Raw genomic sequence first — 280,000 nt, forward strand, 5'->3', positions numbered from 1 at the left:
AGTGCTAATTGTACGTCATAGTGTTTAGTGTTCAGTTAAGTTTTGAGAAATCCTAACATGATTTGCAGACTCATGGTTGAACAGTCAGAGTTTCAGTTTTGAATTGTGGACTACCAAATGTCACTTCCATTTGGATCAACCAAGCATGTGTTCTTGGTATACATTCTAATGCTCGAAGCGCACTTTCTATTGCCAGACGCAATGAACATATCAGACTTACTGGTATTAGTGTTTTGACTTAAGACATTAACCTAAGGTATAAATGGGTTAAGCCCTAGCCATATTTTCCGAAAACGTGCCTAAAAGTACATACCCAAGTAGATGGAAGATTGCTCCACTTCTACAAGGTCTATTTGCATGTTCTTGGTATCTATAGGCAAGTCTATGGAATGTATTCCCAGTGTCAGAAATATTGTGTCTGTTACTATGCTTCCAGTGTTTGAGTAAATTGTAATGAACCCATGGGCGGAAATCCACGACCCTCCCATCCTGAGAAAAATATGATATATCACTGTAAACATAACTATGTAATTTCAATAATGTTAATAATACGCAATGAAAGCGCTTGATGATTGCTGATTACAGACACTTAATAGCAAGTTTTTAAGTTTAAAAAGATTGCGATCCCCCGCCCTTTGCCTCACAATGGTTTGATCAACTTTCCATATGAACGGGGCTATCCCCTCTCTATCGTGGAAAAATCCAAGTGCGCATGCTCAGGGTGTAGTATCATTCACAGTAGACCACATACAATTTTGATGGCAAGTGGGGCTCGGAGCCCCTAGCCCAATGTAATTTCGTATTTCAAAGTTGATTGGCTGGCGTCGGATTACAGAGCATTTTTTACCGGATTGCAACGCAATCTAGACATTCACAGAAAGGTAAAGAAACAATATATGTTGTATTTTATGGCAATAACGTTGAGGTTTGTTCAACCCGTAAGATATAAACACGAATATCACGTCAGAAAAATTACATGAAGGGGCGGCTGATTGGCGCAGTGGGCAAGGCGCTCGCCACTAACGCAGGAGACGCTGGGTTCGAGCCCAGCTCTCGGCGTTGCTACCGGCTGGCCAGTCGTTCATACTAACACAATTGGCAAGTGTTAGAGGGTGGGAAAGCCGGTGGGTGGGGATTGGACGTTGTGGACAGCGACTCTGTTACGAACTGGCTCAAGCTCGCAACAAGAATAGGGAGACAGGCACAATTTAAGAAATAACAAAGAATTTATTATAAGTAATTTAAAAGAGCAGCCAATATATATATGAGTATCAGTGTGTCAGCAGTGTGTGGATGAGTGTATGTGCAGCATGAATGTGTAGGTGTAAAAGCAAAGAAAAGCAACCAAAACAAATGAACCAAAATTAACAGCCAAATGACCAAAGAACCAAATAATCAACAAACAGCAAGCAGACAAACAAAGAACCAAAAACAAATGGGGAGTTCGCTAGAGATCAGAGGCAGCCTCTCTCTGATATCCTGCCTGGGACACACCGGCCCAGGTGTGCACCAATTAGCTGACAAGCCTTCCCCAGCTCTGCTCTGCCAGCCAGAGCAGAGGAAGACAACACAGTGTGGGGGAGGGTCGTCACACCTCCTACAGGTCGGTGTGGTGACGCCGGTGCGGCGGAAGCAGGAAGTAGCGGGGGCAGCGTGAGCCTCCCACGCGTTACTCCTCGCCACTGAGAGTTCGAGCTGCTGCGATGAAAAGATGCGACAGGCTGCCTCCTCGTGTACCGGAGGGGACATGTGATGCAAGGCTTCTGTCCTCACTACAGCCGACCAGTGGGAGGCATAGTCTAGCAACGTTCAAGACAGGGGAGGGAAGAATTGGATAATACGAAATTGGGATGGGAGAAAATGGGGAGAAAAAGTGGATACAAATTTTATTAAATTATATGAAAAATGGCTGGACTTGGGCGGCTGGGTGGCGCAGCGGATTAAGCGCTCGTAACCAACACGAGAGACACTGGTATCGAATCCGGCTGTCAGCGTTGCCTCCGGCTTGGCCGGCCGTCATACTGGCTCAATTGGCAGAGTCAGCGGGAGGGAAGCCGGTGGGTGGTAATCTGGTCGTTGTAAACAGCGACTCCTACAGGTCGGTCAGGGCGCCTGCACAGCGAGGAAGGGAGATGGTGAGGGTAGTGTGAGCCTCCCACACGTTACACCTCACCAATGAGAGTCTGCGCTGGCAGGTGAAAAGAAGTGGCTGGCTGACTCTGCATGTATCGGAGGGGACATGTGATAGTATCTATCAACCCTCCCTAGACCGACCAGTGGGGGGCACATGCGAGCAACGACCAGGAAGGGGATGGGGGAATTGGCATGACTAAAATTGGGATGGGAGAAAAACACAGAAAAACAGGAGGAGAAAAAGTGGATTAAAGAAATTAAGAAAAATGGCTGGACTTCCGTTGTCGGCGGCTGGTGTGAGCTGGGTAGTGTAGTTTTATGAAATTTCAACATCCATTGAAAGCCCTGCGTCTCCTCTTTCCTAGGACTACAACAATTTCATGAGTGCTTCTTCTGCTTCTTCCATGTCTAAATCATCCGTTTTCCGGTGCAATGTGCAGAGATTTTTATAAGCTCATATTTCGCTAATAACACTTAAATCATTGGTAAACAAATGTAGTGCTGACAATATACACTTTGACTGCTGTTTTGACAGGGTTAGAGTCTTTACTCTTGGCTACATTTGAAAAAGAAATCTCCAGATTTGCACACCAAGGTAAGAAGATTGTGGCTTGTTATTCAGTTAAACTGACATTACAGTATGGAATGGAAATCAACGGAAATGGTTGCTTCTTGCTGTGTCCTCCACTATCATACCTTCTACTTCAGCCATCCTTGCATCTGCTGGTGTTGCCTCAGGTGATGTTACAGTCTGTGCAGCCCCTCCCCCTGCCATCTGGTTGATTGGAAACACCATGTGTGTGTAAAAGGCACATCAATCTCAATGAAAAACACAAACTGCATGAAAGCATAAACCGTATGTGTACATATGCCACACCTCCTTCATTCATTGGGGGGGATATATGTTTTGTAGACATTTGTGGTCTACAGAGCACCCATTCTATTTTTTTTTATTTGATCCGCACCATTAAAACTAACCAATCACATGACTAGAGAGAAATCAAACAAACAAAAATAATAAAGAATATTCTCTTTAGCAGAGTACACAGAGTTTGAATTCACACTGAAACACAGTGAAGAATGTACACTTGAGCACATTTAAAACACACAAGTACTGTACTTAATACACTCTCTCCGTATGTGCGCACCACTAAGTCGAGACAACAAACAAAGACAGACGAGCGTATAGCTAACAGCCTTAAAATACATCCACCTCGTTTTACCAGCTTCTGATCCCCGGACATCTGTTTCCCCCCTGGGGGGAATGGACCCTGAAATGGACCCTGAAATGGATCCCACTAAGACAGAAAATGACTCACAGAAAGCGGGGAGTGAACGGGTCAAACCTCTGACTCATAACCCCTTTATAACCCCTCTATGACCTTTCATAGGCTTTAATGACCCCCTTGTGACCCCTCACAGGCCCCCTAATGATAATAACAATAATAATAGGCCCCTTCACCCAAGATGGAGTCAGTGGAGAGGGATTGGTAGCAAAGGGAATTTGATATGCCATGTTCATTTTCCCTTGTGATTTATTCCCATTACAAATCCTAAAGCACCCACGGAAGCATGTGTCGCGGGTGGGGGTATGTGTGTGTCTGTGTGTATTCATGGAGTGGTGGGATCTACCCATGGGCGTTCCCTCTCTTGCGTTACAGGCTGTGCCATTGGAGGAAGCTGATTGGCTGGCTGGCGCATAGGGGCGGTGCCCTGGAACCCCGCGAACTCGCTCAAAAGGAAGGCGAGTATTGTCAGTTGGGGGCGAGACACAGAAGGACGAGACCCGGAGCAGAGGAGGAAAGAGAAACCCGAGGACGCCGACTGGTGATATTGCTGGTACACACAGCGCTATTGCTGCTTCCTAGAACGAAAACGGGAGTCGAGAGGACGCTAGCAGAGGACGCAGGGCTGCGAGGATACACGGCTCTTTTTGTGTTTTACCTTTCCTCCAGTGGAACCAGTGTATAGCGGCGACTGCGGTGTTTCCTCCAGAGTGGAAACGAGTGGAGCTTCAGACCGGAGGGACATTATCGCCACACCGGGCGCCGTGAGTAAAGAACACAAGACAGTGGAATACGTGCCTAAACAAACAAACTATTTTCCCGAGTGGTAAATGAAGACATAGACGAACGGTGACTGCATTTGAAGTAGGAATATTATTAGTGGCGTAAAGCTGAAGATTATCGGAACGGCATACAGTAAAGCCAGTAATACTGTCGGAGACTGGAACCTAGTATTGTGGATTCTCCATCCTCTGTGAACTACCTTTTTCTCTCTCTTTTCTAAATCATATGGAGGATATCTAATCAATTGTGCATTGTGACGAACCCGTGAGCGGGGGGGGGGGACCTTGCTCTTACTGACTGTGCCTTTCATTACAGGCGGAAGGACATTATTGCACGCCTGGTGCTTGGAGGGCCTAAAACACCCCAGTACAGACCGAACAGTTTTTAGCCCGAAGCCGAGAGGGGCTACGGGAGCGGAAGGAGGTGACGTCCTCAGCTTCGGGCCCCGGTTATTAATAACCTTTCTTTTTGTATTGTTTGTAACTCAGCGCTTCCACTGCCCCAGACCTAGGTTAGGATATGGGAGGAATATTCTAGGCCTGGTCATAGCCCCTAGTGGTGAACAACACCCACTATCCTATCCAAACCCCCTTCATTTACCGTGTGAACACTTAGTGTGTATTTATCTACCTATATTCTCCCTAAATCATTTGCCGTGGCTCCCCGAGGGATAGTGTGATATCGATGCTTATTTCAGGATGTTTGCAGTGAACCGTGTGGTATAGTGTGATTCTAAGTTGACGTGTGATAAGTCATAGACCCGTGTGCAGGGTAGACTCTTTTTCCTTCACGTGTGTAGTGTCTCAGGGGCGGGGATAGGTGACGTGGGTGGGAGTAACAGTCTGGGGGTGGGTTTACGGGGCATGGAGCACTTCCTCCTTTTAAACTACCCTAGGCTTAAGAGGCGTGGGTATTTTAATCTAGTCTAATAGTGTTTAGGTAGGTTTATGAATTTGTATCTTATGTATTAAAGTATTGCCTGTTTTTCTTAAATACCATTATGTAATAAAGTATTGCTTGTTTTTGCTAAACATTCTCTCCTTGTCTGTCTGTGGTCCTGGGGAATCTGTTGTGGTAGTTCAGCTGAGCTCTTTGGAAAGTACACCTGTGCGCTTGCACTTCCTAGCTGTAGACTGGGGTACTTTTCATTGGGGTCTGGTGACATTATTTTGGCGTAGTCGGTAGGATTCCCCATAGTCCACAGCAAACATGGCGGATGAGAATCCTGTAGAGATTAGTTTGGTGACAGCAAATACAAGTAATACCCTGGTACTTGGGGTCGCATTGGGTTCTTAAGTCTAGCGGAGGAAAAAGTGACTGCTAAATACAGTCAGTGGCTAGTCCAGGTTGAGTTATTTTTTTTGTGTTGTTGTGACCACGAGCGTTACCACCCCACCAGGGAAGAGACTTTCTGTTTAGCTCCCTTGAGAGCCCCGCACCTAGGAGGAGAGACTCCAGACGACGGTCCTGGAGAAAGAGCTCTCCACCACCCTGGAAGACAGCAAGATACCCCCTGGGTCGTGAGTAAATGTTGGGCAGTGTCCTGTGATGTTTTACTTGAAGACGGAAAACATATCATGTGTAAAGACTGTTGAGGAATACGTTGTCACACCTGAGTGTTGGAGAACCTGGATACTGTTTTTTTCCCCTTCTGTCTAAAGACTATGGAAGGAGGCCTGAAGGACCAGAGCCTGGCTTAAACCCCCCACTAACCATCACTGTGTATGTCTGAAGACTGTGGAAGGAGGCCTGAATGACCAGAGCCTGGCTAGACCCCGCACATAGAGAGGCCATGCTCCTCCCAGCGGCGACTAAGGCTTTCCCCCGGGAAGTGATAAAGGCAGTGCCCCTGGAACATGGGGAAAAGCGGTCTTCGGGGATTCTTCAAGGACGGGGAGACGGACGTTGAGACGAGGATGGGAAGCCGGACGCTGAGATGAAGGAAGAGAAAAAGGGAAGACTGACTCTACGAGCAGGACGGGTCTGAGCCTCATGTGGAGGCAGCGCAGAAGAGGCCCGGGGAAGGAGCTCTGAAGGTGCCGAAAAGTCCCCCTGCTTCTCTGAAGAACTGAAAGGGGGTGAAGCTGAGAAGGAATCTAAACCAGAGACTGGCGAGGAGGACGACGCCCAGGACGACGACGATGATGATGATGATGAAGATGCAGAGGAAATGCAGGATCGGAAACTGAGCATACTGCAATCTCCCCGGAAGTGTGACGATCCAGACGCAGCAACCTGGGCAAACTGCCCATCCGTTTGGACCAGCTGTGATGGCCGGGACGGCCATCGATATAGGGGGGGGGAAATGTCGCGGGTGGGGGTATGTGTGTGTCTGTGTGTATTCATGGAGTGGTGGGATCTACCCATGGGCGTTCCCTCTCTTGCGTTACAGGCTGTGCCGTTGGAGGAAGCTGATTGGCTGGCTGGCGCATAGGGGCGGTGCCCTGGAACCCCGCGAACTCGCTCAAAAGGAAGGCGAGTATTGTCAGTTGGGGGCGAGACACAGAAGGACGAGACCCGGAGCAGAGGAGGAAAGAAAAACCAGAGGACGCCGACTGGTGATATTGCTGGTACACACAGCGCTATTGCTGCTTCCTAGAACGAAAACGGGAGTCGAGAGGACGCTAGCAGAGGACGCAGGGCTGCGAGGATACACAGCTCTTTTTGTGTTTTACCTTTCCTCCAGTGGAACCAGTTCATAGCGGCGACTGCGGTGTTTCCTCCAGAGTGGAAACGAGTGGAGCTTCAGACCGGAGGGACATTATCGCCACACCGGGCGCCGTGAGTAAAGAACACAAGACAGTGGAATACGTGCCTAAACAAACTAACTATTTTCCCGAGTGGTAAATGAAGACATAGACGAACGGTGACTGCATTTGAAGTAGGAATATTATTAGTGGCGTAAAGCTGAAGATTATCGGAACGGCATACAGTAAAGCCAGTAATACTGTCGGAGACTGGAACCTAGTATTGTGGATTCTCCATCCTCTGTGAACTACCTTTTTCTCTCTCTTTTCTAAATCATATGGAGGATATCTAATCAATTGTGCATTGTGACAAACCCGTGAACGGGGGGGGGACCTTGCTCTTACTGACTGTGCCTTTCATTACAGGCGGAAGGACATTATTGCACGCCTGGTGCTTGGAGGGCCTAAAACACCCCAGTACAGACCGAACAGTTTTTAGCCCGAAGCCGAGAGGGGCTACGGGAGCGGAAGGAGGTGACGTCCTTCCGGCCCTCAGCTTCGGGCCCCGGTTATTAATAACCTTTTTTTTTGTATTGTTTGTAACTCAGCGCTTCCACTGCCCCAGACCTAGGTTAGGATATGGGAGGAATATTCTAGGCCTGGTCATAGCCCCTAGTGGTGAACAACACCCACTATCCTATCCAAACCCCCTTAATTTACCGTGTGAACACTTAGTGTGTATTTATCTACCTATATTCTCCCTAAATCATTTGCCGTGGCTCCCCGAGGGATAGTGTGATATCGATGCTTATTTCAGGATGTTTGCAGTGAACCGTGTGGTATAGTGTGATTCTAAGTTGACGTGTGATAAGTCATAGACCCGTGTGCAGGGTAGACTCTTTTTCCTTCACGTGTGTAGTGTCTCAGGGGCGGGGATAGGTGACGTGGGTGGGAGTAACAGTCTGGGGGTGGGTTTACGGGGCATGGAGCACTTCCTCCTTTTAAACTACCCTAGGCTTAAGAGGCGTGGGTATTTTAATCTAGTCTAATAGTGTTTAGGTAGGTTTATGAATTTGTATCTTATGTATTAAAGTATTGCCTGTTTTTCTTAAATACCATTATGTAATAAAGTATTGCTTGTTTTTGCTAAACATTCTCTCCTTGTCTGTCTGTGGTCCTGGGGAATCTGTTGTGGTAGTTCAGCTGAGCTCTTTGGAAAGTACACCTGTGCGCTTGCACTTCCTAGCTGTAGACTGGGGTACTTTTCATTGGCGTCTGGTGACACATGTTCATGTACACACATGCCCACGTGCACACATGTACGATGACTCACATGCACGCGCGCACACACACACACACACACACACACACACACACACACACACACACACACACACACACACACACACACACACACACACACACACACACACACACACACACACACACACTGAGACAAATACATGCATTCACTGACTGATTCCCCCCCCCTCCAGACAGTCACCTGTTGGAGAGGAATGTGTGCCCCCTGCCTCACACAGGACTGAGCCACCAAGTGATCAGAAATCGTATTCAGGTGAAAGATACTGGAAAACACCTGAAGATGCCACACATAGGACTTGTCTATACTATGTCTCTACTACGGGGGATCAAATAGTATATGTCTACACTACTATGCACTCAAGTCTGTAGCACTCAAGTTCAACACTGTTTGACAAACAATCTTTTTTTTTTTAAACTTTGACCAGTCAGCTGGTTCTTTTCGCGTTTATCGCTTTTTCTGGTCAAGTATGACCGACAGAAACAGGTTGAATGGGGGTATAGATGGGGGGAAAGACACTCTGAGAAAATACGGCTAGTCCGGGAGTCGAACTCGCTACCCCAGATCCGTGACGCGCACGGTTGTCCCCGACGCCGAAATAGCGTTCGAGGTACGCGGTGAGCTACTGGAGCTCCCCTTGACAAACAATCTTACTTTCCCTCAGTTGCCGGAGTTGTACCCTTCCAAGTTCTTGTCGTACAGTACTTGTAAGTCGCTTTGGAAATGACTAAATGTAAATGTAAATGTAGGACTTTCTAATTAATATATTGTTGTGAAGTGAGTCGTTATGATTATCTATGTTGATGCTTGCAAAAAAATGCAGTTGAGCCATAAAGAGGCACTTGTCTCGTCAACTGGCCGTCAACTAGTCAGTGGGACAAGTGGCTCCCAATGCCAAGTGGTTTAACGAGGCATTGGCCACACCTGAGGTTTGTTTCAGTTCAGCACTGTCTGGTCAGAAGTACTTTTTGTTCATTCTAATGACTTGTTTTATTAGGAAATATATGGATATGCGCTGCCCTATAGTAGTAAGTCATACTGTAGAACTTAGTGTGACATCTTATTTAGTAGTGTCAATACGGAACAGGTCACCTCCTGCTCCGTCTGCAGTCATGAACCAGGGGGGCAGCACTATCCGTGATATCCTAATAAAATAAGTCATTCGAATAATAGCCTACTGTAATGATTCATTATGCACATATACAGTTTGTGTGTGTGTGTGTGTGCGTGCGTGCGTGCGTGTGTGTGTGTGTGTGTGTGTGTGTGTGTTTGTGTGTGTGTGTGTGTTTGTGTGTGTGCAATGAGCGCATCTGCCTTATGCATCATCACCAAGCCGTTTCTCCACTGGATTTCGATTCTCTTTCCTTGTTTCTCTTAGATGTGCGCAAGCAATGTAATAAATAAATAAAACCAACAATAAATAATATCATAGCAAACAAGAGGGTATATGGAATATGAATACAGTCTATTCCACTATAGCTATATCCACGGGATTGGGTTTAGTTCTTTTTTATTTATTTATTTTCTGACATGGTTTGTTGAGTCATGACTATAAATGTAAAACGTAATTGTTAATGATACAAATATTGTCGTATTATTATTGTTATAATTATTTAATTCCGAGGATGTCTGTAGAATCGAAGTGACCACAATCACCATGATTTATCCTAAATGAAGCCTGCATTGTATGTTACTATTGCACTTTACTGTTACATTTGCACTCTGGTTGGATGCCAAACTAATTGTCGTTGTATTGTACTTGTGCTGTATGATGACAATACATTTGAATCTAATCTAATCAGTCGCAAATTGCTTTTGTGCTACGGAGCGTGTGCATGTTTGTGTGTGTGTGTGTGTGTGTGTGTGTGTGTGTGTGTGTGTGTGTGTGTGTGTGTGTGTGTGTGTGTGCGTACGTGCGTGCGTGCGTGCGTGCGTGCGTGCATGCGTGTGTGTGTGTGTGTACAGTATCCTCACAATATCCTGCATCAGCTGCTGCATCGTTAATAAACTATAGATATATACGGAATTCGTTAATCTATTGGTTAGTCTATTCCACTATATCTGTGCGATTGGGGTTAGTTCTTATTTATTGAGTAATTTGCAGTGTGTGTGTAATGCTCACGATGCCTCGTTGAGTCATGACTATAAATGTAAAACGTAATTGTTAATGATAAAAATATTGTCGTATTTATCTTTATTATAATTATTTAATTCTGAGGATGTCTGTAGAATTGACGTGAACGCAGTCACCAACTATTTCTCCTAAATGAAGCCTTTTACCAGTTTCATCACCTGTGCATTGTATGCTACTATTGCACTTTACTGTTACATTTGCACTCTGGTTGGATGTTGTATTGTATGTGTGCTTTATAATGACAATACATTTGAATCTAATCTAATACAATTTTGATCAGTCGCAAATAGCTTTCGCCTACCTGAATATTTCCCGCATAAGGGTCAGCACGGAGCAGACGCAATGGATAGCCTCTCCTGGCAGGGCGTTTCTGTATGCAAATGAAGGTGTACGAGAATGCGCTTCCAGTTTAAGAAAGAGTGATGTTTTTCATTCATGGGAACCCAGCTGCGATGATATTGGCCACCTACGAAGACCGTTTGGCTGTTCAGGAATCCGGAGGAGGATTTTCATAAATTTGTTAGTACAAACTTTTTACAAAGATAGTTACAAAGATACTTACGAACATGTTCGAGAATGAGGTCCATTATCCCCAATGGTGTGCTTTACGCTTTTTCTTGGTTAAATTTAGGAAGTTCTCGTGCTCCATTGACTGTAAAAAATCCCCTTCGGAAAGACGGAGACCGCTTCGTTACACTTTGGAAGCAGGGTGGGTTAAAAAATGAACCCTGGTGGTGAGTGAAATTGTCTCAGAGGGCCTGTAGAATCTAGGAACCACTGGTTGTTATCATCATTAGTTTGACAAAGAACCTCCCATGTGGGGCTGCTTTTAAATTAAACAACATGTTGAGACATACACTGTTAGTCTCTACCAATGGACTGTGTCGTGGATATCTATCACGGAACTGTTACTTTGACATTTCTGTCCTCCCCCCGCCAAAGCACAGTTGTATCACTAAACTGCATGCTGTTTTAAGAATTCTCACGCTATTCCTATTCTGCCTCGGTCAAGACTCTGATCTATGATGTCACATCAGGGTAATATAGTTGCTTCACTGACAACAATGAAATGGGAGACAAGCAAAATGGCTGCCAGAGCGCTGAGACTCAAATGAGATGTAGGGATGTGAGGTATGTACTAGAAAGTGTACTCGTATTCCTTGGAAAATCACCCCAGGTGCCGTCTCAGTTCATCTTTTTCCAGATTTCTCATCATTTAATTCTTTATGGAACTATACATGGGTATTGCATCACAGATGAGAGCTTAGAACGATCTCTTTTCTCTTGTTTCTGGCAATCCAGTTTCCGAAGTTATTTATCACCTGTTGAGTAATGTTGATCGTCTGCACATTTAGGATGCAGGGGTTCAAGTAAAAGAAGGATAGAGGTCCCTTTTCTAAAGAGAGTATCTCTTCTTTTTTTCCTATTGATATTCTGTCCCATTTTAAAGGGCCAGTTCACCCAAATTAAAAACAAACAAACATATGTTCCCCCTTATCCAGAGTGCTATCTATCCATCCAGATCGTTTTGGTGTGGTTTGCTTAGTTTTCGAGATATCTGCCATAGAGATATCTGCTGTCACTACAATAAAATGGAGCTGAATGGCACTCAAAGCCACAGACAATCTTTCCTACATGAAACTGCCCACGACAAGGTCTGTGGATTATCTTGACAACCTGGGTCATGATCTCCGGAAAGAGACATTGCTTCAGATATCTCAAACTAGGCAAAATCACACAAAATAATCTGGATGGATAGATAGCACTCTGAGTTAGGGGGGAAATGTGTGAAAATGCCTGTTCACCAATAGAGATAGAACTGTCCAATGTGTGAAAATGCCCGTTCACCAATAGAGACACGCAACACTGAACATTGTTACTCAGCTGATAGAGTTGTGCCCTTCCTGATGACTTGTCGTACAGAACTTGTAAGTCGCTTTGGATAAAAGCGTCAGCTAAATGACTAAATGTAAATGTAAATGTAGAGACAGAACTGTCCAATGTGTGAAAAGGCCTGTTCACCAATAGAGCCAGAACTGTCCAAAGTGTGAAAATGCCTGTTCACCAATAGAGACAGAACTGTCCAACGTGTGAAAATGTCTGTACACCAATAGAGACAGAACTGTCCAATGTGTGAAAAGGCCTGTTCACCAATAGAGATAGAACTGTCCAATGTGTGAAAAGGCCTGTTCACCAATAGAGACAGAACTGTCCAATGTGTGAAAAGGTCTGTTCACCAATAGAGACAGAACTGTCCCAATGTGTAATAATGCCTGTTCGCCAATAGAGACAGAACTGTCCAACGTGTGGAAATTCTTAACCTGAATCCTATATCATTTAAAAAAAAAAAATCGAACCCTGACTAACCTTACTGTCATGCACTTGTCCTAATAAACTAACCTACACTGTAACACGCAACACTTTGATGAACATTGTTACTCAGCTGATAGAGTTGTACCCTTCTTGCTGTCTTGTCGTACAGAACTTGTAAGTCGCTTTGGATAAAAGCGTCAGCTAAATGACTAAATGTAAATGTAAATGTAGTCTATTTGCCAACACAATGAACCCGGAAATTTTGGAACCACCAAACTTTTATGATACATATGGATAGTATGGGTCACCAGCACTTAGAAACTGCCGGATGCTAAGTTGTATTTGCATAATTAGCTACATTTGCATAATAATAATAATAATAAATAATAATGGATTGGATTTATATAGCGCTCTTCTCTGACTCAGAGCGCTTCACAGAGTCCATTATTCGTTCATACACAGTCATACCGGTGGTGGTAAGCTACAATTGCAGCCAGAGCTGCCCTGAGGCAGACTCACGGAAGCGTGGTGAATAATCATCGCCTACGGCCCCTCCGACCACCACCAACATTCATTCACATGCATACACATTCATACGAGGCAAGTATAGTTAAGTGTCTTGCCCAAGGACACAACGGCAATAATCACCTAAATGGACAAATCTCGGAAACTACAGTACTTGATCAATTTCAACAATGTTGGAGTGGTTTTGGGGGTTATTCGGGATGCTGAATCCATTTATGATACTCAAGCGTTTCGGAATTGCAATATTTACTGGAATTTACCAAATTTCAATTTCAAGAGAAATTCTGCTGAATAATATTATGGGGAAACTTACAGTACTCCTTGCTTACAAGTCTTGGTTATCATAGACTCAGGTCTACTGTAAGCTTTAAGTCCCACAAGGTGACAAAAACATAATTCTTCCACCTTAGAAACAAATCTAAAGTACAACCATTTATAAATCAAAAGGATGCTGAAAAACGGATCCATGCCTTTATTCCAAGCCGACTGAAGAAAATACTTCATCTTATTCAACTCTCCGCTAGGCTATTACACTGGCTTCCGGTAACATTTAGAATTGATTTGAAGGTCCTCCTCCTTATGTATAAAGCCCTAAATGGAACCAGACCAAGCTATATTGGCAATTTTCTTGTCAACTACATGCCCCCAAGAACACTACGATCATCTACTGCAATACATTGCATTTATTCTGTCTATTTTCTGCTAATTTGATGTATTCTAGTGTATTTTCTGCTGTGAAGCACTTTGGGCTGCAATTCTTGTATGGAATTTGTACAAATAACGTTTATTATTATTATTGCCATCCTTATTTGGTACCTCTATCTAGCAGGGCTAAAATTATTTGAAATGGTTTTGTTAACCCTCCTGTTATCCTCAAATTGACTTTACACTCTTTATCCTTGGGGACATTTTGACCCCAGCAGTTTAAACCTCCAGAAAATTATCATAATCAAAAGTGTTACCCAAATGTATGTTTCAGGTGCTTCATGTTACTTTGTTGATTACCTAAATAACCATTTAAATAAAACATTGCCCCTACTCCCCCCACCCACCCAATTATACATACATAATATGTTGTTCAAGTGGGGAGTGGGCCCATGATAACTTTCTGTTTTTGGAAAGTAACGTGTCTGCTTGTGGTTGAGAGACAACAGGAGCATCTGCACTAAGGGTCTCATTCTCATCAGAGGAGGACGCCTCATAATCAGGGTCTCAGACACATTCTCTCATATGTCACTTTCACAGTCAAATATCTGTGACAAAACTTCACTGGCAGAAAACTTTTTCTTCAAGGTAATTTTCAAATTAGAGTTTAGAAGGCTGCTATGCAAGTTATGTTTGCTTCTCCCCTATGTTGCGTAAAGTTTAGGTAGTCAAAAATCACAAATAACAATAAAAATACAGTCCGGAATATACATTCTAAAATATACAGCCTAAAATATACAGTAAAATTTACAGTAATAAATGTAGATTTTTTTTAAATAAAAATGTTTAAGTGTATATGTAAAAATAAGAAGTCAAAAGTCCAGGAAGATTACCAGAGTTTGTACTGTCACTCTGTGGTGAGGCAGTGAGGCACAGTGATGCGTTGTATACTCTGATGGTTGTTGGAATTAAGGACTTCCTGTGCCGTTCAGTGTTGCATCTAGTCTAACACTGAACATGCTCCTTCTATCAGCCAAGTCTGTGTATAGCGTGTGGGAGGGGTTGTCCATGATGGCGTGAAGCTTAGCAAGGCTCTTCCTCTCTGACAGAGGAAGAGTCTAGCTCCACTCCCACCATGTTACTGGCCTTCCTGACCAGCTTATTTGTCACATATAAGGTACATATACATTACAGTGAAATGCTTGGTTCTGTATGAGCCCCCTGAGATTGTGCTTCAGACAGTAAAAAAGTAAAAAAATAAAGACCAAACACTATACAAAATATACAAACTAGTACAAGTACACAATGCAAACAAATGCAAAGATGAGTTAGAGAGGTAGTGCAAATCTTTTACTAATAAATAGATACAATATAGTGTAGTGTTAAAAAGTGTTTAAAGTGAATGTTAAAGGTGAGTGTTATTCCATACACATGGAATATGTATCTCGATACGATAGAGGGCACACATTGTGAAAACAAAGAACAATTTACCGCCTAATAGAGGCCTTGCACAGAGTGTTTAGAATGCCCATTTCTCCTTGTTAGGGACCAAGCAGTGAGACAATGAGGAAACAGGAGTTGTAGATGAAAACTGGGTTTTTATTTACCCACAAGGTGCAAAACCATTGCAAAAACCAAGAATTTGATAACTAGGCCTATAGATGGGTTTCTCATCCACGTCAGCAAGGAGGCCAAAAGGAATGTAATAATCCTGGTCAGAACAATGGGGCAGACTGTATAGAGGATACTTTGTAGGACATGACCTCGAGAACATTTGAAACTGTTTGGAGAGAGATTTCACACAGACACAACCAGGAATGAGGAAGATATGGATAGTGGTTTACAATTGTATCTCTTTGTTCCTGGATTGTAGCCAGCTCTTCATAACAACTCATCAACAATAGTCTTCCGGGATTCTTGAAATCGGGGAGGAGATAGCGGGGGGAGCAAATGAATGAATGTGGATGAGAGCCGTGATGTAAGTGATTGCAGCTACGGCTGTGGGGGTGCTGGAGACATGATCGAATAGACTTGTATGCGCCTGAATCTCCTGAACACGGCGCGACCCATTCCTAATCGATCAGAACTAAATCGGCAGAGAAAAAGCCCATTTTTAAGCACCTATAGGCTATTCCCCATGCACATGCGCAGATTGCCTACGGATTGTGACGCCACGCACACCCGCCCTGGACTGTTCCATCAGAGGGGGGAGCTTCGGTGGTAGTGTGAGTGGCTACAGACCACTGCACTTAAATATAAACATTAGTCTACCTGGAGACTCAATGAGGTAATTGTAGATGTCGCCATAAGACGCGTCTGGCCATTTAGTGGGTTCATTGTTTCATTATCCTGTTCGGCTGAAAGGACACTGGCCACCGAAGCTCGCCCCTCTGATGGAACAGTCCAGGGCGGGTGTGCGTGGCATCACAATCCGTGGGCAATCTGCGCATGTGCATGGGGAATAGGTGCTTAAAAATGGGCTTTTTCTCGGCCGATTTAGTTCTGCTCGATTAGGAATGCAACCACTTACATCACGGCTCTCATCCACATTCATTCATTTGCTCCCCCCGCAATCTCCTCCCCAATTTCAATGTAACGCGGAAATGTAGTGGTCTATTAGGCGCTCTACAAATTAAAGTTATTATTATTATTATCATTCTGTTTACAATTGAACATTCCATGAAAATTATCTATAAATTCTGCATCTTCTGAAACATTTATAAACAGAAAATTCATAAAAAATGGCACCAACATTTGGTAAATTCCAGTAAATATAGCAATTTTGAAACTTTTTTCTTCTCTTAAGTATCATAACTGGATTCAGTATCCCGAATAACCCCCAAAACAACTCCAACATTGTTGAAATTGATCAAGTAGTTTCTGAGATTTGGCCATTTAGGCGATTATGCAAATGTATGCTAATTATGCAAATAAAAAAAGTTGCCCAACATTTACAATTTAGCATCCGGCAGTTTCTGAGTGCTGGGGATCCGTACTACCCATATCCATCATAAAACTTTGGTGGTTCCAAAATTTCCGGGTTCACAATGGGGCTCTATGGGATGGCAAATAGACTAATTCTGTTGTTAGGACATGTGATAATAGGACATAAAACAAACTGTCTCGAGTTCCTCTGCATCAAGCCCCCCCGAGAAACTGAGAGCAGACACTATTTCCTCAACTGACATATTTATTCCCAACTCCTCGTCCAATCAACAGTCATCTCCCGCCTCGACTACTGCAACGCACTGCTTGCTGGCCTCCCGGCCACTGCCACCAAGCCTCTTCAACTCATTCAGAACGCAGCGGCCCGCCTGATCTCAAACCTACCGAAGTCGGCCCATGTCACCCCACTCCTTAGGGACCTGCACTGGCTCCCCATTGCTGCACAAATCCGCTTCAAGGCCCTCGACCTGGCATACCGTGCGGCAAAGGGAACCGCTCCCGCCTACCTCCGGTCAATGGCAATGTACCGTTTCTTCCCCTTCGAATTTTTTATGATCTTTTTCTCTTACAGTACTGTATATTTTTGTATGTCTTGTATGTCATAAATGTCTTGATGAAACAGTACTGTATATCTGTATGTCATGTATGTCATAATAAATGTCTTGATGAATTGAAAATGCGGGACCCTGATGTAAACAAGATGAAAGTCTTTTTCTGGTCTGCATCCCCTTAACAATTGTTTGTATTGAGCCGTACTGTATTGTACCCATTCTGCAATCTGTTAATAAAGTTTTCAATCAATCAATCAATCAACAGACACTCATCACTGTGTCCTTTATGAGAAGGTTGGTTGGTCCCCGCTGATGGAGAAGCACAACAAACACTGATATTTGTTCATTTTCAAGGCCCTTATTGGTAAGGTACCTCCTTATACATCATTATTGGAATAGAACTTTGGTACCTACGGTCCCTCGAGTTAGCTGGAAACAGGGTAAATCTACATTTTGCTATGATGCCCCTAGCTCATGGAATGAACTCCAACAGTCCTTAAAGCGTGAGATTCTCCCCTCTGTTGCAGCGTTTAAAACCTTGATCTCCAACCTTTGTCAATCAAGTTGTACATGTACACTTGCTTAACTCTGTATGTAGCTACACTCAACGTGACTGTAAATGAGGGAAACCTCAGTTGCCTTTCGAGTTTAAATAAAGGTTAGAAATTAAATGAAAGATTAGATTGAGTGGTATTTCCCTTTAAGTATGATTCTGCAGAGGACATTTGGAAGGGATCTGAGATGGAACAAGTCTGCAGCATGCAGGGCAGTCACTCATCGTGTCTTTTATTCCACAGAGGGGCCGGACAGGTTGAGAGACCCTGATTAGTCATTCACACGGAGGCCCACAACACAGGAAGCTGTCATCGGGTAGCACAGCCACACAGGAAGCTGTCATCATCTCAACTAGGAAACACAGGAAACTGTCATCATCATCAGTCAAAACAAGGAGGAAACATTGACCTCCGACCCACGTACATGTGCAGAGGCCATCCGCCACACGCAGCAGGCCGTCTTATGTACTGCCGTCACACTCCTGCGCAGAGCTGTCTCCACACCTGTACGTCTCCGCCTGGTGAACACCTCTGCCCAAAAGAGGAAAACATTTGTACCAAATCGCTACATCCGCGACCAAATTAGTTTGAAAGAACATGCGGCTATACGTTTGAATTGGGTGTATACAGAGCATCACAAATAACCAAAAATGAAGCTGAACATTTATGAGTTATGCAGTGATGTAGTTATCAGGAAAGTAAACAGACTATTTCATGTATTTTCCGCGTAAGTCATACGTGCATGACTGCATTCATCATCGGTTCCATGGATACAGTGAATAAACAAGGCTGAAATTAAATTATTTCAGTTTTTTTCCAACTCTTATTTATAAAAGAGAAATATAGGGGGAACAATAATATAATATTATTTATTCAATATATTAAAGGGGCACTTCACCAAAGAATAATGCATTATAATTATTTATGTTGCACATAACAAGACAAGATTCCTTTATTGCCACACAACCAGGTTGGTGGTATTCTTGATCAGTACAGAGTGTAATAAGCTCTACAATACATACAACTGGAACATAGATACATTTACCCTTAACTATAGCTTAACTACAATTCTCAGTAGCGTGATGGTAGCGTCGCTACTTTTGAACCAAGTAGTGTTCTCTGTAGTGCAGCTATTTTTAGAACGAAGTAGTGACGTAGCGTGAGGAAACGCTACACGCTACTATCCGGAGAAACAGACATAAAGATTTGTGAGAAAAAAAAACTCCCTGCAGAAAACCCACTATGATTGGTTGGTTGGTTTAGATATGAGTATGACGACTCACAATTGGGTAAGGTTAGGCCAAAACATTACGGGTAGGCCAATCAGAGGCAGGATAGGGCGGGACTCCAGCTCCGCAAATCAGGACGTGCAAATCAAAACAGACCACTGAATGAATGAATGCAATTTAACAGATTACATGAACTAGTCCGCGTGAAATGGCAGAGGGATTCGATGTTTCCAGGGCTGATGGCATTGATGAAGATGATGATGTCAATAACAACAATGCCTCTCCATGGCCCTATCTGGAAAAAATTATGAGTTTGACTGAAAAAAACGCCTAAAACATAATGTTTAGGTGTTTATTGTGTCAGCCAAAAACGAAGCTGCTCTCTCTCAATTTCCCACACGACCAGCACTAACTTGAGAAGACATATTCAGGTGAGCTGATGAAAACCTTTACATAAACATTGTCAACTGTTCCCAAACAGCACACAAGTCAGTGCACTTTTTGTCAACAGCAGCTGCTATCATGTTTCACTGTAGGCAGAAAATGAACAATATTATGGGGGTGGAGGAAAAGAAAAAACAAACTAACATTAAATATACACTAAGAGGGAAAAGATCACCTAGAGCAGTGGTTCTCAACCTGTGGGTCAGGATTTTGGGGCCATGGAATGTTTTGTGAGTTACATATTTAAATACATTTGGTCATTTAGCTGACGCTTTCATTCAAAGCAACTTACAAATTGTGTACAACAAGTCAGCAGGAGTGGTACATATCTAGCAGGCTAGCAGCCAAGGATAAGTAGTATTGTTTGTCTAGCAGTGTCAAGCTTGAGTGTTATACTCTGAGTACATAGTAGTATAGACATATTAGCATAGTTGGAGGGCTTGTTTCAGTTTTATAATAAACAATCAAACTGAACCTTTTTTTTGCCTGCCTATTTGTTTGGTGGAAACCTGATCATGAAGTAAAAAAAATAAAAATAAAAAAAAAAGTAGTGCCGATGTAGTTAGCTATTATTGCCATGTTATTGTACTGTAGCTAGCTACATTTCTCTGGGGATAGCTTCCATTGTAGTTGAGCTATATTTACTCGAGAGTAACTTGTAGTGTAGCTTACTACATTTTCCAAGTAGCTTGCCCATCACTGGTAGTTTCCCAGTGAACGAAAACATAAACGTTGTTATTTTGCTACCTTTACGATTAATTGCGAATATTTTCATGTTGAGCTATAGATTGTGGATTAATACGCACAGAAAGGTACACCATGCCAATGTCCATGCTTTATTTGTTTTAAACGAGCCGATTTAGAAATGGGCAATGGGGAAATACATTAAGTGGAACAGAGGGTGGAACAGGAAAAAACGAAAATAACATAACCACTACACCTCCCTATGGTGGTTGGGAAGAAGCTGTCCTTGAAGCGAGTGGTTTTTGATAGGATGGACTTGAAGCGGCTACCTGATTTCACAAACATCCCAAAACTCTAAACCGTTTTGCATACATTAATTTAGTTTGACAGTTATTGAGAGTAAATGAGTTTGAATGTGGCCACCAGTGAGTTTTTGGATGTATGTGAGATTATGTGAAAAATAAATCAGCATTGTTTTTGTGAACTGTCCCTTTAAGGAAAAATAATACAAGTAAAGGTAGCACCGGTTATTTTACTTCCTGTTTGAGCAGAGATGTTTGACAGTTGAACACAGTGGAATGTCGTCCAACTCTCTGCATAGGAGAATGCACGGAAATATGACGACAAGAGATTGGCACACAGAATTGTGCCAACTGTTTGTCTGAGGGAAGCAACAGTTGTGATTGGAGGATAAAGAAAAGAAGGCAGGATTTGGCCTATTCAATTGTATATAAACTGGGTATTCCCCATTCAATTCAACATTCTTGAGTTGTCATTTGGCTGAATAAGATGGCAGCCACAGAACTAAATGTTACACAATTTACCAATTTCAAGCCCCACCCTCTTTTCTTGATCCTTATAGATAGATAGATAGATAGATAGATAGATAGATAGATAGATAGATAGATAGATAGATAGATAGATAGATAGATAGATAGATAGATAGATAGATAGATAGATAGATAGATAGATAGATAGATAGATAGATAGATAGATAGATAGATAGATAGATAGATAGATGGATAGATGGATAGATGGATAGATGGATAGATGGATAGATGGATAGATGGATAGATGGATAGATGGATAGATAGATAGACAGACAGACAGACAGACAGACAGACAGACAGACAGACAGACAGACAGACAGACAGAGAGACAGACAGACAGACAGACAGACAGACAGACAGACAGACAGACAGACAGACAGACAGACAGACAGACAGACAGACAGACAGACACAGACATCATACAGATAGACAGACAGATAGATAGATATAGGTGTTGCATTTACATTTAGTCATTTAGCTGACGCTTTTATCCAAAGCGACTTACAAGTTCTGTAAGTCATCAGAATGTTGCCATGGCAAAGGCATCATGTACCACACGGGTAGTCTTTACATACACAGGAACACAGATCAATGTGTGCACAATGTGTGCACAATGTTTTTATTATATCTGCTCATGTCAGGTGACATACATCAGAACCCTGGTCCCGTAATGACACGGAACCAGAGACTACAGTTAGATCTGCTGACCCAAGAAGCGGCAGCCAGCTTCGCCAGCACAACCGATCAACTGCTACCCACACAGACGGCGGCTAACGACATGATCAACGGCAACATTCCTCCTCTACCACCTCTGCAAAAGAACCCACGAGAGGCCACAGCGAGAGGGAAGGAACCGGGGTTCACAACCGAGGCGCCCAGCACGTCGCAGGGACAAAACAGCGAGGCATCGCTCCTCACACCGGCGCCGGAGATCAACAGCATCCACGCAATTGACGCTTCAGCCAGCAGTTGCACCAGCCGACCAGCAAGCGGCGACATACCCTCACCGAAGCCCCAGCAGACTTGGAGAGCGGCGCGGGACATCAAGATCACCAAGGACCCGACGGTTAGCTCGGCTGGCCCCGCCATGCCAGCTAGTCTACCCGGGCCGGGGCCAGGACAAAAGGCACCCCCCCTCCCCCAGAATGGAGTACTAACAGACACATCTGTAAACAACCAGCCCCCCCCCCACATCGCGGGCTTTCACATAGAGGAATACAGACTCCAGCAAAGGACAAAGGATCACCCCCTCCCCCCCTCCCCACTCACGGTACAAACAGCAACAACGCCCCCCCTCCCCCCACCACAGGACAGGACACAAATGAACAGAGTTATCTCAAGTGTGACGACATCAATCTGATTACCAGCAAAAATGGACTTCACATATTCCATCTTAATACAAACAGCCTGAGACCTAAACTGGCTGAAATCAAACAGTTGTTTTTAAACGGTAAGGCTAACATATTGTGTTTCACAGAAACAAAATTAGACTCATCTGTACAGGATCCAGAGATTGAAATTGAAAACTACTCAATAGTCAGGAGGGATAGAAACCAGTATGGAGGTGGCGTCTGTGTGTATATACACAAGGATACCAAATACATCAACCGTACTGACCTTAACCATGATGAAATTGAAACTGTTTGGATTGAAATCTTATTAGACAGGGCGAAACCAGTACTAGTAGGCACAATCTATAGACCGCCAGAACAGAGTGGCTTTTATGACACACTTGATGGGTGTTTAGCTGGGGTGGAGGGGGTAGAAAAAATTCGTATTGGGGACTGGAACACGGATATGCTGCGTAAAGCAGCACCCGTCTTCAAGGCCTTCAGTAGATTTTCTGATCTGCACGGTTTCAGCCAGCTAATCACCCAACCCACAAGGGTATGTGATTCGACACAAACCACCATTGACCTCATTTTGACCTCTGACAAGTCCATGATCTCCAATAAAGGGGTGATAGCATGCGGGTTAAGTGATCATTATATGATTTTCTGTACCCGCAAAAAGCTAAAACAGAAGGCCGGCTGTCACAAAACATCTAGAGACCTCAAAACTTACTCTAGAGAGGCCTTTAACCTAGAACTGGGGAGCTTGGACTGGTCAGATGAACTCAGTGGTACAGAGGTTGAAGAAACATGGCTTGGATTCAAAACCAAATTCACAGCAATACTCAACAACATGGCACCCATAAGAACCACCAGGGTTAAAAATCGCGCTGAGCCATGGATGCACACTGAAATACTGGCCGCTATGAAAACCAGAGACAAAAAATGCTCTGAACTTCATAAAAGTCAGACAAAGCTTTCCAAAAGCTCAAACAGTGAACTCCAAGCCCACGTGGTTGAACTAAAAACTCAAAGAAACAGACTAAGAAATGACGTAAACACCATGATCAGAACCGCAAAAAGAAATTTCATCAACGACAAAACTGAGGAAAACAAAAACAAACCCGCGAACTTTGGAAATTACTCAATAATCAACTAGGCTGCAGTAAAAAACTTAAAACCAGATTCTCAAACATAAAGACGGACAACACGCTCATCACAGACAAGCTGGATGTAGCCAATTACTTAAACATCTTCTTCACAAACATAGCCACAACACTGGTAAACAAACTACCCTCCCACTCAGGGCATTATGGGGTAGAACACATAGTAGCATACTACAAAAACCTAGGGGTCCACAAAGACGACTTCAAACTTGAAATGGTAACAACCGATGAGGTACTCAAAAAATTGAGCGCCCTCCAACCTAACAAGGCCACTGGCCATGACAACATCCCCTCCAAATTCCTCAGAGACGCAGCAGCCGCCATCACCCCAGTCATCACACACATAATAAACCTCTCTATAAAACAGCGGCACGTCCCCAAGGACTTCAAAATTGCGAGAGTGACCCCTCTGCACAAAAAGGGCAGCAAATTAGACCCAGGCAACTACCGCCCTGTTTCTATTCTTACCTCCATCTCGAAAGTCATGGAGAAAATAGTCTACGAACAGGTCGAAAAGTACCTGGCGGAAAAAAATCTAATCTACGAATTCCAATCTGGCTTCAGAACGTCTCACTCCACTGACTCTATTTGAACGACCACATCAAACAAGAGGTGGACGCGGGCAAATACTGCGGCATGGTCATGCTGGACCTACAAAAGGCCTTCGACACTGTCAATCACTCCATTCTAATGGACAAGCTAAAAGCAATTGGTTTTGATAGCTTATCAGTGAGCTGGATGCAATCCTACCTGGAGGGGAGAGAACAGATGGTAGAGGTAAACGGTACTCTATCCCCCCCCCTCACAGTGAGCTGTGGTGTTCCACAAGGAAGCATACTAGGACCGCTACTCTTCCTAATTTATGCAAATGACATGTCGTCGGTTCAAATAACAAACTCAGCAAGACCGACGGCTTCTCAGTTACAGTGGGTGACAATATTGTCACAAGGAAAGACGAAATTACCTACCTGGGTTCCATCCTAGAGGCAAATCTTTCCTGTGACAAAATGGCATCCAATGTAATAAAAAAAGTCAACCAACGAACTAGATTCTTGTACCGGATCTCCTCTCTGGTAAACAAGAATAGCCTGAAGACTCTGGCAGGAGCACTCATTCAAGGGTACTATGACTATGCATGCACCTCATGGTACCAAAGCACCTCAAAGGCGCTTAAAACAAAATTACAAACATCACAAAACAAACTGGTCAGACTACTACTTGACCTGAACCCCAGAACCCACCTCACCCCTGCCCACTTTGACAACCTAGGATGGCTTAGAGTAGACGACAAAGTACAGCAACTTGCAATGGGCCTGGTCTACAAGATACACTATACGACCGGGGTGCCCATGTACATGTCAAAATACTTCCCAAAGGTCAGTGAATACCACAACCACTACACCAGAGGAAGCTCAACAAATCATGTTAAACCCAGATTCGGCTCAAACAAGGGACTAAACACGTTTCGCAATTATGCCACAACAATGTGGAATGCCCTACCCAAAGCTGTAAAGGAATGTGAATCCCTGCCCACATTCAAAACCGATCTTAAAGAGCACCTACGGGAGGCTGCAATTCGAAACTGGCCACCGTAAATGCCCAAAACCCCCACCACCTCCTAATAGACAGTCTCCTCCCCACCGCATGTATATATTCCCTCCCCGCCGTATGTATATTTCTCTCCCACCCACCCACCCCCTCCTAATGTACAGTCCCCTCCCCATCATATGTATATACTCTGTCAGGATCTAGGGGTAACAGTACTGTATATTTGAATACCGTTTATGTCACAAATGTATCAGTAAATACCTATATGTCCCTATGCCATAAATGTCATGTATGTTGTGTATGTCATAAATGTCTATATGAATTGAAAATGGGGGACCCTGATGGAAACAAGACAAACGTCTTTCTCAGGTCTGCATCCCCTTAACAATTGTATGTATTGAGCCGTACTGTATTGTACCCATTCTGCAATCTGTTAAATAAAGTTTTCATTCATTCATTCATTCACACAGTAAGCACCCGGTGTGTCATATGAAGTCATCATTACAGAGCTAAACAGTGCCCCCTTCAGGTTCCATTATGTTTGTTTTACGCTGTTACACAGGGATACAGGGCTGTGGTCAAGAGGACCTCAATTGAATCCGGGGAAAATCCAAACCAAGTTAAAACCAAGTCAGTAGACCATGGAAAGTAGGAGATGCTAGAAGCGGTGGTCAAATCTTTCAGGAAGTTGTTACAGAATGTAACATATTACACAGAAAGAACAATGAGGATCTGACCGAGTTAGAACTTTCATAGACTTTCATAATGTGGTCTCAAAAAGGAGCCTTGCAGTTGATGCAGACACTATGTCTATATGTACGTACGTCTGACCACCTGACTGAGTGAAACCTCTCCTTTAGGAAGTCAACAAACCTTATATTTGTTACAAAAAATATATATATATTAATATCATTATGCAATCTGTAGTTTATGTTCTTTTTAAATCGGTATGGTTGAACCCATGTCAAAAACATGTCCATGTAATGAGATAGATAGACAATAGTCTACTGTTAAACTAATTACGCTATAATCGTGTTAGAATACAACATTCGGTTATGCAGTGAAAGTACAGTACCACCCTAGTTATATTACCAACCCACATATTAAGGATGTATGTGTCCTCTCCCTCAGGAGACGTATTAGTGTTTTGGAATAGAGATGAAAATGCCATCAGCCTGTCATAATGTAGTAATCCAGCTGCCTTGAAAGGTAAATAATGTAGGACTAAAGAAGACAGATTTCAGCCACACAACACTGTTTTGATAAGCAGTCAGAGAACATGGGAGAGAAAGTACACTGTAAAAAAAGAATGCTAAGTTGTCTGATCTACAGGCTTTTTTTTGGGAGTTGAACAAACTAAATAGGAGTAATAATGTATTATACTTATAATATGTTATATGTGTTCTGAAGGTCCAGATCATCTGCATATTTAGACCACTATCACTGGGGCACGTGCCCCAGTATTGATCAGCTGTGCCCCAGTGATCAAAATAATAATAATAATTTAATTTAAAAAAAATTACTTCGCTTTGAAATATTATAGTGAAATATTTTGCACTGTTGTCGCATTTATCTTGTTGAAATCCTCCAACAGGCTTTTTTTTGTAAGTTGACTGGTTTGTACACCCCTATAACAGCTAATACATGGTACATCCCATGGTGCTCAGTTGTCAGCAGTCAGCTGGCCTCGCGCAGTTCACAGGTAAAATCACACAGTGCTGCGGTTGCATTCTGTCATGATGCACAGCTAAGAAAGTTAAAGCAAAGGAAATTCGGGCATTCCAGCCCTCGTGGACAGACTACTACCGGTTTGTGTGTCAGAAGGACCGTGCTGTGTGTACTTATGTTGAAGGCTTGCCAAACAAAGAGACAATCAAATCAAGGATAGAAGATATCCCCATGTCAGCTCGAAGTGTCGAGCGACGCATCAACGAAATGTCCGAAAATATCAGAGAACAGCAAACAGCTGGATTAAAAGATGCTCCGGTGTGCAGCTTAAAGGGACCAACCAACACAGCCCCCAGATAACGGAGCTCAGTAAAGCAAAACAGTGCCAGGGATCTGAGGCCATGGTTAGACTAGGTGTTTTTGTTTTAATTTAGTTGCTGAATGAATACGTTTGCTGTCCCTGTTAAATAGAAATGCCGTTTTGTCAGGAAAACGTGTTGCCCTACTGACAACGCTGAAATTGTGTTTCCGTTTTGGAAAAACGCCAAAACTCGCCAACAACGTGTCGTGTAATCTGCGCGGAGCCATTGTTGCTCACCGCCCATGCGCAGTAGATACCGACATCTGCGTGCCCTCACCAACGTCCGGTGACAACAGAGCTGTCCCAAATAGCTGCAGCTACCATGTGTTGTCAAGTTATTGTTATAAGGACCCCAGTCCAAGCTACAACAGTCTGCATTCCCTTAACAATTGTTTGTATTGAGCCGTATTGTATTGTACCCATTCTGCAATATGTTAAATAAAGTTTACATCCATTCATTCTGCTAGCATTAACGATTGCATGAGCAGCTGGCTAACGTGAGCTAACATTAGCTATCAGACCCTGTTAGTTCAGAGCTCCTCTTTCAATCTTAACAAGCATTAAACAAAATGGCCCAATCATCTATTCACCTTTGTTTAATACATGAGGCGTTGTCTCTAATGTAATCTAGCTACTGATAGCTCCCGATATCATCAGTTTGGTGCTGGCTGGCTAACTAACATGAGCTAACGTTAGCTGCTAGCCACAATGCTATACTGTTATACTGGCATATTCCATTCACGTTAGCATGTAAGCTAACAAAATCGGCGCTGATGAGACTAAACTCCGCTTTTGGTGTTCAATTGTGTTGATGTTAGTTTTGTTTCATCAACAAATGAGGCAGAACACACAGTGAATGTATCCGTTTTGTTTATTGCACATTCTTTGCTGAAAAATAAGTGCTACAGTGGCTAAATAGCTCACGGAGAAATTTAAAGATGGCGGCTTGTTGATATTTTTTGCAGGAAGTGTATTGGTACATTCAAGTTCTGATTGGTTGAAAATTGCCTTCATGTTCGCCACCTACTGCCACCTACTGCTTTGGCATTGTACTACATCACTGTGCTCAGGAGGCAAAACGAAAGTGCTCAGGTTGCAAAACGAATGTCTAACTCGGCTGCCACTACGTTGCGACCTGGAAAAGCGAAATTCATCCTGAAAACGAAAACACCCTAGGTGTAACCTCTCCCTCAGGTAGGCAGCTGTTTATTTTCCTACACATGGCGCTGCAGCATGTTAACTTGAACGTCTCTCTCTCCTCTCTCTCTCTCTCTCTCTCTCTCTCTCTCTCTCTCTCTCTCTCTCTCTCTCTCTCTCTCTCCCCCTCCCCCCCTCCCTCCCTCCCTCCCTCCCTCCCTTCCCTCCCCTCCTCTCCTCTCCTCTCCTCTCCTCTCCTCTCCTCTCCTCTCCTCTCCTCTCCTATCTCTCTCTCCTCTCTCTCTCTCCTCTCCTCTCTCTCTCTCTGGCCTTGCTCCGGTGGAGGGATTGGAGGAGGGTGTGCCATCATGTTAACGTTAGCCTCAGTTAAACCTTGCGACGACTGAGCTGTGTTCTGGTCATGTGACACTACACATATTTAATTGAGACCCTTTATTATTTCAATTTAGCTGGAAATACATTGATACATCATTCAGTAACATTTTCAGAGCCTTATAACAAAAACATTATTATGGTCACCATTGTGACCAGTGGGATTCTTTTTACTCAAAATGTGAGTATTACCAAGTCACCTTGTGTTCTTAAAACAATGACAATAAACTTAGTTTTATTAGGTTGAAATAATGTGGTTGTATACTTATTTTTTCTGTTAACTTATTATGGATTGAAAACTGAAAACCAAACAAAATGTATATATATAGCCTACCGTCTGCGTCGAATATGAAATAAAGGCATCTAAATGATAAAACATTTCTTAAAAAAAAACAAGCTCAATCAAAAGATTCTACATGATTCCAAAATAGTGAAGAAAATGACTTTAGGAAGAACAAAGGCAGAGGCTCTGGTCCTTTGATTGATTGATTGATTGAATACTTTATTTTGACACAAATCGTAGGACAAAAACATTTTAAAAGACAAGACAATAACAGTGTCAACAACGCTGGTCAAAAATGGATAAAACACAATAAAGCCAAGGCTTGTTTCCATTGTGGTCCATACATGGAACATAAAAAGGCACAAAGGCAGTGGGTGATGTTCTCAAGGCCTTAACATCAGACAAACCCCTCCCATTATCCATACAGATGGATGCATCTAACCTAACCCTAACCTTAAAACCGAAATAAAGTAAAAAATTAAATAGTTACAAAATCTGCCCATTTTCGCCCAAAAACCAGACAAAATCGACAAGCGGGCGCTTTGGGCGCCCGCTTCATATGGGTGCCCCCCTGTGCCCCAGTACAGTGCTTGGTCTAGATACTCCCCTGGTCCAGATTAACACATAAAGTCCACGTTTATTGTTTTCTATACCTTATATATTGTTTACTTGTATAAGATATATATTCACACTATTTATTTACCTAAGAGTATTTTTATCATTCGCCCAGGCAGTGTGTTGGCGCAGCAGTAAACCAGCCACAACGTATTACAAGAGAGCTGGTCTGCGCTCTTGGGATGCTTGGGAGTGGAAATATTCCCCACCATAAGACAAACGGTGAAGCACAATTACACAATAATCCAAAACAAAATCAAAGACGACCTTGATAGGTGGGCAAAACTTAAAAACTCAGTACAGGCACGGATATCAATAGTTAAGATGGACGTACTACCTAGAATCAACTTTTTCAGTTCAATACTACCGTTACCCCCTCCAGAGGGTTACTGGAAAAGATTACACTCCTCCACATACAAATTTATTTGGAATAACAAACCACCACGTATAAAAAGATCCACCACACAGAGAAATAAAGCAGACGGTGGCATGGCATTTCCAGATTTTTTCCACTATTTTAAGGCGTACACATTAAGACCATTGACAACATGGTTTGATCCCCAAGCATTAGTATCCTGGAGAAAATTAGAAGAAAACATAGTAGCCCCACATAGACTGAAGGACATAGCATACACTAAACTACCAATCAAGCATTGTGAACGGAAATTTGGCCCCATAATTACCCATGCGATCCGGATATGGCGTGAAACACAAAAAAAATATCCTAACCCACATAAATGGCACAATCATACTCCCTTATTCAATAACAATGCACTCTTGATTGAAAAACGACCTATAAGATTCCCTATATGGGAAGAGCAAGGCATACACTCATTAGGGGATGTTTTTGTAGTTATGGAGAAATATGCAAAAAAATTAATCTCACCAAGTCCACATGGCTTTTTTACATACAGTTACGGCTATGTTTGAAGTCTCACGGTGTTCCATTAGACATACCAATTGAACACCACAGATACCACAAATTCTTCTATGAAAGAGAGACATCGAGAGGTTTTGTTTCAGATTTGTATCATCAATTACTAACGTCCTCGTATGAAACCCTCCAACTAGACTCTGTCTGGAGGAGGGATATACCAGACCTAGAAAGTGACTTTGATTGGCAAGAAGCCTGGGCAAATGTCCGACTTACATCAAGGAACCCGGACCATCAACAAATCAATCTTAACTATATTCACAGGACATACTTGACTCCTATAAGACTGAACAGAATGGGTCTTAAACAAGACTCCAAATGCTCCCAATGTACAAATGGGGATGAAGGGACATTTATGCACATGTACTGGGACTGCCCACCAGTTAAGATATTCTGGAAAGATGTGACCCAACAATTATCAAAACTCTTATCTTGGAATATACCTGTACACCCCTCTGTATTACTATTGAATGATGTTTTTGAGTTTGCAGTACATCCACAGCTAAAGAGATTGGTTTTATCGGGTATCACAGTAGCTAAAAAGCTGATCGCATCACGCTGGTTTCAACCGGAAAAAATGTGCCGGAAAGTTTGGTTTCTTACATATCTCGATGTGATTTATCAAGAAATATCTACAGCAAGAATTCTGGGTCTCAATGAATCCAAAATGACAATGTGGTTAGAAGTGGTGGAGAGTATAAAAGCTAGCTTATAATGGTAGTGTCTGGTTAGGAGCGAGGGATAATGGAGGTACTATCAAAAAAGAGGGGTCCGGGAGGGGGGGGGTTCGAGCTGGAGCATATGTGTGTAGGTTTTTAGATAACAGGTATTAGGGGTATATCCTGTATAAGACATTGGTATAAATGGTAATTTCGTTGGATATACACTGTGTATTAATGCTTGTGTATCTTATCGTGTGTTGTCATGTTTGTTTATATGTGTGTTTAAAAAATAATAAAAAAATAAAATACAAAAAAAGAGAGCTGGTCTGCTAGTGAGATGTAATTACAACGTTGGTGAGCTACTAGGTGGAAACGGCACCGTGATATAGTTTGGAGAAGTGAAGTAATATACTTCGATATAGATTTTCCGACGGGCAGATAACAAAGGACTTGATTGATTGATTGATTGATTGAAAAGTTTATTAACAGATTGCAGAATGGATACAGTACAGTACAGCTCAATACATACAATTGTTAAGGGGATGCAGACCAGAGAAAGACTTTCGTCTTGTTTACATCAGGGTCCCCCATTTTCAATTCATCATATGACACACACGACATACAGATAGACAGTACTGCTACATCTATACATTTATGACATACCAGATTTGCAAATACAGTACTGTTTGTGATACTAAAAAAATCCAGAAAAAGAGTGTATATACATTTGACATAGAAACTGTACATTGGAGGTGGGGGGGGGGGGGGGGGGACACTGTACACTGTACATTGGAATACTGACATACATTTGACATAGAAACTGTACATTGGAGGAGGTTGGGTAGATGGGGTGGGGTTGGGTGTGGCTGTACATATTGGAGGTGGGGGGGGGGGGTTGGGTAGGGGGGGGGGGGGCACTGTACATTGGAATACTGACAAGGCCATACTTGGTCTTTACTGTACAACTGGGTTAGGACATTTGTAGGGGCCAGTTTCGAATTGCAGTCTCCCGTAGGTGTTCTTTGAGACTTTGGGCTGAGTTCAGCTGCGTTCTGAATTCAACTAGCTACTGCGGACTGCATGCTGGTTAGCCTTAGCATAAAGGGGTAACTAGCTATTGAACCTGAAGTTTGGGCGTTTGGAATATAGGAACCCGGTCCGTACGAGACCCCCTATCCAGCGACGACAGGACTATATCACACAGGTCTGCATCAGCCTCTGGAGTAGGAACTCCAGAGAACATCGTCTCCGTCCTCGCCTCTCTCCCCCTTGCTATTCACCACGCCCCCCTCCATTCAGAGCTCCAACGATCTGGTACCATTAGTTTAGGACCTGTAATTCATTCGGACATTGTTGCATGTAAATTGTATTAGTATAAGGAAATCAATGTTACATATTACATGTGTTTTATGTTAAACATTAAATGTGATTATTGAACTTGGTACCCCTGTCCCCTCCCAGTTCATAGAGTGTCCGCCATCTTGTGTTTATTTAATATCTGGTTAATTAATAATTTAGTATTCGTCAAGCTCATCATTTAAATACAGTCAGGGTTGTGTAGCCCCTTAGCTACAATACGTATTATAATATTTTAGATGTAGACCACTCTACTACTATTATTTTGATTCAGGATTCTTTTTAAATGAATACATGTAAATAAAAACATATGCAGTCAGGTTACTTGAAAATATAAGTTCATACCACATGCTCAGGAAAGCTGAGTAACTCACTGAAGTCTATCTTGCTCTCTTTATCTTCCTCCTTTCCTCCATCTGCAGAACAGATTACTCTTGCGGTGGGTGGATGAGATCAACCTTTAATAAGCATCTATATTAATGTAGCACTTGTGTCACTAACAGTAACAGCTGTTCACCACGGGCACAGTTCTAGATTCGAATGAGGAGAGGAGTAATATACATAATTAAGGGAATAGCAGACTAGAGACAAAGTTATAACAGTGACTGGTATTTTATTCTCAAGCGCGCTAGCTAGACAGTTACAATACATACAATGAGGTAGAGTGAAGTATCCTTTTTTAGGTTCTTTCATTAACCACTCCTTCTTTCGGGAGGGTTAGTTCGATATCAAGTCCTAGGTTGATTGGATCAACACATTAGGTTTGGTTCAGACGTCTCTGAGGTTATCTCTAGCTAAAAGCTAGGTTCAAGGTTGGATATTGGATATATCCTTTTATCATCAGTAAACTCTATATCAGTTTATCATTAGTAAACACTATATCAGTTTATCATTTCAATAGGTAAATGTTTAAACATATTAATTTAAACCTTTAAGTGTGCAGGGAATGCAAATACCTTATTAGGTGAAATGCTCCTTTAAACTCTTCCTTTGAAGATGTAACACAAACAAAGTACCAATAGAAATATTCCAGGTTATAGGAATGCAAATACCTTATTGGGTGAAATTACCCTTTAAACCATCTTTCTTTACAGGAGAACCATCAGCGCTTCAAATATAATCAATATGTCATCAATGAGATTCAAGTATCTTATTGGGTACATTGACCCTTTAACTCGTCCTCTTTACAGGAGAACATCAGTAGTTCAGGTATCTTACTGGGCGCATTTACCCTTTAATTATCCCTTCTTATAGGAGAAATATCAATGGTTCAAGTATCTTACTGGGCGCATTTACCCTTTAATTCTCCCTTCTTATAGGAGAAATATCAATGGTTCAAGTATCTTACTGGGTGTATTTACCCTTTAATTCTCCCTTCTTATAGGAGAATATCTGTTGAAGTCAGAGGTTCTGTGTAGGATTGTTAGTAACTGTCTAACTGCATATATAACTGTTTCCACTAGAGGGCGCTCTAGGCGGAGACACTCAGGAACACCACCAGGTGACTGACGAGTATAAATAGAGATGTCTCCTCCCATTCTTTCTCTTTCCCCTAGCCTCTCAGTGAGAGGAGAACTGTAGAACTGCTGCTCTGCCATGTGAATAAATAAACCACGCCAGTTAAGGCTCAAGATAGAAACCATGCCTCTTGACCACATTATTGTCGCCCTATATCCGGATTCTGTCAACAATATCAGTACCCATATATCAAATTAAATCAAATCAAATACAAAATACAATATCAAAATAACAAAAGGTGAAAGGGGTCGAAGCCCTTGGAATTCCTTGTATTCTCGTTCAATCAGTTCATGTATCAGAAAAGGATATAGGTCAGTTCAATCCTTGGAAGTTCTTATGATTCAAGTTCAATCAGTTCAATCCTACCGGACTGTTGGTGTAACAGGAGTTGAGCAACAGGGGTATTAGAATCAGGCTGGCATTAGCCTTGAGCTATATCAGAGGTTCAGTGGGTTGGCTCGCCATCTTGTATCGGTCCGACACACCGCCTCGCCGCCCTCGTCCCGCGTGGGCACACGTGGTGATGGGTGGTCTGGAACTGCTCCCAGGGTGGAACGGGGTGCTGGAAAAACCTGGCCAAAACCGCAGGCTACTTTAACTGCAACGCTTCTTCGGTTTTGCAACTGGGGGAATCTTTTATAACTGTTTGATAACTGTTTTTATCATGCTATTTCGTCTCGTTATCCAGCAACATTTAGCTGCGTCATCTCCGTGGATGTGTGTGTCTCGTCTGCGTAGTGCTAGACTCACCTGCTGTAAAGCAAGGCGTGGCTGTCGTGACGTCATGAAGTAATTTAAAGGGCAGTGCTGTAATTCAAAGGATTTGGTACCCAATAATATTAACTACTTATGTTCTTACATAATAGCATTAACTATTTATGTTCTTATTCAATGGCATTAACTATTTATGTCCCTATGACTAAATAGTTATGAATCTGAAACCTGGGTTACATTAACACCTCTCTGCTCTGTTGTTCCTGCCTGTTGCAACTATGATGGATGGGCTGCTGAAAGCCATATGGATGACATACCTGGCAAACCAATGATACGTCTTCCACAAAAGCAGAGGGAGAGAGGTTTTATCTTTTGGGGTTTGGGCTTCTGTCATCTCACCTTATCCAAATTCACCCTTTAGTCATGATATAACAATTCATATAATAATCTTATAATAATCATTCTATATTTCCCTCTTTAGTCTACTATTTTCTTCTCCTTATGTTAGTAGTGCTTTTGTTTACAAAATTACAAATTCTTTCAAATTCTGCTGTAGACTAATTTCCCCATGGGATTAATACAATTATTAATCTATCTCTCTCTCTCTGGTGTACTGGTATGCTGGGACACACACATACCTATGTGTATTTCAGGCCTAAATACCCAGAAAGATATGTGGGTATACTGTGTACCTGTTCTTACCCCCAAGTACACACTCTTTTATCTCAGTCCTTGTCTTTGTATCTGTGTGGTTCATGTCCTCTTGAATCAGCTTATCTTTCCCTCACTCTCTTATCAGTATTTCTCTCTGTTTGGCGCACACACGCACACACACACACACACACACACACACACACACACACACACACACACACACACACACACACACACACACACACACACACACACACACACACACACACACACACACACACACACACACACACACACACACACACACACACACACACACACACACACACACACACACACACACACACACACACACACACACACACACACACACACACACACACACACACACACACACACACACACACACACACACACACACACATTTGAGAGACTCCCCAGGAGAGTTGAGCTGCTGACCGTGCCTGGGTTATATTGACTTCCTCAGTGTGAGGGCAGGAACACAGTGTATTAAGAATTCATGGCCCATGTCTTGGGCTCCAGTGACCCATGAGAGAATAGACCCACAAAGGCATAGGGCCACATCAATAAGCCATCCAATGAGAGGCACGCACACACACACACAGGCAAACATGAATCCACACTGGCAGCCAGAAGATAGGCACTCACACACACACATGCACCCCTCCCCTCCCCACACACACACAGTCTTGGAGCACCATGTCATAAGGTTTGTATGGATGGTGCTTGTGGTTAGTGAACAGAATAACAAACAGAAGAAACAGAATCCTAGAGAATGTCTCTACAGCTATTAACACATGCCATGGGCCCCTCTCCCTCTCCTCTCTCTGCTCCTTTATTTCATTCTGTGCTGCTGGACTCCCCGGGACCCCCCTCTCTTTCTATCTCAGAGGACCAGAGTTGCCTCCACTCAGGATGGAAGTTATCCATCACCCTTTTTCATTCTCTCTCTCTCTCTCTCCCTCTGCGGAGCCTCTCAGTATCACCTCATCTCTCAGAACATCTGACAAAACATTTCTCTCACAGCTCCAACGCTCTGAAGGACTTTTTTTGTTTGTTCAAAATGTCTAAAAGTCTCCCATGCCGATGTTTTAAGTCATTACTGTACTCACACAGGAGATATGATCATGCCTGGATTTAAAAATGCACCAATGAGAATCTCTCTGGGGCATTTAGGGGACTGCTGCTCTTTGGCCAAATCTCAGTCCTCACTTCCTGTGTGCTTCAAAGGTTACTCAGCTAATAGGGGGCAACATAACAGGAACTGGACAGGATGCAATTCCATAGACTATGAATCAAGACGGCAGCATCAAGGCTGTGGAGTTAAATCAGAAAACAGACATCTTTATTTAAAAAAGCACCCTGAGGGACTCCAAGTCTCTTGAGTTTCATAAGATGAAGAACTGTGTTTTTCAAAATCTGGTTTGGGGAATCCAATGATGAACCAGGGATGGGATAGGCGACTTCAGATAGTGGGGCCGGTCACATAGCAACATAGAGCTACATTCCTTAAAAGACAACAAGCATAGGCGGCGGGTGAGCTGGACATTAGGGAAGGCTATCGAGGGGATGGGACTTGCGTGGAGCGCGCAAAGTTTTTCCTTTACTGCCTGCAGTCTGCAAAATGTTTCCTTTACTGCCTGCAGTCTGGAAAGTTAAACGGCCACCACACCTACTGCCATTGACACCTTGGTTGGCCGACCCTTGCATATTGTCACCACCGGGCTGCAGCAGCCCACACACACACAATATCGTAGCCTAGGCTGCCTATAATAATGCGCAGACTGGGGCTGCTGGTTTGGGTCGGCATAGCCTCGCCTGGCCTTACATACCCACCGCCTATGACAACAAGTCATAGAAAAGGGAGTTGTAGATTGCTAATTAGGTTCAGTTGTTTTCTTGCTACTGGAGCAAGGAGGGCTCGCCTGACATATGTAACTCGAGAACCGGGGCACGTATTTGGTCGAGTGAGGTGGCGTTGGAACGGCAACAAATAGATCTTTTGAACGGTCATTTATATGCGAAAAATGCAGCCCCGAGCCGCTAGACCAGTGGTGCCCAACCAGTCGACCTCGATCGACCGGTAGATCGCGCGCTGGTTTCAAGTAGACCGTGAGATTATTTAGGGAGGTGCATTGGCAAAAAAAATAAAAAAATACGAAATTTAGGGAGGCGCGCGCACTGGCAATATTTCTTTAGAAAGTACAAGTTTTGCGAGCCCAACTCAGATCGAGTTTTCCACCTGGCCGCTGTGTGTATTTGCCATGTCTCGCCCCTGCATCAATGGAGGCACAGTATTCCAATACACATCATACATCCTGCGCAGGTATAATCACTGAGGCCACGTCTGGTCTTTTGTGAGCAGAGGAGCGCAAAATGCTGCGACGTGCATGCGCGAGTGTGCGTGACAGCCCTGTGCAGGTATATCGTCTGGTCTTTTGTGAGTCAATGTGTACTCAGATATTTGTGATCGACACTGTCTGGTAACTAAAGCACTTCCAGGGGGGGGGGGGGGCTTTCCAGGCCAAGCATATAAAGCTGATGATAAAGTTGATTCATTTAACCTGGACACTCGCTGCCCGTGGAAGTTCTGGACAACGCCAAGGCCAAGAATCGGGCCAGCAGGATAGTGGCAGACCCAGCCCATACGGATCTCTTCTGCCTCATTAAATAAAAGTCCCATCCGGCCGCAGGTTCTGCTCCATCATAAGTGTTTTTCTAAGGCCATCTCTCTCCTCAACAACCCATCTTTTATTGCACTGTAGCACCATGTCAAATTCCTGTGTACATTTGGCGAATAAAGCGATTCCGAACCATATGGAGGCTCACTATTCACAAATAGGTTATTCGATTAGATCGAGCCAATTTCATTGCATCTCACCCTGTGACATTTTCACTTCACCAGTTCTACTTTACCGCAATGTAGTGACTCAAGAGCAACGCTAGAGGGCAGCATTAACCCACACATTTACCACACAGGCTGAACGGCTGTGTATAGCAACAACGTGGTCAACTCAAAGACTTAACACATTCTGGGCCATTGGGATTAGACTATGAGGCCAGCTTGAGGCCAGCTTTTCATTACAAGTTTTCACTGTGCGTGAGGTTGTTTGTAGAGCTAAATCTATATTTTATATTATTGCTATGTGTCCATTGTCAATTGACAGTATAAACCTTCCCTTCAATATGCCATAAAGAATTTTTTTTTTCATCAATACGTTCCCGTTTTATAGCGTCGTGAATATGAACTATATACCGGAATGGTCTGGTATAATTCCTGCAAAACTAGTTATAGGGCGCTAAGCTAATAACGTTAAATCGATGGCGTTTCGGCCCTACACAAGCTAGAGTTAAAAATCAAAATGCATATAATCTGTATTATGTTCCACCATGAATTCATAAAGGAGGGGGGGGGGCGGGGGAAGTCGTTTCCGATTATTGATTACCAATAACGGCATTCGTTATTGCAACACCATACGCTGACCGGGTGGATGGCTGAGAACAAGGCCCGATCAGACTGAAATTGACGTCAAATCGCTCTTACCTGTGGCCAGTTGGATCCCAAAAAGAATTTCCCAGTTATTTGATCGACATCTGGTAGATCGATATGTCCATTGGCTGATGCTATATTCCTTTACTGCATACTGAATTCTGCGTCGCAAAAAGTATTCCAGGCGATCTGGTGAAGCGATAGCTTTAGGTTAACAGAAAAGCTAACCCGGAGCGAAAAAAAAGTGACACCCGGTCTACAACAGGGGAAACTGCATTCTCGAGACAGTGCCAATACCAGGATCTGGCCGGTACTGCACTTTCGGAGTCCCAATATGCCTTTTCCAGCCAAAATAGAACTGTGACAACATCCGGGATATTAAAATGGAATAAAAACTAAAACAAGCTCATCACCGGGAGTGTATTTATGTCATAAACCTTTTACCACCTTTTACAACGACCACATCAAACAAGAGGTGGACGCGGGCAAATACTGCGGCATGGTCATGCTGGACCTACAAAAGGCCTTCGACACTGTCACACCATTCTGATTGACAAGCTAAAAGCAATTGGTTTTGATAGTCCATCAGTGAGCTGGATGCAATCCTACCTGGAGGGGAGAGAACAGATGGTGGAGGTAAACGGTACCCTATCCCCCCCCCTCACAGTGAGCTGTGGTGTTCCACAAGGAAGCATACTAGGACCGCTACTGTTCCTAATTTATGCAAATGACATGTCGTCAGCTTGTGACTGCAACTTGTTCCTGTTTGCGGACGACTCAGCCCTGCTGGTCTCTGACAAGAACAAGTTACAGGTTGTTATGTACTAGAGGCCTGGTCACTCCTGTGTCACCAGGGCAGGCAGGTGAGGGCTGCCAATTAGCCAATTAGTGCTGATTGGTTACCTGCTGGGGAGCTTCAAAGGCAGACCCAGAAACACACATGCACGGTCTGTGCCTAGTGAAAGAGCTGTCAGGTTCTTACAGTCCTTGTCCGTTGGGTTACCAGTACATTAGTTTATAGTTATATTAGTAGTTCCTTGGTTTAGTAGCATTTTTGAGTTAGAGCACAGGGTTTTGGTGTTGATTACACATAGGTTGCGTACCCATGAGCCAGGGTCGTAACAATTGGGCGCTCGTCCGGGATCTTTTACCCCTAGAACTTTGTTTGGTGATTTTTTTTTGTGTTGCACGGGGTGTCATCATATTATGGTTTGGGTGGTGTTCGTTACACATGGTGTAACGTGGGGGCTGAGCCATTTTCATCAAACAGGTGAGTATGCCGTATTTGTTTGTAATTTGATGTGACTACTTATGCTGTTAAAATATATAGTTTAGTAGGCACCACATGTAGATAGGGACATTATTTTCTGGTTGTGGGTTAGCGTCCGGTGCACCACGTACTCCTGGGGCGGTCAATGAAATGATTGTATATGATCTTTGACTGGTAGCAGGTGTGGTTGAAGAAAGTTAGGTCTACAGGGCATTAGTTTAAGGGTAGGTAGGTTAGGGCGGCCAGGAAACACAGGTAGTGTGGTAGGGCTTGATTTAGTGTTTCTTAGGGTAGACATGTGGTAGGCCGGGGTTTTCTGCAGTTTAGACGTAGAAGCATATGTGGTCACATCAGGTTAGAAGGCGCACCTGTTTGGAAAATTTTGTTGGATTTATTTTGTTTGTTTAAGTGTTTGGTGAGCATACCTGGTAGCACCTAACACCCTGCGTGTATGACACGTCTATTTAGGGTGGGTGTGTTTTTTTTTATTTTTTGGTTGTTTGTGCAACCTGGAAAGGTGCGCTCCGTAGAGCTCACATTTCCACCGCGTTCCCTTCTGGTTGTTATTGTTGGCAATTAGCATTATTCATGGTTCTTCAGTGGTTCTTCGTTGTTCTTCAGTGGTTTGTTAGTGGTTCTTCGTGTCTGTGAGGTTGGGTGTGTAGCTTGGGGTGTCTAGTTAAGTGACAATGGCTTCCATCAGGGACTTTGTTGATCGCCCGTCTCATGACTTATTAGACACATTTTCCAAAGAACAACTGCTCGAGCTTGCTGTGCACTACAAGGTCGAGCTTACTCCCAGTGAGAAACGTTTGAAACCATCTGCCTTGGGTGCTTTGCGGGTTTTGCTCATTAGGGAACAGGTGCTTGAGGAGAGGGTGGAGGAGCCTCCATCGTCTGGCGCGTCTCCGCTATTACCTGGTGTAGAGGGTGAGTGGAGGATTAGGGAGTTGGAGTTTAAGGAAAGGCAGCTAGAGCGAGAGCGTGAGGAGAGGAGAGAGGAGCGTGAGCTTAAGGAGAGAGAGAGTAAAGAGGAGCGTGAGCTTAAGGAGAGAGAGAGGAAAGAGGAGCGTGAGCATGAGCGTGAGTTTAAGGAGAAACAGCTGTTGCTGGAGCACGAGCGTGCACAGAAGGAGCTTGAATATAAGTATGCTGCCTTGCAGGCGGGTGCTCTGCATCCAGAGTCACGTTCCGGGTTTGATGTAGGCAGGAATATTAGGATGGTGCCACCATTTTTTGAGAAAGACGTGGAAAGATATTTTCCCCTTTTCGAACGGGTGGCAACCACATTGAAGTGGCCTGATACCGCCTGGACACTGCTGCTACAATGTGTTTTGGTTGGTAGGGCACAAGAAGCCTACACTGCTCTGTCCCTTGAACAAAGCGCTGATTATGAACTTGTTAAAGCTTCCATATTGAGGGCTTATGAGTTGGTCCCCGAGGCCTATCGTCAGCGTTTTAGAGGTTATTGTAGGCAGGAGGGGCAGTCTTATGTTGAATTTGGAAAAGAGAAGGAGAACCTGTTTGACCGGTGGTGCACCTCGCAAAAAGCAGAGTCAAGGGAGCAGCTCAGACAATTGGTTCTCCTAGAGGAATTTAAGAGGTGTGTTCCTGATAACGTTTCCACACATCTAAATGAGCATAAGGTATCGAAGATAGCCGACGCTGCTGTCTTGGCTGATGAGTTTGTGTTAACACACAAATCTGTCTTTGTAGAGGAGGGCCGTGTGGAGTCCAGGGGTAGTAGGCGTCCTTCTCAGGGGAGCCGGTTCCCGGCACCCGTGTCTGCTGGTCGGTTTACTTCGACTCCTAGGCAAGGTGGCTCTGCTAGTGCATTCCCAGAGGGGGTTATCTGTTTTTACTGTAAGGAGCCTGGTCATATCGTTGCTGGATGCCCTGTGCTTAAGCAGAAAAATGTAAAAACGGTGGCTCTGGTAGAAATCATAGACAGGACACCTATGCCGACATTAGAGGGTGGGGTGCGAAGTATCAAAGGTGCAGACAGGGAGCTAGAGGGCTCCTCAACATTTAGGATGGATGGATTTGTTTCACTGGTTGGTGAATTAGGATCAAGGCAGGCTATTACAATATGGAGAGATACAGGAGCTTTCCAGTCTCTCATTCTGGATGGGATTTTGCCATTTTCGGAAGATTCTTCATTGCATTCCGGTGCCATTGTTCAGGGCTTTGGAGGAGGCTTTGTGAATACTCCTTTGCATGAGGTCTCGCTAAACTCTCCCTTAGTATCAGGCAATGTTGTCGTAGGAGTGTGTTCTCACATTCCCATAAAGGGGGTGTCCTTCATTCTAGGGAACGATTTGGCCGGTGGCAAAGTGCTGGCTACTCCAGTTGTAATTCCCGTCCCTGTAGTTTCTGAGGTTCCTGATGAGCTCGCACAGAAGCATCCAGGAGTGTTTCCTGTGTGTGCGGTAACACGCGCAATGTCAAAGGTCAAATGTGACACCCATGAGGTTGTTAACTTAGATGGTGATATGACACTTAGTGACACGTTCTTTGTTGAGTTGAAAAGTGGCCCTGATGAGGGTTTTGGTAAGGTGATACCGTCTCATGAGCAGTTGGTACTAGAGCAAAACAAGGATGTCTCCTTGTCGTCCCTCTTTGAAGAGGCGGTTTTAGAGGATGAAATGGTAGATACGTCTCAAGGATACTTTGTTAGCAATGACGTGCTCATGAGAAAGTGGACACCACCTAACCTGTCCAGTCTGGATGACTGGGGCAGTGTGTTTCAGATTGTTGTTCCAGCCGTGTATCGTCCTGATATACTGCATCTAGCACATGATCATGATCTTGCTGGTCACATGGGGGTCAGGAAGACTTATGACCGTGTGCTGAGACATTTTTGTTGGCCTGGTTTGAAGTCAGATGTGGCACAATATTGTCGCTCGTGCCATGTGTGTCAGGTGGTTGGTAAACCAAACCAGAAGATCCCTCAGGCTCCTCTGCAGCCTATCCCTGCCGTTGGGGAACCTTTTGAGCGGATCCTCATTGACTGTGTTGGTCCCCTCCCTCGAACTAAGACAGGGAACCAGTACCTTTTGACTATTATGTGTGCAGCGACCCGTTTTCCTGAAGCCATTCCTTTACGCAAGATCACAGCCCCAGCTATATCCAAAGCTCTGGTTAGGTTTTTTTCGACTTTTGGTCTACCAAAGGTCATTCAATCAGATCAAGGGTCTAACTTCATGTCCCGTCTCTTTGCTCAGGTCCTCCAGCAGTTGTCTATCCAACATTGCCCTTCCTCTGCCTATCATCCAGAGTCCCAGGGGGCGCTGGAGAGATTTCACCAGACTATCAAAACAATGCTGCGGGCATATTGTACGGAGTTCGACAAAGACTGGGATGATGGAATTCCTTTGCTTCTGTTTGCTGCTAGGGAGGTAACCCAGGAGTCTCTTGGATTCAGCCCGGCTGAGCTGGTGTTCGGCCACACAGTGAGGGGTCCTTTGAAACTGCTGAAGGAAAAGTGGTTGGCTGACCAGACTCCTTCCTCTACTAATTTGTTGGACTATGTGTGTGACTTCAGGCTTAAGCTTAGTAGAGCATGTGAACTAGCGAAAGAGAACCTAAAGGTAGCCCAAGGAAAAATGAAGGTGTGGTATGATAGGCGGGCCCGACATAGGGTGTTCTCACCGGGAGACAAGGTGTTGGTTCTCTCGCCTATTCTTGGGTCTGCATTACAGGCTAAATACAGTGGGCCATACTCCATTGAGCGCAAAGTTGGTGAGGTCGACTACTTGATTAAAACTCCCGACCGCAGGCGCAAGAGTAGATTATGTCACGTCAATATGTTGAAGGCGTACAATGATAGGGCTCAGATTGACCAGTCAGGGGTCAAGCCTGTGGCTGTTCTAACAGTTTCTGCATCTCCTATTGTAGCCGACTGTTCTGTGTCGAAGGAGATTTCTCAGGGCCGGTTGCCAAACACCCAGATACTAGGTGACTTGGACTCACACCTGTCGTACTTACCACTTCCTGAGCGTACGGATGTGGTGCGCCTACTTAGACAGCATACACGTTTGTTTTCTGATGTCCCTAGTCGTACTAATGTACTCGAGCATGACATTGATGTTGGTAGTGCAGGGCCAATTAAGCAACATGCCTATAGGGTGAATCCGGAAAAACGAAGGATCTTGAGTAAGGAAGTAGACTATATGCTGAGACATGGCATTGCGGAGCCCAGTTCTAGTGCGTGGAGCTCCCCCTGCCTGCTTGTTGATAAGCCAGACTGCACTCATCGGTTCTGTACTGATTTCCGTAAAGTTAATGCAGTAACCAAGCCGGACTCGTACCCTCTGCCTCGGATGGACGACTGTATCTATCGGGTGGGTTCAGCAGCCTTTGTAAGTAAATTGGATTTGCTAAAGGGATACTGGCAGATTCCGCTTACTCCGCGAGCACGTGAGATATCCGCTTTTGTCACACCAGAGAGTTTCTGCCAGTATACAGTGATGGCCTTTGGCATGCGAAATGCCCCAGCGACGTTTCAGCGGCTAGTGAACAAGGTCCTGGGCGGGGTAGCGTTCTGTGAGGCATATCTGGATGACCTGGTTATCCACAGTTCCTCTTGGTCACAACATGTGGAGCATCTGGCCGAAGTGTTCAAGCGGTTGGGTGATGCTAACTTGACAGTTAACCTTGCGAAATGTGAATTTGGACAGGCCACGGTTACCTACCTGGGTAAGGTGGTTGGACGTGGGCATGTGTGCCCCATTACAGCTAAGGTGGAGGCTATAGTGGGCTTCCCTGCTCCCATCACCAGGCGGGAGTTAAAGCGCTTCCTAGGTATGGCAGGGTACTATAGGAGTTTCTGTAGGAACTTTGCTTCTGTTGTTGCCCCTTTGACCAATCTGCTCAGTCCTAAGGTACCTTTCGTGTGGACTGAGACTTGTCAACAGTCTTTTGAGAGCATCAAGGGTATTCTGATTAGCGCTCCCGTTCTGTCAGCTCCCGATTTTCAACTGCCATTCAAGTTGGCAGTGGATGCTAGTGACCTCGGTGCTGGAGCCGTCCTCCTGCAAGAGGATGCATTAGAGGTAGAGCACCCAGTGTGCTACTTTTCTAAAAGGTTTGACAGGCATCAACTGCACTACTCTACTATAGAGAAGGAGGCGCTCGCTTTGGTTCTTGCCTTGAACCATTTTGATGTTTACGTGGGATCCTCCAGTTTACCCCTTGTTGTGTATACAGACCATAACCCTTTGGTTTTTCTTCGCAGCATGGTGAATTCGAATCATCGTTTGATGCGATGGAGTTTGTTCCTCCAGGCGTATAACTTGGATATTCGCCACATTCGTGGGAGGGACAACGTGCTAGCAGACGCCCTCTCACGATCGTAGTACCGGTGTTTGTGGTACCCGTTATCGCTGTTGTGGTAGAGGCCCTGACAACTAAGGGGTCACAGTTGTTTTTTGTTTTGTTTATGGGTTGTTGTGTAGTGGTTGCCTCTTGGGCAACCAGTTTGGTGGGGGAGGTGTTATGTACTAGAGGCCTGGTCACTCCTGTGTCACCAGGGCAGGCAGGTGAGGGCTGCCAATTAGCCAATTAGTGCTGATTGGTTACCTGCTGGGGAGCTTCAAAGGCAGACCCAGAAACACACATGCACGGTCTGTGCCTAGTGAAAGAGCTGTCAGGTTCTTACAGTCCTTGTCCGTTGGGTTACCAGTACATTAGTTTATAGTTATATTAGTAGTTCCTTGGTTTAGTAGCATTTTTGAGTTAGAGCACAGGGTTTTGGTGTTGATTACACATAGGTTGCGTACCCATGAGCCAGGGTCGTAACAATGGTTGAAAAAACCCTCAGCTTAAACTAGGCAAAATCTGCATATGGCTCGCTGATAACAAACTATCATTACACATGGGCAAAACAGTCCATTCTCTTCGGTTCAAATAACAAACTCAGCAAGACCGACGGCTTCTCAGTTACAGTGGGTGACAATATTGTCACAAGGAAAGAAGAAATTACCTACCTGGGTTCCATCCTAGAGGCAAATCTTTCCTGTGACAAAATGGCATCCAATGTAATAAAAAAGGTCAACCAACGAACTCGATTCTTGTACCGGATCTCCTCACTGGTAAACAAGAATACCCTGAAGACTCTGGCAGGAGCACTCATTCAAGGGTACTACGACTATGCTTGCACCTCATGGTACCAAAGCACCTCAAAGGCGCTAAAAACAAAATTACAAACATCTCAAAACAAACTGGTCTGCTTGACCTTACTCCTAGAACCCACCTCACCCCTGCCCACTTTGACAACCTAGGATGGCTTAGAGTAGACGACAGAGTACAGCAACTTGCAATGGGCCTGGTCTACAAGATACACTACACGACCAAGGTACCCATGTACATGTCAAAATACTTCCCAAAGGTCAGTGAATACCACGATCACAACACCAGAGGGAGCTCCACAAATCATGTTAAACCCAGATTCGGCTCAAACAAGGGACTAAACACGTTTAGCAATTATGCCACATCAATGTGGAACGCCCTACCCAAAGCTGTAAAGGAATGTGGATCACTACCCACTTTCAAAACCACTCTCAAAGAACACCTACGGGAGACTGCAATTCGACCCCCTCCAATGTACAGTAAATGACCACATATGGTTGTCAATATTCCAATGTACAGTTTTGCTTGTACAGTTGTACAGTGTCCCCCACCCACCCCTCCTACCCAACCACCTCCAATGTACAGTCCCCCCCCCCCCCACCTTCCCAACTTCATCCAATGTACAGTTTCTACGTCAAATGTATACTCTCTTTTCTGGACTATTTTTGTATCACAAACAGTACTGTATTTTCAAATCTGGTATGTCATAAATGTATAGATGTAGTACTGTCTATCTGTATGTCGTGTATGTCATATGTTATGATGAATTGAAAATGGGGGACCCTGATGTAAACCAGACGAAAGTCTGGTCTGCATCCCCTTAACAATTGTATGTATTGAGCTGTACTGTACTGTACCCATTCTTTTCAATCAATCAATCAATCAAAACCACATCAAGCAGCCATAATTGCAAAGTGTTTTAGAGTCCGACATAGTTACCATGACAAACGCATCACATTTTATTAATTGTCTCTGAATACTGTATCATTTATCTCGTTGTGGCTGCCACCCTTATTGTTATGGATCAGTAATCAGTCTGCTCATTATAGACCCTTCTCTTGGATGCTGGAAATTATCTGCATATTGAATGCAGTCCAGGGCTGCAGTTCAACTGCATTTCCATTATATAGGGACATTTCAACCAAAACATGCTACAAGGCCTAGTATTGCTGTATTGATTATGAACAAATTGGTATGACATTTCCAAAACCTTTTGGATGAGTATCATTATGATTTAGCATACATTTTCCAGGCTTTGAAAACACATTCAAATTCAATGACTTTTTCAGGTTTTCCTGTACTTATAAATACTATTTAATTTAATTGTTGTCGATTCCTCCCCATCACATTCATTTAGGCTACCGATTACATTGTTAAAGTATAAAAACGGTCGTCAAGATTATGCTAAATAGAATGTTTACCCAAATAACAGAAATCAAATCAAAGTAGGAATGAATCATTAATCACATTAATCAAAAGTTTCTCTTTTAAGAATTCAAGAGCCAACTCCAAAAATGTCTTTCCATCACTATTTGGCAAAGGTCAACTAAAGAAATCGCAAACTGCCCAGAACAGAGCTGCAAGGTTAGTCTTACATTGTTCCATGAGAACAAACACCATCACTATGCACAGTCAACTCTCATGGTTAACGGTAGAGAATAGGCTGGTTTTCAACACGGTTACATTATTCAGAAACACTGTCTTTTCGTCTCAACCCGTTTTCTTATACAAACAAATTGTCAGATGCAGTCAGGTTCATTCTTATTTTACTAGGTCAGCCGATGATGGACAGATTATGTTACCACGTCCAAAATCAAATAGTTTAAAGAGGACGGTTGTTCATCGTGCCATCAATCACTGGAATAACTGCCCACTGAACATAAGTAAATTGAATAGCCAAGTGTCTTTCAAATACCACCTGAGAATGCACTATTTAAATATGTGAGCAAAATATTCTGATGTTTATAATGATGTCTACAATGTTTTACTGTTTTTAGATTATCATTGTTAATTAAGTGAATTGTGATTGTCATAATGTATCTCATGTATTGTTATGTTTTGTGTTGTCTTTCTGTGTGGACCCCAGGAAGACTAGCTCACCACTTAGGTGGCAGCTAATGGGGATCCTTTTTAAACAATAAACAATTTGGCAGATGTGGATGGCACTACCCACGTTTGTACAATCTTCTTCTCACAGGTAGTTTATAGAATAGAATATCCTCATAAAATCATCTGTTTAGGTTTGCATTTGTATGTTTTATCAAATCAAATTCAAGACATTTAAAGAACAAAAAAACAACGACGCAATTTTACACTGAAAAAAGTAATTTATTTACTCCAGTGGAAGGAAAGAAAAAAACCATTTCACATTCTGTCATTTTGGCAGCAAAACCAGAGGAGTGGGGAACAGGATAGGCAGCCTGCTTTGGGCTTATACCCTGAACAGGACTAGATGCAGTGGCACCGTTATGCCTGGGGGAGGCAGCAATGGGGAGCCAAAATATCCCACCAACATTAATACAAGCTCTCACTTAGTGCAGCGTTTTAAAAAGCTTTTTTTCATTCATCTTCTGCTGTGCAACACACCCCATAATTCTGGAGTGTTTGTCTTCAAATGTATGTGTGTATGTATGTATATGTGTGTTGAAATGCAGTGGGGACATGCATAGTGTGTTTGAGATGGAGATTATGGGAGAAATTGTAGAAACTACAGGAGGTGAAACCTGGATAACTGCTTTATTTTAAGTAATTTGTTCAGTTATTGGTTGTTGCTTTTTTGCAGATGATGTCTTTTTTTCCCAGATGGAATCTTCATAGATCCGACTCCGTACCTTTCTTCCCCTTCCGGTTTCCCTGGCAATCAGAAAATAACAGGATTTATGCTCGTTTTCTGAGTCAGATGTACACATTTTTGTTGTTGTTGAAGAATTGGAAATGGAAATTCCTTTCCTGAACTGTATGTGAAGTTTGTGAACTGACACCAATCCCGTCTTCTATGCCAATAACACTGTACCAACCATTAACCATCCTGGAACCAACCAACCCAAACTATAAACAGTACCAACCCTCAACCATCCTGGAACCAACCCAAACTATAAACACAGTACCAACCTCAACCATCCAGGAACCAACCCAAACTATAAACACATGACCAACTCTTCCAGAACTGATGGAAGAACTGTCCTAAATCCCAAAAATGTGATCTACCATCCCAGGACCATCCCGTTCCGGACACAGCTTTCATCATTTCAAGCCTGTGCTATGTTTCAGTGTGCTGCTGTTCTGTACCTTTCTGTCATACTGATACAAGCTGCCTTTCCCATTTTGACCTTTCTGCAAATACAAACCAGTCAACACGCACATGCAGCTTTAGTACAGTTGCTTGTGTACCAAAAGTGGGCTTCTATGCAAAATATCTATTTTAAAGATATATTGGGACATTTAGGACATCAGCAAATAAACATTTAGAGGGTTCAAGTCTTTTGTGGTCAATGTCTCCTGTGAAGGTCATGAAATGGACAATAAAATCACTTGACCTTTACACCCAACCTTGACCTCAAATAGAAAAAAGTAATGGCAACAAGCAATATGGTAACAAGCTACATGGCGTAATCCAGTGCTTCCCCAATCCAGCCCCACAACTGTGGTGGTAAAATCCACAATCCCCAGTTTATGTAGGGTGTCTGGGTAGAATCTGAGGTTAGCAGAGTCCTGCACATAATAGTTTAGGTTTGTTTGGTGAGGAAAGATCACCTGGATGCTTGTTACTCAGATCACTGTCTGAATGAAATACTTAGTTAATATTTAGCAGTTAGGAGAAACACTGCACCATACATAATTGCGCATACAAACATGTGACACAAAGGAAAACTGTCCCTCTCAAATCTGACCAAACTGACTTATAGGAACCCGACACATACAGGGGGCTTTATTAGACACTTTTATTAGACGGTAGTCATAAGATAACTAATAAGACAAAGAATGAAAGAGGTCATACCTGATGTTTTGGCTGCTCTGATTGAAGGCCTTTGACTTTTGATTTCTCTTGTTCCAGGGCAGCATGCAGTAATGTTACCTAAAGACAAAAGAGTTGATAACATCAGGGGCTCACAGATAATAATAATAATAATAATAATAATACTGGTACTTATTTATGTCCTTTTGATATGACAGTTCAATACACATGATTGTGGATAAATGCCTGCGCATTGCACATGCACACACACCTGTGACGACAGCTCTTCTTTGATATTTAGAAGCTCTTCCACCTGTAGAAGGATCTCTGCTTTATCTTTCACTGCAGAGGGAGAAAGAGAGTGAGTGTAAGTAAGTAATGTTTATTTATATAGCACCTTTCACAGACCAGGGTCACAAAGTGCTTCACATAGTAAAAACATCAGTAAAGTGCAAAGATAGCAGCATGGTAAAAGAAAATAATTCAAACATGAAAGAACAGGAAAAACAAAACAGATAAAAAGACAAAGGATTTACACAGACATAGTTAGCCAAAAGCCTGTTTGAACAGCACAGACTTTAGTTGCTTTTTAAAGGTGTTTACCGAGACCACAGATCTAAGTTCCAAGGGCAGAGCATTCCATAGCCTGGGGGCCACGGTTTCGAAGGCTCGGCCCCCTTTCGTCTTTAATCTAGACCGGGGGACAGCCAGCAAGCCCTGGTCAGACGACCTGAGCGATCTGCTTGTGGTGTATGGACGCAGTAGGTCGCAGATGTAGGCAGGTGCCTGACCATGGAGTGCTCTATATGTGATGACCAGAATCTTAAAGGGGAACTATTTTACTATTTCTTTCACTATTTGGGCACTTTTACACAATTCCTGTGAGTCTATGGAACACCTCTGTAATATATATATTTTTTTTTATTCATTGTTTTGTATTTCTAATCAAGTCCTCAAAAACAGCATTTTTCTACCTCAAGATCTCGAGTTGTTTTGAGCCTGGGCTCCAGGTCCAGGTCCAGCCACTGTGTGCAGCTCATCCTGCACCTCTCCATTATCATGCAGCGGTGTCTTTCTGACATCACAAATCATCACATTTTCAAATGACTCAGTTCAGTGAGGGTGAATATTGTGAGAGGAGAATTGGAAGAATGCACCAATATGAGAATTTTGAGACATAGATCATATTAATATAAGTTCACATAGCTAGGAAACAATGCTAAACACTCAAAAAGGCCATTTATAAGATAGTTCCCCTTTAAAGTGAAATTCTAAATTTGATGGGGAGCCAGTGAAGGGAAACTAAGTAACTAAATTTTCTGGACCTAGTCAGCAGCCTTGCTAGGGATGGGTACCGAATTCAGTACTTTTAAAAAAGGTACCTACCGAAACATGTCGGTACTACAGAGTATCGATTCACGTGAGATCCATCAGTGCCAATTTTCGGTTATTTATTTATTTATTTTGTTTACCGCAAAACGAAACCACACGTTAAGCGGTTCAGCTTGTGCAAACCAAGCGTTGGCACTTTGTGTGTATGTCTGTGTGTGTGTGTGTGTGTGTATGCGCGAGAGTGAGAGAGAGCGAGAGCGCGTTTGTGCGAGCGAGCATGAGAGTAAGTTACTTACTAAGTGTAGTAAGATGACGGAGGCCCGCTAACATACGCTACACCATAGATATATATAATAAACATAATTATGTGTTACACTGCCCCAGAGCATTCTAAAAAGATTCATTATAACTTGGCTCTGCACTGCCCCAGGTGAGAGACAACCAAACAGTCGTGAAGACCCGCCCTACTCTGCCTCTGATTCGCAGACTGTGGGTGGGGGAATGTGATTGGACCGAAGCAGAGTTCAGTTGACAGACACACACAGACAGTCGACATGCAGGCAGAGACGCTGCTCCTGCTTGCAGTTGATAGCGGAGAATTTCAACTCGTTGCATGTTGGCGCTGTCTCGCAGATAATACATATGAAAAGAATAATTTGATGTGTGACTGACTGTGTATATATATATATGTTGTTCTAAATAAATAATTACTTTATTTGTATAGAACCTTTCATACAGGGGATTGCAGTTCAAAGTGCTTTACATCAGTAAGATGAAAATAATAATTAAGTAATAATAATACATTATTTATTTATTAAATATTAAGTTTGGATTTTTTATTTTTATTTTTAATAACTTAGGTAGGTACCGGTACCCATCCCTAAGCCTTGGGGCTGCATTTTGGACCATTTGTAGCCGGCCCAAAGTGGACGCATCGAGGGAAGTGAAAAGGGAGTTACAATAGTCCAGGCGGGATGAAACAAAAGCACGAACAATCATTTCCAGCTCCGCCTGGGACACAACAGATCGAAGTTTAGCAATATTTCGCAGATGGAAAAAACAGGTATGTGTCAGAGACCTAATGTGGTGATCAAAGTGCATTTGCTGGTCAAAGATCACACCAAGGTTTCTGAGCTTGGACCTCAAAGTTGTTGAGAGGGTCCCCATGCATGTGACAACTTTTGAGGTGACTTTTTCTGAACCTATAATAAGAACCTCATTTTTGTCTGCGTTGAGCCGCCCAGTTTTGGTCCACGATTCCCGACATTCTGTCTGTGTAGGAAGGCGGGATAGAATCATTGAACATGTGCAAAGGCTGACTGATCTGATTGCGGAACTGAAGGAGTACACGACTTTATTCTTTTAAATAAAATAATAAAGTCACTGGGTATCCCGTGCCACCCAGTTTTGGTCCGCGTGCGATACCGATCTGGGTGGCCTGCGGACCCATCTAGGCCTCTCTCGCGGGCCATCTGGGCCTCTCTCGCAGACCAAAACTGGGCGGCGCATGCGGACCAACTGGATAGGTGGTGTCTTGTATTCGACAGGCTTTTGTCCCAATCGACGCACCAACTGGGTGGCACGCGCGGACCAACTGGGTCGCGCAGGATAACTGGATAGGTGGTGTCTTGTATTCAACAGGCTTTTGTCCCAATCAGCGCCTCATAGGCGGTAGGGGGTGGTTGGAGGGGGGTGAGGGAGGGGATGATGTTGGCCCTAACATATTCAACCTTGCTCACAAATAAGGAGAGGAAATCACTGCAATCCTTGTTTGAGAATATGGGTAGAGCCGGGGGAGCGGGGGTGACAATATTGGAGATGGTGTCAAATAAAAGTTTTGGATTCCGCTTACTGGTTCTAATAAGATTGGCAACTCTCGCGTCTTTAACCATATTGTTAAAATCGGTAAACAGTTCCTTGTAGTAGTTTTGTGGATTTCCATAAACACTCCACCTTGAGTGAGGTTTAGAATCAGTTTATTTCAGTCTGATTAAATAAGTAAGTAAGTAAGTATTTATAAAGCACCTTTCATACATGTCATGTAGCTCAAAGTGCTGTACACAATTATAGGCATATATAACGATAAAAGCAATAAAGTCATAGTGATCAGTTAAGATCAAAATAAAAAAGAATAATAATAATAATAGTAACGTAAAAATGAAAATAACGTAAAAACAGTCATTTGCTTACCAGTTTGGGAGAACAGGTCCGCACAAACATTTCCGCTCAGTGGCAACCGGAAGTGCACTAAACCAATGCACTTGTATGGTAGCAATGTTTAGCTCTTATAACGCTAGTGTAGTTACGTTTTTATCAGTGGTCATAGTTGGGTCCATAGTGCTTTACCAAGTCCCATGGATCCATCAGTGGCCGTGTATTGTGGTAGAAAGAAAGAAAAAGAAAAACGTATAAAGAAAACAGTCTAAAGTTTGAAAGTTTGGGAGGTCCGCAAAAACACGCCTTCAGCTCAGAAGCTGAGGCGTGTCAAACTTTTGAAAAAACTGGAGGCGTGTCTCCTATTGTACCCATTCCTTCATCTAAAAAGTTTGAAAGTTTGGGAGGTCCGCAAAAACACGCCTTCAGCTCAGAAGCTGAGGCGTGTCAAAAACTTTTGAAAAACTGGAGGCGTGTCTCCTATTGTACCCATTCCTTCATCTAAAAAGTTTGAAAGTTTGGGAGGTCCGCAAAAAAATATATGAATAAAATAAAATAACATGTTCATTACACATAGGAAACCAATACAATACTTATTAGTGGATGAACAACAGGTGCATGTTCTACCTGAAGCAACAGATCAAAGAAATCCATGCAAAGATGGGAATGATGGCAGTCATGGCACTCCACACAATATTAAAAAGAAATATATATATATATAATAATTTAAAGAAAAGTATCATCGAAGTAAGTAAAAGATTTCAATGTTGAAAATTGGTGTCATTCCCCATTAACCTTAATTTTAGCATGTGGGCAAATATGTAATAAAAACTGGTTTATGTTCCATTTTTCCAGGTGTTTGAGCGCAGTCATCCCTGTGTTTACATGGATTATTTGTGAGGATATTATGTAGCCGTGTTGATGTTGCACTCACTCTCTCCCTGCTGAAGCATCTTTAAGAGCTGAGCGTTTCTGGCCTTCACTTCTTTGTATTTCATCTGCAGGGTTGAGCAGGAAGGAGAAAAACAAATTTAGGAATGGAGGCATTCAGACACACAGGCACCAACAATCGAAGAGCCTGTAAGGAAATTGTTAGCATTAGCCGTAACGCAATTGACATGGTGAAGGGGGAAAAAAGAATCACATTGATTGTCAAAGGTTATCGCGCACTGAATCATGGAAAATGACTTTGGAAGAAGTGTTGAGTCCAACTATGAATGGGATCCAATTGGGCAGTTGTTCGAGGGGGCTGCTTCCACATAATCAATAACAGGAATTCAAAATCCATTTTGTTTAGTTTTTTTCTTGTTCCTAAATAACATATCTTCTTAACAATATGTGATAGTTTTAAGTTTGCGTTTGAGTGAGTGAACTTGCTGTAGTTTAGGAGCCGATGCAAATAAGACAACCGTTATCTTTCATTCATGTTTATTTCACGCTCTCCACAGCGTAGTGGCCACAGCCTTCCTCCAGTCCCAAACAAGACACGCCCAACAACAGTTTTTACAGATTACCGTAAAGGCTGCAGTAGAAGTGAACTTAACAATCTCACTCTCTTTTCTTTTTAAACAAATAATACACTGCAAGGATATTTCAAGAAAACAAAAACCCAAATCTCACTCTTTAAAAAAATAAAATAAACTGCAAGGATATTTCAAGAAAACAAAAAAAAATAAACTCAGTCATCATAACCAGTTATTCAGTCATCTAGCTTCCACTGTCCATCCTTCAGTGCTTTAAGCAGGACAAGGGAAGATGCTCCCTTTTTGGTCAGACAGTTTGCCAGCTGGTCCTTCGTAGTAGACCACAGAATCCGTTGGATCCTTTTGTTCTGGATAAGTTATTTGATTCCACTTATTCTATTATATGTTATTTGCACATTGTTGCGGGCAAGACCACCCGCATTTCATTGTATACTTGTATGCCGTGACAAATAAATCTCTTGACTTGACTTTCCAGTCTCAGTCGTTTCTCAGTCACTGACTTGGTGGATTTGATAGCCTCCACAAGGGAGAAGTTGTCTGTAACACACATCACAGGTAGGGTGCGCTGTTTGACCATACCTGTGGTAAGTTCAGAGTAGAGGGAGGACAAAAATATGGCATTATCAATACCATCAGCCAGGGCTAGTGTCTCTCCTGCCAGCGTGCTCCGAACCACTCTTCTGATCCTTTTTTATTTCCAGTTGATTGGAGAGAATGGAGAGAACCGTCCTTTCTCACCCATCAGAACGATGAGATGCCCTCCTTGTGTTCCCCCATCTGGGAGGTTTCCCATGGATGCGTCGCTGAAAACAACAAGCTTCAAAGAGTCCTCCTTTCCTAAGTTGTGAAACTTCAGGGTGACATGTTCTGATTTCAGTGTTCGTACTACCTTATTTGCTTCATGCATAGTTTGCACAGTAGCATGTTTTAGATTGGTTGCAAGGACACATGTATCGAACATGATATCTGGCCTACTCTGTCTAGCCACCCACAAGAGTTGTCCTATTTTTGACCTTAGGTTGTCAGTCTCACACTCTGTGAGAAGAGCATCATGGTGCAACGCTCTTGATGGGTCTATGAGAATGGGCTGAAGGTTCTTTATGTAGATCTCCTGTTGCACAAGCACTTCTCGACAGTTCCATCCCCACATAGCGAAAGTTGTCTTGTTCCTCACGTCCCACCTGGAAAACTGTTTTGAGGTGGGGGATGGTCGTCGTGGCAAATGCGTGTGAGCCACCCCAGATGAAATCATCCACATGACAGGCAAGAACACCAATACAGTTTATCAAGCCAGTAGAATAAAGCAGGATCAACTTGTGACATAGTGGCCCCTGTTTTGATCATCGTTGCTATTACTCTGTTGTACCAGTAGAGAGAGGCATCAGCGAGTCCATAGACACACTTCTTCAGCTTCCAGTGTCCCGTCACTTTTAGCCTCAGGAGGAGGGCGGATGTGTATATCCCGAGACAGCTCCATACCTTGAAGAAAAGCTGACTTTATTTTTCCTCCAGTTACTGATTTCATCTCGTTTAGCCTTATCAAATGATACACCCTCTGTTACTAATACATCATTTTCCTGCATATCAGAGCATAGTTCTACACCATCTAGTGGCTTAACCTGAAAATTGTCTACTTTAGTAAGATCAACTGACCCCATAGTACCGGCGATGTCAAAAGGTTCTAAGTACTGTAGGTTGTACCAGTTGCTGTGTTTTCCTGTAGCCTTTCCTGCTCGTCCCATCACTTTAGCTGTGTGAGGAACACCTGTTACATTATCCACAAAGCTGATTGTCTGACCGGTTTTTACCTTTATGCCGGTCTGGTGATAATCTTCTTGATTGATCCCATGAGGGTTATCTATAATCTATATCCTGGTTTGCTACACCCGCTGCCTCTACGTCATTATTCATGTCAACATTTATATCACCATCAGTAACGGGCATGTCCCCACTGTTACTATTCATATCATTGTCAGTAACAGGCACATTACTATCACTAACAGATACATCGATATTGCCCACAGTATTACTTTCCCCAGGGTGCACTTTTCGCAGCCTAGATTGATGAACCCTGACATAATGTCCCACCATGATGTACAAAAATCACCACCCCATCTTGCCCTATCACAACCCCAGGGCCTTTCCATTCAACACAGTCTGTCCTTTTGTAGAACACTTTGTCTCCCGTTTCATACTTCTCTTCTGTTGGACGAAGCTGCTTTCGAAGAGCTCGTCTGATTCTCTCTGAGCATTCTGCCTCCATGAAAGCTTTCCTTGCTGCATGTAATGCTGTTATGTGCTTTCCCACCCATGCGCTCATTGTAGTTCCCTCCAAAGCAGGTAGCTGGTCAACAAACACAGAGGGAAGGTTCGGGTTCTGTCCAAACACCAGCTGATGTGGACTGTAGCCATGCACGTTCTGCATTGTGTTCTTTGCCATGAGTGCCCAATCAAGAGCCGTTTTCCAGTCAAGTCCTTTGTCAAGTTTTACCTTCAGTAGCATCTCTGTAAGGGATTGGTTGTGGCGTTCCAGCAAACCATTGCTCCATGGACTATAGCCAGCTGTCGTCTTGATCTCGATGTTGAAGTTCTCCGCCATGTCTCTTATTTCCTCATTATTGAACTCTCCACCGTTGTCACTGAAGAGCCGCTCAGGTGGACCATGGACACTGATCCAGGAATGTACAAAGTTGTTCACTATCACACTTGGCTTCTTTGAGGTCACGATGCTACCCGCACTAAAGCGAGTGAAGTGATCGATAATGTGTAGGTACCACACATTTGGTTCTAGCTCATGTAGATCAACTGCCACAGTCTCGTTGTACCTGGAGGCCATGGGCAGACCAACAGCAGGCTTGGGCTTAGCCTTGCTGTACTTGAGACATATCTCACATTTTCCTACTATTTCCCCTAGAATAGCAGTGCATTAATCATCCGTGTTTTAGATCATCGACAGGTATTTCCAACGCAGTATCCCTCACCCTACCCGTCAACGATAGAGCAACAGCCAACGCTCGTTTCTTCTTGACTAAATCCGTCACCCGACTCCACATTTCCACTTCATTCTTCCACTTCTCAAAAGACGTCTTTTCGTCCAGTCCAGGCGGCTGCCTGTAGTTAGTAACGTTAGAGGCCGACATCCTCTGCTACCATGTTAAGTTGCAAATAAGACAACCGTTATCTTTCATTCATGTTTATTTCACGCTCTCCACAGCGTAGTGGCCACAGCTTTCCTCCAGTCCCAAACAAGACACGCCCAACAACAGCGCCCATTCCCTTTTTACAGATTACCGTAAAGGCTGCCGTAGAAGTGAACTTAACATGGGGAACACTGTACAACTGTACAAGCAAAACTGTACATTGGAATATGGACAAAACCATACTTGGTCATTTACTGTACATTGGAGGGGGTTGAGTTAGGACATTTACAGGGGCAAGTTTCTAATTGCAGTCCCCCGTAGGTGTTCTTTGAGAGTGGTTTTGAAAGTGGGTAGTGATTCACATTCCTTTACAGCTTTGGGTAGGGCGTTCCACATTGACGTGGCATAATTGCGAAACGTGTTTAGTCCCTTGTTTGAGCCGAATCTGGGTTTAACATGATTTGTGGAGCTCCCTCTGGTGTTGTGATCGTGGTATTCACTGACCTTTGGGAAGTATTTTGACATGTACATGGGTACCTTAGTCGTATAGTGTATCTTGTAGACCAGGCCCATTGCAAGTTGCTGTACTCTGTCGTCTACTCTAAGCCATAGTAGGTTGTCAAAGTGGGCAGGGGTGAGGTGGGTTCTAGGAGTAAGGTCAAGCAGTAGTCTGACCATAGTGGGTGCTGTCCAAAGGTACCGTGCAAAATCATTCATTTCACTTTAGATTTGTGTAAAAACAGCTAAATACTTTTTACCACAGCTTATAAAAACAGTGAATGCTAATTACCAGGTTTTCAAGGACACATGAGAACCAACCAAGAGATAACTGCTAGAACTGACCTCCCCTTGTGAGATGGTCTTCTTCAGTTTGTCAATCTCCTGGTCCTTCTTCTCCAGGTCATATTTCAGTTGCTCTGCCCGGGGATCCTACAAGGAGGAACGGATGTACAGAGATGGGCATTGATTGATGCCCTATTCATAAGGCAAGGACCACATTCAAAGTCTTTAATATAGTGCTTTGATGAGCTACAGTCTGATGTATTGTGCCCGTCAAGCCCTGCACCCTTTTCTTTATCCTCCAATCACATCTGTTGCTACTTGAGATAAATAAATTGTAAGCTATCGTTATGTCTAGTGTGCATATGTTGCAGGCTAACGTTATGTCTAGTGTGCATATGTTGTAGGCTAATGTTATATCTAGTGTGCATATGTTGCAGGCTAACGTTAGGCTTGGGCGGTATGACGGTAGGGCTGCACGATTAATCGTTTTTTAATCGAAATCGCGATTTGGAATGATGCAATTATCAAATCGCCAAGCCTACAATAAAAAAAAAAAAAAAAAAACGTTTTTTTTTTTTTTTTTTTTAACCAGGAAGTCCCATTGAGATACAAGATCTCCTTTGCAAGGTAGACCTGGCCAAGATGACAGCAATAACATTTGCAATACATCACACAGCAATAAAATGTGCGATACATCACACAAGAACATAATAAATGTGCATGTATACAATACATCACATGTAAACACAAAGCAGAATAGTCTACATGATAGTAAAAGTGTATAATACAGGGTAATACAGTAATTTTGCAGTTGGGACCCGACTACAGAAAGCAGCAACATTCTTCTTGTAAATTTGTTTTTAAATATGTTATAATCGCATCGCAAATCGCAATATCTGTCAGAATAATCGCAATTAGATTATTTCCCAAAATCGTGCAGCCCTATATGACGGTATACCACGGTATTTAGAAATACCAATACCGTCAAAATCAGTTGGGTTTCAGTTTCTATTACACTGAAACGGAGTTTCGACAGGGACGGCATTGGTTGTAGTGCACACACACAGCACGCGCGAGCAGAGGGCAGGGGAGGCAGTCCGTCTTTCCCGCACAGAGCTGAGCTGAGCAAGATGGCGGCAGCATGTCAAACAAGAGCTAAACTTTTCTGCACACACTGTCGCATTTGGACAATTAACTCTTTCAGTGCCACTCACGAGATTTCTCAGGTTTTTTTATAGGTGGTTGCGTGCCACTCACGAGATTTCTCGGAATTATTATAATTTTTTTTTTTTTGCTATCTGAAAAATTATTGCATCACCCGAGCATACCCGAGTATAGCCGAGCTGCGCCGGTGATCACTGTGGAAAAAAGCGCCCCCTGTCGTCTCCCAGATGACATAAGTGATTTTGGAATGGACTCAATGAAAATGAAAAAAATCCGGTACTCCACATTTTCCAGTTCACTGATCCAGCCGGGGTTACCAGTTCATTCTGGAGCCTCAGATCCCTGCGGATCATAGAGATCTACTGTGTCGCGTTGGATCCATACACGTATCGATTTTTTCGAATGGTGATCAGGAATTGGAATATACCAGTTGGATACCATCTGATGTCAGGTAAGGACTCTATGTTATCAGTGGTAGGATAATCGGAGTAAGTTTGATGAAGTTATAAGCTGTTTTGTGAAATGTCTTCTTTCGGTTTCACTGTAAAACTCCGTGAGGAAATCAACGGAGCGATTATCAGTGCGCGGCCGTAATGTGCTTGCGTGCACGTATAATATTGATCATCTAGCGTTTATTTGAAAACGATTCATAAAAAGGCCGACGAATATCAACGTTGTGGAATATTCCACTAAAAGACAATTTTCATAGAATGCTCCAGAATGAGCTGTTTTTTATATCAAAACGGGGGCTTTTCTAACTGCTCTGAAATGGAAACAACGCGATAAAAAAACAATCTGTCTTCACAGCACTGACTGGAAAATAGTCTTTGATAATGCGATGGGCAGATTAGACACATAGCCATAATTTAAAACATAGATTAGGCGATATTAACGTTAACATTGGCACCGATGGTGGCATTCATGCGGTAAAACGGAAAACCAGGCGTGGCACTGAAAGAGTTAAAGGACACTGTTCGGATTTAAGCAAAACCCTCGCCACGAGTCGACTCGCCAGTGACTTCATCCAGCACAACGAGAGACAGAGGCACTTCTTTGGGAATAATAAATATAATATAAAACGGGGTGAGTGAGTGTTGAAATTTTTTTATCCTAATGCAACGGGTTCTTACACCTTTTCCAAAGCAAGATTCAAGCTCTTTTCAAGCTTTTTCAAGGTGCATTTTCAAGCTTTTCCAGCATTTTATGCGGCTGTGGTAAATTAAATATTTAAATTATTATTTAAATGATCATTTTACTTCTTCCATCACATTAAATCAGATGTTATTGTGCTATAAACAACCACAATTATGTAGACTTGGCGTCCTGTATAACCTGGCTGAGCCAATATGAAACAATCACTAAAATAATCACCAGATAAAACTTCAATTTCAATCAAATATTTACTGAAAATGTGCAAAATAAGAGAACAGTCTTTGAGGTAGGCAGTCAATCAGCTCATTGAGCCTTAAAATGTATACAAAATCAAATCAACCTAGGATTTTTATATAACCCCCCACAGTGGTGTGTTCAGTTGGTACGTCCCAGCAGGGACCAGGATGTAAGCTATATGATGCCCATGTTATTGGTTGCGATACAGACACCCGAACAACTGCCTCTTTGAACTGCTGCGGTCAGGCAAGCGATACAGGAGTCTCAAGGCGAGCACAGAAAGACTCAGAAGAAGCTTCTATCCCCAGGCCATCAGGCTGCTAAACGAACAATGAATGAACACTACACAACAACAACCACCAAACGCACATAGCACACACATCCACACACTCACTTTAAACAAACACACTGTAGCACCCACTCCACACACTTATAGCACACACCCACTTTAAACAAACACACTGTAGCACCCACTCCCCACACTTTATATTTATGGATGAAGGATTGCACTACAACTCGTACACCTTACTGTAAATTGTACCTAAAATTGTACCTCATCCCATTTCTGCTTTGCACTAGATAGTACTGTACATTAGTACACTGCATAGTATTGTGTATTGTATATTATATGGTAACTCAGAACATTGTACATATGTCTATACCGAACACTGTGACCTCATTTTCTTCTTCTAAATTCATGCTATATTATGTTATTATGTTATTTGATACTATCTTGTCTAGCACAGTCTCTGGAGCGTAACAGTAAGAAGCATTTTGTATGAAAGTATTCTGTACTTCTGTATGACAACTATTAAAGAACTTGAACTTGAACTTGACGCACAGTTAGTTGACGCACGTTCTACACAGTCAATTTCGCAAAGTAAATTTTACTCAAACTGAACTACATTTTACTCAAACAGAGTACAATTTTACTCAGTTTGAGTTAAATGTACTCAGTTTGAGTAAAATTTACTCTGCGAAATGTACTGTGTAGTCTCCTCTTATTTCACACAAACAGCTACCCCTGTATAAGAAGCTGCTGGCTTCTTATGTTGCCGACATATCCTACAGAACATTCCTTAAAATAGAAAGAATTGATTTGCTTGTTAGCCATGTTGATCACAGCGAAACCACAGCTCCGATGCATAATGGCGTTAGCTAAACGGAACTAGTTTGAAGGTAATTTGGCTTTCAGTGTGTCAGAGCGAGCGCACTCAAATTGGGCAGACTGGACGCTCTGACCGAAGAGTCAGTTTATCAGAGCGGAATAGTGAATTTATTAACTCACCATAATATACGGTGTCGCTTGTCGTTGTCAACATGAACAATAAACATAGCCGTCTATGGCAACGCTAGCTCACTAGCTTAAAAAAATTCTTAAAAAAATGTATAAGACGCTTGCTAACGTTACTGGAATTAAAGCAAGCTTTCAGGAGGGGCGGGGGGTGCTGTTGGCGGGGCAGGCATGCGAGTGGCGAGGCTTGAAAGGCAATCTCCGAAATGTTATTTCTTTATCTAAAAACCTAACTATTCAGTCAGATAGCGATTTATTATGAAAGTATATACAGTGAAATTACAATTTCAATAACTTTCCAGCACTTTATACACGATTCAAGCACTTTTCAAACCTTGAAAACACCACATTGAAATACAAGCATTTTCAAGGATTTCCAGCACCCGTACGAACCCTGGCTCACGTTGATACCTGGATGGTGCCGGCTAACTAGCTACCGTTAGCTCACGTTGATACCTGAGTGGTGCCGGCTAACTAGCTACCGTTAGCTCACGTTGATACCTGGATGGTACCGGCTAACAGTAACTAGCTACCGTTAGCTCACATTGATACCTGGATGGTGCCGGCAGTGGCTACCGTTCTGTGATTCGTTTACTTCGAGGTTGAAGAAAGTGCACTTTCAGGTTGAAAGAACGGACCTAATCTCAACGTGTTTCAATATAAGCGAGGGTTATGTATGGTGATAACAAGTAAGTCATACCGTCATATACCGTATACCGGGGTATTATGTCAGCAAGGTATGACGGTATGAAAAGAATTATACCGCCCAAGCCTAATCTAGTGTGCATATGTTGCAGGCTAATGTTATATCTAGTGTGCATATGTTGCAGGCTAACGTTATGTCTAGCGTGCATATGTTGTAGGTAGGGATGCCCCGATCACGTTTTTTACCACCGATACCGATCACGATCGTCTATGAGTCATATCGGCCGATACACTGCCGATACCGATCGTTTTTGGTTTTCTTATAGCAGCTGGCAGTATTATACTGTAGGTCTAACACAGGCATTCTCAAAGTCCGGTCTAACTTATCTAATCTAATCTTAGAAATAGTACTGGGTGTTAAGCATAACAGTCAGTATCTAAGTTAATTTACTTCTGACCATTATAGTCAAAGTATTTTCCTATGAACTGAAACTTATAAGATGTTCTCAGTGTTCAGTTACAGCTATGGAGCACAATAGCTAATTAACCAACAGCTGCAAAAACGAATGATGTCAGATGTTATAAGACATTGATATCAGGAGCTATCTGTAGCTACTGCTAGCCGGCTAGATAACATTAGACAACGCCTCATGTATTAAACTAAAGTGAATAGTTGACTGGGTAATTTTGTTTAATGCTCGTTATGTTGAAAGAGGAGCTCTGAGCTACTCATGCACTCGACTCTTGCCGTAAAGGTTTGTTGACATGACGGGTCTGTGAGGGGGAGGAGGAGGGGCAAGACGTGCAGCAGCAGCAGCTGTGTGGCTGTGAGAGAAGAGCGAGTGAGAACTCTGCTGAGAATTGGATCATGTTTTTCGCGCGTGTCATCGATCGGTTTTCACGATCGGCGAAAATAAAGCATTATCGGAATTCACCGATCTCATATTTATACTGAATATTGGCCGATACCGATCGCTAGTTCGATCGGGGCATCCCTAGTTGTAGGCTAACGTTATGTCTAGTGTGCATATGTTGTAGGCTAACGTTATGTCTAGCGTGCATATGTTGTAGGCTAACGTTATGTCTAGCGTGTATATGTTGTAGGCTAACGTTATGTCTAGCGTGCATATGTTGTAGGCTAACGTTATGTCTAGCGTGCATATGTTGTAGGCTAACGTTATGTCTAGCGTGCATATGTTGTAGGCTAACGTTATGTCTAGCGTGTATATGTTGCAGGCTAACGTTATGTCTAGCGTGCATATGTTGTAGGCTAACGTTATGTCTAGTGTGCATATGTTGTAGGCTAATGTTATGTCTAGTGTGCATATGTTGTGAGCATGCTGTGTCATGAGGAGTGGTCTATCACATTGTATGGCTCTATTCTTCTTGAAATCTTAAGGAACATTAATCACACTAAGAAAGATGAATAGAAGTGTTGTGTGTGGCCATCTTCCCCAACCTTTTGAATTTGCCTATTATATAGGGCCTGTAGTGTTCTATATAATGTGTTTTCTTCCATGTTCTGACTAAGGTTTTGAAAGATTACCTGAATAGATGAGATAATGTGGTTGTGTTTGGTCTCTGTGTAATCAGATATCAATATTTGAGTGTGCTGATCTTTGAACAAACATAACTCAAAATATGACTATGTATAATAATTAAATCAAGTTGAGTGGACAAGTTCGAGACAAATGCACGCAAGCTCTCTGCATGTTGAAATCGAATCCACCAAGAACTTCTCAACGTGGTCTCAAGACTACCGTAAATGCATATTATTTCCTAAAGAACTAAAGCTCTATTATTTCCAGCCAACCATTGAACTGTGTCGACGAATGTGCCTTGAGAGACAGCTTGGAGTGACTGCTACCCATTTTGTCCTTTCTGTACACTAAGAGGCTGTGCCCTGAGAGACACGTGAAGCTTGGAGTGACGCTACCCTTTTTGTCCTTTCTGTACACTAAGAGGATGTACCTTGAGAGACAGTGACAGAAACTGTCCTCAACCGGTTGAACTCGAGTGCAAAACTGTCTTTCCCTGAGATGCGTTGTTAGGCAACCACGTGTTTGCCCTCTGTTTGCTACCCAGACAGAGGATTCGATGGAATACAGGACGAAAGCTTCCCTTTTCAGAACCGTTTTAACCAAAGGAAGCCTCTCAACCACTGCCAGAGTCGGTTGAGAATAACTATTGGATGTTTTTCAGACAGTCTAGAGAATGACCCAAAAGCCAAAGACTCTGACCTCGATCACCCTATGGGGCAAGGCAACAGAGTTCTATGAAAACACTTCACAACAATACAGCAATCAGCTGAGAAGCAGCTCGCAATAACAAAAACAACAAGAAGAAGCCATGAGTCTACTTTGCTTTCTGGAACGAAGCAGAAAACGATGGAATTGGTGACAACCACAGCAGTGAGTGACTTTCGTATTTTGTTTGGTAGGTAGGCTCCACTTCAATGCAAGGTTACTTACAATAGTGCCAGTCAGGAGAAGCAACATAGCTCAGTACAAGTATATGAGTACAAGTAGTACCGTGCAATAGCTCTCTACGACGAGCTAGTAAAGATGAGAAGCACGTTCAGCCACAGACTCATACCCCCCCCGACACTCAACTAACCGCCTCGGACAGTCCTTCATACCAGCGGCCATCAGGCTCCACAACAGTGGGCAGCGACTGCTGCCAGACATTGACCTAGAACAGCGGTTCCCAAACTTTTTTGGCCGTGCACCCCCTGTCACCTCCCGACCCCAATGGGTTTCTGTTAGGAAAAATTGTTGCTATTTTTTATTTTATCTCTTCCTACGGCAACTATGGATAGGGAATTTCTTTATTTAATTAAAATGTTCACGACAACATGGATGCATGTACTCTGCCAGCATGTTTAATATCCATAATACTAAACTTGACTAAGATTTGACTAAGATTTTTATGAAATTTTATTGTAAAAAAAAAAAAGCCTTTTCATGTCACACACCACCTAGAGGGCGCTCGCGCACCACAAGGGGTGTGCGCACCACAGTTTGGGAACCACTGACCTAGAACTAATAGGAACCCAAGGAGGACAATAACACTACCTTAGGCATACTGCACCCTATGTGGATACTGTGATACTGTAAATAATGTATATTTCAGTTAGTTAGATAGTAAATTATAACACTACCTTTTAGTACCTTATGCATACTGCACCTTATGTGACACTATGAATACTGTGAATATATATTTCAGTTAGTTAGATAGTAAATTATATTGACCTATTTGTTTACACTGCTTGTGTTGTTTTTACTACCTGTACCCCCCCCCCCCTTCCCCCATGCTGCTATGATGCCTGGATTTCCCCAAGGGGATCAATAAAGGAATATCTTAATGGTAGCAAGCTAACTAATGAGCTAAACTTGCTAGCAGCCAGCCACTCAACAACGGTGAAAATAAGTATCTTAACATTAGTCTTTTTAAGGTTTCCAATTTAGTTTTTGACCACTGAAATTGGTGCTATAGCGCACAGTTGGATAAGGGCCATCCGAGAATTGTGCATCACGCACACAAGGACACCAACGAGGAAGACAAAGAGTGAAGACAAAGAGTGCACTGGAGGTATGTAAACATGCCCGTGTGCTTCAAATCAAAAGGTCTTTACAATCTTTTTGCAATTGGCACAGTATTGAGTATTCAGCCGGCAATGTAATCACATGGGGCAAACCTGCACGTCAATGTACGTCCGCTAAAAGGCTCAGACTTATTTTAGTGTACATATATTGACGTGCATGTTTGCCCTGTGTGATCACATTGCAGCCCGTTTTATGCTGCCGGCTGAAGCGATCTCCCTCAATACTGGACTAATTACAAGAATTGTTGTCCATGTTATTGATTTACCCCACATGATGGGAAAATAGGGTCCAGGTTTTAAAATGCCAGAATTCTCCTTTAACACGGATGGGATATAAACATTGCGAGAAAATGGCAAAAATGGACTTTGCAAAAGGTTATGAGGTTGGAAATATCTGAGCACAGTAGACTATAGAATAGAATTTTTTTTATTTGGGTGGTAATGTGAATGTAAACAAAAGCGAGCTATTTACAAGAAGACCCCTGTTAGACAACTTTAAATTAGCTACAAAAATAACTGAAACTAAGAAAATGTGGAATAACTTCAAGCCAATTTCATCATATAGCAACCGAAGTGTGCCTGTCCCGCTCAAAATCAGGTCCAGAGTCCGGTATTTTGCAGGTCCACATTCGCCGCGGGCCTGGTTCAGATCTGGGTAGGATATTACTCCTTTTCGGTCCTGGCACAACTGAAGACGTGTGTGTGTGTCTCTCTTATCGGCTAGCTAACCCATCAATCAGCCTCACCGGTTCATGTTCCGTGGAAGTGTTGACCTCTTGACCCTGGCTGTTGGTGTAGTGCTCGAGTCTTTTCTCCCGCTGGACAATCCGAGTGACATCATCCTCAAGCTTGTTGAAGAACCGCTCTTCCTGACCCACCCCCAATGCCTGGTTGGCTGATCTGGCCTCCTGTGAAAAAACAGTGTCGAGAAAAAATGTATCCACACACTGCATCTGAAAATGATATCCTGGCTACACACACACACACAACACAATTCCCTGACCCCTTTACCAGGAGGCCTAAGTAGCAACGCTGTGCTCAGAGATGCAGAAAGAAGAGGCATCAGGAGAAGTCATTCTGCCTCACTGAAGAGAGATGAGGTCATGGAAGGAACCCTTTGACATTCTGTCAAACCTTACTATTGTTGCAAAATGTATGAGTTCAATATATCTTTGAGCTACTGCAGGCATTCTGTCTTTTGCCATTTTGCGTAATTTAAGGTGATGGTGGGCACAAGGCATTGGGTTACTTTGTCCAAGAGACCGGAGAAAAATGCACTTTTGCTGAGTGCCGCCTAACATCCCACTGTTTACCCATAGCCTTCTTCTTCCATCTCCTTTTTGCTGCGGTCAGGGTGACGGTGGTTTGGGGTGACTTTAGAGGACTGAAAAAGTAAATCAATCAATAAAACAAGAGACCCCTGTCTCTCTGGAAAGTGTTAACACTTTCAGTGCCGGCCATTAACATGGTAAAGCATGGTTAAATGCCAGCACCCACTTCAATGATAGCGTTGTGAACACATAATCTCGGTCTTAAATGATGGCTATGCGTCTAATCTGCCTGTCGTTTATCAATGACTTTTTTGCAGTCAACATCGCTTCATTTCAGTTTTATAGCATTTTGAAAAGCCCTCGTTTTCAAGGAAAATATAAAGATTCCGTGATAAAAGGCATTTACTGGAATATTCTGGCATACACAAAAACTTTGTCATTTTTCGGCCTATTTATGAATAGTTTTCAAATAAACGCTAGATTATCGATAGTATATGTGTACTTATGCACGCCATAGAAGCGGGCTGAAAAATCGATTCTCATTTCCTCATCAGCGAGCACAGCCACACACACACATATGGGACACGCTGAGATATAGGTGAAAATAGCTCTGATTATCCCAAGACTGGTAAAATAAATTCCTTATCTTAGATCAGATGTTATCCAAAAAGATTATTCCAATTCCTGATCGCCATTCCAAATATCGATCACGCTTATTGATTACAGTGTTGGGTACTGTAAACAGCGTTTCCGTTAGCCGGTAATTACCGGTATTTGACCGGCAAAATCTGTTGAAGTCCGACATATTTAATCTCTCCGGTCATAATGTCCGGTAAAAATAATTCCCTCTAAGCACAATTTGATTACCGTAATTCCTCTAATAGTAACCGGGTCTCAAATACAAGCCGGGTCTCTATTAATGGCCGGGTGCGCTCTTGAGCTAAGCAATTATAAGCCGGCCTCCTAATACAAGCCGGGTTACTAATATACTGAGCTGCATACTGAGCTAGTTACTTGATTTCACTTTGAAAACGTTGAAATGACCAGTGACCACCTGTAATTGCACTGTTTACTATTTCATACAGTACTTGGTTTCAATAAATGAACCCAGTACATTTTACTGGGTTCAAACTGACACAAAATGTTGATTTATTCATTATGATCCGTTTGAAAATTTGAAATATAGGCCTCCCTCTTATACAGGCCTCCTCCTAATACAAGCCTGGTACCCGCTACAGTTGAAACAAATACAAGCCGGGGTTACTATTAGAGGAATTACGGTATTTGAATTGTATTAAAATAGGCTAAAATTAAATAGCCTATGCGATGAACAAAACAATCATTACATTTGTTTCATCGTTGCTTCACCAAGCAGGTATAATAATGACAACGATGTTGTCAGCGGGAGCTTAGTGCTCGATTTGCGAGAGCATGCAGCTGCAGAGCCACAGAACCCACAGATCAGTGCCCGCACAGTGCAATACTCCAATTCAGCCATTGGCAATTCAGCTGTTGGGTGGGGGGCGCTGCTGAGCGGTCCCCCGACCGGACCTGAAAACACTGCTGCTCTGTGGCTCTGCAGCTGCATGCTCTCGCAAATCCAGCAGTGCACCAAGCTCCCGCTGACACAACGTTGTCTAGGAGTTCATCACGCAAACCCACGATAATGTTGCCGTCTCTCTCTGCCAAATGTATCAGTTCTTCGCTTGATATAAATAATACAAATGTCCAATATAACGGAATTCGTTAGCTCATAAAAATGTGATTATAACAGACTGCTGTTTTTTTCTTTTTTTTAGCTTTTTTCCCGGTCCTTTTTTGAGGGCACTCCATCCACCCCCCCCCCCCCCCCCCCCCTCTTCGGGGGACAACTTTATTATACGTTTTAATTATTTACAGTACAAAATTAAATAAAAAGTGTAGTAAAATAAGAAAAATATTAAAAAATATATATTTCATTGCCCTCTCGGAGGGGGGGAACTCAGACTAGATATTGACAAACAAATTACAACTAAGGACAATGAAGGACAACAACGAATACACATGACAAGGGAAAGGGGGGGGCAGAGAGGGGAGTAAGTAAAGTAGAGGGGGATTGAGAGAAGGGTGGGTTATGGAGTGGATGGCTCACAGGTCAATCTCCTATGATTAGGAGCCTAGATTATCCACAAGCAATTTCCAGATGTTATTAAATTGTGAGACTTCGATGTGATCCACGGTTGAGATTGTTTCCTGTGATATGTAATTTGAGAGAAGGCCTAACCATTGGCCAGTATTCACCTTTTTTCTTGTCTTCCAGTTTAAGAGGATAGTTTTCTTGGCAACAGCTAGAGAAATGAGTAGGGGTGTTCTGGACTAATAAATTGATAGCAGTAGTATCCCCAAGTAGGCAGAGGGAGGGGGAGAGAGGAATGCTGCAGCTCATGACCCGGGATCGTGTATTGATGACGGAATTCCAGAAGTCTAGAACAGGTGGGCAGAGCCAGGTGGCATGGAAATAGTTGTCTGGGGTGTTGAGGGTGCAATGGGAGCATACATCTGTGCTTGCAAATCCCATTTGAAACATCCTGTGCTGTGTTTTATGTACTCTGTGTAACACCTTATATTGGATTAATTGAAGGTTAGTGTTGTTAGTCATTGTGAATGTGTTGGTGCAAATTTGTTCCCAGGATACGGCATTGGGAGAGAAAGCCAAGTCCTGTTCCCATTTTGTGAAGGGGAGATGGAATGTAGTGTCTGCGCTTGCCAGTATTTTGTATATTTTTGAAAATATTTTCCTCTGTGATGTTATTTTATTCATTGCTAATATAATTGGAGGTGGTTCAAGATCATTCTGTGTAGTGTTAATTTTTTATTTCAAAATTGATTTCAGCTGTAGAAATTGGAAGTGTTGGTCTGTCCCAATGCCGTATCCTTCAGTCAAATCTTGATAAGTGATTAGGCTGTTGTCTGTGAAGATGTGGTGAAGATGAGTAATGCCTTTTTGTTTCCAAGCTGGGAAGTATATGGGTGATTTGCAGAGTTGAAAGTCAGGGTTGTGCCAGATTGGTGTGTATTTACAGGGGGTTAGTGTGTTACCAGTGATTTTGTTGGCTTTCCACCAGGCTGTCAGAGTTGTGGAAATGACTGTATTCCTAAAACAAGAGTGATGTTTTATGCTTGTGCTAAAGAATGGCAGATTTCCATGCACATGTCCTTCTCAATGTCATCCCAGGGGTTGTATTGTTGGGTAGGGTGAATCCATTTGTAGATGTATATTAATTGGTTGGCCAGATAATAGTTGAGAAAGTTAGGTGCTTCAAGTCCTCCTTGTTTTTTTGAAGGGTGGTTAACTTAATTCTTGCTTTTTATTCTTCCAGTAAAACTTAGTAATGGTGGAGTCCAGGGAGTTGAACCAATTGGTGGTAGGCTGGGTTGGGATCATAGTGAATAGATAATTTATTTTTGGGACTGCAGACTGCTGTTTATTAATGTCGGGCAGACTGCCCACCGACACCTCAAGTCAGCAGCAGCACGGAGTCTCGAGGGACTTATTTTATTTGGAATATATTAATGACTGTATATACGCAAAAGAAGCCTAGTTTTAAGTTAAAATATTATAAATGCCTTGAGGATGTCATTCTTTATATAGGCCTATCAATTGTTTTTAAGCTCAATAAACTCTGACAGGAATTGATCCCATTTGTCACACTCAGACCGGCAAAAAAAAAATTCTAACGGAAACCCTGGTTGGCGGGCACTCAAAGGTCGGCATGAACTAACGACAAAAAGCGTGGCTGGCATCCAAAGTGTTAAGAGACTCGTCTCTCCTTCAGTTGTCAGGATGGAGTCTTTGGATGAGCTCTGCAGAGTTCTTATCTAAACATTTAAGTGTATCCCTTTCTAGAGGACCAGACTAGTCACTGCTGACAAGTTCATTGCTCCAGCTTAAAGGATCAATAGGCGGCCGCAGATATTTGGAAACATTTTAGATTTCTTATTATATCTCAACAGTAATAGATAGTACTCAAAGTAGGGCTGACCTTCGAAGCTTTTTTTGGCAATCGAAGCTTCGAGGCCGAGCTTCGATTTTAATTCGAAGCTTCGAGAAAAATATATATATATATATTTATAATATATATTTATTTTTATTTTAAAAAATTTTATCTTATGGTGTGGGACTTGTACAGCACTTTAGTAAACGTTGTTTTTAAATGTGCTCTATAAATAAAGTGGATTGGATTAATTAATTAAGTATCCCCTTTCGTGACTGTGACGCAGCCAACAAGGTTTCACTCGGCTGCGCTGCCTGGGTGCAGTGGGGCTGCTCTCACAGCCAACGACATGACATTACATAATTATGTTGCAACCTTCGTCTATCAAGCAAACAATTATATTATATTTAATTTATAATTATATCAGACAATGCACCTACAAAAGCAGATGATTACAATTAAATTAGCAAACTTGGTAACACATTAGTCATATGTTTTGTGTGGCGTCGCCGTCGTGTACAACGATACTTACGTTTTTTAGGTGATTTGACAAAGTTGTTGTAGAGTTGTGATATGCCATTTTCTTCTGGCATATCTGGCACTCGGCTTTTTGGGCATTGTCTTTGCATATTTTAAAGTGTAACCACACGTCTGATGATTTCTTCGTCGACATGTCTGCTGCACATGTCCTTGTTGTTTTCAACACAGATAATCTCCACGTGCTTGTTGTAGAGAGGGGGAGTCGAGGCGCCGCTTACTTTCGTTTCATTGGAATGGAGGCGCAAGATTTGAGGCAAACATTTTTTTTTCTCTTTTTTTTTTAAACTTCGATTATTATTTTTTTATGTTCGAAGCTTGTGCCATCGAACGAAGCTTCGAAGTATTTAAGACAGCCCTAACTCAAAGGAATAAATACGTTTGACACCGACATTTTAAAGAAAATCTGTCATTCCAGTAAGGGGCAGGAGCTAAAACAACGACTCTCTAGTTTGCTAGCTTGGAGTGAAACTGTCAGTATTGGAATAAATCTATGCAGCCCATTTTGTTTACATACAGCAGATTTGGATGTCGTTATTCAGCAGTGCATAGATCACCCACATGCAGCATCAAGGATAAAATCACTGGTAAACAATAAAAGGAAAATACTATTCATTTCTAGGGCTGACCTTCAAAGCTTTGTTTGGCCGTCGAAGCTTCTGGGCCCAAGATTCAAGCTTTTTTTTTAAATTTTTATCTTATGTTGTGGGACTTGTACAGCACTTTGGTCAACTTTGTTGTTTTTAAATGTGCTCTATAAATAAAGTGGATTGGATTAATTAATTAAATTAATAATGACTAAACTAAAAATACTATAGAGAATTGTCAGTGCTGTAAAGTTTAAACCTTTTTAAATCTTAGACAAACTAAACACTTTGCTTTTATGAAATATTGTAAGCCGTCATTTGAGGCTTGTATTCAACACAGAAAGGAGTTAATGAGGAATCTCCATGTGCTTGTTGTAGTTAACAAAGAGAGGCAAAGTTAATGAGGCGTATGACGTCCGTTGCATTGGAGGCGCAAGATTTTGCAGGTAAAAGATTTAATGTTTTTAATATTCAAATTTTATTTTCCCGTTCGAATCCCATGCCCATCGAATGAAGCTTCGAAGTATTTAAGACAGCCCTATTAATTTCTGCCATTATGATGTGAATGTGTGAGAGGTCTATTGTCTAAGTACTCAAAGGCTTAACAGTCATTTGGATTGTAGTGATGATGAGTGTTCAGACATTAAAATGATAAATCATTTTTCTCACCTCTTTTTCCTGTTTCTTGCCAGGTTGCTCTGCAAAGAGAAAAGCCTCTATAAATATTTGACAAACAGTGCATTTCATTTTTCTAGCTTGTAACTGTCGAGTTGGAAAGTAAGAGGTTACAGCTAAACTCACGTGGGGACATTTAAACCAGGATTTAGGGCCTGTCATCTAAGGAACAGCCCTACAAAAGGCAAACGGCAGTAACTGTGAGAGTAGTGAAACCGCAATTATTTCTGCTGTTGTGCCAAAGGTATTGTTGGTAGAAAAGTAGATAACATACTAAAGATTGAACCATCAATTTTTTTGGACCAAGAACACCTTTGCCGAGATGGGAGATCAACTTTGAAGTCCTTTTCCCCCTCTGTTTCACCATTTGTGCCATTACTGTAGTTTGCCTTTGTAGGGAAGTGATATACCCGACAGGTGACATATTTTCCTTCACCTTCGGCCTGGAAGTCCTGTAGAGAAACAGTCTTCTTGTCCTTCTGGCTCTTCTTCTTCTTCTCCTTCCCCCCTCCCTCTTTTGCTACTCTGGATTTGGGCGAAGCCGTGTCTGTTCCATTCTGTTAGAAAGAAAAGAAACATGGAGCTTAGAGCGAAATATAATTCCAGTCACATATATATATACACAAGCTGTGCCATAAATGAGTGCAGTAAATTGGGAAGTTAGGAAGAGAAAATTTCACACACAACTGAAATGATGTCGCAGTAGAGGACGACGGCTCATATGAGTCAATATGTGGGTGGGACATGCAATACCGCATGCTAACAGTTGGGGGCAGCATAGGTTGTTGCACCACATTTACACCCAGGGAGGCATCCAGGATCGGTACATGATTTTTGATCAAACAGACAACAGGATCAAATAGTCGAGAATTCCTTCTTCCCTTTTACAGTTTCCTTTGGGGTCAGGGAAAAGTTGCAAGGTTTTCAAAACGTAGCATTTTGAAGACAATTGGAACTCATTCCAATAACCTCTCCCTAGACGAACCCTGGATGGTGCAGGGTCTACTCTTGATTCACAGAAACATCCGATTCAAGGAGCACCACATATTTCATTAGATACATTCCCAAACCACTCGATTCAGCACATGGATCTGAGCTACACTGTTTCACATGCAGTCGTGTCTGAGGCTGAAGCGCTGGCCACTGTGTGTGTGTGTGTGTTCAGTGTACTGTTCACTACTACGCACTCAAGACTGTAGCACCCAAGTTTCAACCCCGTTTGATGAACCTTGTTACTCAGCTGAAAGAGTTGTACCCTTCCTGCTGACCTGTTGTACAGAACGTGTAAGTCGCTTTGGATAAAAGAGTCAGCTAAATGACTAAATGTAAATATGTGTATGCGTGTGAGTGTGAGTGTGTGTGTGTTATACCCGTTTGTGTTGTTCAAACTCCAGCTTGCTAAGCATCACAGCCTTCTCCAAGTCTGCCTCATACAGCTCACTGGTTATCTACAGTGCAGAGAGATACAGAGACGAGGGTAACATGGCAGGAAGATGGCATACAAGGACATTGAAAAGAAGGGCATACAATAGACCTCTCATGGGTGACATGTTTTCTGGCTTCTCCTGAGTCTCCAGTCTTTTCTGCAGCTATAGGAACATTAATGGACTATTAATTGATCGCTCCTCTAGCTTCGTCTGTGGTTCATGCAGCTGTGAGCCTGTGAACAAAGCCTTCTAGTATACATTTCTCTCTCTGATAAGGCAGGGGATTTAGAATTTTAAGCAGCAGTTAAAAAAAGGGGGGGGGGGGGCAAAACTAGCTCAGCATTGCAGATCAGGTCACCCGACGTCACCAGCGTCAGTGCGTTCTCTGCAACATTGGGTCATTTGTTGTTAGCGATTCTGCTTTTAGAAATTGGAACGTTAACAAAACATAAGATCCTTGTGAAACACAATTTTCCCAACACTCCATACTGGGTAGTATTAGAGATGGGCATTTTCAAATGGTTTTCAGACAAGAAGAGTAAATGAATTTCAGAATCAAATTGAGTACTCTTATGCAATCTATTTTTAGAACACCCAGTGCAGTCTATACGGATGTGTGTGTGGATACCAATAGATAAATACAGTACGTATTAGGGCTGCACGATTAATCGTAAAAAAAAGAAATCGCGATCTCGATTCATACATCTATGCAATCTCATTTCTAAATGACGACGATTCTGATGTACGGTATATTTTCTTACTTTTGTGTTGACTTGTCGCCAGATTCCCGTTTTTGGGTTCCAGATGAGAGGTAGGAGCTGGAAACCACAATGGTTCCATAGCCTGAAGTCTTATAGTTATACAGTCCAAAGTTTATAAAAGTCCCACGGAAAATTAGTTTTGTAGAAATCTCTAGACTTCATAACATTCCGATGCTAGAGTCGGGACAACGGTCTTCTTCGTCAACCTTCCCCCACTCTCACCCGCCCGTGTGGGATCTATCTCGGAGCGGACGCTCGTTGGCTACAACGTGATCAATCATTTTTTGCCATCAGCAGTGATTGGTCAGTACAGGTCCGGTCAGAACCGGAAGTGGTCATTTGACGGATATAGTCTTGTGATCGAAAGGTGTCAAATTCCACTTTGGCCATTTCCCTTTTGCAAAGAAGCTCTCCAAAGACTTTTGTTTTTTTACAGATTTTTCGCTAGTTTGCGGGCTTATTTTTTCAAGACAAGCTTCTTGACGGTCAACAGGCACAGGCGAATGTTATGTCAAAGGAAATCTGGTCGTTTTTCAAAATAAAAACACCTTTCAGGCTCTAATAATCAATACAACGGAAATTATACAAATTATTTATTCCATCTGTGCAGCCCGGTAACAAATGCCTCACGGACCAGTACCAGGCCGCGGCCCAGTGGTTGGGGACGACTGGTGTGTCGGATGATCGGCGAAAAATGCAGCCCTGAGCTGACAGACGAGAGCAAAGTGCTGCGTCGCACGCGCATGGGTGTGGTGTACTGTATACAAACATTAAGAGTGTTCTAAAATAAGAGAGGAAAAGAGACTTGTTATTTTGTATGTTACAAGAGACTTTTAAGTTTAAGTCAAGCACTTTCATAAACATTTATTGCACTCTTAACTCATTGACCGCCGGGGATTAGACGGGCCCCGTTCTAGCACTGCCACGCTTTAAAAGATAGGAGTTTGATTGATTGATTGAAAAGTTTATTAACAGATTGCAGAATGGGTACAGTACAGTACAGCTCAATACATACAATTGTTAAGGGGATGCAGACCAGAGAAGACTTTCGTCTTGTTTACATCAGGGTCCCCCATTTTCAATTAATCATAACATATCATACATGACATACAGATAGACAGTACTGCTACATCTATACATTTATGACATATCAGATTTGCAAATACAGTACCGTTTGTGATACAAAAAGTGTCCAGAAAAAGAGTGTATATACATTTGACGTAGAAACTGTACATTGGAGGAGGTTGGGTGGGTGGGGTGGGGTTGGTGGGTGGGGGCTGTACATTGGAGGGGGGAGGGTTGGGGTAGGGGACACTGTACACTGTACATTGGAATACTGACAAAGCCATACTTGGTAATTTACTGTACAACTGGGTTAAGACATTTGTAGGGGCCAGTTTCGAATTGCAGTCTCCCGTAGGTGTTCTTTGAGTGTTTTTGAAGGTGGGTAGTGATTCACATTCCTTTACAGCTTTAGGCAGGGCGTTCCACATTGATGTGGCATAATTGCGAAACGTGTTTAGTCCCTTGTTTGAGCCGAATCTGGGTTTAACATGATTTGTGGAGCTCCCTCTGGTGTTGTGATCGTGGTATTCACTGACCTTTGGGAAGTATTTTGTCATGTACATGGGTACCTTGGTCGCGTAGTGTATCTTGTAGACCAGGCCCATTGCAAGTTGCTGTACTCTGTCGTCTACTCTAAGCCATCCTAGGTTGTCAAAGTGGGCCGGGGTGAGGTGGGTTCTGGGGGTCAGGTCAAGCAGTGCGTCACCTTGTTTGTAGAGCTATAACTATATTCTAGCTATGGATACAATACTATGGCCCATTTGACATCACCTATCTATCGTTCAATATGTGAAAAAGAATAGATAGATATAGCCCTGCAAACACTGCAACGCACAGTGAAAATCCCTATCTTTTAAAGCGGTGGCCCATTGAGTACAAGGATGGATAGAACGGCTGGCTGTGAATCAGTTAAGAGGTTAACAATAACAGGCTTATAAACAAACTATAAATCAGTCATTTAGATATTCAAATAAATTTTGATTACTTCCCAAGTGCATTACAAAACTGTTCTACTAAACACTAAGTTAGAGATATTGAAAGCAATGTGCATGTGGCTCATAGGCCTTCAACGATGAATTGAAAATGGGGGACCCTGATAAACAAGACGAAAGTCTTTCTCTGGTCTGCATCCCCTTAACAATTGTGTGTATTGAGCCATACTGTATTGTACCCATTCTGCAATCTGTTAAAGTTTTCAATCAATCAATTCAATGTATGAAATTAGGCGATAACCATCTACCCTAAATAATAGCTTGTTAGCATTCTCACTGAAACCAATAGGGACTGCTGGCAGCAAGCTGACAATATCCCTTTGTGTTTTTGAAGGTCCATTGTACCTGCTCGTCCCTCTGCTTCCATTGCTGCCATCCCTCAGTGGGCGGGCCCTGATTCGCCACTGCTACAGGATGGAGAAGATCATTGGCCACTCCCTGAAGTGATGTAATAGGAGGCGGGGCACTGGACTTCTGAGGGAGCTTCTTGAAGGCTAGACTCCGTAACTAAAAATGGACAAGGCGGCCAATACAAATTTAGAAATCAGAACGATGACTGTGGAAGGCACTTTTGAATTGAGGTATACAATAGATATAGTAGACAGGTCAAGGATGTGATAAGAGTAACATATAAAAGGCAGACTAGATAACAGGGTGTGAACAGGGAATTCATTATGTGGCCAAAAAAAAGGGTGCAAGGGAGGGGGGGTAAACACCATGTTCTAGCTAGATAAAATGATTAGGCCTTTGTGTGTGTGTGTGTGTGTGTGTGTGTGTATGATAGAGCGGTCTACACTATCACCCTGGTCTTCTCAACTAGTAGCCAGTTACCATAAAATTAAATACTGGTAATGTGCAGTCAGGGAGCCATTTGTCAGTCCAGGACCTAGGAGGTCCTAGTTTAATTTTGGAGACATCATCACTTGAACCGGCACGTGAACTCAAGTTACAGATCACAGCTGATGGAAACTAAACCCGCATAGACCACAGAATAACGTGTGACCTCACTGTTCCTTTGTGTGATCTCATTTCACTCTTGACTGTGCTAGTTTCATTTTAGGTGAAGTGAAGCAACTATAACACAGTGGAGACAAAGACAACCTAACTCAAAGTTCTACCTTAACACATTGGTTGCCAACAGCGAGATTTCTCGTTATTTAATCGTTATTTCTTTTATTAGCGATATCCATTCATTTTTCATCCATCCAGCCTGACATTATCATTGGGAATGGCTCTGAGCTAGAAAAGGGCAAATACCGCCCCATATCGTCTCCCGGATGGTAATGCACATCATTGGATTGGATTGAGTGAAAAAGTGCATCAGAGAGAAACTCCGCCCCAGGGTTTCCCCACCTCTGGCAAGCAGTTTCGTGTTACCAGAGTCCCTGGCGAGGCTGGAAGCAGCTTGGATCATGCTTTTCGGACTATAACGTTGGATCAATAAACGCGATCAATATTTGGAATGGCGATCAGGAATTGGATTCATTTTTTTGCAGAACATCTGATCTGAGGTAAGGAATCTATTTTACCAGTTTTGGGTTAATCAGAGTTGTTTTTCACAGATTGCACAACGTGTGTGTGTGTGTGGCGTTCGGCGCTGAGCACGGCACGGATAAATTATTTTTCAGCCCACTTTTGTATCGTGCATAAGAACACAAATACTCTCGATAATCTAGCGTTTATTTGAAAATGATTCATAAATCAGCCGGAAAACAACAATGTGTTTTGTGTATTCCAGTACAATTTTCGCGATTTCTCTGAAATCTCCGAAACTATACTCGTATTCAAAACGGTATAAAACGGAAATGTACTGATGAAAAAACAATAGGTTTCGTACATGTTGACTGCAAGCAAGTCATTGATAAGCGACAGGTGTATTAGACACATAGCCATAATTTAAGATATAGTGTATGCGTTCGCAAATGTGCTCGTCCTCCCATTCATTACCGTGGTGGCATTCAAGCGATAAATCGCCATATCCGGCTGGCAACCAATGTGTTAAAAGAAAAAAGGAAAGAAAGAAAAAGTGGGCTATGTGATTCTTTAATTAGGTAGTGTCTGGTTTCCATGGCCCATTCACTGGGAATCTTCACTGTTTGGACTACCTGCAAAGTTGTACCTGATGTCACCTAAAAAAAAGTTGTTTATAAACCAGTGATGTCATCGACAACATTGAATCCTTGTGTGGTGTTAATGACAGCTCAATTAAATTATATGGTAGTAGTTCCTATAAGATGAGGTATTGCCATGTTCTCTACATGAATTCATGGAGCTGTAATGAATGCAACACAAGGATTCAACATCCCAGATGACATCACTGGTGTCCGTATCCAAACTAATTTGCTCTCAATAACTCTCAAACTAAATTAATGTGTGCAAAACTGCTTTTAGTTTGGGGATTAGTGTAAGATTACGTGCAAAATAAATCAGCATGTTTTTTTGGTGAAGTACCCCGTTAACCATTCCGACTACCTAAAAAACTAAAATGTATGTACAAACATCCTTCCCGGCTATGGGATCTAGACACTACCTTATTTAAAAGGCCTCCATGATTCACCCTTTAGCCCTAGCCCCTTTCGTGACTGTGATGCATGCCAACAAAGTTTTGGCCGAGTGATTCCACAGTCACTTGCTCCTCAATGGCAAACCAACCTAGATTTACCCTGAAGAACTGGTCATACCCGAACCGTTTGTTATATAAGTATCACAGAGAAATTTCAAAGGTACTCAGTTGCACGAGGGTTTCGAACACACAAACGTTCGGGTTTGAAAGCTTGGCGTTGCTAATAAACATTTAAAATATTTTTTTATAAACTGGTCAACACAGCTTTATTTCCGGCATAGGGTGCCTGATGCACATGCGCTGTGATCATAGCGCAGGCGCATCAGGCAGCTAAAGCCGTTTAGAGCAGTGTTGACCAGTTTATAAAAATTATTTAAAATGTTTATTAGCAACGCCAAGCTTTCAAACCCAAACGTTTGTGTTTGAAACCCTTGTACAACTGTGAGTACCTTTGAAATTTCTCTGCGATACTTATATAACAAACGGTTCGGGTAGGACCAGTTCTTCAGGGTAAATCTAGGTTGGTTTGCCATTGAGGATCAAGGGACTGTGGATTCACTCGGCCAAACCTTGTTGGCGTGCATCAGTCACGAAAGGGACTACCTTTAGCCCATTACCTGGAGCCAAATGTTGTTGCCAAGAAGTAGCATAACCCCCCTTTTACCGAGTTGAACTTTGCTTGCTGCCTGCCTTTATCAAAACATTATTTGAGGAAGTTTAACGGGTGCATCTTCGTGAAGCTATGTGGGATTTGGAGAGGGTTTAAAGAGTGGTAAAACTGAGACAAAGACTTCTTCTGCTCCGAAATGTTTGTGGTGTATATTTTTCGTTGGGGTTCTTTGACTTTACTCGGCCCGAGTCCACAGCTTTCCCTACAGATGCTAATAAAGAGGTACATCTCTCTTCCAGACACTGACCTCGTTTGCCTCGCTCTGCTGCTGTTCTTTCTTTTTCTTTTTCTTGTCTTTCTTCTGAGCGGCATTGTTCTGAGCGGCTTTAGCACCTGCCTTCGCAGCCCGTGTCTTCCCGGAGTCCTTTCCGGCTTTACCGGTGCTCTTCCCCGTGTCGGAGGCGTCGGAGTCCGAGTCCGAGTCGATTTGAAGGAGGGCAAAGCGAGAGGCAGTGGTGGGGACAGTGATCATTGTTGCCATTGTGGAAAATGTCGACTGACTATTTAAAAAAAAGAAGAAAGGAGATCACAAATGCTACGATGAGATTGCGAGCTATGGCTGGTTAATCCACACAAAGAGACTAAAGTGGATCTCGGCTGTAACAGCAATCGCCTATCCGTGTTAAGGAAAATGTGACATACTAGGTAAAAAACGAGATCCGATAGCAAAGATTGAATACCTAGACAATGCAGCACGTTTATAAACGAACCCCGTGTCAGTTCCAATAGTTTGATCATTCGATGAGCAAAATACAGGGGGGATTATTAATGTTAGCGTAAGGTATATCACGTCTGGTCAATTCACGCTTCGAATGAGCAATTTATGAATACAACCGATTCGAAGTTAGGCTACTGAATTGCTAGGATAAGAGAGCTAACGTTAGCATTGCACTGCAGTAACGTTAGTACCCTAGTTAGCGGTAGCGGCTACTGCTAGCTACCTGAGCTATTCAAACAAGTGCAAAACTAGACTAGTTTGACAACCAGAAAATATTTATCAATTACATGCAAACAGCATAAAATTAAACAATACTTGACGCACGTTAGAAGGACAGTGTGTATAAGTAAATGTGGGCCAAAGACACAACTTTCACCTGTTCAGGAATGTATCCTCGGTTAGCACACGTTCACAACTAGTCGTCGGCTGAGTACGGTGGCTCGACAGTGTCAAATAGAATGGCTATGCGTTTTGAATGAATGAATGAATGAAAACTTTATTGAACAGATTGCAGAAAGGGTGCAATACTGTACGGCTCAATACAATTGTTAAGGGGATGCAGACCAGAGAAAGACGTTTGTCTTGTTTACATCAGGGTCCCCCATTTTCAATTCATCTTAACATATATGACACACGACATACAGATAGACAGTACTGCTACATCTATACATTTATGACATACCAGATTTGCAAATACAGTATTGTTTGTGATACAAAAAGTGTCCAGAAAAAGAGTGTATATACATTTGACGTAGAAACTGTACATTGGGGGAGGTTGGGTAGGTGGGATGGGGTTGGGGGGGGGGGGGGGGGGGGGGGCTGTACATTGGAGGTGGGGGGGGGGGGGGGGTTGAGTAGGGGGTGGGTGGGGGACACTGTACACTGTACATTGGAATACTGACAAAGCCATACTTGGTCATTTACTGTACAACTGGGTTAGGACATTTGTAGGGGCCAGTTTCGAATTGCAGTCTCCCGTAGGTGTTCTTTGAGAGTGTATTTGAAAGTGGGTAGTGATTCACATTCCTTTACAGCTTTGGGTAGGGCGTTCCACATTGATGTGGCATAATTGTGAAATGTGTTTAGTCCCTTGTTTGAGGCGAATCTGGGTTTAACATGATTTGTGGAGCTCCCTCTGGTGTTGTGATCGTGGTATTCACTGACCTTTGGGAAGTATTTTGACATGTACATGGGTACCTTGGTCGTGTAAGTGTATCTTGTAGACCAGGCCCATTGCAAGTTGCTGTACTCTGTCGTCTACTCTAAGCCATCCTAGGTTGTCAAAGTGGGCAGGGGTGAGGTGGGTTCTAGGAGTCAGGTCAAGCAGTAGTCTGACTAGTTTGTTTTGAGATGTTTGTAATTTGGTTTTTAGTGCCTTTGAGGTGCTTTGGTACCATGAGGTGCAAGCATAGTCGTAGTACCCTTGAATGAGTGCTCCTGCCAGAGTCTTCAGGGTATTCTTGTTTACCAGAGAGGAGATCCGGTACAAGAATCGAGTTCGTTGGTTGACTTTATTTTATTACATTGGATGCCATTTTGTCACAGGAAAGATTAGCCTCTAGGATGGAACCCAGGTAGGTAATTTCATCTTTCCTTGTGACAATATTGTCACCCACTGTAACTGAGAAGCCGTCGGTCTTGCTGAGTTTGTTATTTGAACCGAAGAGAATGGACTCTGTTTTGCCTATGTGTAATGATAGTTTGTTATCTGCGAGCCATATGCAGATTTTTTCCTAGTTCCGAGCTGAGGGTTTTTTCAACCTGTAACTTGTTCTTAAGTTAACGTTGTCTAGCATTACCAATAACGTGCCATCAAGAAGTTGTCGGAGTTAATTACCAGACTGCCGATGACTCATTCACACAAGACAAAACTGACACACAGTACGACTGACTTGCCGTTTAACAGCTAGTTAGTTTGACGTTGCCGTCTGGTTTAAGTTAGCGTTAAATGTATTCTGTCTCCCGTTTTGTTCCGTCCTCGGTTCGGTTGCCCGGGAAACTGGATCAGACACATTACACATTAAAAAGGTATCTTGCCAATGGGATTTTCTTTTAGTAATTAAAATGCATAGACACACTCACTCAAACAAAAACTACATATAACAGATTCCTACTCAATTGCTTTTTCATTTAATTTCAAACCTTTATTTATACTCAAAAGGCAACTGAGGTTTCCCTCATTTAGTTTAGTTTACATACAGAAATAAGCAATCATAAATACAGCATAGAAATCACAGCATAAAAAAATCACAATAAGACAAGAGGGTAGACAAAAGCAATAACAAATCAATTAAAACACATACAACTTGATCAACAATTGTTAATAATCAATATCCTAAATTCTGCAATATAGGAGATTCTAAATTAATTCCATGAGTGAGGGGCATCATAATAAAATGCATTTACCCTTTTCCAAGCAAACGCAGGGGACCTCAAGGACCAGCCAATCACTAGAACAGGTTCCATAGGTTCCAACATCCCATTCCAATAATGATGTGATAAGGAGGTAGCTTAGCAGTAAGGGGTGTTTGTTGTGCCTCTGTCAGAGGGCCAACCAACCTTCTCATAAAGGTCACAGTGATGAGTGCATGTATCTATCACCAGTAATGAATCTGAGTGCAGTGATACACAGTCCAAGGATTTAAGAGTTGATGTCTATAGATTACATCACCATAGTCCAAAACTGCTTCAACAATTATCTTCCTACTAATCAAAGGAAAGCTGGTTATGTTTCTGTACAGGAGGCCAATTTTCTGTTGCAATTTGGAGGCAAGGTTGTCCACATGGAATTTAAATGTATCATCAAACCACACACCAAGATATTTATATTCAGTGACACTCTCAATGCTAGAACCACTTAAGGTAGATGTGTACACTGTCATAATCCATATGTCTGGCTCTAGAAAACAGCATACATTTAGTTTGACTAGCATTAAGAACCAATTTGCATTTAATAAGAGCTTCCCGGAGGGCAATAAAGGAAAGTTGTATGTTCTCAATGGCCAACTGTAGAGTCAACAATACAATACAATACACAACAGTATCATCCACATGCAGATGGGCTTGACAGCCTTTCAACAAAGACACAATATCATTAATATAAATACTGAAAAGGACAGGACCTAGATTTGAACCCTGCTTTAGTAATTGATAAAAATTCAGATTGGGCATAAGCCGACTTTACACACCGATGTCTCCCTGACAGATAATCTTGGAACCAATCACATACATTTCTATACAAATCAATACTAGTTAACAAAGGTTAGTCGCAAAACTGAAAAGGTATGATGGCAGGAAACCGTAAACTGTCAATTAATCAAATAAAATATTTATTTCAAATATAATACTGTTGCACATGCATTGCATTTCACAATTTTATATTACACCAAAATCTTTGGGAGAAATATCATTGATTCATGGCTCATAAATTATCCAATGTTAAAACAAGAGAATATATATGGAAATATACTATATTTGAATCCAAAGCAATTTCTTCGAACATTTGTATGATTTATTTTTTACTTTACTCGCTAATTTGCCACAATTTGTGTACAACCCACAGCTATGTAAAATTGTCTAAATATTTCAGAAGATAAGTAGTTTCCTCCCCAATAACTGTAGATGCACCGTTTCATCCAACGGCAGCAGTACGTAACAGGCCAGCCAGTCAGTAGTAAACGCAGCGTGTGTGATGTATGGGGATGTGGGCCATGTCTCTATGGTGCTGCTTTGCGTACGGCCACAGGTAGAAGTCAATGAGAGCGGAGTTGATGTTGCAGCTCTGCCCGTCCCTCTCCTGCATCAGCTTACAGAGGTGGGCTTTGATCAGTTCCACAGACCAGATGGAACAACCTCGAATCTCCACCTCTCGCCTGTCCCCTGAACTCAGCAGCTCACCTGAGAGAGGAGGAGGGATCAACAGCTTGAACGATTATAGAGGGAGACGGCAGTTAATTAATTTGAGCGTGCATGTGTGAGAGAAAAACGGCATACAAAAACATCCACCGTGCACACACACACTCCCCTCCCCTTCTCTCCTCCCCCTCTCACCGTTCTTCAGTGCCTGCATCAGTGTGTCCGAGTATCGCAGGGCCCCGAGGTAGACCAGGGCCTGTGGGACTCTGTAGTCGGCAAACATGGTGAGGCGGTCCAGGTTAAACAGGTCCGTCTCCCCTCTGGACTGCATGATGCCCCAGTAATCTGCCACCAGGATCTGGGCACGCTTGTAGAAGGCAATCCTCTTGCCCTGGGGAGGAACAGACACAGGGAAGTTATCAGGACAAGGTGAAAAGAAAAAGAAGAAACCAAGGATGTATGACGAAGCCAGCGTTGCAGCTTGGCCAACTGAGCAAACACACACACATACATACCAAGCAACGAACCCAGATCGATCAAATACTAAATAAGAAAAATAACATTTCTACATGTCCCCCTCAATTCCCATGTGGTGAAAGTGTAATAAGTGATCCATATATTTCTTGTAGTTTCAATAATGTCTTGTCAATGTGGGTGCTTCTCTCTCCAAGAATATACAGTACAAGACACAGGAGGTAATCCAATGGAATTCATGACTGATCATTATGTATCAATATCAACAGTTTAGCCCACCCTCTTCTGTCGAGGTAAAGGAGATTGTGAACGACCTCAAGAGCTCTGCGGCTGGCCATGATGAAATTAGAGTGACTTTGTTGAAGGACGTTATTGATTTCATCGTTGAACCACTTGCATTATATATGTGCCAAATCTATGGAACATGGTGTAGTACCCAAAAGCAGGAGAATTGGCAACGTCACATCTCTATTTAAATCAGGTGACTCTAGTAACTTCACTAACTCCTGCCCTGTTCCTCAAAGATTCTGGAAATAAATGGTTTACAAACAAATCTCTAATCACGGAGGAAAATATTCTTTATGAAAAGTAAACCAATTCGGATTTAGGAAAAAACATTCTACATTCATGGCCCTATTACAACTGACTTAACTTAATTAAAATGTTCACATCTATAAAACGAATGAATTTGCTCTGGGTATCCTCATCAATTTATAAAAATAAAAGAAATTCAAGCTAAAACGTTACGGTTTCCAGGATCAAACCTTGAAATGGTTGGAAAGCTATGTGATAGAGAACAGTATGTGCTCATCAATGGCACAGCTTCTAACAAAGCAAAGATAAACTGTGGTGTTCCACAAGGTTAGATTCTGGGTCCCCTACTTTTTACCTTTTACATTAATGATTTTCCGGTTATCTCTCCAACCTTCTTCCCCATATTATTTGCTGATGACACTACCTTGCTTTTCACTCATAAAAACTTCAACTCCCTTATCCGAGATGCAAATTCTGCTCTGGTTTCAGTCAATAAATGGTTTTGTTTGAACAAGCTCCCATTAAATGCACAAAGAAAATCCTATTTTATAATGTTTACCAGTAAACAAAAAACAAAAAAAATGCCCTAGTGAAGCTGCCAAGCTGTTTTCAGTAGAGTTGAATTGGCTCAAGTCTACTCAACAAAATATAAGCATAAGATAAGATAATCCGTTATTGATGGAATTCTTGTTGATGAGAAGCTAAATTGGAAAGAACACATCAACTTAGTACAGTATGTACCAGAGTAACAAAACCACTTGGAATCATAAGAAAGATATCTGGTCTCGTCAGTCAAGATTGTAATAACATAATATTAGAGTAAAATGTACCCCCACCTCTCCTACTGTAATATTTTATGGGTCAGTCCATATCACACTTACGTATATCCAAAACATATACCCAATTCAAAATAAGTTTGTCAGGATAGCCACCTCCTCTAACAGACTGGAGCCATCTGCAACTCTTCTAAAAAAATGCATCAATATATTTCAAATGTGCACTTTTATTTTTAAGTATCTGTATGTCCCAGAGTCCATTCAATAATTATTTCCAGAGGCAGAACACAAGGCAGTCATCCCATCTCCACTTTACCACACCTGCCATGGCAAATTCTCTTTCAAATACAAGGCCGTGATTCATTGGAATGACTATCAAAATAATTAAATACAATACAATCTTCTTCTCTGAATGTTTACAAACGTAAACAATACGTTCCTAATTGACTAATATCAAATGTAGATATAAAACACATTTATGTCAGTATTTCTGTCCCTTCCCTCTGTGCCGTTTACAGTTTTTTTTTCATTGTCTTCAATATGAACTCATAGAAAGCTAACATGTTTTTTTTATTTTTATTTAGCGTATTTTCGGAATCAAGTGGAGGCCTCGCATAGGCCCGTTTGGATCCCTTTCCTCTGAAATAGTTGGCCAATGACATGCTTATAGGGAGGTGTAGTCTGACGTCACTTTAGTCTCCTGCGCGGTCCACCCGTATAGGAATTTATCATTGGGAACATTTATTATTGGCTATTGTAAATAATTCTGCCTCATGAACATTCGTAAGCTTTCCATTTTTGCACAAAATGAGTTCCCTTCTATCACTAACATTATTTTAAGCATTTTTGGTTGAAATAAAATTATACGTAATTATTTTACGATTAATTGCTAATTGTTTCATGGTGAGCTATAGATTGTGGATGAATACACACAGAAAGGTACACCATGCCAATGTTCATGCTTTATTTCTTTTAAACTAGACGATTTATAAATGTGTCCATTGGAAATACATTGCAATTTCAAGCGAGGTGGACCGGCCGGAAACAACAATGACGTAACCACTACACCTCCCTATATATACCCACAGTCTCATGGCACCGATCCAGACTAGGGAAGGGCTGAAAATGGATCATGTCATGTTCATTTCCACCAGGAGGGGGCCTGCATAATTGTTTTCAAATAAATTACCAGCATTTAAAAAAATAACTATATTAAAAGGCTTGGTGCATCTCTTTCTGTTCAGATATTAAGCAATCATTAAATTTAACATGTGCGGGTAAAGAGATAGTGGTCATGCTTTTATCAGTATTTACTGCTTTCCAGACGTTGATGGATGTGAATAGGAGCTTGTTACAACCTCGCTCTGAATTGAAAAAAAGGAGGGGGACCAAACACCAAAATCATCAATGAAATCATTCATTATTTAATATTATATTGCAGCTCCAACTTTTGCCTTTCTTCTTCCTGTACTAACTCAAACTCACACAAGCGCGCATCTTGTCTCAGTTTTTCTCAGAAATGTACATAAACTTTCCTGTTCACGTGCCTCTGTCTGTAACGGCATCAACTCCTTTTGCTGTCCAACTACAGCACTTGACACCAGAGATGGAACTGTCTGAGGTACAGGGGCTGGAGAGCTAGAGCTAGCAAAAGGGCTCCCCTTTTGAGCTGCTAGGCTCCATTGTAGCAGTCAAAACTCCTAACTCAACTAAATTTGCCTTCTGTGCCAACTTGAAATCTTTGTGCAACTGTTTAGAAATATCTATCTTGTAGTGTTTTGCCACTTTCAACAAATGGTCCTCAGCAAAAAAGGTATTAAACAACTCCTCACTTGGAAACTGAACAAAATCTTCAATAGAACATTAAGACTAAATAACAATAACAAGTAGGCCAGACTCACAAACTAGGCTACCAAAAGCCAACATACACACAAGTATGCTGAGCTATTGGACAATAACGTGACAAGCAAAAAACGATGCAATCATGTTATATTACCAGGCTAAATGTGGGGCGACAACCTACCTTATATCCAGTGGCAGAGAGACAGAAATAAATGAAAAATCCATCCCCCTAATTAACTACCTAGTTTATAAGCCAACTAGCTCACTCAGTCCTAACTAACCCTGTCGCTGCTCCCATGAGCCACTCCCACCCATCTCTCCCCTGCAGCAGAGCCCAAACCACACCCCACTACCATGTATTTTGTATGCATCAGTTAGGCCTAGAAACATAACCTACAGTGTAGTTTAACATATAATAATGATAGGCCTACTGTCGTGTATGTTGTCTAATTACACAACTACATAACATAAGAATCACGGAGATGGAGATAGCGTTGAACCCATGGCTTTAATGACGTACCCCCAACCTGGCAGTACATTCATATGACCTGTGCGTAACGTAAGCACGCATGACAAGAGGGGCGTATATAGACTAACGTTAAGTAGTCCCTGTACTAACTCCATACATTACACATCCTCCCCCTTTAGCTTAACGGTATGAACACAAATAATAACAATAAATGTTTCCACAATAAATGTATGGCCTACATCAATCCTTAACCAAATGTCTATTAACTATGACATTATGTTTTCAAACATGTCTGAATACAACATGGCCCTTATGCTACAGATCAAGTCTCTGAGGCGGTTTATGCTGCCTCTCTGGGTAGCGTCTCACTGGCTCGCTTGAGAGCGGGGAACCAGGCTGTGGAGACATCTCAGGTGGTGAGGTATCAGCACTAGAGCTCTCAGTTTCGTACGGAGCTGCGGTGGGTGGTGCTGAGCAAACTGGATTGTCTATTTCCTGCTCAGGTTAGTCCAGGCCAGGTGACACACTGTTCTGTACCTGAGTGTCCAGGATTTGGTCAACATGACGTCTCCATACATCATCTCCCATGTCCACAGTATACATCAGTGGTCCATCACGTGACGTGATTGTTCCGGTGTTCCACTTGTCCTTCCGATAATCACGAGCGAGAACTGTCTGTCCTACTTTGAAGTTCCTTGTTGGTTTGTCGTTAAGATGTTTGAACCGTTTGTCCTCCACGTCACGTTGCACATCTGGTTTGAGAAGGTCCATGTGAGATCTCGCTGGCGTCTGGTTGGTGGTGGTGTGTGTGGCATTGCGATATGCAAAGAGGAATTTGTCGATTTTGTGCTGGATCGGTAGCAGGGTTTCCGTTAGAAAAAATTGTTGCCGGTCTCAGGGTCCGGTAGATTTAAATCTACCGGTCAAATGAGAGAAATTCCGATGAGTTTATTGAGCTTAAAAACAATTGATAGGCAGGCTATATAAAGAATGACATCCTCAAGGCATGTAGATTTATAATATTTTAACTTAAAACTAGGCTACTTTTGCGTATACAGTCATTATATTCCAAATAAAATAAGTCCAGAGACTCCGTGCTGCTGCCGACTTTAAATCAAATAGGTGTCTGTGGGCAGTCACCCGACATTAATAAACAGCAGTCTGTTATAATCAAATTTTTATGAGCTAACGAATTCCGTTATATTGGACATTTGTATTAATTATATCAAGCGAAAAACTGAGAAATTTGGCAGAGAGACGGCAACATTATCGTGGGTTTGCGTGATGACTCTCTCCACCTCCCAACGACTTATTTGCGAGAGTATGCCGCTGCAAAGCAGCAGATTCAGCTGTTTTCAGGCTCTATCTGGGGACCGCTCAGCAGCGCCCCCCACCCAACAGCTGAATTGCCAATGGCTGAATTGGAGTATTGCACTGTGCCGGCACAGATGGTGTGCAGCTGCGGCTCTGCAGCTGCATGCAGTCGCAAATCTAGCAGCAAGCTCCCGCTTACAACAGTGTTGGAATTATTAGACCTGCTTGGTGAAGCAACGATGAAACAAGTGTAATGATTGTTTCGTTCATCGCATAGGCTATTTAATTTTAGCCTATTTTAATACAATTCAAATAATCAAATTGTGCTTAGAGGGAATAATTTTCACCAGACATTAAGACCGGAGAGATATGTCGGACTTCAACAGATTTTGCTGGTCAAATACCGGTAATTACCGGCTAACGGAAACCCTGATCCGTAGATCTTCATTATCTATCGCTTTGATTGCTTTCTTGAATGTCTGCACAAATCTTTCTGCTAAGCCATTCGTGGCTGGATGGTATGATGCAGATGTGAAGTGCTTGATTCCATTTCTCTTTACAAACGCCTGGAATTCATCCGAAACTAACTGGCGTCCATTATCTGTGCATATCTGTTGTGCTAAACCATTCCTGGCGAACACAGTCCTCAGCACAGAAATGGTCTTCTCAGATGTAGTTGACTTCATTTTTATCACTTCCGGCCATTTTGAATGCACATCTACAGCGATCAAGAACATTGAGTCTTTGAATGGTCCTGCGTTGTGCTATTTAAGTGACACTCTTAGCCCTAGGCTGTAAGGTGAAAAGCCCTGTGGGCGAACTCTGACTGGCCAACGGTACGTTGCATTGGATGCGCCGTTTATATCCGCATTTCTCTCTTGTTTCATATATCTAGTTACTAATTAATGCCGTTTGTTTCCTTTCCTTTGTATAGGTAAATAATCTGACTGACTATCGACTCTGTATAGTCTACTGACGTTTGAATGAACACTGCTGACTAAACGCTGATTGCCTACTGACTAACGTCTGACTAACTGTAACCTGGCTACTGCTGGCTAAACGTCTGGCTACACTATCAAGTACTGGTGGTTGCTAATTGCAACCTAACTATCAACGAACTATTATCATCGTCGACTTGGTTGAACATTACCAAATGCCATATCGACCTTTACTGACTGTAGTGTCCGCTTGTCGCTCCCCAATGAATCGACAAGCGTCCACGATGCACCCGCAATTAGTTATCTTACTCGGTCCCAAAGTTTGTGATGGAAATATGGAATGTCCCAAGTTGCTGCTGTTTACAGAGTTTATTGTTGTCCAAGGGTGAATGATGGTGAATGAAGGGTTAAATCAGAACAGTTGTCAATTGCTCCATTCAGAGTTCCAAACGGTGAGACAGGTAGAAAAATGTATCCTCATCACAGGTGCATGGGATTATGTTAATTAGCTAGGCTACTTATAGAAGAGTGGCTATAATGGAGGCGGAGAGCCCTCTAGTGTTCAAACATAAATAAGACACTATCCTAAGCACAATAATAATAATATTAATAAACAAAACACTCATATGGCCTTTACACCGGCCCCTAATTGTGTCTACACAATTATAAAACAAATAACATGGTCAGGTGAGTGTTCATTATAGCTGGCCATTCTTCTACATACTGGCGCCTAATTGTGCTTTAAACTAAACAGTTACAAAATATATATATATATATATCAGAGAAGCTACCGACATAATCAATTTCAAATCATAATTCCAAACACAAATAAGCTTGACTGGGTCCTGGTTTTCACTTGTTGTCCCCGTGCATGGGAAGAACAAATTAGTTAGCGAGTCAAGTAACAATCAAGGTATTTCCATAATATTCAAAGTACTTCAAGCACTAGGCTGTTGGTCACACTTTGGTCCAACAACTGGTTCCATTATTATGGGTACTGTTCTAAAATATAAACATACAAGATATATTTGAGCCAAAGAAATAATGCCTCTTTTTTTTAAACAACAGAGCCATATAGCTCTGATAGGTATATAGCCAATGTCTACTGGTTGTGGCTCTCCATCAGCCAGTGGAGGTCGTGGAGGACAGGGGTGATGTGATCAGAGCGACGGGTGGAGGTGAGCATGAGGCAGCAGAGTTTTGGACATATTGGAGTTTATTGAGGATAGTGTTTGGTGAGCCGTAGAGGATGCTGTTACAATAGTCCAGTCTTGATGAAATGAATGCATGAACCAGTGTTTCAACAGCGGAGAGTGATAGGGAGGGGCGGAGACAAGCAATGTTCCGGAGGTGGTAGAAGGCCGTTTTGGTTATGTGGTTCACATGGGGGAGGAAAGAAAGGGTGGAGTCCAGGATGATGCCAAGGTTACGGACGTAAGTGGAGGGGGTGACAATGGAACCATCAATATTTAGGGAGAAATCCTGTAGTGATCCATATTATTTTACGTGCATTTGTCTCTTTCATGCGATGCAGCTCTAGACATGCTAAGTCACTACTGTCTGGGTGCTGCTTTCTTGCTACTTTGCGTTTTGTCAGAGTACTGTTTTTTTTCCTGATTTTCACACTCTCTCAATGTGACCTTGCTTTTGACATTTTCTACACTCTGTCTTTGAACCAACATTTATCTGGATCGTGTTATGTCTTGCCACAACGATAACATTGCTTTCCTGGTTTCAGTGACATTTTATTGGTTTCACACTATCCCTTTTTGTTGTATTTCTGATGCTCCCCTTGCTGCAGTTTCCATACATATTGCTATGTTGAGCGCCTTTTTATAATCAAGGTCTTTCTCTGACAGTAGTTTCTTCTGTGTGGCTTCATTATGCATACCACAAACTAGTCTGTCCCTCAACGCATCATTTAGGCCTAGTCTGAAATCACAGTGTTCTGACAATCTGCGTAGCTCTGCAACATATTCAGATATGCTTTCCCCTTTGTCCTGATTTCGCTTGTGAAACTTGAATCTCTCTGTAATTACCAATGGTTTGGGGCTTAAGTGGTCTTGTATCCTGAATTTCTTTGAATGTCTTCTCTGCGGGCTTCACAGGTGCTAGCAAATTGCGCAGCAGTCCGTAAGTCTTTGCGCCCATCACACTCAACAGAACGACAGCTTTTTCTTCATCGCCGATAAGATTCGCCTGGCAATAAATCTCTACTCTTTCAATATAACTTGTCCAGTCTTCAATACTGCTATCAAATGCAGCCAAAGTGCCAATCAACAACATTTTCATTCAGTCCAAGATTATTTCTGTCAAACTAGCTTTGTGCACTTTTCCACTCGACTCACGTGAACCTTATTCTTCTCACGTGTGGTCCGTAGCCAGCTAGCATGCAGCCCACACTTTACAATGCAAGTGAAGTTTGGGTCTTCCCCTCGAAAATCTCCTCTCCTTCGTGACCGGTGGCCTCCTTCGGTGGTTTCATGAGTGAAAAAACGTAGGTACTTTTAATCTCGTCGCCAATTTGTCATGTATGTTGTCAACATACAGTACAACTACATAACATAAGAATCACGGAGATGGAGATAGCGTTGAACCCATGGCTTTAATGACGTACCCCCAACCTGGCAGTACATTCATATGACCTGTGCGTAACGTAAACACGCATGACAATAGGGGCATATAGACTAACGTTAAGTAGTCCCTGTACTAACTCCATACACCTACGTATTTATTGTATACATCAAACACAGCACTATCTACAGCATATTTTGAGATTACGTTAAATCGTGTGCCTACAATTCTTCTTTTATTTTTATTTTAACTGAAATCTTTGGAATGGTGTGCGTTCTGGAGAAAGGAGAGAAAAAGCAACACAAGTCAGCGTTTTTCCTCAGTACGTCTGCAACACCCGAGAGTTATGAAACACCACCAGATCTCTGTAAACTGCAAACCTGCATCTTGACACTGGAACTGGCGTTCTACAACCCTGGTCGGCAGGAACAAAGGCAGGAACCTAGTTTGGGATTGGTGTCGCATCACATCCCTATGAAATAACATATTACAGGGGCAGTGGCTTTAATGGTTGGACCAGAGAATTTGAAATGTTCTGGCCCGGAGAGCTGGTGGGAGGTTTAGTCTCCGAGCCCCATGTAAATGGATGTCTTACCAATATAGAGCAATGAGATAAGCACAGCTCATTGGCCACAGTTGACATTTAATGAAAATCAAAAATATTATTTGATTACAATCACCTGTTTGCTTAACAAGATTTCTGTGATGACCTGCCGTTTACCTACCAAGCTGTCTGTGATGACCTGCTGTTTACCTACCAAGCTGTCTGTGATGACCTGCTGTTTACCTACCAAGCTGTCTGTGATGACCTGCTGTTTACCTACCAAGCTGTCTGTGATGACCCGTTTACCTACCAAGCTGTCTGTGATGACCCGTTTACCTACCAAGCTGTCTGATGACCTTTGTTTACCTACCAAGCTGTCTGTGGTGATGATGTAGTAAATACTATAAAGAGAGGTGCTCCTTCACAGCACCTGTTAATTACTAGTTGGTCCCCGGTGGTATATGTCACACTATGTTAGCTACATATCAATCACAGCCAGGCAAATTAACATATTTTACATCTGAATTATGGCCATCGAAAACACATTGATGTAGCATATTTTGCCTAGTTATGAAGAATTTTAGAAGGCAGTTTTGGCACAACCCTTCAAAATCCTACCAGTCATTGAAAAGCATCTCACAATGAAGAAAAAAATAACCACATCTATTTATAGCCCGCAGCCTTAACTGATAGGATTGCGAGTGAGCAGCCTCCATTATTGACGGGGAGAATATCTGAGCCTTAGGCTTGCACATCCAACAGACAGCTGGCATCATGGCACCATGTGAAATATACTGCTCTGCTACTAGTGAATTAGCATCCATGTTACCGATGATGATGATAAATAATAGATATTGGTATTCATTTATTTATTAACATTTCTACAATATGCTAGCATTGTTGGCTGCAGTGATATAAAAGCCAAACAAGACAAGTCTAATAATGGCGTGGCTTCCCTGTGCAATCTTTAGCTATGAATAGCAAATGACTAGGTGTGCAGTTTGTGAATGAAGTGTGAGCTTGGCTAACATACATCTCTAACGTTGATAAGAGCTTGGCTAACATACGTCACTTACATTAATGTCGCTAGCTAGCGAACGTGTTGTGTTCCCTTGTGGTTTGACACTGTATGCCCATATCAGTGTGAGCTGTGATTGGTGTACTTTTGTGACAGACAGACTGAGATATAGACAAACCCTGTTCTAAGGGTAAATGGTACATTTTGTATAGCGCTTTTCTTAAAAAACTCTACTGTCACTCTAACCTCATATGTAGCCTCGTCTCTGTATGAAGGCAGCTTGTCCACAATGAGCTCCACCATCTTCTGAGCGTCGTTCCCAGCCCGACTGATGAAGCTCCGGAAACTTCTACCATATTCCAGAAGCACACGTCCTCCTTCGGTCAGTACCTTATTAAAATAACATCCAACAAGGTGTTCAAATTTAACGAGGGGCTGGTGCTGAGCAGGTAAAGCATGCATGCATGATTTAGGGTGGAATTTTCCCCGAGTCCCATCCCAGGTGACAATATCAAGCGTGTGTTATTTACTTCTGAAATACTGCATCCATCATCAGTACCTAGTGTTGGGTACCGTTCACATTTGAACCGATACCGGTACCTGTGAATCGATACCGGTACCCAACAGCACCTTTTTTCTGTACTTTACCTACCTCACTGAGGTAAAGTCAGTACCCATTATTTATTTAGAACAATTTCTTAATATGTATATAATATATAATATTGCAGCGAGTGTTGTCTGCATCTACTCTAGCTTTGTAATGTGTAACCGACTGCTTTGTTGTTGAATCAAGTCAAATCGTAGGTAAGCGTGTATTGTGTGCGTGAATGTTGACGTGAACTTGCGGCACACTTCATAGGTTTCGTGGTAAACAAAAAGTTGACGTCATCGGACTTAATCTTTTTTTTAAACAGTACCGAAATGTGGCACCGGTGGATCTCACGTGAATCGGTACTCGGTAGTACCGACGTGATTCGGTCAATACCCTTAAAAGTACCGGATTTGGTACCCATCCCCATCAGTACCTGGTGTCGCTCCTGGAGCATGGGCATGGGTGTGGCATTATCGGACCGCAGGACACACCCCAACTCCTCTACACTCATCCGGGAGAAGTACGAAGGATCTGTGATGGGAACACCTGATGAGGGAGAGGGAAAGAGAGAGAAAGAGAGATAATTGGCTCTAATCTTACACATTCAAACCCTGAGATTCCCACCTCCACGCCGGCTCCCTGGGCGGATCTAAAAGAATAGCTCGCAATTAAAAAGATTACAAGAGATAAAACACCATTCCATTATGTGAACCATAATTGGCTGAAATGCAGCAGTCATTTGGAGTTCATGCAAATTACTTTTCGGGTGTGAAGAGACATGATGGAGCCAAAGCAGTAAAAGAGTACCTGAAGAGCAGACTCATGGAGAAATACAGTGATATAAATGGCCAGATAATCGGGTGCAGGCATTGCCCTTCAGCATGCGGCATTCGATTGGCTAAACGTGTTCTCAGTTCTCACGTATGCAAATACTGGCTTAGGCGAGGAGTCTCGGGGGTTCAGAATGTGTAGGATTAGAGCCAACCATATCTCTCTTTAGCCCCTTTCGGACATGAACAGAGAGTCTGGTGCGGGCGTTGCTCTTTCGCACAAAGCATGCAATTCTCCGTGACAGACTAATGGAAACACTGCACTTGGTTTAGGCGAGGAGGGGTCCTAAACAACTAAAGGCACTAAAAGGGACTTCCTCCGCCTGTGTACGGAGGATCATCATTTTAAATATTTATTTAACCTTAACCGGAGCAAACTGGCCAGCATATCAAAAATATCCTGTTTCACAGCATTATTGAGCAAAAGCTGACCTCTCGTTTCAAGTATTTTTAAAGTGAAGCGTTTCCATCAAACAAGGCATTAAAATAAACATGCTTCATTTTTCAAATAAACATACAAATCAAAAAGTAAATAAAACAAAAATCGTAAAGTGGATAACCTGTTCACTCTTAACCCCAAAAGCAATCCTCACTCCAGAGTCCTGTTAGTACCAAAACAAAAACAAAGTGACCCACATAACCTCCCGCCCACTCACTATTAATGACTCACCCATCACCAACCCCCCCCCCTGGTTCGCAACCAGAGCGTGATCCTGGATCCCACCCACCCTCATTTGACCCCCATCCCCCCTGCTGCTGAATCCCTCATACACGCCTTAATTTCCTCCCGCCTAGACTACTGCAAGTCCCTCCTCACCGGCATCACCTCCCGCTCCCTCCATAGACTCCAGATGGTCCAGAACTCTGCTGCTCGAACACCAGGTCCCGTGACCACATCACTCCATTCCTCCACTGGCTCCCGATTAAGGAACACATACATTTCAAACTACCGGTACTACTCCACACCTTTAAAGCCCTCCATAGCCTGCCCCCCCCCCCCCCCTACCTGACTGAGCTCCTTCTCCCTTACCGCCCCACCCGATCCCTCCGGTCCTCTTCCACTGCTTTCCTCATTGTCCCGTCATCCAAATTAAAACATTTTGGTGATCGGGCTCTCACGTGCCGCACCCAGACTCTGGAACACCCTCCCTTCCCTCAGACCATCAGAGACTCTCCCTCACTCTCCACTCAAAACATACCTGTTCTCCCTATAGCATTCAACCTTTCCTACCCATAACCACCCTCCTCCAACCTACCACCTCCTTTTCCCCTGCCCCACCTTCTCTCCTGCCCCACCCCTCGGTTTCCCTTACTTACCCAACTGTTGTTGTCTGTTACTCGTGGTTTTATGTTCTTGTGTACTCATATTGTTCCCCTTTTCCCTGTGGTTCTATGTTTCTTTGTTTTTTGCCTATTGTCAGCGACTTTGGGTCCTTGAAAAGTGCTGTACAAAATAAATGAATTATTATTATTATTATTTTATAACAGATGCTGACCAATTTAACAAATGATGACCACTTAATAATCGTTTCAAGCAGACTAAAACACTGAGAAGCACACATAATTGTATATAAATGTATGACTTTGCTGCAGCCTCCACACGGTCACTTTTTGGAACATATTGGTCGCACATCGCCAACTCACTCAAATCTTGATGAGACAAATGCCTTTTATGTCTTGTCCTTGGTCAGGAATGAAATCGAAGAGAATGAAGATAACACAGATATACATTTTATCCACAACCCGTACGTTTTCATTTAACTATCAGCGTGAAATGGCCAACCGTACAACATTGTGTAAGGAACATGGTTTAGTCCATGTTAATCAACACACTCGCTGTGTGAATTCTGCAAACAATGACAGGCTTGTATTCGCACACAGGCTCAGTTGGTCAATAAGCAGACTAGGGACTTGGGTGCTGGGAGGCTAAACTCTGTGCAGAATAATTTGAACATTCGTATTGGTACTCCGCTTAATGTGCAGTTGAGATCAGGGCCCTCATTTATCAATGCTGCATATGCACAGATACTGTATGTGCGTAAACCGTGCGTACGATAATTTCTAAGCAAAGTGTGGGATTTATCAATATGAAAGTGTGCTTGAGATTGTGCATACATCTACGCACAGCTCCGACCATGCGTACATGGCACCAAGCGGTAGAATAGGAAAACTGCAGAATAAGACGGAATAAGCTTCCATGCATTAGAGTTTCAACACTGACGTGTTCGGTTACTTCGGTATGACTCATAATTAATTATAGTTAATTGTAAAATAGAGACATTAGTGTAATTATTGTCAAACCCTATAAATAGCATTTGGAATAGGTCTTTCCGAATGAATGCAGCATGGTTTATCTTGCGTTATCGGAAGACTCGTCGCGGGGAGCGTGTTTTCAGAGATAGGGCAGTCTATTTGCAGAGAGAACATAAGTAGAGTCTGCTACCCGAGACACATTCTCCTTGATTTGTACCGCAATTTGGGACCCAAATTGGAGCGTGGAACAAAACGCAAGTATGCCATCCCTGTGCACATTCAAGTCCTCTCCACTCTGGGATTATTGGCCACCGGCACGGTCCAGCGTGAGATTGGAGATCGGGCATTTCCCAACCCTCCATGAGCAGGATTATGCCTGCAGTGTTGGATGTCATAATTTCCCCAACCCCCAATTACATACAATACCCATATATCAATAATAACAGCAGGCCGAGGTCAAGAGAGGATTTTACGCCAGGTTACCCAACATCATCGGAGCAATAGACTGTACCCATGTAGCTGTCAAAGCTCCATCAATAAACAAATGCAGTTATGTGAAGAGAATGGGATTCCACTCGGTCAATGTACAGATAATCTGCGATGCGCATTTGGCTGATAAATGTTGTTGCCGGTGGCCGGGAGGAACGGACGACTCAATAATGTTATTTTATTACTGGCGTACCTGTAATAAAAATATCACTTAAATGCAGGTGATCGGGGTTATCCACTGAAGCCGTGGTTAATGACTCTGACCAACCCAATGACCCAAAAGGAGCGCAATTATAACAGGCTCACGCGCGCACAAGAGCCATTATAGAGCACAGTTGGCCTGCTGAAAGTTTGGTGGCTGTGCTCGTTTGGCACCTCCAAAAGCTGCAGCAATTCAGTCAAGAGGATCATACAGCAGTTTTAAGTAAGTCTACCCTTGCAAGGTCTTAATCTAACTTGAAAAAACATAAACAAAAAAAGGCATTTATTTTACAGTATATGGTTATCACCGCAAATGTAAACGCAAGCACAAAATAGTGGTTACGAGTTTTTATTCTCCATTGGGTTGCACAGGTAGCAATTTGCTTCAGTGACGTGTTCATTTCAGTCATCATTACAGTGCAAATGTCGGGTCAGCTTGTCATTTATTTGCTGTGCTGGTTCTGTAGGACTGCGTCAGTCAACACCCTCGGCTCCCGGCGCGCAGAAGAGTTGTCTGAAATTGACAACTTCATTGGATTTATTTATTCTCAAAAAATATAAAAAAATCATATGATTTTTCAAAATAAAAAGCAGGATATTATTTTGTGTCATGTTTCCAAATAAGATTGTTGCTTCAATTTGTTGGTTAGATGACCTCTGTGATCAATCTCGCTCTCAGTGAAGTTTCTCTTTTTAGTTCGCTTAGACATTATTCCACATTCCACAAACATACACCAACCTGCTCATATCCCTCCACAACTCCGTCAAAATCTACAAATATGCAGATGACACAACCATCATAGGCCTCATAATGGACAACAATGAAACATAATACCATACACACAGATCAACCATACAGTCACCTCGTGCACAGACAATAACCTCCTCCTCAACTCATCTAAAACCCAAGAACTCATCATCGACTTCAGACGCCAGCCAAACCCCAAAACCCCTGTATCCATCTCCGGCAAACCCATTTCTTGGCACCCACATAAGCAACAACCTCAAATGGAAAACCAACATAGACCACATCCACAAAAAAGCCAATCAAAGACTCTTCTTCCTCCGCCAGCTCAAAAAATACAGAATCAGATAACCTCTCCTGCTCCGTTTTTACCAGGCCATCATACAAAGCATCCTCACCTTCTCCATAACAGTTTGGTACAGCAGTCTGGACATTCACTCCAAAAACAAACTGCAAAGAATAATCAATAAATCCTCCAAAATAATCCGCACCCTCCTCCCATCACTCGAATCACTCCACCGCCAAAGTCAAATAATCTCTGACCCCACTCACCCAGCACACCATATCTTCCAGCTGCTGCCCTCCGGGAGGCGTTACAGATCCCTGACTACCAAAACATCCCACTTTAAAAACAGCTTCTTCCCCACTGCCATACGGACACTGAACTCCCTGTAGCAACCCCCCTACCTCTGTTGTTATGGACATAAACTGTGATATTGTGGTCTTTGTAATTATGTATCTATGTATTTAACTGCATGTAGTATGTATGTATTGTAAGTAGGGATGCTCAATATTGGCTTTTTTACCGATACCGATATACCGATATTGTCCAACTCTTAATTTCCGATACCGATATCAACCGATATCAACCGATACCGATATATGCAGGGTTCCCCCCCCCCCCAAAAAAACTGAATAATTTCAGGTAATTAACATTACATAAAGTCTTGTTGTGGAATTAACATAACATTATGCATACTTTTGACAATAAATAAAATCAGAATTTGTTCTTACTTGCTTGCCTGGGTAAATAAAGGTTATAGAAATGTAAAAAATATTAAAAATAAAAAAGAAATTGAAAACAGATACCAATATTTTCCGATATCAGATTTTAATGCCAATATCGGCCGATAATATCGGACATCCCTAATTGTAAGTGATGTTATATGTTCTATGTTGGAACAATGCTGTAATGCACTGAAAACAAATTCCACCAGCCTGGCTGGGTGGTCATTAAATAATCTAATCTAATGCATGTTCCCATGGGGGTGTTTAATTACCATATGGTTGATTAAGGGCGGTTCTGTATGCAAATACTTAGAATCGTGCACAAGCATAGACGGTAAGAACAATTGTTATTTATCAACACAGAGTACTTGCATGTGTGCGTACGACCTGTGGAAGCACGTTTGATAAATCCCGATTTTTCTGTGCATAGACAAATTACGTGCGTAGGAGCGAAAATAGAACACTTTCTACGCATTATTGATAAATGAGGGCCCAGGAGTCCAGTGCATGTGTGAAAGGGACTTAGGAGATACCAAATATACAGGGCAGTACAATACAGGGATCAAGAAATAGGGTCCTTACTGTACATAAAGGTTAGATCAATGTAGGATCCAGACAACTTTCTAACAAAACATTCTATAGCCATTCCTACAGTATGTGACCTCTACACACAAAGTACAATATATTAGTTACACTGCACATTTGGTAAGACTACTAAATACTAGGGCTGTCCCCGACTAAGGATTTGGATGGTCGACTATGATTGGCCAAAATGTGCCGTTAGTCGACTATTGGTCGACAATTTTTTTATTTTTTTTTAATAAAGTATATATATATATTATATTATATATTTTTTTTAATACTTTTTTGTGTATCATTCCATTTGGGCTGTGGGGGTGCTTAATGTCTGAAGGAGTCGACTGAAGGCTTCTTGTCCTCTGCAAAATCATGCAATTGGTCCACTGATGGATACATCTTGATATTTGTCTAGTCTAGTGTGTTCATTAGATGGGTGAAATCCTCTTTCAGTGCCTCTGTGCCTGTTTTCGTAGGCAGTTAGCCTCTGGTATGTGTGCCATTAGCGTTAGCCACACTTCTTTTTTCATTTGGAAAGAATGATATAAAAAAAATATATATATATATATATTATACGGCTACGGCTCATTTCGACCGATTAGTCGACTAATCGACTAATAGGGGCCAGCCCTACTAAATACTAATAATGCTGATTCTTAATTCATATTATTTATTAATAGTAATAATCCAGCTCACTCAAACTAGAGAAGTATGCCTTGCTCTCCATTGCTCAATGAGGGACAGGATGCATGTTGGTCCCTCATGGATGAGGATAGGAGAGACTAGTGCCTTGTCTCCATTAGCTATGTTCAGCCTGGCTGGGGCTAGCCATGGTTTAGTATGGTATGGTATGGTATGGTATGGTATGGTATGGTATGGTATGGTATGGTTTGTGTCTCCATTGCATTTCTTGTAAAGTTGCCGGTTTCCAGCAACCTTTCAAAATTCACACCACCAGATGTGGTACACAAGGTAAATCATGACGATATAACACTCGCAGCCAGGTCTGGCCAGGTTCTAAAGACAAGGGAGATGCTCGCTGTGCGCCAAACAGGCCACAGCTAAACCCTGGCTAGTGGAGACAAGGCAGAGCAGGCAGTTATGGGTGAGCGTATAGGAGAGAGACTAGCATGTCGATCTCACGGATGAAGGTAGAGGAGAAACTAGCATGCTGGTCTCGCATGGATGAGGGTAGAGGAGAGACTAGCATGCTGGTCTCTCATGGATGAGGGTAGAGGAGAGACTAGCATGCTGGGATGAGGGTAGAGGAGAGACTAGCATGCTGGTCTCTCATGGATGAGGGTAGAGGAAAGACTAGCATGCTGGGATGAGGGTAGAGGAGAGACTAGCATGCTGGGATGAGGGTAGAGGAGAGACTAGCATGCTGGGATGAGGGTAGAGGAGAGACTAGCATGCTGGTCTCTCATGGATGAGGGTAGAGGATAGACTAGCATGCTGGTCTCTCATGGATGAGGGTAGAGGAGAGACTAGCATGTTGGTCTCGTGGATGAGGGTAGAGGAGAGACTAGCATGTTGGTCTCGTGGATGAGGGTAGAGGAGAGACTAGCATGTTGGTCTCGTGGATGAGGGTAGAGCATGCTGGTCTCTCATGGATGAGGGTAGAGGAGAGACTAGCATGTTGGTCTCGTGGATGAGGGTAGAGGAGAGACTAGCATGTTGGTCTCGTGGATGAGGGTAGAGGAGAGACTAGCATGTTGGTCTCGTGGATGAGGGTAGAGCATGCTGGTCTCTCATGGATGAGGGTAGAGGAGTGATGAGCATGCAGCCTAGTCCATACTTCAGAAACACAAAAACAGGATATTGTAGTCGCAAATAACACACACCAGTAATAAAAGCTATTATAATACTAGACATACGTTTATGGATTTATCTCAAAATCCATATGGCATCACTGGCACTAGCTTAAAAACTGAGCCCAGTGTGGCCTTCAAAAGAAAGTGATGTCGGATGATCCGCTGGCTCATCGTTCGGTTTCAGATAATTGAAAGTAGACCAAAGTTTAACCATGGTCAGGACTGACGAGGAGTTATAATTCATGGTGATGATCAATGACGCAGTCTAATTGAACGGTTCTACTTTTCACAGACAGCAGTAGGCTACAGTTTAACTTCACTTTTATTTCATTTAAATAACTCAAAATGAATTACAAATACATTTGCATTTGTATTAGGGATTGGCATACATTTTCAAATATTCATTAAATTATAGAAAATAAAAGGGGGGGGGTAGTTACCAGTGACTATCGAATAGTCATGTTCTGAGTTTTGCCCATCCCTAATTTGTATCTTATGTAAATTAAACTATTTCAGTTAAAGGATCTATACCCAACTCCTTTTATTCAATAATTAGGAATAACCTACATCCTGGCCAGATAGGCTATACTTATTTTCTTTATAAAATACAAGATCTTCAAAAAATATTTTTTCAAGAGTCTTGAAAACCGAGGATGGTCTTATATTTGGATCAATACGGTAGCTAGTATCCAGAATATTAATGGACATGTAAAAACCCAATGTAGGTTCCAGTTATACATTTTTATTAATGAATAAAACAGTAATGGCATAGAAATTATCTTTAAATAAATTAGGCTTAACCTTCCTCCATGGCCCTGGTGACGGCGGCACACAGGGTCATATATCCGGTGTATGTGGTCCCTCTGAAGGTCACCTCACACTGCTGGTCATCTCGCTCTGGCCAGAAGGAGAAGTTCATGGTATCCACCACAAACACCCAGTTTATGGCCTGAAGAGTAGAAGAGGCAGGATGATTAAAAGGTGACATACTATGGATATTTTCAAAAATGTTATACAACTTCCTTCATTATGTGGAACATAAAATGGTAAATGGTGCATTTATATAGCGCCTTTATCCAATGCGCTTTACAATTTTGATCCTCACATTTACCCACTCACTCACACACCGATGGCGGAGGCGACCATGCAAGGTGCCGAGCTGCTCATCGGGAGCAGTTAGGGGTTAACCTTCTGTAGTGTGGTAGTGAAATATTAACCTTCAGTAGTGTGGTAGTGAAAGTGTTAACCCTTTTGTAGTGTGGTAGTGAAAGCGTTAACCCTTTGTAGTGTGGTAGTGAAAGGTTAACCTTCTGTAGTGTGGTAGTGAAAGCGTTAACCCTTTGTAGTGTGGTAGTGAAAGGTTAACCCTCTGTAGTGTGGTAGTGAACTCGTTAACCTTCTGTAATGTGGTAGTGAAAGGTTAACCTTCTGTAGTGTGGTAGTGAAAGGTTAACCTTCTGTAGTGTGGTAGTGAAAGGTTAACGACTAAGCGTTAAGCGTCCCGCTCTTAAGCCATACCGAGATATACCTCATCTCATGTACCTAGTGTACTCCATCAACGAATAAAACAAAAATACACCCATCACCTGCCAGGCCCTGCCCCTTTAGTGGCGTACTATAAAGTACTAGGCGTGGTCACCACTCACTCTTCCTCGGAAAAAATCGTTTCCAAAGAAAAGTTTCCCCAAGGGAACTCAGGGCACGCTAAGAGCGGGACGCTTAGCCAGTACTCATATAACTAGGTTATATACATAAACTGTCATTATATTTCGTATTGGCATCGCGTCCCGCTCTTAAGCCATACCGAGATATGGGGTAGAGCGGACGCGAGGCCCGACAGATGCACCCCCTGAGGACCCGTAAGCCCACATCAAGGGGGAGGGGAGTCCCGTCACCCCATCCTTCCTAATGAAGAGGGGGCGCAGTCAACTCCACCCGAGTGCGAACAAGAGGGAACTAGAACCCCTTGAACACACAGCACAGGTGGAACCACGTGTGACACAACACACTGTGGCCCATACCCACACACCCCTGCTACCCCACCAAAGGACGGGAAGCAGGAGAGGCCACAGACCTCAGAACCGCCTGGGAGACAGAACCCCCGGTCATGTCCATGAGGTAAAACCTTACGAAGGGACCCGGGGAGGACCATGAAGCTGCAGCACAGATGTCCTCCACCGAGGCCCCACCCAGCAGAGCGGCAGAGGCTGCCACCCCACGAGTGGAGTGCGCCCTGATGCCCCCAGGGGGAGCCAGCCCGGCCAACGTGTAGCAAAGGGCAATGCCCTCGCACAACCAATGGGACAGGCGCTGTTTCGATAGTGCCTTACCAGCACGAGAACCACCGTAACAGACAAAAAGCTGATCGGTAGCCCTGAGGCCCTGAGTACGGCTGAGGTAAACCCCCAAAGCCCGGACCGGACATGACAGGTGAAGGCCCGCCTCCAACTCACTAGCGTGAGGAGGTGGATGAAACGCCTGAACCACAATATCCCTGGAGCGGAAGGAACTCCGGATATTTTTAGGCACGAAGGCAGGATTAGGCCGCAGAGTGGCACCGCAATCGGAACGAAAAGACAGGCACTCTGGTCGTACCGAGAGAGCACAAAGCTCACCCACACGTTTAGCGGAGGTGACGGCCAGCAAGAACGCGGTCTTGAACGACAGCTGTTCCAACGGCGCTTGCTCAAGAGGCTCAAACGGGGCCAAGGACAACCGACCGAGGACCAATTGAAGATCCCAACTCTGAGCCAAAGAGCGTTTTACCGGCTTAACACGTCTGGCACCAAGCAGGAAACGCTTCACAAGAGGGTGGCTGAACAAAACATCACCCTCAAATCCCTCATGATAAGAGGATATAGCTGCTGCATATACCCTCACCGTCGAAGCCGACAGTCTATCAAGGAGAGACTGGAGGTAAACAAGGACAGCATCCAGGGGGCAGGACACCGGGTCCCTGCCCCCCGCCTTACACCACTCTTGGAACATACGCCATCTGCCCGCGTAAAGCGCGACAGTGGAGGGAGCATGCGCATTCCGGATGGTATCAACCACAGAAGGGTCCATCCTCTCCAGATTTACCCTCTCACCAGCCACACCATCAGATGTTGGCCCAACACCGGGTACTGAAACAGCGACCCGTGTGCTTGAGAGAGGGCCGTCGCAGACCAAGGAATAAGCCATGGCGGAGCTACCAGTAGCTGGATCAGGACCGGGAACCACACTGCCGTGCCCCGGTCCGGCGCGACCAGGATCACCGTCCTGCGCTCCCTCCGTATCCGCTCCAACAGCTGACCCAACAGATGTATAGGAGGAAAGGCGTACAGAAGGCCGGGCGGCCATGGAAACATCGAGAAGGCATCCACCCCCAAGGGGGGATGATCTGCCCGACTGACCGAGAATCACAAGGGGCACTTGTGAGAGCATCGGCTCGCAAACAGATCCACTGAAGCCTCCCCGAAGCGATCCCAGATCTGCCTGACTATATCGTGGCGCAGTTCCCACTCGTCGAAACGAGGACCGCCCCGAGACATCATATCCATGCCCACATTCTCCATACCAGGGATGTGGAGCGCCCTCAGACTGCGCAGCCTGCGAGATGCCCATAGCCAGAGTTCGACCGCCGCCCGGTGCAGGCGGATGGATCGAGTCCCACCCTGCCTGTTGATATACGCCGCTGCCGTCATACTGTCCGTTCTGACCAGAACGTGCTCGCCTACCACCAGGTGGACGAACCGTTTGAGGACCAGGAGGACCGCCCTCAATTCCAACCTCTGGTACTCGTACGCTACGCCCTGAAACAGGAACCGTAGGAACTTCTTGTGAGGAGGGAAAATCGGGATGTGAAAATACGCATCCTTCAGGTCTATGGTGGTGAACCAGTCTCCCCTTCTGACAGCAAGCAGCAGGAGTTTGACGGTCAACATCCTGAATGGTCTCGCCACAATCAGACGATTGAACGCGGACAGATCCAGTATAGGTCTGACCCCTCCCGTTTTTTTGGGCACCAGAAAATAACGGGAGTAGACGCCTGACATCGCGTCCTCTCTCGGGACCACGACTATAGCCTGCTTCGCCAACAGACATTGAATCTCGTCGGCCAGGGCTGTCACTGCTTCTGACCCTGACAATAGGGTCTGTACCAAACCTGAAAACGGAGGGTGGGGTTGTGCGAACTGCAAAACAAGCCCCTCCCTCAACGTTCTCTCCATCCACCCCTCCAAACAGCATTCTTGTCGCCATATGTGATAATAATCTCAAAGCGCACCCGCCGTCAACTGACGCTGGGCCGCAAGGAACAGTAGATAGGTGGCCTGGTCCCTCCCGCTGTGCGTAGCCCCTAAACCCGCCAACGCGGACAGGGAGGTCGCACCCAAGGGGGGACCCCGACAGAAAGGGCCGGTTTGATACGGGAGAAGCTGCCATCAAACTGGTTGACACACACTCCCCCCCTGAACACCCCTCTAGCGCATGCTGAGGAGTTGTTCTACAGCTAGACATGCAAGGCGTGAGGACCCCATGGGCTCCTACACGCCGTAGCCCTGTAGTGATATTGCTATCACCCAAATCACGCTCGCCTCTTCTTTGCAGACCACTGCCGCTCTCACGGGAGTGGGAGACATCAGCGTGATACCCCGCCTGGCGAAGACGAGGCCGGGGTAACCCGTGCTGAGCATTCAACCGAAGAGGCCTCGAGTCCCCCTGCTGACCACTGTAAATAGTGGCAGCCGTAACACCAGGCTCACCCATCACACAACGTGTGGTGCAGGAGCCACGCGACAGCACAACATTCTCACGGACAGACCCAGGCTCAGCCATCAACTGGGTGTCAGCCCCTGTCCCCATGAGAAGCGAAAAGTGGGGCCGCATGCGCTTCAAAGAAGGTTTGCGGCCCGCAGCCAAAGGAAAACGATCAGAGCCCCGCTTCCGTGGGTAACGGAGAGAGGAGTGAACGGGGAGCGGGCTGTTTGCGGCAGAATGACGACGGCTTGTATTTCCCAAGCCGAGTACGCCCAAAATGGCCGATCCCTCGGCCGCCAAGGCTGTCGGCCTTGTGGACCCCTGTTGACTCTCCGCCCAGGGTACCACTGGCAGGGGAAACATGGCCGCCTGTCGAGGGCCTCGCCACAGTCGCTGACGAGGCCGTGCTCCAACCTCTGGCTGCATAGCGTGAGGAGGTGTGGGACCCAGATCAACAACCGCCTGCGCCTCCGCAGAACGACCAAAAAGTCCTTCTGTGGAAAAAGGAGCCGTGAGGAGAGAAAACCTATCTTCTTCCCCAAGAGGAGATTGCTCCAACCAGACATGCCTATTAACAAACGTTGATAGCATCCTAATCCTCCCCGCAGCAAAACCCCCCACATTAGCTACCGACTGACCTTCATTAATGAACCGGTTAAGAGGAGGGAAAAGCGGCAACATCCCACGGCGGGGAACATTAGAACAGTGACCCATTTTAGCATTAGCGTTAGCATTAGCATTAGCATTAGTGTTAGCAGCATGCTCCAGGATCGCCCGGAACCCGTCCACTTCAGGGGAACGTTCACCAAGCCCCTGGCGCCGACACACACTTCACAGCATTACTAACACTAGCATCAATGCCTGATGACACAGGGCCTACCTGTGTGCGAGCCGGCTCGATAGCCAAACCTCGCACGCTGCCCCTCGATCTGCTGCCACAAGATGAGGAAACATCAGAATAGGCCCGACGTGTCGTTGGAACATGCCCCGAAGATTCCAGGGGTAAGCAAACCTCCGGTAAGCATTCAATATTACGCAATTTCTCTAATCTTTTCATAACAACTAGTTGCATAGGGCGTCTTGCATCTGCTATGATGGAAACGAAAATAGAGGAAGAGTGAGTGGTGACCACGCCTAGTACGCCACTAAAGGGGCGGGGCCTGGCAGGTGATGGGTGTATTTTTGTTTTATTCGTTTATAGAGTACACTAGGTACATGAGATGAGGTATATCTCGGTATGGCTTAAGAGCGGGACGCGATGCCAATACGAAATATAACCTTCTGTAGTGTGGTAGTGAACGGTAAACCTTCTGTAGTGTGGTAGTAGTGAAAGGTTAACCTTCTGTAGCACAATAGGCGTTTCTGGCTCCACCGACCAATACAAAATCAATGGGGTCACACTCCTGTCTGTCGAGTTGACTGAGGCTCACTGGCAGTTACTTTGCAGTGTCAGCTTGTACAGACAGGAGCGTGACCTCATTGACCTTCGTGGCTAACTATCTGGAGCTGGTATGAGGAACAGCATGGATTGTGCCGAGAAAGGACTCTACTACCAATCAACATTAGTGGTAAGTAAAGAAATTGAGCTAGGGTTCCAAAGATCAGAACTATCCTTTTAAGTGTGAGAAGTATTTCATATAATTAGAAGCTACTCCCCTGGTCAGAGGTGGGTGGAGGAGCTAGAGGGTTGGCTTTCTTCCAACCGCCAGCGGTAAGCTCGTCGCTGTGACGGAGGGAGTACAGCATCTCCGCCACCTTCTGTACAGCCTCGTCCTCCACAAACACGTCCCGACTCCGCTCTGCTACAAACTGACCAGAGTCACGGGGAGAGAGAGGAGCCTCCATGGTCAAGACTGTAAAAAGAGACACATGCATGCATGCAGTTACATGTTATAATATTTGTGTTGTGAGGACTTTGTTTCCACCAGCTTACATTCGCTCCCTAACCACTGATATGTAGTGTTGTGATTTGATTGTTCTTTCTAGCATCGTTAGGACAGTTGTGACCTGACACGGTCTAGGTCGGATTGTGCCGGCAATGAACATTCCTCACAAAAGCCGAAAACGTCACGCGATTTAGAAATAGGTCAAAATAAAAATATTGGCATTTTTGAGTGCTTTGAAATGTTCTCCATCAGTTTCCTTATTTGCAAAACGTAATACAACTTGTAAATGTGTTTATTATTGTTAGATTCGCCTCGGAGGGGTGTGGTTAAATACTCGGTCTCAAGTGTGGCGACGGAGGGAGAAGCGCAGAAATTACAGCTCATTTCCATTCCGAGTCAACGGACCCAGTAGCAGGGGAGGAAATTAGGCCACTTTACTCGCCAAATGCGAGTATTTTTTACGTTTGGCGAGTGATTCATGAAGACCACTCGCCAGTCTGGCGAGTTGACAGTGCCACGAGAGCACTGCACAAGACCCGCGGACATATATAATGTTTAATAAAAGTTCCTGCAGTACTGGCCAACCCGCGGACATATATAATGTTTAATAAAAGTTCCCGCAGTACTGGCCAACCCGCGGACATATATAATGTTTAATAAAAGTTCCTGCAGTACTGGCCAACCCGCGGACATATATAATGTTTAATAAAAGTTCCCGCAGTACTGGCCAACCCGCGGACATATATAATGTTTAATAAAAGTTCCCGCAGTACTGGCCAACCCGCGGACATATATAATGTTTAATAAAAGTTCCTGCAGTACTGGCCAACCCGCGGACATATATAATGTTTAATAAAAGTTCCCGCAGTACTGGCCAACCCGCGGACATATATAATGTTTAATAAAAGTCCCGTGGTACTGGCCAACCCGCGGACATATATAATGTTTAATAAAAGTCCTGTGGTACTGGCCAACCCGCGGACATATATAATGTTTAATAAAAGTCCCGTGGTACTGGCCAACCCGCGGACATATATAATGTTTAATAAAAGTCCAGTGGTACTGGCCAACCCGCGGACATATATAATGTTTAATAAAAGTCCCGTGGTACTGGCCAACCCGCGGACATATATAATGTTTAATAAAAGTCCCGTGGTACTGGCCAACCCGCGGACATATATAATGTTTAATAAAAGTTCCCGCAGTACTGGCCAACCCGCGGACATATAGAGTGTTGAATAAAAGTCCCGTGGTACTGGCCAACCCGCGGACATATAGAGTGTTGAATAAAAGTCCCGTGGTACTGGCCATCAGTCAAGGAAGCACTCGCAAACAGATAACGTTAAACACAGAAGATGGAAAACAGACAGACTGAGCAACGGGGAACTGCATCCAACCCTAGTACAACTCTCGAGTCCAAGGCAAGGACACATTTAAATTACAGAGGTGTATGTTAGTCTATTGCGCACCGGACTACGAGGTAAGGTTAGACATTTTATTTCATGCTCAAAAGCCCCTGGCTTGCACATCGCAGTCACGAAAGGGGCTAGCTCAACCAGTGCACAACAGCAGACCAACCCAACTGACGTTACCACAACACTTGAGGTACTTCACAGCACTGTCGTAAGGCCACCGTGCCGTCTTAAAGGCACAGTGAACACTCGGATGCATACACAACATTGACGTGGCTTGACAACCGAGGTTCAAAGTTAACTTGATTGACTGATTGAAAACTTTATTAACAGATTGCAGAATGGGTACAATACAGTACGGCTCAATACACACAATTGTTAAGGGGATGCAGTCGCAGACCAGAGAAAGACTTTCGTCTTGTTTACATCAGGGTCCCCCATTTTCAATTCATCATAACATATGACATACACGACATACAGATAGACAGTACTGCTACATCTATACATTTCACATCTATCTATCTATACACTTCACAACATACTTCGATTTTTTTCTTTCACTGCCCAACCCAGTCCAACCCAGCATCTTTCACTGCCCAGTTCAGCCCAACCCAGTCCAGAATGGATCCCTCTTTCATGTTAATATGTGTTATGCTAATATTGTGAAGAGTAGAGACTGTTATTAATGTTTTATGCTAATAAATATTTTAAAGAGTAGAGACACGGTGTGATTATTACTATGATTGAAAATCAATTTAGACGAAGACATACAAAGAAGTAATTATCACAATTAGCGATTTTTTTTGGCTGGTAAAAAATCTGTTTGTCTGGTAAAAAAAATCAGATACTCGCCAGTTGGCTGGTAAGCCAAAAAGTTAGTTTCCTCCCCTGCCCAGTAGCCTACTTTGTTGGCAGTGTGAAACATTAATATCTTTGCAACCGTTTGTGTTAAATTGTATCTGAATCTCTCCGTAGCCTGACTGGCAGTGCGGATAGATTCGGTGTCCAGTGCACGCTCTGCGAGTCAGACTGAAGGCGCATAAAGGAGTCTGCTGTGTCTGTCTCTCTCTCCATCTCCCTCACTCTCTTTCCAAAAGTTACACTATAAAAACGAACTGGATAGTTGATTTAACTTCATAAGTCTGCTATAAGCTTAAATGGTTAACCTTCTCTTTGGAAAGACCAGATGAGGTCAGAGGAGTTTGATAGTATTGACTGAGGATAATGTTGATATTTAAACTTGAAAAAGAATAATACATTTACATTGTCATTTAGTTGACACTTTTATCCAAAGCAACTTGGTATGATGATTAATCTGAGCTATTGTTGACTACCTTAAAGTTTTGTACCTCATTGTCTGCATTTGTACCTCACTGTTTACTCATTGTACTCAGATTGTACTTAGGCTGTACTTTAGATTAGGGCGGGGCAATAAAACGCTAACTATCGCGATATATTTTAATAATCGATATCGATCAATAATAAAAAAAAATATATATCAATAATTATTTCTTTTTTTTACCTGTTAGAGGGCAGTTTTAAAACCAGAGACAGTGGACAGACTTGCCTTGCTTGCCTGCAACTTAAAGTAATGGCTTTGCTTGTCCAAATGACAATACTGACCAAATTGAGATTTATTTTTCTCAATTTGCTTTCTAATTTAAAATACAGGACTAAACACGTTATTTATGCCACATCAATGTGGAACGCCCTACCCAAAGCTGTAAAGGAATGTGAATCACTACCCACTTTCAAAAACACTCTCAAAGAACACCTACGGGAGACTGCAATTCGAAACTGGCCAAATGTCCTAACCCAGTTGTACAGTAAATGACGTAAAAGTATGGCTTTGTCAGTATTCCAATGTACAGTGTACAGTGTGTGTCCCCCACCCCCTCCAATGTACAGACAGGGCCTGAATAAGTATTGTGTTATTAGCAGGTCTGTGCTGGGTCACAGTTGGTCCACACACACAAGGCTAGAAGTGGAACTTAGTAAGCAGCAGGGAAACTTCACTTCTGCTCTCATCGCATCTGGCCAGCGGGTTACACACAAAGAACAAGTGAGTGTACAGTACTTATGACAGGGTAGTACATTCTGTCTGGTACTAAATAATCATGTTTCCAATGGAAGCAATAATGGAACACACATTCTTTTTCTCTCCCAAAAGGCTGGCTGTCACATCTATCTAGGGACCTCAAAACCTACTCTAGCGAGGCCTTTAGCCAAGAACTGGAGGGACTGGTCAGATGAGCTCAGTGGTACAGGGCTGGGCGATATGGAAAAAAATCATATCGCGATAACGATATGATAATGTTATCATATTTCTCGATATCGATAATTATCGAACTTGTTATAAGTATTAAAAAAAAATTATTATATATATATATTTTTTTAAACAACAGATGTATGTTTATTTTGCAGCAATTCTTTGTCATTGCCGCCATCTTTAGTGTTACATCCCCTCACACTCCAGTTCTCAGGCTGCAGCTGGTTTAAAAGCGAAAGTAAACCGGCTTCTCTGCTGGCTGTGGCTCCAGCCTCCAGGGGAGTTGAACAGTTCTGGCTCTGCTAGTTTATTTTTGATCTTTTGGCGCTTTTTTGGTGGACAAACCACCGCACATGTGCACCGTGACTCGTGACTAGAGTCTAGTTCTGCTAGCACACATAGCCTACTGTGTACAGACGGTTTCAAACTGTATTTTAAATTAGAAAGCAAACAAAATAAATGGACAAGAGAAAAATAAATCTCAATTTGGTCAGTATTGTCATTTGGACAAGCAAAGCCATTACTTTAAGTTGCAGGCAAGAAAGACAAGTCTGTCCACTGTCTCTGGTTTTAAAACTGCCCTGTTGCAGGTCACAAAAAAAAAAAAAAAAAAAAAAAAATCGATTTATTTATTTTTTATTTCGATATTCGATATCGATTATTAAAATATATCGCGATATTTATCGTTATCGTTATATCGCCCAGCCCTATCAGAGGGTAGTTGAAGAAACATGGCTTAGTTTCAAAACCAAATTCTCAACAATACTAAACAACATGGCCCCCCTAAGAACCACCAGGGTTAAAAATCGCACTGAGCCATGGATGCACTCAGACATACTGACCGCTATGAAAACCAGAGACAAAAAATGCTCTGAACTTCATAAAAGTCAGTCAAAGCTTGCCAAAAGCTCAAACAGTGATCTCCAAGCCCACATGGTTGAACTCAAACAACAAAGAAACGGACTAAGAAACGATGTAAACACCATGATCAAATCTGCACACAAAAATCTATCACAAAACTGAGGAAACCAAAAACAAACCCTGTGAACTTAATTACTCAACAACCAACTAGGCTGCAGTAAAAAACTAAAAACCAGATTTACAAACATAAACATAAAGACAGAAAACACTCATCACAGACAAGCTGGATGTGGCCAATTACTTAAAAAAAAATCTACAAATTCCAATCTGGCTTCAGAACATCGCACTCCACTGACACATGCCTTCTCTATTTGAACGACCACATCAAACAAGAGGTGGATGCAGGCAAATACTGCGGCATGGTCATGCTGGACCTCCAAAAGGCTTTCGACACTGTCAATCACTCCATTCTGATTGACAAGCTCAAATCAATTTGTTTTGATAGTTCATCAGTGAGCTGGATGCAATCCTACCAATGGAGGGGAGAGAACAGATGGTGGAGGTAAACGGTACACTAACCCCCCCCCCCCCCCCTCCCTCCCAGTGAGCTGTGGTGTTCCACAAGGAAGCATACTAGGACCGTTACTGTTCCTAATTTATGCAAACAACATGTCATCAGCTTGTGACTGCAACTTGTTCCTGTTCGCGGACGACTCAGCCCTGCTGGTCTCTAACAGGGACAAGTTACAGGTTGAAAAAGCCCTCAGCTCTGAACTCGGCATAATCTGCACCTGGATCGCTGATAACAAACCATCATTATTTACACCTGGGTAAAACAGAGTACATTCTCTTTGGATCAAATAAGAAACTCAGCAAGACCAACTGTTACAGTGGCTGACAATATTGTCACAAGGAAAGATGAAATTACATACCTGGGTTCCATCCTAGAGGCAAATCTTTCCTGTGACAAAATGGCAACCAATGTAATAAAAAAAAAGTCAACCAACGAACAAAATTCTTATACTGGATCTCCTCTCTACAAGAATACCCTGAAGACTCAACAGGAGCACTCATTCAAGGGTACTACGACCTCATGGTACCAAAGCACCTCAAATGCACTAAAAACAAGATTACAAACATCACAAAACAAACTGGTCAGACTACTGCTTGACCTTACTCTTAAAACCCACCTCAGGGCAATTCCATGCAAATGTCAACCTCACCATGAAAAAATTAAAATAACATGATCATAACCAAACCAATTTCAAATGTATCATCAAGGTCTATATTTTGTAGTACAAAATAGATTTGATCGTAATATTTATGAGAATGCATGTTTTTTCACACTACAGGAGGAGACACAATGATGTAAAAATAAGTTCTTCGATTAACCTAAGTGTATGACTTTATGAATGGCCAGAATGGCAAAAAAAAAGATCAACAGATATTTTTCTAACCTCACCTTTGGTCATGAAGGGCTGTTGTATCAATATGTGAATCAATTATGTACTTTGTGTCTTTCCATTGGCAGGTGAAGCATGCTGTTATAATGCCCCTTTATGGGACAGCGAATGTAACATCCATAACGTTTTCCAGGAAAAGTTGTCATAAAACATGCATCTGGAATGCAATGTCAACCAAACTTCCTAAGCAAAGCTAACTTTGATAAAGATGACATATTAGCAACAATTAGTCATTCTGGTCTTATTTTTTGTATTATTTACAAGTGTTATGGATGTTACCGTTATGGATGTTACATTGCAAGTGACGGATGTTACATTCTGAATGTGTGTTGTTAAGTCCGATTATGACCCCCTTGTTTGAAGTATAATTTACACATTTTAGTTACACTTATTGAGATAAAGATGAGCCTGCAATAAGAAATGTTTTGACTTTTGGATTTTGATAGGTGACAAAATACACAGCGTTATGGATGTTACGGAAATTGACAAGCTTTTCGGACTCACTGAACACATGATGAAAACTCTGAATATCTTTTTCAAAGAATAACATGTTTACTATCACTTTGTAGGGAAGGGTTTGAGGTACCCAAAAAGCACATTCAGGAAAACCTGGCATTTCCTCTCAAGGAATGAATCACAAAAAAGTGCCGTTATGGATGTTACATTTTTGTGTTATGGATGTTACACGTCTGAAATAGACAAAAAACACTATCAAAAATGTCGTTAAGTCCGATTATGACCACTTTGTTTGATTTAAATCAGAAGTATTTTATGACTCCTTGTTTGATTAAAATCCAACATATTTCCAGACACAACTTTTTCACACATTGTTGGTCTAGGCCAGGGCCTAGGCAGAGCCGTGTCCACGTTAGCCTACTGCTAATCGGCTGCTGTCGGCCATCTCCCCCTCGCGTCTGCTCAGCCTACATGTGTATTTGTTATTGTTTTGCCGAGTATCGTGACAAGAAACCCACCCCAAAAAACACAGAAACCCCAAATGAAACCAAACAGAAAGTAAATGAGTATTATTCCAGGGACGACATTTTAAGACAGGCCCCAGGAATGAAGGATGCAGTGACCATAAGAGAAGGAGTCAAGCAGAGGGTTCAGAAATGCCACATGTCCATGTCCCTTATGGAGGCTTACCGCTGCACTTCCAACCAAAGAGGACAAGTCCTGGGTCAGTTTTGATCAGATTCGTGAACACCTCAATCCTCAGAGGGAGATACCATTTCTCTGAACCAGTCCAGGCAGAGTGAATTGGACTTGATTTTTTATAACTTTCTTTTTCATGGTGAGGTTGACATTTTCATGGAATTGCTCCAAAACTCATTTTCTGATTTAACCGATATTAATATTGCTGTTCTCTGTATAGAAAACACTTGTTTATGTTAATCAAATAAAGAGCTATTTTCCAAAAACTTTTTGTAATTTATTTTCAGAAGTGACTGATATTTTGAAACTATTTAAGACCAAAAAAAAGAAAAGATTTATTTTTTATTTTTGTGATGTCACAGTATGATGTCATAATAGAACATTCTAGAACATTTGTGATGTCACAGTATGATGTCATAATCAAACATTCTAGAACATTTGTGATGTCACAGTATGATGTCATAATCGAACATTCTAAACAGTGGTCACCAACCCGTCGATCTTGATCGATCTTTGAGACTGTCCCTGTAGATCTTTCCATGAAAATTAAAAATAAAAAAAGATTAGATTAGATCTTACCCTATGTTAAGTTAAGTTTCCAATGTTCTCTCTGAATGTAACATCCATAACGCTGGAATTGCCCCTCACCCCTGCTCATTTTGACAACCTAGGATGGCTTAGAGTAGACGACAGAGTACAGCAACTTGCAATGGGCCTGTTCTACAAGATACACTACACGACTAAGGTACCCATGTACATGTCGAAATACTTCCCAAAGGTCAGTGAATACCACAACCACAACACCAGAGGGAGTTCCACAAATCATGTTCCACCCAGATTCGGCTAAAAAAAAGGGGACTAAACACGTTTCGCAATTATGTCACATCAATGTGGAACGCCCTACCCACAGCCGTAAAAAGATTTGAATCCCTACCCACCTTCAAAACCGCTCTCAAAGAGCACCTATGGGAGGCTGCAATTCTAAACTGGCCCCGGTAAATGTCCAACCCCCCCCCCCCCCCCCCAACCCCCTCCAATCTGTACAGTTTCTTCCCCCTCAAATGTATTCTCCTTTAGAAACTCTGTCTGTAAATAAACAGTACTGTATACATAGGCGGCGCGTATATAAGGCCAGGGGAGGCTATGCCGACCCAGTCTGTGCATTATTATAGGCAGCCTAGGCTACGATATTGTGTGTGGGGGCTGCTGCAGCCCGGTGGTGACAATACGCAAGGGTTGGCCAACCAAGGTGTCAATGGCAGTAGGTGTGGTGGCCGTTTAACATTCCAGACTGCAGGCAGTAACCAATCACGCCGCATCATCAAACTAACCGGTGGCGTCTATTAGAATCCTAACGCTAATTTCCATTAAGGACAAGTACATTTAGCAAATCAGCCCTCTCCGTGAGAGCTGCCAAGACCTGGAACTCCATTCCAAGTTACATGCCGCCTGGGCATAACACTGGATCACCTGAGGCCAAGGGCTTGCTCTACGAGGGCATGATGAGACTGAGTCAGAGTTAATCAAACCGTGGAAACTTTTTAGAGCTACTATGTACATTGTTTTCAAAGCATGATGAGATCCAAATTACGGAAAATGTTTCCTTCATTGCCGTCGGCACCGCAACTTGTGAACGGCCTTTCCCAATGAGGCGCATCCGAAACTTTTGTTGCATTAAGGTAAGACAATGGTTAATCATATTGGATGCCTTCATTTGAACAATTAATTTGCACTATATGAAATGAGTGGGGCTCGCTGTAGTAGCCTAGTAGACGTGGGTGTGTGTATTGTATGACATCAGAACCTGGACAGCACCGTTTGCGTGCAAGCAAAAAAGAAAAAGGGAACATTTTGCACGCTCCGCACGACTCCCATCCCATCTATAGCCTACCCTAATGTCCAGCTCACCCGCCGCCTATGACTGTATATTTGTATATCTTGTATGTCATAAATGTCTGGATGTAACAGTACTGTATATCTGTATGTCGTGTATGTCATAAATGTTATAATGAATTGAAAATGGGGGACCCTGATGTAAACAAGACGAAAGTCTTTCTCTGGTCTGCATCCCCTCTCTCCGCTCTCAAAGAGCACCTACGGGTGGCTGCAATTAGAAACTGGCCCCGGTAAATGTCCAAACCCCCCCACCCACCCACCCAACACCCTCCAATATAGTTTTTCCCCTTCGAATGTATATATATTTGTTACAATCTCTTTCTCTTAAACAGTACTGTATATTTGTATGTCTTGCATGTCATAAATGTCTTGATGAAACAGTACTGTATATCTGTATGTCATAAATGTCTTGATTAATTAATTGAAAATGGGGGACCCTGATGTAAACAAGACGAAAGTATTTTTCTGGTCTGCATCACCTTAACAATTGTTTGTATTGAGCCGTACAGTATTGTACCCATTCTGCAATCTGTTAATAAAGTCATCACCCACCCTCCTACAGTCTCCTCCCCACCGTATGTATTCTCTCTCCCCACCGTATGTATATTTCTCTCCCACCCACACCCTCGTACAGTCCCCTCCCCATCATATGTCTGTCAGGATCTATGGGTAACAAACAGTACTGTATATTTGCATATCGTATGTCACAAATGTAACAGTACTATAGGTCTGTATGTCATGTATGTCCCTATGCCATAAATGTCATGATGTCATCATATAGGCTGTGTATGTCATAAATGTCACTATGAATTGAAAATGGGGGACCCTGATGTAAACAAGACAAACGGCTTTCTCTGGTCTGCATCCCCTTAACAATTGTATTGAGGCGTACTGTATTGTACCCATTTTGCAATCTGTTAAATAAAGTTCTCATTCATTCATTCATCAATCAATCATCAATCAATCAAACGATACTTATATTCACTGCCGAGTCACAATTGTGCTTTATGAGAGTAGGCTAGTTTAGTGTATGCCATATTGCTGTGGAAGGAAGCACCATTCTACACGACTCATAGATGAGATCGTTTAGTGCCAATAAAGCAGAAAGCAGAGCAGTTGGATTTAGCTCGCCAATCGGGTGCAAGTGCAACATAATGTAAATACGTGATTGATTGATTGATTGAAAAGTTTATTAACAGATTGCAGAATGGGTACAGTACAGTACAGCTCAATACATACAATTGTTAAGAGGATGCAGACCTGAGAAAGACTTTCGTCTTGTTTCCATCAGGGTCCCCCATTTTCAATTCATCATATGACACACATGACATACAGATAGACAGTACTGCTACATCTATACATTTATGACATACCAGATTTTCAAATACAGTACTGTTTGTGATACTAAAAAAATCCAGAAGAAGAGTATATACATTTGACATAGAAACTGTGCATTGGGGGAGGTTGGGTAGGTGGGGTGGGGCTGTACATTGGAGGTGGGGGGGGGGGGGGGGGGGGGGGGGGCACTGTACATTGGAATACTGACATACATTTGACATGGAAACTGTACATTGGAGGAGGTTGGGTAGGTGTTGGGTTGGGTGGGGCTGTACATTGGAATACTGACAAAGCCATGCTTGGTCTTTATTGTACAACTGGGTTAGGACATTTGTAGGGGCCAGTTTTGAATTGCAGTCTCCCGTAGGTGTTCTTTGAGAGTGTTTTTGAAGGTGGGTAGTGATTTACATTCCTTTACAGCTTTGGGTAGGGCGTTCCACATTGTTGTGGCATAATTGCGAAACGTGTTTAGTCCCTTGTTTGTGCCGAATCCTAGGTTGGCAAAGTGTGCAGGGGTGAGGTGGGTTCTAGGAGTCAGGTCAAGCAGTAGTCTGACTAGTTTGTTTTGAGATGTTTGTAATTTGGTTTTTAGTGCCTTTGAGGTGCTTTGGTACCATGAGGTGCAAGCATAGTCGTAGTACCCTTGAATGAGTGCTCCTGCCAGAGTCTTCAGGGTATTCTTGTTTACCAGGGAGGAGATCCGGTACAAGAATCGAGTTCGTTGATTGACTTTTTTTATTACATTGGATGCCATTTTGTCACAGGAAAGATTAGCCTCTAGGATGGAACCCAGGTAGGTAATTTCATCTTTCCTTGTGACAATATTGTCACCCACTGTAACTGAGAAGCCGTCTGTTTTGCTGAGTTTGTTATTTGAACCGAAGAGAATGGACTCTGTTTTGCCCATGTGTAATGATAGTTTGTTGTCGGCGAGCCATATGCAGATTTTGCCTAGTTCCGAGCTGAGGGTTTTTTCAACCTGTAATTTGTTCTTGTCAGAGACCAGCAGGGCTGAGTCGTCCGCAAACAGGAACAAGTTGCAGTCACAAGCTGACGACATGTCATTTGCATAAATTAGGAACAGTAGTGGTCCTAGTATGCTTCCTTGTGGAACACCACAGTTCACTGTGAGGGGGGGGGATAGGGTACCGTTTACCTCCACCATCTGTTCTCTCCCCTCCAGGTAGGATTGTATCCAGCTCACTGATAAACTATCAAAACCAATTGCTTTTAGCTTGTCAATCAGAATGGTGTGATTGACAGTGTCGAAGGCCTTTTGTAGGTCTAGCATGATCATGCCGCAGTATTTGCCCGCGTCCACCTCTTGCTTGATGTGGTCGTTCAAATAGAGAAGGCATGTGTCAGTGGAGTGGGATGTTCTGAAGCCAGATTGGAATTCGTAGATTAGATTTTTATCCGTAAGGTACTTTTCGACCTGTTCGTATACTATTTTTTCCATGACTTTCGAGATGGATGTAAGGATAGAAACAGGGCGGTAGTTGCCTGGGTCTAATTTGCTGCCCTTTTTGTGCAGGGGTGTTACTCTCGCTATTTTGAAGTCCTTGGGGACGTGTCCCTGTTTTATGGAGAGGTTTATTATGTGTGTGATGACTGGGGTGATGGCGGCTGCTGAGTCTCTGAGGAATTTGGAGGGGATGTTGTCATGGCCAGTGGCCTTGTTCGGTTGGAGGGCGCTCAGTTTATCGAGTACCTCATCTGTAGTTACCATTTCCAGTTTGAAATCGTCTTTGTGGACGCCTAGGTTCTTGTAGTATGCTACTATGTGTTCTACCCCATACTGCCCTGAGTGGGAGGGTAGTTTGTTTACCAGTGTTGTGGCTATGTTTGTGAAGAAAGTGTTTAAGTAATTGGCTACATCCAGTTTGTCTGTGATGAGCGTGTTGTCCGTCTTTATGTTTATGTTTGAGAACCTGGTTTTAAGTTTTTTACTGCAGCCTAGTTGATTATTGAGTAATTTCCAAAGTTCACATGGTTTATTTTTGTTTTCCTCAGTTTTGTCATTGATGAAATTTTTTTTTGCAGTTTTTATCATGGAGTTTACGTCATTTCTTAGTCTGTTTCTTTCTAGTTTGAGTTCAGTCACGTGGGCTTGGAGTTCACTGCTCGTGCTTTTGGTAAGCTTTGACTGACTTTTATGAAATTCAGAGCATTTTTTGTCTCTGGCTTTCATAGCGGTCAGTATTTCAGTGTGCATCCACGGCTCAGCGCGATTTTTTACCCTGGTGGTTCTTAGGGGGGCCATGTTGTTTAGTATTGTTGAGAATTTGGTTTTGAAGCCAAGCCAGGTTTCTTCAACCAGTGTACCATTGAGTTCATCTGACCAGTCCAGGCTCTTCAGTTCAAGGTTAAAGGCCTCGCTAGAGTACGTTTTGAGGTCTCTAGATGTGACCATTTTGTGACAGCCAGCCTTTTGCTTTGGCTTTTTGCGGGAACAGAATATCATATAATGATCACTTAACCCGCATGCTATCACCCCTTTATAACATGTCTTTGTTATTACAATGGCGCGAAGCTGCGATATTCAGTCGATCATTTGTAAAGTGCAATGTTTATAATCCCAGTACTGTTAGCCTTTTCCTCAAACTGAGCTACGCAATCCGACGCGTGATTGCATTTGCAGGTGACTTGCAACACACACATACCCAAATTGCACAACATTATCGAGTGAATATTGCAACTACCAAGGCAGTGTGTAATAACAAAGCCAACAAAGTAATGTTGAAGTCTGAACATTGGGTCTCGCCCGTACGCCCGCACGGCAAACATTTGCTAAACAGGACTATTCGCCCACACGACACAGTGGGAAGTGTCACCTGGTCGTGATGGACCGGTCGCGTGAACACTTAATAACTTGACCTGCTACTTTAGAGGAAAGCTAGCTACAGATGCTGTTTATCTAATTCGCTATTAACACATTATCGCCAAAAGTGTCCGACAACTAACTATGTCGCTTTTTAGGAGGTTAGCTTATACTATGAAAGTGAACCATATAGACATTGAATGTAGTAAACTTACACTTCTCGTTGACAAGTCAGGCAGACTGCAGCCCACGTGACTGCTTTCCACTACGCGGTCGCGTCTATATTTATCACAGCCGAACAGTGCGTCGCGTTTCTCTGATTGGCCACGACGCCCATGTGACCGCGGCAGCGCGAGAGAGCGGCAGTGCGGAAATAGGCTGCATCCTCCACGTCAAGAAAGACAGACAGGCATTCTCTGTGACAAACCCTAACCTTAACCAACTCCGAAATAATGCCTAACCTTAACCCTCCCTAACCTTAACTTAACCCTAACCTTAACCAACTCCGAAATAATGCCTAACCTTAAAGGATAACTCCACTATTTTGGGAAATTAGCTTATTTAACATCTTCCCTGGAGTTAGACAAGAAGATGCATACCTTTTTTGTCTCTGTGCGTGCATTTTAGCTTTGGGAATAGATGCTCCGTTAGCATAGCTTAGCTTCATCACTGGAAGTGAGGCAGGACAGTAGCCTTACAGTGCCTTACAGTGTATTGCAAGGTCTGACATTGACCAAACTTGATATGCATGACCTTGGTGGGCTCTAGGTCAACTCCTGAAAAGGGGGTCAATGTCAGACTTTGCAATCAAAAGTTAGGGGGCTAATAACCCTTGCCATAATTTCAGTGCGCCCCTAACTTTTGATTGCAAGGTCTGACATTGACCCCCTTTTCAGGAGTTGACCTAGAGCCCACCAAGGTCATGCATATCAAGGTTGGTCAATGTCAGACCTTGCAATACACTGTAAGGCACTGTAAGGCTACTGTCCTGCCTCACTTCCAGTGATGAAGCTAAGCTATGCTAACGGAGCATCTATTCCCAAAGCTAAATGCACGCACAGAGACAAAAAAGGTATGCATCTTATTGTCTAACTCCAGGGAAGATGTTAAATAAGCTAATTTCCCAAAATAGTGGAGTTATCCTTTAACTAAGTTAACCCTAACCTTAACCAACTCCGAAAGAATGTCTAACCTTAACCCTCCCTAACCTTAACTTAACCCTAACCTTAACCAACTCCGAAATAATGCCTAACCTTAACTTAAGATAAGATAAGATAAGATATTCCTTTATTGATCCCCTTGGGGAAATTCAGGCATCATAGCAGCATGGGGGGGAGGGGGGGAGGGGTACAGGTAGTAAAACAACACAGTATACAGGTAGTAAAAGACAACACAGGCAGTGTAAACAATTTGATCAATATGGTCAATATAATTTACTATCTGACTAGCTGAGGAATATTCACATTATTCACAGTGTCACATGAGGTGCAGTATGCAAGAGGTAGTGTTATAATTTACTATCTACTGAGTGTACATTAATCAAAGTACCAGGGTAGTCTACTTTGTCCCCCTTGGGTTCCTATAAGTCCCAGGTCAATGTCTGGTAGCAGTCGCTGTCGCTGCCCCCTGTTGTGGGGCCTGGAGGCTGCTAGTCGCTGCCCACTGTTGTGGAGCCTGATGGCCGCTGGTATGAAGGACTGTCCGAGGCGGTTAGTTGAGTGTCGGGGGGGGATGAGTCTGTGGCTGAACGAGCTTCTCATCTTGACTAGCTCGTCGTAGAGGGGGTGGTAGGGGTTCTCCATGATGGCATCCAGCTTCCTTATCATCCCCCTCTCTCCCATCACCTCAAGTCTAGGTAGCTCGACTCCCACCACGGAGCTAGCCTTCCTCACCAGCTTGTTGAGCTTGTTGGTGTCCCTTGAGTTGATGTAGCCTCCCCAGCATGCCACAGCATAGAAGAGGATGCTGGCCACAACAGACTGGTAAAAAGACTGCAGCAGTTTGTTGCACACATTGAAGGACCTGAGTCTCCTCAGGAAGAACAGCCTGCTCTGTCCCTTCCTGTAGAGGGCCTCTGTGTTGTCCGACCAGTCCAGTTTATTGTTCAGGTGTACCCCAAGGAACTTGTATGAGTCCACCATCTCCACATCCACCCCTCGGATGGAGATGGGAATCGGGGGGGGCCTCTTCTTGCCCCTCCGGAAGTCCACCACCAGCTCCTTGGTCTTACTGGTGTTGAGTTGGAGGTGGTTGCTGTCGCTCCACCCCACGAAGCTCTCCACCAGGGCTCTGTACTCCTCCTCATCATCGTCGGTGATGTAGCTTACGATGGAGGAGTCGTCTGAGAACTTCTGCAGGTGGCACCCGCTGGAGTTGCGGCAGAAGTCTGAGGTGTAGAGGGTGAAGAGGAAGGGTGACAGCACAGTTCCCTGGGGGGCGCCGGTGTTGCTCACCAGTACGTCAGACTGACTGTCCTTTAGTCTGACGTACTGTGGCCTCTCAGTAACCCTAACCTTAACCAACTCCGAAAGAATGCCTAAACTTAACCAGCGGAAGAATGCACGTTTATAGCGAGAGATGATAAACGTAAAAAAGAAGAAAAAAAAGAAATTGAAGTGATTCAAACTTGTGACCAACCGCACCGCAGGCTCCACAGCACGGCGGCGTACCAGTTGAGCTAAGCGTCGATGGAAAAACATCGGGGATTACGGCTACATAATGCCGCAAGCTCTGCCGCTCCGCTCCGCCGCTCTGCGGCTGCCGCGCTGCCGCGGGGCGTGTCGCAGCCAACCAGGGAAAACGCGGAAGCACTCTTCGGCTCCAATTAAAGAATAGGCTACGCGGTCGGCGTTATTTTTTTTCCTAGACGCATTTCTCGGAGACGCTCTCTGATTGGCCGACGCCTGTTTCTACACTGGTTAAGCTTAGGCACTCTTTCGAAGTTGGTTAAGGTTAGAGTTTGTCTTAGAGCATGGCGATAGAACGCCAGGTAGTTTGCAGGCTGTTTGACGCAGAAATGGGCAAAGACACAGCTCGTCACGCGATTGGGCAAACATGTCAGTGGCCAATCAGAGAGCGTCTCCAAGAAATGCGACTAGGAAAAAAAATAACGCACCTGGTCGCGTGTATATTTTCCGCGTGCTTACGAAAAACCAAGCCGCATTTCTCGGAGACGCTCTCTGATTGGCACTGACTGACGCTCTCTGATTGGCCACTGACATGTTTGCCCAATCGCGTGACGAGCTGTGTCTTTGCCCATTTCTGTGTCAAACAGCCTGCAAACTACCTGGCGTTCTATCGCCATGCTCTAAGACAAACTCTAACCTTAACCAACTTCGAAGAGTGCCTAAGCTTAACCAGTGTAGAAACAGGCGTCGGCCAATCAGAGAGCGTCTCCGATAAATACGGTTTGATTTCGTAATCACGCATATTTTCCCTAACGCTCTTTCACTTACGCGTTCGGGATGCGCGATCTGATTGGCCACTTGATTGATTGATTGATTGAAAACTTTATTAACAGATTGCAGAATGGGTACAATACAATACAGCTCAATACACACAATTGTTAAGGGGATGCAGACCAGAGAAAGACTTTCATCTTGTTTACATCAGGGTACCCCATTTTCAATTCATCAGGAGATGTCACTGACGTTTCTCTCAGCGCCAATCGCGTTACTCCTAACAATTGCGCCTAACTTTCAGTTCCACAGCCCAAGTCCTTCAGTTCCACAGCCCAAGTCCGACATCACATCAATATACTAGCTATTCATATCAAACGAAATAACATATTGTTTTCATCTCTCTATATTAACGTAACTAGCTATTCATATCAATCGAAATAACGTATTGTTTTCATCTCTCTATATTAACGTGATTCCATCAACACAACATAAATGTTCAAAACACGACTTCATTATTGCGCGATCTTGCAATGATTTGAAGTTTATCTCTGCTCTGTTTACGTTGGGTGGACGAGCAGTGAGTTTTAATATTGAGCACGGCATAAGAATAGCCTACCAGTAGCCTAAAAACCTGTTTTAGATTAGGCTGTAAAAATCTGTTCTATAGGCTATATTTAGTCTAGTTTATTAGACATAAAGCATGAGTCTACATCAATAGCATTAACCATACATTGTCAAGGTTGACAGAATAAAGTCTATATCAACTTATTTCCAGTGTCGGCGCCATGGGGGGGCATTCGCGGGCCATGCCCCCCCAGATGACGCACTGTGCCCCTCCAAAACGTCATAGGCAATTATTATAAAAAAATTAAATAATTAAACATTTAATTCTTTTTATTATAGTAAAAGTCAGATGTTTTCCTTTATAAATAGGCTATTTGGCCTATTATTAAACGAAATTAAACAAAAAAAAGTCTTAAAAGAAGTGTATGTTTGATCGCATGTAGCCCCTTTCGTGACTGATGCACCGAGTGAATCCACAGTCACTTGCTCCTCAATAGGAAACCAACCTAGATTTACCATGAAGGACATGGGGGACCCTGATGGAAACAAGACAAACGTCTTTCTCAGGTCTGCATCCCCTTAACAATTGTATGTATTGAGCCGTACTGTATTGTACCCATTCTGCAATCTGTTAAATAAAGTTTTTCATTCATTCATTCATTCATTCAGACTGGTTCTGGTCGAACGGTTCGTTATACAAGTATCAGAGAGAAATTTCAAAGATACTCACAGTTGCACGAGGGTCTTGGACAGAGATACGGGAGGGTTAGAAAGCTCTGCGTTGCTAATAAACATTTTAAATATCTTTTATAAACTGGTCAAAACGGCATTATTTCCAGCGTTGGGTGCATGATGCGCATGCGCTGTGATCACAGCGCAGGCGCAGCAGGCAGCCAAATACGGAAATAATGCCGTTTTGAGCAGTGTTGATCAGGGGCGGAGCTAGGGGGTGGCTACCTGGGCTCAAGCCCCGGATGTATTCTGAAAAGCCCTGAATCTATTTAAAAAAAAAAAAAAAAAAAAAATGATTTTTTTTTTTTCTTTTTTTACAATTCATCATTGTTACATGAAAATATGTTTGCACCAGATTTAGCAGAAGCTAATTTCCATCTGTGGTCTATCCAGCTGCTAACTGTATTTGAGTGAGTTAAGTCTTGGTGTTATGGTAGACTCAGACCTAAGCTTTAAATCACAATCAACAAGTTGACAAAAACTTAATTCTTCCACCTTAGAAACATAGCTAAAGTACGGCCATTTATAAATCAAAAGGACGCTGAAAACCAGATCCATGCCTTTATCTCAAGCCAACTCGACTACTGTAATGCACTCCTTACCGGCCTCCCGAAAAAATACGATGAAAACTATTTTATTGCAATGCACTATTGCATTATTTTATTCTATTTGACTAACTATTTTATTGCACTGCACTATTTTACTTTGTATCAGTGAATCATAGACGCCTGGCCATAAGAGCATTCGGAGCATCTCTGCTCTCCCACTATTGAACTTGGGGGAGCAAAGGTATGATCTTGCTCCACCACTTTTTGATTATATGAAAAATATGATATATCCCCCCCCAATATATAAATCTAACCATAACTACGTTATGGTTAACTGAGTTTTATAGTGAAAAGAGCAGCTTTATTGGTCAAGATTGAAGGCTCTATATTGCAGGAAATTGCACGTACAGGTTCATTAAATTCAAAAAATGTGCCCATTGCCTGCCAAAAAAAAATAAAAAAAATTAAAAAAAAATAAAAAAAAAAAAAAATAAAAAAAAAAAAAAGGGGGGGGGGCCCATCTGGGCTAAGCCCCGGATCTCCTACAATCCTAAATCCGCCCCTGGTGTTGATCCCAGTTTATAAAAAACAGCAAACAGTCTCGCCCCCCTCTCCAATCTTATTTCGTTGCATGATAAGCTTGCGTGTAGTTATTGATTATTATATGCGAGGGGAGGGGGTGGGCGGTGGGGGTCAATCGGAGATCGGGTTTAGAGTTAGAGAGTTGCGTAGTGGTTGTAAGAGGATCCATGGACCTGCCCCGCTGTACAGTACTGGTTGGCACAGACATAACCAGGCAGACAGTGAGTAATGTGTTCTCAACCAGGAGCACCGTTAACAGTTACTTTCACTTATTAATGAATGTAAAGCCCAGCCTCTGGCTTATTTCATACTGTTTAATTTGTGTGTGTGTGTGCGCAAGACGCGAGTTGATTGATTGATAACTTTATTAACAGATTGCAGAATGGGTACAATACAGTACAGTGTGTTTGTTGTGACGTGAGAGAGAAAGAGAGAGAGAGAGAGAGAGAGAGACTGTCTTATCTCTTATGCGCACTCATGTTTTGAAATGCATGTTGGTTTGCAGGAAATTCGTTTTCTGAAGCCTATATTTTATGCCCCCCCGAAATTACCATATGCCCCCCCGTTAAATTCGCTCTGGCGCCGACTCTGCTTATTTCCATCATGGACCTTGGTGTAGGCTAATAACAGAACAGATTGACAGGTGGCGACAAAGCACAAGACTGGGCATTTATTTAAAAAACATACATGCAGAATATGAAAGAACAGACAATCATCAACAAACACAACAACCGCATTGGCCATGGGAGTCTTATGCATGGCTATACTCATATGTCATTCTTTAACTGTATGTGAAATGCCACATACCTGTTCTGTATGTACATACATTGAATAACTAATAGCATATGTAGCCTATATAGGTCTACACACATACAATGACAATATTGGGTTCTTGTCCCTAGTCATGCACCCAGCGTACCTGGAGGGGAGAGAACAGATGGTGGAGGTAAACGGTACACTACCCCCCCCCCCCCCCTCCCAGTGAGCTGTGGTGTTCCACAAGGAAGCATACTAGGACCGTTACTGTTCCTAATTTATGCAAATGACATGTCATCAGCTTGTGACTGCAACTTGTTCCTGTTTGCGGATGACTCAGCCCTGCTGGTCTCTAACAGGGACAAGTTACAGGTTGAAAAAGCCCTCAGCTCTGAACTCGGCAGAATCTGCACCTGGATCGCTGATAACAAACCATCATTATTTACACCTGGGTAAAACAGCTTGACATACATTTGACATAGAAACTGTACATTGGAGGAGGTTGGGTAGGTGGGGTGGGGCTGTACATTGGAATACTGACAAAGCCATGCTTGGTCTTTATTGTACAACTGGGTTAGGACATTTGTAGGGGCCAGTTTTGAATTGCAGTCTCCCGTAGGTGTTCTTTGAGAGTGTTTTTGAAGGTGGGTAGTGATTCACATTCCTTTACAGCTTTGGGTAGGGCTGATGATTCATCTAGTGTGGGTCATATGTTCATCAGATCAGTTAGTATAGAAGACGTTAGAATATAACGCTAAATCTTACCGTGGCTTCCTCGCGCCGCTGGCAGATGAGCGTGGAACAGAATTTTTTCTATTATGGGATGGAGAAATGCCCGATCCATTTCCAGGTTGTATAATAGTATATACGTCCAAATCATGTTGTTTTTTCGAGTTATTTGCACCGATCGATGTTCACTGTGTCAATACGGAGTCTCTCTAATGATAGCGAGTGCCCGGACGCCTGTAGCTGTTCCGCAACCGTTCCTATTTCCGGGGTAGGCCTGATTGGCCCCGACAGGCACGCGACCCGCCGCGGCCACGCCCCGCGGCAACGAGGCTGCTGTGGTTCACCTCACCGCCGATTTCCGCCTTCAACGCCGCCCGCAGCATTATGTAGCAGTAATCCCCCCTTTTTTACCATCGACAAACTAGCTCAATTGGTAACGCTGCTTGGCTGTGGATCCTATGGTCCTTTTGTAACAAGTTCGATTCCCTTAATTTTTTTTTTTTAACGTGCATTGCACTATAGCGTATTGTATATTGTATGTTCTGCACTGCAACGCATACACCTTACTGTAAATTGTACCATACAATATACAATGTGCAATGCACGTTAAAAAAAAATAAAAAATAAGGGAATTGAACTTGTCACAAACGGACGATAGGATCCACAGCCAAGCAGCGTTACCAATTGAGCTAGTTTGTCGATGGTAAAAATGAGGGGATTACTGCTACATAATGCTGCCGCGACGGAGCTCCGGTGGGAAAAGTGAGCCGTATTGTATATTAGTACATTGAACAGTGATTAATATTATTAGAGATGACTGATGATATTATTATGACTGATGACTGCGATGTGAAAGGCGCCGCGAACTCCTTCCTAATGCTGCGGGCGGCGTTGAAGGCGGAAAGCGGCAGTGAGGTGAACCACAGCAGCCTCGTTGCGTGTCCGCGGCGGGTCACGTGCCTGTTGGGGCCAATCAGGCCTACCCCGGAAATAGGAACGGTTGCGGAACAGCTACAGGCTACCCGGACCACATATGGATGAGCACTACCGGTTCAAAGGTTAATTTCCGGCTGGCGATCTGCCGATCGGCCACCAGATGGCGCTCTTGAACCGCTAGAGAGTTGAGTGGAGCTTTGCAGTGTGTCTCAGGGCTCCGGAAAGGAAATATGATTTCGATGACAGATTTTTGAAATATTGACATCAAAGACGAGTTACGGCGTCTTCGGCAGAATGAGCATGGCTAGGAATAACGTGTGAACTCGTCCACGGCGATCAGTGTTAATGCATGAGAGATACCAAGTATTTCGAGAGTGCCATTAGTGCCTCCTCTCCAGAATTTAGTCATATCATAGATAATTGTACATGATAAAACTATATGAATGAGTTAAATAGAAAAAAGTATTATATATATATATCAGTGGAAGAATCTTGGAAGAGGCCATTACTTTGAGCCCTGTGGACAAAACCATTAAGTATCTTGATGATCCTCTGTGGAACTTCAATAATCTAAGCAAATAATTTTCTCAAATTATTGTACAGTGAATTGTTGTGGCACACAATTAATCATGCTCTTGTGGCAATATCAGCCATTTTAAATGAGTTTTCAACCGTTAAGCATAATAGTACTACAATTCCAGCATAATAGTACTACAATTCCAAGAGACGAGTATCAATTTGGTAAAAAGTGGCATCATCTTTATTCATCGGTTTACAATTTGACAGTGTGAAGTCTACAGCATGGAGAGTAGTTGGTTGTAGAACACAGGAAATGGATGGACAAAATAGAACATCTCCATATAATTTATTAGGTATCCCATACAATGTAATTATAACAGGTTGCTAGCTACACGTTTCCATTTCCGTTCAATCAGAAAGGATTTAGATTGATTTCAGTGAATCTACAGTCATCAGTATGCATACAAAATAGTTAAGACAGCCCCAGTATCTTACACCAAGTGTACCACTGAGTAGTGGGACAACTAGGGTCATTTCAATTTGTATCGCCTAGCTCAGAAAATCCCCAAACCATCAGCAAACTGAAAAAAAATAATAAAACACGTAGACCGAAAAGTACAATTTCCTACATTTATTTCTTAAAAATCAGAAAATGTTCCATAGGAAAAAAGGGAAGAAAAAAAAGCTTACATTCTGTACTGAGTGGTGATGGGGCACGGCTAATGTGTGTGATACACTGATCAAGACAACAAGATAAATCACACACGCATACACACACTTAACAGGTTTACTCTGGCGACACAAACGCGTGCGCACACACAAACACACATACACTTCTTAGAAAACAAACCCATCCAAAAATAAAGGTTGTTTACTTTTGTCTGTTAGGAGACTCCGAAGAATATTTTGAGATAGACACGTGAAGTGTTTTAAAAATACAGTTACAAGAGAGAACATGTGTGAGAAGAAATGATTACTCTTAAAAAAAGAAAAAAAAAAAAGAAAAAAAGAAAGAAAATGCCGAACTTCTACATTTTCTTTTACGCACAGGAATGTTGGACCTTGTTTGTTGTCGTTTTTAATATCTTTAAAAAATACAAAAATAAAATTCAAAAAGAAACCCACAATCCGGGATAATAGTCTGGGGGGTTGCGGCGGAGGGGGACAGAGGGGTGGGGGGGGGGGGGGCAATCTGAGCCTGCGTCATTCTGAGTCTCCTGGCTTTAGAGGAACTGACCAGAGTACTGCTTCACACTGAAATATAAAGAGTAAAAAAACAAAATAAAGAAGAATAAAAATATAATTCACAGGAGTCAATGAATAAGATACACACAGTATATTTAGGAAATGGGGAGGGGTTGATAATAGAAAAAAGGGATGGGTGGAGGGGGAGGGAGAGGTGGATGACAGGAAAAAGAGAGAAGGAGTGAGAGAAAGAGGGGAAAGAGGATGCGTGGCGTCGATGGCGGGAGGAGGAGGAGGGGTGTGGTTAGTCCTGGTGTCCGAGGAGGTGCAGCGCACTGGGGGAGGAGAGAGGAAGGAGAGGGAGGCAGGGTTAGTTACCATGGCAACACTACACTACCAAGACAGACAGCGGCGGCAGTTCTAGAGCTATATTATTAGCATTTTTAGCTAAGCCAGGTAGCATCAACGAGGAAGTAGTGGAGTATACGTGCCGATTGGTTGCCAAGGGAGACAGAAGAGGAGGAGCCTGTGCCGTTTGGCAGACTGTGATTTGTTGTCGGTTGATCTAACTAAAAACAACAAAATCACTAGTCTTCCACACCGCAGCAGCCAGGGGAAGAATCAATCCACTCCCTGCTTCACACTGAAAGGCTTGGATGGCTTAAAGAAACACATGTTCTTTAATGTTCCTTCCACCAATCATATTCTTTGAAAAAAGAAAATATGACAGTTTAGGAAACATCGTCAGAATCATTCTACTGACCCTTCGGTTCACAAAAAACCTTATGTTCTCTTTTCTTTTTTTTCTCTCATTCACAGCCATTTCACGTAAACAGGAAGGTTTGAACTAGTAGCAGGTTGCATGGGGAGGAAGAGGAAGGGGGTTAGTGTACAGAGAAGACAGCAGGCAATAGAAATGCACAGCGCAACAAGGAAGTGAGTTAGCTAGCTAGCTAGGTAAAGGATGCAATATCATACAAATATATATCAATACATATATATATTTCCAGTCTTAGAGAAAAGAAAAGTGCAAATCTACAAGGAATAGAGTCTGAGGAGGAGGGGTAAGGGTAGAAGAAAGACATCAGCGTTCTATTGGGTCAAGAGCCGGGGCAAATCCTTTCAAGAACTTCAGGGATTCTTTGAGCTCGCCTGAAGATGGGCAAAGCATCCACTTTGTTGGACCATTTCATTGGGTCCATTATGTCTAAAACTAGCACTGAAAACAACTGGAGGGGAGGGGGCAAAGCCAAACGGTTCCAAATGTACAGAGTTGAAACGGACCAAATTTACATATGGAAATAAGGTGCTCAAAACTAAATCCCAACCAAGTATTTGAAAGGATCTCTTGTCACGTGGGTATAGTGCATCGGTCACAGAGGTCGGCTTGAGGACTTGCCTGTTCTGCAGCAGGTACTGGGCATTCTGGATCTGGTCCTGGGTGCCACTGATGGTGATGATGCGATCCTCGGAACCTTCCAGAGGCTCGTCGATCTTGATGGAGGCCCCCGACTCGTGGCGGATCTGCTTGATCCTCTGGCCTCCCTTACCGATGATAGAGCCGGCCAGCTAGAGAGACGGGACGGAGGAAGAGAAAGAGAGGGGGGGGGGTCACCACAAGAAAACAATATAGAGTAAACTATACCATATACAAAAGTAAACTACAAAAAATAGTGGAAAATATTTTAGCTATTTGAGATGTGCCTAGTCTCTACAATGGAAATATCCCCAGAAAAGGAGATGCTATAAGCACCCCATGCGTTATTCCTTTTTAATATGAACCATATTTAATAAGTACTTTGTCTCAGTTGGGTTGTGTACGGATGATAAAGATTGTGTGTATATATGCATGCACACATGTGGGAGATGCGCCCTGACCTATTAGTCACTACAAAATAAACACATCGTCCAACAGACATTTGACAGGACAAGTCATTTTTTCAACGTTTTTATTGAGACAGTCACTGCATGTATAATGAAAGCCTATAAAAAAAAGAAATTTGGCACAGACCGAAGCATCACACACACAGGGATGATATAAGACTGTCCTAGTAATTTGTCAGTGTTAAACACAAACGGCAGTTATATAAAACACCAACATGTAGGCGACTGCAAATGACATCCATGCACACATGAATATGGGGGTTTGTTTTGAATCAACCGATTTTCATTCATGGCTCGTGAGGGTGCTTGTAGGTGATCATAGTGTACGAGACGTACAGATCAACCCCAGGGGTGTGTGAGCACGTGTGCAGTTTACTCACATCTTTAGGGATGGTCACTTGCGTGGTGACGACTGGACCACCCATGTCATTATAGGAACCACGTCCACCTGAAAGAGGTTAGGCTAGAATATATATATATATATATTTTTTTTTACATAAAAGTACATTTACAACTTACATTCTTGAGGCTAGAACTCCAAAAACACTAGTGTTAGCATTAAAAGGCCATCTGTAGTTTACATAGCTTGCATACAACTTTGTCTCCAGGTTCCACAAGTTTGCATTCTAGTAAACAAAATCCCAAGTATTTCCAAACAGGGCTTTTTAAATTTATTTAGCTGAGTGCAAATCAATCTTTCTGCGGCCGAGTTGGGTTCTGAACTCTCTGCCATCATGCCATGCAGTTGTTTTTATTCTTGGCACTTTCTGCAGCTCAAGGAATAGACCTACATCTAATTTCCACTCCACTAAAAGAAAGTGACGTTGCGCGTCTCCTGTCCCGTCATGCAGCTCATTCAGGCCGAGAGGGGCTGTTTCTTTTCTCTTTTACAATTAGATTATTAATTAAACTATAGAATATTCATTGAATATGCTACAGACACTCACCAGACTGGTAGTTGTCCCATGAGGAACTGTTATCTAAAGAGAGCAAGAGAGACCGAGAGTCAGCGAGAGAGAAGAGTAATACATATAAATAAAACAAACACAGGCCCAGTATTGCAGACATCTGTCAACAAGAAGTCCCTACACTATTCATCACAAAACAAAGCCTACATGCACATGAGTAAGAAAAAGATGAATCAGGCTTGTGTTCAGAGAGCCGTTAACTTTGACTGGAATGAGCATAACCACCTAATGCTGACCCCAGCCTCAATGCTGCCATACTTCAAATGTAATTGTTACCACGGCAACAATTCATGAATTCCAAATCCTGCATTATAATACCACACAATAGCCACAACAATGCCTTCCGTTTACCATGCACTATCTTTTGAAAATGTACACAAACTTTATTTTTGAAAGTTGAATACAGAAATCGTTTGTATTCAGATGTTCTCCCAACAAAATGCCTCGTTGAATGAAGCTGTGCTGAGAAATACTACCAGCAGTAGTAACGCTTACTGAAATCAGCAATCAGTCACCACGAATACTGTAGTAACGTTACACAGATGGATGCAACAGCACACAAACACAAACCAACACAAAACAGTGAGTCCACACATCAGTCAGACACAAAATTACACACTCCCACAGAAAATAAATAAGCATCAGACTCACCATATCCACCTCCACCCTGTAAAGAAAAAGAAAAAAACAGATGGTTACACACTATACACAGCTCTTTCAGTCTTTCTACACAACATGGGTGGATTGAAGGCTGGATGATGCAGCAGGCTGCTCCTTAGAGCAGACTCAACTGAAGGCCACCCAGTTTTCACCATAAGCCAGACTCCTCCTCCACCCGTCCCCCTCCCGTTCCTGTCTCTCCCTCTCCTTGCATCTCCATCAGCCACTCTTTCACCTGCTATTCAGCTGCCGCTCTGTCGTCAGGGCAACAGGCGATTCAAAAAGCTGTTGCCGAGCAACCGCAGGCAGTATCCTGCCAGCTCTCAGAGAGGAGAGAGGGGTGGGGGGAAGAGAGCGCTTCCAGTCCGTCAACAAAGTGTTATTATTATTGCCTAGCAACCAACCAACCATAGACCCCTCTCCCCCACCCCTCCCCATTTCCTTTCCTAGCAAGAAAAACAGGCTGGCCGTGAAAGTACACGGTGGAGAGCAATTATGGCTAATTATTATGGGGTGTCTCCGGCTGTGGTGATTATGGTCATTTGGTGGGATGGCTTACTCCTTGGTACCAGCTAGATGGTATGCATGGTCAGGCCTTGGCATCTGCGTGTGTGCGTGAGTGTGCATGCATGCATGCATGCATGCATGCGTGTATGGCTGGTGTGTGTGTGCAGTCAGCTATATTGTCTCATCAAACTGCATGACCAAACTACATGACCATTGTCTAGTGTTTAGGCCAATCAGCATCCCAGCCAGAGGATGCCAGCGGCCAATGAGACACCAGAGACAACGCTGTGTGCATTTAGCCGAGGGTCACTAACCATGTTATCGCCATAGCGATCTGGTCTGCCTCTTCTGTCGCTGCTGACGAGGGAAAGAGAGAAGGCAAGGACGGCAAAGGAGAGAGGAAAAAAATTGTTAGAACAAAATGCTTGTCAACATTCCAAGAAAATCTCTGGTCTAGGTCAAACACCCACGCACACAAGGAACCGCAAGAGTCTCTCTCTCCTTCTCACACAGAGCAAGATTACAGTATAAACGCATTCCCCCGCAGCCATCCACCCACACAGAAATAGGAACAGCCATGACAGTGTTAGTGTGCGAGGAGGACTGACAGCTGGTGGTGATGAAAGACCAGGGCTGTCACTTTTCCCCCAAAATCCAGAAACCATTTAGCAGAAGAAATATGTTGAACCCCCCCTCCCCCCAAAGTTCATTAATAACATACTAGGGTATAGAATTCCATTTTATACGACTATGTGAATGCCCGATATTGATAAGAAAACAAATATCCCTTATGTACCAAAATCTAAGGTTAGACATGTCTGATGACACTCTACATACCGTATTAAAGAAAAATGGGAACTAGAATACAATAGTGGAGGATGAAGATTGGGAGGCCATGTGTTTTAACTGTCACAGGGGGATCGGAAGCCAGTTATGGAAAGAATTTTATTGGAAGGTCAAAATTAGATTCTTCAGAACTCCATTGACAGCATGCGTCTTCAAAAAAGACTCTACCAACAAATGCTGGAGGGAATGTGGTATGGTTGGGGATCATACACACATATTCTGGGACTGCCCAAAAATACAGACGTTTCGGACGGATATAAAAGAAGAAATAGAGAAAATATTGGAAACGGACATCCCCATGGACCCAATGTTGTTTCTGTTAGAAATACAGTGTGAACGAGTGTTGGACACGGATCAGTACTATATATTACACATCTTATTGATGATTGCAAAAAAAAATGATTACCATTAACTGGATGAAACCTGAGCCCCCTACGACTGCTCAATGGAAACAGAAAGTTAAACATGTACATATGATGGAACACATGACAGGCCAGCTACAGCTGAAGATGCCTCTCTTTGAGAAGAGATGGAGGTCAATTACTAGCTATCTTGGGTAGGCTTAGGGACACACTGCTTTGAGACAGGATGGAGGGAAATGTACACGTGTGTATTATGGGTATGTATTATACAGAGAGGGAAATGTGTAGGTATATTTGAGTAGGCAGGAATGTTTTGGAGGAGGGACCCAATCAAGGTTAGTTATTTGTAAATGTTTACTTTATTTTATTTATTCCCCCCCTTTTTTCCCCCGTCTGTATTGTCATTTTTACTGTACTGTAATTGTATTTCTGTTGGCAATAAAGTAAAAAAAAAAAAGAAAAGAAAAAAAAACATACTAGGGTGTCACCGGATCATCTGACTGTAGCTTCATGTTTTGCACCCTGCTTTCACTTTTCTCCCTACCCCCCTGTAGCCACTTAGTGTCCCTTCCAGTAAGCATTAGGTTTAATTTGGGGATGCACAGTGGCATGCGCAAGTCAAGCTTCCTGTAGCTACCCAAACTGTCATGCCTAGGTTGGCAGCTCCCGATAGGATGCCGGCATATTGTCTGCAAGGTCCAACATCAACACCTACAGCCAGCAGCTTACAAATCAACAGGTTCATTTTTTAAAGGACCTTTTCAGTCTTTCTGACTGGTGGGGTTCAAGTCATTCTTGCCTTGATACAAAAAAGATCAATGTGCCCTTTTTTGCATAAGCTTTTACCGTTACCCTGTTATTTTCTGCCGATTCAATTAATAAATACCACAAACCGAAGAAAGACGCCACATAATCATTTGATAAAAATTGTACGAGTCACTTGTTTTCTCTTTTGCCGTTTACTTTCTTCTCTCATCACCCCAATTTAGTAATCCCTCCTGGTCATTGCACTGCCCTACTGTCGGTCTGGGGAGGGTGCAGACTACCACACGTTAGGGCTGGGCGATATGGAAAAAATCATATCGCGATAACGATATGATAATGTTATCATATTTCTCTATATCGATAATTATCGAACTGTTATAAGTATTAAAAAAAAAAAAAAAAAAAGCTTTTTTTTTTTTACAACAGATGTATGTTTATTTTGCAGCAATTCTTTGTCATTGCCGCCATCTTTAGTGTTACATCCCCTCACACTCCAGTTCTCAGGCTGCAGCTGGTTTAAAAGCGAAAGTAAACCGGCTTCTCTGCTGGCTGTGGCTCCAGGGGAGTTGAACAGTTCTGGCTCTGCTAGTTTATTTTCGATCTTTTGGCGCTTTTTTGGTGGACAAACCACCGCACATGTGCACCGTGACTTGTGACTGGAGTCTAGTTCTGCTAGCACACATAGCCTACTGTGTACAGACGGTTTCAAACTGTATTTTAAATTAGAAAGCAAACAAAATAAATGGACAAGAGAAAAATAAATCTCAATTTGGTCAGTATTGTCATTTGGACAAGCAAAGCCATTACTTTAAGTTGCAGGCAAGAAAGACAAGTCTGTCCACTGTCTCTGGTTTTAAAACTGCCCTGTTGCAGGTCACAAAAAAAAAAAAAAAAAAAAATTTATTTCGATATCGATTAAAATATATCGCGATATTTATCGTTATGGTTATATCGCCAAGCCCTACCACACGTCTCCTCCGATACATGTGGAGTCGCCATCTGCTTCTTTTCACCCGACGGCTAGGATTTTCACTGGGAGAGCGTACCATGCACGGAGGTTCAAGCCATCTCTCCCCAGTTTCCCTCCCCGCTGAACAGGCGCCCCGACCAGTAGGAGTCGCTGTTGCCACGGCTGGATGGATGGATATTAAAAGGAAATCACTGAGTTGTTGGTCATCAACATGATTCTTCGGGCGGCTAGGTGGTGTAGTGCAGGGGTTCTCAACCTTTCTGCTGCCAAGGCACCCCTGTGTCCAATAAAATATTCCAGGGCACCCCTATATACGATAAAGACTTTTCCGGCCCTGTCTTTTTTGCTACAATGATGATCAAAGTGCTTGCTTTCAAAATAAGGTCTAAATGGCTTAGTACTGTTGACATTAGTAGTGGTAAATCAAATAGCATATTTTTAAAAATAAAATTACAGAAAATTATCACTAAAGTGCTATCTGTTACAGCTGCACTGTTTTCCATTAAAATTGCATATTTGGATAAGTGTGACCATTTCTCAAAAACAGAAAATCATGTATTTCTTTTAAATACAGAAAAGGATCACCAAGTTACCATTTCTCAAAAAATAAAAATAAATACAGAAGATAAGCACTCGTTCACTCAGTGGACATTTCTAGCTCAATGTGAGGTCTGTTGCTGGCTAATAATACTGTCAATACGTGGGGAGATATTTGACAAGGCAACACGCATGGCTTCCTCTGTCCTCAAGGCTCAACTTGGCCCTATATTTTGTTTTCAGAGCTGTCATGGATATATTTTTTTTTTTTAAATCTCAAGGAACCCCTGGCAGAGGGATCTGGACGGAGGTAGTGTGACCTTCCACACGTTACACTCTCCCAGTGAGAGTCTGAGCTGCCAGGCTGCCTGCCGGCTGGCTGCACATGTGTCGGAGGAAAGCATGCGATAGTTTCCGGCCTCCCGGACCAACAGTAACAACAACAACGACAGTTAATCATGCGACAGTTGTACCAGGAGGTTTAAATTATTTTGACCTTAGGAAAGAAGTGACAGCTATGATGGATTAGTGATAATGATGCTGATGAGATGTCTGCCCTCACAACAGGAAGATGTATGATAGAACTGGCTAGAGGTACTATTCAGATTCTTAAGCCAGGATGATGAGCGCTATGGGTACTATTTTGGGTGCAAGTAGCTGACTATACAAACTAGGCGATGATTTATAGCCAGTTTAATATTGCCATCTTCATAGTCTATTTACAAACATTTGCATGTTTTTATTGTCAAATGCACCTAGTTACAGGTGTACAGACTGTCACTTGGTAATCAGGCTCAGTCAGCTTCAAAGAGGCAGCTTCGGCTACAGTCTCTTTAAATGAAAATTAGCTGCTTTGTTCCTGTGCTGCTGCACTTCTTCGTTTACGAAATTCAGATAGCGTATCAGTTTTTTTTGTATGAGGAAACAATAAACATCGATAAGACATATTTGATTATGAGAGTAAACTATTGTATTTCAAGCAGTAAAAGCCAAGGAAAAATGTTTTTTGTCAAGAGATAATAAGGATTTTGTAACTCTGCTGACATTCTACATGCACCTAGAGCTATATAACACACTAAAGGTGAGGGGGAAAACACAAAAAGCTTAATATGGCCTCTTGAGGACAGGGCAACAAACTCCTGTACTGTGAGGGTTGAGGTCAGGCTATGGGACTTTTGCAAGCCAGGGTTTCATAGGTACCTATCTACAGCAAAGAGGATTGAGTGGAATAAGAGTGGACAAGGCAAGCATTGCAAGCTAGACTGCACGGTAGGGAAGGAGGGAACGGGTTCAGGGTAGTGCTACGAGAACACGGCAGGGAAAGCTGTAGAACAAGCAAACTGGGATAGTTGATATTTTTCTTCATCAAAACATTCTCACGTTCATGCGTTTGTCATTTGGCTACCCTGAAAATGACTTAGCATTGCTCATTAAAACCAATGGGTAATGATAGCTGCAAGATAACAAGCTAGCTTGCAGCTAATTACACCAATTTGGCTTCCATGAGGAATGCCAACACTACTAGCCTACGTGCACTAGCCTACTAGCCTACGTGCGACTGTGCAAGAGAGAGCCCTTTGATATTTGTCGTTTATCATGATTGGATAGCCAAATCTTCAATTTAATGAATCATTGCCTTGTGCCATTCAAGCTTTGCCCCGTTATACGTGGCATACAATCACATGTGACAAAAACAAGCAATTCATTTTGGAAGCTATTCTAACTATTCTCATCCAGTTTTGGGGCAAATAGTGCATCTCTTCTTTGGCTACCTAACCCGATAGAGCAGTCACTGTTAAAAGTACTTGCATGAGCCGGGGACATCATCAATGCTACTTTTTCTAGTTAACTAACGATAAGGAAAGAAAAAAAACATGTGGAACACGACAGTGACTTACTTTGACCTGTCATCTGAGCCACGGTATGAGTCATAGTAACGGTCATCTCTGTGGACAAGATGGAGATGGAAGCGCATGCACACACACGCACAGACACACACACACACACAGAGACAGACACCCTTATGAGTACATACACAGTATGGAATGGGACTGGCAGTGATTTTGACTCATCTATGCGTAGAATGCTCAAATGAATAATGATTTTTCACAAGGCATGCATAGACAGCATAAGAATGATTACATGCAAAACGTGGGTCTACCATCATGAGCAACGTTTTAATGGGAAGCAAATTGGGTGAAGGCATGTTGAGAATGCAAAATAGATTTACAAAGTAAGCCAAGGAGAGCGGGTTGGTTTTGAAGGCACACTGATGCAGCCCAAACCACCCTCACAACTCATTACAATTATGTTTCTAACATCCTCTGTAAAGGAGAAGAGCAGCTGTTCAAATGACAAGGGGTAGATATTGATAAGAGAAAAGATAACTGAAGAGAAGGCATGTGTCTGCAGGACTTCTACATCAAGAGGAAATGATAGACCGTCATAATGTGTGTCTGCAGGACTTCTACAGCAGGAGGAAATGAGAGACAGTCATAATGTGTGTCTGCAGGACTTCTACATCAAGAGGAAATGAGACAGTGATAATGTGTGTCTGCAGGACTTCTACAGCAGGAGGAAATGAGAGACAGTCATAATGTGTGTCTGCGGGACTTCTACATCAAGAGGAAATGACAGTCATAATGTGTGTCTGCAGGACTTCTACAGCAGGAGGAAATGACAGTCATAATGTGTGTCTGCAGGACTTCTACAGCAGGAGGAAATGACAAGTCATAATGTGTGTCTGCAGGACTTCTACAGCAGGAGGAAATGACAGTCATAATGTGTGTCTGCAGGACTTCTACAGCAGGAGAAAATGACAAGTCATAATGTGTGTCTGCAGGACTTCTACAGCAGGAGGAAATGACAGTCATAATGCGTGTCTGCAGGACTTCTACAGCAGGAGAAAATGAGTCATGTGAGTCTTACCCTCCTCTGTGTGGGGGTCCCATGGGCATGTTGCGTCCTCGTGCACCTCCCCTGCCTCCCCTACTGGGATGGGGTGGGGGAGGTCCTCTGCGGGGGCTCATCTCGTCATAATCTCGACGGGAGGGGGGCATGGGCCCCCTGCTGCCGCGGCTGGAGGGCATGCGTTCAAACCCGCGGTCCCCTCCTCCTCCGCCCCTGCCCCCGCGCATGGGGAACCCACCCATGGGCCTGCGTCCCCCACCCCTCTCCTCAAACACCACGGTGAAGCCGCCGTAGTCGTAGGTCTCATCGTAGAAGTTGGGGTCGTACGGTTGGGCGCGGCCCTTAATCGGAGCCTGGTGGGGGAGGAAATGATACAATATGAGCTTTCATCCAAAAAACAGATACTTTATCTACTACGTTATTGCTGGTAGAGTAAAACACAATATTGAATATTATTGGAATTATTGGCCATCTTAAGGCCGTTGCTTATAAAATAATTACATTTCAGATTGTGTAATCATCTGTACCTTGGAAATATCTACATTGAAATGAGATTTAAATATCAAACATGACAATGCTTTACTCAAAATAGATTTATACCCTTATGAGAATCAATCCTCCACATTTTGACCCCACAAAAAGTGCAAGAAAAGGCAGAATAGCATTTTAGTACTGACGTCGGCAATGAGCTCCAGCATTGTCTTTATGCACTCCACCACCCTCTCAGACTTCCCCCCGACCAGGACCACCCGGTCTGTGGACTGGGGACAGCACTCCTGGAACAGCTTGATGCTGGTCTGAGTGTTCTGGGGGTGACGCAGACAATGTCGAAAAACACAAAACATTTGTTAGGCTGATGCAATCAAATCCACTAGAAAAATACAAATCCATACAAATCTTTGCATTGAATCTTTCGGTCTCGTGTAATTGGCGTTTCTATGGAAACCGCATTCACTATTTTGGTTATAAGTATAACAGGACACAAAGCAGACACCGATAGTGGGAGCAGTTCAGAGACACACTTATCTCTTTCAGGATGGTTATATAAAAAAGGAGATGGGAAAAAAAAGAACAAAATAATAACTAAAAACATGTCAGTGTTTCTCTAGGAATCCACATTTTCTAAATCATATTTCCACCAAGAAAATAAATAAAAACTATGTTGAGGCTCATCTAATAAAAAAAAATCACCTCTTTCTTCGGCTATTATTTTAGAGTCTATGGTGTTTTTCAGCATTACAGGGACATTGGACAGCTTTAACACCATCAGTTTTGGATACTGATTTTTCCCAGTAAGATTTGAGGATGGATTTGAACCTTCCCATGAAATCCCCAAACCCCATCTTTGAAATAGTTTTTTTTAAGGTTTTATATATATCTTTTATTGGTGAAACATAGGTGGTACAGAGAAGCAAAGGTTGTTTAACAATATTAAAATACAGGGATTAAAGCAAAAAGAAATCTCCTGACTCTTTTTTTCAGGCCAAGTCATATTCTTATTTTAACCTCCACTGTTTTTTTAACCCTTTATTCGCCAATGACGTGTTACCACGTCATTCTCCGCCATGCGTAATCTGCCAATGACGCCGTAAGGCGTCTTTGAGATCAATATTTCAAAAATCTGTCATGTCAATCATATTTCACCCACGGAGACTTGAGATCTCCTGTTGATCTCCTCTCAACTCTCCAACGGTTCAAGAGCGCCATCTGGTGGTCGATCGGCGGATCGCCCAAACAGGAAATGAGCGGCAGGAAGTGGTGCTCATCCATATTCGGTCCGGCCACTCGTTATCGCTCACGGGACTCGAGCTCGACACACTGGATAGCGATCCGTTGCCAATAACTCGATAAACAACATGATTTGGACGTATATATTATTATACAACCTGGAAATGGATCGCATATATCAACATCCCATAATCGCGAACTTTCTGCTCCACGCTGACCACCCAACGGTCAGAGGAAGCTGCGGTAAGTTTCAGCGTGTTTGCTTATTATGATCCATATAAACTGCTGTGATCTATGCATCGCCCATATTACATAAATGATTTAACGTCGGCCACAGACTTATAACCCCCCCCCCCCTCCGGTCACCAGCAGATGACCAGTAATGACGTTTAGGACCTTGTACAATTGAAAAATTTTATCCGACGTCAATCGGTATCAAACTACATTTGATGATGTAATATATGTATTTATGGCTATAAATCACGTTCTGCAGAATGCTGCAGAAAACGATAAAAACATATTTATACTTTAGACCGTATTTTAGTATGAATGAAAAAGTAGAACGTTGCTACATCCTAAAAGATAGATACTTGGCGTGAATGGGCCATAGTAATGTCAATTTAGCAATACAATTTAAAAAGTTATAGCCCTGCAAAGAAGGGGAACATCTCCATAGATTTACAGTACTGGCAGACAGTGGATTAAGATCAGAATAATCCCTGGCAGATAAAGGGTTAATAGCGTTAGCGTTTTAACACTTTGAGCGCCACTCACGGCTTTTCTCGGGTTTACGACCCGACCGTTGAATGCCACGTCACGGCTATTCGTTTTTTTTAATTTTTTTTTTTATTATTATTAGCAATCTGAAATCATATTGCATCACGCGAGCCTACCGTTGGAGATCCAGGGACCGCCGGCGATCAGATGTGAAAAAAGCGCCCCCTATCGTCTCCCAGATGGTAAATCACCCTTTTGGAATGGACTCAATGAAAGTGAATGGGAGAACGGATTTCTGACTCCACATTTTACTTCTCACTGATGCAGCCGGGGTCTACCAGAGTTCATTCTGGAGCCTCTGAGCCACGGCAAATATGGGTTATACTGTACACACGATGGATCAATACATTTATCGAATGGCGATCGGAAATTGGAATAAACCATTTGGATACCATCTGACCTCAGGTAAGGAATCTATGTTATCAGTGTTAGGATAATCAGACTCGTTTTCACAGAGATATAAGCGTTTATGTGATATGGCTGTTTTGACTGTAAAAGCCATGAGGAAATAACAGCAGCGATTATCAGCGCACGGCACGAGCGTGCGCACACATATACTATCGATCATCTAGCGTTTATTTGAAAATGATTCATAAATAGGCCGACAAATGACAACGTTCTGGAATATTCCAGTAAAAAGGCGATTATCATAGGCATGGGTTGTTTTTCTCCAGAAAACGGGTGATTTTCAAAATGCTATCAAACGGAAATGAAGCGATAAAAATACAATCTGCCTTGCCAATGTTGACTGGAAAATGAGTCTTTGATAAGCGACAGGCAGATTAGACACAGCCATAATTTAAAACATAGATTAGGCGATATTAACGTTAACATTGGCCGTGGATGGTGGCACTCAACGGGGTAAATAGGAAAACACGGCCCGGCACTGAAAGTGTTAAGGGAGCCTGCTTGTAGAGCCTACTGTCCTGACTGTGACTATAGACCCTACTGTTGTGGTTGTTGTGCCAGGCAGGGAGGCTGTGTGCTGGAGAGCGTGAATGCAAGTCTTGTGGCTAGCTTCTGATTGATGGCGAGCTAGCACCCTTTTCCCATTACTTTTAACCATGAACTAAAAGGCTTGTTATCATACAAACAAGGGACTAAACACGTTTCGCAATTATGCCACAACAATGTGGAACGCCCTACCCACAGCCATAAAAAAATATGTTTATCCTCAGTGTTTCCCACAGGATTTAGTGAGACTGTGGTGGTGGGTGAACCTCGGCACCTCTAGGGGGGTCCGGGGGCATGACCCCCCGTTTTGTTTGTTTTAAAGTTAAATGCATCAATCTGGTGCACTTTGAGAGCAAAATTAAGAGGCTAGATCTATGATGAACTTTGTGCTCAAAACATAAAATAGACTAAACACTAAAGCATTTTGAGCCATCGAAGAAATTAAGCAAAAGTAGTTACCTGTGTTGAACTAGTTTATTTTTTAGAAAATAAAAAAATAGACTGGATTACCATTACGACTACTACCACTGCCAATACTACTGATACATCCCCAAGTAAAAAAAATATATATAATCAAATTGATGGAAAACATATCACCATGATTATTCTTTTGCTTTTATGAGACATGAGGAGACACGGACAGGACTGAAATTGGCCACAATTTTTTTTTAAAGAACAAAAACAAAAAATAAAACAAACAAGATACAATGGGGTGGAGTTTACATCGGAGTAACTGAGGTGCTCACCTCAGTGAAATGGTATTTCTTTAGGATCAGTATTATTATAGTATAGTAGTATTATACTTTTTTTTTTAAATAGTGATAAGACAGATATATTTGATCATTTGGCCAGGATGAAGTGGCTGATAAAATATATATGGACAGTTCAATTGATACTGAACTTTTAATGAGAACACGATTCGTGCCAATTGTAATGTTGGCAAGTACAAACCTGTCATCAACAAGCTATGTTAGCTAGCTAATACAGCTAACTTTGGCAAACTTAAGTTCCAACATTTTTTTTTAATTTGCTGTATTTTATAAGATTTAAATATATATATAATTGAAATAAAAATCATTATATTGACCACCGGCCTCCCTGCTCTCTAAATGGTGATGATCAGCTAGATAAAAAGAAACACTGGTCCCCCGCCTGCATACCTCTCTGAGCTCCTTGATTTTAGCCCCCTTCACCCCGATGATAGAGCCAGCCAGACTCTGGTGGATCAGCAAACGCAGCTCACAATCAAAGTCCATCCCATTGTACTGCTGGTACTGGGGGGAGTCCACATCACAAAGAGTTAACGTGGAAACACAGGATTAGCGTTGTATGTCTCAATAGGGAACAGCAAGGAATATGCAAACATGGTATTTGAGGACGTTAGCATTCTGTCTTAATCTAATCAAATGGCATCCACACATTTAATATTGCAACATAATTAACGGATTATTCTGAATCATCTAATAGCACTATGTTAGTACTTGTTTATCATCTCTGTAGCCTTAAACAATACCCAATACAAATACTATCAGCCGGGTCTTGACTTTGTGTAGGTATCTGTGCATCAGATACTATTGGTAATACAATAGATGCAAGGGGAACAGCACCAAAGGTTTAATGCATTTGGCATCTTATTCTGCAGATACTGGGATGAAAATAGCACAGAGGATTAAGACTGCATACACTGGGGCATATGACTAAAATATCAAATTAGTCTTAGTTTTGACAATATAACCGTATTTCATACAAATTACAATGAGATAAAACATTTTTCTCTTTTAATACAATGTCATGGTGCCCTTTCACTCAAAATGGTCCATTTTATTCTCAATACTGCTTGCAAGGAAAACATTAGTATAAACTTATAAATACACAGGTATGTATGTTTACTGTGGATGATGGTATAGTGAATATACATACCTTTAAATGGATCCCTGATGTTATACCTTCATATTGGGTGTACCTACCAGCCCTATCATACGGTGCCATGACGATCACAGGGTTGATATGGAAATATGCTTGTAGTAAATGTCATATTTAAGTCCATTATGATTACAACTCCTGAATAGAAAATGTGAGCGACTATACTTAGTGTATTGTTCTCCCTTATACTTACCGGTACTCATTACTAAGATACTTCGGATTCACATGTTGACTACATTTTTTATTACACTTTATTAAAGTCCTCTTATTTTTTAAAGGTGCTCTGGACGAGAGCATCAGCCAAATGTCTGAACTGTAGCTGAAGTAGGAAAGATGAGGGGAAAAGACTGAGGATCTCCAAATAGTTGCATTTCTCACCTCCTCCAGAGTGGGGATGATCTTCAGCAGGATTTCTCCCACAGTGTCGATGTCGGCAGTGATGCTCAGGATGCTTCACATCACAACCACCAATGACAAGGCAGAGCACAGCCACAGGGAGCCAATTGCCGGGGCAGAGAGCAGCCAGGGGGGAACCAATCGGGGGATGCCATCCCGAAGAGGAGGAAACAATATTTCAGATCAGAGAATATACAACTTCCCCTCCAGCATAAGATTAACTATACAGAAGGAAGCACGACATTAACTACAGGAGGGAGACCCAGCCCTGGGGCTAGGAGTATCACAAGTTCTAAACCATTTCCCGTCAACACACTGACAATTGGAAATATATACAAACTACAAACAATCTATACAAGTCATTGATAAGTAAAATATCTATTCATATATAAACCAGAAAATCTAAAATTAACAAAGAAAAATCTATCTATTCATATTTAGTCTGTTGTCCCTGGACAGGAAGAAAATAAAAAGACAAGAGTAGAAGGAACCCAAACAAAAGTGAGTGTTTGGTGACCGTTGGGGGGGGGGGGTAGGGAGAGTTGGGGGAGGATCTGGCTGTAGTAAACTCTGATGGTGCCAGAAAAAGCTTTACAGGACCTGGAGCCAAAGACTGGATGCACACAACAAGATTTGGACCAGATTTCTTCCCCCCTCCAATTAGGTTGGAGAACATTCGGAGATGCTTCTAGGAGCATCCCAAACCGGAAAATTTGGCTGAGAGAGTTTTTAGGCCTACTTCAAGGAATCTTGTTGTTTGCATCTACCCTCATCATGTACCAAGACATGGGCAAAAAAATAAAAATCAATAAGAAACAAGATGAAAAAACCATGACAAGCGAACTAAAAGAGTAGTTTGAAGATGGGAGACAGTCGGCATAGTAACGAGAGCAGGTTATGCATGGCGGCGACATGTTTCACCGCTGGACTAACTTTTAGGGAATGGGAGAAGCGACAAACATGGGGACCATACAGGATGGTGGGGCCGGGGTGAGAGATTTGCACTTTCAACAGCTCCAGCAATCAATGTCAAGGCTTGGATGAAGCAGAAGAGTGGGGGGGCAATACACAAACTGAATCCTAGCTGGCCTGTCACATACAGAGAGGAGGGTTTTTAGCTGGATGCAGTCTTCCGTCTAACAAAAATAATGATGACCGTATCACCAGGAAAGAGTGGGATGGCAGAGAGGGATGTAGGAAAACGAATCAAAATAAATACATTTTAAAAAAGCAACCACCAGTACAACGATTCTGAGAGGGTGGGTGGGGGGGGAGGGGGGGGGGGGTAGGGAGGTGAGGAACGTGGAAGAAAGAGAATAGATAATCATCACTGAAAACAAAACCTAACAATCAAAATACAGACATGTGGTTAACTGGCACTGGAACAGGTTACAGAGTAGGTTTAAACAGACTGGAAGATTCTGGAAAAACCCTGACAACACTTGTAAAAAGGTGCAACGCAAATTACCTAAAAATAAATTGGAGGCATTATATATATATATATATATTTTTTTTTTACAGGATTCAGAGGCAGATTTGGACATCAAGAAGGCAGTTGGTTTCAGGCTATAATACTTTGAGACACAGGTAGGTTAAAATACAGTGACTTGAACAGAGGCAGGATGATTGTTTATTTCTGATTTTTGTTTGTTTGTCCTGTAGTCAGGCAGTGAGAGGGAGGAGCTTAGGGACATACCGCTCAGGCCCACTGCTGTCAGGGACTGACACACTGGCATTGAACTGGGGTCGTGGCATGGGCAGGGGCCAGGGCCATTCGAGCACACGGATGTCAATCAAGTAAGGCGACCATTTAGGGACAGGGCACGAATATGGGCAGGGCCAACCAGGGTGTCAGGTGGGCGGGCGCAGGAGGGGCCATCCAGAACATGGGCAACAGAGGAGGAAGTGGGCAAAAAAGTCAAAGAGTAAAATAAAAAACAAGGGAGAGGGAAGAGGGAAGGGGGGGAAGAGGAATACATTTTTAATATACAAGGCTCTACACTGGTCAAATGTGACTTCATTTTGTTTTCTCTCAGAGATTTGTTTGTCAAAGAGAGAGGAGAGGGTGAGATTGGCAGAGTGGGTGATGGCATATTGAGAGAAATAGAGGGGTAGATGTTTGGGGGGGGGGGGGCGGAAAGAAGGTCGTTGTGAGAGAGCTGGATAGCAGTTGAGAAGGAGGGAGGAGAGAGTGGGATGGTAGAGAAAAAGAGGTAATGACATTGAATGAGTTGAGAATTGGCCAGGTTGTTCATACATTTCTTATCAGAATGCTAAATGGCAGTTGGCGCTACAAATGACCTCATGGAGACCACACTGTGCCCATTCTATGACTAACAAGCACACAAGCTTCAGTCAAGTACTAAGAGTAGTCATTATTCAGAAGGAAATGGATTCAGAATAGGACATTTGTGCTTAGGGCGATTTTAGCTCAGGCAAATCAGATGATGTTCATGTGAGGAGGAAAAGACTCGAGCTAACCCAGAGGAGTCGGCGACCTGCTCTCAAAGAATAGTAGTCTTAATTAATATCAACATCATCGGCTACTCAAGGAGACACCCACTGTGTATTGTATATAGAACGAAGGACCCAATGCTAGATCCGAACATGCTGAATTTACAATGGCCAGTATAAATGGTAGAAATCAAACTGTGGCCTTATAGAAGTGGTTAGGTAGTTGCCGTATGGTGGAGCCCAGTGAAAAATAGAGGCTGTGCAGAATAGATGTACTCACGTCTGTACGGAGGGCTTTGATGTTTTTGCCACCCTTCCCAATCACAGCTCCTGCATTCTAAAGGGACAGAGAAAAGGACGGACAGAAAGATACATGAAGATGGTTAAAAACCAAGACACCGAATATATTACAAAAACATCACGACTAAAATCACACGGATCAATGTGCCAAATCAAAATCAGAAGGGGGGGTAATAAATCCCCATGGACTTACGTAGTTGTAAGTAACAGTGTATTACAACTACATATGTTACAATGAACGTGAAAATTAAAATCACCAATTCAATAACAAGCCTCAAAGGAGAGTCCAGGCTTAAAAAACAAGGTACATTTTCAGAGAAACAAAAAAAAGACTGGAATAATGATAGAAACGGCAATCTTCATTAGAAAATAATGTAAATTCTTAAATACATTTGAAAAAATATATATAATACATAAAAAAAAATTAAGAGGAAGGAGCAAGGTGGAGAAAAAAAAATACATAATTGGTGAATTACTTTGCTCTGCAGGAGAATGCGAAGCTCCACCATCTCGTCTGAGTTCCTGGAGCGCTTGAAGGATTTCTGGTCGTCTGCGTCCTCAGCTGGGCGCTTACCTGACACGGGGTAACGCAAATACAAACTAAACACACGGAACACAATCTACATCTACAGCCACACGTGCCCAATATTTTATACAGACAAATACTTGCTCGGAACAATGCACGGGTAAACGCATTCTAACACAAAATTTGTCATATCTGTGTAGCCATTCATTTTTTTTTTATAGATACAAATGCTTGTTCTTTTTCTGAACAAACACATTTAGCCTGGATGTATATATTTTCCAACCCACGTACATTCACACAGAACAGTGAAAATATATGAATATGTAGCCTGGTGTGGCTTTTTGGCACCCGTCTCTGCCAAGAATACTGAGTGAGGAGTCCTGCTACCAGCTGTCTGGAGCTCCTAGACCGACTTGTGTATCATGTACAGGATCAAATTAAATTGACATTAAATGCATACAGATATGTCCACTGCCAACACATTTCTTACAAGCAACATCAAGTGATTCTCATTCAACATTGATGTAAATGTAATACTTTTTTTTTAATCTCCAAAAACAGTACACTACATTATATTACAAGGACACAAGAGGACATACAACAAAAGATTAATAATTTACCGTTGGTCTCTGTGTTACTGAACGAGGTCTCTTCTTGCTGTTCAATTTCTGTCTCCATTGTCGGCGGACAGCGGGCAGGGTGGGGCGGGCACCTAGGTCCGAGGAGCAGGCTGTGCCGGGGAGAGAGGAGCAGGAACCTGGGCACGACGGGTGGTGGTGGTTGGTAAGCATCGTCGGGAGAGAGAAAATGCAAAGATGAGTGCGGTGTTCGGGGTACAGCCTGCTCAAATATATATTGAGTGCAAAGGAGACATGGAGACTGACAAGAGGACTGGCACTTACGGATATTTATTGTGAAGAGAGATGGGCGTGATGGTGATGATGGGCGGAACTAAACAAGTACCAAACAGCGGCTGCGAACCTGTCGATGAAAGAACAAGCTGATTGCAGTGCTGTAATGTAGAGACTATACCAAAAGCGGACCTCCTTTCCAATTTTGCAACAAACCGCTTTGGTATTATTGACATTTACATTTCCCATCGTGATAACCATTCGCATGCTTCATGCCGCATGATAGATACATCGTGTTACACGTTATTGGCGACACCTGATTTGCCATTCGGTAAGAATGCATTGACCCGATCGACCACAAAATATATAATTATGCAAAAGTTGCATGCACGGATTAAATACTAAAATTACATACTAGTGTAAGGTTACCACATCACTGTAGCTAGATAATAGTCAACCATGGCAATAGCAGTAGCGAAAGTCCGCTTGATAAAACGCTATATTTTGTTAATCGATGCATACGTTAGCTACATCCAACAAGCTAAATATTGAGTTTAATCAATCGATGAATCACAAAAGGTAGCTGGCCCCACACCCCCACAAAGGGCCACAGGCAGCTTCCTGCTGAGAGAATGCGAGCCGCGCTACTAGAATGCAATGAATGAGGTTCCTCAAGTAGCTAGCATAGCCCCAGCGTTACCGGTGGCATTCTTTAACCTATCGAGTTACACAAAATAAGATAGCCGTACTTCGCCTATAGCCAGCTAGTTAAGTTAGCTAGCGTGTTCACCGACCGTTACAAGCTCACCATTATTAACAAAACGAGCAATAGAATAGCCAGGCAAGCTTTGGAGTGAGCTAACGTCGGCTAAGCTAGCTAGCCGTTACCATTAACCAGCGAGTCTCGCCATATTGCGACCACATCGTCGAAGCTAAGCTAACTAGCTAACCAGCTAGCAAGACAACGATAGATGACATCACGGCAATCGTGATAAGAACAAGAGTGGACATATTGGCATTTACGAACGTGTGCATCGATAGTACCTGCGTGTGATAATTGTGTAAAATAAATGTGAGAGAGAAGGGATAAATAATAATGTTGCAACTAAACTAAAAAAAAACAGACCTCCGATGCAACGCTTGCTCCTCCTTTCTTTCGACCGAAAGTGGAAGTGTCCAACATCACGAGAGACGTACGCGCTGATTGGTGGAAGGACACACCGGATGTAGAAACGAGTGCAGCCATTGGATATAATATATATCAATCTGACGTGAAAAGGCGTTTCCACAGCCGTCCGCCATCCCTCTGCCTCCTCTATACTACATAGTTTGGTTGAATTGTACTACAGCACTAGTCAAATTCACAAGCCCGTCTTTCAAAGTTCTTCAAAGGTAAAACATGCATATTTCTGCTCGCTTGTGAAGCATGAATTAGCCATGTTTCCATTTGTATGGTTAAATATGATGGGGAAACAAACTAAGGTAGCGTTATTAAACAGTTCACGTCTTTATCGACTTTGGGTTTGGCGCCTTGGCTTTTTTCCCAGTCTGCTCTGCAGCAGCACTGTAGAATCATGTAGTAGGGAAACATTTCATTCAAGACAATGGCATTCTTTCTTATAACCTCGTTAAACTGGCCTCGAACCTTGGGAACGATAATAATAGGCCCCTTCAATTAATAAAGATAAGACTGTCTGAGTTTGCCTTTCATGACTGGCAACGACTGATTGATTGATTGATTGAAAACTTTAACAGATTGCAGAATGGGTACAGTACAGCTCAATACATACAATTGTTAAGGGGATGCAGACCAGAGAAAGACCCGTTCCAAGTCATGATCTGCTGTCACAGAACGACTGGAGAAACCAATAGCCTCTTACTACTGTGTGCAACATATATTATTCATTCATTTCTACGACTTCAGAACTTGCATTGGAGCTCTTGGGTAGGATGTTCATGACCATTCAACCCCCCATACCAAGACAAAATACATCTTGATTTGCAACATGTATGTCATGTATGTTGTGTATGTCTATGTCACTATGAATAATAAATGGAGGACCCTGATGTAAACAAGACACACGTCTTTCTCTGGTCTGCATCCCCTTAACAATTGTGTGTATTGAGCCGTACTGTATTGCACCCATTCTGCAATCTGTTAAATAAAGTTTTCATTCATTCATTCAACATTACCACCTGAGCCTGACCAAAGGCGAGATTTCTCTCAATCCGTTACTCCTTGTGACACTTCATTATTAGGATGAAGAACAGTATGAGTATACCTGCCATTCATGAAGGAGGGAAATAAACTCCCCTTATTTGATAGTTATTAAATCTAAACACATTTTGTCGCCTTCTGGAAGAGTAGGTAGAAGTGGAGGATGGCTCCAGAAATCCAAGAAGTGGTACGTTCTGCCCAGGCCTGGCTCCAGTCATCATGGCAGGTCCAGGTGCCCTTTGCCTGGCTGAGGGCCTGTGTGGAGTGGCTGCAGGAGGAGGGGGGAGGGGGAGCCCCCCTGACCCAGCAGCAGATCAACCAACAGGTAAAATAGGTCTGGCTTTGTTTACCACCTCAACTTCCTGGTGTCCAACCTGCTTTATCATACCTTATTTACTACTCAAGGAATTACGCTGTATTGTTTAGAAAAGCATGACACGTCATGAGAATACTACAACCCAATTTAAACTGAATAGCCGCACTGCAACAATAGCAGACCAGTGAACAGGTTGTCTATGCTTTGTGTCTACTTTTTTTCTTTTTTTAGACCACTTTGATCCTGTGAGTTCTTATTTCTTGCATGAAAATAATATTGGTGTACTTGCATGTGAAACAATATCAAACATGGTTTTACAGACATTCTCTCTAGCAAAATTATGTAACCACACCACGAGATCAGACCACACAAGTTTCACTTTGCAGAATACATTTGAATTAATGTCTGTTCAAATTATGAAGGGGGTAGGGGGATTTGCCGGTCTGTCCACAGTTTAACAGCTTAGTGCAGGTGTTACTAAACCTTGCAGGACCCAAATTAGAAATTATGATATAAGAAGCAGGCACCTTATCTTGGGACTCTGGCTCATTCACATTGTTATGTGGAGACGGAACTAGTCCTGTAATGTTAATTTTTTTAATTTTTTTTTTAAACACCTTGATCCACATTTTAAGAAAGCATGGCTTGGGGGCCAAGTGGTAGGGTTAGTAGCATCAGTATAATCTCGCATCATAGCTCACATTTTAACCATTTCCTCCTGCACCCACACCCCTTACCCTAAACCGGTTTTGTATCCCCCACCCCCCGCGCACACACACATACAGTATATATAAAACGTTTATGACCTTTTTTATTTCACCACTATGAGTAGCATAGATGTTTGGCAAGGGGATTGGGTTTCTTCATAGAGCGCTTATCCTTATCATTAGGGCACAAGTATTGTAATTCCCTCCAAGCACAGCAGACACAAGTGGTTTCTTTCTACGGGTTTATTGAAAGCTTGGTCCTCCAATCCACGTGAAAACTTAAAAGAGAAAACATAAGTTGCGTTAGGTCGACACAAACAATAATATACACAGTATGAAAAACAACACGTCAACAAAGCAAAATACAAACAAACACTAAATACCTCGTTGGCTGCATGCTACAAAAAAGGGGGTTTTCATTCTTCTGTTCTTGTCAACAGTCTTCAATGGTAGAACCTGTACAACTCCGACCATACCTGCTGCTTGCTCGCAGGTGTCGCAATTAGTCCCAAAGGTAAAACGCGTCAGCTAATTGACTAAATGTAAATGTCATTTAACATAAATTTCAGGCAAAACATTAAATACATTAGTCTGCTTCAAGTAGCGTTACAACCTTCTGTACAGGTCTATCAAGGAACACTCTTTTAGTTGTAGGTTTCCCTTTTTTGTCAAAGGTGGTGTCACTCACCAGCAATTTCAGATTTCTTCGCCAGACACACTTCCCTTTAGGGGTGCACCGATGTATCGGTCCGGTATCGGCCGATAAGTGCCTTGTTGACTGCAATCGGCCTATCGGCCGATAAGCTCGAATGTGCCGATGGCAGTAGCCGATAAATATCCATCAATTTGTGTAGCGTCAAGACAAAAAAAAGTTCACTCGCGACCTGCACAACGCCGTCCCCAGTCCCCCCCACACACACACACACACACAAGCTACTGCATCAAAGTTACTACTTATGATTAACAAGGCATTCGTTTTGTGGCATTAACGTTATATAGTTAGTGTTACACGTTCAATAACATCAGCATATTATTTACCCGAACGTAGCAAGCGTTCATACTAGCTCAGTTCCTTCCGTTGCTCACAGAGCCCTGAGTTTGACCCATTCTGCAATCTGTTAATAACGTTTTCAATCAGACACATGTATAGAAAGGCTTTGTTTTATTATAACATTAGTTGCAGTAAAATCATTATGCCTCATTTAAGTCATCCTGCGGAGCTAAAAGCTAAACGTCAGCCGCGCCGCCATTGTTGTTGTTGTAGAAAAGCTCTCGTCAAAATCAATGGCGGACAAAAGCCGAAGTAAAAAAATTATACGCGCTTGCCGATTGGTGGTAACAGCAGAGGCGGGTGCAAGCGGTGTGTGACGTAATTGGCAGAATCGACTGTCAATCAAAATTTCATTGGTTGAGACAATAGTATCTAGCTGCAGCCCAGCAGGTAGACCATGCTGGGAGAAGTAGTATCTAGCTGCAGCCCTGCAGAACATACTGGGAGAGAGATAGTGCTATTTCTTGATGTTTCCCTTTTTTTTTTTAAACTTTGACCAGTCAGCTGGTTCTTTTTTTGCGTTTATCGTTTTTTTTTTTTTTTCTGGTCAAGTGTGACCGACAGAAACAGGTTGAATGGGGGTACAGATGGGGGGAAAGACACTCTGAGAAAGTACGGCTTGTCCGGGAGTCGAACTCGCTACCCCAGATCCGTGACGCGCACGGTTGTCCCCGACGCCGAAATAGCGTTCGAGGTACGCGGTGAGCTACTGGAGCTCCCCGATGTTTCCTTTTTTTTAAGTAAGTAAAGAGGCCTATGTTCATATCGGTGAGCACAATTTGTAACACAAATATACAGTAGTTTCATAAAAAAAATTAAAATATTACAAAAAAAAAATATTACAAAATAATAAATATTTAAAAAATATTTAAAAAAAAATTTGTTGCCACAAATATCGGTATCGGCCGATTGTGTTAGTTGAACAATCGGTATCGGTGGCAAATTTTCATATCGGTGCATCCCTACTTCCCTTGGAAGCAGGGCTTGTGAGCAGTCGTACCCAATGAGCAGACCTACTTTGCAGTCCTTAATAGGTGCAATCTTTTCTTGGAGGTGCTCTAGATCGGACCAAGCTTTTGCAGTTCCATCTGTTGGTATGTGTGTTCTGTTGGCTGGAATGAAATCCCGCGTGTAGACTGGTGGTAAAGATATCTTCTTACCAGAGTAAAAGCCACGGATTTGTAAGTCGTTTACTCTTTCAGAGCTTACTACTGTGGTTCTTGAGGTCATAGTAGAGAGCTTGACTTTGACCTTTACTTTGATTGCTTCCAACGCTTCTGCTACTTCCCTTAGAACAAAGGTTGTGTCGCTTTGAGAATCCAACAGAGCGTAAACAAGGACTTCTTGTGTTGGTTGAGTTGTGGATGAAAGCCAGACAGGAATTATTGCAGTTGTTTGTGTGTTAGCTTCATGAAGTATTACTCTGTGAAGTAGAGTTTGTGGCTGTTTCTTTGCATTGTGTTGATTGAGGTCTTTCTTTGTACCATTGTTGACTTGTACTTGGCTTTTCTTCATTTAGATTTAGCTTGGCTTGTGGTGGTCTTTGTCCTTCTTTGGCTCGCTCCTCATGCAGACATGTAGGATGCTGCTTGTGGCACATGTCGCAAACATTCCTACTGTTGCAGCACTTTGAGTAGTGACCAGACTTGAGACAACCAAAGCATAGCTTTCCAGCTTGAACAAATTTGACTCTGTCTGAAACAGTTTTCTCCATGAACTTCCTGCATTTATGCAAAGTATGCCCTGACCTCTCACAGAAAAGACATGTTATGACAGTCTTTTCATTGGAACATGTGGTCAGTGTCTTTGCTTCAAAGCTTTGATATTTTGAGAATTTTGGTTTTTCAGTCTCACCTTGTTTCAGTGACTGTAGTGATGTAACAGGGTTGCAGGCAATTTTCGCTTCTCTTGTCAGAAATTTTACAAATTGGCTGAAGGAGGGGAATTGGTTACTCTCTTCTTCTTATTGGATAACCAGCCTGTTCCATCTCGCCGTTAGCCAATCAGGCAACTTTAAAAGAATTTTCCTGGTTTCATTAGTCATTTAAAATGTCCAATGCCTTGATGTGGACCATGGCAGCCTCGCAACTCCTGAGAAAATCGGCAAACTCTCTGAGCTCAAAGCTGTCCTTAGATCCCATCTTGGGCCATGCTTGGAGCTTGTCTCTGTATGATTTTGCTATTGTAAATGGATTTCCGTATCTCTCCTCCAATCTTCCATGCTGCAACATAGGCAGATTTGGTTCCGAGTAAGAAATAGCCATCAAGTGCTTTCTTAGCTTGTCCACTTACATACCTACGGAGGTAGTATATCTTCTCCTTGTCTTCAATGCTCTTCTGATCAATCAGTATTTCAAAGGAAAGTTTCCAGTCATTGTATTTCAATGGGTCCCCACTGAATAATGAAGGTTCAGGAATTGGAATTCTGTTGGCACTTAAAGCACCTGCCAGCATCTTAACAAGCTCTGCTGTACTGTCGTTTGAGGAGGTGGTCACAACTTGTGGTACGGGAGATGTATACAGGGACAGAGGACTTGTGGGAGCAGGCACTTTGTTGTCTGCTACCCTCTCATGTTCTAGTACGTCTTTCCGCTCTTCTTCTGTGGCCTCCACTTGATCGTACACCAGAATTCTTGCTTGTGCTGCATTAAGACCTTTCACTGCCTCCAAATGCTGTATCTTTCTCCGCTTTTCCTCCAGAGTCCTTTGTATAGCTCCATGTTCTTCTTCCAGTTGAGCTTTAAATTTAGCTTCCTCTTCCTCTCTTTCTATTCTTCGTGTAACCTCTTCTGCTTCTCATTCTAAACGACGTTTAACCTCTTCTGCTTCTTGTTCTAAACGACGCTTTATGACTGCTGCCTCTTGATCAGCTATATTCCTTTTAGCTTCTGCTTCTAGGCACTGTATTTCCAATTGTTCTTTTTCTTGTTCTTTTAACACTTCCAGAACAGCTTGGCTTGCAGCAGCATCAGCGACAGCTTCTCGTCGCTTTACAGAAGATCTGCTTGAACGCACTGAGGTGCCTTTCCTGAAAGAAGTGGCAGAACCAGATTTATAGGTGCTTGAGTCAAAGAGAGCCTGCTTCTGGCCACTCTTTATCTCCTCCTTCTGACACACTTCCCCCCAGTCTAAATGAGGCTCTGGATACAATTAACTCAGAAATACCTGCACACAGATCCACTCTTAGACGTGTGTCCTGGTCTGGAGTTGAGATGTCACGTAGTTCATCATAAATATGCTGGAGATCATTAGAAAGACCTGTGACATCTGCAATGATATCAGTAAGCAGCTCATCAGGCAAATGTTCTGTCGATTGGGCCTAAAAGAAAAAATTGTTTGTTTCCGGTTGCCGACCGACCCTGCCGATTTAGGTGCGACCCAATTTATTTTATGAGTATTTTTCTATTTATATTTTTTTTACAACAACGTTTCATAAAAATGTTAGTCAAACCTTTAGTATTATGGATATTAAACATGCTGGCAGAGTACATGCATCCATGTTGTTGTGAACATTTTAATTAAATAAAGAAATTCCCTATCCATAGTCGCCTTGGGAAAGAATAAAATAAAAAATTAAATAAATTCCCTACCTACCCATGGCCTTAACTGACAACCAACAGGAAACAAACAATATTTTCTTTTATGCCTTGTGATAACGGACCTTTAGAAGATATAACTTGTGTCCTCCATTTATTGTAAATGTAGTTGAATATTGATCTTTTCCTCCTGCATTGCTTTACCCTTCTCTGTTAGAATTCTGGTTCTTTGAGGTCGTTTTGGTTGCTGCCCTTCCTCTTGCTGGGCTTCAGCACCATCTACCTGACCTTCTTCAGGTCGCTCTTGGGAACACTGTCCCCTACCTCAATTGTAGGCTCACTTGGCTCTGTCATTTGTAAATCACTCCTTTAAATTTACCCAAATTTGTAAAGAGAAAATAGTAAATAAACCTCTAAACCTTTAACATTTGTTGTACTCAAATTTGAATTAAATGCAGTAATATCCAAATAAATCAAATTGCTTAATTCAATTGGCTTTCAAAATAACCTCTATATATATATTAAGCACTTCAGAACAATTAGAAAACATAAATATTAAATGGCCAATAATAGCCTTCACTTATAATTTGCAAAACACACTTTAAATTAGAAATGGGTAGTTCAATCAGAAAATATATTTACACTTTAACGTTGACACCTTAATGTGTGTATAAATGGTTAGCTTCAATAAAATTATATATAAGCAAATAAGTCAACGTTTAGCACGCACACCACAGTAATTAGAATTCACAGTAAAACATATTATAGAAACGTTTACAAAAGCCCTATTCTTAGACCACTCTTAACTTATAATGTCCAAGTTCATTATGGCTTTATCTTGAAACGCTGCTCTTGAAACTGTGTGCATCTTCTTACTTCTTTGTGTTTATGTGTGTAGTGTTTTTCTTTTTTTTTATACTCGTCTGTCCTTTAACACTATGATCGCTGCGGACGAGTTTTCACGTCATTCCTAGCCATGCTCATTCTGCCGAAGACGCCGTAACTCGTCTTTGATGTCAATATTTCAAAAATCTGTCATTGAAATCATATTTCCTTTCCGGAGCCCTGAGACACACTGCTGATCTCCTCTCAACTCTCTAGCGGTTCAAGAGCGCCATCTGGTGGCCGATCGGCAGATCGCCAACCGGAAATTAACCTTTGAACCGGTAGTGCTCATCCATATGTGGTCCGGCCACTCGCTATCGTTAGAGAGACTCCGTATTGACACAGTGAACATCGATCGGTGCAAATAACTCGAAAAAACAACATGATTTGGACGTATGTAAGGGATAATGTATGGCTACGATTATTTTGCGACAATGACCGAGTAGGCTATACATTATCCCGCTTATTACATGGCTAACTTACTAACAATATACCTAATTCATTTGACAAATCGCAGTTGTTCTGTGGCTCTGTCAGCCCAAATAAAGTGATTATTATTATCGCGGGCAGCAGCTCTGTTCTGGCTCCGCTGTGTTCTGGCTCCGCTCGTCGCTCCGCCCCCTGTCATCGCCGGCAGCAGAACACCAGTGTCTAATTGCACTGAAACAGTGTGTGTCAGTGGGCTTGATTGCCAACAGCTGCGCACTGCGGTCATTATTGAAAAAACAGCGGTCATTATTGAAAAATAATGACCGCAGTCGGGGGGCTATTGACCAATCACAAGCAAGCATTTCGGCGAATGTGAAAACGCCATGTAATAAATACTATTATACAACCTGGAAATGGATCGGGCATTTCTCCATCCCATAATAGAAAAAATTCTGTTCCACGCTCATCTGCCAGCGGTGCGAGGAAGCCACGGTAAGATTCAGCGTTATTTTCTAACGTCTTCTATACTAACTGATCTGATGAACATATGACCCACTCTGGATGAATCATCTAACGCTGCCCACGGAATTATAAACGATCCCCCGCCCATCCGGTCATCATCAGATGATGCGTAGAAACGTCTAGAACCACGTCCAGTTGACATTTTTTATCTCGCACAGATTCCTACCAAACTGTATTTGATCATCAATATAATGCATTTAGGGCTATAAATCACGTTCTGAAGAAAGCTGCAGAAAACGATAAAAACATACTTATACTTTAGACCATATTTTAGTATGAATATGTGAATGAAAAAGTTTAACGTTGCTACACCCTGAACAATACATATGACATTGAATGGGCCATAATAATGGCAATTTAGCAATATAATTTAAAAAGTTATAGCCCTGCAAAGAAGGGGAACTTCTCCATAGACAAATAGAGCTGGCGAGGGATGGTAAATTATGAATTTAACCCATGGCGATTAAAGTGTTAACACTTTCAGTGCCACGAGGTGGCGCCAGAGTTAGCTCTTGAATGCCACCATCTGCGCCAATGTTACGCTTAATATCGCCTAATCTATGTTTTAAATTATGGCTATGTGTCTAATCTGCCCGTCGCTTATCAAAGAATCCTTTTCCAGTCAGTGCTGTCAAGGCAGATTGGTTTTTTATCGCTTCATTTCCGTTTGAGAGCATTTTGAAAAGCATCCGTTTTGAGGTAAAAAACAGTCCATTCTGGACCATTCTTTGATAATCGTCTTTTACTGGAATATTCCAGAACGTTGATATTTGTCGGCCTATTTATGAATCGTTTTCAAATAAACGCTAGATGATCAATATTATACGTGCACGCACGCACATTCGAGCCGTGCACGGATAATCGCCGTGTTCATTTCCTCCTGGACTTTTACAGTGAAACCGATAGAGCCCATTTCACAAAACAGCTTATATCTTCATCAAAATGAGTCTGATTATCCTAACACTGATAACATAGATTCCTTACCTGACATCAGATGGTATCCAACTGGTATATTCCAATTCCTGATCACCATTCGAAAAAATCGATAAGTATATAGATCCACCGTGATACAGTAGTACACATGATTCCGCGGGGCTCAGAGGATCCAGAATGAACTGTGATAACCCCGGCTGCATCAGTGGACTGGAAAATGTGGAGTACAGGATTTTTTCCCCCATCCATTTTCATTGAGTCCATTCCAAAATCCCTTATGTCATCTGGGAGACGATAGGGGGCGCTTTTTTCCACATCTGATCGCCGGCGGCGCTCGGGTATACTAGGGTAGGCTCGCGTGATGCAATATGATTTCAGATCGCAAAAAGAAAAAATCAGAGAAATCTCGTGAGTGGCTTTCAACAAGATATTAATAATTCCGAGAAAACTCGTGAGTGGCATAGAAAGTGTTAATGGACGGTCCGTGCGCAGCAAACAATTATCGGGAAAAGTCCGCTGGACGCCGGTCTTAAACTTGGACTTGCTTCATCGCCCACTCGCGTCGATGAACAGTCGAGTTTTCACTGTAATTCCCTCCAAGCACAGCAGACACAAGTGGTTTCTTTCTACGGGTTTATTGAAAGCTTGGTCCTCCAATCCACCGTGAAAACTTAAAAGAGAAAACATAAGTCGCGTTAGGTCGACACAAACAATAATATACACAGTATGAAAAACAAAGCAAAATACAAACAAACACTAAATACCTCGTTGGCTGCATGCTACAAAAAATGGGTTTTTATTCTTCTGTTCTTGTCAACAGTCTTGGTAGAACCTGTACAACTCCGACCATACCTGCTGCTTGCTCGCAGGTGTCGCAATTAGTCCCAAAGGTAAAACGCGAGAGCAGCCCAACGGGACACCATATATAACCAGACGTCAAAATGAACATACTATAAATTGTAGCAAATTAAATAACATTAAATGGAAACATAAATACATTCTCAAATATTACACTAGATTTACAAACTTAAATAACATAAATTATGAAACCATATAATGGCCACAGCTACAAGTATCTTGTGTTTTATTATAAATAGGCGCTGGACCAGTGGCTGCTGACGGACCTACGAGACCTGGGCCACCCTGTCCTCCCTGGCGGACTCTCCCAGGCCCAGAAGACTGAGCTCCATGGGACCTTCTGTGTCCAGGTGGAGATACTCTTAATATATTATACAGTGTCATTATCATATATTATTTTCATAGCTATATCATGTCAGTTAACACATTTTTATTTGTATTTCTTTGAGTGGAAAACCCTCTCTAAAGCAAGCTATTTATACCTTGTGACAGTAAAATACATAATTGAAGAATCTTAAGACTGAGTGGCATCTTCTACTTGGTGGTAGTGTATCGGTGGCCAGCCCAATATAGTCAAATACTATACAAACCTATGATTTGGGGTGCCAGGCAGGCTAAATCTGTTAATTATTATTATATTAATTATTATAATTCTGAAAAATGTAAGCTTATTGTGAAATATACCGGATAGCTTAACCGTTTCTGCACCAAAAACGATTGTTATTTATTTTATTAGCTATTTCCATTCATAATTCATCCTGCTACGCTGTGGGAATGTTTGGCACTCTGTCTGAGATCGCAACAGTCCGATACCGCTGCCTGGTGGTATGCGGCCGATGTTGCACTTACTTTCTGAAGGAAGCTTGACTTTTTGCGTCAGTGAATGTCTTCCGGGCGGAGTTATCTTGTAACGTGGGTCAAGATACACACTCGATTGCATTGAATCGCCTTCGGGACGCCAGAATCATTATGCTTTTGGGGCTTATGGCGTCGGCCAAATGGACATACGATCTAGCAGATGGCAATCAAATAATTGGAATATTCTTTTTGCAGTCTCATCGGCCAGAGGTAAGAGCAATCTAATGTTAATTTCAGCTTGATTGTCCATTGCCATCGCTCTGATCAACGTATGCTATTGTACTAACGAATGCCGTTATTGACAATCAATTAATCATAAACGACCCCCCCCCCTTTCCTGCATAAATGATGGAACATAATATATACCGATCATATGCATTTGCATTTTTTATTGTAGCGTGTATAGGGACGAAATGCCAATGGATTAAGTATAATATGTGTAGTGGCCGACTGTCATTCCTGGGTGTGCTGACAGTCGTCCACGATGCACCCGCTAATGTGCCTTTTCACGCTGTACCAAAGTTGTGATGTTGAATGAATTGAATGTCCAAAGTTGCCGCCGGTTCGGTTTACAGGGTTTATTGTTGTCCGAAGGTAAATGATAGTAAATGAAGGGTTAAACAGAACAGTCGTCGATTGCTCCGTGGTCAGTTCCAACAGTGAAACAGTGTTTGATGGTAAATCCTCAGCAGGTGCATAGGATCATAGTAATCACCTAGGATACGTATAGCTATATTGGGTGGTGAGCCCCCTAGTGTCCAAACATAAATGGTTCAGTGCATGGTTCTAATATATATATATAATATAATATATATATAATAATAATATAATAATATAAAAATCCACCAAGTCGGTTTCTGCCTCTGCAATATGCGTTGCGGCCTATTACTAGCGTTCCAGGAATGATCCTAGACCACTCTAAAACTATACTTATATTCACCATGGTATAAAACGATAATGTATGGATGGAAAAAATATAACTTTTCCACACTTGAACGATAGATACCCGATGTCAAATCAGCCATAGTATTGCATATATAGCTATAATATTTAAATAGTTATAGCCCTGCAAACAAGGTGAGCGACTCCCACCGTTTACAGTGATGGCGTCAGCTGCTAAGGATGCGTCTATTGCGTGGCAGTCATTGTGTTAATAATAACCTTCACTATAAATAATGAGTTTGTTATAATGTAATTGATAAAGGGCAATGAAATAATTATCAAATCTTAACGTAGGCTAGTCAATAAGACTTAGCTTAAGAGGCAGGCAAACTCTAGTTAAATTCAAATTATAATATGATTCTGTATTATTCACCCAAAAAAAACAAGTAACATTTCAGTTAATGAGTTAATCATTAAAAATAATTAATCAGTAGAGCGGCTGGGTGGCGCAGCGGACTAAGCGCTTGTCACCAACGCGAGAGACACTGGTATCGAATCCGGCTGTCAGCGTTGCCTCCGGCTTGGCCGGCCGTCACACTGGCTCAATTGGCAGAGTCAGCGGGAGGGAAGCCGGGTGGTATTCTGGTCGTTGTAAACAGCGACTCCTACAGGTCGGTCAGGGCGCCTGCACAGCGAGGAAGGGAGATGGTGAGGGTAGTGTGAGCCTCCCACACGTTACACCTCACCAATGAGAGTCCGCACTGGCAGGTGAAAAGAAGTGGCTGGCTGACTCCGCATGTATTGGAGGGGACATGTGATAGTATCTATCAACCCTCCCTAGATTGACCAGTGGGGGGCACATGCGAGCAACGACCAGGAAGGGAAGGGGGGAATTGGCATGACGACTAAATTGGGATGGGAGAAAAACACAGAAAAACAGGAGGAGAAAAAGTGGATACATCTTTTTTTTTAATTAATCAGTTAGTCAATCAATCACAGGAGACGACACGAGAAGGTTCAGTGCAGCAGTATGAGTGAAAAAGGTGATAATTAAACCAGCACAGGTTTCTTCTTTTCCCGACTTCAACCAAATGTCACAGGGTTCTCAGATCAGCCAAACCATATGCCACAAAATACTTGAGAACATTTTCCCTCTTCTCTCTTGCTCTATCTCACTGATCTCGGCTTTGTACCATTATGGCAATTTGACTGCTGATCTTAAAGGGGCAGAGGTCACTCTGCTACAAGAGGAACCAATGTATTGTATCATTAGCTTGGGGTTGTTAAAGGAACATGCCATCAATGCCAAAACATGGTAGGTAATTAGCGTAGTAATTTTTTACTTTACAAATTAAGGACATAGCAGATTCTCACAGGATTAAAATCAGACATTTACAATTTAGTAATTTAGCTTACGTTTTTAATCCAAAGTGACATACAGATTGTGAATAACATGTCACCGGAGGGGTACATCTCCGGCAGTTAAGGGTCAGTGGCATTGTTTGTCACATAATATTGAGATTGAGTGTTACACTCTGAGTACATAGTTGTATAGACATAATAGCAAGATAGGTAGAAGTATAAGAATAGTAGCATAGTATTAGGGTACATAATAGTAAAAAGACATTAACCCTTTCACTTCCGCACTACCAAACGGTTACCCTTTCACTGCAACAATACACAGACGGTTAACCCTTTCACTGCCACACTACAGACGGTTACCGTCGGTAGTGTGATAGTAAAGGGTTAACCTTCTGTAGTGTGGCAGTGAAAGGGTTAACCTGCTGTTGTGTGGCAGTGAAAGGGTTAAGTGAGAGGGTTAGTATTTTTTTTATTTATTAATTAATTCATAAAATTTTCTTCAGATATTGTTTGAATAGTGTGTTTTCAGTTGACTCCTCTGAGAGGAGTGGGTCTGAGACGGCCAGAAGAAGCAGAGCGTAGGGGTCTTGAGGGTGTGTAGTTACTAGTTAGAGACCATTGACTGGAGGTAGGAGGGAGCTGTTCCCCTCGCTGCACGGTACGCCAGGTCAAGGACCTTGAAGCGCATTCGTGTGGCAAGGAGAAGCCAGTGCAGTTCTGACAAGTGGGTTAACGTGGGCTGAATTTGGTAGATTGGAGATCAGGCGGGCCGCTGCGTTTTGTATGAGTTTAAGTGGTTTGGTGGTGCTAGCCAGTAAACCAGCTAGCAGTGCATGAGGCATGGCTTTTGATTGCAGGAGGAGTTGGGTGGCTTCCAGGGAGCGAAATAAACGTTTTGACTCACCGGCCAGTGGCGGGTAGATGGGAAGAATCTACCCGCCAAGCATATTTCTTACCTGCCAACTTTTTTTTGATAATTTCTTTTTTTATTATTATTTTATATAAAAGTTTTTTTTAATAAAATATATATATTATATAATCATACTTGTGATTGTGTTATCTGCAAGACATCGCCACCTTGCTGTCTGCAAACAGCTCCACTGTCTGTGTGTATACTCGAGTGGCCTCCAGCTCCAGCAAGGATTCTCCGGGGGTGCAGCTGGACCCTATTCAGCAGCCCTCACTCATGCGATGTAAACCAGGGACTCGAATACGCATGTTGTTGTTGTAGGACATTGATGCCAGGAGCTATCTGTAGCTACTGCTGGATGGCGTTGGGACAACGCCTCAGTGAACTATTTAGTTTACTGCGACATTTCGTAGTGACTAGTTACCTAGCCAACGGAGGTATTATGCACTGGACTATTGCTGGAGGATTTGTTGATGTCTGGAGCTATCAGTAGCTAGCCGGCTGGATAACGTTACACAATGCCTCATGTATTAAACTAAGTGAATAGTTGACTGGGTCATTTTGTAACGGTAGCTAACGTTATCTCACGAAGGTCCCACACTGACTAGACTAACGTCACGGTGACTCGGAGGCAATAGCCTCTGTTTACATGCAGGCATACAGGGGTAGGAGCAGCAGCAGCAGTGCTAACTAACGTCACGGTGACTCGGAGGCAATAGCCTCTGTTTACATGCAGGCATACAGGGGTAGGAGCAGCAGCAGCAGTGCTAACTAACGTCACGGTGACTCGGAGGCAATAGCCTCTGTTTACATGCAGGCATACAGAAACAGGTGGGGAGGGGGTAGCAGCAGCAGTGCGCGGTGCGCGGTGCACGCTTCATGTCTGTGCTGAGACAGCGAGTGAGAACTCCGCTAAAGAATTGGATCATGATTTTCGGTTTTCACATGACTATTTGATTGCCCGCCACACGGCGCTCAGACGTCTCAGTGGGAGGCGCCAAACGTAAAAACTGAGCGCAAATGCCGGGTGGCGCTCTCTAGTTTCGGTCCCTGGTGGCTTCTATTGTTAGGAAGGGGCGGATCCTTCTGACAATGCTCAGGAAGAATCTGCAGGTTGTGGTTGTTGAGGTGATTCAGCCGGTCGTCATGGACTACACCTAGGTTCTTGGCGGTCGGGGACGGAGCCACAGCTACATTCTCCACTGTGATTGAAAGGTCGGTCAGCAGGGAGGATTCGACCGGCAGGTGAAGTAGCTCCATTTAGCTTAGGTTCAGTTTGAGCTGATTGGTCGCCATCCAGGCCGAGATTCGGTCAGAGACTTGGGTAGCTGAAGGAGGGAAGGAGAGGAAGAGTTCAGTGTCATCAGCATAGCAGTGATATGAGAAGGCATGAGATGTGATAATGTTACCCAGAGATTTGGTGTAGAGAGAGAAGAGGAGGGGTCCAAGGTAAGGCTGAGCCCGAATGTTTGAACGTTCGAACGTTCGTTTGTTACGTTAACATTCTAATTCTAAATCAAAATTCGAATTTTTTATTTTTAATAAAATAAAAAAAAATTATATTTATTTTATGTGTCTATTCATTCTGTTTAAACCAATGGGGTTTTTCTTCACAGTTGCAGATAAAGATTAGGCTACACTAATATTATAGTATTAAAAAAAACTGCTAAGTTATATTCATTCAAGAAAGTTGATTTAATAAAAAAGACTAATTTAATCAGATTAATCACTTTATTCAAATTGAGGATTTAGTTTGAGGATATTTATATAATTTTCTTTTTTGAAAAATAATATTTACATTTTTTAAATATTTTTTAAATAAAAAACGAAGGTTTGAACGTTTGTTCGAAAAAACCTGACGAAGTTCGAATACCAAAAACAGGCTTTGGGGATAGCCTTAGTCCAAGGACCGAGCCCTGGGGAACACTTGTCTGCACGGGCAGGAGGCCGTCAGGGTGGCCTATTCTTTAATCCCAGCCCAAGAGTGCTGCCGAGTGCTTCCGCGTTTTCCCTGATTGGCCGCGACAATGCCTAGCACACCCCGCGGCAGAGCGTTATGCAGCCGTAATCCCCCCTGTTTTAACATCGACGGTTAGCTCAACTCGTTCGCTGCCTTGCTGTGGAGCCTGCGGTGCGTTGGTGACAAGTTCGAATCACTTAAATTTTTTTATTAAATTTTTTTTTTTACGTTTAATTACTTTATCATCTCTCTATATAAACGTGCATTCTTTCGCCGGTTAAGTTTAGGCATTCTTTCGGAGTTGGTTAAGGTTAGGGTTAAGTTTAGGCATTCTTTCGGAGTTGGTTAAGGTTAGGGTTAAGTTTAGGCATTCTTTCGGAGTTGGTTAAGGTTAGGGTTAAGTTTAGGCATTCTTTCGGAGTTGGTTAAGGTTAGGGTTAAGTTTAGGCACTCTTTCGGAGTTGGTTAAGGTTAGGGTTAAGTTTAGGCATTCTTTCGGAGTTGGTTAAGGTTCGAGTTTGTCGCAGAGCATGGCAATAGAATGCCTGGCTGTCTTTCTTGACGCGGAGGCAGCAGCCTATTTCCGCTCTACCGCGCGCCGCGGTCACATGGGCGTCGTGGCCAATCAGAGAAACGCGACGCACTCTTGGGCTGGGATTAATATAGACGCGTCAGGGTGCCTTTCCATGATACTTGGTAGGAGCCGTTGTCGAGGTAGAATGACAGCCTACAGACGACCTTCAAAAGTATTACAAATGACTTGAGGTCCCCAGGTAATGCCAGTCCAATGTACCGTACTTTTCGGACTATAAGCCGCGGCTTTTTCCCCCATTTTTCGACCCTGCGGCTTATATAACGGTGCGGCTTATATGTGACTCGACGTGACCAAACCCGAAAATGTAAAAATCTAAATATTGCTTTTTTGACTGCATTGAAATGTTATTTATCTGTTCCCTTATTTGCTAAACTTAATACACTTAATTCTTGTTATTTGTCCAACAGTATTGTGTCCCAATGCTAATTACATATGGTAATTAAACATTAAAACACCTGCGGCTTATAGTCCAGTGCGGCTTATATATGTATACATCATTCAATTTAGCTGCTGCAGCTTATAGTCAGGTGCGGCTTATAGTGCGAAAAGTACGGTAAATAGGGCTTTTGGGTGGCTACCTATATGCTTCTTCTAATCACCTGAAGGAAATTTTGAATGCTGAGATATCATGCAAAATATATGTATATATATTTTCATGTAAAGAAAAGTTGTGTCTTATACCACATACAAAAGCCATATCATTTGCAACATTACAGCCTGATCAATCGTATCCCTAACACAACAACTGTACTGGGACAAGTATTATGTGGGACCCCATGGTAATGGAAAATAAGACACCAGTGTTCTCCAGTGTTTTGTATTTTGTTGTCCTGTGCCTTAGTTGTAGTTATTTGTCTTGACTTCCTGTAGTTGAATTGAAAATGGGGGACCCTGATGTAAACAAGACGAAAGTCTTTCTCTGGTCTGCATCCCCTTAACAATTGTGTGTATTGAGCTGTACTGTATTGTACCCATTCTGCAATCTGTTAATAAAGTTTTCAATCAATCAATCAATCAGTTCTTTGTTTGTTTCCCTCCCACGTGTATCCATTTGTAATCGGCCCAGGGCCCCGTTCCCCGTACCTGGATAACTGAGTTAGCCGGATAACTTTCGGTGAAGTCTGACTTAAGCCGGACTTTCCGGTTCCCCGAATCTGGATTGTCCAAATCACCATGACAACAGATCCAAAAGTTTGAGCCTGGTCGAAAGCAGGGTTTAAGTTCAAGTTAGCCGGATGAACCATCGCCACGCCCCCGCAAAGAAGTGACAGCCCGTTTCCTGAAATTATTCCCACAGTCTACGATCTGCATTATACCATTCTGAATTACGTTTTTGTGCTCCATTCTTCCAGAGGGGGCTTTTGAAATGTAAAATAGACCCAAAATGCTGATACTAAATTCACTTTGTCCTAAATAATGCACGTTATATATACCGTGGCGCTCGCTCGGTGCGATGTACACATTATGTGGTTATTTTAATTGTAACTGGGATTAAGATGTCTGATGAGATGCGCTGTTTGACGGATTTGAGAAATTGAATGAGCCGTTGACGTCACATTAATGAATGAGGATAAAGAGATAAAACTTCATTCAAGAATATTCTAAACACGGGTCTCTCGTTCATTAATGTATAAACAATGAATTTATCCCATCTGGCACAGTGGCGCAGCGGTAGTGCTCAATCCTGGCAACCCAGCGACCGGTGTTCGAAACCCCGTGTTTCCAATATAATTTTTTGGAATATAATATTAATGATTATACGCCAAAGTAGCCTAGTTTTAAGTTAAAATATTATAAATCTACATGCATTGAGGATGTCATTCTTTATATAGCTCTCAACGTGCACCAAATTGAATTATTCCTACATCGCAAAAAGAAGGGAAAGACTAGGTTTCGAACCCCGGTCGTCTGCGTGAAAGTCAAAAGAAGAACCCGTTACACCACAGTGGAGATAAGTAAAAGATCGACCATACATCAATCAATGGGAAGAGAGCCGTATCGTTATCCTGTATAATAGTTTAACTAATTATTTTCGCTAGCAAGATCTCATTTGATTATTCAATCCAGCAGGCAAGTTTAAAGAAATATAATCTGATTGATTGAGGTAATGAGGGACTTAAAATTAGCCTATAGATAACGCATTTAACTTGTCGGCGAGGCGATTGAGCCGTACTGCAATATGTTAATAAAGTTTTAAATCAATTAATCAATCAATGCCGCTAGAGAATCAGGATCTCTGCTATCGATACGTGCTGGCTTTTCAACTGGAGCGGCCGCACGCACTTATCCTGGGTCTCAAGTCTGGCTTGAGTTAACGAGACTGAATCCACCTTCGAGGAACAGGAAAATCCCGGCTTCAAACATCGGGTTAACTGAATCTGGATAATGACATCTTGATCGACTTAGTTGAACCAGGTACGGGGAATAGGGCCCTAGGTGTTTCTTGTTCTCGTCATCCCTTTGTGAATATCTTGTTTTGTTCTTCCCTGTGTTCTGTGGCTGGTCACCTGTCTGCACAGTGCTGTCATTTGTTTGTTCGTTATCCTTTTATTTTATTCCTGCACCCTCAATCCCAACGGTAATTATTATTAAAAACTTTTTTGTTACTTTTGGCTACCGTTTCATATTATGTTCCATTGATACCAGACAACGAGTATTTTATGTTAATCAATGGTAACGTAATAGCCACACAGACGTTTTGGGTAAGACACCCCTCTTCAGCGTGTATTCTGGCAATATTAAAAAGTTAAATTGGAGTGCTGTCCTGGTCTCATCTTTATGATATTACTACACTGAGGACTCTGCACCCAGTCTTCAAGGTTTAATTGTGAGTTGAGTGTGTTGTGTCTTATTTTCTATTACCAGTATCCCCACATAATACTAGTTTCAGCACATTTAGTCATGTTAGTACAAGAAAGCCATTTGAAAACAAAGTTCTCATCCATGCTCTTTCCTCCCTGCTTCAGGTTGACTCTCTACTAGACATCAGCCTGCCGGCCTACGGTCAGCTGCAGAACTGGAAGGGCACAGATTGTGCCAACGAGGCAGTGTCAGCCGTCACACAGATGACCCAAAGACCATGGGAGGCCAAGCCAACACGCATGCTGCTACTGCAGGTCAGAGGCACTGATGAAGCACAAGCAGCTTCACGTCTCTATAGGCCTTCAATTGCAATTCCACAATCAGTGTTTACTTTGGGAATAAATTATGCCTTTCGGAACGGGCCAACTGCTTGGCTCCCGGTACTGCTGTGCTCGTCTGGAGCATGTGGCTGTTTGGACTGCATGCCCAATTAGGGCTGCACGATTTTGGGAAAATATCGAATTGCGATTTTTCTGACAGATATTGCAATTAAATTAGCAACTTTTTTAAAGCAGCCCAACAGAGGTTTATTGTAAAATGTGGCTTGCATCTGGCCTATTGAGGTAGGTCTGCTCGGGATACCGAGCCTGGAAGTGTTTCTTTTTACCTGGGAATCGATACCGGTACCCAACGGTATCTTTTTTTCTGTACTTTACTCTCTCTCTCTCTGAAGTCTAAACTTCACAACTTAAAACCCATCCCTACCTCCCTCTCCCAAACCGTTCCTACAATTTTCTTTTATGTTGCATGATCATGTATACATTTATGTATTATAATTTTTAGGGATGTCCCGATCACGTTTTTTTGCTCCCGATCCGATCCCGATCATGTGATTTTGAGTATCTACCGATACCGATATTTCCCGATCCGATCAAATTTTTATTTTTTTATTTTTTTTTATTCAACAAACATGACCATGTTCACGTCTTAAACTCATACTGAGGCCTTAGTTTTGGTTTTAAATTGCATATCATCATTCATTTATTTATTGTCACACAGAGCAGAAGAATTTTGCCAAAACAAACCAATAGTATCCAGCTGCAGAACAGCAGACCAGCCACACTCTCAGACCCAAACGCATTTCCTTTGATTTAATTATACATCAAATGATTTATGAAGTTAACTTTTCACCTGGATAACGTCAACATTCAGGGTGAATGTAATGTGAGAAATTGGGATAAAAAAAATTTAAATAAAAATTATTTGGGTCTGAGATTGTGGCTGGTCTGCCGTTCTGCAGCTGGATACTATTGGTTTGTTTTGGAAAAATTCTTCTGCTCTGTGACAATAAATAAATGAATGATGATATGCAATTTAAAACCAAAACTAAGGCCTCAGTATGAGTTTAAGACGTGAACATGGTCATGTTTGTTGAATAAAAAAAAAAAAAGTAAAAAAGAAAAAAAAAGAAAAAGTTTTTTTTTTTTTTTTTTTTTTTTGCCGATCCGATCTTCGGAAAATCACGTGATCGGCCCCGATCACGTGATCGGATCGGGACATCCCTAATAATTTTTGTTTAAATATCAACATTATCTGGCAATCCTCAGTAAATACTATCAAACTCCTCTGACGTCATCTGGTCTTTCCAAAGACAGCACAGCACTTCTGATTGATAAGCATGACTGGCACGCAAGAAAAAAACCTTGAATCAGACTCTCTGTATAACGTATTCCAAATCCCAGGCTTTGTGATTTGCTCATTTAAAATCGATTAATCATTCAGCCCTAATGCCCATTCAAAGCAGGCCGATAACTTGGCCCCCGGAAGTGCTGCTTGCAGCATTGTGAAGACCCACAGTATGGCTGCTTGCAGCGTTCTCGAGAACCGGCCATTCGATCGACTTCACACTCGACACCGCACTCCCTTGGGTCCCCAGCAATACACCTGCCAAAAAACGTGAATATAAAGTTTGTTGTTATAGCGCCACCATCTGGTAAAATGGCAACATATTCCATGCTGGACTCATCTGGGTCCTCAGCAATACACCCGGCGAGCGTGAGGTTAATCGGATGAGTGGTTCTCAAGATATGTGAAAGACAACAGACACACACTATAACCATCTGGCCAACACCGGACCCCTCTCCCATGGGTCCATTCCTCAGCAATACACCCACCGAACGTGAAGCCGATCAAATGAACCGCTCAAAGGAACCGGCTAAAAACGTAAAATGTGTTATAGCCCCACCATCTGGTCAAATGGCACCAATAGTATCCAGCTGCAGAACAGCAGACCAGCCACACTCTCAGACCCAAACGCATTTCCTTTGATTTAATTATACATCAAATGATTTATGAAGTTAACTTTTCACCTGGATAACGTCAACATTCAGGGTGAATGTAATGTGAGAAATTGGGATAAAAAAAATTTAAATAAAAATTATTTGGGTCTGAGATTGTGGCTGGTCTGCCGTTCTGCAGCTGGATACTATTGGTTTGTTTTGGAAAAATTCTTCTGCTCTGTGACAATAAATAAATGAATGATGATATGCAATTTAAAACCAAAACTAAGGCCTCAGTATGAGTTTAAGACGTGAACATGGTCATGTTTGTTGAATAAAAAAAAAAAAAGTAAAAAAGAAAAAAAAAGAAAAAGTTTTTTTTTTTTTTTTTTTTTTTTGCCGATCCGATCTTCGGAAAATCACGTGATCGGCCCCGATCACGTGATCGGATCGGGACATCCCTAATAATTTTTGTTTAAATATCAACATTATCTGGCAATCCTCAGTAAATACTATCAAACTCCTCTGACGTCATCTGGTCTTTCCAAAGACAGCACAGCACTTCTGATTGATAAGCATGACTGGCACGCAAGAAAAAAACCTTGAATCAGACTCTCTGTATAACGTATTCCAAATCCCAGGCTTTGTGATTTGCTCATTTAAAATCGATTAATCATTCAGCCCTAATGCCCATTCAAAGCAGGCCGATAACTTGGCCCCCGGAAGTGCTGCTTGCAGCATTGTGAAGACCCACAGTATGGCTGCTTGCAGCGTTCTCGAGAACCGGCCATTCGATCGACTTCACACTCGACACCGCACTCCCTTGGGTCCCCAGCAATACACCTGCCAAAAAACGTGAATATAAAGTTTGTTGTTATAGCGCCACCATCTGGTAAAATGGCAACATATTCCATGCTGGACTCATCTGGGTCCTCAGCAATACACCCGGCGAGCGTGAGGTTAATCGGATGAGTGGTTCTCAAGATATGTGAAAGACAACAGACACACACTATAACCATCTGGCCAACACCGGACCCCTCTCCCATGGGTCCATTCCTCAGCAATACACCCACCGAACGTGAAGCCGATCAAATGAACCGCTCAAAGGAACCGGCTAAAAACGTAAAATGTGTTATAGCCCCACCATCTGGTCAAATGGCACCAAAATGTCACAAATACGACACAGGTTTATATTCTAGCATTACCATATATGTTTTTGATATCTTACTTTGCAGTTAGGTGCATCATGTGTGCTGTGTGAGCCAATCTGAGGCTTTGTTACATTTTGGATGACTTTGAATTGTGGTTAAACGGAAGAAATGTTCTATCTATGAATTGAAAATGGGGGACCCTGATGTAAACAAGACGAAAGTCTTTCTCTGGTCTGCATCCCCTTAACAATTGTGTGTATTGAGCTGTACTGTATTGTACCCATTCTGAATCTGTTAATAACATTTTCAATCAATCAATCTTGGAACAAACATGCTTATTGCTCACTGACACTGATATACCAAAATTTCAATACCACAGCATTTTCCAATACTTAATAGTATTGAAGCAATAGGAATGATGCCAAAAATGCCATCACATTTCAATACCCAACCTTAGTCTTGTATTGTTGTATTAACACACATGTTCCAGTGTAGCTTGGTACACTATTGAAGTCTAAGGTGAATCACCATCTGCCTTGTGATCTATCATTCAGGTGACTGATGGGATACAGAGTTTGGAGGCTATGGAGTACCAGCATATCCCTGTACTCGACACTACTCTCAGGTAAGAATCTAGGAGAAAAGGCCAAGTTAGGGCCCGGGTCCACCTATCTCATATTTATGGGCGCAAGCGTCTTTTTTCAATGTATCCCAATGGGGAGGGAGCGTATGCGGCTGCATGCGCTGCAGTCTGCTTCTTTTTTCAGCTTTTTTGTGCGGCCGCACACAGCGTTTAAAGTTGAAACTTTCTGAACTTTTCAGAGCGATGCGCTGAGCTCATTTTCAGACAACCAATCACAGCCATTCATATCTACCACTCTGTTTGTAACCTGACACCGGAGTTGCCTGCCTGTCTTGGCTGTCTACCCACAAGAGACGGGCCATTGAGATTCGCAACAAAGCACAAATACACTAATAATAATAACTACACGAATACACTACTAAAAAGCTAATAAAAAGCAAAGGGCGAACTGTGGTGTCAGGCAATAACTAAATGTAGCAGGGTGGATTATCCCTGCTTCGTGGGAACGGGTGGGCACAATCACTGGGTAGCGAGACACAGTAGAGCTCTGTCTGACTGCACCTCTGTCTTTGAGTCTGGAGCTTCAACTGGAGGCTGGCAGTGTGAGTGGATGGGGCCCGGGATTTACCAACCTGGTCTGGTACTCTGGTCTTCCTCCCCTGCAGCAGGGCGGTCAGCAGTACTCCCCAACACGCTCCCACTTCCCACAATTACTCCTGTGACCCTCCCACACCTAGTGACTGAATTGTAAGTAAATAACTTGGTTCCCCCCGCAAGCAGTACCCTCCCTCAGTGACACTAGAAACCTTACAATAAAAAGGGAAAGGTGGAATAGGAAGGGGTTAATTGTATTAACGTTACCCACACCAAAAGAGTTGTTAAACGGCTCATGAATGGACACGCACACAGAACTCCCATCTAATTCTTTATAGTTAATTATACTGGTCAGTTACAAAGATTTAAAGGCACTGGATCAAATAGAATGAAATCTTACTATTACCCAATCTGTAACTCAATACCTTATGTCCACGTATATTCTACACACACCTCTGTGTTAGTACCAGGAATAATATACTTTAATGCATTTGACTCATCGCCCACGTCTGGGTCAGTACCATGTATAAGACCTCTAGTCTGTAACCTCCCCACTGGGAAAGGGTTGATTAGATGGGAAATTATTATTAAAGACACAACACGTTATCACACTCAAAGGAAATAAAAAATGTGGGCCCACAATACCAAACAAAAGTCCTCTACTAATGCCGGCATATATTGTTGATGGGGTACCCCTATGAACTGTAGTTAGCAACGTTAGCTTCGCCCGCAGGCCGCATCACACTGTGTACTGTGCAATAAGATCCTGGGCACCGAAGCCCTAATGTACTCAACCAAGATGGCGGCCTCGCCGTGCCACCACCGTCCGGATAGCAAGATGGCGTCGAACGCTCTCGGCACGGGCGCTAGCAAGCGGGGCTGGAGCAGAGGGGCAGTAGTGGGCTGAGGGCGCCTGCTGGGTGATGGCGACCTCTGCTGGTCGGGACGAACTCCCGTGTTGACTGAAGACAGCCGGTGCAGAGCCGACGTTGACGCCGGTGAAGACTGGTTGTAGACAGCCGGTGCTGGGTCGACGCGCATCCATAAACTTGCCCTCACTGACACTGAAGCTACACTCTTGATGAATGCCGATGGGATGTCTCTATCTATCTCAGAATCACTTACCTAAGATATAACCCTTTGGCCGCCCGATATCCCCCAGCGAGGTGATAATTACTATTTCTGTCAAGCTTACTTCATAGTCACTAGTTTAGTTATATCCAGTTGATATGACATGTAAGCATAGAAGAGTTGTTAGCCTCTTCTTTGTTTGTAATAAACCGAATGTATGTCTGGGAGAACTCTTATTGCCTATAATAACAATAATATTATTATCATCATTACCATCATTATTATCATCATTTTACGAAATGCCTGTAATGCTGCATCTCTGAAAGCCTGATGATATTACGTCACCGTCATCACCGCCACTATCCTCATTTGTGAGGAAAGGCCTGTAATACTGCTCATTTGAAAGCCTGATTGTATTACTTCACTTTTAATAAGTTTTACTACTGCCAATAGTGTAATATTAGCGTACTAACACTTAATCATTTTTTGCAAGTCCCAGTACCCCTTATCAATTCGACAGATCCATCAATCCGTGGCACCGATCGTCCGGTCCTGCAGTGACTAGATTATCAGTTTCCCACAATCTTGACAGAGCCCGTCGAACACAGAGATACCGGAACCCGCAAACAACAAACAGTGCCATATGTATATATATATCCTTTATATAACTTTAGCTGAAAAGCAGTAACCAGCAATTGATTCAATCTGTATTTCAGGCTACCCGAACATAGTCACCTCAGATGAAAGCAGGGCGCGGCCAGCATCGTGGCCCATTGCGGATAGAAAGCAGTCCACGAATTCAATAAGTATTTAAACAAAGTTATTTTAATTAGAAAAAAAGCAAGTTTACAAAAGAGACTGTATTGGAAATGTCCAATTCAGTTAAAAGAATTATAAAACAAAACAACATCTCTTCTCTAGTATAGCATAGCCTATACGCCTGGTGTCTGAAGTCAAAAGTGAAAATCTGACCTGGGATCCAGCGAGTTGGTCCTTATATACGGGCTCAGGACCTCTTTGCTATTGGTCCAAATACAGTGATGTCATAATGATGTCATTCTACCAGCCAATAAACGCATAACACATAAAGATGAACTCTCCTCCCCTTCTAGTTGTATCTTTGCCATTGGCTCCCGTCTACTCCACTGGGTTGTAACTTAAAAAGTAATTGTAACAGTTTTACTGGAACAGAGTACGATATTGTGGAAACTCCCTATCTGTTTCTAGCAGGCTAGCAGAGAGGCCCCCAAGGTCGTAGACACATTCCTAAGGCCGTCCAGCAGTATTGAATCAAGCAATTGCCCTGTGTAATATACAATACATGGTCCTTCTATCATGAATAGCCTATACGCTTATATATACATATATATATACATAATCATTTACATCATAATCATAATAGTACATCATACATGTGGTTTTTAAAGTGTATGATGGCTCTCTCTTCTGACAAGGTCAACGCTCTGTGACTGCATTCTGCATCCCATTCCGCGTTTCTGCCGTGTTTCTGACCTACTGACAATATTCTCTTCTCAACTCCTTTCTGACTGTGCATACCAGTTAGTGGTCTGCAAGGGCCTTGAAATAAAGCCCGAGCCCTGCCCGAGCCCGTGAACTTCAGGCCCTGCCCGAAAATAAGCCTGACTGTAAATAATATTTTAAGCCCTAGCCCGCGTGAAAACCAGAAAAAAATTATTATTATTATTATTATTATTATTAAAATAAAATAAAAATTGTATTTGTTTTAAATATTCGAAACACGGTTTTATATGAACATAATAAATAAACAAAACTAAGAAGCATTTACATAGCCTGTTTCGCTCTTATTAGAATGCCGTCTCTCCCAGTGCTCGCTTATAGACTGACTCACATCAGCCTCGTAAAACGTATTGAAGGCTATAGAATCTTCTTTGACACACACACACACACACACACACACACACACACACACACACACACACACACACACACACACACACACACACACACACACACACACACACACGACACACAATAGCCAAAACAGAAATCAGATTTCGAGCAGAGCAACGTAATGAAAAGCACAACAAAACAGGTAGCGACCCAGCAAATAATAAACATCACTCACCACGACGTCAGCAACGCGTTGAACACCGTTAACAAAACTTCGCCAACCTGCTACATACATCCCAAGAACAAATTAAAACGTTCGCCAACTGGCTATATTCCAACACAACCAATCAAGTTGAACTTGTCCCCTGAGTTCTCCCTGCGCGCTGCGGTAATTACATCCAAATGTTTCTCTGGCGCAAAAGAGAAAACGAATCTTAAGGAAAACGAAGGTTATCCTATAACCCTAGTTATAAAAAAAAAAAAAAACGCAATACATTTTTTTAAATTAAAAACGGCGGTGCCCGGGCCCGGCCGAGCCCGAATTATTTATTAAAAAAAAAGCCCTACCCAGCCCGAACCCGCCGGGCCGGGCCCCGTCGGGCCTGGGCAAGGTTGCAGTGCACTAATACCAGCCCAGACCTAGATACTCGTGCAAAGCGTATATGCATATATATACATATACACATATATATATATGAATACATATCACATATAGACACATTCAGTAACATATGCTTAGATTTAAACCAGATATATACAATAACCATATGCTTAAACATTTATATCCTACAATTGACAGAGAGAACAGGATGTCATAAATAACAAGAGTCACTAGTTGGCTGTGACTCTCAACACCCCCTCCTCGTCATCTTGTTCGGTCATTTTCCACTGTCTTAATAGCGTCTGTACGGGGGGACGAGATGGCAATTGCGGGGTCACGATGGCTGTGACTCTCAACACCCCCTCTGTCATCTTGGTTCCCTGGTACCCTGGTAGCCGGCGGGAAGACTTGCATCTGTTGTTCCCTGGCTGGACGGCCCGACAGGATAGGGGCCACGTCGTTGCTTGGTATCCGGCGGGAAGACTGGCATCTGTTGTTCCCGGCCAATGCCACTTAGTTGTTGTCGTCTGAAGAACACAATGTCATGGTTCTTATGGTCACCCCCTCTGATCTCTTGGATCTCTCCCGTAGTTTGAGGTAGGTCGAATTGTCACTTCTCGGGCGACCCCACGGGCCATAAGGCTGTTATTACTTAAAAAAATAATAAGTGTTTCATATCCTTTACTCCAGTAACAGTCCATGGGCATGTTGTATCAGTCCCCGTCGTTTTAAAAAGCAGGCATGGAAAGCAAAATAAAGCATTGCTTTCACTACATGCAGTTAGCCAAGACTTCTTACCAAACCAGCTTCTGGAAAACGACCGAATATATTGCCTTCCTCTGTCTGTGGCTGGTTGCTGAATGCTGATCTCAGGTTGATCAGGTCCAAGTCTTTCAAATGGTGTTGCTTTGATGGATTTAACAGAATTATCCATGGTAGCTAACTATAAATCGAAAATACTCCTTGAAACCGAAACCATGTCAACTGGTGACGAGTGAACACACAGAGGTGGAGCACAGTCAGAGTGCGTGACTGCTTGCTTGGAGCGCCAGAAACCCCCCCCCAAGTCCCCCCCCCCCCAGATCATATTTATGACCATTGATAGGCTAAAATGTATTTACTAGATTCATTACATTGGCCGTTTGCGCGCAGTGACGCCTACTCACTGCGTTTTGTCTAGCGCCCCGGATTCGGAGGTAGTTTCTAATAGACTGACGTCAATCACAAACGAGAGGGAGGAGATTAGAATAGCATGCAAAAAACAATGATTTATACTATATTTATTCCTATATTAACGTTATTGTGCATTTTAATAGTAATTATTATTCATTTTAAACATGTTTATTTTATTTTTAGGGCTTCAAGCCTTCAAAATATCTAAAATAAAAAAAAAAAGTTCTTCTCCTACTCTCTCATTGCTCTCAACCAGGGGGGGGCGGCGCCCCAGCGCCCCCTATGGGCGGCCGCCACTGGCGTAGAGCCCTATATATGGAGACATTAACATTACGTTATCAAACATAGGGACAAAGTCTGTAAAGAATCTTTATGTTAATTCATCATAAAAATTCTCTGCCCCCGAAATACAAAAAAGCCCCCGAAAATCAATTAAGGGGGGCAAAAAAAGCCCTGGATTTTTTTTTTTTTTTCTAACCCTGCCTCAACGTGAGTAAAACAATTGAAAAAGGTTCATGTAATAATTGGACTAAGTAGACTAAGACTCTATGAGGAGAAGGCTCCTCTGAGGAGGCTCTGAAACTCCATGAGGAGGAGGCTCTGAAACTCTCTACGGAGGAGGCTCTAAAACTCTGAGGAGGAGGCTCTGACTGAAAACTCAAAATGGCCCAATATACACTACTGGCAGGGAGCAAACCAGAAGAAGCAGTAGTCTCGACTGCATTGCATCCCCGCCTTTACAATGACAGCGCCCCGTAACACAGGCCCTGTAACTCACGAACATGTCTCTTGGCCCATAAGAAAACGCGCCTGTGACGTCTTCAAATGGCTGGGGGAATCCCGTGTCCTACCTACTAATTTGGTGTGGGAAACAGGGAAATCCCCCCCCTCCCCGTGACGAGAGAGAGAAAACACCCTCGTCAGGGAAAACTGATAGGTAGAAAGGCACAACCTCTCTGCAAATCAGTTACGTAAAGGATATAACTATATCCGGGGGGGGGGGGGGGGGGGGGGGGTGGTTATTCCGTCCACCCCTCAACACCTCACCCCTGATACGACGCCATAAAAAAGCAGAGCCGTGACACCGGTTGCATAGCGCGCTACATGAAAGCACATACTTGCCTTAGAGTAAAAGCTTTACATCATGCACGCCAGCCACAGCCGATAACCTCGTTTGTGTAACAAACTGGTTTTATTTCACGGCTCTGGCTTATGTGTGAAAAACTTGCCACCCGCTATTTTTATCATTACCCTTAAGCAAAGAAAAAATATCAGTCTAAAGAGAGGGACTCAAAAGGTCCTTGGTTCATATGCCACATATGTACAACTCTGTAAGCTAACACCCATACCAGTTGTGGACTCAATGCTACGTTTCCTAAATGTATTACATGAAACACACAACTCTCATCATACAATAAAACCCCAAGTTAACTTTTACTCACGTAAGAAAGAACGCTGTCTTAAGTAGAGAGAAGGACATAAGCCCTTGGCGAAGTGCTAGAACTACAGGCCTTGCTAAGTTATACACAATAGCAACCAACGCAAATTTTCAGAGAAAACTGCACAAACTCCAGCAAGAAGGCGCCCCCAGCATCTGTAGCTGCGGGTTCACATAGCACACGTCGTAGCCCCCAAAATACAGTGAAGTAAACACGTTTTGTTAAACAAAAACATTGTTATCAACCAAAAACATTTTGGGGGGAGGGAGGGAGAGTGGGGCATAGTGTAATGTGTCCTACCTGACCCCCGGACGCAGGATGAATGGCCGCAACAAATGGCTGGTCCACCACGTTGACGAGGCCACTTGCTGGCAGGGCCAGAAGTGGCGACGGCTGGAGTCCCGCTCCGGCGTATCGCCCACATCCTGCGGCCGGCCATGGTGCAGGCCGACGACATCTTCTGCCAGAGATGACGTCAAATCAAGTGTTCAGGGCCCGCTACCTCCCCACGGCTAACGCCAACGGTTAGCACAAGCTAACGGCTAACTCCAGGCTGACGTTTAGCACCAAGCTAACAGCTAGCCTGCACAGGCCCACCGTCGGCTCCGACCAACGGCCAGCTACCAGCTAACAGCTAGCTCTTACCGGCCCACCGATAGCCACCGGCATGCCAATCATGGTTGGGCATGTATTGGAGTTGGGCGGTAACTGCTCTTTCCAGGATTTTGCTTAGGAAAGGAAGGTTAGAGATCGGCCTGAAGTAGTTGAGGTTGTTCAGATCCAGACCTGAGGGTGGGTGTTATGGAAGCCATTTTGAAGCTGCAGGGTACTGTGCCAGTATTTTAGCACAACACAAGGATTCATCTATCCTCTTTTCTGACTCTGGAGAAGACGGTAAGCACATTTCCCATAATGTTGGCATGTTCCTTTAAACTGCATATTAAGGTAATGTCTAGTATGCCCATCTCCACTCATCAGTGTAGACCTTTTCAGTGTTTCAAAACAATTAGCCAACACAATAATATAAACAAGATAGTTGTCTAATCTGAAGATTCCCAGTTTGATCCCGGCTACTCTTTAGCAGTGTGTCGAGGTGTCCTTGAGCAAGACGCCATGCCCCTAACTGCTCCCAATGAGCAGGTTGTTGCATTGCATGGTTGCCTCTGCTATCACTATGTGATTGAATGTGAGGCACAAATTGTAAAGTGCTTTGGATAAAAGCGCTATATAAATGCAGTCCATTTAATATTTATACGCATGCATGCACAGTTTAAATACAGCCCATATGATACAGTTTAAATACAGCACAAGATGCAGCTTAAATACAGCCCATATGATAGTTTAAATACAGCCCATATGATGCAGTTTAAATACAGCCCATATGATAGTTTAAATACAGCGCATATGATGCAGTTTAAATACAGCCCATATGATGCAGTTTAAATACAGCCCATATGATAGTTTAAATACAGCGCATATGATGCAGTTTAAATACAGCCCATATGATACAGTTTCAATACAGCACATATGATACAGCTTAAATACAGCGCATATGATAGTTTAAATACAGCACATGATAGTTTAAATACAGCCCATATGTTAGTATAAATACAGCGCATATGATACAGTTTAAATACAGCCCATATGATACAGCACATATGGTACTAGGTCAAAGGATTACTTAACTTACATACATCACATGTAAAAACTGAGTTTGGTGAAACTGGTTTTAAATACTAATTACGGAAAACAAAAAAACTACAGAAAACCTTGAAATTAGAAAATGTTTTCATTCCGTTAGAAGATTTTAAAGTTTGAACAGGGTAATTGTTTCCTTTCATTTCCTCTGATTAACTTTTTTGTCTGTTGTTCAATGACTATTGTACAGTGATTTCAATTAGACTACCTGTTTTTAACTCTTTGGACGCCAGACCCGAGGATAGACTGGTTATCTCACCGACCGGTCAGCGCCAGACCCGAGTATAGTCGGGTTTTCATCGTTTTAAATTTAAAAAATTTTAAGATTACATTTTTTAGCGTTTATCGCTTTTTGCTACTGGGCAGTCCAGTAGAGAGAGAGAGAGGAAGAGCGGGAGACAGAGTGGGTGGAAGACATTCGGCAAATGACGCCGGGTCCGGGAATCGAACCCGGGTCGGCCGTGCCGCGACGCAGCGCGTTACATGGTTCGCCACTTGGGCGCCCCATCGTTATTTCTTTTATTCGATATTTCCATTCATTACAGGCACACAGACTCAGGGTTAACATGGGGAATCATCCTGAGTAGGGTTGGGTACTGTTCACATTTGAACCGGTACCAGTTCCTGGAATTTGGTATAGGTACCCAACGGTACCTTTTTTCTGTACTTTTTAATAATTTTTTTTATTATCTTTTTCCTCCTTTTTTTCGTTTTTCTCTCATCCCAATGTTAGTCGTTATGCCAATTCCCAATCCCCTTCCTGGTCGTTGCGCACTCTACCCCCTACGGTTGGTCCGGGAGGGCGGAGACTATCGCATGCTTCCTCCGACACATGTGTACCCAGCCCACCGCTTCTTTTCACCTGGCAGCGCGGACTCTCACTGAGAGAGTGTAACGTGTGGAAGGTCACACTACCTCTCTTAGGCCATGGTTACACTGGGGAAAAACAGCAACGTTTTATTTTCGAATGATTACGGTACGTTTGCATGTCCAAGTTAAAAAGAAACGCAGTTTTGGCAGGAAAACGCGTTTTTCTAGCGGCAACGCTGAAAGGGTGTTTTCGTTTTGGAAACTCGCAGACAATGGTGCCATGTAATTTGCGCAAGCCGGATACGGAGCCGTTCTGCCCAATGCCCATGCGCAGTAGAGATCGACGCCAAATTCTCCCCTGGCTGGACCTCGACTCCGTCCATTAGTTATTTCCAGTGTTTACAGCAGAGCTGTCCCAAGTAGCTGCGGCTACCAACGTGTTGTCAAGTTATTGTTATAAGGAGCCCAGTCCAAGCTACAACAGTCTGCATTCCCTTAACAATTGTTTGTATTGAGCCGTATTGTATTGTACCCATTCTGCAATCTGTTAAATAAAGTTTACATCCATTCATTCTGCTAGCATTAACGTTACTACGCTGCTAGCCACAATGCTATACTGTTATAATGGCATATCCCAATCACGTTAGCACGTAAGCTAACAAAATCGGCAATCTTTTTGTGAGACTAAACTCCGCTCTTGGTGGTCAATTGTGTTGATGTTAGTTTTGTTTCATCAACAAATGAGGCAGAACACAGTGAATGTATCCGTTTTTGTTTATTGCACTTTATTTCTTGTTGAAAAATAAATGCTATGTAGCTAAATGGCTCATGCGAGGTATAAAGATGGTGGCTTTTCTGAGATTTTGAGCAGGATGTGGAGTGACTCGTTCAACCTTTCTGATTGGTTGAAAATGGCCTTCATGTTTGAACTACATCGCCACCTACTGCTTTGGCATTGTACTACATGTATATACATCACTCTGTGGTCAGGAGACAAAACGATGTCTAACTTGCCTGCCATTACGTAGCGTTAAAACGAAAACTGAAACTGAAAACGAAACTGGCCCTAGTGTAACCGCAGCATTAGATCCTTCCCTTGCTGTGCAGGCGCCCCGACCGAACTGTAGGAGTCGCTGTTTACAACGACCAGGACCCACCCTCGCCGGGTTTCCCACCCTCTTAACACTACCAATCGTGTTAGTACGGACGTCCGTCCAGCGTCTATGCCTTTGTCGTCTCTTCTATTGGACTTGTCTCGTGAAGTATAGTATTATCTTAACAGTTCAGTACTCTGCTGTTGTTCTGATCTAAGTTGCTGTTTACGTTACCCATAGGAGAACAGTACAGTGATGGATGAATCATCAGGCAGAATCCAGAGCTCTCATCTAAAGTTGTTGCATTTATTGCACATAAAACACAATGTATTTCTATATTAAAAGGTTGAAATCCAACAAAACTCAAGCATGAGTCTTTGTTGAAAAGAGTCTATATCCAAATCAATGATGTTCAGAACAGCGTTGAATCTATCTAACTGACTCGAGTTCTTTGTTCTCTAGAAACCAGGAAGTTTTCCCGCTTCAATGTCCTTTGTTGTTGTTTTTCCTCGTTGCTATGGCGATGAGTTTCTTTGTCTGTTCTCGTTCTGCCGTCCTGCCGCTGGGGGTGGTGTCTGTTTTTTCGTGTGTTCTCAACACTCCCCTTTTATCAATGAGTTGAAACCCCTTGGTGTGAGGTCATCAGTGACATCACACATATGGTCTCAACCAATTACAAGCTTTCACAGTTTGAATCTCAAAGGGGGTTGGACTTTGTCCAACTACTCAGTTTTTTTCATTGTTTCAAATCAGAGTAATAGCATTAGTCAAAAATAGGCTTAATACTTTTGGTATTAAGCCTCAAGATATTTATGGTTGAATTCTGCTTGATTCCTTAAACACAGACATTTTATTCTTGACTCAAAAGCGATAGGTTTCAGATGAGTCACTCCTTTACCATCAAGCCCAGTTTTATAGTTTTCTAATCATTTCTTTTAACTTTATTAAATCTTCTATGCTAACAGTTCGTCTTAGTTATCATTTTAAATATGTCCAACTTGGTTCAAACACGGCTTGATTGTAAACCTTCAATGACTCTCTTCATAAATACAACATGTTTCATGTCCTTATGTTCAGATTACAAGTACAATATACCAGGAAATATCTGCAGTTTGTTTCACACTAATGTAAGTATATTAAAACACAGTTGAAAGTAGATCTAAGTTACTTAAAATAGTCCATCCTTGGACCCTCCTCTTTACAGCTGTCTCTACTCACTGTCTCACAAGACTCAGCAATCTACCGGCAGTATGTGATGTGCTCATCCTTTGTTCCAGCTTTTGGCCAACACCCGGTCGTAAATAGAGTTTGTTGACCATTTACTGTGTATGTAAATTGACCTCTGTTTTGAGCACAATGTCAATCAATCTCTGTAGACACACACTATAAACTAAGTTACCGTAGTGTAAGATCCTGATCAAACTGGCCAGTATCACGTCTTCGTCTGTTTGGCCCTCCATCCAATTCCTCTGCGTTGTGTACTTTTAATGGTCCTGACGTCTCCGATACTGGCAGATAAGATCCTTATCTCCCCCGTTAGTGCAATCCATAAACCATCCTAATTCTCCACCTCCGTAAGAATTCGACACTTCGACACCGTGAGATACCTTATGAGGAAAAGCGTTGTTTTATTGCTATAAACAGAACCTCATAATCAGATGTTATCAGATGTTATCAAATTGTATCGTCCTTGAAGAGTCTATTCTAATGATCTTTCGGTGTGTTCTATTGTCCCTTTGCTGTTATGTCCAATAGTGGTCAGGCCTGGTCGTTAGCCTGAACCCTCCTCGTGTTAGCCGAAGCTACCGTAATGATGATGTGGCATTCTCCCTTCCCCCCCCCTCCGTGGTGGAGGAGGAAGAGTCTCTCCTGGTTCCTTCCCTCTTAGTCTCAGTCAGATTTTAGTCTGCTCAACACCCGGAAACACCGTTCGACTTATAGATGTTCGTCGTCGCAACGACGGCCCCGCCTTCTGGTTGTCATGCGACGTGTTGTCATGACAACTGCGTTTAACCTTTACACACACTTCAAAACGTTTCTCTACTGTTGCATTAAAGAGGTCACCCCTCTCCCTCGCTCTGGGCCTACAGTACTCGCTCTTATCTGTGTTCTTCCACGGAATGCAAAACAAAACACCCTCGCTGGCAGTGTATTCAATCCACTGGTCACCGTTCTATCACCGTCTTCCATGCTTCCACCGTCCGCATGCACTTCGACCTCTCTGACCCGGCACCGTTTTAGCTGTGGTCACTCCCCCCAATCTATACATCACATACATTGAAAAAGCACCCCAAATCCTTCATTCCCCCCTTTGATTCTTAATCAACCTTCAGAATCAACAGACTACTTGGTTTTTCAATTAATTATACACAAAAATAGACTCATAACAATGAGGGCCCCGCCGTCTGCTGTTTTTCCTTTTGTTTTCCATTACCCGCATCACACCCAAACCAGAAAGGATAAACAACGGTCATGGAGGAGAGAGAGAGAGAGACAGAGAAAAACACAGATTGCAACTTTTCAAACGACACACCTAAACCCTTCGGCCCCCCTATTAGGTACCCCACGTCCAAATCAGAGCGCTCCCTTCCCTCTTACAGTACACCTCCCATCTTGGGCCGGTCCCGTCTTCTAGGGCAAGGGCCCCTTTTCAGTGACGGCTCCTTTCCTGAGCTGGTCCCCCTCCCAGGGCGCGGTCCCCTAGGCAAAAATGTCTCCCCTGGTCTGCTCCTGCTCAGTGTCTCTGGCTGTCCTCTCCACATCTGCTCCTCCACCGCCGCCGTCTCCTCTCTCTCGTCGTGGATGATCTGATGATCTGTGTACCAGGCTGCGGTGCCTGGCCCCTGCGGCTTCCTCCTCCTCCAGTCTGTCTCCTGGTCATCTCCTGGTCATCTCCATCGCTGTCGGTGTCTCCCCCCTTTGAAAGCAGAAACACAACACGGCAGTCGTCTGTACATTCGACTTCCCTTGTTTTGCTATTAGTCTACCACCTTCTCCACACCTATTCTCCATCTTACAGGGCGGTTCCCTGTTTGTTGTCTTCCGGCGTGACACTTGCAGTTTCCGATACCCACTCCGCGCAACTCTTCATCCCAGTTTGACCCCCAGCGCGCGCCAGTTCTTCTGGTGACGTGTCTTCTGAAGACCCTGCCTATCTATTAGGTGTGAGAAGGCCCCACTGGAATTCTAACTCCCTCTTTATTCCATAATTAACCCATTCAAATCACTGCACCATCTTTCTGTGCAATTCTTATTTAATCCATTGTCTAATTAAACTCTATCTAATATTATTATTATAATAATAAACCACTCTGTGCTCATTAGATTGACTATCGAATCACTCCCCCACTCCGCCACTAGATGGTAGTACAGGCCTATATCTAAATATTCCCCTATGGGTAATAAACTCCCCAGCACTACCCCCCCTCCGCCACTAGGTGGCGACCTACTCCTCCTCCATGGTGTTTTAGTTGACGTGTCATTTCCTGGTTCTTTATCTGTTGTTATCTCCTCGTGGCTCCCTGCCATCTTGTATCATCCCTCTCGTGGCCCCTTTTGCGGCCATCTTGTCTCGCTCATAATGGCTACTCTCTCAAACAAAACGAACGCTGCCCTTCCTTCCAAGGCCTAAAAAACACAGCTGTTTTCCTCTCTTTCCTATCAGGGGACGCTTCTCCCGGACTAAATTCTTGCTTATCGGACATAATACACAGTTTAAGGTAAATTCCCGACCGACTTTCCTCCCGTCAAAACAAATTCCGGCCGTCTTGAGACCACAGCGACCAGTTTAAGGTGGGCCGTCTCAGGCGACAGTCTTGTCATAACAATCCCGCCATAACAGATTTCAGTCTGGTTCAGCACCCCCCCCTCTCCTCATCTCTCTCATTATGGCTCCTTCTGCCCTATTTTGCTTTCTTTCGTCATCTATGACTGTTTTGGTTCCCTTTCAGATAACACCTTCGATTTTCAAAACAAAACTGTGCCGCTCTGCTGTTATTCAAACACACTATTACAGCTGGCATTCTCTCTGTGTCGAACTAGAAATGTTTACGTTTACGGATACACATCTGTTCGTTTTTATTTGGCTTAAAAGATCAAAACAACCGTGTGCACAGTGAACTCACATTTTTGATCGGAGCGCTGTTTCCCCTACAGCGCTGGTTCGCCTCCTGACCGCTCGACTCGCCGCTCTCTCCCAGGGCTGGCCGGCCTTGCTCGATCATGATTCTCCCACACACGATGTCTGTTGTCCACTGTCGTCCCATTATTGAAAAAGTCTTTTTCCGTTGTTCTTATCTCTCGGCAACCAACTGCTCCCGTTGTTTTAATCTCTTGCAAATCCGGGTCACGGCACCAACTGTAAGATCCTGATCAAACTGGCCAGTATCACGTCTTCGTCTGTTTGGCCCTCCATCCAATTCCTCTGCGTTGTGTACTTTTAATGGTCCTGACGTCTCCGATACTGGCAGATAAGATCCTTATCTCCCCCGTTAGTGCAATCCATAAACCATCCTAATTCTCCACCTCTGTAAGAATTCGACACTTCGACACCGTGAGATACCTTATGAGGAAAAGCGTTGTTTTATTGCTATAAACAGAACCTCATAATCAGATGTTATCAGATGTTATCAAATTGTATCGTCCTTGAAGAGTCTATTCTAATGATCTTTCGGTGTGTTCTATTGTCCCTTTGCTGTTATGTCCAATAGTGGTCAGGCCTGGTCGTTAGCCTGAACCCTCCTTGTGTTAGCCGAAGCTACCGTAATGATGATGTGGCATTCTCCCTTCCCCCCCCCTCCGTGGTGTAGGAGGAAGAGTCTCTCCTGGTTCCTTCCCTCTTAGTCTCAGTCAGATTTTAGTCTGCTCAACACCCGGAAACACCGTTCGACTTATAGATGTTCGTCGCCGCAACGACGGCCCCGCCTTCTGGTTGTCATGCGACGTGTTGTCATGACAACTGCGTTTAACCTTTACACACACTTCAAAACGTTTCTCTACTGTTGCATTAAAGAGGTCACCCCTCTCCCTCGCTCTGGGCCTACAGTACTCGCTCTTATCTGTGTTCTTCCAAGGAATGCAAAACAAAACACCCTCGCTGGCAGTGTATTCAATCCACTGGTCACCGTTCTATCACCGTCTTCCATGCTTCCACCGTCCGCATGCACTTCGACCTCTCTGACCCGGCACCGTTTTAGCTGTGGTCACTCCCCCCAATCTATACATCACATACATTGAAAAAGCACCCCAAATCCTTCAGTAGTCAAATCCAGGTCATCAATATTTTTGATTGCCAACCTACTAATCACTTTTTGTTACAGTCTAAAAGTGTAACGCATTCCTTTTGTACATAGTAAAGCTTACTTTAATTAACTGACTATATCTATTGCAAAGTACCTATTCTCTGCATCCAAGATCTGTTTTCCTGTAACAAATAGCTGCCTCTAACTTGGCCCTTTGACCCCTTTGGTTGACTGAATGGGACAGCTGTTTTCTGACCAAATCCTATGTACTTAAACCTTTTCTCCTAGGGACATTTTCCAGTACATTTTAGGAGCTATAATTAGCATTATTTACGACACCTTCTACAACGCTGTTTGGTTTCCGGGTTCCTCTGATTGGCCACTAAGCCCACGTGACCCTACGCTAGCACGCCCCCCTTATCGCCGCCAGTTATCGCTTACGCCCGCGCAAGCGCATGAGCCGCGACAAGCCCCTTCAATGACAGAGCTCTCATATTTGCGAATGCATAAACTATATCTTAAATTATGGCTATGTGTCTAATATGGCCGTCGCTTATCAATTGACAGAGCTCTCATATTTGCGAATGCAACAGCGTTCACCCTGATGTAAACAAAACAAGTCATTGATAAGCGACGGCCATATTAGACACATAGCCATAATTTAAGATATAGTTTATGCATTCGCAAATATGAGAGCTCTGTCATTGAAGTGGGTGGTGGCAGCGTTGTGTGTGTAACGTTACTCCACAACATATGCCATTGGTGATGATCAAAGCATCAAAAAATTAGCCTCCCCCTTTCATGCATTCATGATGAAACATAATACCTATTATACACATTTGATTTGGAAATAGTAGGGTATCCAGGCGAGAAAGGGCAACGCTTTTAGTGAAATTCACGTTTTAGCTGCATATCGTCGTTTTCTGGGATTAGACGGGATCACTCTAAAACTATACTCATATTCACCACGGTATAACACGCAAACGTATTGATGGAAAAATTTATTCTTTTTCACATATTGAACGATAGATACTTGATGTCAAATGGGCCATAGTATTGTATCCATAGCTAATATAATATAGAATATATATATATAGCCCTGCAAACACCGCCACTTATTCCTATCTTTTAGAGCGTTTTGGCGTGGTAGGAATTAAGATGCTCTAGGCCTCCGGCGCTCAAAGAGTTCAATAAAGGACACAATAAAAAATTAAATGGCCAAAAGTATGGATGAGAGTGTTACAAACCCTGAAGTATACTGATTGTGTCCAGTTATATCCCTGGACTGGCAATCCACACAGCAGGTCTATAACCACCCCTCCGACTACCATTCACTCACTCCATCTCCCCCATCTCCCCAACACCCACCCCCCCAGGCCGGGCGTGAAGCTGCAGCTGCAGGGTCGGATGGTGTGCAGGCTGGGGGTGCTGTTTCTGGGGCCCGCCAATGTCAAGCTGCTGGGTGGAGAGGTGGAGGATATGGTTGACCGGAACAACCAGGTAAAACACCATATTGATGTCAGAGGGCTGGCGAGTGCTCCTTTTCCAGGGTACTCGCCATAGCAGGAACAATATAGATTCAGCAGAGTCCAGTGAAACAATCTTTGTTGTGTTTGCCCTGTACCCATCTGGAAAGAGACAATGACTGAGGTTAAAGTGCAGACTTGCAGTTTTAATTTGATCCACATTGGGTGAACGGGGTAGGATTTGCCATTTTTATGTCATAGTTTATACATAGTACAACATAAATGAAGATAAGTAGTCATTAGGCCTGTCATGATAACTAATTTAGTTGGACAATATATTGTCCTAAAAACAATTGCAATAAACAATATTATTGTCAACAGCGTTTTAAGACCATGTTATGCCACTGATATAATTATAATATGACATAATAATGTAAGTAGACCAATGAGCAATTAACTAATTCTTCAACATTTTGTGTTTCATAACTCAATTAATCCTTTAAATATGTTGTTGTGACGGTGCGGCTCCGTCACTGACTTTGCGGGCAGTGCGCATACTGTACATACACACACACTCATTGTCTGTCTTTCCATATACCATAACCGTATAATGTAATGTGGTGCGTTTCATGTGGACAGCGCACATGGGAACGCACACACGCCATATGCCGCGGAGCACACACACACACACACACACACACACACACACCAAACATTCCCTCTTGTCAGCTTTCGTAGGATGTCCGAATGCGCACAATCATTTCATTCCGTTTCCGTTGTTATAGCAGAATGACGTTCATACAGCAAGACATTCATTCATCACATCACATTTATTTACTCACAGTCAGGATGCATTCGCTTCGCTCTGCACTCCTAGGTTGACGTGTTGGCCAAGCAGAAGCACACATATCCGCCAGGTTAAATGGGAGGGGTTGACGCAAGGTAATCGTCACGTGAGCGATACGATTGTATTGTACTGTTTACTTGGTTATCTGTAATTTAAAACAGTTGGAAGTTATGTGATATAGTGGAGGATATATATTTTGTGTGTAGGAATTGGTTTAATGTGTTAAAAAGAATAATAATATGTACATCCTGTTTAAAGCCTAGTGGGAGGGGCTATTGGATACAAGAGAGCTGCTTTGGCCCAGGGACGTCAGTCTTGAATGGACTGAGTTACAGTGAAGGTAACCAGGATCCCTAGTAAAACGTGTTGGTATTGCTTGTAGTAGAAGTAGTAGTGTATATTGTGTATTTAGACTTTGTGTAGTGTTAAGTATTAAGTATATTTTGTTTTGTTTATTTGTTTTCTCTTTTTCCACTTTTGTTAGATATAGTAAGTATAGGGTATTTTGGTTTACGTTACTTTCACTTTTCACATTTTTTGTAAAACTATATCACCTCTGCACTTTTGGGAGGCGGGAAATAAACACCCACCAACGAGATCTTTCGACTACGCCGGTTTATGAGAGAATCAAAGGAGTTCGGGAGAGGACCCCGTCACATATGGTGTCAGAAGAGGGATGGCTAGCCGAAAGAAGATAACCCGCCTGCCCAGGCAGCGCGCCGGACTGCGCTCCCAGAGACAAGAGCGAGATGAGGAGTTGGCAGCCAGTGATACCGACCGGGCTTGGGAGACAGACCCGGAGGACGAGAAGGGCGCTGCAGCCCCAGCGCCGACCGGTGGACCAGGGGGAGAACTGCTGGTAATAATGAGAGACTTCCTAGCAGGACAGCAAAGGAGAGAGGAGGGCCTGCTGGCAGAGATTCGAGGCCTGCGGACCTCTCTTCCACTGGTTCAACCAGCTCCCCAGCAACGTCAAAATATTTCACTGCCTGCCCCAAATTTGCATGACCCTATTGCAACTCCAGGGACAGCAAGCAACCCCAGACTTGACCCGCCAACACCTGCACCCCGGCGTGGGTACCAGGATGCACCATCAGTGGAACCCTCTCTGCAGTTTTCTGACTGTCAGTAGGCCGGAGCAGTCAAGGCCAGATTGGAGGCACTATAGTGAGCCTAAAATTCCCCAATTTTTGATGGGTGAGGACATTGAGAACTACCTGTTACGTTTTGAGCGCATGGCTAGAACATGGAACTGGGCGGAAAGTGAGTGGGCATGCCGACTCGTGCCACTGCTGTCTGGGAAGGCATTGGAGGCCTACACGGCGATGGATGAGGAAAGAGCCCACTGCTATGCAGACCTGAAGACGGCACTGCTGATGAAGTTTGACATCTCTCCAGAGACGTACCGGCAGAAGTTCCGGTCCACTGCGGTACCACCGGGAGAGAACTCCACCGAGACCTATCACCGCCTGAAGGGGCTCTACCGTCGCTGGATTCGGCCCGAGCAGCACAGCAAGGAGGAGGTTGGAGAGGCGATCATCTTGGAGCAGTTACTCCTGCTACTTCCCTCCGAGGTGAGGACATGGGTGAAGGAGCATGAGCCAGGGGAGGGACTGGCAGCTGCTAAACTGGCTCTACAGTTCGTCAACGCTCGAAGAGGAGGACCAGCTGTACGCTCCACCAGTGCAGAACCCCGGCAGTTGCTCCAGCCACCCTATCTAAAGCCTGCACCGCGAAGGTATAACCAGGAACCTCCAGGTAACCCCAGCTCTGCCCCAAACCAACGATCAGCCGGTAAGGACTTTGACTTTGTGTGTTACTATTGCCAGCAGTCAGGCCACAAAGCTTCTGAGTGTCCCATACGCAAGGCTAAGGCCACAGGCGCTTGCTATGCACCCCGGCCTGAGGTGGAGACTACCGGGGATAAGGAAGTGCAAGCTCAGCACTATAGGACTGTGACTGTTAATGGCCGCCAGGTTACTGCTCTGTTGGACACTGGTAGCTTTATGTCATTTGTGAAACGCAGTATAGTACCAGTAGGCAGTGTGGACTATAGCCGCCAAGCAGATGTGTTGTGTGTGCATGGGGATAAGCATCTGTACCCCAAAACAGAGATAACTGTTACCCTTGAGAACCAGCCTTACCTATTAACTGTTGGGGTGGTAGACAATTTGCCGGTAGATCTCATATTAGGGAGAGATTTACCGATACTGGTGGATTTACTGCAGGAGACAGAATTGCCAGTCCAAACTGTCTCGGGGAAGAGGGGAGATGTTGTGTGTCCTGTGATAACTCGAGCCCAGGCAAAGGCTGGAGTCCAACCACTCCCAGATTTTGACAGTAGTCTGTGTGAGGGTGGCACTAAGGGGCCAAAAAAATCTCGGCGCCAACGCCGCTTTGAGAAGCGGCTAAAATCTACCGAACCTGAACCAACAGACAAAATGTGGGAAGTGCCTGACAATATTTCTGTGATACAGAGGGAAGATGTGACTTTGAAACCGTTGTTTATGCAAGTGGTAGAAGAGACCAAAACAAATTGTGTGGGAAAGGAAATGTTCATTGTTGATAATAACGTGTTATACAAAGTTACAGATGACCACAGACGTCTTGTGGTGCCTGCTAGCTGTAGAGGACTGGTCATGCACCTAGCACACACCCTCCCATGGGCCGGCCATCTTGGCCGCCATAAAAAAAAATTTCGGGTTAGTGCGCGCTTTTATTGGCCCTGCATGTACACTGACATTGATCAATATTGCGCCACATGTCAGAAAACATGCCCTGCCCGCAAATCTGACCGAGCTTTCCTCCAGCCACTCCCTGTCATCTCTACTCCATTCCGCAGGATTGCTATGGACATCGTGGGCCCTCTGGTGAAAAGCAGCGGTGGACACCAGTACATCCTGGTTGTGAGTGACTACGCCACCCGTTTCCCAGAGGCCTTTTCCCTGCGCACCATCACCGCTCCTGTGGTTCTGCGGGCTTTGGTACAGCTGTTCTCCAGAGTGGGGATACCAGATGAGATCTTGACGGACCAGGGGACCAACTTCACCTCTAGGCTGATGCATCTCTTCCACAAACAATTGGGCATCTCAGCGATCAGGACCACCCCTTACCACCCGCAAACTGATGGTTTGGTCGAAAGGTTCAACCAGACGCTGAAGAGGATGTTGCGGAAGTTTGTGGATGACACTGGCAAGGACTGGGATCGCTGGCTCCCATTTCTGCTCTTCGCCTACCGAGAAGTTCCCCAGGCCTCAACAGGTTTCTCACCATTTGAACTGTTGTATGGCTGGGAGGTACAGGGACCGTTGGATCTGCTCCGAAAGGGCTGGGAGGGTCCTTCCACCCATTAGAGTGACAGAGGGGTGGTGCAGTTTGTGCTGGAGATGAGAGATCGGCTGGCCGGATACAGTGCATGTGAGCGGATCGGAGCGTGAGCGGCGCGGGGCGCGGAGCGGCCGGTTTTGACGTGAGCGAGGAGTGGGTTTTAAAATGAGTCTGCGCGACGTCCGGAGCGAGAGTTCTCCTCCGCTCCAATCCACTCCAGGCCGCTCACAGTGGTTTAACACTGATGTAATATATACATGCAGTACAATGCCAAAGCAACAGATGGCGATGTACAAACATGAAGGCCATTTTCAACCAATGAGAAGGGTGAACCTGTGATAGGCTAGCCTGTTCAGGCTTTGTCACTGTAGAGACGCCCACACTCACTCCAGTTAGAAAAAAGTATCGACGCCATTGTTGTTGACGTTAGCTTACATGCTAACGTTAATGGCAGCGACCATAGCATTGTGGCTCGGCTAGCCTATCATCGCTTAATAGAACTAGTGAATGGATAAACAACGTTATTTAACATTGCAGAATGGCTACAATTACAATGCGGCTCAATACAAACAATTGTTAAGGGGCCCAGGGGGTGTAGACTGTTGTAGTTTGAGCTAATTTACACCATGCTCAAAAAAAAAAAAAAAAAACTGCTGAGCGATCTGGCGCGGGGAGTGGGGAGCGCTCGATTCAAGGTGAGCGGGGAGCGAGCGGAGAGCGACTTGGGGGCGGGGTCAACATGAGCGATTAGCGGAGCGGACCAAGCTTTAAAGAGCGAAGAGCGGATTTCTCTGCCGCGCCGATCCGCTCACGTGGCCTGGCCGGATACCAGGAGGAGGCAGAGGTCAACCTGCGTGAGGCCCAGAAAGGTCAGAAGGCCTGGTATGACCAACAGGCCAGGCACCGTGAGCTACAGGCTGGTCAAAAAGTCCTGTTGCTCCTCCCTTCGTCCAACAGCAAGCTCTTGGCGAAATGGCAAGGGCCATACCTCATCACCCGCAAGATGGGTCCTGTCACATATGAGGTCCATCACCCGGACAAGAAGAAACAGAAACAGACTTATCACGTGAACCTCCTGAAACAATGGAAGGAACGTCCAATCCAGGCGCCAGGAACAGCTCTGCTGGTGAGGGAGGTGGACGTGGAAGAGGAAGTGGAGACAGGACTGAGAGCTCTAACTACAACTGCTACCCCTGTCTTAGTACATCTAACTCTAGAGCAAGCTGCACAGCTCCTCCAGGTCTTCCAGGAGTCTCCATCCCTCTTTGCCGCCAGGCCAGGGAAAACCACCCTCATTGAGCATGTAGTTCGCCTAAAAGATGGACGGCCAATCCGCCAACATCCCTACCGTGTCCCCCAACAGCTGGTGGAAAAGCTGCGACTTGAGATGGAGGAGATGTTGAAGCTCGGAGTGATTGAACCTTCTAACTCAGAATGGTGCAGTCCGGTAGTCATTGTCTTTAAAAAAGATGGTTCACTCAGGATATGCATTGACTTCAGGAAGCTCAATGCCATCTCTGAGTTTGATGCCTACCCCATGCCAAGGATCGACGACTTACTGGAGAAGATCGGAGCTGCCAGATACATCACAACCCTGGATCTCTGTAAAGGATACTGGCAGGTCCCGCTGGAGAAGTCGTGTCGGCCATATACAGCATTCCGAACACCAGCTGGCTTGTACCAGTTCACAGTGATGCCCTTTGGACTTCATGGAGCACCAGCCACCTTCCAAAGACTGATGGACAGAGTCCTCCAGGGGTGTGACCACTGCAGTGCAGCATACCTGGATGATGTGGTCATCTTCAGTGCGACTTGGGAGGAGCATGTCCAAGATGTGTCACTGGTGCTGGGAAGAATCCGAAAGGCGGGATTGACACTCAACCTTGCCACGTGTGAGTGGGCACAGCAGGAGACACGGTACCTGGGCTACCTGCTAGGACGGGGTGAGGTGCGTCCGCAAGTGGATAAGGTGGAAGCTATCCAAAACTCCCCTCGACCTCGGACCAAGAAGGAAGTACGGTCCTTCCTGGGATTGGCTGGCTGGTACCGACGTTTTGTGCCCCAGTTTGCAACCATTGCAACCCCACTTACAGCACTGACCAATAAGGACCAGAAGAATCCAGTAAACTGGTCAGAGGAGTGTGAAACGGCTTTCAAAGCATTGAAATCCCACCTATGTTCTTCCCCTGTCCTCAAGAGCCTGGACTTCACCAGAAGATTTCTGGTACAGGTGGATGCATCCGAAGTTGGCCTTGGAGCGGTTTTGGCCCAAGGAGACCCTGGGGAAGAACATCCAATCCTATACCTGAGCCGCAAGCTGAAGCCACCGGAGACCAGGTATTCCACAGTGGAAAAGGAGGGCTTGGCCATTAAGTGGGCGCTGGAGAGTCTGCAGTACTACCTGCTTGGACGGGAATTTGACCTGGAAACGGACCACCGAGCTCTTACCTGGATCAACTCCATGAGGGACCACAACAGCCGCCTTACCCGATGGTACCTCTCACTCCAGCCATTTAAGTTTAACATCCGACACCGATCGGGCAAGACCAATGTGGTGGCAGATTACCTATCCAGGTTGCCGCACATCGCCAACCTCGAGGAGGAGAGGGATGATGTGACGGTGCGGCTCCGTCACTGACTTTGCGGGCAGTGCGCATACTGTACATACACACACACTCATTGTCTGTCTTTCCATATACCATAACCGTATAATGTAATGTGGTGCGTTTCATGTGGACAGCGCACATGGGAACGCACACACGCCATATGCCGCGGAGCACACACACACACACACACACACCAAACATTCCCTCTTGTCAGCTTTCGTAGGATGTCCGAATGCGCACAATCATTTCATTCCGTTTCCGTTGTTATAGCAGAATGACGTTCATACAGCAAGACATTCATTCATCACATCACATTTATTTACTCACAGTCAGGATGCATTCGCTTCGCTCTGCACTCCTAGGTTGACGTGTTGGCCAAGCAGAAGCACACATATCCGCCAGGTTAAATGGGAGGGGTTGACGCAAGGTAATCGTCACGTGAGCGATACGATTGTATTGTACTGTTTACTTGGTTATCTGTAATTTAAAACAGTTGGAAGTTATGTGATATAGTGGAGGATATATATTTTGTGTGTAGGAATTGGTTTAATGTGTTAAAAAGAATAATAATATGTACATCCTGTTTAAAGCCTAGTGGGAGGGGCTATTGGATACAAGAGAGCTGCTTTGGCCCAGGGACGTCAGTCTTGAATGGACTGAGTTACAGTGAAGGTAACCAGGATCCCTAGTAAAACGTGTTGGTATTGCTTGTAGTAGAAGTAGTAGTGTATATTGTGTATTTAGACTTTGTGTAGTGTTAAGTATTAAGTATATTTTGTTTTGTTTATTTGTTTTCTCTTTTTCCACTTTTGTTAGATATAGTAAGTATAGGGTATTTTGGTTTACGTTACTTTCACTTTTCACATTTTTTGTAAAACTATATCACCTCTGCACTTTTGGGAGGCGGGAAATAAACACCCACCAACGAGATCTTTCGACTACGCCTGTTTATGAGAGAATCAAAGGAGTTCGGGAGAGGACCCCGTCACAGTTGTGTTGCATATTAACTCAATTAATCCTTTAAATATTTGTTGTTGCATATTAACTCAACTATCAATGATGTATCCATTACTCACCAATACTAGACTGTTTGACTTCAGTCTGCCTTCCTCAGGTCTCCTCTTTATTTAAAATAATAAATAAATAATTGTACTATTATAAATATATATTATTCTAAATACATACATACACATCTACACATACATGCATGTGTGATTTAAAAATGTAAATGTAATTGTGTGTTTGCAGAAACGACAGCTTTGCGATAATGTATCCGTTAGTTCCAAAAGTTCACCCTCTCCAAACTTTTCTGTCCTTCAAAACGGATGCAAAACTGTCCAGAGACGGACACCGTGTCAACCCTGTCCAACAAACGGATAATCCTCATTGAAAATGAATTACAAACGGACGTAGACTGACAGACGCAACGGATCAATGTAGCCGCAGCCTAAAAAGAGTCTTTGTTTATCTCCTTCAGAATATTGTCTTTCACTTTGTTGTACAAGGCTGGAATGGCAGTTTGGGAGATGTATATTTTCTGTGTTGAATGGCTGCATCCCTTTGGCTATATAGCGAGTTACACTATCGGTGAGTGTGCACCATTTTGTGCTGTTATGTTTATATTTGCATTGTTGGGCAAAAGTATCCTTAACTCATTGTACGCCGGGGATTAGCCTCATCCTGCAGTAGCTACCGCCACCACTGTAAATGATGGGAGTCGCTCACCTTGTTTGCAGGGCTATAACTATTTAAATATTATAGCTATATATGCAATACTATGGCCCATTTGACATAGAGCATCTATCGTTCAAGATGTGAAAAAGGAATATTTTTTCCATCCATACATTCCCGTTTTATACCGTGGTGAATATAAGTATGGTTTTAGAGCAGTTTAGGGTAATTCCTGGGAGGCCAGTAATAGGCCGCGACGCATATTATACTTAATCCATTGGCATTTCGTCCCTATACACGCTACAATTAAAAATTTAAATGCATATGATCGGTATATTATATTCCATCATGCATGCATGAAAGGGGGGGGGGGGGCTCGTTTCTGATTAATTGATTGTCAATAACGGCATTCGTTAGTACAACAGCATACGCTGATCAGGGCGATGGCTATGAAAACAATGCACAACCAAGCTGAAATGTACGTTAAATTGCTCTTACCTGTGGCCGGTGAGATTACAAAAAGAATATTCCAATTATTTGATTGCCATCTGCTAGATCGTATGTCCATTTGGGCCATGACATAACCACCCACAGCATAATGAATCGGGCGTCCCGAAAACGATTCAATGCGATCGGGTGAAGATATTGATCCACGTTACTAGAAAACTCCGCCCGGATGACTTTCACGCACAGAGAGATACACAGTCTCAAATAGAGTGCAACATTGGCCACATGCCACCAGGCGGCGGTATTGTACTTTTGCGATCTCAGTGTCCTTCCATATGGTCACACAGCCTTCCTGGATGAATTATGAATGGAAATAGCGAATAAAATAAATAACGATCCAATAACGTATATATATATATATAAGTGGTTGGCGTTATTCGATTGGCGGACAAACACGTATATGTGGACGGCGCTGATTGAGTTAATAGGGAGGTGTAGTCTGACCTCACTTTAGTTTCCCGTGCGGTCCACTCGTATAGGGATTTATCATTGGGAAAATGTATTATCGGCTATTGTAATAATTCTGCCTCATGAACATTGGCAAGCTTTCCATTTTTCCACAAAATGAGTTCCCTTCTATCACTAACATTATTGTTTAAGCATTTTTGGTTGAAATAAAATTATACGTAATTATTTTACGATTAATTGTGAATTGTTTCATGTTGAGCTATAGATTGTGGATGAATACACACAGAAAGGTACACCATGCCAATGTTCATGCTTTATTTGTTTGAAACGAGACGATTTATAAATGTGTCCATTGGAAATACATTGCAATTTCAAGCGAGGTGGACCGGCCGGAAACAACAATGACATAACCACTACACCTCCCTATAGCCAACTGTCAGGAATCTGGCCCCTCTCCATCTTCAGTTGCTGTTTTGTTTTTGTTCTCGGCTGGGTGGATGGAATGGTTATATTTTAGATGAGCTTGCAGGTTAGTTGCCACTTTTCGTTTTTAAACAAAGTCAACATACCGGCTCATTCGCGTTAATGGGTTATCCTCTCAGAACTCTGCTTAAATCCCAAATGTTCCCACATCAGAGCTGTGGAATGGAAGTCAATTTATTCTTCCAAACTTTGTGGCTGGAATTGTGCAGTCACGTTATCTCCACACTTGGCCTGGCTGCGTGAATACTTTCCCTAAGGTGGTTGTCCTTCCGCGTTTGGTTTGCGCGATCTGATTGGCCACTGACCTACGCTATTACGCCCCCCTCGTAAGTAGAGAGTCGCCGCTGCACTCAACCGATTCATTCAACAGGAAGCGATTTGCGAGTACAATACACCATCACGCCAGAGTGGATAAAGAAATGCTCCAGAAATGAATATGCGTAGGGAAAGGCTTAACGAGTCAGCGCGAGAGTGCACACACAAAAGCACACACGCATGATATCCGATTTATTAATGCCAAATAATGGACGACGACCGCAATTGGCACTTGAAAGGTGTAAATGGTGGATTAGTCAGTAACAATTCATGACAGCTTGTATAGCTCAACTGGTTAGTCCCCTGCCTGTAGACCATATGGTCCCCGGTTCGAATCTCTTGGATACTTTTTTTTTTCTGTAACGTTAATTAATGTATCCACTCTGGTTGATAAGATAAGATATTCCTTTATTGATCCCCTTGCATAGCAGCATGGGGGGGGGTACACAGGTAGTGAAAACAACACAAGCAGTGTAAACAAATAAGTCAATAGAATTGACTATCTAACCAACTGAAATATACAGTATTCACAGTATCACAGTATTCACATAAGGTGCAGTATGCATAAGGTGGTGTTATTGTCCTTTTTGGGACGCCAGAGTGGATAGATTATTTAACATTACGATTTTTTTTTTAAAGTAAGCAAGAGATTCGAACCGGGGACCATATGGTCCACAGGCAGGGCACTAACCAGTTGAGCTTTACAAGCTGTCATGAATTGTTACTGACTAATCCATCATTTACACTTTTCAAGTGCCAATTGCGGTCGTTTTTGTGTGTGCGCTCTCGCGCTGACTCGTTAAGCCTTTCCCTACGCATATTCATTTCTGGAGCATTTCTTTATCCACTCTGGCGTGATGGTGTATTGTACTCGCAAATCGCTTCCTGTTGAATGAATCGGTTGAGTGCAGCGCCGACTCTCTACTTACGAGGGGGGCGTAATAGCGTAGGTCAGTGGCCAATCAGATCGCGCAAGGAACGCGGAAGGACAACCACCTTAGGGAAAGTATTCACGCGGCCTGCGTGGTTCACTGTTGCATGCTGGTCATTCTGTGTGTATGTCATTGAGCCCCGCCTCCCACAGAGAGCCCCGCCTCCCACAGAGAGCAGACTGAGAGTAAAAGGGACAGAAGCAGCGCGACTGGACAAAATCATTGGTGACATTCGATGTAAACAAACACGCATGTAAACCGCCAATATCGAGCTTCGCAAAAGCAAAACGTTTGAGTTCATATATTCATATATTGTACAATAAGTATTGCAAAATAGTATTTATCATGACAGGCCTAGTAGTCATATTTAATCCTTTGCAATCAATGCCTAAAATTAAGTGCATGGAATTAGAGACTAACGCCTATCAATACATTTGAATGGGACTTGATAGGTGTACAGTGGATCTCATCAGAATACTCAAACACAGTATGGGATATTTTGTCCTGAGGGTTCAAAGAAAATATTAAAGGTCCCCTGTCTTATAAATTTCCTTTTCCAGTGTTTAGCATTGTTTTCTAGCAATGGGGGTTTGTATCAATGGGGTCTGTGTCTCTAATTATCATTTTGGCGGATTGCTCCAATTCAGTTGAGACAATATCCTCCCCCAGTGAACTAAGCCATTCTGATTTGACTCGCTATCCTACGTAGCAAGGAATCTATGATTGTAGCGCACACAACAGAGCGAGTGGAAATACTGACACTTCCTCAAACGGGTTGACGTGGCACGGGTGCCGACACGAGAGAGCAGAGAACAAGCGAGGGAGGGAGAGAGAGAGAGAGGGACACTGAGCATCCACACACTCCCCGACCGCGCACGAGCGGGGAAACACACAAACACGCGCGCGTGCGCAGTCGGGACACAGACCGTGACGAGCGAGCGAGCGGGAGAGAGACAGAGAGAGGGACACGGAGCACCCCACACACTCCCAACCGCGCGTGCGGGGAAACACACACGCAGTCGGGAGCACTTGCATATCACTGTCAACCTGCTGCAAAATATCATTGTGCACGCTCCCACGCGCGCGCCAGTATTCCGATCCGTGCAATAATATTCACAGGGGTATATATTTTCATTTGAAACAAGTTACCAATGCATTGTCCCGTGGGATTATGCCCCCCCTGCGGCGAAATTAATTAGTATCCCCCTCAATCTCTCTGTCTCTCTCTGTCTGGTGACTGTCACTCAAAGCGCTTTGTGAGAATGGGCGGAGCCCAGCCCACATCTCAGAGGACCTGACATGGACAACACACATAGACTCAGTCATAAATAAAAGGCGAAGCAGCGCCTCTACCACCTGAGACAGTTAAGGAAGTTCAGAGTATCGGGGAAGATACTCCAGTCCTGCTACTCCGGAGCTGTAGAGAGCATCTTGACTGGAAACATCACTGCCTGGTATGGAAACAGCAAGGCACAGGACAAGAAGGCCCTACAGAGAGTGGTGCGCTCAGCTGAGCGTACTACGGGTATTGCACTACCACCCCTGCAGGTCTTATATAACGAGGTGCAAATCCAGAGCCTGCAGAATAATGAAAGACCCTCACCACCCCAACAACAGCCTGTTCAAGCTGCTGCGGTCAGGAAAACGTCTGCGCACACCAGCAACTAGGACAGAGAGACTTCGGCTCAGCTTATTCCCCCAGGCCATCAAGTTCAAGTTTCTTTATTAGTTGTCATACAGAAGTACAGAATACTTTTATACAAAATGCTTCTTTCTGTTTCGCTCCAGAGACTGTGCTAGGCAAGAATAGATAAAATAAGTATAGCAAGTATAAAATAGAAGTCAAGTACGTAGACAAATGTTCAGTATATACATATATACAATGCTCTATGTAGAGTAGAAGTAACTGAGTTATCATACAATATACTATACAGTGCAAAGCAGAAGTCGGATGAGGTACAATTTAGGTACAATATAATTTACAGTAAGGTGTAATGAGGTATGGGTTGTAGTGCAAATTCTTTACCGATAAATATAAAGTGTGCTTAGGTGTACTAAAGTGGTTAAAGTGGGTGCTGCAGTGAGTTGTATGTTTAAAGTGAGTGTGTGCGTGTGGATGTGTGTGCTGTGAGTGCATTTAATGGTTGTTACATAGTGTTATTGTTCGTTGAGCATCCTGATGGCCTGGGGATAGAAGCTTCTTCTGAGTCTTTCTGTGCTTGCCATGAGACTCCTGTATTGCTTGCCTGACCGCAGCAGTTCAAAGAGGCAGTTGTTTGGGTGGCTCGAGTCTTTGATAATTCTCCTAGCCTTGCCCATGCACCGCTTGTTGTAAATGCCCTGGAGAGTGGGAAGCCCCCCTCCAATTGTGCGTTCGGCTGAGCGGGCCACTCTCTGTAGTCTGCTACGGTCTTGTGCAGTGCTATTCCCAAACCAGGAGGTGATATTGCCAGTCAGTATGCTCTCTATTGTGCATGAGTAGAAGTTCTTAAGGATCTTCTGACTGACTTGGAACTTCCTTAGGCGTCTGAGGAAGTAGAGGCGTTGCCGTGCCTTCTTCACAACACTGTCAATGTGTGAGGTCCATGTCAAGTCCTCGGATATGTGGACTCCGAGGTACTTAAAACTGTTCACTCTCTCAACCGGTGCCCCATCGATGCTGAGGGGGCTGTAGTCCCTGACCCCCGACCTCCTAAAGTCCACAATCATCTCCTTTGTTTTGCTGACGTTCAGGGAGAGGCTGTTCTCTTGGCACCATCCCGCTAGAACCTTGACCTCCTCCAGGTAGGCCCTCTCGTCGTTTGCAGAGATCAGGCCCACCACTACTGTCGTCAGCAAATTTGATGATTGTGTTGTTGTTCCGCTGTGCCACACACAGTCATGTGTGTACAGGGAGTAGAGGAGGGGACTCAGAACACAGCCCTGGGGGGCCCCTATGTTGAGAGTGATGGATGAGGAGGTGCAGTTGCCTGCTCTCACCACCTGGGGTCTGACTTGAAAACAGCTTGAAATCTTGAAGTGGAAAAATGCTGCTTTAGAGTACTTGATTAGAAATACAAAACAATGCATTTGGGGGGGGGGGGGGGGGGGGAACGTACAGATGTGTTCCATAGACTCACAGGAATTGTGTAACATTGCCCAAATAGTGAAAGGAATAGCAAAACATGGGACCTTTAAATCACCCTCCTGTCACTAGAAGTGATGCTACAGATACCATAGTTGCAATGTCAGCGACTTCTTGTCCAATTTTTATATGGAAGTCGATGAATAAATCTTTTGGGGTGGGGGGCACATGGGACACCCCACGCTGGCAAGTTAACATGTACATTTCCCCCCAAAATACAAATTGTCAAACATTGACCTGTGACCCTCCCCGCTGTGTCTCACTGGATAAACTTGTTCATTCCATCATACTCTCACAGTCTCAAATCTGCAGCACAACCTGGCTACCAAAGCCCTCAGAAGGAAACCAGGTGTGGCCATCAATGTGGTCATATGACCAAGTCTTATTGTTGATGACTTATTTTATTTTGTAACCAGGGCAGGCTGCTGTGCAGGGCTTTGGGGCTGCCTGAGGCAGAGCAGCAGCAACAGCAGCAGCAGGGAGGTGAGGCCCTATCTGCGCCACAAGGTATGTCCATGTGGGTCGTTATTTTTATGAACTTGTGTCTTGAGGCAAGGTGACTAAATAATAATATTTTTTTTTTAAATAGCTAATATGAAATACTGTATGCTTTTGTTTAGAGTAAAACTGAACATATTTATACCCTTGTTTCATACCTGTGTTTTCTCCACAGGTAATGAGGAAGCAGAAGATGATGACCAGGAGCTGCTGGCCAGCCTTGAGGCCCAGGAGCAGGTGGAACAGGCCCGGGGATGGAGGGCAGAGGGAGGGCGTAGCCTAGAGAGTGGCTATGGGACGCTCAGTCAGACCTCAACTACGTCCTCTAGGACCGCATCTCTCCGCAGCGAGGCCTCGTCCAGGTGGGTGGCGTTTAGTTTTTTCACGGTTCCTTACGGAAACCATCTGCCCCCAGAAGGATGCTTTTTACATTGACAAAGTCAGGTTCTTTCTTTTATTTTAACAATGCATTATCAATGAAGTGTCTTGGTCAGGGGATTGTGAAGACACAAATAATTGAGTCAGAGAGGAAGAGGGAAGACAGAAATATTTTCAACTTGAGTGAATGCCTTTCGCGCTGCCGCATCCGTTTGCATCTTGGCGAACAGACACTCACTTGAGTTGAAAATATCGCCGTCTTCCCTTTTCCTCTTTGACTCGATCGCTTCCACTGTCTGTCTGTTATTGTGTCTCTCAGTCATGACATATACCAAAGAGGGCACCCCTATTCTACCTACACGGGCAGCACGGTACAACATGACAAGCCTACCAGTACTGCACCATGCCTACCAGTACTGTACCATGCCTACCCATACTGTACCATGCCTACCCATACTGTAGCATGCCTACCCGTACTGTACCATGCCTACCTGTACTGTACTGTACCATGCCTACCCATACTGCACCATGCCTACCCATACTGTACTGTACCATGCCTACCTGTACTGTACCATGCCTACCTGTACTGTACCATGCCTACCCATACTGCACCATGCCTACCTGTACTGTACCATGCCTACCTGTACTGTACCATGCCTACCTGTACTGTACCATGCCTACCCATACTGCACCATGCCTACCTGTACTGTACCATGCCTACCTGTACTGTACCATGCCTACCTGCACTGTACCATGCATACCTGTACTGTACCATGCCTACCCATACTGTACCATGCCTACCTGTACTGTACCATGCCTACACATACTGTACCATGCCTACCCATACTGTACCATGCCTACCCATACTGTACCATGCCTACCCATACTGTACCATGCCTACCTGTACTGTACCATGACTACCCGTACTGTACCATGCCTACCCATACTGTACCATGCCTACCCGTACTGTACCATGCCTACCCATACTGTACTGTACCATGCCTACCCACTGTACCATGCCTACCCGTACTGTACCATGCCTACCCATACTGTACTGTACCATGTCTACACATACTGTACTGTATCATGCCTACTAGGGATGTCCCGATCGCCTTTTTTTGCTCCCGATCCGATCCCGATCATGTGATTTTAAATATCTACCGATCCCGATCGTTCCCGATCCGATCTTTCACATTAGTAATAAATGTTGACGCATTTGTCAGAAACTGGCGGAGCAAGACAAGCCCCTCTGTTGCCTATAGTCCCTCGAGGGGCGCGAGCGCGGTTATTACATTCACCCTGAGAAATGTGCTTCATATGAGAAATATTAAAATATATGTTTGCACATTAGTATACATTCAGTGTTCGACTTACGTAATGATTAGCTCCATTCTGGTCTGAAACGCCGACGATAATCCTCAGTCACACAGCAAATAATTGACGTTATCCAGGTGAAAAGTTAGTCTGAAAACTCCGCCTCCAGCCTGCTGCTTCATGAGTTTTTCCTCCATGCGGAATGTCCTCCTTGCAAACATTGCAATTGCTGTTGGACTGGCTTGACTTTCTATTTTAAAATGCTTAGTTCCAAACCTCTAGCTGCTCAAGTCAGTGGATAACCGTGTTTCGGGAGCGACGTGTTGTTGTGATGTGAGCGTGTAGGTCTAAATTACTGTACCATGCTGTACCATGCCTACCCATACTGTACCAAGCCTACCTGTACTGTACCATGCCTACCTGTACTGTACCATGCCTACCTGTACTGTACCAAGCCTACCTGTACTGTACCATGCCTACCCATACTGTACCATGCCTACCTGTACTGTACCATGCCTACCCATACTGTACTGTACCGTGCCTACCTGTACTGTACTGCACCATGCCTACCTGTACTGGACTGCACCATGCCTACCTGTACTGGACTGTACCATGCCTACCCATACTGTACCGTGCCTACCTGTACCATGCCTACCCATACTGTACCATGCCTACCTGTACTGTACCATGCCTACCCATACTGTACCATGCCTACCTGTACTGTACCATGCCTACCCATACTGCACCATGCCTACCTGTACTGTACCATGCCTACCTGTACTGTACCATGCCTACCCATACTGCACCATGCCTACCTGTACTGTACCATGCCTACCTGTACTGTACCATGCCTACCTGCACTGTACCATGCATACCTGTACTGTACCATGCCTACCCATACTGTACCATGCCTACCTGTACTGTACCATGCCTACACGTACTGTACCATGCCTACCCATACTGTACCATGCCTACCCATACTGTACCATGCCTACCCATACTGTACCATGCCTACCCGTACTGTACCATGCCTACCTGTACTGTACCATGCCTACCCGTACTGTACCATGCCTACCCATACTGTACCATGCCTACCCGTACTGTACCATGCCTACCCATACTGTACTGTACCATGCCTACCCGTACTGTACCATGCCTACCCATACTGTACTGTACCATGCCTACCCATACTGTACCATGCCTACCCATACTGTACTGTACCATGTCTACACATACTGTACTGTACCATGCCTACTAGGGATGTCCCGATCGCCTTTTTTTGCTCCCGATCCGATCCCGATCATGTGATTTTAAATATCTACCGATCCCGATCGTTCCCGATCCGATCTTTCACATTAGTAATAAATGTTGACGCATTTGTCAGAAACTGGCGGAGCAAGACAAGCCCCTCTGTTGCCTATAGTCCCTCGAGGGGCGCGAGCACGGTTATTACATTCACCCTGAGAAATGTGCTTCATATGAGAAATATTAAAATATATGTTTGCACATTAGTATACATTCAGTGTTCGACTTACGTAATGATTAGCTCCATTCTGGTCTGAAACGCAGACGATAATCCTCAGTCACACAGCAAATAATTGACGTTATCCAGGTGAAAAGTTAGTCTGAAAACTCCGCCTCCAGCCTGCTGCTTCATGAGTTTTTCCTCCACGCGGAATGTCCTCCTTGCAAACATTGCAATTGCTGTTGGACTGGCTTGACTTTCTATTTTAAAATGCTTAGTTCCAAACCTCTAGCTGCTCAAGTCAGTGGATAACCGTGTTTCGGGAGCGACGTGTTGTTGTGATGTGAGCGTGTAGGTCTAAATTACTGTACCATGCTGTACCATGCCTACCCATACTGTACCAAGCCTACCTGTACTGTACCATGCCTACCTGTACTGTACCATGCCTACCTGTACTGTACCAAGCCTACCTGTACTGTACCATGCCTACCCATACTGTACCATGCCTACCTGTACTGTACCATGCCTACCTGTACTGTACCATGCCTACCCATACTGTACTGTACCGTGCCTACCTGTACTGTACTGCACCATGCCTACCTGTACTGGACTGCACCATGCCTACCTGTACTGGACTGTACCATGCCTACCCATACTGTACCGTGCCTACCTGTACCATGCCTACCCGTACTGTACCATGTATAGTGGCTATTTACAAACAATTTTGTATTTCGTATTTGCCACTTCCACTCCGGGGATAGCTTTAGTCTACGCGCACATAATAAAGATTCTGATCCATCCGTTTGGCTGTCACAATGAATCAATCATTTATTTCCAATAAGCAAAACAAACGAAACTCGTATATCTAATACATGCGTGCGTTGCGTGCAGTGCGTGCGTGCGGTACAAAAACTGTTTGCTTTCCCGGTCCACATCTCCCACGCAAGCCACCACCCCTTATCAAGGTAAACCACACAGGTGAATAGCTCAGGTAGGTCTCTTTAAAGGGAAAGTACACATAGTTTCAAATCATAAGAATAGTTACAATACGATAATCAGTGTAAATAATATCATGACTTGTCAATCAAATTATCAGTTTTCGTTTTCATATTTCGTAATCCATAAAGCAGTTTCATAATTCAAATAATTGCATGATACAAACCCAAAGATTAAATAACTCAAGAATGGCTCCTACACCATGCCTACCCATACTGTACCATGCCTACCTCCACTGTACTGCACCATGCCTACCTGTACTGTACCATGCCTACCCATACTGTACCATGCCTACCTCCACTGTACTGCACCATGCCTACCTGTACTGTACCATGCCTACCCATACTGTACCATGCCTACCTGTACTGTACCATGCCTACCTGTACTGTAAGTCAAGTAATTTATTTATATAGCACATTTAAAAGCACAAGAGCCAACCAAAGTGCTGTACAATCAAAGCTTAAAATCAATGTCCTAATATAAAATACACAAATACAAAAAGGCACAGCAGGACAAGACAGTACATTCAGAGAATAGGACAGTAGGACAACACACGGATAGGGGAACACAATGTACAGTAGCACACAGGGGACATAGGAGCATAAGAAGAGATACAAGAGGGAGGGGGCAGGATAAAATTACATGGGAGTGTGTGAGTTAGGGTGTGGGAGAATCAGGGTTTATTGAAGGCCAGGGAATAGAAGTGGGTTTTTAGACAGGCCTTAAATGTCTCCAGCGAGGGGGCAGATCGGATCTCCAGGGGAAGCTGGTTCCATAGCTTGGGGGCCACGGCCTTGAAGGAGCGATCGCCTCTCTTTTGAGTCTGGTGCGGGGGGGGGACCAGCCGAGCCTGGTTGGAGGATCTTAGTGACCTGGGTGCTGCGTAGGGGGTGATGAGCTCGGTGATGTATAGGGGTGCTGCACCCGATAGTGCCTTAAAGGTGAGGAGGAGGATTTTGAAGTCTATTCTAAGTGGGACTGGGAGCCAGTGTAGGGAGGCTAGGACTGGTGTGATGTGCTCTCTCTTTCTGGTGCCGGTAAGGAACTGTACTGTACTATGCCTACCTGTACTGTACTGTACCATGCCTACCTGTACTGTACCATGCCTACCCATACTGTACCATGCCTACCCATACTGTACCATGCCTACATGTACTGTACCATGCCTACCCATACTGTACCATGCCTATACATACTGTACCATGCCTACCCATACTGTACCATGCCTACACATACTGTACTGTACCATGCCTACCCATACTGTACCATGCCTACACATACTGTACTGTACCATGCCTACCCATACTGTACCATGCCTACCCATACTGTACCATGCCTACACATACTGTACTGTACCATGCCTACCCATACTGTACCATGCCTACATGTACTGTACCATGCCTACCCATACTGCACCATGCCTACCCATACTGTACCATGCCTATACATACTGTACTGTACCATGCCTACCCATACTGCACCATGCCTACCCATACTGTACCATGCCTATACATACTGTACTGTACCATGCCTACCCATACTGTACCATGCCTACACATACTGTACTGTACCATGCCTACCTGTACTGTACCATGCCTACCCATACTGTACCATGCCTACCTGTACTGTACCATGCCTACCCGTACTGTACCATGCCTACCCATACTGTACCATGCCTACACATACTGTACTGTACCATGCCTACCCATACTGTACCATGCCTACATGTACTGTACCATGCCTACCCATACTGCACCATGCCTACCCATACTGCACCATGCCTACCCATACTGTACCATGCCTTTACATACTGTACTATGCCTACCCATACTGTACCATGCCTACACATACTGTACTGTACCATGCCTACCCATACTGTACCATGCCTACCCATACTGTACTGTACCATGCCTACCCGTACTGTACCATGCCTACACATACTGTACTGTACCATGCCTACCCGTACTGTACCATGCCTACCCATACTGCACCATGCCTACTAGGGGTGGAACGCTTCGTATCACGGTTTTGGGGTCACGGTTTTCGGTTCGATATACGTTGTTTTTTATATAAAAGAAATGTAACACTCAAATCTAAACATGTTTCTCATTTATTTAAAAAAAAAATTAAAAAAAGTTTACAGTGTTAGTGTTTACAGCCTTAAATAATGTTTGGCACACAGAGACCGAACTAACTGAAAAATATAGGCTACATTTGTCAAAGTATTAACTTAGTGCAAACAAACAATATGCTCAGCCAGCACTAGACTTTCCTTTCTTTAATATAAACACAAAAAAACAATGTCAACAATGTTTAAATTACCTGATTGTCGGTTCTTAATGGAAAAGATTCGTTTTCTGATTGAAATTAAAGTGCAGTATTTGAAATACAATGAAAGGAATATGGCTGGATTTCTTATCAAAGGGAAAAGTGTCAGTTACCGGTATTTAAAATAAATAAACTAATTAGAAGGCCATCAATATAAATTGCAGCATACATCAAACTAACACACACACACTGTACTGTTTCAAAACAACACTGCTCTGTTCATTCCATTTTTAAAATACGTACATTATCTGTCTACATTTATTTAGACTAACATTATTTAAATATTGAGTGCAACTGTGGTGGAACTATCTATTGGGTTGGGGGACCGCACAGACATTTTAGCGTCACGGACCTTCTAGGCTCTAACGTTACCGGAGTTGATAGCATGCAGTGGAAAAGCGGCAATAGTCCCGGTTGGAGTTAGTAAAACACAGTTGTATGTTAGCCTTCTTGGATGTTGAATAAACGCCTATCATTGTCTTTAAACACCACGCCTCTCAGACTCCCATTTTCTCATCTGCTAGCTAGTAGCTACGGTAACATTGCATTGACTGTATTAGCTGGCGGGCTACCATAGTTCAACATGCGTTGTGTTGTACAAACTGCTAACGCTATGGCAAGATGTGTGTAGGCCTATGTAATGTTAATGGCTATGTTTTTAAAGTCGTAATGAAGATTGCTTTATATTGTGCTTGCCATTTTTACACAAACTGACTAGCACCTGGCTGCAGTGCTGCTGCAGCCAGCGCTCACCTCTCCCGGCTCCGCCAAATGAAGTTTTTTTAATTTTTTCATCTGAACCGTACGATACACAGACGCCCCGAACCGTGGGGGTCGTACCGTACGGTACACGGTTCGAATGCGTATCGTTCCACCCCTAATGCCTACACATACTGTACTGTACCATGCTTACCCGACTCAATAGGTTTTCTTCAACTGGCTGTTGTTTGCTTTCTTACAGGAATGATGCCTCCAGTTCTTCTTATAGGAGTGGTTCAGTCCGGAGCAATAGGAGTGGTTTGGACCATGGTAGTCACCGGAACAACCAGCGGGATAGCACCATGGTCACCTCCTCCTCCACTTCCTCCCCTCATCATGAGGTCATGGATCACGCCATGGGAAATGAGGACTTTCTCGATGAAGACTTTGATGACCTCCCTCTGGATGAGCTGGATAGTGTCTTTCAGGAAAGCACAAATGACACCCCACAGTCCAACACCAGTCACAGAAATGCACCACAGACTAACAATAGGCTAGCGGCACAACACAACAGTTCTAATGGACCTAGGCAGCACAATGATGGATGCAATCAAAGTGGAAGAGGGCAGTTAGAAGCTGTGACCTCCAAACCCTACTCTGCCTCATCCTCACCCCCGCCACCTGGTGCAAGAGGCAACCATCAAATCATGGATGAAGACATGGATTCCTACTTTCCTGAAGAGATAGACAATTCCATAGGGGAACCAAGACTTGAAAGCACTCGTAATATAACTCAAGGAATTATCCAGGACTCGATAGCTGAAAAGATTGATAGACATTCTGGTCATAGAATTCCTACAACGGGCAGCACATGGCTTAGACCTCAAGGCCCCGGTCGGTCCAAGGCGGTGACGGAGAGAGCTGCCATCAAGACTGAGCCAGCGGATTCAGGCGATGGACTCACGGGCCAGCTGTCAAGAATAGGACAGGCTAGGCCTTCATTCAACACTGAACCTGGAGTTGAGAGTTCTTGTGACGCACCTCAAGGAAGTGGCTGCACTCGGCGAGCTATGGTACCAGATGACGTCTCTGTTAACAAACAGTGCGACGGCACAGTCGTCCCCACTTTGACTTTATCCTCCCTGCCGTTCACCTACTTGTGCCTTCTTCAAGACCAGAGCTCTGAACCACACCGCCACGCCCGGGTAATCCGCATCAAAGCCTTCATAGTGACTCTCTTGGGGAAACTGACCGGCAAGGACGGCGAGTGGCGGGTAGGCGCCACCATAACCGACGGCACCGGTTACTTGGATGTAGCACTGTCCGACGCGGTTCTGACAGGCCTGCTGGGGTTCTCTGTGGCAGAAAAGGGGGTTCTGAGGCGCGACCCGGCCCGCAGAGGCGAGCTGGACTCTGGAATGAAGAGATGTCAGGAGGAGTTGGTGGATATGTGCTGTGCGATGACGATCAGGGTTGAACCACGGGGGGAGAAGGCTGTGGTGACCAGCGCAGATCCGCTTACTGAGGAGGACATTCTGGCTCTGGAAGAGAGGGTGAAAGAGAGGAGGAAATAAGAGATAGAAATGGGGATTTTTTTTTTATCCAATTTTGTTGGAGATTTCAACTCCCATTTATTTCTAATGTAATGTCCTGTTTTACTCTATATTTCCTTGATCTTATTTGGTGCTATACAAATAAAGTTAATTATTATTATTTCCTTCAATGTTCAGATCAGCCACTAACCTAATGTATGAGATGGGCAGTCGATCTAGTAGCAATCGGCCTACTCTGGTAATCCAGTATAATTTTTGTGAACAGAAAATGTGAGTTGTTCCCACGGTGTGAAAGACGGGCACAGTGGGCTATGGGTGGCAAATTCTCAACACCCACTAGCGGCATTAACCGCATTTTCAAAATATGAACACAACTAAATGATATACATATTAACAACAACACACTTAACCCCTAACTGCTCCCGATGAGCAGGTTGGCACCTTGCATGGTTGCGTCTGCTGTCGGTGTGTGAATATGTGAGTGAGTGGATAAAATGTGAGGAACATAAATTGTAAATGCACCATTTACAATATCTAATAATCCAATGTATGTGTATTCTATTGGCTTGCAAGGTAATGGGAAGTGTGATACAGTATCAAAAATAATTCCAATTGATATACTGAAATATTCCAGAAATAATTGAAAAAGGAATGTTTACTTTTTTCATCGTTAAGTTGGACAACAAAATTGTACATCATAATTCATAATGTTAAAATATTCTGCATCCCAAATTAGAGACATTGCCGGGAGATGGTAAACTCCTCTGAAGGAAGAAAGGAGATGTTTGAATGTTGAGGAAAGAAGCAGAGGGTTGGAGAAGTTCCATCTCTGGTCGTTGTAATGAACTGCTGTCCTTCATTCAACACAGCTGTACCTCCTCATTGAGAAATTATTGCAAGTCCCAAGAGCAACGCCCATCTTTTAATAACCCTACCCTGAAGAGAATAAGGGAAAAGAAGGAAGAATGAGAAGCCATGAGCCGTTTATTCTTTTTAAAATGTTGTGAACAAGGTTATTTCTTGTCTAGGATGAATTTGTTTTTAAATACAGCGCTGCAGAGAATCTCATAGATTCCATGGTTGTCTGTTCCTGTAATGCACTTTGAATAATAAAATGTAAAATCACCACTTGATACTTTAACCTTGTAGTATTTTACAAATGCAAACCCGTCTTATTTTCTAATTTAACTGATTGATGATTTACACAGTTATCCAGTACTCAGTTCTTGGTGTCTGTTACAATTCATACAGAGTGAGCATCGGGCCAATACTCAGTACTTGTGTCAGTGCACCTTTGTTTTTAAGGCATGTGTACACACATACTGTCAAGTTATGTGGTTTTTTCCCTTGGTACCAGTGCTGCCCAAACTTAAAACGGCTTGAAACCTCAACAGAGGACGCTGGGACAACTCGACTCCAATTTTGCAGATTTTAATGACTTCTCATGGTCCAACACATCATCATTCCAAACATGTTGTAGTCATTGAAATCATGTTGAAGGTAGCATTATCAAAAGTAGCATCATCGAGAGTAGGTTGAAAACCTTTAAAGAAAAACACAAAAATTAGCCACTCCACAAATAACAAGTGCATGCCAAATAATCAAATACACTTCCTTCAATTGTAGTATTTTCAGTATATGATTATTTCCCCTTCCAAACACTTTATATATTTTAGGCTATTTTACAGGCCAAATCAATTAGTTTGAATTTCAATTTAACCAAATTAATTTACCAACCTTCCAAATACAATTGACTTTAAATTTAAACAGACCAAATCAATTTGTTTGAATTTCAATTTAACCAAATTAGTTTACCAACCATCCAAATACATTTTACTTAAAATTTAAACAGACCAAATCAATTGTTTGAATTTCATTTAACCAAACAATTGTTACTTGATCACAATGGACCAGATCCAACCCAAAGTACACAAAACAACTTGCCAATTAGTAGGGTCATCTGTGGCACTTCCGTGACCGTGGAGAGCGAAGGTCCGTTTCTCAATGGATTTGTCATCTAGGAGGGTTAATAAACAAATTTAGCCGGGGTGTATTTTTTTTAAAAGGCAGGGAAATTTTGTGAGAGACCAAAATCCAAAATGGCTGCTGTGTAAATTAACTTTTTAATGGTTTGACCTACAATGATGCACAATACATGGTTTCAGAGCTTATTTTGATCAAGGAATACATATTTGGTGTTTATATAGTGATTTGACCTATTGTTGACCTTCAAATGCAAGATTGCTGCCAATTTTGAGCTCCACAATGGATTTTTTTCAAAATCGTCAGAGCCTTTATATTTGATTGATTGATTGAAAAGTTTATTAACAGATTGCAGAATGGGTACAGTACAGTACAGCTCAATACATACAATTGTTAAGAGGATGCAGACCTGAGAGACTTTCGTCTTGTTTCCATCAGGGTCCTCCATTTTCAATTCATCATATGACACACACGACATACAGATAGACAGTACTGCTACATCTATACATTTATGACATACCAGATTTTCAAATACAGTACTGTTTGTGATACTAAAAAAATCCTGAAAAAGAGCGTATATACATTTGACATAGAAACTGTGCATTGGGGGAGGTTGGGTAGGTGGGGTGGGGCTGTACATTGGAGGTGGGGGGGGGGGGGGTAGGGGGGGGGGACACTGTACATTGGAATACTGACATAGAAACTGTACATTGGAGGAGGTTGGGTAGGTGGGGTGGGGTTGGGTGGGGCTGTACATTGGAGGGGGGGGGGGTTGGGTACATTGGAATACTGACAAAGCCATGCTTGGTCTTTATTGTACAACTGGGTTAGGACATTTGTAGGGGCCAGTTTTGAATTGCAGTCTCCCGTAGGTGTTCTTTGAATGTTCTCGAATGAAAGCTCTGCTCATGATGAGTTGAATAATATACAGTATTAAGTACACAGAAGTAATCTCTGAGGTCAATAAAGTCAATGTTTGTGTGTAAACAACAGTTACTGATTTGCGGTTTTCCATTAAATAGGGTAGGCTACTGAGAATATGGTGTCCAGTTCATACCATCACATTTTCATAATGAACCAAAAATGATTTTGCACTATAGCCTAACATAAAATAGTATTCTGTATGCAAAGCTAGCAAGGTTAGTTGCTTGAGCCGAATTTAACCCTTGTGCGCTACTTATTTATTTATCTTACTTTGGTGTTAACAAAAACTCTGGGTCCGAATGTACCACCTCACTGGACAGCGCACTACCACTGCTATCAACCTGGGTGTAAATGTCCATGGCATGACAAGGAGTAAAGATCTGTTAGACACTCTGCACAAGAGTGGTGTCTGCGTCAGCTATGCAGATACACTAATAATAATAATAATAATTCATTTAATTTATATAGCGCTTCTCAATAACCCGAAGTCGCTGACAGTAGTCGGGAGCAGGGGTACAAACAAAGAAACAAAAGCAAAGAAACAAAAACAACAAAGAAACAAACAAAAAGGAACACGAGACCATGGGGGGAACAGGGGAGACAGCCTGATAGCACAAAAAAGGACTGGAGACAGCTATCAATCAGGTTGGAGGGGTGGGGGGGGTTGAAGGCAAGGGAGAACAGGTGGGTTTTGAGGCGAGCTTTGAAGGTGGAGAGTGTAGGGGAGTCTCTGATGGACTGGGGGAGGGAGTTCCAGAGTCGGGGTGCAGTGCGAGAGAAGGCCCGATCTCCGAAGTTTTTAAGCTTGGATGTAGGGACAGTGAGAGAGGCAGTGGAGGAGGACCGGAGGGAACGGGTGGGGCGGTAGGGGAGAAGGAGATCAGTCAGGTAGGGGGGGGCCAGGCTGTGGAGGGCTTTGAAGGTGAGGAGTAGTGTTTTAAAGTTAATGCTGTGTTTGATCGGGAGCCAGTGGAGGGAGTGGAGGACAGGAGTGATGTGTTCGCGGGACCGGGTGTTAGTGAGGAGGCGGGCGGCTGAATTTTGGACCATTTGCAGTTTATGGAGGGAGCGGGAGGTGATACCAGTGAGGAGGGAGTTGCAGTAGTCCAGGCGGGAGGAGATGAAGGCGTGAATGAGGGATTCAGCAGCGGGGGGGGGAGAGGCAGTGACGGATTTTTGCGATGTTGCGGAGGTGAAAGTAGGATTTTTTACGATGGAACGGACGTGGGGGTCAAATGAGAGGGTGGGGTCAAGGAGGACACCAAGGTTGCGGACTAGGGGGGAGGGGGTGATGGTGGAGTCGTTGATGGTGAGTGTGATGGGTCCAGATCTGGTGAGGGTGGTTTTGGTGCCAATGATGAGGAGTTCAGTCTTGTCACTGTTCAGTTTGAGGAAGTTGTGAGTCATCCAAGTTTGGAGTTCGGTGATGCATGATTCGATGTGACTGAGGGGTGGGCTGTGGGGGGATTGTGTACTGATGTAGATTTGGGTGTCGTCAGCGTAACAGTGGAAGTTGAGGTGGTATTTACGGATGATGTGACCAAGGGGGAGAATGTAGCAGATGAAGAGCAGGGGGCCAAGGACTGAGCCTTGGGGGACCCCCTGTGTGACTGGGGAGGGGGAGGAGGTGTGGCCGGAGAGGGAGATGAATTGGTGTCGGTCAGTGAGGTAGGAGGAAAACCAGTCGAGTGCTGTGCCCTCAACACCCAGTTGGTGCAGCCTTTGGAGGAGGATGGAGTGACACACTGTGTCAAAGGCTGCACTGAGATCGAGTAGGATCAGGATGTTGAGGGCACCGGAGTCAGCGGAGATGAGGAGGTCGTTGATGACCTTAACCAGTGCAGTTTCGGTGCTGTGAGCGGGACGGAAGCCAGACTGAAGGGGTTCATAGAGGGTGTTGGACTGGAGATGGGAGTGGAGTTGGGAGGCAGCAATACGTTCCAGTGTTTTTGAGAAAAAAGGAAGATTGGATATGGGGCGGTAGTTGGAGAGGCTCCTCTATGACCACTGGGCTCTGATGGATGTGGAGCAGAAGTGTGCAGAACTGACAAAGGTTTGCCAGTACAGATGTCCCCCTGGTAGCAAGAGTGAGCCACCTGCTCGTCCAAGGGTAGATCCACCAGTGGATGGGTCAGCTCTGCAGCGTACTCGCTCTGTGATACATGCACTGTCTCGTGTAGACAATCATGGTACAAGACCACCACCTGAAGAGCAGCGTGTTCCAGGATACAGTGGTGCCCAGTCCTGCTGTCATCCACCACCCAACAAGAGCAAGCCTTACTACCACACAACATACAATGAACCTCCAAGCAAGTCAGTGGTGAATGACATCATGGTGAAACATGTGGAGGCCATGCGGCTGAAGAATATTCCATTCTCCTTTCTTGTTGGTGACCTGCCCACCTACAAGACGATCACTCAGCTCAAGGCAGAGAATCCAGAAATGTTCAAGGACATCATCCAATCATCGGAGCTTTCCACCAGCTGATGTCCTACATCTATGCCATCTACAAGAGATCCAAGGGCTCTGGAATGGCAGACACTCTGGTTACAGCAGGGGTAGTAGTGGAGGGGTCGGTAGACCAAGCACTATGAGGAAAGCACTACAGACGGGGCGTGCAGTGCATCCTGCTCTTGAGAGAGGTTCTTATCCCAAATCAACTGTCAAAGATTCTTGAGCACAAAGAACTATCGGAAGACATCAAGGAGAACCTCAACATTCTGCGGAATGCACTGACTGAAACTCAAGAGGCTCTACAGACAGCTTACTGTGATCTTGAGAATGATGGCGACATGAAGGAGCTGATCAACAGTTTATGAGAAGCCTGGCACAGACATGGGGGACTTTTGGGTCTCGTTCTTGGAGATGTCTGACCCACTTGTACAATGTCTTGATGCATGTCATGCAAGAAATGGCTCCGAGTACCTATCGTCAACCTACAACATGCTGCCAGGACTGATGGCATATGACAACCATGACTATGGGAGGTGGTTGCCAGACTACTGGGCAATGCTCTCTTCACTGTCAGATGAACAAATGGAGTTCTCCAACGATCACTTTACCCAGTCGATGACAGGGCTACCCTACTCCTGCCAGCCCCTCAATCTTTGGATAGAAACAACTATGAATCTGAACTCAAAGCTAAAGCAAGGATGGACTCAGCTTTTAAAGAATGAGAAACAACTGTTCTCAACAACAAGGAATGCAAACAACGTTGCAAGGTTGAAGTATGAAGCGGGGCCTCCAGTGCCAGCGTCGTCACAGGAAGCATGTCGAATGCCAGCCAGCGAGGATGTAGAAGGATGAGCAAGCAGTTCAGGACCTGCAGGCATGCATGAGGGATTTTGAAGCTGATCCATTTGACATCTCCTCACCTACATTGAGGTCACTACAGTCTGGCCTCGTCGCCTCACCAGAGTTACTGCATGACCTTAAGACTGCAATTCCAGATGGCCAAGCTCAGGTTGAGACTTTTCTGCAAGAGCGGGTGTTCACCAAGATCAAGCCTCTTACTGCAACCATCCACAGGAATAAGAGATGGAATTTTGCAATTGAAAAGAGCTGCGCACCTTCTGGTGCTCATATGCAGGTGGCCCATATGGAGAGATCAGGACTAGCGGCCCTGGTGGACCTAGCAGAGGGATCTGGTATGATACAACTTGAATCATCCCTTGAGAGAAGAGTGACAGAGGAGTGCCTTTCACTCTTCAATGTGGATGGGTCAATGCGCAAGACTGTGAAGAGCAAGTTGTTAGAGCTTTTCACCCTAGAACCAGTTCCTGAGGAACCGCAGAACTATGTGAGCCTTGTAGACATGGGTCTGATATGGCGGCTTGCCACACCCGAGGACCGAGAGGCTAGGAAGCGGGATGGTTCTACCTGCATAAAATCTGCGCAATCATCTTCTCACGCCATGCCAATGCTTACCTCATCATTCTCATCAACGACAAGTATGACCTTCCCTTCAGCATCAAGGATGATGAGCATGATGATGAGCAAAACATCCACACGTCCCAAATGTTTTCCTGAAACCCGAAGACAGGTTCCCAGGTGCTGCTGAATTCAGTGAACTCATGGTCAACTCAGGAAACAAGGTCAGATTGCAAAAACTTGTGAAAGAACAGCTGAAAACACAAGTTGGTCAAGTGCAGGGTGATATCATATACTGTGAGGGAGAAGTGTCAACCAACCTCAGCACTGGCATCGCTAATGGAGAGTATGTCTTCAAACATCCAGAGGCAGATACAATGCTGCACCTATGCAAAGGTGAGGACCACCAACTACACTGGACCTGTTGTTCTAGACTGCGGAGACACAGACGGGTTTGTCCAAGCAGCTTATGTCTCGCAACAAATCAGATGTGATCTGCTGATCAAGCGCAATAATGCATGTATCAACTGCCGTGCAATGCTCTCTGAAGAGGTTGCAGACATCATTATACCTCTCTGTGGCAGTGACCACACCTCAGGCTTCTATGGGCATGGAAAGAAAAGGTGTTTCAAGTTTCTCAAGTTTCTTTAATAGTTGTCATACAGAAGTACAGAATACTTTTATACAAAATGCTTCTTACTGTTAAGATAAGTATGAAATAAAATAACATAGTATAGCATGTAAATTAGAAGTAAAAAAATAAAAAAATGAGGTCACAGTGTTCAGTATAGACATATGTACAATGTTCGATGCAGAATAGACGTAACTGAGTTACCATATAATATACAATACTGTGCAGTGTACTAATATACAATACTATATAGTGCAAGGCAGAAATGGGATGAGGTGCAATTTAGGTACAATTTACAGTAGGTGTACGAGTTGTAGTGCAAATCCTATATCAATAAATAAATATAAAGTGTGTTTGTGTGATCTAAAGTGTGGAGAGTGGGTGCTGCAGTGTGTTGTTTGTTTAAGTGAGTGTGTGGGTGTGTGTGCTGTGTGCATTTGATGGTTGTTGCATAGTGTTTATTGTTCGTTTAGCAGCCTGATGGCCTGGGGAAGGTGATGGTTGTTCCTGAGGCAAGAGAGCTCCTGGGACGAGTGGGTGATAGTCTGGAGTTGAAAGATGAAGTGAGAGCAGATATGAAAGCATTTGTCCTCTCAATTGTTTACGTTGAGAGTGCAGATGTTACGTGTGGCCAGGCCAGAGCTTCCAAGTGGCACAAATTGAAGAAGAAGTGTACGATTCGTCTCCCACCTGATGAGGACTCCTTGGATCTTCATGTGGAAAGGACAAACTACATTACATATTGCCAGCTCCATTACAACCTTCAAGAACATCCTTCCCCCATTGGTCACGGCTGGGAACTAGTGAATGGGAAGTGCCGGCCAGTGCATCATACCCTTCCCCCCTTGCCCCAGCAGCTCACATCTCATGACTGCTCAGATGAGAGTAGCAGTGATGATGAATGGAATCAGTGTGGAGAATCAACAGATTCTGATGAAGAATAGTGATTCTGTCTCCCATTCTCATCATCCATCAACAACAAGTTGATATAAACATTATATCATCTGCCTAGCTTATTTTATATCCATCCCTACTCTGTATTTTGTGTTTTCTACCAGCCTTTTCTCTCCACCCTTATTTCCTTTATTTTTTAATATTGTGTTTAATTGTGTGTTTTATTCTAACAATTGTATTTTCAGTTTGGCCAATAACCCACCCTGCTGAAGCAAACAGGGGTGATCATGTCTCCAACTTTCACAGATGGATGGAGTATGGTGGAAGATAGCCACCTATCCCCTCTGTCCATAACTCAACTCATCATGAGCAGAGCTTTCATTAGAGCTAATATGAAGGCTCTGTGACGATTTTGAAGCTCCATTTTGGAGCTCAAAATTAGCAGCCATCTTGCATTTGAAGGTCAACAATAGGTCAAATCATTATATAAACACCAAATATGTATTCCTTGATCAAAATAAGCTCTGAAACCATGTAGGCCTATTGTGCATCATTATAGGTCAACCAATTAAAAAGTTCATTTCCACGGCAGCCATTTTGGATTTTGGTCTCTCACGAATTTCCCCCACCTTTTTAAAAAATACACCCTGGCTAAATTTGTTTATTAACCCTCCTAGATGACAAATCGATTGAGAAACGGACCTTCGCTCTCCACGGTCACGGAAGTGCCACAGATGACCCTACTAAATTGGCATCCCCTCCCATCTAGTTACACAGTACACCCAAACATTCATTAATTGGAATGATTCCCACAAAATTGCCACCAACCCAGCCCTCCACAGGTACAAATTATAGTGATTAAATTGACAATTACACAATTACAAACATACATACCAATGGCGTCTCTGGAGTGATTCCCTCCTGAACCCTCTTTTATGGGAATTTTTTTACCCACTGAAGGAGCCTAATCCTTCCCCTGCACAGAAAATTTTTCTCTCTGCCTCTCTCCAAGATGGCATTCACACCTGAATTGCATTGCTGCTCATTACCCCCTGCAGCAATCAACTCCCATCACAGCAGCTCAGGGTTGGCGGCCATCTTGTCATTACCCCTTAGAATGTATTAGGAAAAATGAACCATTCCCATATATATAATATAAATAATATATAATATAAAACAAACATAAATGTAGACATTGTCTTAACACATACAACATACACATTTGTTTACTGGAAGACCCAGTGTGTCATCCTTGCCATCCCATCATTAGGAGGCACTTATAGAAATATGTCACAGCCCTCAGACCCCCTCATTCCTAGGGGAAAGTCTTGTTTCTGGGTGATTAAGAGCAGAGCATGGGCTAATGAAGGCATCACTTCGATGCGTATGTGTGTGCTTACTCCGTGTGTGTGCATGCACAATTGTTTGCTTACGTATGTATGTATACATGTAAGGTGTGTACGTGTGCACTTGCTCGTCTGCATGTGTTGGTGTATTTCTGTGTGGGTGTATGTGTAGTGTAAATGTGCATATTTGTGTGTGACTCATTGCTATGCCGCTGTGTGCACTTACATCCAGATAGCTGGTCTCAGTTCATTAAGGCCTAATCAGGTTCAACAGCTAAATGGGGACCCTTCTACGCATGTCATTAGCCAGTTATGTGCTAATGAGAAGACTCACTACCATGGAGAGAAGAGGAGAGGAGCGCTCGGAGAGGGGGACAGAGAAGTGGTCAGGACAGGGGAGGACAGGAGCGGTCAGGAGAGGACAGGAGCAGTCGGGGCAAGAGTGGAGGACACGGGTGTGGTCAAGACAGGAGAAGGGAGGACACAAGCTATTGAGACAGGAGAGGAGGAAATGGGAGCTATTGAGACCGAAGAGGACACAGGAGCTATCGAGACAGGAGAGGAGGACACGGGATCTATCGAGACAGGAGAGGGGAGGACACGTGGTCAAGACAGGAGAGGAGGACACAGGCGCTATTGAGACAGGAAAGGGGAGAACACATGCGGTCAAGACAGGAGAGGAGGACAGAGGAGCGGTCAGAGGGGATGACACAGGTGCAGTCAAGACAGGAGAAGGGAGGACACAGGAGCTATCGAGACAGGAGAGGACAACAGAAGAGCGGTCAGGAGAGGGGAGGACACATGTGCAGTCAAGACAGGAGAGGGGAGGACATGTGCAGTCAAGACAGGAGAGGAGGACAGAGGAGCGGTCAAGACAGGAGAGGGAAGCACAGGTGTGGTCAATTCAGAGGGGAGACACACGTGCAGTCAAGACAGGAGAGGGGAGGACAGGTGGTCAATTGTGACGTAGGTGGGTTGGTCATTAGTGTGGGTGACCTGGCGAAGCCAGGTTGCCACCCACACTATAGTAATCTATACTATTCTTTATTCCACCGATTTTGCAAACACAACTCCTGCCAGAGCGTTCGCGCCCCATACACGTGAAAGGTATAAAAACGACCGGCTTGCTCCAAGTCACAGCGCTATTGCTTTTCGGAAAGTTTCACTGCACCGTTTGGCTACAAATCGGGAAGATTTAGGTCCCATTGGGAATGCATTGCAAATTAGAGTGGGGCAGCTGAAATAATTTTTTTTCCACTACCTTGGGTAAATTGCGACACTGATCTCAATTTTGGACATAGATATAAAAACAACACATCAAAACGATGACACGGCTGTCGGCTCGCTCACAAAAGAAAAATAAATGGAATTGAAGGTTCTCCTCCCCATAGACACCAATGTGTTCGCACTCTAAGAATACGATGATTTTTGAGCTTTTCTTCCCTTGTGTTCTGATCGCCACCAAGGCCACAATTGTCGACGGAATGCCACAATATCGCACACAACCCTTCACATACTCCTTCAAGTGCTCATCTGAAAGTCACAACGCTTCATCTCTTATCGTTTGCTTTTAATGATCGTGACAATGCAGTCATGCGTCTGCCCTCATTGAAATACATTCAAAGTGAAAGTGCATAGTCATTCGTGATTGCATCAGCCTAACAGGTGTGTGGCTCATGGCTCAAGGGTACAGCTGACCTGCCAATGACCTCTCATGGAGTTAACCCTTAATCGCCCCTCTGTGTAGCAGTACTGAATTGCTTGACAGCACCCTCTGTCTTGCGGGTTGTGTCATTGTACTCAGTAGGGATGTGCTCTTTCATTGGTCTATGTTGACCCATTGTACTCGGTAGGGATATCCTCTTTCATTGGTCGATGTTGACCACTCCCCCGATCCTTAGACCACGCCCCTTAGGCCACACCCCCGTAGTCCAGAAAAAAAAAATTTACTCTGAAAAGTCTGAAAAATGTTAAAAACTCGGAAAAGTCTGAAACATTTTAAAAACTCGGAAAAGTCAGAAAAAAAATTCAAAAAATCTGAAAAGTTTTTTAATACGTTTTGTTTCGTTTTATTATTTTTTTCATAAAAAATTTTTTTCCCCAAAAAAAAATTAAAACTCGGAAAAGTCCCAACATTTTTAAAAACTCAGAAAAGTTTAAACTCTGAAAAGTTTTTTAATACGTTTTTTTTGTTTGTCATAGAGACTCGCGAGAAACCCTCTCCTGTTGGCCGGCGGTGCACAGGCGTCACCCACACTTTCACAATTTCCCCCGCACGGAATTGTCTAGTTACCATTATTATTGTATTTGTAACACCAAGGGTACTCATTCTCATTCAAGGGTTCTACGACTATGCTTGCACCTCATGGTACCAAAGCACATCAAAGGCGCTAAAAACAAAATTACAAACATCACAAAACAAACTGGTCAGACTACTGCTTGACCTTATAAAAGAAAGGTTGAGATCCAAGGCAGCTCTACACATTTTTAAAAAGCCTTTATTTGTTGGCTTACATTTATTTAGAAAAATATTTAAAAAACCGACATGTTTCGGCCTACATGGCCTTCTTCAGGGTGTTGTAGCTGTGACAAGACAATACTGTGACTAAATAAAGAAAAAAGGAAAAAACAAAACTCAGGGAGTGACTAATTGTAATTACAGCTGGTCCCAAATGAATGAAGGCAAAGCACAGCACATTCTCAACTTGACATAGTTAGAAGACAATCCACATCCGATACTGCTTGACCTTACTCCTAAAACCCACCTCACCCCTGCCCATTTTTACAACCTAGGATGGCTTAGAGACGACAGAGTACAGCAACTTGCAATGGGCCTGGTCTACAAAATACACTACACGACTAAGGTACCCTTGTACAGTGGCGTCATTTCAGTAAAAGGCAAGGTATGGCAAGGAGGTGGGGGGGGGGGGGGGGGGTGAAGGGGGGGTTTCCCCCCCTTGGTGTTTTTTTGTTTGTCAAATCAGTTGTGCAATAGTCACTTTTGGTGAGTTGTTTCTATACAATTCAGTTATATGACATTTAGGTATGACACAGGACTACACAAGCATTTTTAGTATAGAAATGTGTCAACAGACTAAAGCAGGGAACCACAATATTTTGCATACGAATTATGCAGAATGTAATATCATAACTGTCTATTACTTTTCTTGCAATTGAGCCAATTTTCCTTAGGTACGGTTTTGAGGTGTGTGTTCAACAGAATGTAGTATCAAAAACACAGTCACAAAAAGTATGGGTTACTGAATGCTGAACTGCACTGTTATAATCACTAAGCCAGACCGTACCTGTGTCCCTGTATCACTTGTCTCTGCTGCCCTTTGATTAAAAAACGTCCCTATATCCATTTTCCTTTTTTTTGGGGCATATTTCAGATAGTCACAGTAAAAGTCACCTAGTAAAAGTGAGATAATTGACTATATCAAAACATGCTAGGGCTGATTGATTGATTGATTGAAAACTTTATTAACAGATTGCAGAATGGGTACAGTACAGTACAGCTCAATACATACAATTGTTAAGGGGATGCAGACCAGAGAAAGACTTTCGTCTTGTTTACATCAGGGTCCCCCATTTTCAATTCATCGTAACATATATGACATACATGACATACAGATAGACAGTACTGCTACATCTATACATTTATGACATACCAGATTTGCAAATACAGTACTGTTTGTGATACAAAAAGAGTCCAGAAAAAAAGAGTATATACATTTGACGTAGAAACTGTACATCGGAGGAGGTTGGGCAGGTGGGGGGGGGGGGGACTGTACATTGAAGGTGGTTGGGTGGGGGGGGGGGGGGGGGGGGGTTGGGTAGGAGTGGGGGGGAGGTTGGGTAGGAGGGGTGGGTGGGGGACACTGTACAACTGTACAAACAAAACTGTACATTGGAATATTGACAAAACCATACTTGGTAATTTACTGTACATTGGAGGGGGTTGTGTTAGGACATTTACAGGGGCCAGTTTCGAATTGCAGTCTCCCGTAGGTGTTTTTTGAGAGTGTTTTTGAAAGTGGGTAGTGATTCACATTCATTTACAGCTTTGGGTAGGGCGTTCCACATTGATGTGGCATAATTGCGAAACGTGTTTAGTCCCTTGTTTGAGCCGAATCTGGGTTTAACATGATTTGTGGAGCTCCCTCTGGTGTTGTGATCGTGGGAAGTATTTTGACATGTACATGGGTACCTTGGTCGTGTAGTGTATCTTGTAGACCAGGCCCATTGCAAGTTGCTGTACTCTGTCGTCTACTCTAAGCCATCCTAGGTTGTCAAAGTGGGCAGGGGTGAGGTGGGTTCTAGGAGTAAGGTCAAGCAGTAGTCTGACCAGTTTGTTTTGAGATGTTTGTAATTTTGTTTTTAGCGCCTTTGAGGTGCTTTGGTACCATGAGGTGCAAGCATAGTCGTAGTACCCTTGAATGAGTGCTCCTGCCAGAGTCTTCAGGGTATTCTTGTTTACCAGTGAGGAGATCCGGTACAAGAATCGAGTTTGTTGGTTGACTTTTTTTATTACATTGGATGCTGTACCGAATAGTTCGAAGCTTTGTTCATAATGTTGACATTCGAATTCTAAATCAACATAAAAAATTGTAAATAATTGGATGGATTATCCAAGGGGGGGGGGCCTGGGGGGGGGGGGGGGGGGGGAGCGAGCGAGAGCATATATGTATAGGGTATTAGATAGCAAGTATTAGGTGTATACCTTGTATATTACATTTATTTAAATGGTCATTTCATTGGATGTGCACTGTTAATTAATGCTTGTATATCTAATTTTATGTTGTCATGTTTATGTTTATGTGTTTGTTTAAAAAATAATAAAAAAAAATATATATTTTTTTTTTACATTTTTATTTGCCAAGGTATGGCGAGTGCCATACCTTGCCATACCAAATTGACGCCCTGTACATGTCAAAATACTTCCCAAAGGTCAGTGAATACCACGATCACAACACCAGAGGGAGCTCCACAAATCATGTTAAACCCAGATTCAGCTCAAACAAGGGACTAAACACGTTTTGCAATTATGCCACATCAATGTGGAACGCCCTACCCACAGCTGTAAAGGAATGCATGTGAATCACTACCCACTTTCAAAACCACTCTCAAAGAGCACCTACGAGAGACTGCAATTAGAAACTGGCCCCTGTAAATGTCCTAACGCAGTGGTTCCCAAACTGTGGTGCGCGAGCGCCCTCTAGGTGGTGCGTGACATGAAAAGGCTTATGGTGGTGCAATTTTTTTTTAATTTTTTTTTTTACAATAAAATGTCATACAAATCTTAGTCAAACCTTTAGTATTATGGATATTAAACATGCTGGCAGAGTACATGCATCCATGTTGTCGTTAACATTTTAATTAAATAAAGAAATTCCCTATCCATAGTCGCCGTGGGAAGAGATAAAATAAAAAATTTAATCTGTGCACGGAGACCAGCAACAATTTTTTCTAACAGAAACACATTGGGGGGTGCGTCAGCTAGGTCGGGAGGTGACAGGGGGTGCACGGCCAAAAAAGTTTGGGAACCGTGAATAAATGTCCTATTAAACCCAATAATACACAAGACCCTCTTCTTGGGACCAAGAAAGGTTTAGTCGATAATCCAATGTATAGTTACCCCGCCTACCCAACCCCCACCCCACCACCTCCAATGTACAGTTTCCCCCCCCCCCCCACCCCACCTGCCCAACCCCCCCCTCCACCCCTCCTACCAACCTCCTCCAATGTAGTTTCTTCGTCAAATGTATATACTCTCTTTTTATCAAAAACAGTACTGTATTTGTAAATCTGGTATGTCATAAATGTATAGATGTAGCAGTACTGTCTATCTGTATGTCATGTATGTCATATATGTTATGATGAATTGAAAATGGGGGACCCTGATGTAAACAAGACGAAAGTCTTTCTCTGGTCTGCATCCCCTTAACAATTGTGTGTATTGAGCTGTACTGTATTGTACCCATTCTGCAATCTGTTAATAAAATGTTCAATCAATCAATCAAAAGCATGTGAACATCAGGGCCCTGTTCCTCGTACCTGGTTCAACTAAGCCGATCAAATGTCCTATTAGCCAGCTTAAGTTAACCCGATGATTGATGTCAGGCTATCTCAGTTTCTCAAAGGCTGATCCACGCTCAAACAATCTCGTTAATTCGAACCAGACTTCAGTAATCAGGATAATTGCGCGTGGCTGTCCTAGTTCAAAAGGGGGAGGCGTCGATCGCCGAAACCATGATTTTCTAACGGGAAAATATCGCCAACAAGTTAAATGCATATGTATACGCTCATTTTAAGTGCCTCATTACCCCAATCAATCAGATTATATTTATTTTAATGTGCCTGCTGGCAGTAGGCTTAATGGAATGAATCATCGAATGAGATCTTGCTAGCGAAAAGAATTACTTCAACTCTTTCAGAATAAGTAGATAAAAACAAGCCCAAAGAGTATCTAATTGATACGAATTAATAGATACTGTAGAGCATTCGCTATAAGATGATATACACGGTTATAGCGGCCACCGTACCGCCTACTGTTTTAATGTGCACTCTCGGTAGAGCCTGTGTTAAGCCATGTGTCGTGGTAATAAACATAATACTTGATAAAGTATTCCCTCCGTCTGATCATTCAACATGGTGTCAGAAGTAAAAGCGGACATACTGGATTATGCACGTTTCGAGAAAGACGAAAAGAAAAGAAAAAGCAAGGAATGATTTCTTTTATCGATTGAGAGGCTAACAAGCTAACGTTGAACTTGTAGCCTACTAGCCACACATGTTATCATACAGTGTCGTCATGGCAGACGGATTCTGCAGACCCTATCTGTAACTGAGGGGTACAATTCCCTGACTGTATTGAGAGTATGGTATCATTAAACCACTACTTAGTTATGTACTTTAATTACTGGCCATACAGTACACGGTATATCTGGTGAACACCCACACAAGAATACGGCTTGACAAAGAAAGTTCTATTTAGAGGTATTTATTATTAGAGCAGCAACGGTAGGTTACAGATTGAGAATTATGATTGCGCTTGTAAGGCGAAGAACACTTAAGTAGGTCAAGAGCGTAAGTCCATGAGCATAGTAAGATGGGTATAACTGACGCCACCTGTAGCATAAGAATTACATAAGGCACACTAGTAGTCAGCTGGAGGCACTAAGGGGTTCCCTCCGGTTGTAAGCCAGCAGGGTAGAGGAATGTTCGGGAGCAAAGTCTGGATCAACGCGGAATAACGAGGCTCCAGGTACAGGAGCCAGTGCAATACTCCCTTGGTCCGTAGACAAAGCAACAGCTATACTCCAGTATGCACGACAGCATGGATGAAAGCTAGCCAGCCTCTGTGGTCCTAGAGGCGGGCTCGATGGTGCTCCTCACAGGGTAGATCCCACACAGCAGTGGGGTAGACGGTTCTCTGCTCCAGCAGCCACAGTACCAAAGCAATATAATCCCGCCGGAAAAGGCTCTGCATTCGCCGGTGTAGATTCTCCTGTGCACTATACTTCACATTAAACTAGGTCGAACTTGACGTTATTTCACTAAACTCTGACACTTTTACTATCTTATTCGCACATGTTATAAGTGCTCTATTTAGATGCAAGGTTGCTCACTTCACTTGGTCGTTGACTCGTGGTGAAGGCTTCAACTTTGGGATAAGACTACTGCTGTATCCACCTGCGACGTATTTATACGTAAGGTGAATAATCTAGTGCCAACCTCAGTTCTGTCTCGTATTACTGCGCAAACCTGGACATGTTGAGACATGCCTTGGCGGTGGCTTTGAACTTGCCATTGGGGGTATGGCCGTTGGCGCCTAGGGGTCGCTGTCCAATAGGAGAACGAATATTATGGTCTGGTTTGTACCTAGGTAAAGGGATATTCCGTGTATATATACAAAGAATATACAAGGGATATCAGACGATATACAAATATTATACAATGTATCTCAAGTAATAAATATATATATTCGGTTTAATCTGACCCTTTGTAACAGCCGCCTCCTAATTAGTCTGCACCTAATTAGATAAAGCAAAGACAGATTAATCGTCTTGTCAACTACTCAATGTCTGTTGTGGGGAGTAGGGCAATTCACAAAGTCAGTGGGTCATGATCGTCATCAAGGGAGTCAGGGAGCCTTGGCAACTCTATCAGCCTCGCCACGGGTCGGGTGTATGTCCGTCCCTGGACAAGAACTTCTGCCGCTCTGACCCTTACGTCGGCACCAGTGATCACTTTGCTTACGCGGCCGGCCGGCCACGCAGCTCGGGGTAGTGACTGGTCTATGATCATAACGATTGTGTCCACCTTTAAGTTGTCCCTGTCCTTGGCGGCTAGGTGGTGTAGTGGGCAAGGCACTCGCCACCAGTGTGGAGACGCTAGGATTCGCGTGTTCGAATCCAGCTCTCCACATTGTTTTCAGTTTAGCTGGTCGTCCGCAGTAATACACATTGGCCGTATTACGGGGAGGGAAACTGAAGGGTGGGGATCGGGCGTTGTGAACAAGCGACTCCTACAAGTCGGTTGCTGCGCCTGCGCAGTAGAATCAGGAAGTGTCGGGGGCAGCGTGAGCCTCCCACGCGTTACTCCTCGACACTGAGAGATCGAGCTGCGCAGGTGAAAAGATGCGACTGCTGTTACCTCAAGTACCGGAGGGGACTTGTGCTATGTATGACTTAGTCCACATTGCAGCCGGCTTGTGGGAGGCAAGAAACAGCGTTCGTGACAGGGGAGGGTTGAATTGGATGATACGAAATTGGGATGGGAGAAAATATAGAAAAATGGGAGAAAAAGTGGATCAAAAAAAAAAGTTGTCCCTGTCCTTGACCCGCTTCTGACAGGCTGGAAGGGATGGTAGGGGAGCTTAGGAGGAAGCGGGCCCGAGACTGGTTGATCTGTGCTTGGCTGTGCCTCCACATCCTCCGTCTGTTCCTCTTGTTTGGTCTGTACCCCATCTGAGGAGGGGCCGGTTCCGGCCGCCCCATCAAGGAGTCGCTTGGGGTGCTGGGTTCAAGGTCAGCTACGTCGCTTGGAGCGCAGCTGAGGGGGGTGGAGTTCGGAACTCCCTCTTCCTGGGCCCACGGTTCTCTCACAGGCCTCTCGTCTAATGTCAATAGCCTCTCAACGGGCTGTGCGGGAGAGTGGCCGGTGTCGCTCACCTTTGTGTGCAGGCAGCGTGTAGACGTGGGTTGACTGTCAAGTCCGTAGAGGGGGCCCTGGAGCGTCCACCCCAGTCGGGTCTGAACCGCGACTGGGCATCCTTTGGGTCCAATGTGGGCCGCCTCAATTGGGAGAATGAGGTCCGCGTGGTCGGAGCCTATGAGCAGGGTCGGTGTGGCGCCGTCGATAAGCGGTATAGGTAGTTGACGTAGGTGCTCGTACTTCGCCATCAGCTGTGGGATGGGGTAGGTGTACTGTGACAGGCCTATGTCGTGGCTGGTGAAGACGTTGGTGATGCTATACTGCTTCTCGGGCTGGTCCACCGCTGCTATCTTGAAGGAGACATTTTCACCCTTTATGGTCTTCTGGTCTCTTCTGATGGTACGGATTGTCATTGTTCCTTTGGCACCCCGCAGGCCCAACTGGGCTGCGGCGGAAGCGAGGAGGAGAGTCTTTTCAGACCCATCGTCTAGGACGGCGTAAGTGTCCAGGACCTTGTCCTCGTAGCTCAGGAGCACTCTGACCACTTTGATGAGCACTCGGGGGGTCCCGCTATGCTGGTCTATGTGGAGCACTCCTGTTGGTGGGTTGCCTTGGATCTTCTGGAGTGGTGCCGACTCGCGGTCGTCCGAGTAGCACCGTGACTCCCAGTGTCTGCTGTAGCAGTCGGTACACCAGGGGGCGGTCTGGTGGATCTTCGGTACTGGTGCCACCGCCTCGGCCTGATACATCACCGTGACGGGCCCACTTTGTTGTCCTGGCGGACGCTTGTTGATGTCATGCAGGACCTCCAAGTGGGCGCCGTCGCACCTGCTGCATTTCTTCTTTAAACGGCACTCAGCTGCCATATGGCTGCGCGCGCAGTGGAAGCAGCGGCGGTTGGCTTTGATCCACTGACTCACCTCGTCCGTGGTCAGCTTCTTGAAATTGTCACATTGATACAGCCGATGTTCCCCTTCACAGTACTGGCATTCAATCTTCCACTCCTCTTTCGTCGAGGGGGTGTTGTGGTTCTTGTGCTGCGGTACTGATTCGGCTTGGTGCATAACGGTCACCGACCGGCGGTTATCATTAGATCTCCGAGGTCCATCTCTTGGGCTTGGTCCACTCCACACGAACGTATCCAGTCGTAGGCTTCTGACTTCTCTCGCGAGGAAGTCGGCCAGGTCTAGGAGGGATGGCTCGGGACCGTTGGGATCGCGGTGGTCTCTCTGCCGCCGAAAGCGCTCTTGGCGGGCTGGAGGGAGCTTCTCTAGTATTCGTTCCACATTAGAGTTAGCATATAGTTCATATCTCCCTTTCTCCCTTTGGGACCCCAGCATCCCTACCAGGGATTGTACCTTGATAGAGAGGTCATCCAATGCTCTATTGTCTTTGGCTGGGGGGAGGCGGTCGATATCTCTTATTTCTTGTATCACGTAGTCCCATATGCGTCCATAACGCTGGTCGAGGGCCACTAGAGCCGCGGAGTATGGGGTGCTTGAGTTGGAATATGCCAGCGCTATATTATGCGCTCTGGGCACCTTGAGATGCTTGAGGAGGATGGCATATTTGTACGACTCATCAGGGAACGTCGGACATCATAGTCTCCAAGCACATCCGTAATTCCGTGTACTGTGCTCTGTCCTCGCGCGTAAAGTCCGGGAACGTCGGTGTGCCAAGGTACGATGCCATGGATGGCTGGCACATTGGTGAGCGTAGGGGAAGAGACCTCCTGGGCGAGTCTCCCCGTACGTGTTGTCGTGGGTTGGTACTTGGTGGGTACCAGGGGCCGGGTACCCAGGTGCTGTTCCTCGGTGCTGACTGTACGTCAAACTCACCCGTGAGTTGGGTCGGGGGTTTGTAGTGCAGTGGCTCGGGGCTGGCGTCGGGGCTGTACTGGGCCTCCTGGTCCAGAGTACGTTGCTGCTGGTCGGGGCTGTACTGGGCCGCCTGGTCCAGAGTACGTTGCTGCTGGTGGGCTTGACATTCCTCCTCTTCCTCTTCCTCTTCCTCTGCTAGGTCCTGGAGTCTTCTAGTCAGTCTCTCGGCGACGTAGGCCGGTTCTTCCCGGTGGCTGGGTCTCGTATGGACCGGTCGGGGAGGGGGGTCGGAGACGTAGACCGGATCCTCTTGTTGGCCGGGTCCCGGGTCGCTTCGTCGGGTAGGGGAAGGTGCCCTAGACCCTTGTCGTGATGATCTCCGGGAGCTCCGTGCGGAGCGAGGGGGTGTCGCCATGGCAATCAATTGTTCTACCATCTGCGCCTGCAGCCGGTCGCGCTCTGCTTCGCGCTGGGCATGGGCGGCGTCGCGCTGTGCTTCGCGCTGGGTATTGGCGGCGTCACGCTGTGCATTGGCGGCGGCGCGCTGTGCATCGGCGCGTCCTCTTTCAATGTTCTCTTCCGTCTGAAGGCGTCTGGTCTCCAGTCTTATGCGGTCATCTTCACTCCTTTGTTGCGCCTGGAAGCGCTCTCGCTCGGTTGCAGCGTGTTCGCGCTCACTAATGGCTTGCGCTTGGAGTTGCGCGTGAAGGCGTTCTCGTTGGTCTGCAGCTTGTTCGCGCTCGCTCGTCTGTTGAGCCTGGAGGCGTTCTCTTTCCATGGTAGAATGTTCGCGCTCACTTAGTTGTTGCGCTTGAAGTCGATCGCGTTCACCCTGAAGTCGATCACGTTCGGTGGAGGCTGCCAGGGTGGCGATGAATGCCTGCGCCAGCATCTGGTCCGCCTCGCTGGGGGATGACACTGACGGAGGTGATCGGCTTCTGACAGTGCTCGTTGGAGATCTGTTCTCTTGGCGCGCCCCGAGGTCTATCTCCTGGGCGCGCTTCTCTTCTCTTGGTTGTGTGTCGGGTTCTGTCCCCGGAGCGCTTTCTTTATCCTGGAGCTCTCCGGGGACTATTCCGTTGACGTTGTCTGGGGGTATAGTCATGTCATGTCCCCCCTGGTCCCCCCCGTGAGCTTGGTCAGTTTGGTCTGAATCCACTGGGGTCTCTACTGGTCGGGTCGCTTGGTCGGTAGGATTTGACATGCTTTGACTATCCGCTTTATCCGCATTTAACGTCTGTATAAAGCTAGGTATTAGACTGACAGCGTATGCCTCTAGATAGGGATATCTAGACGCTATCTACAGTGCTAGAGAATTTGAAAGTGCCCGCGAGGCATAGACGTTTGGTCACGTTTAGCTTTTAATGTGATTTGATTGGCCAGAAGCCAAATTAGAAAAAATGCCACCTAACCTAGAACCATGCTGGGCCGTGTTAAGGTTTAGGCGCTAAGCCCAACCCAGCTCGAATCTTATTGGCTAATAATTAAGCAATAGGACGAATAAACAAAAAAAACAACGGCCTAGCGTCCAAAAGCCTCCAAATGTCAATCAAAATAATGGTACCAGGCTGGCAGACTGTCAGTCAGTCAGTATGGGCGGCTGCCTCGGTCAGTGACAGTGTTAGAGAGAGTGGGCACAGTTTCGCTCGTTCGGTTAATTTCTCCAGGAGGGAAACATTTATTATAACACAGAGATGAAAAATAATGATTTTTTTTAATATTGTAAACTATAAAAAAATAATTCTTCTTATTTTATTTTTATTTTTTTTATTTTTTTTACTGTTTATATTTTTGGGGAAGCTTGGCTTCCCTTGGCTTCCATGAATATTCGCCACTGTCTGTACAAGGAAATGATAATATGTATAATATATTAATTATTAATATAAATTATTATATACATTATTATTATTAATATAATAATATTTTTAGGGCTGTCAAAATTAAAGCTTTAACTTTGGAGATTAATTAAAATTATTTAAAGCATTAAAATAAATTAATCTAGATTAATCTATGGAGTGAAAAATCTTCAATCTTAGCGCCGCAGATATAAGAAATAGGTCTAGCTGAGTCAATGTTGATGGTTTTGTTGAACATTTGTATTTCACAGGAGAGAAACTGTATTCAAAGAAAGCTATTAAAATAGTCTTTGAATCCAAATATACTTTCTTTGTGTTGATTTTACATTAATTCCATGATTTTACTCAATTAAATATCTGTTACAAGCTTCGGTCTTAAGTAGAAAAATGCTATTTTTAATTTAGATTAATCTAGATTAATTACAGAAAATGTTATATGAATTAGTTAATTCTTTTTAATCTATTGACAGCACTAGTTTTTTTCCCTTCTGTACAATATGAGGACATATTTTGGCACACCTGGCATTGCATAGACCCATATGACCAACCTGACATTTTTTGTATCTAAAGTATCAGGAATACTTGAAGGCTGGGTTGCATGGTCCTGTGAGAAAATTGCAGAATTAGAATCAAACGTTTTTAATGTTTTGAACAGTAAATTATTATTTTAGAGGAGGCATGAGAAAATGTTCGACGTTGGTAATAGCTTTCCATTTGCAATGTTATTTCCTCAATTATGTCCTTCTTCCGCTTCTGTCTCAGTTTGAAAAGGTGGTAGAAGCTTTTTCATTCTCCTCCATCTGAGTTTGGATGACATGCCTATCCAAATTGCAGACAGCAGGTGAGTGCTGGAGGGAGAGAGAGAGAGAGAGAGGAGGGGGATGGGATGGCATGGAGAAAAAGAGTGTACATGGGGGGAGAGAGCATTGTGCTAATTTGTCTAATGCTTTGCACTCCCCATCTACTGTACCCTTTTGGTCCTTTCATTTGTAGGAAAAAAAAAGTACATGAGCAATCCTAGCTAATACCTGCTGAAGTAGTAGCTATAGTTCCTATTAGAGCTGGGTAATGAAAAATCCACTTACAGTAGGCAGCTCAACCTCTGAGTCTCCACCAAGATCAGCAAATGGGTTTGCTCTACCCCAAGAACGTACATGTGAGGCTGGCTTTAAGACATAAGTCATCAGGATAATTGGTCTTGGGAGACATTAAAGTTACATTATTTAATCCCAGGGGGATGGTCAAACACAGCTGGAGAGGATTGTGGGCCTCACCAGGGGGAAAGGTTCCCTCAGCTTCGGAGCGGCGTTCTGGGAGAAAGTTGAACTCAAGTCAACTTTTTGCCCTAACGTAACCCCTCCCCATGCTGCAGTGACCAATCGATTACAGCTGAAGACGCGGGAGGGGGGTGGCTCACAGCGTGATGTCACACAAATGACCCATCCACACAAATGCACCGACCAGCCGTGATGTTCCGTATTTGAGAATGAGCCCTCATCCTTGATTGATTGATTGAAAACTTTATTAACAGATTGCAAAATGGGTACAGTACAGTACAGCTCAATACACACAATTGTTAAGGGGATGCAGACCAGAGAAAGACTTTCATCTTGTTTACATCAGGGTCCCTGCTACATCTATACATTTATGACATACCAGATTTGCAAATACAGTACTGTTTGTGATACAAAAAGAGTCTAAAAAAGAGAGTATATACATTTGATGTAGAAACTGTACATTGGAGGAGGTTGGGTAGGTGGGGTGGGGGGGGGGGGGGGGGGGGGGGTTGGGTGGGGGGGGGACTGTACATTTTTTGATTTGATTTGAAGTCTTTATTTCGAACATGCAATGAATACAACAAACAATAACAAAAAGCAAAACAACTCAATCTGCATGTTCGAAAAGGAGTAGGAAGAAGTATACACTTATTTAATCCTACCCCTTTTCCACTACTCAAATGAGTGTACTATTTTAAACATAAAAAAGAAAGAAAAAAAAATATATATATATATATGCAAAACAAAAAACAAAAACTATATATGTATAAAATAAAATAAAATAGAAAACAAAATAAAAATGTAAACACCCGTGAATATCAAGTCCCTTCCTCATCCCTGTACCTTGTGAACATAATTTCCTTATACATCAGTTTGAATTGTCTCATGTTTGGACATTGCTTTAGCACCACATTTAGACTGTTCCACAGTTTCACTCTACATATCGAGATGCAGTGTTTTCTCATGGTAGTGCGTACGTTTAGCACCTTTAAATTGTGTTCTCCCCTCAGATTATAACCCCCCTCCCTATCAAAGAACAATTCTTGAATGTTTCTTGGAAGTGCATGACTTTTTGCTTTATACATTAATTGTGCCGTTTTAAATTCCACAAGATCATTTAACTTCAATGTCTTTGACACCCAAAAACAATATGTTAGTGTGATCACGATAACCTGCAATGTGAACTATCCTTATGGCCCTTTTTTGGAGTATAAAAAGTGGTTGTAGTGTAGACTTATAATTGTTTCCCCAGACTTCAGCACAGTAATTTAAATATGGTAAAACTAGTGAACAGTAGAGAATGTAGAGTGATTTTCTATCCAGAATGTGCTTTACTTTACTCATGACTGAAATGCTTCGTGAGAGTTTAGATTGGACATGTTTTATGTGAGGTTTCCAACAGATTTTATGGTCTATTATTACACCTAGGAATTTATTTTCATAAACTCTTTCAATAATCACATAATTTATTTTAACTTGTACCTGAGTATCCAATCTACAGTTTCCAAACAACATAATTTTAGTTTTGCTCAAGTTCAATGATAATTTGTTTCTATCAAACCATTCCTTCAATTTCTTCATTTCAGATGTGATGACCTCTAAAAGCTGCTGGACATTCTCACCAGAAAAAAAAAGATTAGTGTCATCCGCAAATAAAATACATTTAAATATATTGGATACTTTACATATCTCGTTAATTTACAAGATGAACCCTGATGGACACCACAAGCAATGTCCAAACATTCAGATTTATAATCTCTCATTGTCACAAATTGTTGTCTTTTATTTAGATAGCTTCTCACCCAGTCCAATACTACCCCCCTGATCCCATATCTCTCCAATTTCCTGATTAATATATCATGATTAATAGTATCAAATGCTTTTTTTTAGGTCAATGAATACTCCAGCTACATGTTTTTTTTATCTATGGAATTTGTGATTTTTTCAATGAGTTCTATTAACGCTAGTGATGTTGACCGGTGTGTTCTGAATCCATACTGGCTATCGGTGAGTAAATTATGTTTATCAATGAATTTATCTAATCTGTTGTTGAAGAGTTTTTCTAATATTTTTGAAAACTGAGGAAGTAGAGAAACAGGCCTATAATTTGTGAAGTGGTGTTTATCTCCAGTCTTGAACAGAGGTATGACTTTTGCTATTTTCATTTTATTCGGACATTGGAGGTAGTTGGGTGGGTGGGGGGGGGGGGGGTTGGGCAGGCGGGGGGGGGGGGGGACTGTACAACTGTACAAGCAAAACTGTACATAGGAATATCGACGAAACCATACTTGGTTCCAAGAAGAGGGTCTTGTGTATTCTTGGGTTAGGTCATTTACTGTACATTGGAGGGGGTTGGGTTACGACATTTACAGGGGCCAGTTTCAAATTGCAGTCTCCCGTAGGTGTTCTTTGAGAGTGGTTTTGAAAGTGGGTAGTGATTCACATTCCTTACAGCTTTGGGTAGGGCGTTCCACGTTGATGTGGCATAATTGCGAAACGTGTTTAGTCCCTTTTTTTTGCCGAATCTGGGTTTAACATGATTTGTGGAGCTCCCTCTGGTGTTGTGGTCGTGGTATTCACTGACCTTTGGGAAGTATTTTGACGTATCTTATAGTCGTGTAGTGTATCTTGTAGACCAGGCCCATTGCAAGTTGCTCTACTCTGTCTTCTACTCTAAGCCATCCTATAGGTAGTCAAAGTGGGCAAAGGTGAGGTGGGTTTTAGGAGTAAGGTCAAGTAGTAGTCTGACCAGTTTGTTTTGTGATGTTTGTAATCTTGTTTTTAGCGTTTTTGAGGTACTTTGGTACCATGAGGTGCAAGCATAGTCGTAGTACTGTTATGGTTTGACACCGACCCCAAACGCAACGACACAAGAGAGTTGGATTCAGAGTTGCCAAATACAAGGGCTTGTTTATTTGGTGACTAGAATAAGTGAAACAGGGAAAGCTGGTCAACAAGAAACAGGTACAATGAACAAGGGGCAAAGTTCTGCTGCTCTGCAGCTTCTCCCGGAAGGGTAGTCTTGGGAAGCAGGAGCAGACCTCTGTACCGCTCTGCAGACTCTCACGGCGGACCTCTCAGATGTTGTGCAAGACCGAGAGAGGGAGAGAGGGAACGGGTCAGTGACAGAGCAGACTTGAAACGAGCTGGAGGACAGGGTGTTATATTCTTCGTGTTAAACAACACAGTGATGAGCAATATTCCAAAAACAGCCCAAGTGAATTATCTTCATGTAAACACACAGTGAGCAGAAATCCAAACACCGTCCAATTGTGAAATACTATCTTCGTGTAAATACACAGTGAGCAAAAATCCAACACAGTCCAAATGTGAAACAATATCTTCGTGTAAATACACAGTGAGCAAAAATCCAAACACAGTCCAAATGTGAAATAATATCTTCGTGTAAATACACAGTGGGAGGTGGAAGATCCCAAAATATTATTCCATAAAGGAAAGAGCAAAAACGTTAATGGCTGGGTGAGTGACTGTCTGACAAAAAGGTGGTAGACTTCAGTGTAAAGGTTACACACGAAAATCGGAATTAGGTCAAGACAGTCAGTCTAGAAAAACTCACCCAGACGAGCTGCGTAAAAGGAACAGGAACAAACAGTGGAGGCGAGCGCGCGCCACGGAGCAGGTATCCAAGCGAAGGCTTCTAGGAATTCCTGGAGAATAGCACAATGAAACAGAAGCAACGGGGAAAAACATCCAGCGACAAATCAAGACGAACCAACAACTTAGGGTGGGGAAAACGGGGTATAAATAATGAGGGATCGATTGATTGAAAGGCAGTGACAGCTGGGGAATGTGATTGAAAAGCGTGGGGAAGTGAGGGAACCAATCAGCGACGTCTCAGATGACGTCAGCGGGGAGAAACGTGTGAACGAGGGAATTGAAATACTTGACAGAAAAAATGAATGAAAACAAAGCGAGGGTGGTTAAAGGAACAGGACGAGTGAGAAGGCAAGGACAGAAACCTCACAGTACCCCCCCCTCAACGGGAGCCGCCCGGCGACCAGGCCGACCCGGCTCGTCAGGATGGGCCCGATGGAAGTCGGTGATCAGGCCGGGATCCACGATGAGCTGCCGGGAGACCCAGCTGCGCTCCTCAGGGCCGTAACCCTCCCAGTCCACCAGGTATTGGAATCCCCGGCCCCGCCGACGAACTCCCATCAACCGGCGGACCTGCCACTGGGGGTGACCATCCACTAGCACAGGAGGCGGTGGATCAGGAGCCGGAGGCATAAGGGGACTGAGGGAGACGGGCTTAACCCGGGAGACATGGAACACGGGGTGGATGTGCATGGATGCAGGAAGCTTCAGGCGCAGGGCCGCCGGACTGAGTACCTTCAGGACCTCGAAAGGACCGACGAAGCGAGGGTTGAGCTTCTTGGCCGAGGACCGTAGCGGGAGGTCCTTCGCGGAGAGCCACACCCTCTGCCCAGGGCGGTAAGTCGGCGCGGGAACCCGGCGCCGGTCGGCACCACGACAGGCGCGCTCAGATGTCCGGAGCAGCGCGGTCCTGGTGATCTCCCAAACGCGACGGCAGCGGTCGAGATGGACCTGCACGGAGGGAACTGCCACTTCCGTCTCCAGTGCGGGAAAAAGAGGGGGCTGGTAGCCTAGGGAGGCCTCAAAGGGGGAGAGGCCGGTGGCGGAACTGACCATTGAGTTGATCGAGTATTCAACCCATGGAAGGAAACGACTCCAGGATGCCGGCCTCTCGGCTGCCACACACCGAAGAGCAGACTCCACGCTCTGGTTCATCCTCTCCGTCTGCCCGTTTGTCTGGGGATGGTAGCCGGAGGAGAGACTGACCGTTGCCCCCAATCCCTTGCAGAAAGCCCGCCAAACCTGGGAGGTGAACTGGGGCCCCCGGTCAGAGACGATGTCCTGGGGGAAACCGTGAAGGCGGAACACGTGGTGCGTCAGGAGGTCCGCCGTCTCGGCTGCTGAGGGAAGCTTGGAGAGGGCCACGAGGTGGACCCCCTTGCTGAATCGATCCACCACGGTCAGAAGGCAGGTGTTCCCCTGGGAGGAGGGTAGTCCAGTGACGAAGTCGAGCGCCACATGTGACCACGGACGGCTTGGAACGGGAAGTGGCTGCAAGAGCCCGGAGGGTGCCTGGTGAGAGGCCTTGCTGCGGGCACAGACCGCGCAGGCCAATACGAACTCCTTGACGTCGTTTCGCATGGTGGGCCACCAGAAACGACGAGCCAGGAAGGAGAACGTGCGATGGACGCCTGGGTGGCAGGCGAACCGGCTGGTGTGGCCCCACAGCAGTACCTGGGACCGGACAGAGTCAGGGACGAAGAGACGGCTCCTAGGGACGTTGCTTGGAGCACGTTGGAAGCGTAGGGCACGCCTCACCACACCCTCGATGCCCAAGGTGATGGCTCCAACCACTCGGGCCTCCGGGATGATGGGAGATGGGTCCTCAGAGGGTGGAGCCCCCTTGGAGTGCATCCGGGACAGGGAGTCGGCCTTCGTGTTGCGGGAACCGGGGCGGAAGGTCAGCGAGAAGTCGAACCGACTGAGGAAACTGGCCCATCTCGCCTGCCGACCGTTGAGGCGCCTGGAAGCGCGGATGAACGTTAGGTTCTTGTGGTCCGTCCAGATGGTAAAAGGCTCCTCGGCACCCTCTAGCCAATGACGCCACTCCTCCAGAGCCGCCACGACCGCCAGTAGCTCCCGATTGCCGGTGTCGTAGTTCCTCTCGGCGGGGAGGAAGCGACGCGAGTAGAAGGCGCAAGGATGTACCTTCTGGTCGGAAGGAGAACGCTGGGATAGGACAGCGCCCAGGCCAGAATCCGAGGCGTCCACCTCCACGATGAACTGTCTCTTGGGGTCAGGGTGGAGCAGGATAGGAGCGGAAGTGAACCTTCTCTTGAGGGAGCGAAACGCAGCGCATGCCGCTGGGGACCAGTCGAACGGCAGAGCGGGGGAGGTCAGCTTGGTAAGAGGCTCCGCCACTTGGCTGTAGTTCCGGATGAACCTTCGGTAGAAGTTTGCGAACCCGAGGAAACTCTGTAGCTCCTTCCGAGTGGTGGGTTCCGGCCAATCCTCCACAGCCTGGATCTTGCGAGGATCCGCTCGGGTCAAGCCCTTCTCCACGATGAAGCCCAGGTAGTCGACGGAGTTGGAGTGGAAACGGCACTTCTCCGCCTTGACGAAGAGCCGATTGTGGAGGAGGCGCTCCAGCACCCGGCGGACATGCAGGATGTGTTCCTCGAGGGTCCTGGAAAAGATAAGAATGTCGTCCAGGTACACCACCACGAACACCTCCAGCATGTCACGGAGGACATCGTTCATGAGTGCCTGGAATACCGCCGGGGCGTTGGTGAGACCGAACGGCATCACAAGGTACTCATAGTGGCCCCTGGGGGTCTTGAAGGCGGTCTTCCATTCATCGCCCTCACGGATACGGACAAGATGATAGGCACTTCGGAGATCCAGCTTGGTGAAGAACGAGGCCTGGGTCAGTGGCTCGAAGGTGGAGCTCATGAGAGGTAGGGGGTATTTGTTCTTGATGGTGATCTCGTTGAGCTGACGATAGTCGATGCAGGGTCGCAGGTCCCCATCCTTCTTTCCAACAAAGAAGAACCCGGCCGCCACCGGGGAGGAGGAAGGCCGAATGAGTCCTGCTTCCAATGACTCAGAGATGTAGAGATCCATCGCCTTCTTCTCCGGGGCAGTCAGACTGTAGAGGCGGCTGCCGGGAAGGGGAGCCCCTTGGCGGAGGTTGATGGCGCAGTCATAGGGGCGGTGAGGTGGAAGGGACTGAGCCCTGGTCTTACTGAATACCTCCATGAGGTCGTGGTACTCGGGAGGAACGGACGAGGGATCCGGGGGCAACTCACCAGCCGGTCTCCGGGGCGGGGGACAAGACGCCGCCTGTAGACAGCGGGCGTGACAGGAGGAGCTCCAGCCCCTGATGGTACCGGAGGCCCAGGCGATGTGGGGCTCGTGCAGCGCGAGCCAGGGCCTACCCAGGACCACCGGGACAAGGGGGGATTGGGTAATGAGGAACTGGATCCTCTCTACGTGGTTCCCAGCAATGGTCAGCAAGACTGGGCCGGTCCGTTGAGAGATGTCGGCCAGGCGGTGTTGGTCCAACGAGAAGATCTCCAAGGGCCTCACAAGGGCCTCAAGAGGTATGTTGGCTTGGGTGGCAAACTCGAAGTCGAGGAAGTTCTCGTCTGCCCCAGAGTCGATGAGGGCCTCCACCGTGGCACGTTGGTCCCCCCAGGCCAGGGTGACGCTCAACAGATGGTCAGGTGGTGCGCGGCGCTGGGAATGGGAAAAACGGCTCACCAGGATCTCCCGGGGTCTTGGTGAGCCCGATCTTTTGGCCGGGTAGGGCAGTCGGCGATACGGTGTCCCGCACCTCCGCAGTAGAGGCAGAGACCGGACCTGAGCCTTGCCTGACACTCCGCCTGGCTCAGATGAGAGCGTCCCAGCTGCATAGGTTCCTCCTCGCGCACCGGACGGGGAAGCCTGTTACCCACAGTAGTGTTGGGGACGGGGCGTCCAGGAGTCCGGGGTGCTTCAGGAGGTGACAGTCGGGCCCTCTCGCGCCTTCTCTCCAGGAGGCGTCCGTCAATACGGATGACAAGGCTAAACAGCTCCTCGAGGGAGTCGGGCACCTCCCTGGTAGCGAGCTGGTCCCGGACTGCGTCACTGAGCCCCCTTATGAAGGTTAGGCGAAGAGCAGGTTCGTTCCATCCGCTCTCCACCGCCGCCAGTCGAAACTCCATGACATAGTCCGTCACCCTGCTGCTCCCTTGCCGGAAGGTCCCCAACCGGGCTCCAGGGTCCAGACCTCGGGCTGGATGGTGGAACACTCTGCGGAGCTCCGCCACGAAGTCTGGGTAGGAGAACAAAAAATCTGCTTCCATTGCCCAGGAGGATGTGACCCACTGGGCAGCATGGCCTGAAAGTAGGTTGGTTATATAAGCCACTCGGGACCCATGAGCGGAAAAACGGCTTGGCTGATGACGGAAAACCAACTCACATTGCATGATGAATGTGGCACACTCCTCGGGATTACCGTCAAACAGCCGTGGGACGGAGAGAAGGGGTTCCCGAGGTGCGAGATCTGCTGGGGCTGCGGGGAATGTTCCTGGAGGGTGTGAGAGATGAAAAGTCTTAACGGCGTCGCCCAGCGAGTTAAGCTGGGCGAGAATCTCGGACTGTTGTCCCGCCATAGCGGCCATTGAACCCTGCATAGGCAGGACCTGGTCCCTGAGGTTCTGCACCGCAGCCGCAGCCCGCTCTAGTTGGAGACCGTGATCCCTGGTCAACTCGACTTGAAATGCAAGTGCGGTTCTGACCCCCTCTGTGTCGGCTGGGGTCGTCATGGTTGGTTCGTAATGTTATGGTTTGACACCGACCCCAAATGCAACGACACAAGAGAGTTGGATTCAGAGTTGCCAAATACAAGGGCTTGTTTATTTGGTGACTAGAATAAGTGAAACAGGGAAAGCTGGTCAACAAGAAACAGGTACAATGAACAAGGGGCAAAGTTCTGCTGCTCTGCAGCTTCTCCCGGAAGGGTAGTCTTGGGAAGCAGGAGCAGACCTCTGTACCGCTCTGCAGACTCTCACGGCGGACCTCTCAGATGTTGTGCAAGACCGAGAGAGGGAGAGAGGGAACGGGTCAGTGACAGAGCAGACTTGAAACGAGCTGGAGGACAGGGTGTTATATTCTTCGTGTTAAACAACACAGTGATGAGCAATATTCCAAAAACAGCCCAAGTGAATTATCTTCATGTAAACACACAGTGAGCAGAAATCCAAACACCGTCCAATTGTGAAATACTATCTTCGTGTAAATACACAGTGAGCAAAAATCCAACACAGTCCAAATGTGAAACAATATCTTCGTGTAAATACACAGTGAGCAAAAATCCAAACACAGTCCAAATGTGAAATAATATCTTCGTGTAAATACACAGTGGGAGGTGGAAGATCCCAAAATATTATTCCATAAAGGAAAGAGCAAAAACGTTAATGGCTGGGTGAGTGACTGTCTGACAAAAAGGTGGTAGACTTCAGTGTAAAGGTTACACACGAAAATCGGAATTAGGTCAAGACAGTCAGTCTAGAAAAACTCACCCAGACGAGCTGCGTAAAAGGAACAGGAACAAACAGTGGAGGCGAGCGCGCGCCACGGAGCAGGTATCCAAGCGAAGGCTTCTAGGAATTCCTGGAGAATAGCACAATGAAACAGAAGCAACGGGGAAAAACATCCAGCGACAAATCAAGACGAACCAACAACTTAGGGTGGGGAAAACGGGGTATAAATAATGAGGGATCGATTGATTGAAAGGCAGTGACAGCTGGGGAATGTGATTGAAAAGCGTGGGGAAGTGAGGGAACCAATCAGCGACGTCTCAGATGACGTCAGCGGGGAGAAACGTGTGAACGAGGGAATTGAAATACTTGACAGAAAAAATGAATGAAAACAAAGCGAGGGTGGTTAAAGGAACAGGACGAGTGAGAAGGCAAGGACAGAAACCTCACAAGTACCCTTGAATGAGTGCTCCTGCCAGAGTCTTCAGGGTATTCTTGTTTACCAGAGAGGAGATCCGGTACAAGAATCTAGTTCGTTGGTTGACTTTTTTGATTACATTGGATGCCATTTTGTCACAGGAAAGATTTGCCTCTAGGATGGAACCTAGGTATGTAATTTCGTCTTTCCTTGTGACAATATTGTCACCCACTGTAACTGAGAAGCCGTCGGTCTTGCTGAGTTTGTTATTTGATCCGAAGAGAATGGACTCTGTTTTACCCAGGTGTAATGATAGTTCAAGTTTATTTAATAGTTGTCATACAGAAGTACAGAATACTTTTGTACAAAATGCTTCTTACTGTTACGCTCCAGAGACTGTGCAAGACAAGATAAGTATGAAATAAAATAATAGTTTGTTATCAGCGAGCCAGGTGCAGATTCTGCAGAGTTCTGAGCTGAGGGTTTTTTCAACCTGTAACTTGTTCTTGTCAGAGACCAGCAGGGCTGAGTCGTCCGCGAACAAGAACAAGTTGCAGTCACAAGCTGACGACATGACATTTGCATAAATTAGGAACAGTAGCGGTCCTAGTATGCTTCCTTGTGGAGGGGGAGGGTGAGCTCACTGTGAGGGGGGGGATAGGGTACCGTTTACCTCCACCATCTGTTCTCTCCCCTCAAGGTAGGATTGCATCCAGCTCACTGATAGACTATCAAAACCAATTGCTTTTAGCTTGTCAATCAGAATGGAGTGATTGACAGTGTCGAAGGCCTTTTGTAGGTCCAGCATGACCTGTGGTCCTAGCTATCATCCTGGTGGAGCGGGGGAGGACTTCTACGAGGGCTCGTTCACATCTAATCAGACACAAGTTTCCCCTTCTTTTGAAAGGGGGTAGTTGCATGGGGCTCCAGCTGTTGTTACAGCATGGAGGAACAGGCTGACTCTAGAGGTATGTGGCAGGGCCTCAGAACGATGACAGATTACAAAGGCACCTCCCTCAAACTGAACAGTGACATCTCCTTAGCAAATGATCTCAATACCTTCTATGCGAGGTTTGAGGCTGTGAATAACAACACCAGCCTACAAACCACTGCAATGGAGGGGGGGGGGGGGGGGGGCGCTGCTGATGGAGATTCAGTGTTCAGGATAACAGAACATGAGGTGAGGAGGACCTTTAAGAAAGTGAATATCAGGAAGGCAGCAGGACCGGACGGCATCCCCGGCCGCGTCCTAAAAGTCTGTGCCGACCAACTGGGCCCGGTATTCACTGACATATTTAACCTGTCCTTAGAACAGGCTGTCATCCCCACCTGTCTGAAGAAGTCCACCATTATCCCTGTACCCAAAAAATCTACGCCCGCTTGCCTCAACGACTACCGCCCTGTAGCTCTCACCTCCATAGCCATGAAGTGCTTTGAGAAGCTAGTGAAGGGCTACATCTGTTCCTCCCTCCCCATCAACCTGGACCCCCTGCAATTTGCATATCGCCCCAACAGGTCCATGGAGGATGCCATAACCCATGTGCTGCACACAGCAGCATCACACCTGGACAAGAGGCAGGGGAACTATGTGAGAATGCTGTCATCGACTACAGCTCAGCATTCAATACCATAGTCCCCTGAAGTGGGGCCTGGTAGACAGTGCTGCATGTAAGTGTGGAGACACTGAGCAGACTATTGACCACATCCTGACCATCTGCCCCCTATACAAACCACCCTCGGAAGCCAGCCTCTTTGATGTGGGACCAGAGTTAAGGGCATGGCTACAAGATACGGAGTTGGACCTCTGACGTTACACAAAAGAAGAAGAAGGCGCCTCAAGCCCGTTTAACGTGCCCTGTCCTAAGCTGGGACCTCCAACTGGTCCTGGGGCGACTATCGGGGGCCCCGTTTGAACCTCTTGAGCAGGCGCCATTGGATTGGCTGTCTTTCAAGACGGCGTTCCTTCTGGCCATCACCTCCGCTAAACGTGTGGGTGAGCTTTCGTTGTGCTCTTTCAGTTCGGCCCGAGTGTCTGTCTATGCAGGGTGATAGCAGCGTGACTCTGAGGCCCAATCCAGCCTTTGTGCCAAAAAATATCTGGAGTTCTTATCGCTCCAGGGATATTGTGCTACAGGCGTTTCACCCTCCCCCTCACGCAGGTGAGTTGGAGGGGAGGCTTCACCTGTTGTGTCCTGTCCGTGCGCTGGCTGTGTACCTTAGGCGCACACAAGACCTCAGGGCTACCAGTCAACTGCTTGTTTGTTACGGTGGCCTCAACATGGGTAAGGCACTGTCCAAGCAACGCCTGTCACATTGGTTGTGCGAGGGCATTGACCTCTGCTACACTTTGGCCGGACAGGTTCCCGCCGCAGGCGTCAGGGCACACTCCACTCGTGGAGTGGCAGCCTCTGCTGCCCTGGCTGGGGGGGCCTCATGGAGGACATCTGCGCTGCGGCCTTCGGGTCCTCCCCGGGTCCTTTTGTCAGGTTTTACCTCATGGACATGACTGGGGGCTCTGTCTCCCAGGCAGTCCTGAGTACCGGGACTTCTCCTGTACCCCGCCACCAGGTGGGCTAACAGGAGTGTGTGGCGTTGTGAAGAAGGAGCAACCCTCTTTTTTGGAGTGGTTGTCTCTTCGGTATGCCAGCTGACCCCACGAGATTATGAGGGGGAGCCTCCTCGGAGAGCTTCACTCCTCAGAGTTTTCAGAGCCTCCCCCTCAGTGAGAGAGCCTCCTCAGAGAGTTTCAGAGCCTCCTCCTCAGATAGTTTTCAGAGCCTCCTCAGAGTTTCAGAGCCTCCTCCTCAGAGAGTCTTCGCGGTGTACCAGGCGGAGAGGAGCCTTCACCTGTTGTGTCCTGTCCGTGCGCTGGCGGTGTACCTCAGGGCTACCAGTCAACTACTTGTCTGTTACGGTGGCCCCAACACAGGTGAGTTGCTGTCCAAGCAACGCCTGTCACATTGGATGTGCCAGGGCATTGCCCTCTGCTACACTTTGGTTCTCCTGCACCCCGCCACCAGGTGGGCTGGCAGGAGTGTGTGGGTGTGGACCGCAGGGTGTGTTTCACACGCGGTCCCACTCACGTTGTGCGTCCTAGGGTGACTGTTCCCTATTACGCATATTGGTCGGAGTTTACTATCCCCCCCTCCTCGTTAGGACGAGTGGGGGGACGAGACTCCCCCTCCCCCCTTTTTCGACGGGCGTACGGGCCCTCAGGGGGTGCATTTGTCGGTGGCTGCGCATCCGCTCCCCCATTTTGATCCCAATAGGACAGAGCGGGAGACTCAGACAGTGATGAAACATAACGAAGGTTATCCTATAACCCTAGTTATGTGAATACTGGCTGAGCATCCCACTCTCATGCCCTGAGGACCCTTCCTGATTGGATAAAGTGGGAATGGGATACCAGTAAGTGTATATTTTGTTTACTGCAGACTGTGCAGAGCGGAGGGACTGGAGAGAGATGCATGTTACTGACCACACTGACCAACACTCTATATCATTGATGGCTGTCAGAATGTAGAGCTATTATTTTAACATATAGAACTTATTTTAACAAAATAAATATCACTTACAGCACCTTTAAATATGCACTGGATGGACTGTGGAACAAGAGGGATAGAATAGAATAGAAATACTTTATTCATCCTGAGGGAATTTTGGCACTACAAATCGCTCACAGTAAACAGTAAACATTTAGGTAGACAAAACAAAAGTCACGAATAAGAATAACAAGCCTAAGAATAAAATACCGTCTGGGATATACATTTCCTATGTTACATTCTAATATAAAATATACAGTACAAATATACAGAAATATACAGTAAGTGTAAATTTATAGTATGTTGGTTTAAAAGTAAAGTAAATGTAAAAGTCCAGGAAGATAGTACTGTCACCTTGTGCTCAGTGATGCAGTGAGGCACAGTGATGCATTATAAAGTCTGATGGCTGTCGGAATGAAGGACTTCCTGTGCCGTTCAGTGATAGAATACAGTGCTAGGATATAGAAGAAAAGAAACAAAAGAAGCCCAAACAGCCGGCTGAATGAGTTGAATGATGTAGTTATGTAAAGGCAGAGAATAGCCTGGCCCCCCACTTGTCCTTTTCCATGCTGAGAGAGAGATGGCAGTCTGACAAACTCACCATTAGAAAGGTAATTTAATGAGACTGTACAGGGTGCGTTCGCTTGTACATCTTTAACATCTCTGAAGCCTTGTTCTGCGACTGCAGGGTTAATGATGAGATAATGCAGAGGTTTAGGAGTGATGGGGAATAATCTCGTTAAACCTAAACAGATTATTCACGGAGGCAGACAACAGTCTTTGGTTGAAGTTGGAATTTAATGAAGGCACATGTTGCAGCATAGAGGGGATTCAGAGTACAGCAAAGAACACACCACTCTGGATCTCTGTGGAATGGAGTGCTAACAGAGTATTTGTACAGGGGAGTAGACAAAACTGAGTGGGTGCATTGTACAGATATGGGGTGAGTGACGTAGACAGATGGGGGAGAGGTGATAAGAAAGTAGAGTGTATGACAGATACTATATGGGGCAAGTGACATATGTGTATGTGTGTGAAGGTATAGTGTATGTTGATAATCTTCCATATCAGGAGTGTGTTAACTTGTGTTTTGTTTAAATAACGGAACATTTAGTTATCAGTTTACTGTTTATTTGTCACTCTTCATTTGTCACAGCTACCACATGTAGCTATGTCTGTTCTCTAACAGGACTTCCGGTAGTGTGCCATACTGGCCTGGAGTGGTATTTGTGGTAAGTCTCTTTGGTAAGTATCTCACTATACCACAAGGAGGACAAGTGATTTTAGGTGCTGAGAGCCACTATCTGCCATATATCTTCGCTGTTAGAATGCGTGCATGAAAAGTAATGGCCTGCCATACAACTTGCTGTCACATTCATGACCCTTAGAGGAAGAAACCTATTCATTTTGGTGACCCCATGACCTCTAGGCTCCTCTAGCGTCACCATCAGACCAAACCTTACATTTGTAAACCATACAAGTGCATCTCCTGACCTGTTAGTCGTACAGTGACATAAATTATACCCAGAGATGTCCTCACAGACACCACATTTATCATCAAGGACCTATGACGTCTGCCATATTGGAATTCCCTAATTGAAAGTTTCTTATGAAACTGGCTGTGTGGCATCTGAGGACAAACATATCTGAATCTATTATTTAAATAGTTGATTGGCCAAACCGTCCCACCACCAAATCCAATCACATTTTGGATAAATGCATGGTGAACAGGAAGTGATGTGTTACCTATGAATGTTTTGTCCGATTTGTACCAACCTTGACAAATATGTTTGTCCTGCTATAGTGAGGAGCCCTGTGAAGTTTTGAATCATTTGGCCTCATTGGCATTATTGTCAACTAAAAACAGTTTGTCCGATCTTGACATTTGAAATTTGTTGTCCCTTTGTGATATCCTACTGATGGTATCAATGTATTATTTATATATTTGATAAGCCAAACCCATGGAGGTCAGCATTCTACACACGTCTGTGTGTGTGTGTTTATATTTGGTAATGCCTTTAATTCATGAGCAGGATATGAAAGGAAATGTCAACATCAGGAAACCATTGGCACTTTGTCAGACTTGTGGGAAATAAAAACCCACCAAGAGGAGTTAGAAGGTGTGTGTGTCACACAGGCAGAGAGAGAGAGAGAGAGAGAGAGAGGGGGGACTGTAGTGCTGTAAAATGAAAGCACGTACATTTTAGCCTGTGTGTGTGTGTGTGTGTGTGTGTGTGTGTGTGTGTGTGTGTGTGTGTGTGTGTGTGTGTGTGTGTGCATGCGTGTGTGCATATACTGTATGTGTGTGCATATAGTGGAGAGACCATGTAAAGGTCGAAGTGACAGACCTCTAATCAGCGTCAATCAAGACACATGCACACACACACAATGATTGAAGGCTGTTCTCCGGCTGGTTGGCTGTGCTGTTGCCTAGTGATCAGCAGAAGGGTAAACAGCCAGACAGTGGTTGTTGTCCTGTCAACAGAACGGTATTTAGTATTGAAGGCTATGAGCTTGCATGGCATCTCAGCCTCCACTCCATTCTATTCAGTTTTTCTCAGTTCTGTCTATTGCGCTTGTTCTCCCATCTCCTGTCTTTCTACAAGTCCATGAGCCTTAACTCAATCTAGTTATACAATGGCATGCACATTTCTTGATTCGGTTGCCGGTTGTTATTTAGTATAACACACTCCACGTGACCCCAGATCCCTGCCACAACCAAATTACTTTTCTTTTTCTGTCTGAAACAATCCGCCATAGATAGAAAAATGGAAGTATGAATAGCTTTTGAACGAATCCTCCAAAAAAGATAGTCAACTGGAATATGTTAGTTTGTTACATACACATGGATTATGTAATTAATTTGTCATGACTCATTGTGAAACAAAAGAAAAATCGCGGAGATAAAAAAATATAAAAAAATGGCAGACGTTTCATTTTATTTTTTACTTTTTCTCCCCATTTTCTATTTTTCCCCCATCCCAATTTCATATTATCCAATTCTACCCTCCCCTGTCTCGAACGTTGTTAGACCATGCCTCCCACTGGTCGGCTGCAATGTGGACGAAGCCTTGCATCACGTGTCCCCTCCGGTACACAAGGAGGCAGCCGTCGCATCTTTTCACCTGTACAGCGCGATCTCTCAGTGGCAAAGAGTAACGCGCGGGAGGCTCACGCTGCCCCCGATACTTCCAGCTTCTGCTGTACAGGCGCACCAACCAACCTGTAGGAGTCGCTTCCACAACGTCCGATCCCCACTCACCGGCTTTCCCACCCCCTAATACTGCCAATTGTATTAGTATGAACGACCAGCCAAGCCGGAAGCAACGCCGAGAGCTGGGCTCGAACCCAGCATATCCTGCGTTAGTGGCGAGCGCCTTGCCCACTGCGCCACTTAGCTGCCCTAGATTTGATTGATTGATTGATTGAAAATTGTATTAACAGATTGCAGAATGGGTACAATACAGTACGGCTCAATACACACAATTGTTAAGGGGATGCAGACCAGAGAAAGACTTTCGTCTTGTTTACATCAGGGTCCCCCATTTTCAATTCATCTTAACATATATGACATACATGACATACAGAGTACTGCTACTGTTATAATCACAGCACGGGCATACTTCACTCCCCCTCCTTTTCCTCTCACGTTCACCACACACTCCTCTTCATCCCCCTCTCCATCCACCACGCACTCCTCCTCATCCTCTCTTTCTCCATTCACCCCTCCATTCACCCTTATACGACCAGCATCACTACACTTCACGTCACCTAGCCCAGCTGCACCTCATCCCCCTGATTCACACGCTGTCAGGCACCTCACTCCTCACAGCTGCATCCTATTCCCCGTTGACGAGGTGCCTACTTCTACTCCACGACGCTGACCAGAAGTCGTCGTGGTGTTAAACACCACAACCCAGGTACGACGTCTCTACCTAAAGCTCTGCTGGAATCTACCTTTGTATTGCCTTGCTCTAACCCATTTTCTCCTGTGCCCCAGGACCACTGTTCCTGTGCGCCGTCCTGCCTGGACGTTCCCTGTCCCCGAGGAGGACCACTTGCTCGCTCTCGCTGCCGCAGCTGCAGCCCCAAGACAAGAACAATAACCCCGTTCTATTCCTGTTCAACTGCTTGCATTAAACATTTAAAACCCATTCTCCTCTCCTGTGTGTTCAGCAATTGGGCTGTGTTCCAGACCACATTCTCACAGCTACATCTTGTTTAAGAAGCACAGTGAAGTTACCGGTTGTTATTTGATTGATTGATTGATTGGAAATTCTATTAACAGACTGCAGAATGGGTACAATGCAGTACAGCTCAATACACACAATTGTTAAGGGGATGCAGACCAGAGAAAGACTTTCATCTTGTTTACATCAGGGTCCCCCATTTTCAATTCATCATAACATATATGACATACATGACATACAGATAGACAGTACTGCTACACCTATACATTTATACAAGATACAAGATACAAGAGTTTTATTTGTCACGACATACAGGTATACAGTGAAATGCGGGGGGTCTTGCCCGCAACGATGTGCATAATACAATAGTAATAATATATAATAAGAATCCAACCAATAGAGCGACATTGTGCAATAAACAAGTAAACAAAGTAGGGCATATCGGTATCTGTACATGAGTTATTTACAGAGCATGGTAGGACATGCTAGGTCCTGTGGTAGTGCAGTACACTGTTAGCTACGGATGAGGCACTGGGTCTTTATGTACACTGCTATACAATGCTATATTATACAATCTCAAGCTCTACTATACTATTCTTAAAGTGACCTTTCCTTCTGTAAAGTGTCCATAAGTGTGAGCGTGTGCAGCATGAGTGTGTGTGTGCTCATGTTAAAGTGTTAAAGTGGCTGCTAGTGTGTGAGCGTGAACAGTGTGTGTGTTGTGTGTGTGCTCATGTGTGCTTGTGCATGGAGAGTTCAGTGTTCAAGGCTCTGATGGCCATCATGGCCTGGGGGAAGAAGCTGAGCCGAAGTCTCTCTGTCCTTGTTACTGGTGTTCGCAGGCGTTTGCCTGACCGCAGCAGCATGAACAGGCTGTTGTTGGGGTGGTGAGCGTTTTTCATTATCCTGCAGGCTCTGGATTTGCACCTCTTGTTGTATAGGACCTGCAGGGTTGGTAGTGCAATACCCGTGGTACGCTCGGCTGAGCGCACCACTCGCTGTAGGGCCTTCTTGTCCTGTGCCGTGCTGTTGCCATACCAGGCAGTGATGTTTCCAGTCAAGATGCTCTCTACAGGACTGGAGTATCTTCCCAGATACTCTGAACTTCCTTAACTGTCTCAGGTGCTTCGCCTTTTTTACGACTGAGTCTATGTGTGTTGTCCATGTCAGGTCCTCTGAGATGTGGACCCCCAGGTACTTGAAGCTGCTCACCCTGTCCACAGTAGCCCTGTTTATCCTCAGTGGTGTGTGTCATACCAGATTTACAAATACAGTACTGTTTGTGATACAAGAAGAGTCTAAAAAAGAGAGTATATACATTTGACGAAGAAACTGTACATTGGAGGAGGTTGGTAGTGTTGGATTTGATCATCATCAGCCACTTATCACCTCTTCATCTTTTGGCTCGTGTCGTTTCTGCGTTGTGTTTATTTCTCTCTCCGACGTCTTCTCATACTGGCTGTACAATCTTTGTCATTCCCCTTTAATGCAATCCGTAATCATAAGAATTCGACACAGACAGCGTGATACCTTTCTTCGACAAAACGTTGTTTATTCCATAAGCAAAACCTCGTAATCAGATGGAAACCAATTCTGTAATTGTCCTTGAAAAGTCTTGTGAAGGGGCGGCTAGGTGGTGTAGTGGGCAAGGCACTCGCCACCAGTGTGGAGACGCTAGGATTCGCGTGTTCGAATCCAGCTCTCCACATTGTTTTCAGTTTAGCTGGTCGTCCGCAGTAATACACATTGGCCGTATTACGGGGAGGGAAAACTGAAGGGTGGGGATCGAACGTTGTGAACAAGCGACTCCTACAAGTCGGTTGGTGCGCCTGCGCAGTAGAATCAGGAAGTGTCGGGGGCAGCGTGAGCCTCCCACGCGTTACTCCTCGACACTGAGAGATCGAGCTGCGCAGGTGAAAAGATGCGACTGCTGTTACCTCAAGTACCGGAGGGGACTTGTGCTATGTATGACTTAGTCCACATTGCAGCCGGCTTGTGGGAGGCAAGAAACAGCGTTCGTGACAGGGGAGGGTTGAATTGGATGATACGAAATTGGGATGGGAGAAAATATAGAAAAAATGGGAGAAAAGGTGGATAAAAAAAAAGAAAAGTCTTGTGAAGAAACTAAATTCATTATCCTAATGGATTTCTCCTTTCACCCTGCTCGGTGATCATCACGGCCTAGCTGTTATTCCAAACGCCTTCTCTGTGGTCGAGCCACGTCAGTCCTCCCCTCCCTTTCCCCGCGAGGGGAGGGGGGGGGGGGATAGTTTCAAAGTCTCTGATCGAGCTTCTTCTCTTCTGTGTGGTTTGTATCTCAGTCTGACTTACACCCAGAAGAAACTCACTTTTCTATATTCTCGCCATAGCAACGACAGGCCCGGCCTCTCTTCTTGTTGCTATGTGACACGCTGTTCACCTTCCACACACTAAACGTCCGTTCAAACTCTCCATAGTTCTCTCTGCCTGCCTGCTCAGTGCAATGTTTTGATTACGAACCTGCTGATGACCTTGGCATGCACACACCCTGCTTACTATCGTGGAGACAGACTGCTGCTAACATACTGACTCTCTCTGTTGTCTTCCTTCTCTGAGATGGCTATAGCTGTCATCCACCAATATTTTACATTATATACACTTTGAAAAACCTAGACATCCTTCAGTAGGTAGGAGATTGGTAGGTGGGGTTGACTGGAATATGTTAGTTGTTTACACAATGTTGGATTATGTAATTGGTTTGTCATGACCCATTGTCAAAACAATAATACATTGCAGGATTTATATGAAGTTTGTTGTTAGATGGCATGTTTTCAAGCACTGCACCTCCCTCTGCTTCTAGACATGGAGGCAATTTTTTTTTACCTACTTGGAATATGTTAGTTGTTTACACAATGTTGGATTATGTAATGGATTTGTCATGACCCATTGTCAAAACAATAATACATTGCAGGATTTATATGAAGTTTGTTGTTAGATGGCATGCTTTGAAGACACGGAGGCAATTTAAAAAAAAAGAATTTGGACCTACTTTTTCTGCAGATGGTTTTGTGAATAAATCTCCATTATGCTTCAATTACTGTGTGTTTATTCTATAGCAATAAGGTTGGGTGAATTCGGCCATTGTATAAAAGACATTACATCACTTCTAGTCGTGTGTTATAGGAATTAGATCATGCCTAGGGGGGTCTAACGACCTTCCGCTGCATGTCGGGCCTAACAACCACCCCTAGGCATGATCTAATTCCTATAACACACTCCTGCACATGATGTAATGCTTAATTAATGTACCTCATTAATGGAGCAGCCTTCCCCTCACTATATTTACTCTACCAGGGCCACCAGGAGAGCACACAACATAATTAAGGACAGCACACACCCCCAACACAGACTCTTCAACCTCCTGCCATCAGGCAGGCGATATAGGAGTCTGAAAGCCAGAACTACGAGACTGACAAACAGTTTCTACCCACAGGCCATCAGACTCTTGAATGTGTGACTATGAGGAGAAAGATGCACCGGAGCTTCATGAGAGTGTGTTTGCAAATGAAGCCGATGAAATAATGAACTTTGTTGGAGTCAACGACACAAACCCCGAAAAAGAGATGGACAAGATTTTACGATTCACTTGTAAATGCAGCCAGAATAACAAAGAAAATGGAAAATTCGTTCAAGAATCATGTATCAAGAAATTGGACTCTGGCGAAATCTACCGACAGCGAAAACTACCTCTTACACAAGACCAGAGAGTTCTGTGATGATAAAGCCCAAGATATCACATGCCCAGCACCCACATGCCCAGCAGCACCAACCAATGCAACCAAGAGACAAAGCTAAACATAGAGTATAACTCCCACTATAATGTGTGCCAGCAATTATGAAAGGCCTGTGAACTCTATAGCACACCATTGCAGTAAGCCATATTAATTTGCACATGTATGAATCTATTCACATTAAGCACATTAAGGAAGCCGCCATTGTTGTTATGTGTGCCATCAATTATGACGAAGAAAGGCATGTGATACCTTTAGCACTTATATGAATTAGTTTGCACATGTATTGATCTATACTATTTGAACTATAGCACACTGTAACAGTAGGGGGATTTAACTCACTATTAAACATTCACTTTAAACACTTAAACATTACACCATATTTTATTTTTCACATTTGCACTACATCTTTTACCTAATTTTTTCATTTAGCATTTTGTACATTTTAGTTATTGTATATTCTTTTATAGTGTTTGGTCTTTTACTTGTTTACTCTTTTGTGAGAAGGGGATTTGGCGGAGCCCAATAGCAAACACAGGAGGAGAGAGAATGGAGTGTTTTAGGGTATTTTAATGTAGTTTTCCCCAAGCAGACAGTTTGACAGATGGAATGTGTGACAGACAGGTATATAAATGTTCTTGGGGTTAGTACAGGTGCACTCCTTATGCAGTACGGGAGAATGTTCTTGGGGTTAGGACAGGTGCACTCCTTGTGCAGTACGGGAGAATGTAGACACAGGGCTGTGTCGGGGGTGAGAGCAGGAGCACTCCTTGTGCCAGTACGGGAGAATGTTCTTGGGGTTAGGACAGGTGCACTCCTTGTGCAGTACGGGAGAATGTAGACACCGGGCTGTGTCGGGGGTGAGAGCAGGAGCACTCCTTGTGCAGTATCAGCACGGGATGTGCAGGTAGGAGGGACACTAGAGCGGAGGTCCTGGGCACACGGAGAACAAAGGTTAGGTCAGGGAATATCAATGAGTACAGGTAGCAAGGCTTAGGTTCAGTCTTCTTACTTGGAGGGTAGTTTAACACTCCCACAACGAGGGAACAGGATCCGCTAGCTGAAGTATCTTCTGGCTGATCAGGGGATGAGTGACAGCTGTGTTGAGTGGAGAGCTGGCAGCGAGCGAGAGTGTGGGAAAGCATGAGGAGGAGTGAAGAAGGTGTATGGAGAATGTGGAGGGAGGATGAGGAGGAGTGAGGAAGGCTCTTGCTGTGATTACAACACTTTTATGGTATGATTTATCTGAGCTATTGTTAATACAGGTCAGATTTTTTTATATGTTATAACATGAGCCAGCTCTATTTTGTACTTTATTTTAAATGATAATAAAATCTTGAATCTCGATTACTATCTTGACTATTTTCCTTTATCCTGTAGTTGGGTTATAAGATCTCACAATAATCTCTTTCTCATTGGCACATCAGAATAACAAAGCCCCAATGGCTGCCCTCAGACTGGAAGGTGTTAAGTGGGGGGGGGGGTACAGTATAATAGCACTTATTTCTGGGTAAAGTAGTCTCTATACATAGTTAAGAGAATGGCTCCAGTTTCTTATGTATTGTGTTATCATCATGGTTCATAAGACGTAGATTGAAAAGTATCTGCCCGAAGTGATGGCTTATTTTTAAGGCATGAACCTGTACTTTCATATCATGTAAAAAAAAAATTGGAAAATTGTTCAACAAGACACTAAACTGTGTGCATGGTCACATATACAGCAATATATATTGTCCTCTTGTTAATGCTGTGTCCATGGGTGTGTTGTCAGGTAGTCAGCAGGTTAACAGCATAAATGAGGCAGACGCAGGGAGAGGGTGCTGGGTACATCATGTTAGTGCTAGCTGCACTGCTGGAGCAGAGCGTGCCACCGGAGCGGACTCCGCTAATCACACACACAGTCGCTAACTCTGTAAACAAGTACCTCTGCTTGTGCAAAAGGCGAGGTTATGTGCTGCCTGGAGAGGCAGAATTATACTGATATAGTCGCAATCATCAGCTCCTTTATGCACACATACACACACACACATGCAGGCACACACGCATGTGCGTGCACACACACAGGCTACAGTCATAAGAAACAGATTCTGTGCCGTCTGGGGAGTTTATCAAGTCTTCTTATTAATGGACTGAATCAGAAATGTACCAGCTGGCACACACAAACGGTTGCTTGACCATTAGAATGCATTATCACGCCCCTGCAATGTCTTGCAGCATGGTCATGTTTATTTCTCAATTAAGGCCACTGCTACCGTTCTTGTTGTTTAAAATGCTCCCCTCCCCTTCCCTCCCCAATGTATTTTTTTTTAAGATTGAGTCATTTTCAGTGATGAAATGTAACTTCATTTAGTTAATGTCCCAATTGTGTTTTTAGGGTTATGTATTATGATATTTTTCTTTTAGTTTATTATTTTTGTATTTGTATTTTTTGTTTATTTTATTATTATTTTACTAAATATCACACATGGGCATGTGGATGTTGGTCCAATGGTCAACCAATGTTCAATCTCCCACCCTTAACCCCTTAAGCCCGGTACTGGGCCGAGATCAATTTCACGCCATAAATAGATCAATACAGTCTGTATTAATTAATGTTGCGTTTCTTTTTCAAATGTAGCCAAGAGTAAAGACCCTAACCCTATCAAAACAGCAGTCAAATTGTATATTTTCAGCACAACATTTGTTTACCAATTATTTTAAGGGTTATTATAGAATTCTCCGTGCATTGCATCGAAAACCGGATGATATACGCAAGGAAATTACGCCATCTTTCATGTTTGTAGTCCTAAGAAAGAGGAGACACAGGGCTTTCGAATTTCATAAAACTACACTACCCAGCTCACACCAGCCCCTGTCAAACTTGGAGCCGTCTGACGTGAAATTATTTTTCAACGTTATCTTCGTGATTATATCTCACGGGTCAAACAAACCTGAACGTTATTGCCATAAAATACAATCTATATTGTTTCTTTACCTTTCTGTGAACATCTACATACATTATGAATTGAAAATGGGGGACCCTGATGTAAACAAGACAAAGGTCTTTCTCTGGTCTGCATCCCCTTAACAATTGTGTGTATTGAGCTGTACTGTACCCATTCTGCAATCTGTTAATTAAAGTTTTCAATCAATCAATCAATACAAAAAAAACGTGTCTCAATCTGGTGAAAAGTGGCGGAGCTATGGACATTATAGAAAAGTAACTGTACTACCAGTAGATTTCATTCACGGTCTTTGCTGCCCTGTAACAGGTGCCTGATGGTATTAAATCCAGATTTAACTCTGTCATTTGAAAGAGATCTGGCCCGATCCATAGATGTATGACTTGGCCATAATAAGGTCATTATAGGCCTGATATTCTATATTCATATTTAAAATTACATGTGTCCGTATATGGAAACATTCAATACTGTATCTACAAAAAACACATGCCCTTATTAATTTGTACTCTTGATCTCAAGAAGGTATAATAATAATAATAATAATAATAATAATAATAATAATAATAATAATAATAATAATAATAATAATAATAATAATAATAATAATAACAATTTACTCAAGCATATAGTAACAGACACAATATTTCTAATACATTCCCTGAGGTCCATATATGTCCCTAGATACCAAGAACATGCAATCTTCCATTTACTTAGGTATACACTTTTAGGCGAATTTTCTGAAAATATGGTTAGAGGTGAATGACCCACTTCTGTTCTATACATGTGTCCCTCTCTGCATTCTGGTGCCAGATCCTGACAGAACTAGTTCCGGACCCGGCACCTGTTCATGAGGGCCTGCCACCTCTGATGGCAAGTAGAGCAAGGATATTGATAAAACCTTGTTAAGATAGACAATCTGGTAATGAGTTGTCCCTCTCTCAAAGGTTCACAGATATCCTGAATCTTTAATTCTCAGTTTCAAAGACATGGATTAAAGGCCCAATCAGTGATCCAAAGGTAAACACATGGGTAGCCCACCAGAAGTAAGAAGGGAGACATTTCTTTGTTTATATGCAGTCCATTTGTCTAGTTATTGTTCGCCTGATCTCCTTTTGTAAAAAGGCCTGTATAACATTATCAAGTTATATAAAAATAAATGTCCAGGACAAACTGGGCTATCAGAATATGTTTATTACATCACAATGATGATCACCAAGCTAACTTACTGTACACAGTAGGGCTGGGCAATTAATCGAAACAAAATCGCAATCTTGATTCATAGACCTATGCAATCTCATTTCTAAGTTATGATGATTTACATTATTATTATTTTTTTTTACTTTTTAAATGATTTTATCTGAGTTGAACATGATTTGTGGAACTCCCTCTGGTGTTGTGGTCATGGTATTCACTGACCTTTGGGAAGTATTTCGACATGCACATGGGTATCTTAGTGATGTAGTGGATCTTGTAGACCAGGCCCATTGCAAGTTGTTGTACTCTGTCGTCTACTCTAAGCCATCCTAGGTTATCAAAGTGGGCAGGGGTGAGGTGGGTTTTAGGAGTAAGGTCAAGCAGTAGTCTGACCAGTTTGTTTTGTGATGTATGTAATCTTGTTTTTAGTGCCTTTGAGGTGCTTTGGTACCATGAGGTGCAAGCATAGTCGTAGTACCCTTGAATGAGTGCTCCTGTTAGAGTCTTCAAGGTATTCTTGTTTACCAGAGAGGAGACCCGGTACAGGAATCTAGTTAGTTGGTTGACTTAGTTTTATTACATTGGATCCCATTTTGTCACAGGAAAGATTTGCCTCTAGGATGGAACCCAGGTAGGTAATTTCATCTTTCCTTTTCCTTGTCACCTTCACCTAATATGTTTTGATCTGGTCAGGTGCGCTGTCACCTAATATGTTTTGATCTGGTCAGGTGCGCTGTCACCTAATATGTTTTGATCTGGTCAGGTGCGCTGTCACCTAATATGTTTTGATCTGGTCAGGTGCGCTGTCACCTAATATGTTTTGATCTGGTCAGGTGCGCTGTCACCTAATATGTTTTGATCTGGTCTGGTGCGCTGTCACCTAATATGGTTTGATCTGGTCTGGTGCGCTGTCACCTAATATGATTTGATCTGGTCAGGTGCGCTGTCACCTAATATGTTTTGATCTGTGTCTGGTTAGGTGTGCTGTCACGTGTCACCTAATATGTTTTCATCTGTCTGGTCAGGTGTGCCGTCACCGAATATGTAATCTTTTGCATCTGTGTCTGGTCAGGTGCGCCGTCACCGAATATGTAATTTTTTGCATCTGTGTCTGGTCAGGTGCGCCGTCACCTAATGTTAATATGTTTTCATCTGTGTCCACTGACCACTGACACACACAGTGGGGGATGTTTTAAAAATATAATTTAATATATAATATAATATAATAATTTGTGCTTCACCAAAAAATTTGGTCAGCAGCCGCCACTGGTTGGGACCTCCCACTGGTCTTAGTCAGACTGTTGGGTGCCTCCTTTGAACCGCTTGAGCATGTGCCATTAAATCTTTTAAGACTTCTTTTCTCCTGTAAGTGAGTTGTATGCTCTTTCAGTTGAACCAGAGTGCCTGTCTATTCAGGGGGATAATAGCAGTGTAACTCTGAGGCCCTGTCCTGCCTTTGTGCCCAAGAACATCCGGAGCTCTTATAGTTCAAGGGATATTGTGCTCAAGGCTTTTCACCCTCCCCCTCATGTTAGTGAGATGGAGAAGAGCCTTCACCTGCTGTGTCCCATCTGTGCACTTTCGATTTATTTTAAGTGCACACAGGACTTCCGGACCATATGACAGCTTTTACTTTACTTTAACTTTTAGTTTTATAAGGTCCTCTCCGGGTCCTTTCACCAGGGTTCTCTCACTAATGCGGTACTTTGTTCTGGGACCTTATCGTGTTTAATAGCTGGGATATGTGGAGTTTTTTTGCACATGTCTATTCACCATTATACTGTGCATTTTAGGAGTTGGCTCCTTTTACGCATGGTGCCTGTGTTTTATTTTTAGGCTTTTCATTAGGAAGATAATGGGTTTAGGATGTTCCCCGCTTTTTATGTTCTGAGAGGGACATCAGGGTGTACACTGATCAGGGCTATGTGCTTGCTTTGCCCATTAGTCCAATAGGCAAAGCAAGACGCACAGCCAGTATGAAATATAACAGTGATTATTTCATAACCCTAGTTATATGATTACTGGCAAAGCATCTTGCTTTTATCACCCTGATGACCCTTGTCCTGTTTCCATGTGAACTTTGGGCTCAAAATGGAGAACATGGTCACTGCACCTGGTTATATACTGTAGATGGTGGGCGTGGCCTGGTCAGTGATAGGTGCATGATGAAAAGTAATTTTTAGAGTCGTCCAATAGGCTAAGCTAAATGCTTTGCCAGTAATCATATAACTAGGTTTATGAAATAACCACCGTTTTATTGTGCCCATAGTGTTATGGACTTACCTCTACACTTCAAGACATCTTTTATATTTATTTAGCAGTAGCTAGCCAAGAAGTGTAGTTAAAACTATTCTAAATTGAAAACCTATGACATTTCTTTATTCTTGTTCCATTACAAGTTGAGACCCATGAAGATCACAAAATGGCGCCACACTGTTCGGCCGCCTCTCTGTGGGCTCTGTCGAGATTGTGCTTTATTTGGTTAATTTGTATAATTTTACGTGTTTTTTATGTACCAACTGCTGGTATATATATATATATATGACCATCAGTCACTTATCGAAATTGGATTACAACATACTCACCGCTTGGACTGCTCTCTCGACCGGCTCGCCGACGATCAATGGCCGGAGGAGATCTTCAGGCAGAACAACAACAACAACTCCTCCGGGCTTAGGAGACGTCAGGGGTAAAAGAGCCAGCATTCGGAACAAACTCTGGTCCCGGGCCAACGTCCAGTCCATTGAAAACAAACTGGACGACATCAGAGACGGAATCAAATTCCAGAAGGACATTCAGGACTGCAATGTCCTCTATTTCACAGAAACATGGCTGACGCCAGAGGTCCCAGACCATGCCATACAGCCGGCCGACAACTTCTCGATCTGTTCAGCGTAAGGACAGAACAGAGGATTCCGGAAAATCGAGGGGTGGTGGAGTGTCCTTCATGATAAACAACTGGTGCGGGGAACGTGAACGACTGCTCGGCCAACCTGGAATATATATCCATCAAGTGTCGACCATTAGGGATTAGGTGGAGCTTCAGTTTGAACAGGCTGATTCCAGAGGTATGTGGCAGGGCCTCAGAACGATGACTACAAAGGCACCCCGTCCACCATTAGTTAACTCTTTCAGTGCCACTCACGAGATTTCTCGTGTTTTTTTATAGGTGGTTGCTAGCCACTCACGAGATTTCTCGGATTTTTTTAATTTTTAATTTTTTTGCGATCTGAAAAATTATTGCATCACCCGAGCCTACCCGAGTATAGCCGAGGGGCGCCGACGATCACTGTGGAAAAAAGCGCCCCCTGTCGTCTCCCAGATGATATAAGTGATTTTGGAATGGACTCAATGAAAATGAATGGGGGAAAAAATTCGGTACTCCACATTTTCCAGTTCACTGATCCAGCCGGGGTTACTAGAGTTCATTCTGGAGCCTCAGATCCCCGCGGATCATGGAGTTCTACTGTATCGCGTTGGATCCATACACGTATCGATTTTTTCGAATGGTGATCAGGAATTGGAATATACCAGTTGGATACCATCTGATGTCAGGTAAGGACTCTATGTTATCAGTGGTAGGATAATCAGAGTAAGTTTGATGAAGTTATAAGCTGTTTTGTGAAATGTCTTCTTTCGGTTTCACTGTAAAAGTCTGAGAGGAAATCAACGAGGCGATTATCCGCGCGCTGCCGTAATGTGCGTGCGTGCACGTATAATATTGATCATCTAGCGTTTATTTGAAAACTATTCATAAAAAGGCCGACGAATATCAACGTTGTGGAATATTCCACTAAAAGACGATTTTCATAGAATGCTCCAGAATGAGCTGTTTTTTATATCAAAACGGGGGCTTTTCTAACTGCTCTGAAACGGCAACGACGCGATAAAAAATCAATCTGCCTTCACAGCACTGACTGGAAAATAGTCTTTGATAATGCGATGGGCAGATTAGACACATAGCCATAATTTAAAACATAGATTAGGCGATATTAACGTTAACATTGGCGCCGATGGTGGCATTCAAGCGGTAAAACGGAAAACCAGGCGTGGCACTGAAAGAGTTAATTAGTTAGTCAAAGTCAGCTTTATTGTCACTTCTCATAATGTGCAAGACCAGGGGTGGCCAACCAGTCAGAGACTAAGAGCCACAAAAATGACTGTGGTACCACAAAGAGCCACACCATATACCAGCTTTTATCAATTTTTTTTCAGTCACGGCACCCTTCATGTTTAGGTCTCACCCTCTGGCCTCTGAAGTTGCTAATGTCTTTTTTATTTGGGCCTCACAGGGTTAAAAGTACCCTGTGACACCCACGGTTGCAAAATTACAAAATCACTTTTAGCCATTTAAAAAAAGAATGTTTATTTAAAAAATGTTAAGCACATGTATAGTCAATTGGTCCTGTTGTTCAGCCTCACAATGCTATTTGATAGTACATGTGTTTATATGTCCCACCCTCTGGCCTCTGAAGTTGCTAATGTCTTTTTAATTTGGGCCTCACAGGGTTAACCTCTTAAGGCCGAGATATACAGTAAAAGTGTATATTTTCAGCATTACAAGTTCAAGTTTCTTTAATAGTTGTCATACAGAAGTACAGAATACTTTTATACAAAATGCGTCTTACTGTTACAATCCAGAGACTGTGCAAGACAAGATAAGTATGAAATAAAATAACATAGTATAGCATGTAAATTAGAAGTAAAAAAAGATTAGGTCACAGTGTTCAGTATAGACATATGTACAATGTTCGATGCAGAATAGACGTAACTGAGTTACCATATAATATACAATACTGTGCAGTGTACTAATACAATACTATATAGTGCAAGGCAGAAATGGGATGAGGTGCAATTTAGGTACAATTTACAGTGGGTGTACGAGTTGTAGTGCAAATCCTTTATCAATAAATATAAAGTGTGTTTGTGTGGTTTAAGTGAGTGTGTGCGTGTGGGTGTGTGTGCTGTGTGCATTTGATGGTTGTTGCATAGTGTTTATTGTTCGTTTAGCAGCCTGATGGCCTGGGGATAGAAGTTTACCACGTCTGTTTACCAATGTTTTTAATTGTTATTAGTGAAATATAAGATTATAGAAATCTCAGGGCATTGAGTCGGAAACCGGCGCATATTGACAGGAGGAAGTGGCACAGCCAAAAGTGAGTGTAGTCTTTTGAAGGAAGAGACTCAGGGCTTTTGAATTTCGAAAAACTACCCTACCCAGCTCACACCAGCCCCTGTCAATCATCTGACTTCTGGATAAACTTTTTTATTTCTCTTATTTTTTGGGATTATCTCCCACAAACCTGAACGTTATTGCCATAAAACAGAACGCAATTCGTTTCTCTACCTTTCTGTGAACGTCTTGCAAAAAACGGTGTTGCAATACGATGAAAAATGGTGGAGAAATGTACATTATAAAAAAGATGGCAGAATTCAGTACTGTATCTACAAAACCTTCTGTTTAATCATCTTCCCTTTATTCATTTGCTTAGATTTTTCAGGTCTGGTCAATTTTAGCATGGTGTTATTCACAGTCAAAGATAATTATTATTTTTTAAATAGAATTGATATTCTCCTTTGGTTCATTACAATTTACTCAAGCACTATTTCTGACACTGATCCATATATGTCCTTAGATTCAGATACCAAGAACATGCAAATGGACCATTTAATTTTTTTTAATGTTTATTCTACGTCCTTATTGAATGAGTGATTTTTTATTAATTTCTTTTATGGATGAAAGAGCCGCACATTGACAGGTAAAGAGCCGCATGCGCATGCCGCATGTGCAAGACATACAGAGAAATGAAATTGCGTTTCCCCTTTCCCCTTCGGTGTATATAAAAAAGATCTAATATAAACATAAAGTAACATATAGGACACTATAAGTAACATATGGGACACGATGTACACACACTATACAGGACTATATATACACTATAAACAGTGGCTAAACAAATTAATGTATGATTGAAATAAATATAGGAGGTAAAGAGAACTTAGTGCAAATCTTTTTTTAGCAGCAGTGGTACATAGTAAGTATAACTAATAAATAATGGCAGTAGATAATACCTTATATGCACGGTTTTAGCCTGTAAATTACAACAACAGCCTACAGGCCACTGCAATGGAGAGTAGAGCCACTGCAGATGGAGACTCATTGTTCAGGTTAACAGAGTATGAGGTGAGGAGGACCTTTAAGAAAGTGAATACCAGGAAAGCAGCAGGACCGGACGGCATCCCCGGTTGCGTCCAAAAAGTCTGTGCCGACCAACTGGCCCCGGTATTCACTGACATATTCAACCTGTCCTTAGAACAGTCTGTCATCCCCACCTGTTTGAAAAAGTCCACCATTGTCCCTGTAACCAAAAAAACCCATGCCCGTTTGCCTCAACGACTATCACCCTGTAGCTCTCACTTCCATAGCCATGAAGTGCTTTGAGAATCTAGTGAAGGGCTACATCTGTTCCTCCCTCCCCAACACCCTGGACCCCCTGCAATTTGCATATCGCCCCAACAGGTCCACGGAGGACGTCATAGCCCATGTGCTGCACACGGTAGCATCACACCTGGACAAGAGGCAGGGGAACTATGTGAGAATGATATTTATTGACTACAGCTCAGCATTCAATACCATAGTCCCCTCCAGACTCGTAGTCAAGCTCAGAGATCTGGGCTTGAACTACGACCTCTGCCAGTGGGTCTTGGACTTCCTGACAGGAATACCCCAAGTGGTTAGAGCAGGTAACTGCACCTCCTTATCCATCACTCTCAACACCAGGGCTGTGTTCTGAGCCCCCTCCTCTACTCGCTTTACACACATGACTGTGTAGCAAAACACAACAGCAACACAATCATCAAGTTTGCTGACGACACAGCTGTGGTGGGCAGTGGCGGTTCGTCCATAGTGGGCGCTAGAGCGCCGCCCTCCCTGGTTAAAAGAGAGAAGAAGAAGATTTTTAAATTTTTTATTTTTTTTAGAGCCCTAGAAATAAAATAAACATGTTTAAAATGAATAATATTTACTCATTTTAAGTATGTTTGTGTTTCCAATGCACAATATAACGTTAATATATCAAATATAAATAATAGTTTTTCATTCACAGGAAGTCACCAGTAACTACCTCTCAGGCCGGGGCGAGACATATCGCGCACGGCAGGGCGTGCACTGGTTTCATCGCTGTATCCTCGCAGCCAATCAAATAGGTCAACGCACGTAACGCACTGTGCGTTGAAATATGATGGAAGCCGGGCGCGTTTTCAAGCGATCTATATCATCTAAGCAAGCAGCGTCTATACTTTCCGTAGCCGCATTTCTCGGAGACGCTCTCTGATTGGCCGACGTCAGTTTCTACACTGGTTAGGCTTAGTTACTCTTCGAAGTTGGTTAAGGTTAGAGTTTGTCTTAGAGCATGACGGCAAGTTCTTTCGATGGTTAAGCTTAGGCACTCTTTCAAAGTTGGTTAAGGTTAGAGTTTGTCTTAGAGCAGGGCGATAGAATGCCAGGTAGTTTGCAGGCTGTTCGAGCGGAAATGGGCAAAGACACAGCTCATCACAGTACTTGTGTTGTGGTGCCTAACAAGAAGCTATTTGGCTAGCTGGATGCAGTCTGGACAGTGGATATACATCAACAGTCTGGGACTGTGGGACAGTGGACATATACACTTTATTAAGCCCTCCTGGACCACGTTTCAACTAAACAAAGTGAGTTAATGCGGTCTCTCTCTCTCTCTCTCTCGCTCTCTCAACACAGCGTGTTGTTGTTGAACTATAACATTTAATTTCGCCGCGGGTGACGCATAATGGATGAATGAATGAATGGTAACTTGTTTAAAATGACAAGATATATATATGTGTTCATTATTGGATTGATCATACGTGTACTAGTGTAGTATGAATGAACTCGACTTAACGTTGGTAACGTTATGTCGAGTCAGTATTCGCTTGGTCAGCTGTCAGTATTCGCTTGGTCAGCTATCCCCAGGCCATCAGGATGCTCAATGACTATGTAACATCATCAACCCATCCATCTACACTCATTGCACACACATCCACATGCACACACTCACTTTAAACAAACACTCACCTTAACACTCACTTTAACACTACATTATATGTATCCAGGGATGTGCACAGGACTTTAGAGGGGCAGGGGCTCAAAGGCTGAAAAGGGCACTGGGCCTGTGCTATTTTTGGGGGCCCTTTTTGGGCGGGGATGGGCCTTTTTATGCTTTTTGGGGGGTTTTGGTGATCAAATATTGAATATTGAACTATAATAATCAGTGCAGGAGCTCACTTATCCTTGAAAGACACTTTTATCACTGACTTAAAAGGCCCATACATCTCCATAAATGTTCAGGGTGGAGGGAATAAGTGCTTACCCTACAGACCCCAAGTCTGTTAGGACAGCAGACTCGGTTGGCACTGCTCAAAACTTTAAAACTTTATTTCTATACATTTTACTAAAATATTTTATTATAATTTGTATCATTGTTTATGTAGTTTTTTTAATCATTTTATTTGTTCTTTTTTAATGTCAACATATTTTTTTAATTATTCCAAATGGACTCAAACATTTTCCGTTGTGACGTCACAGTATGATGTCATAATCAAACAATCTAGAACATTTGTGATGTCACAGTATGATGTCATAATCAAACACTCTAGAACATTTGTGATGTCACAGTATGATGTCATAATCAAACATTCTAGAACATGTGTGATGTCACAGTATGATGTCATAATAGAACATTCTAGAACATTTGTGATGTCACAGTTTATGATGTCATAATCAAACATTCTAGAACATTTGTGATGTCACAGTATGATGTCATAATAGAACATTCTAGAACATTTGTGATGTCACAGTATGATGTCATAATAGCACATTCTAGAACATTTGTGTACAGTATATATTCAACAATTCTCTCAGAAGCACAGATCTCTGACTTGTTGTTTCCGGCTACTTGTCTGTAAGCTTCAATATATTCTGTAGATACAATTTAAAATCCCCACATGGAAAAGGAAACAATGTCCTGTACAATCCTTAATGAGCTGCCTCTGGAGGGAAGGTTCTGTGATGTGGTTATTAAAGTCAACAGCACTGAGTTGAATGCCCACAAGGCCCTCCTGTGCGACTGCAGTGACTATTTCAGGTAAGTTTAGCTTGGTTCAGGTTAGCTTGGTTCAGGTTAGCTTGGTTCAGGTTAGTTTGGTTAGTAAAGAGATACCATACTGTACTTCTACTGTAAACAGATACTATACTGTGTGTCTACTGTAAAAAGATACTATACTGTACTTCTACTGTAAAAAGATAATATACTGTACTTCTACTGTAAACAGATACTATACTGTACTTCTACTGTAAACAGATACTATACTGTACTTCTACTGTAGACAGATACTATACTGTACTTCTAATGTAAAATGATACTATACTGTACTTCTACTGTAAACAGATACTGTACTTCTACTGTAAACCGATAATATACTGTACTTATACTGTAAACAGATACTATACTGTACTTCTACTGTAAAAAGATACTACACTGCACTTCTACTGTAAACAGATACTATACTGTACTTCTACTGTAAACAGATACTATACTGTACTTCTACTGTAAAAAGATACTATACTTCTACTGTGCTAAGACCCTATACTTCTACAGTGAAAATATATTACTACTAGGGCTGTCCCCGACTGAGGATTTGGATAGTCAACTATGATTGGCCAAAATGTGCCGTAAGTTGACTATTAGTCGACTATAAATAAAATAAAAAAATAAAAAAATATAATATATATATATATATATATATATATATTTTTGTTATCATTCCATTTGGACTGTGGGGGGTGCTTAATGTCTGAAGGAGTCGACTGAAGGCTTCTTGTCCTCTGCAAAAGCATGCAATTGGTCCACTGATGGATACATCTTGATATTTGTCTAGTCTAGTGTGTTCATTAGATGGGTGAAATCCTCTTTCAGTGCCTCTGTGCCTGTTTACTTAGGCAGTTGGCCTCTGGTATGTGTGCCATTAGCGTTAGCCTCGCTTCTAAGAGGTTGGCAGTCGACTACGGCTCCTTTCGACCGATTAGTCGACTATTCGACAGGGGTCAGCCCTAATTACTACTCAGGACAGAATGTTGCTTACTGTTTACTCATCAGATATCTCTATACTCTGCGTCCCACAGAGCCCTCTTCACTCGCTGGAGCAACTCAGAGAAAGCAGTCTACACTATCCCTGGGGTGTCCCCGGGTATGATGCAGCTCATCATAGAGTACTCCTACACACGCATTGTGCCG

General features: G+C 43.7%; 4 protein-coding genes across 8 annotated transcripts; 1 reads left to right on the forward strand and 3 right to left on the reverse strand.

Annotated features, from left to right (window-relative positions):
* Positions 1-48,628: 48,628 nt before the first annotated feature.
* gkap1 (G kinase anchoring protein 1) lies at positions 48,629-82,925 on the reverse strand. Its single transcript, XM_084314107.1, has 12 exons — positions 82,876-82,925; positions 82,029-82,281; positions 78,894-79,055; positions 75,674-75,751; positions 74,740-74,860; positions 74,298-74,326; positions 68,006-68,167; positions 59,224-59,310; positions 54,691-54,754; positions 50,542-50,612; positions 50,313-50,390; positions 48,629-49,168 (listed from the first exon to the last, which is right to left on the reverse strand). The coding sequence occupies exons 2-12, from the start codon at positions 82,260-82,262 to the stop codon at positions 49,127-49,129; spliced, it is 1,128 nt and encodes a 375-aa protein (XP_084170233.1). The 5' UTR covers positions 82,263-82,281; positions 82,876-82,925; the 3' UTR covers positions 48,629-49,126.
* Positions 82,926-85,802: 2,877 nt separating this feature from the next.
* On the reverse strand, positions 85,803-125,458 carry qng1 (Q-nucleotide N-glycosylase 1). Its single transcript, XM_084321277.1, has 7 exons — positions 125,402-125,458; positions 111,741-111,938; positions 106,147-106,293; positions 97,863-97,975; positions 97,084-97,227; positions 86,550-86,745; positions 85,803-86,396 (listed from the first exon to the last, which is right to left on the reverse strand). The coding sequence occupies exons 2-7, from the start codon at positions 111,928-111,930 to the stop codon at positions 86,167-86,169; spliced, it is 1,020 nt and encodes a 339-aa protein (XP_084177403.1). The 5' UTR covers positions 111,931-111,938; positions 125,402-125,458; the 3' UTR covers positions 85,803-86,166.
* Positions 125,459-134,282: 8,824 nt separating this feature from the next.
* On the reverse strand, positions 134,283-156,612 carry hnrnpk (heterogeneous nuclear ribonucleoprotein K). Of its 5 annotated transcripts, none has more exons than XM_084324510.1 (17): positions 156,583-156,612; positions 155,508-155,586; positions 155,226-155,362; positions 154,556-154,653; positions 154,060-154,116; positions 153,022-153,065; positions 151,308-151,380; positions 150,167-150,274; positions 146,225-146,353; positions 145,566-145,900; positions 144,536-144,583; positions 139,472-139,514; positions 138,642-138,657; positions 137,970-138,002; positions 137,403-137,470; positions 136,538-136,707; positions 134,283-135,473 (listed from the first exon to the last, which is right to left on the reverse strand). In XM_084324510.1, the coding sequence occupies exons 3-17, from the start codon at positions 155,281-155,283 to the stop codon at positions 135,443-135,445; spliced, it is 1,311 nt and encodes a 436-aa protein (XP_084180636.1). In that variant the 5' UTR covers positions 155,284-155,362; positions 155,508-155,586; positions 156,583-156,612; the 3' UTR covers positions 134,283-135,442. The 5 variants fall into 5 exon arrangements, with proteins under 5 accessions (XP_084180636.1, XP_084180635.1, XP_084180634.1 ...); XM_084324509.1 differs by having other exon boundaries at positions 134,283-135,207; positions 139,472-139,511; positions 150,167-150,280; XM_084324508.1 differs by having other exon boundaries at positions 139,472-139,511; positions 150,167-150,280.
* A 159-nt stretch (positions 156,613-156,771) lies between these two features.
* rmi1 (RMI1, RecQ mediated genome instability 1, homolog) lies at positions 156,772-221,895 on the forward strand. The gene is made up of 9 exons (XM_084322238.1): positions 156,772-156,848; positions 157,822-157,999; positions 167,151-167,261; positions 176,445-176,594; positions 180,265-180,335; positions 197,262-197,385; positions 211,988-212,078; positions 212,245-212,431; positions 219,512-221,895. Exons 2-9 carry the CDS (start codon positions 157,838-157,840, stop codon positions 220,821-220,823), a joined length of 2,208 nt encoding a protein of 735 aa, XP_084178364.1. The 5' UTR covers positions 156,772-156,848; positions 157,822-157,837; the 3' UTR covers positions 220,824-221,895.
* The last annotated feature ends 58,105 nt before the right edge of the window (positions 221,896-280,000 follow it).

This window comes from Notolepis coatsorum (assembly GCF_963971535.1).
Source record: "Notolepis coatsorum genome assembly, chromosome: 1".
NCBI lineage: Eukaryota > Metazoa > Chordata > Actinopteri > Aulopiformes > Paralepididae > Notolepis > Notolepis coatsorum.

Bases quoted from the DNA above. Each gene is read 5' to 3' on its own strand.
- gkap1 (XM_084314107.1), bottom strand. From the start codon at position 82,262: ATGGCAACAATGATCACTGTCCCCACCACTGCCTCTCGCTTTGCCCTC. The intron at 74,327-74,739 runs GTGAAGGAAAAT...TTCTCTTTGCAG, and splicing joins ACAGGACTTCCAGGCCGAAG to AGCAACCTGGCAAGAAACAG. The intron at 49,169-50,312 runs GTATGACCTCTT...TCTGATTGCCAG, and splicing joins CAGAGCAGCCAAAACATCAG to GGAAACCGGAAGGGGAAGAA.
- qng1 (XM_084321277.1), bottom strand. From the start codon at position 111,930: ATGGAGGCTCCTCTCTCTCCCCGTGACTCTGGTCAGTTTGTAGCAGAG. The intron at 97,976-106,146 runs GTTAAGCCTAAT...CTCCCTCATCAG, and splicing joins CACCAGGGCCATGGAGGAAG to GTGTTCCCATCACAGATCCT. The intron at 86,746-97,083 runs GTTAGAGTGACA...GTTCCTCCCCAG, and splicing joins GAGACGAGGCTACATATGAG to GGCAAGAGGATTGCCTTCTA.
- hnrnpk (XM_084324507.1), bottom strand. From the start codon at position 155,283: ATGGAGACAGAAATTGAACAGCAAGAAGAGACCTCGTTCAGTAACACA. The intron at 150,281-151,307 runs GTGAGAAATGCA...GACTCCCCCCAG, and splicing joins TCATCCCCACTCTGGAGGAG to TACCAGCAGTACAATGGGAT. The intron at 136,708-137,402 runs GTGAGTAAACTG...CCGTCTCTCTAG, and splicing joins AAGTGACCATCCCTAAAGAT to CTGGCCGGCTCTATCATCGG.
- rmi1 (XM_084322238.1), top strand. From the start codon at position 157,838: ATGGCTCCAGAAATCCAAGAAGTGGTACGTTCTGCCCAGGCCTGGCTC. The intron at 167,262-176,444 runs GTGGAGATACTC...TCCCTGCTTCAG, and splicing joins ATGGGACCTTCTGTGTCCAG to GTTGACTCTCTACTAGACAT. The intron at 180,336-197,261 runs GTAAGAATCTAG...CCACCCCCCCAG, and splicing joins GTACTCGACACTACTCTCAG to GCCGGGCGTGAAGCTGCAGC.